At 40.8% G+C, this 288,358-nt stretch overlaps 3 protein-coding genes across 3 annotated transcripts; 1 reads left to right on the forward strand and 2 right to left on the reverse strand.

Moving 5' to 3' along the window:
* The first annotated feature begins 43,074 nt into the window (after positions 1 to 43,074).
* On the forward strand, positions 43,075 to 99,061 carry ITGA4 (integrin subunit alpha 4). The gene is given in 29 exon segments (XM_048869874.2): positions 43,075 to 43,799; positions 44,337 to 44,458; positions 52,352 to 52,458; positions 52,569 to 52,698; positions 54,383 to 54,450; positions 55,605 to 55,734; positions 59,651 to 59,736; positions 60,086 to 60,148; positions 60,244 to 60,381; positions 61,968 to 62,079; positions 65,478 to 65,572; positions 66,664 to 66,754; positions 68,426 to 68,471; positions 68,860 to 69,014; positions 73,648 to 73,802; positions 77,087 to 77,236; positions 79,661 to 79,737; positions 83,389 to 83,539; positions 86,663 to 86,761; positions 89,401 to 89,480; positions 89,845 to 89,934; positions 91,395 to 91,485; positions 93,032 to 93,139; positions 94,344 to 94,469; positions 95,328 to 95,447; positions 96,784 to 96,882; positions 97,207 to 97,326; positions 98,748 to 98,790; positions 98,793 to 99,061. Coding segments are annotated over 29 exon segments (3,114 nt in total). The 5' UTR covers positions 43,075 to 43,596; the 3' UTR covers positions 98,852 to 99,061.
* A 2,046-nt stretch (positions 99,062 to 101,107) lies between these two features.
* CERKL (CERK like autophagy regulator) lies at positions 101,108 to 201,029 on the reverse strand. The gene is made up of 13 exons (XM_048869802.2): positions 200,565 to 201,029; positions 156,070 to 156,309; positions 143,611 to 143,742; positions 127,898 to 127,961; positions 120,145 to 120,287; positions 114,121 to 114,195; positions 112,653 to 112,830; positions 112,289 to 112,357; positions 111,871 to 111,899; positions 111,679 to 111,787; positions 108,030 to 108,126; positions 104,824 to 104,999; positions 101,108 to 103,393 (listed from the first exon to the last, which is right to left on the reverse strand). Exons 1-13 carry the CDS (start codon positions 200,923 to 200,925, stop codon positions 103,312 to 103,314), a joined length of 1,755 nt encoding a protein of 584 aa, XP_048725759.2. The 5' UTR covers positions 200,926 to 201,029; the 3' UTR covers positions 101,108 to 103,311.
* Positions 201,030 to 210,614: 9,585 nt separating this feature from the next.
* Positions 210,615 to 214,599, reverse strand: NEUROD1 (neuronal differentiation 1). Its single transcript, XM_048870119.1, has 2 exons — positions 214,440 to 214,599; positions 210,615 to 213,109 (listed from the first exon to the last, which is right to left on the reverse strand). Exon 2 carries the CDS (start codon positions 213,097 to 213,099, stop codon positions 212,032 to 212,034), a length of 1,068 nt encoding a protein of 355 aa, XP_048726076.1. The 5' UTR covers positions 213,100 to 213,109; positions 214,440 to 214,599; the 3' UTR covers positions 210,615 to 212,031.
* Positions 214,600 to 288,358: the final 73,759 nt, after the last annotated feature.

A 288,358-nucleotide genomic window follows, 5' to 3' on the forward strand; every position in this document is an offset into this window, starting at 1 on the left:
CTAAGGGCTTATGGTTTTATCCTTTATTAAAGCACCTATGTAAAAGGGCTACACGGCAGGAAAGATGCTTGGGGTCTGGTTTTTTTAGATGAGAATAAGGCAGTTAAATGGGAGGGAGGGAGATGGCTCTTGGTTAAAAATCTTGGGACTATAGGATTGGTTCAGGAAAATGTACTCTATGTAGAACAGCATCTGATTGGTCCAATCCAAACGTGGAGATAACTAGCCTGAGGGGGTGTGAACCTGGGAAGTTGCCTCTTTCCCCAGGAACAGTTGGAAGGATAAGATCTCTCTCTTTCTGACTCAACTACGTGCTATCTATCTTTGCCCTTTGCAAAGAAGCTTTCTTTTCCCTTTCCTTGCCCTGTTCTCTCTTTTAACCTATCTTTATAGGTTTCTCTTGTTTTTAACTTTTTAAATGCTCTTTTCTTAACCTACCCTTGTATTTAATAGTTTAAATGCTCTTCTATTAACCTCCCTTTATACTTTTTACCATGTGCTTACTAAACAGTCTCTACTTTAGTAAATGCCCTTTTTTGCCATGTGTGTTCTTTTTTAACCTATTTTTCATTATTATTTAATGTTTTAAAATGCTCTTTTCTTAACCTACCCTTATATTTAATAGTTTAAATAATTCTTTCTTAACCAACCTTTATATTTTGACCATGTGTTTACTAAACAGTTTCTTTTATATGTTTCTCTCTTATTTAACTCTTTAAGTACTCTTTTATTAACATATCCTTATATTTAATACACCTTTTACATTAATCTCAAAAATGTTTGTTCTTTAATAACATACTAAACTAGTCCTTTAAGAACACCTCTTCTTACTCAACCTCACCAAAAATCTCTCTTTTCTTTAATAACTTGCCTCTATTCTTTCAAACTAACCCTTTACAAACAAAAATCTTTATTTTTCTTTAAGTTCTCTTTCTATTCTTTAATAACATGCCAAACTAGGCCTTTAAAATTCTCTCCTTACTAAACCTAACCAAACAACCTCTCTCTACTTTTTTCCTATAAACGTAACCAAAGCTTTCTTTTTTTAATCTTTAAGCTCTCTCTCTCTATTCTTTCAACCTCTCTCTCTGTTCTTTCAACCTTTTTCTCTAAACAATTAACCAAATGTATCAAAGCACAAGCACACAACATTTCCCCTATTCAAACATAAAAAATAATCAATTTTTTTTCAAAATGGCTGACGGCGCCAAACTTTTGACACCAACGGAAACGGGAGGCAGGACATAAGCCCTCAATGGGGTGTAGAAACCTGTCAAAAATACATGGTGATGAATACTATCAAGCAATATACTACTTCTGTGACAATTTTCTGTGGTGTCTAGAACCGTAGGTTACTATGTTACTCCCCTTACCCAGTGAGAGAGAGATTTGCTGGTGCCATAGCCCGGACAAACTTCTCAGGGCTCTGCCCGACTTTACTTTGCCTTGCAGATTAACACTTGGTGTACCCCAGTTCCCGAACTTCCTAGACACATCCCCCTGTGATGTCACGCCCTTGTCACTGGACACTTGTAATTACCAAGTCTGTGGCCTCCAAAGAGGCAGTGTATGCACAGCTTACTTGAAGCCATTAAGAAGGCACACTCTATTATCTCAGCACTGAGACTAACAAAGAGAAACTTATTAACAAAGACAGAGTTTAAAGTGATACTGACTAAGGGTAGTGGAAACAGAACTGATTACAAATAAAACAAAAGTATAATGTGGGGACTAAGGCACTAAACATAACTTTAGCAAACTACAATCCTTTGGCTAAAGCAGTTTTCTTAAACTCAAAGTTTTTTCTGGAGAGCTTACTGATTTTCAATCAAATCAGGATCCAGATTTTTTATGACTCCCTCATGCCCTACCAGTGGTCTCCTTGGTAAATGGAGAACAAAATATCATTTTGCTTTTCATTAGCTCTCCCCTTAACTCATTGTTCTGATGCCAGAGACAAGAAAATTTCAAGTGCCGTCCCATGCTAATTTCATGTCTCTGCACCCATCAATCTGGCTTTTCCTGTTGACTTAAACAAAAATGCATCTTCCTGTGTGCTAGTTTCCCAATGCTTAATTTACACTAGAGGCAGGAAAATAACTTCCTTCCCTCCTGTCTGGAGGAAGAAAACCTGTTTCTCCCTGTATTTGGTAATAGACTTAAAGTAGAATATCAGTTACTATCCATAATTCCTCATATAGTGTTAATACATACATTTCACAATTATATTAGTGACCAGTGTTTCACTGGCTTTCATTTGATACCTTACAAGACACTTGTAGGATAAACAGTATGACAGCAATGTGTTAGGTGTGAAAAGTTTGTCAGGCCTGACAAGAGTTGCTGACACAGAGTAGTGAACCAGCAATGGGCCTCTGTGTCATAGTCTCCCTAGTGTGTGGGTGAAATCCTGGCCCTGTTGAAGTTAAAGGTAAAACTCCCCTTGACTTTAATGGAGTTAGGATTTCCCCCTATATCTCAAGTGCAAAGACCGTTTTATTGAGACTAATGTCATGAGACTCAGTCAGGAAACTTCACAAATGTTCAAAACACATAAAAGTCACTTTTGTTACCAAAAGTTCAGCAAAAAGCAGGCACTGTTTGGTCTATACTTTACTACACCCATACTAGAATCTTGGAACAAGAATGTCTCCATTAACCTGAAAGGGAAACTATATTTAAAAATACATTTATGACAACAATGCACATTTGTCAAGAAATATTTACATTGAAGCACATCTGTTTTCCTAAAATATTTAACATTTATAGTTAAAAAATCAAAATTTGATTCATGCAGGTTGTATGTTACAGCTAGTCCAAGAATCTACTCAGTCTTCTGCCTCTCCCCTTTCCTTGTGCATCTATTCCAACAATGGGGCTGGCACCCAGGGCCACTCTTGGGGCATGCCAGGACCCAGATGCCAAGTTTTTGAAGATTCCAGCAACAACATCTGGCTGCTTGGTGAGTTCTAAAGGCAGTTGTTCTAGCAGATATCAAATAGCCTCTGGGTCTGTCACATGGTCAAACTGTTCTTAGAGTATCTATGCTCTCTTGATATCCTAGGAAAAGATTTTCTTCTGCTTGCCTTGGATTTATCAAATGTGTATATTTTTTACCAATTAAATATTAAAACATGCAGAAAACCTTTATTTGTGGTACACAAGGATGCTTCCTTATATAATAACCAATAACTTTTTCCTATAACCCATGCAGCATTAATTACAACATACAAAAGTGCCATTTTAATCATGTCTGTTTCATTTTTAGCATAAAACTCTTTGTAAGAGTTGATCACTGAATTGACAAGTTTCAATTCAATACTCATTTTTGTTAAAAAAAATTAGTCTGATCAATAAAACTGAAAAAATATTAGACAAAACTGGAAGTTCCCATCTTTTAAATGCATTTTTGTACCTTTGTATTTTAGAAGTGGAATTAAGCAAGACTGTTAATCCAAAATTTGCTCTAATTGCTTCTGGTAATATAAAAATACAAAGTGGTGGGGATATTAAACTTTGAAAGTGGCTATTGTATTTGAGTAGTAAGCCCTGATCCTAGCATTCTTATTTCAGTAGGATTTTTACTATGTGTATGCAGTAAATTCACTTGCCAAAATATGTACTTGCCTCACAAAAGTGGTAATGGAAAAGTTAAGGGCTTTTGAATTAATGGTAAACTTGGTCCTTTTAAGTGTTTGAAACATATTCACATGATAGGCTGTAAAGATTTGTTCAAAGACAATGAATTCTGTCATGTCATCGCTGCTGCATTCTATACTCACTCCAAGTGCAAGGCACACTGCTTGAGCTTGCTTTCCCTAATTAAAAAAAAACATAGTGTATCATACTTACAATAAAAAATTAATTAGTAAATATATATGGCCAGATGCAATTTTTCCCCTGGTCAGAGGAAGAGAGAAAGAAAGGAAGGACAAGATTTGACATATGCTAGTCATATTACTTAGTATATCACTTAAAGGTGCTCAGCAAACATGGATGACAATAGACACTTTTCTCTTATAATTCTAAATCTCAATGGGTCAAATCCAAAAAAGCTATGGCAGGGGGAAAAGTGTTCTAAGCACTCCATAGGCTTGAGTGTGGAGAGCTGTGCTATATAGTTACCCCTGGCTTCCTGAGGATGAAGTAATGGTCAACAGTAATAATGTTGTGGAACCAAGCCAAAGCCAGTTGTTCACAAGGGTAAGAATAATACTTCTAAAAAAGGGCATATCCAGAAAATGTATTCAAAGAGAAATATAAAACATATGCTGACAATTACAGAAAGAAAAACGTAATCAGAAACCCAAAATGGTTACGAAAGCACGAACTGAATAAACCACAATAGATCATTTTATGTTATTATATTGGTTGGGGGCCTATTTGTGGGGCACGATCAGGATTGGGTATGGCACAAGTTCATGTATTCAGGAAAGGGTTCATTCTGGCACAGAGCCAGTATTGGGGCAGGCTTACGAGCCCAACCTAGTTCATGCACAAGGATGAGGAAGACCAGGCTGGATATAACATTAAGGTTGGATTGTGGATTTGGGACCAGCTTGTAGGCCTTGGCTAAGGTTGACATATTGCAAGTCATGGGCCTGAGCTAAGACTGAGTTTGAAACTGGTTTATGGGCCCCTCTTAAGGTCAGGATTTACATTATATCATTTACTCTGGTTTGCATTTATGACTGTCCATGGGCCAGTGTTAGGGTTAATACTGAAGCTAACTCATACACTTGGAAAGCATAAAAAGAAGTTGTTGACAGTTTGTGAGCTAGGCTAAGATAGAGCTGGGTCCTGTTCATGGACAAGGTCAAGTCTGTGGAGCAGGGCTTGGGTTAGGAGGCATAGACTTGGGCTCTGGTTGAGTTTATAGCCAGTTCATAAGGCTATTTAAGGCCCATGCTGTAAAAAGAAGTGTAGCATGTAACCCCCCTCTTCAAAGAGGACTATGTAGATCATGCACAAGGGAGGCACATGCCTAGACATAGCCTCAGCCTGGTTTGGACACATTCCCACTAGGGTTTGGAGCATCTCCAGAAGCCCTCCCAAGCGCTCGTGTGTAAACAGCTGCTTTATGGCAGCCTTCTATATAAGAATACAGGGGGGAGGGGCAGTCTGTGGGGTGGCTGATAGGGATATTCTGCTCCACAAAGAAGCTAGCAAGCGCAGTGAAAGGACTGGTGGCTTATCATACCCACTACCTGGTAGAGCATGCTCCTGTAAGGCTATAGAGCACCAGCAGCCATAACAGAGTGCCCCCCCTCACAGCAACCTCTTGAGCACTGGGTTGGAATCAACTTGTGCTGCTGCATAAGTGCACAAGTGTTTTGTGGGAAGAAGCTCACTAAACACTCTCCTCCCAGCCAGTGCAGGCCCAGATCACAGGGCAGGATATGGCCTGCAGTAAGAGGCTTTGAATACATCGGAGTTGTTGTTCTCTGTTTGTGTATTAGAAGCCATTCCTTCTAAATTAGTTCAAAATGACTGAGGTTAGCTTCCTAGACGAATAGACTGGGAAGAATTCTGGCACCAGAAGAATGGTTATATAAAATTGAAGACGTTTTTCTTTAATGTCAAAACAGAGCTGAAACTCTAATAGGATGCGCAATTTATTGTGATTAACAAGTGATGTCATTAATTTTCTTAGTATATAAGCAAAAATAGTACTCAAAGTAACTGGCTTCGTAAATAACTAAATGCAAGAGCCCATCTTGTCCCTCTTGTAGATAAGCCATTGGGATAGAACTCCTGGAATCTCGGACACGATCATACTCAAGGCTGCTAGCCCATCCCACCCCCACACCTACATTCTATTGTCGGTGGTCTGGCAGAATCAGAGGTAGCGCAAGTATGTCCCCTCAAACTGAGAGTAACACCCCCGAAGTGTAGACCTATTCTAGGGACATCAATAATACGCTGCCCCTTCCTTGGGGCTCACAACAAAGCCACAGTTCTGGCTTTTGTTAAACTTCACCTTGTCAAAAGCAACAAGTACAGTAATTTATGATGGGGATTCCACACACCCCTCAGTAACCTATGCCAGAGCTTAACTAATTTTATAGTTAGTATTTTTTTCTTAATATCTAACCTAAATCTCCTTTGCTACAGACTAAGCTGATTACCTCTTTTCCTACCCTCAGTGGACATGGAAAAACAATTGATGACCACCATCTTTCTGAGAACCTGTTACATATTTAAAAACTGTTGTGTCTCCCCTCAGCCTTCGCTTTTCTATACTAAAACATAACCAATTCTTTCAACTTTTCCTCATAGGTCATATTTTCTAAACCTCTTTTAATTTTTGTTGCTCTCCTCTGGACTGTCTCCAATTTGTTCAGATCCTTGTTAAAACAGTTAGACATGGTACTCCAGCTGAGGCCTCACATGCACAGATCCAAAGTTGGTGGCTCAAGCACTTCCCAAATTGTACAGCTGATCTCTTGAAGGGCACAATAGGTAAACTTGCAATGCTGCTTCCCTTGTTATACTTGGTCTTTAGTTAACAAGGTCTTCAGTCTTTAAAATTAACATATTATCTGTCTAAATCTCATAGGCTGCTTCAAAATTCTCAGTATATTATCTCTTTCTTGGCAATATTGTTTGAAATCTTGCTCTGGAATAAGGCAAAGGTTTGAAAAACAAGATGTTCACATTAGCTAAAAGGTTGCTACACCTTCAAAAATTAGGCTTGTTTTCTTGAAAGAGAATATTATGAAGCTAAGTCCTCACATTCTGGTGCTTACTCAGGCAGGGTTTCTTCTCAACGCAGAGCCAACCTGTGAAATTTATTGCCAGGGGATGTTTTGAAGGCCAAAACTATAATGGAGTTCAAAAAAGAATTTAGATAAGTTCATGGAGGATAAGTCCATCAATGGTTATTAGCCAAGATGGTCAGGGATGCAACCACATGCTCTGGGTGTCCTAGCCTCTGACTACCAGAAGCTGGGAATGGGCAACAGGGGATGGATCACTTGATGACTGCCTGTTCTGTTCATTCCCTCAGAGGCACCTGGCATTGGCCACTGTCAGAAGACAGGATATTGGGCTAGATGGACCATTGGTTTGACCCAGTATGGCCATTCTGATGTTCTCAGTATCTTCTGCAGAAATTCTACAAGTGAATGACCTTTTCTTAAAAGTACAGGTCCCATTAACAAAAATATACACGAACAAATCAACAGCAAAAAGCTATTCAGACATCCAAATTCATTCCTAGCTACAAAGCATTGCAATATAAAACCATTACAACAATTATAATTATTCTGGGGTCCTGACATCTATATTCTAAAGGTGCAATAGAAAAAAAATGGAAAATTATGGCAGAATTTGAAGTAGTATGACAATATAATTTCTCTATGTGGATAGAAAAAATCCTTGTTGCAACAGAGATAAATCTTTCCAATCAATGTATATTATGAATTAAAAATGATAATAGTGTTTACAGTTAATATTTGAGATATGCAAACTTTAGACAGTGTTTAAGAAGTTTTACAAGACTGTGAGCTCTTTACTCACATTTGGTGAGCAGTTACTCACAAGAGTAGTCCCATTGACCCATTTATCCCTTGGTTATTTTGTCTCGTATTTGTTAGCCAACTTGCAATTTACCAGTAGAAATAATGTAATTTTCCTCCTTTAGGCATTAACATGCTTTAAGGTGGCTCTGCAGTTAGTGAAAGGGATGTACAAAAAATACAATATTTTCCATTGTGTAGTATGAGCCAAATGCACTGTAATGAAGTGCTGGTCAAGATTTGGACTGGCAAATGTATGAAAATTCTTTGAAAAGTACTGTAGGTCTATATAAGTCATTTTCAGCCTTCTCTTGAATTCAACTTGACCTCTCTTGGAATTTTCTGCTTTTTAGAACTGGGTCATGATGACCTATTTCAAAATTATTTGATTAGTTCATATGGTGGTTTTCCTTCTGCATAGAGAAAACTCTTATTGTCTGTACACATATGAAATGTAGCATATTTCACAAAGGCCAGATAAAATTCTGTAGTATCACCAAATGACTGTAAATAACAGTATTAGATGTGATATTCATTAAGTATTTTAGATTTGTATTTTATAATAAAACACATAGTACGAACAGAGACATTTGAAAAAGAATTTCTTTGACAATGTGCATTATAACACACAACACAAATATGACTTAGCAGATTTTTTTTATATCTCTCTAAACCAAAATGTTTAAATTCAATGCGAAGTTTGAAGCTAACAGGAATTTTGCCTCAGTAAAAACTACAGGACAAGGCCATATTTTTCATCTAAGAAAATCACACCCACAAGAGACATTCTTGGTGTGGTCATTGGGTTCATTTGTATAGAGACAAAGGCTTTAAACTGCCTTTGCTTTCTCCTGATCCTGGGACTGATTTACAGAGTCTGACCCCCAGCATAAATTAGAATAGCTTGAAACCTGCTCTAGTTTATTCTGGCTGTCATAGGCTCCAGGGCTGTTCTGGTGAATCACAGGGATGCCATGCCCCTTTGATAGTGACCAGGAAGGAGAAGGGCCACTTCAATGGCCCTGTGTCACACAATGATTCTCCTAAGGCAGGGAAAATCTTCAGGTGGTCAATTAAGCTGGCTTTAGAGTTGTTTTACATTATCAACCAGAACACTCTGGGGTACTTTCAGAGGGGGCCCAGTGTTCATCCCACTTATGAAATATGATCGGCAACCTAAACAGGCATTGAATTATAATAATCTGAAATATCACTCCATGGCTCCAACTGGCTCTGATACAGGACACAGCCCTTTTACTGTATTATTCAGAGTAATCAAGTTTTCAACTGTTGTTTACAGAGACGCTGTCACATTAGATGATTCTAAATTTTCAGAGCAATATACAGGGTTTTACAATTGCTGCTCTCACTAGAGTTAACAAGAGTCTGCATAGTTAAATCCCAGTCATTGTTTTGACAGTGTATAATACCTTTAATTCTTCACACACAAATCAAATGCTGGTAGGGGAAAACACCTGCTTCTGCTCATATATTATGGAAAAAAAAGATTAGAAATGGGTCTGAGTTTCAGAATTCGGATGCAGACTTCGAACAACCTGAAGATCAGGGGCCTTTTACACACATACACACACACACACCCTGGTATTGACGTGTTGTTTGATTCAGCTCGTTAAAAAGATCACGAGATCTTGCAAAATTGTAGATTTTGTTCAGATTCAACTTCTGGCACCAACCACATCAACGTATAGCATAAAGATGGTTACTCACCTTTGTAACTGTTGTTCTTCGAGATATATTGCTCATATCCATTCCAATTAGGTATGCGTGCATGGCCATGGGAGAATTTTTACCCTAGCAACACCTGGTGAGTCGGCTGTGGAGCCCCCTGGAGTGGCGCCTTCATGGTGCTGGATATATACCCCAGCCGACACAGAGCCCCCTCAGTTCCTTATTGCCGGCTACTCTGACAGAGGGGAAGGAGTGTGGGTTTAGAATGGATATGAGCAACACATCTCGAAGAACAACAGTTACAAAGGTGACTAACCGTCTTTCCTTCTTCGAGTGCTTGCTCATATCGATTCCAATTAGGTGACTCCCAAGCCTTACCTAGGCAGTGGGGTTGGAGTGAAGTACCATGGATTGTAGGACCGCTCTACCAAACACCACATCGTCTCTGGCTTGTTGGACAATGGCATAGTGCGAGGTAAAAGTATGTACTGAAGACCAAGTAGTGGCTCTGCAGTTCTCCTGGACTGGGACCTGGGCCAGGAAAGCTGACGATGATGCCTGGGCCCTTCTAGAGTGAGCGGTGAGGGGTGGGGTCGGAACACTGGCCAGATCATAGCAAATATGGATACAGGAAGTGATCCAAGAGGAGATCCGCTGGGAGGAGACCAGGAGGCCCTTCATCCGTTCTGCCACCGCATTGAAGAACTGGGTCGTTTTCCTGAATGGCTTTGTACACTCAGTGTAGAAGGCCAGGCCCCTACGAAAATCTGGGGAGTGTAGCCGTTGTTCCTGATGAGTAGCGTGCGGTTTTGGGTAAAAACCCAGGAGGAAAATGTCCTGCTTGATATGAAAGGTCGATACCACATTGGGAAGAAAGGCTGGGTGAGGTTGTAGCTGCACCTTGTCCTTATGGAAGATCGTGTATGGCAGTTCTGAGGTAAGAGCCCCGAGCTCGGATACACACCTTGCCAACGTGATAGCAATGAGGAAAGCCGTTTTCCAAGAGAGGTATAGGAGGTGGCCAACGGCTTGAACGGGGCCCCCGCAAGCTTGGAGAGGATCAGGTTCAGGTCCCACGCAGGGAATGGTACCGAGGCTCAACCGACAGTGCCGGCAGGTGAATAAGAGTCGGCTTGCCCCTGGATGGTGCCACACGGATAGGTGGAGGTGCCTTGGTCTGTTGATGGGATGCTGATACGGTCAAGGCAATCAGATCCCTTGCTGCCGCAAAGGTATCTGGGGTAGATGGCAACTGGACCTCAACCATGCTGTGAGTTGTGGAGTCCAGTTGCACCGGACTCAATAGCTCCGTTCTTGGTGCTGGAGTCAACGGTGCCAAGGCAGTCACCTGTGTGCCTGGGTGCTCTGCTGCGGAACGAGGTTCTGCAGGCGCATCTGGAAAGGGTGGTGTCTGCTGAGGTGGGCCAGCCTTTTCCCGCTTCCGGTGCCGCTTCTGACCAGGTGAGTGCGAGCGGTGCCGGACTGAAGATGTTGGTTGCGGTGCCGGGGAACCTCGGTGCCACAGGTCTCTATTAGAGTCTGACCGCAGTACTGTTCCTGTAGCTGAAGCCGGGGCGCTGCGTACCGAAGCACTCGGCACCGGGTCTGGCCGCGCCACTGGAGGCTGAGGACTAAGAGCTGCCTCCATAAGGAGCTGTCTCAAACGACAGTCCCCCTCCTTCTTAGTCTGGGGACGAATGCTCTTGCAAATCCTGCATTTCTCTGGCTGGTGAGATTCCCTCATACACACTTCAGGCAAGAGTCGTGGGGGGTCGCTCATTGGCATAAGCTTGGAGCAGGATCCGCAGGGCTTAAAGCCTGGAGCTTTGGGCATGAGCCCATCAAGTACGGGGAGGAGGGGAAACCCCTTTCTCCCCCACTACTACAAATTACTATACTATAACTAGAACTACAACTATTAATCTATAACAACAAACTATGAACAAACTGTAGGGTGAACGCTAGGGAGTGGAGAGTAGCAAAGCCAAGCTCCACAGTCCCAACGACCATCATGGGCGGTAAGAAGGAACTGAGGGGGCGCTAGGTCGGCTGGGGTATATATCCAACGCCATGAAGGCGCCACCCCAAGGGGCTCCACAGCCAAACCACTCGGTGTTGCTAGGGTAATAATTATCCGACAGTCGTGCAGGCGGCACGCGCACACCTAATTGGAATCGATCTGAGCAAGCACTCGAAGAAGAATATTTGTATCTGGGACCTGGTCGACACTACAAAGTTTGGTTGACATAAGTCAACTCATGATAACCTAGCTGTGCATGTGTCTACACCAAAACTTGTCTGCCATTGACGTAAGCACCCTGTTACAGCAACGCTATGACCCCAGCTCCCCAAGAAACGTAGAGCCATGGTTGACCTACTTAAGTCAAACACTACAAGTGTAGACACTGCAGTATGTGTGTCAACCCTAACAGTCCTCCAGCTGCTGTCCCACAATGCCCCGGTTCTCATGATAGTAACTACTCCAGTCACAGTTTTGAACTTCACTGCCCAGAGGGTCACAGAAACCAGAAGCGCCCCTTCTCCTTTAAGCCCTTCTGCTTGTTTTTGAAATGCCTTTTCCTGATTGCGCAAAAACTGGGGATTGGTCCTGCTTTGAGCAGGGGTTGTACTAGATGACCTCCTGAGGTCCCTTCCAACCCTGATATTATATGATTCTATGATTGCCCAGCTTGGTGAGCACCTTTGTTGTGTGCAGCTGATCATGTCAGTTCCCTGCACACAAAGCGCTACTTGATATGATCTGGGGCCTATGGGGAGAGTAGAAACATCAATATCTACGAGCAGATTGCACAGGGGATGGTGAAATGAGCACATGACAGGGATGAGCTGTAGTGCTGAGAGTCAGCAAAGGAACTTCACCAGGGATACCTGAAGACAAGGGAGTGCACAGGAAATCTGGTGCTGCCCCATAGACCTGCCCCTTTTATAATGAACTGCATGCCATGCATGTCTGTGACGCAACCAGCACCCTGTGTACACCTGTGGACACTTCTCAGGGGCCAGAGGTTGAGACCCCTTCTGTAAACAGTGAGGAAGAGGAGGGGGGAGACACAGCAGGGAACTCAAACCTTGCCGTGAGCCAAGAGTCAAGCCAGTACCATCAGGCGAGTGCAGATGAGCCTGCTGCTGAAGGGGAAAGGAGCTTGGATAAGTATGTACATGCATTACTCATTATAATATTTTTTTCCCCTTTTTGTTGCCCAAAACCTCATTTCCCTCCCTTGGTTCCTCTACCCTCCAGCCCTTCTTCCCCATTTAAAAGTGGTGGCCATCTCATCTGAAAGTTTAAAAAACACAGGCATTGAGTTTTCATTGCTTACTTTACTCATATAATTAGAACCTAATAGAAAATAATTAAGGAAAATGTTAGGGAATAAATTCAAAAATAGCAGTCTGGCAGTCTGATTACACAATCCACATCAGATCAGTGACCTGTTGTAAAGAGGAAATTTCGTTAACCCAGTAACATGCCTAAACCACTGCCCACAACTGGAATGCCAGTTGTTATGCTTATTGCTGGAAGCAGCTGTGAGGCCTTTGTAGCAGCCTTAGCACAACTAACAGACCAAGAGGGGAGAGGGAAGTGAGTGACCACAAGGAGTAAACAACAATCCTGTGCCCTCCTGACTTGAGTTTTTTCTGAAGCATGCGGTTTTGCAAGATAGCAATAATTAAATATCACCAGACTTTCTATGTGAAATACAACTGATAGAAAACTATAAACTGGAAAACTCCACACGTCTGCTTAGCAGGTTGTTGGGTTTTGGTTTTTTTTTGGTTTTTTGGATGAACAAGCTATGTAATACTAACAAATTGGGTATAAAAGAGGAAGAAATCTGAGCTCAGTGGACACTTGAACACCTCTCAGATTCCCCTGCAGATAGAAAGCTGGCCACTGGACATCTACAGTTATCCACTCAAGACCTCCAAGACCCTGGGTAAATATGAATCTGGGCATAATTTGGGGTGCTCTACTGACCAGTTGCGGATGTATGTAAGTGCTGGAGACTAAATAAAGTAGAAGCTTTGAGTGAAAGCACTTGTTTGCCTGCTTGCATCAACTATCTATTGACCGATGGCCATGTCCCCATTGATTTATTTCCTGCCACCACCTCACAGAGAGTAAGGTTACCAAGAGCTTTGGGTTCAGCAAAACCCTTGGTAACACTGTGCTCAGGTAGAGGTAGAACAAACAGAGGGCGAGTGTGTGTCCCAATTTCCATTCTTTGGTTTGTTGGGCTTGGTCGGGGGGGATATGTGGAGTACTTTGTTTATTTCAGTAGGGATGTCCCTTTTAGTATCTTGACAGATCTCCATGAAGTTTTCATGGAGATACTCTGCAATCCCCCCCTGAAGATTTCTATGGACGGCAACCTTGTTTCTCCCACAGCTAAATGAGACTTTCCCATATTACTCAGCAATAAATTCGTCTGCCACCACTACAGTAAATGGCTAGAAGTAAATGGGCCCAGGTGGCTTCAGGACACCAGTAGCAGCTGGGTCCTCTGTGCCTCAGTCCTGAGGGTGACACCCAAAATCACCACTGCCTGTGAAAATATTGCCAATATTCACTGCACTTTTCCTATACTCATACCTGGGGGGGGGCACCCAGCATTTAAAGCCACTCAGCAGATCACCCCCACTCCTCTCCTCCAGGCTAGGTTGGACTCACCATAGTTTAACCTGCAGAGCCGTGCTGTAATGAGGTGACCATTAGCATTTCTTATTCAAAGTATTTATGGGAACAATATAAGGGAGTTTTAACACTTATCTTTCACTTTCCGTTGTGACTATAAAGCTAATGGTGTATCTGTCTGTTTTAATCAGCAGCCTCTGTAAGGGCGGCTTTGAGAGATGACCCCTCCATGCCTGCTGAATGTCTCACTCTGAGCAGGAGGAGAAAGAAAAGGACTAGGGATAATATGTTCTTTGAGATCCTCCAATCCTCTATGCCTCAGGCTGCGAGCACAGGGCTTGGAGGGTCCATATGAACACGACCATGAAGAAAGACCAAGAATGGAGACAGCAGTTGCTGCAGGACTGAGAGGAACACTGGGAAATGCACTAGGATATCAGGGGTTTGCTCCAGCAAAAAACAAACAAAAAAAAATCAGGTGTTGCAGAGCATTATTGACCCACATGCCCAAAGACCCTGGACTCAGCAGCTTTTCCAGTCCTTGGAGAACTCCATGGTCAGGGCTCCCTACGCCCTCAACACACCAGGTGGCATCATGAGGTTCATCCTTACCCCTGCCACTCTATGCTGGGGGACAAGGAGAAACATAGCTACACATACACCAACCTGTGAAAACCAAACTGTGGTATATGTGTAGCCACAGCCTATTACGCTGTACTAGGTTTTAGATACATGAATATAAATGTTCACTGTTTACTTCCACTTTTACTTGGGGTTTTAAAGTCTGGTTCACCCTGTTACCATGCTGGTGAGAGGTTTTTAACCTTGTGTGTTTGTTTGCACTTTAATTTTGTTGCCTGTTTCTTTGCACACAATAAAATTCTATTTTGAAACTCAGGGTGTCTTTATTAGTTTACAACACCAAGCATTACAAAATTCATAGCAGGAGGCAAAGATCCACTCATATTTAATGTCTGTACACACAGGAGACACTTTCATAAAAGCATTAGACAATACTACCGTGGCTGACTGGTAAAATGGTCTTTTAAAGCCTTCCTCAGCTTTATAGCTCTATGGCTGGTTCTTCTAACAGCCCTCGTGCCTGGCTATTCATGTTCAGCAGCCAGTCCACCTCACCCCTCTGCCTTGGAGTTTCCCCCCCTTTGCCTCACAGATATTATGTAATACACAACATGCAACTATAACCAGGGGAATGTTTGGATCTTAGCAAGGCAGTTTAGTGAGTAAACAGCACCAGCATCTCTTCAGTCTACCAAAAGCACATTCAACAGTCATTCTGCACCTGCTCAACCAGTAGCTGAATCTTTCTTTGGTGCTGTTTAGGAGGCCAGCAGAGCAAATGGTAGACTGTGTCCCACAGAATCACTACTGGTGACTGACTAGTTTATAACTCTCCGGGTCCTCTTTGTTCCCCTTTTTAAAGATAGGTACTATATTTGCCTCTCTCCTGTCTTCTGGAACCTTATTCATCCTCCAGAACATCTCAAAGATAATTGCTAATAGTTTCGAGATTGCTTCAGCTAGTTCTTTAAGTACCCTAGGACAGTGGTTCTCAAACTTTTTTTTTCCATGGACCACTTGAAAATTGCTGAGGGTCTCGGCAGACCACTTAATGATTTTTCCAAATGTTGTTTGTACCGTTAGCTAACTATTGTAAAGCGCTTTGAATAAAAGCGCTACATAAAAAATACCTTAATAATAATTGGGTTTTTTTTGTTCTACAAATAAAAGCACACAACTCATATTTTAATATCAGTAGTCTTACCTTTCTAATGCAATGGATGTGCCCTCTCTCCCCCGCCATGGTATCCTCCGAGCTGGGGCTGGGAAGGAAGGGGGGGGTCTCTCCCTCTCTCCCCCACTGCAGCAGCCCCTGAGCTGGGGCTGGGAAGGAGGGGGGGTCTCTCCCCCGCCACAGCAGCCACAGAGCTGAGGCTGGGAAGGAGGGCCGTCTCTCCCTGGCAGCCACAGCCCTGGAGCTGGGGAAAGTCATCTCTTTCTCTGGCCACTGCAGCCCTGCACATCCCAAATTCTCCCCGCCCCCTTTTCTCACCCCACTGCCCCCTCCCACCTACCCCTTATTTCCCCCGAGGCCACCACCTCACCGTGCATCTTCTCCAGGTCCAGGCACCTAATTAGTGGAGCCAAGCCTGGGCAGCTCCACTAATTAGGTGGGTGGCCCTTCATTCTCTTGCATGCGGCCGCCCAGGCGCACACCTTAGAGGGAACTATCCACAGACCACCTGAATGGAGCTCACGGACCACTGGTGGTCCACAGACCACAGTTTGAGAACCCCTGCCCTAGGATGAATTTAATCAGGCTCTGCTGATTTGACTCCATCTAACTTATCTAAATACTATTTAATTTGTTCTTCTACTATTTTGGCTTCATTCCTTCTTGTTGTTAATACTGTGTTGAGTACCTGCTCAGAACCAACAGTTTTAATGAGAACTGAAGCAAAGTGTTAAAAACTTCAGCTTTCTTGAAGTCATCAGTTATTAGCTCTCCTTCCCAATTTCTTCCCAACTAAGAAGAGGCCCTACACTTTCCTTCGTTTTTCTCTTGATCCACGTGTATTTAAAGAACCTCTTCTTATTGCCTTTATGTCCCTTCCTAAGTTTTGTGCTTTACCCTCTCTGATTTTGTTCCTACATGCTTGCACGGTTCTTTTGTACTCCTCCTAAGAAATGTGTCCATGTTTCCACTTTTTGTAGGATTCCTTTTTGATTTTCAGGTCATTAAGGAGCTCCTGATGCATTCATCTTGTCCTCTTACTATTCCTCTTACCTTTTCTTTGTATTGTGATAATATTAAAGGCACAGCTGCAAATTGTTTCCTTAAGAAACTGCCAGGTCTCCTGAACAACTTTTTTGCTGCTCTCATCCCTTCCTTTTCTTAAAATCATGAAATCTATCACTATTCATGATTTCTTTCACCCAGATTGCCTTCCACCTTAAGATTTCTTCCTGTTTGTCAGAATCAAGCTTAAAATGGCTATTCCCCTAGTTACTTCCTCCACTTTCTGTAACTAAGGGTATGTCTACACTACGGAATAAGGTCGAATTTATAGAAGTCGGTTTTTTAGAAATCGGTTTTATAAATTCGAGTGTGTGTGTCCCCACAGTAAATGCTCTAAGTGCATTAAGTGCATTAACTCGGCGGAGCGCTTCCACAGTACCGAGGCAAGCGTCGACTTCCGGAGCGTTGCACTGTGGGTAGCTATCCCACAGTTCCCGCAGTCTCCGCTGCCCATTGGAATTCTGGGTTGAGATCCCAATGCCTGATGGGGCTAAAACATTGTCGCGGGTGGTTCTGGGTACATATCGTCAGCCTCCCGTTCCCTCCCTCCCCCCGTGAAAGCAAGGGCAGACAATCATTTCGCGCCTTTTTTCCTGAGTTACCTGTGCAGACGCCATACCATGGCAAGCATGGAGCCCGCTCAGGTAACCGTCACCCTATGTCTCCTGGGTGCTGGCAGACGCGGTACGGCATTGCTACACAGTAGCAGCAACCCCTTGCCTTGTGGCAGCAGACGGTACAGTACGACTGGTAGCCGTCATCGTCATGTCTGAGGTGCTCCTGGTCGCCTCTGTGAGGTCGATCAGGAGCGCCTGGGCAGACATGGGCACAGGGACTAAATTTGGAGTGACTTGACCAGGTCATTCTCTTTAGTCCTGCAGTCAGTCCTATTGAACCGTCTTATGGTGAGCGGGCAGGCGATACGGACTGCTAGCAGTCGTGCTGTACCATCTTCTGCCGAGCAGTCATGAGATGTGGATGGCATGCAGTCCGTCTGCTGCCAGCCAAAGATGTAAAAGATAGATGGAGTGGGTCAAAACAAGAAATAGACCAGATTTGTTTTGTACTCATTTGCTTCCCCCCCCTCCCCTGTCTAGGGGACTCATTCTTCTAGATCACACTGCAGTCAAGATGCAGCGAGGTAAATCTAGCCATGTATCAATCAGAGGCCAGGCTAACCTTCTTGCTCCAATAAGGACAATAACTTAGGTGCACCATTTCTTATTGGAACCCTCTGTGAAGTCCTGCCTGAAATACTCCTTGATGTAAAGCCACCCCCTTTGTTGATTTTAGCTCCCTGAAGCCAACCCTGTAAGCGCCCCTCCCAGCGTCAGAGCAATGGCAAACAATCGGGCATCTGAGAGTGCTGTCCAGAGCAGTCACAATGGAGCGCTCTGATGGGGCTAAAACATTGTCGCGGGTGGTTCTGGGTACGTGTCGTCAGGCCCCCGTTCCCTCCCTCCCTCCGTGAAAGCAAGGGCAGACAATCATTTCGCGCCTTTTTTCCTGAGTTACCTGTGCAGACGCCATACCACAGCAAGCATGGAGCCCGCTCAGGTAACCGTCACCCTATGTCTCCTGGGTGCTGGCAGACGCGGTACGGCTTTGCTGCACAGTAGCAGCAACCCCTTGCCTTCTGGCAGCAGACGGTGCAATACGATTGGTAGTCGTCCTCATCGTGTCCGAGGTGCTCCTGGCCGCGTCGGCTGGGAGCGCCTGGGCAGACATGGGCGCAGGGACTAAATTTGGAGTGACTTGACCAGGTCATTCTCTTTAGTCCTGCAGTCAGTCCTATTGAACCGTCTTATGGTGAGCAGGCAGGCGATACGGACTGCTAGCAGTCGTACTGTACCATCTTCTGCCAGGCAGGCAAGAGATGAGGATTGCTAGCAGTCGTATTGCACCATCTTCTGCCAGGCAGGCAAGAGATGGGGATGGCTAGCAGGCGTACTGTACCATCTTCTGCCAAGCAGCCATGAGATGTGGATGGCATGCAGTCCTTCTGCACCGTCTGCTGCCAGCCAAAGATGTAAAAGATAGATGGAGTGGGTCAAAACAAGAAATAGACCAGATTTGTTTTGTACTCATTTGCCTCCTCCCCTGTCTAGGGGACTCATTCCTCTAGGTCACACTGCAGTCACTCACAGAGAAGGTGCAGCGAGGTAAATCTAGCCATGTATCAATCAGAGGCCAGGCTAACCTCCTTGTTCCAATAACAACGATAACTTAGGTGCACCATTTCTTATTGGAACCCTCCGTGCAGTCCTGCCTGAAATACTCCTTGATGTACAGGCACCCCCTTTGTTGATTTTAGCTCCCTGAAGCCAACCCTGTAAGCCGTGTCGTCAGTCGCCCCTCCCTCCGTCAGAGCAACGGCAGACAATCGTTCCGCGCCTTTTTTCTGTGCGGACGCCATACCACGGCAAGCATGGAGCCCGCTCAGCTCACTTTGGCAATTAGGAGCACATTAACCACCACACGCATTATTCAGCAGTATATGCAGCACCAGAACATGGCAACGCGATACCGGGCGAGGAGGCGACGTCAGCGCGGTCCCGTGAGTGATCAGGACATGGACACAGATTTCTCTGAAAGCATGGGCCCTGACAATGCATGCATCATGGTGCTAATGGGGCAGGTTCATGCTGTGGAACGCCGATTCTGGGCTCGGGAAACAAGCACAGACTGGTGGGACCGCATAGTGTTGCAGGTCTGGGACGATTCCCAGTGGCTACGAAACTTTCGCATGCGTAAGGGCACTTTCATGGAACTTTGTGACTTGCTTTCCCCTGTCCTGAAGCGCATGAATACCAAGATGAGAGCAGCCCTCACAGTTGAGAAGCGAGTGGCGATAGCCCTGTGGAAGCTTGCAACGCCAGACAGCTACCGGTCAGTTGGGAATCAATTTGGAGTGGGCAAATCTACTGTGGGGGCTGCTGTGATGCAAGTAGCCCACGCAATCAAAGATCTGCTGATATCAAGGGTAGTGACCCTGGGAAATGTGCAGGTCATAGTGGATGGCTTTGCTGCAATGGGATTCCCTAACTGTGGTGGGGCTATAGATGGAACCCATATCCCTATCTTGGCACCGGAGCACCAAGCCGCCGAGTACATAAACCGCAAGGGGTACTTTTCAATAGTGCTGCAAGCTCTGGTGGATCACAAGGGACGTTTCACCAACATCAACGTGGGATGGCCGGGAAAGGTGCATGATGCTCGCATCTTCAGGAACTCTGGTCTGTTTCAAAAGCTGCAGGAAGGGACTTTATTCCCAGACCAGAAAATAACTGTTGGGGATGTTGAAATGCCTATATGTATCCTTGGGGACCCAGCCTACCCCTTAATGCCATGGCTCATGAAGCCGTACACAGGCAGCCTGGACAGTGGTCAGGAGCTGTTCAACTACAGGCTGAGCAAGTGCAGAATGGTGGTAGAATGTGCATTTGGACGTTTAAAGGCGCGCTGGCGCAGTTTATTGACTCGCTTAGACCTCAGCGAAACCAATATTCCCACTGTTATTACTGCTTGCTGTGTGCTCCACAATATCTGTGAGAGTAAGGGGGAGACGTTTATGGCAGGGTGGGAGGTTGAGGCAAATCGCCTGGCTGCTGGTTACGCGCAGCCAGACACCAGGGCGGTTAGAAGAGCACAGGAGGGCGCGGTACGCATCAGAGAAGCTTTGAAAAACAGTTTCATGACTGGCCAGGCTACGGTGTAAAAGTTCTGTTTGTTTCTCCTTGATGAACCCCCCCGCCCCTTGGTTCACTCTACTTCCCTGTAAGCTAACCACCCTCCCCTCCTCCCTTTAATCATTGCTTGCAGAGCCAATAAAGTCATTGCTGCTTCACAGTCATGCATTCGTTATTCATTCATCACACAAATAGGGGGATGACTACCAAGGTATCCCAGGAGGGGTGGTGGAGGAGGGAAGGAAAATGCCACACAGCACTTTAAGCACAGCACTTTAAAAGTTTACAACTTTAAAATTTATTGAATGACAGCCTTCTTTTTTTTGGGCAATCCTCTGTGGGGGAGTGGCTGGTTGGCCGGAGGCCTCCCCACCGTGTTCTTGGGCGTCTGGGTGTGGAGGCTATGGAACTTGGGGAGGAGGGCGGTTGGTTACAGAGGGGCTGCAGTGGCAGTCTGTGCTCCAGCTGCCTTTGCTGCAGCTCAACCATACACTGGAGCATACTGGTTTGGTCCTGCAGCAGCCTCAGCATTGAATCCTGCCTCCTCTCATCACGCTGCCGCCACCTTTGAGCTTCAGCCCTGTCTTCAGCCCGCCACTTACTCTCTTCAGCCCGCCACTTACTCTCTTCAGCCCTCCACCTCTCCTCCCGGTCATTTTGTGCTTTCCTGCACTCTGACATTATTTGCCTCCACGCATTCGTCTGTGCTCTGTCAGTGTGGGAGGACAGCATGAGCTCGGAGAACATTTCATCGCGAGTGCGTTTTTTTTTCTTTCTAAGCTTCACTAGCCTCTGGGAAGGAGAAGATCCTGTGATCATTGAAACACATGCAGCTGGTGGAGAAAAAAAAAGGGACAGCGGTATTTAAAAAGACACATTTTATAAAACAGTGGCTACACTCTTTCAGGGTAAACCTTGAAAGTTAACATTACATACATAGCACATGTGCTTTCGTTACAAGGTCGCATTTTGCCTCCTCCCACCGCGTGAACGGATTTTGGTTGAATGCCAGCAAACATACACTGCAATGCTTTGTTCTACAGTGATTCCCCAGTACGTGTTGCTGGCCTGGAGTGGTAAAGTGTCCTACCATGAAGGACGAAATAAGGCTGCCCTCCCCAGAAACCTTTTGCAAAGGCAGAACCGCAAATGCCAGGGCAAAGTAATCCTTTCACATGCTTGCTTTTAAACCATGTATAGCATTTTAAAAGGTACACTCACCAGAGGTCCCTTCTCCGCCTGCTGAGTCCAGGAGGCAGCCTTGGGTGGGTTCGGGGGGTACTGGCTCCAGGTCTAGGGTGAGAAACAGTTCCTGGCTGTCGGGAAAACCGGTTTCTCCGCTTGCTTGCTGTGAGCTATCTACAACCTCCTCATCATCATCTTCTTCGTCCCCAAAACCTACTTCTGTATTGCCTCCATCTCCATTGAAGGAGTCAAACAACACGGCTGGGGTAGTGGTGGCTGAACCCCCTAAAATGGCATGCAGCTCATCATAGAAGCGGCATGTTTGGGGCTCTGACCCAGAGCGGCCGTTCGCCTCTCTGGTTTTCTGGTAGGCTTGCCTCAGCTCCTTCAGTTTCACGCGGCACTGCTTCGGGTCCCTGTTATGGCCTCTGTCCTTCATGCCCTGGGAGATTTTCAGAAAGGTTTTGGCATTTCGAAAACTGGAACGGAGTTCTGATAGCACGGATTCCTCTCCCCAAACAGCGATCAGATCCCGTACCTCCCGTTCAGTCCATGCTGGAGCTCTTTTGCGATTCTGGGACTCCATCATGGTCACCTCTGCTGATGAGCTCTGCATGGTCACCTGCAGCTTGCCACGCTGGCCAAACAGGAAATGAGATTCAAAAGTTCGCGGTTCTTTTCCTGTCTACCTGGCCAGTGCATCTGAGTTGAGAGCGCTGTCCAGAGCGGTCAGAATGGAGCACTCTGGGATAGCTCCCGGAGGCCAATACCATCGAATTGTGTCCACAGTACCCCAAATTCGAGCCGGCAACGTCGATTTAAGCGCTAATCCACTTGTCAGGGGTGGAGTAAGGAAATCGATTTTAAGAGCCCTTTAAGTCGAAATAAAGGGCTTCATTGTGTGGACGGGTGCAGGTTTAAATCGATTTAACGCTGCTAAATTCGATCTAAAGTCCTAGTGTAGACCAGGGCTAAGAGTTGTCCCCAATATATTCTAATAACCTATTGGAAATTGAGTGTTTTGCCATATTACTTTTCCAACAGATGTCTGAGTAGTTTTAAGTCCCGCATTACCACCAGGTCTTGTGTTTTGGATATTTCTATTATTTGTTCTAGAAATGCATTCTTGAAGTCTAATGCAACACCTCCTCCCTTTTTACCCTACCTGTCCTTCCTGAACAAGATATACCCCTGTCAAGGTTCCTTCCCCACTCTGAATTCTAGGGTACAGACGTGGGGACCTGCATAAAAGACCCCCTAAGCTTATTCTTACCAGCTTAGGTTAAAAACTTCCTCAAGGTACAAACTTTGCCTTGCCAAACTTCTTGAACTAGAATTGGAGCATGCTAGCTCAGAGGGGTTCAGCCAAGGAGCTTCCAGGCCATGAGATGAAGGGACTCAAGGTTCAGGTGACAGAGGCAACCATGGTCCTGGGATATCAGGTCTGGAACCTGAGGTAGTCGGATTGATGTTTCTACTGACAGGTTCAAGAGCATTGTGAACCAGTGCTTGTGTGGTCAGGCTGGGGCTATCAGGATGACTTGCGCTCTTGAACAGTATGCTGCCACCACCAAGCGTTTTAAATAGAGAACAGGGAAGGAGACCACTTGGAGACGTCTTCCCACAAAATATCCCCCCAAGCCCTACACCCCTTTTCCGGGGGAAGGCTTGATAATAATCCTCACCAATTGGTACAGGTGAACACAGACCTAAATCCTTGGATCTTAAGAAAAATGAAAAATCAATCAGGTTCTTAAAAGAAGAATTTTAATTTAAAAAAAAGGTAAAAGAATCACCTCTGTAAAATCAGGATGGTAAATACCTTACAGGGTAATCAGATTCAAAAACATAGAGAATCCCTCTAGGCAAAACCTTAAGTTACAAAAAGACAGAAAAACAGAAATATACATTCCATCCAGCACAGTTTATTTTAACAGCCATTAAACAAAAGAAAATCTAACACATTTTCTAGCTAGATTACTTACTAACTTAACAGGAGTTGGAAGGCTTGCATTCCTGATCTGTTCCCAGCAAAAGCATCCCACAGACAGCCAAAACCCTTTGTTCCCTCCCCCCGCCCTCCAGATTTGAAAGTATCTTGTCCCCTCATTGGTCATTTTGGGTCAGGTGCCAGTGAGGTTATCTTAGCTTCTTAACCTTTCACAGGTGAAAGGGTTTTGCCTCTGGCCAGGAGGGATTTTATAGCACTGTATACAGAAAGGTGGTTTCCCTTTATATTTATGACAACCCCTCTATACCCATGTTCCAGTCTGGAGACTTATCCCACTTAGTCTCTGTAATGCCAATTAAGTCATAACTTAGCTTATGAACTAATACTTCCAGTTCTTCCTGTTTATTTCCCATGCTCCTTGCATTTGTGTATAGACATCTAAGATGTTGAGCAGATGCACCTACTTATTTTCCTTGTTTTTGCTATGACTATTGCAATTTTCCATGTCTCCTCTGCCCCCCAATATCTAACCCTCTGTTAAGGTCATCTTTTTTAATACTTACTGTGGGCTTTTGTCACCTGCCCCTTTGAATCTAATTTAAACCCTCCTCACTGGGTTGGTGAGTCTGTGTGTGAAGATGCTCTTCCCCTTCTTGATCAGATGGACCCCATCTCTTCCTCAAAGACCTTCTTTCTAGAACAGCATCCCATGGTTGAGGAATCTGAAGCCCTCCCGTTGACATCTGCACAGCTATGCATTCATCTCTAGGGTGGGCATGTCCCTGCCTGGGCCCTTACCCTCAACCAGGAGGATGGACAACTGCACTGCAGATCCCTTCACCCTACCTCCTAGAGCCCTCTAGTCACTCAAGGGTCAGATCTAGCAGTATCATTAGTGCCCACATGGATGAGCATATAATGATCAGAGGGACAGATGAGTCTCGGCAACCTTTCTACAATTGTTCCGACTTGGGCTCCAGACAGACAGCACACCTTCTGGGACATCAAGCCAGGTCAGCAGATGGATGCCTCTGTTCCCCTCACAAGGGATTCCCTGACCACTAGCACTCTACGTCTCCTCCTCTCAGGTGTGGTGGCCATCAGCTTACCAGCCTTGGGGGGCAAATGGCTTCTCCTCCTCCTCAACCATTGGGGTCTGCTCCTCACCTTCTGCTGCTAGCACAACATAACAGTTCTTGTTCTCGATGGACGGAAGACCTAAGTGGGTACATGCAGGGCTGACCAAGCACCTAAGCGTGCATGCACCTGAGCACTATACAAAAGTCAGCGGCTATACACCCAGGTAACTTGTGTCGACTGAACGTTGTAATGTAGACATAGCTTGGTTTGGATTTGGGGCCATCTCTACTGATACTTCAGGCCTGTCTACACTAGACCTTTTTACATCAAGTTAACTGATTGCTAATTAACTCAAGGCAATGAACACATTTGTAAAGGTTAACACTGACACTCCCCAAGCCTTTGTTCCAGGATAGCAGTATGTGTGGTTTATCAGGGTAAACTACCACAAGTTATATGGCAATCAGTTAGCTCAAAATTAAAAAAAAAAAAAAAAGACATGTGTAGACAAACCCTTCACTTTGGGGAGATTTAAGTATCTTTTTGTGGGTCACCATAGTAGAGGATTCCCAGCAAGGAGAGGGATAGATAGCGTGAGGCAGATCACTGGGAGGTCAGATGCTAGTGCCCAAACCTAGAATGAATCGAGAAGTCTTCCAATAATTCTTCTATAATGTCACCAATATTCAGATACAAATAAATGGATTTCACAAACTACAGTGTGGGATTACAGGGATCCCACCATCTAATCTGTGAATGGGGTAATCCCTCTTCAGACTAACCTCTAGGACTCAACATATTTCTCAATCCTATCTCCCTTCCCATAAACTCACATGGGGGTTAGAGGATACCAAGTCTCAAGAGACATCAGGTCTCCCCTTCTCCTTAACGGACAAAGGTCTCTCAGCCATATCCCGGGTCTCATTTACCTCTGGGAGCTGGCCCTTTTAGCCTTTATCCATATTGGATACTGGCTGCAAGCTGCAATTAAACTACACATTCCTATATTACCTCCTAGCATTAAGTTCCTATTCTTACTCCTTTTAGCCTAAAGCGTGTCTCCACTATATGGTGATGTCAAGGTTCCTCCCCCACTCTGAACTCTAGGGTACAGATGTGGGGACCTGCATGAAAACCTCCTAAGCTTACTTTTACCAGCTTAGGTTAAAACTTCCCCAAGGTACAAATTAATTTTATCCTTTGTCCTTGGAATATCTACTGCCACCACCAAACTCTAACTGGGTTTACTGGGAAACGTAGTTTGGACACGTCTTTCCCCCCAAAATCCTCCCAACCCTTGCACCCCACTTCCTGGGAAAGGTTTGGTAAAAATCCTCACCAATTTGCATAGGTGACCACAGACCCAAACCCTTGGATCTGAGAACAATGAAAAAGCATTCAGTTTTCTTACAAGAAGACTTTTAATAGAAATAGAAGTAGATAGAAGTAAAGGAATCACCTCTGTAAAATCAGGATGGTAGATACCTTACAGCGTAATTAGATACAAAACATAGAGAATCCCTCTAGGCAAAACCTTAAGTTACAAAAAAGACACACAGACAGAAATAGTCATTCTATTCAGCACAGTTCTTTTCTCAGCCATTTAAAGAAATCATAATCTAACACATATCTAGCTAGATTACTTACTAAAAGTTCTAAGACTCCATTCCTGTTCTATCCCCGGCAAAAGCAGCGTACCGACAGCCACAGACCCTTTGTTTCTCTCCCTCCTCCCAGCTTTTGAAAGTATCTTGTCTCCTCATTGGTCATTTTGGTCAGGTGCCAGCGAGGTTACCTTTAGCTTCTTAACCCTTTACAGGTGAGAGGATTTTTCCTCTGGCCAGGAGGGATTTTAAAGGGGTTTACCCTTCCCTTTATATTTATGACAGGTGAGAAAGGTGAAAAACCCTCTGGGCTCCTACCAATATGGTCCAACGGGAAACAAATCCTTCCTGATACCAAAACTCCCACTGACTTCCATAGGATCAGAATTTCACCCTTGGTCTGGATTGTTTAAACACTTAAAGAACATATTTACCAAAAATATTGTACTTCCAAGAATTGGAAGTATGTCATTTAAAACTGCAACTATCCAGTTTATATGTCCAGTTTTCATAACAAAATCACCAAAAGTAACTTTAAATACTTAGGCATGCAATTTGTTTCCATGAATGTTTTGTCATTAGAAAACCGCTGATTAACATAAAACCATTGTTATAGCAAGCAAGAAAAGATACATATTACAAATGTTTTATATGATTAAATTATGCATTGTAGCCTATTGGCTGTTGGGATAATTTGCAAGTGAAGAACACTCTTAGTGTGTCCTTTGGTTATAATTTAACCTAATGCTACTACATCATAATAATAGAAACAGAAAATTAAGTTACAGATAATAGAGAAAGAGGGTCAGCATTCATGGAACAAAAATCCATAAGGAAAGGAGAAATTGTCCCTAATTCTGTAGTGTGTTTTTCAGAGATCAGCACACACCCTCAGGTCTTCTTGCACAGATGCAAAATGGTCTCGGCCATTCATTGATTGCATCTAAAATTACTTCCTACTAGCTACAGTCTAAAGGTCCCTTCACTTTTGCACACAGCAAGAATTTCTCTGAGAATTTTCTTACAAAATCATCTCACAGTCTTACTTCATGACCCAAGACCAATAAACAGCGTGTCAGATGCATGTCATCTTTTCCTTGCTCAATATAGTAAAGATAGATACATAGCCCTTCAGAAATGCCCAGGCAGAACTTCCTTTAAAGCAACCTTTGTACACTATAATAAATAGAGCTTTACTGACAAGGTTAATTTACACCAGAGAAAGTGCAAAAGAGTGTATTATTTAAGGGGAGGATTTTCAAAAGCACCCAAGGGCATGCATCTGCCATATAAAGTTAATAGGAGTAAAGGATCTACTCCTTTAGATGCTTTGGAAATTCCACTCTAAATATTTAGCCACCACACAAGGTACTTTGCTGAGTAGATGTAAGACAGAAGAATTCTGTCATTCATAAATAAGAAAATGGTGGTTTATTATTATTCGTGTGCATTACCCTGCTGAAATTCTCTGACCCTTTTAAGAGTCTCTCTTTGTCTATCATGCCCCATCCATGCATCTACAAATGGAGACCCTCCAAAGCCCTTTTTCATTTGTAGCTTGTTTACGTAAAGTTTCCTGTTATTAGAATTCTTGTGGGAAGCTCTTGCTATGCACTTTGTTGTTGGATTATGTGAGAAAACTCTGCCACTGAATTACAGTGATGTTGCAAACAAGTTGCATCTTGAACCGATTATCACGGATATGTCCCTATAATGAAAGTTTGCTCATGACTCCAATAAAGGAATCTATTTTAAATACTGATGTATAACTGGAGTTTCTGGAATTTCAAGTTCATAAGAACTCAAAAACAAAGTAAAAGCTGGTGAAACCTGTTTCCTAGCAAATCATCTAGTTTTATCACGGTTTCCTTTTGCCAGCAAGCCCTGGGAGTCCGTTAGGTGCTTTCTGGGGGGGAACCCATGGCCTTTGACCTCATTGCTGAAATACTGGGGAAGTGGCTGCTATCACCCCCTCACTCTACCTCTCCTGACTCTGGTTTGTTCTGTCACATTGCATCTTCGAGGAGTACACCAAGTGGGAATGTTATCTATAAGTCAGCTCAGTCTGGGGTCTCTCAGGTCACAGTCTGAGTTAAGTCGAAGTGAAGGATTCATTCTGTGAGGCTGGGAAGTACTATTAGCCTCATTTTACAAGAGGAGAACTGAGCCACGGAGCGACTAAGGCTCAGATCCATGAAGGAACTTAGGTATGGCAATTCAGGGCACTCATCTGAGAGGTGGCAGATCCCTGCTCAAATCCCTTTTCCCCCTCAGGAGGAGGGGACATGTGAACCAGTGGTCTCTTTACACCCTGGGTGAGTACCCAGCCACTAGGCTAAGGGTTGTAAGGGAGAGCAGCCTCCTCCTCCCCGCAGCTGTTTTGTGTGAACTCACCTAAAAGGCTCAACCTGGTAGGCAGCCTTTGAGCACAGCCAGGCCCCTCTACACCACTTAAGGGGATGAATGCCTATCTTCCCCAGTTTCTGAATCGCTCTGAGGCTAAGGCAGGAGATAAGCATCTGGCTGCCTAGAGTGAGGCATCAGTGTATATGCTCAGAGGCAGAAACAGGTGCCTACAGGGTTAGGTGGCAGCTAAGTGGTAACGTTGTGCATTGCAGTGGTGCCTAAAAACAGGACTTAGGTCCTCCTTTTTAGTTCATGGAATCACACCCTAAGGTCACACAGGAAGTCTCTAGCAGAGTTGGGAATTGAACCTACATTCCCACTTCCAAAGATAGCACCTTAGCCACTAGACCAGTGGTCCCCAAACTTTTTACCTTGCACTCCCTCTCACCCCTGTCCATTCCCGCCCCTCCCTGGAGCTGGGAGCAGGGGACGTGGACAGGGGTAAGGGAGCCAAGGCTGGGGCCACAGCTGGGGGCAAGGGCAAGAGTGGACTGTTGTCTGAGGCCTGCAGCCACAGCTGGGCACAGAGCCCTGGGTGCAGGGTAGCCAAACAGGACTCCGGGGCCGGCAGCCCTGGCTGGGAGCAGATTCCCTGGCATGGGGCTGGCAGCCAGTGCCAGGAGTGGAGCTCAGCCATGCCCCCCCCCAATGTTACTCTGCACCCCTCTTGGGGGGCACACCCCAGAGATTGAAGACCTCTGCACGAGACCATCCTTTCTCTCTTCCTTTTGAAGAGCCCACAAAATAAAATAGCTGTTTCTCTTAAACCTTTTCAGTGATACTAAAAAAACCCCAACAACCTATGAATGCTTTTGGATTATGTGCTCCGGATGGCTCTTGTTTTGTTGAAGTTAACAAATCAAAGTCAATTCAATAAATGTAAGATATTAGCTCTTTGGTTTTAAATACATTCTCTATAAAAATGGAGGAACTTTACACAGAAAATTATTGCCAGGAACTGAATACAAGATAAGTTTATCTTTACTTTTTCTGGCCCACCACACTGCAGCAGACCATAAGAAGATAGTAAATTCTTTCATATCCTCTGTATGCTTAAGAATTATTTACAGTTAATAAAAAGCTAGAATGTCTTACCCTCCTGCTGCTGATGTATTATATTATGTAGTGGGTGCATGAGTATAAAAGGAAAAGAGCATTAATCTGTGGCAAAACAAAATGCATGCATCACAAAATCTAGCCCACAGGAATAAGTTTTATTTGCTCTATCTAAATGTACTTTCAAATCAAGATTTTCCTTCTGAGGGTTGAAATCAGATGATAGGAAACTGAGGAACATTACAGTAGAGATCACTTACTTTGGGAAACCCATTAGTTTTTGCTTTTTAAAAAGTTCTCCAAGTTCACCATACTCAAAACTCATGATATTAAAGTGTAGTGAAGTCAATGCAAAAGGAAATAAGCAGAGCTGTGTGAATAACTGATCTTTTGGTTTCGGGCAGATTCAAAACAAAAAAAATTGTCTTGGGTCAACCAAACCAGAACTACACGATTTCAAACGTCTGCCCAGTGACTGGACTGAATATCTGATCTCCATTTTACATTGCACTGTCATGCACAGTGTGGTTGATGAAGGATGCATTCATGTATCCTTGCTCATTGTTTTGTACTAAATATGTTAGTGCCAGTCTCTGGCTAGTTTTTCAGGGAACTCTTATTGCTGTATTAAGGGTATCATGCTACATACAACCACTTTCCTATCCTCTTCATCTTTCCTAACATTTCCACTCCCAAATATGCAAAGCCAGTACAGTACAATGAGGACACACAAACACCTTTTCACCTAACTTGTGAGTAGGAAATGATCTATAATAAAGATGAGATCATTAATGTCTAGAAAGGAGCTTTCCTATTTGCATGCTATCAATGATCATATAATTGAAAAAGACAGTTTTAATCCCAAAGTAGGTTATCGGATTTCAACATCAACAAACTAATACCTCAAAACATGATTTGCTAATGAACATTTGAAGTATTTTTAATACCAAAACATATTTTCTTAAGGGCATTGTTTTAGTTCCTCACTGTGAAACACTGAAGATAAGAATTAGCAGAGACTAGGCCTGTCGAAACGAAAAAAAAAATTATATATGTATTTTTTTCATTTTGAATTATAGATACTGTTACATGTATACAAAAAGGGATTTAAAATAATCACACTAGTGGTTATTCCCTACTATTTGGGGATGTTATGTTTATTATATTGGAATTAGAAGCAGCCAGGCACTTCATCCTACTCTACTTAACTTTAATCTATTCAGCACAAACTCCGATGGCAATTAATGGGAGTTTTGTGGAAGAACTGCAAGTTTGAGCCACAGAAATAGTTTGTTGACCAAAGACTTTCTTCCCCTATTTTACAATGGTGTATTTATACTGCAGCACATGGAAAGACACTTGTATCTCTTCTTAATATGATCAAATAGAAACAGACATGTAATATTTCTTGAGGGACTTAAATGGAAAATAGGTAAGGTTGAATCTTAGTACAGCCCATTTAAATGAATGACTTGTCATTTACTTCACTTGTACTATTATTTGGTTTTAGTCTCAAAACAATTTCAGCATGATCTAATTGGAGAGTACTCCGGGCACAAACAATTTCAGTAAACTTCTCCATATGCTTGGGACCTCTCTGTCTTTATTTCTATTCTAAATTAATATTCTTTTCCTTTACTTCCCAAAAAGCAGCATTAGTGACTGCACTACATGTATATTTAATCTCACTTGATAGTCAATGCTACTTCTAATGCTATATGATGGGTTTGTACAGCACCTAGCACATGGGGTTTCTGATACTCACTGGGGCCACAGGGCACAAGTGGAATACAAATAAATAACAAATTCTCCTATTTTTCAGACTTTCAGAGGAATCTGCATACTTCCTGGTTTGCTTCTTTTCTTTTACGTGCTACTACTAAGGTTGGGCCCAGCTGTCCCTGGTGACAGCAGTTTTGGTGTGCAAGGGCTACAAGTCACATAGAGCTTGTGTGTGCAAGAACTGCAGGACTGAGGATGAAATGTACTATATAAAAGCTACATATTATTATTCATATGTCCAGAGGGAAAGACTGAATTCTCCTCTTGCTAATTTAAAGTTACTGGGTTCACAAAGGTTTATGGGTCAGCACCAAAACCCTAGGAAGTCAATGGATCAGGCCCTAAGCAGGAGTAGAATTGGCCCAAAGTACTCATTTGAAGAAAGGTAAAACATCTTTTGCTAAATTAGGGTGTGATAGTAACTCACTGAGCTAGATTCTCAGCTGGTGTAAATCAGTGTAAATCCATTGATTTAAATGGAGCTATGCTGATTTACACCTGCTGATAATCTTGCCCTACACATGTATTCTTTATATGTTTTTCAGTTGCTTCAGCATTTATCCTAAGTGCACACTTATTATACTTAGCAGCTAGAAACTTTGTTCAAACTGCTATTGGAGCAATCTAATGCACTGCAAAAGCAAAAAAAAATAAAAAAAGATTGCTTTTCAAAAGTATTTTATAATACCCAGTGGATAATCATCTTCAGCAGGGATGATTTAGTAATTATCAGAAGAGAGGGAGAATCCAGCAGCAGAGATTCATATAAATCTTGCATCAATTTGGTGGTGGAATTTTTAACAAGGGTCTCCTGGGTACATTATCACTCATGTCCAAAACTGAAGCATAGCACAGAGGCCTACAGTTTACCTAAAAGACCTTATCACATTTTAGAAGTTTTGCAGACTGTATCTGAATAAGAGGTCGTTCCTGCTTACCAGTCTGAAAGGTCATTATAAGCTCTGCTAACTATTACAGGCCAGTACCTGCAAGAAGCTACTTACTCCCCAACATCAGTCTATTGAAATCAGATTCTAAGCTTCCTTCAAGTTCAGAACTGATCAGATCCAGGGCTGCAATTTTGGATCTGTTTATCCTAACTATGTGCTGCCCTTTTTCTTAACTCTTTTGAGTCTATACTTATATTTTTTCCTGTGGTTGAACTGACCCCTCTCCATTATTATATCATACCACATTTTTGTTCATTTCATTTCAGGAAGTACAGCTATTGCTGAAGTATACATCTTTTCATATTGTTAAGGATTTTCACAGATAGAGGCATTTGTTTAATTCCCTCTTAAGACACTGTTCCCCTCAAAGAGATTGAGGGGTCATTCCTATACATATGTTCTCCTATATTTAGCCTGTACGTTAAAGCAACAAAGCCAAACACACTCTAATGAATAATTTAACAAAAAAAAAACAAAAACACACACCCCAACACATGTACAATTCATGTAAATAACCTCTCCTGTTCTATACTATGCAAACAATTACACCATATTTCTTCCCTGCCGTACGCAGCTGAATTCTGAGGGAGAAATCCTGAAGCCTCCCTCACTGAATGGTAAAACTATTTTTTCCCCTCTTCCCCTCCATTGGGATAGAAATTTACCCGTTTCTTTGAACAACCATGGATTGAATCTAAGGAGAGGTACTAAATAGTTTATCCATATTACAAAAGAGGAGGAGGTCATTGCCTCTTCCTACGTTTTCTTCTGCATATTATGCTGTCTGTTGACATCTCTCTCTCTCCAGTAAAATATTTGTTTATTGCTTTAATTTTTGTGAAGCCTGCAGATCTCACCCAGCTAGAACAGATATAGCAGAATTCTATTTCTCCTTGGGCAGCATCTACAGGCTTGTTAACTACAGTCAGTTACACTGTGCAAACTTACTGAAGACAATATGTTTGCTGAGGTGTCACTGGGGGCATAAAATGGTTTGCAGAACCTTTATTACAAGTAATGTGTGAGAAAGAAAGAAACCGATCTGATTCCCACAGGACAAACTAAGGTTCCGAAAAATAATAAACATTTCACTTGTAGACTGGGCACATTTATTTACTGAACTCCGGGATGTCATTTTTAGAATCACTTTTCAGAGCAGATCTGTGTTGTCAGTTTGCCATGAGCAGCTCCCTTGCCTTCAACACACCAAGAAACAGGCAGATGCCTCCAGGCAACACATAAAATCACAGCCATTGGATTTCACACTCTTTGTTAATAGCACCTACCAAACTTTTCAAATGCTAAAAGCTAGAAGTGAAAGATGTGCAAGAAAACTAATAAAAGAGGTCTTCAAAGAGGTTCTGTGCAGGAGGTCATGGCAGATTTGGGTCCTATATAAATTATTTCTGATTTCAAAATGAGTGGTTGCCATTTCCATTTGACAAACTGAATATATGAGGGCCTTTCACACAGCTACCGGTGAGAAAAAAAGCATTAAATAAAATTGAAAATGTGATTGTAAAGCAGAGTCATCAGAAGTAGATTTAATTCCTGAAACTACTTTAAGTTGTTATGTTTAGCTAGATTTCAAGTTGACGTGTATCCCTTTAGCTCCACATTTCCACATGTTTTATGGCTTTAAAATGTTTAATCTTAGCTTTGAATTTTTTTTGTATAAATATTGTTCTTTTTAATCTCGAGTAACTGCTACAGTACTTATAATTAAGAAGAAATAAAACGTTGAAGAATGTAACCAAAAGCTCTGTTTAAGCCCTAAAGATCTGAAAAGGTCAACATAGAAAAATAGAGCCATTGTGATATACTGTGCACTTTGTATTAGTAAAGTTTGAGAGGAATCTATTTAAAACAATCATCATCATCATCATCATTTTTTGAAACAAAGTGTATTTTAAGTTAATGACGACTTTCCATGCAGGTTTTTAATACAAGGTCAATTTTTATCAGGTACAAATCTAAAGACAAATATACGTTGCTAAACATATTAGCATTAGGTTGGTTGCATCTCTACACATTACCCCCTAAAAGTAATAATGCTGGATCATGTCCTGAGTCCATTGCAGTCAGTGATAAAGCTCCTTTTACCCCTTTCTCACCCTGAGCAGCTAGCCAAAAATTCTGGGCCTTACAGGTTGTTCCAGTTGGGAGAAGAAATTGATGGAGCCAGGTAGCTCTTGTACAATCTTGTACATTTACAAGAATGTAACGAGTCCTGTTTCCCTGAACACAGGAGGAGCCAATCAGGAGATGTCTTCCTTGCTCACAGCCCCAAATCTCTTTTATCCAGTGCCAGATCCAAAAGCTTTTTCTCAAAGCCACACCCTGTGCTTGTCTAGGCTGTCTCTGAAGCTGTCTTCTCTTTATGTGCTTCTCTGATACTGGTAAACAATGAGATGGCAGTTTAAAGGGTCAGTTTTTTTAGTGTCAATCTTGTGCAGTACAACTCATAGCTTTGCTGGACTGGTAGATCTGAACCCTGCACAACACTTTCAAAAAATGACTCAGGGAATGTAAATTCATAACTCTGCTGGACACTAAAAATCATGCACTGAACAGAGACACTGGATTTATGGCTTATTACAACAATCTATAACCCACTAACAACCTTCCTCCCAGCTGCTTTCCCCTCTGAAGAAGAGCTCTGTGTAGCTTGAAAGCTTGTCTCTCACCAACACAAGCTGGTCCAATAAAAGATATTACCTCACCCACTTTTTCTCTCTGGTATTCAATGGCATTCTGGGCCCTGTGACAACTTTTTCTTTTTACAGGTTTCAGAGTAGCAGCCGTGTCAGTCTGTATTCGCAAAAAGAAAAGGAGCTGTAGCTCACGAAAGCTTATGCTCAAATAAATTTGTTAGTCTCTAAGGTGCCAAAACTACTCCTTTTCTTTCTTTTTAGTTTTTTAAACTTTCCAGACCCTCTCCACTGTCTTCTTCTAGAAGCTTGAGATAAAGGCTATCTACGCACCTACCCAGCCATCTTGATAGATTCTTTAAAATTTAGGATGGGAATATACACATTTATATAAAAGTACACATTGTAATATCTCACATCAAAGAGCAAACCTTGTGTGGGAGGGGCTAAGTCAGGAAGGGAATTTTTGCTTCACTTTGTAATTTGCAAACTCAGTATTTTCCATGCCCCTTCACCCCTCTTGAGTCCCATAAGGACTACGGGAGGTATTTCCCTCCAGATCACAGTATGAAACTTTTCTTTGGGAAAATAAAAATCCACTTTTTCATCTTCAAGGAATTTCAATCTGTCTAGTTCCCATAGGAAAAATTACTAAACAAAAGAAAAAAAGAGTTAATGTCCAGAACTCCATCGATTGATTTTTACCTGGGTGTACCAACTCTTACTATTTTCTTAGATCACTGGAGACTTTTATGTCCTGTCCTGTAACAAAACAGGCACAAATGCTGCATGGAATTTAAAATTATTAACAGAAATACTGTGTACATGTTTTTTTATTTCACAGCATATGTTCAACCTTTATTTTTATTTATTACAAACCTTTTTATTTATTACTGGTCTAGCTGAAAGTCATGCAAAGATGTTTCCTGTGAAAGGTGGAGATGGAGCAGAAAGAAATGCACTTGAGAACATGAACCCTTTCAGAAAGAATCTCTGTCAAGATATGCTCGTTCATATTTTTGTTCTTGCATAAATTAAGCTCCCACTCAGCAAGGTATTTAATTGCATGCCTAACTTTAAGCATATGATTATCCCACCAATGGGTGTCAAAGAAGAATCAGATCCTAAATGTATTGTTGTGCTAAAAGGTGTTAATGGCTGCCATTAATCACGGACCTTCTTTGTTTAAGATGATGGCTGTGCTCAGGAAATCTCTTTCAGGCTACATGGAAGTTACAATTCAGATTCTTTATATAATGATAGCTGGGAACAACAGGAGGCTTCAGACTAAGCAACTGGGCCACATGGCAAAGCCTGAGGAGAGAGAACTTGTGTGGTCTGAAGGGCTTTGCCTGGAGCAGATTGCAAATGCAGGCGATTGACTAGGGATGCCAGTTTTGGTTGGACATATTCCTGGAGGTTTCTTTGTATAGTCTTTAATTAAAGACTTATCTTTAATTCCTGGAGACTCCAGGCCAATCCTGGAGGGTTGGCAACCCTAGGATTGACTGTAGCTGTATGAGAAGCAGGAAGCCAGTGGACAGCATGGCCCTTTGAGGGAACAGAGACTGAACTCCTTGGGGCCACAGAAAGCACTGGAAGGGTAGACTTGGAAATGGTGAGAAAGGAAACTGACTGCTGTTGTTTGCTTCTACTGTATTCAAAGAAACAGGACTTGGTACAAAAAACAAGATTGCACCAAAGAAATACGCAACTCTTATCAACAGCTTTTCCCCCTAATAGAAACAACTCTGCGAGGCCCCAAACATTAGCTAACCCAGCAGTCCCCGAACTGTACAGTGTGCTCCTGAAGAGGTTGCGGAAGAATGGGGCGTGGCAAGGTCCAGGCTAGCCTCCATAGGGGCGGGAAGGGAGTGCCACCCAACCCCGCTCTGCCCTCAGCTCTGCTCCAGCCCCAGCTTTGGCTCCCGGCCCTGCTCCAGGCCACGGTTCCCAGGTCCAGCTCTGACTCCCGCTCCTGACCCCATTCCCGGGGGGGGGGGGGGGGGGGGAGGGGGAGGGAGGGTTTGTGTGTGTGTGTAGTGCAAAATCAGATTACATTACAAATAAGGGGTGGGCATGACATAAAAAGTTTGTGGAGCACTGAGCTAACCCTTCAGGCCAAAGAGGAAAAATTAGTAGTATTTCCTCCTAACGTTTAAGTGAGAGCTTGGGATAGCAACTTTGACCCACATTTATATTGCTAATAGTGTTCTCAGGAAGCTCTCCGAACAATGAAGAAATCTTCCTGGCTCATGAATGTCCAGTGGAGCTATGACAATTTACAGTAGCTGAGAATCTGCTTAAGTAGTTTTCCTATCCTTGGAACATTCACTATGAAATACTGCATATGAGCCAACAGTATTACCTTAAGATGTCACTGGGCAGTACTCTAGCTGCTATATAGATAATTATTTATGGTATAAAATATTACTGATAGACAAATAAGGGTCTGATCTTGCAAGGTGCTGAACAGCAACTCCTGGAAGTGCTGAGTGTCTTCAACTCCCATTGGACTGAAGTCAATTGAAGGCACTCAGCACTTCCAGAATTCAGCACCTTGCAAAATGGGACACCAAGATGATGCACAAATACAGTACAACCCATGTTATGCCACTTTTCCATTACCTTCAGCTGTGTTGATTGTCTATACATGTGAAATAGCGAAAGCCTCCAGTAGTCAGAAGAGTGAGGAAAATGGATTACCAAGTGTAAACCGTAAAATCTTGTCACTAAGGAGAACAGAGTAATGACACCCAGCAATGTCAGACTCTCTCTGAAACCCAATGCTTTCATAGTATCTGTACAATAGCCCCATCCCCTTAAGTGTTTTTCTGCTTTTATGCAACTTAGCCATATAAATATAAGTGCTTTATTTCTTTGAATTCTATAATTGCTACAGCTGATGCACAGTCAGAGGCCATGAGATTTACTGCAATTCCAGTCTCCTAATCAAAACTTCCATGGAACATGTCAACATAATTGTGTGTCCATGCAGTACTACAATCAACCTTTCCTGGACATGTTTCAAACAACCAAAGCACTATAATGGTTGAAAAAATTGCTGTTTGCAAATTATAAAACAACATTTCAAACATTTCTGCAAAATGAAACAACTGTTCCAGAAAACACTCGAGAACAAAGCTAACACATAGAAAATAAGACCAACTGGCTCATCCCATAGGTATCACACACTTTTTTTTTCAGTGCTGATTTTTACGCAACGGATAACATGGAGGACTGCAAGCTTCTGTCCATTAATGCACTGATATCATGCACTGGGTATGTGTGTAAAGCAAAACTAGCAGCTCTGGGACATGCTCCCTTCCTCCCTTTATAGCCCCTACCCAGTCAAGCCTCTGTGAATTGGGGGACGAAGATATATTGGGGCAGAAGGGTCCTGGTCTGGAGAGCAGTTACCCAGCATGATATTCCTCTCCCAAACCAGAATACTTGTAACAGAAATTAATACAGTATTAACTTTGGCTGTGTGCTGTCCTATCTCTATAGTATGTTGCAAGCACTCAGGGAGGGAAGGGACCCCACCTTTCAACCAGCCAAAGTCCAAATGTGGGAAACATTTATTAATCAAGAAAACTTCAAATGCTATGCTATTCATTCCTTTAGAGTAAACATGTCTTTCTATAACCTCCCTTTGATTATTCGGTATTTCTGATGCAAATAATTTTCAACAAGAGAAGTGAGGGGGGACATCAAACTTGCATAAAACAAGGATAATTTGGTACTAAACAGTGAACTTACCAAGCAGAGTTTTCTAGGTCCTCTTTCTCCTTTGTGTGTGGGGTTTTATCATAGGAGTGTAGGGAAAGGCCTACATGCACACACTCTGAACTCTAGTGACAGCCAGCTGAGTCTACTGGAATGAGGGAGATTACACCCACAAATGCTTGCAATTAGCTCACTGAAACACAATAAGCAAGACTCTTCATAACAAGTTGTGGATACTTGGAGTGGTCTGCCAAGCGTCACATCTCTTGCATGACACTGCCGCATTTTACTTTAATGCCATACTGTCCTACATAGCAACTATGATTTCATGCACAGTTGTGGGGAGAACTTGGCAGCAAAAGGAATAGGGTTGGCTTTTTAAGGGGATAAGTTGGGAGGCCAGAGGAAAATAAGTGGCTGCTTCTCCCCACCTTCAGTGTCTCCTACTTGCTCCCCTTTCTTCTTGAAGTAGGGAGCAACAGTTTGTTTGGGAGTGAGGGAGGGTTGTTTGATAATTTGTTTCCAAAAAATCACTGGAGAACAAAAAAGACAAAAATAAAGGAATGGAAAGGGAGGAAAAGGAAAGGAAGGAATGGATCAGGGAGGGGAAAGGAGAGCAACATCTCAGTTTCCATTTGCTAGAAATCAAAGATTTCTAAAAAGTCAGACCAAATCTTTTCAAATTTGTCAGAGGTCCCTCTTCTCTGAAATGATACCCAATTTTTAGGTGCCAGGTCAGCCAAGTAGCTGTGCCAAGCATTGTTGTTAATGTGGAGAGAGCACCGTATGTTCACCCAACTAGCTATAGCTTGTTACAACTTCCTGGCTCATAAGATCCTCCCTAATTTAGATTTCCTGCAGGCCTAGAACAATGATTTGTGTATACACTGGAACCCTAGCAAATGGGGAGTGTCTTGCAAAACATTAAAAACTCTGCTATTGATCTATGATTAAAGCTGCTTCACCAGAAAGCTGATTTCATTCACACTGGCATGAACCTTGCCAAAACTGACTGCTACTGGAGATGTGGGTTCCCTAAAGTCACCTCAGCTCACATGTTTTGGGATTGTTCCAGGATACAATCCTTTTTGGCTGAAGTAGGCAGGAGAATTAATATGATAATGGATATCTCCTTAAAAATTACACCTGTTAAATATTACAACAGCCTGTCCTCCCCACATCAGCTGCTGAGACCCAAGCTATTCAAAGAAGAACCAGAACCCAACCCAGGAGAGAGCTGCTACCCAGGGCTGCCTCAGAACACACTGCAACCATTCCTGACCCAATCACCTCCAAGTGCCTCTGCTCCCTATCATCCGTCAGTGCCATTTTCCCCTTCTACTCCTGACCACACTCCCTGATCCCCCGATGCTCCTGCTGGCCGAAACCTCTGATGCTGTTGTCCTCTCTGGTGCTTGTGACCTCTTTTTTTCTCTTCTGCTATTCCTTCTCCCAATATCCTGAGCTTTGGACCATGCATCTTATAGTCAGGTCTTGGAAGCTGTGCAACAAGTAGGGTCGGATTGGTTCTGGGGGAAAAAGCCAAGAATTTGCAGGGAAAACTTCTTCTAACTAGGAAAGGAGCAGTTCCTCTTGCTATGGAATTACTTCAGTAAATGAAGAACCCACGGTCCTGGTCCCAGAGCTTCCCCAAGGACCTGCTTATAGAAGGCAGGGCCCAGACCCCAACTACTTCTCCCACCTATCCTTCCTTGGATGGGAGGGTCTGTGCCCCACCTCTCCATATTGGTCTGAGCCACTCTGCCCCAGGTATCTCTCTGCCCCAGGTATCTCTCCCCACTGCTGGGAGAGTCAGCCTCTTGCCCCCATTTCTCCCTGTCAAGGCTGATTCCCCACTCTGGCACTTCGAGTGCAGAAGGTGGGGGCCCGCAAAGATTCTAAAAATTAATACTGACCACTCCAGGCTTGTATTAAATTCCCAAGGTTACAGTTTTTCTCTGACCTTGGATTGGTAGATGCTGCCACCACACAAGTGCAGAACCCCTTTGAGAATTCCGGAAGGCACACTTGGGAATTCCTTCCTGTGGGGTACCCTCAAGCCCTTCACCCCAGCCCCTCCGGGGAAGAGCTGAGAAATTAAAAAAAAAAAAAAATCAGCGGTTGCCACCAGCTAATTAAACAACATGTGCACAAACCTCTTAAGACACAAAAATCCTATTCTACTTTTTAAAAAGGTAAATTTTATTAACCAAAAAATAAACAAACAATCCCTGCACATCTGGGAACTCAAGCTATTGCTAGATTTTTTTCTAAAGCCAACTACAAGGATTAAGCATCAAGAATAGCTTTCTTGAGGTCTCCATCTTTAAGGTTACAAGCAAAACAAAAGCACCTGGGGTTAGTATAGAGGAATCCACAAGCCATAAAGAAATAAACCTAACCGTGTCTTCCTAGACATTTCCTGATCTACTTACATATCTGGGGTTTTAAATTAGTAGTTTCTAGGTACGATACTGATGATTTTTCATACCAGGCCCAAACTTCTTATAGAATAGCTCTGCCCTGTCTACCTCTCCCTGGGAGAACAACAGCAGACACAAAAAGGAAGTCTTGTTTCAATTTTAAAAAGCTCTAGCCTTCCCATTGGCTCTTTTGGCCAGGTGCCCACTCACTTCCTTTTACCTATGCATAGCAGTGAGACTTTTTAACCCTTTACAGGTACAGTAATTAGAGAACAGCTACAAAGAGGGATTTTATAGCTACTAGCTGGCTGGGTGTCCATAAAAAGGAGCTACCCTCCCCCCTTAATTTATCACACTCCCCAATTCCTGTTGCTCACTTTGATTCTCTCTGGTCCCTGGCTCTTTTCACTGCCTGAGGTCCTGAGCCCCTCTCTCACCTTTCCTACCTGTCCAGGTCCATTGCTTCCATGAAGGGAGGGATTAGAATGTGGGGCCTACCAACAGCCATCCCCACCCCCACTTCCTGCAGCCTTCCCTTCTGTCTGTAATTCTCCTCCATCTTCCATGGGTGCTGCTGGGCCCTGGGGGGAAGAAGTGTCCCTGGCAGTGCCTGTCTGACAGGCACCCCTGGGGTCAGAGGCTAGCAAGGAGAGAACGGGGCAACTGGCATTTTGTGGGGAGGGACAATAATTTCTGTTTAAAGGGGGGGGAGTTAAAAACTCTTTGGGGAGCCCCCCTGTATATCCCCTACTGAAATATTTCACTGCCCCCCCCATCTCCTCATTGCTCCCCAGCTCCCCTTGTGTCCTGATGGTTACCTTCGTGCTGCGGGGCAAGGCAGTTGTGTGCAGCTCCGGGGTAACATTTGTCACAGGTCATTTGTCATTTGCCAGCATCTCCCCAGCAATGGGAGCACGTGGAGGGTGGCTGAGCCTGTGCAGGGTGGTAGTGGGGGCATGGGAGCATATGGACTGGGGAGGGGGGGGCGGTCTGGGGCCTGGGAGCATGTGCAGGGTGGCTCTGACCTGAAAGCATGTGCAGGGTGGTAGTGGAGGCCTCGGAGCTCGTGGAGGAGGAGGATGGGGGGCTGTCTGGGGCCTGGGAGCATGTGCAGGGTGGTAGTGGGGGGCTGGGGCATGGGAGCACGTGGAGGAGGAGGACGGGGGGCTGCCCGGGGCCTCGGAGCATGTGCAGAGTGGTAGTGGGGGGCTGGGATGTGGGAGCACCTGGAGGAGGAGGACGGGGGGCTGTCTGGGGCCTGGGAGCATGTGCAGGATGGTAGTGGGGGGCTGGGGCGTGGGAGCACGTGGAGGAGGAGGACGGGGGCGCTGTCTGGGGCCTGGGAGCATGTGCAGGGTGGTAGTGGGGGGCTGGGGCATGGGAGCACGTGGAGGAGGAGGATGGGGGGCGGCCTGGGAGCATGTGCAGGATGGTAGTGGGGGGCTGGGGCGTGGGAGCACGTGGAGGAGGAGGACGGGGGCGCTGTCTGGGGCCTGGGAGCATGTGCAGGGTGGTAGTGGGGGGCTGGGGCATGGGAGCACGTGGAGGAGGAGGATGGGGGGCGGCCTGGGAGCATGTGCAGGGTGGTAGTGGGAGGCTGGGGCGTGGGAGCACGTGGAGGAGGAGGGGGGCCTGTCTGGGGCCTGGGAGCATGTGCAGGATGGTAGTGGGGGGCTGGGGCGTGGGAGCACATGGAGGAGGAGGATGGGGGGCGGCCTGGGAGCATGTGCAGGGTGGTAGTGGGGGGCTGGGGCGTGGGAGCACGTGGAGGAGGAGGACGGGGGCGCTGTCTGGGGCCTCGGAGCATGTGCAGGGTGGCTCTGACCGGGGAGCACGTGCAGGAGGGCGCAGGGGCCTTGACATGGGCTCGGTGGGTAAAGCTGCCCGCGCTCCCCAGCCCCGGGAGAAATGCTGCTTCCCCAGGGCAAGAGGGGAGCACCTCTCCGCGGCTAGCAGCGACGGGCCGGGGGCTGGGCTCCGCCCTGCTCTACCCCTTGCATGGGGTTGGGCTCCCCTCGGTGAGAAATATCGCTTGGAGCCTACCCCCAACTTGCCCGCTGTGCTTTAAACGCTGCCTGAGGGGGAAGCTGAGTGAGGGGCTTGCGCCCGCCCACCGCCCAGGGTTTCCAATAAGGCCACGGCCAGGCGGCTCCGTCTGCCCCTTCCCCAGCCCCTCACTGAGCCGCCGCTGTGCACCGGGGGCTGCTGGGCTGCACATCTGGCGAGCTGCGGCGCTGGACCCCCTGCCTCCAGCTTCTCGGGCCGCCCGCAAGCCCGCCCGCCCGCCGGCGCCGCAGAGAAGAGGGCGGGGAGGGAAACAGCGTGGGACCTACAAGTGAGCTGGCTCGGCCCCCAAGTGCAGGGGCTGGCGACTGTGAACCTCGCCGCGCTCTGCGAGGAGCCATGCGGGGCTGGGAGAGGCGGAGAGGGGGGCTCGCCTCAGGAGGGGCGCCCGTGTGGGCTGCGCTGCTCCTTCTCCTGGGCCGTTACCTGAGGACTGCCCGCGCCTACAACCTGGACACACAGCACCCCGTGGTCTTCCAGGGACTCAACGGGACATTATTTGGCTATTCGGTTGTGCTGTACAGTCATGGCACTAGTAGATGGTAAGTAACGCTCGCTCGCCAGGCGACTTCTCAGCTCTCTTGTCTGCTGGGAAGCCTTTGGGAACTTTCCTAACCAGCTATCACCATTCTGGCCATCGCAGTTTTTGCTGGTCTGACTTGGCAATGATTGCCGGGGCCCCGCTGCTTACTTTCTAATCTAAGGCTTTGTCAGTGTCGGTGGGTCACACTGTGAGATCTTCCCCAGAACTTCTTCCAGGGACGGCTTCAGATCTGATCCTCATTCAAGTTGTCCCAGCTCGTGCAAGCCTGCATTCGATTAAAGTTACAGTAACTTTTTGGCTGCTCCATTACATGGGCATCCGCTTACAGCATTCCAGCTGCAAAGAAACGAGGAAGTTGGGAAGCAATTTCTTTTCGTTTGCCATGACACAGTTGCCTATTGCAAACGTTTGCATCCTGGGTGCAGAAGAGCATGAAGCTGGTCTCTAATTCTCCTAGGTTCTGGGTGGGGGGAATGCCTTTTAGTGTTTGCATCCCTGTTGGCAGGGTTTAAGTTTCTTTTCTTCTCACTTTCAGGTTGGTTGTGGGAGCCCCTAAAGCCAAATGGTTGGCAAATAGCTCTGTGGTCAATCCAGGTGCAATTTTCAGATGCAGGATCGGAAGCAACCCCAGTGGGACTTGTGAACAGCTCCAGCTGGGTGAGTTGAATCGTGTTTGCACCTGAAGATGATGTTACAACTTCAGCGAAGAACTCCAAGCTTGCTTGCCACTTATAGTTGAATACAGAAGCTAGCCAGCCACTACAGCCTTCTTATTTAGAAGAAGCAAAGTGCACATTTATGTTCCCTTGATTCTTCAACATTTATAACTGACAAAATAAACAACTAATAGAATTTTCCCCGAAGCATGGAGAAATATTGGATTATCTCAATAAATGTTCCTCCCACCACTATTTTGCAAATATTTTTGAACCATCTTAATGGCTATTTATCATTGCAAAACTGTACAACATAGCCCAATTTTGATCTGACTAAACAAGCCTCCTTCAACTTATACCACTACTTGCAATAATACAAGAACCTAGAGATGTCCTCTATATGCTCATTTCACATTTTTATGTATCACTTTGATATTTCATAAATTAGCATTTATATTTACCATTCACTAATATAAAAGATCAATGCTTTTATAAATTTAGATTAAATTATTTAAGATAGAAATCCTAAAAAAATCTAGATTTTTAAAAAGCCGTCTTTCTTACCAAAAGAAAGGAATACAATAAAATTAGATTTAAAAAAAAGAATTAAGCCTAAATTGAAATGACAGTTCCCATCTTCATATTTATTTTTCTTTCCATATTTTGCTTTCAGCATCTATGATTCCAAAGGCTTGTAAGAATTTACATTAAACCTCTGTTATTCCCCTCTCCACCCTGCATCCCCCCCCCCCGCCAAGAAAGTAGTTCAATCTTCTGAACTGAGGGCAACTAATTAAAGTCAGTGAGGAAAAGAAAAAAAGTTTCTAAAGTATGCTCTGGAGTTTCTCTCTAAAACATTTCAGTTCCCAACCCATGATGAAGTAACTGGAATGTTTTTTCAGATGGATTGTTAGTGGCATACATGCAACTATATGTATCCTGCTCCAAGTGTATGATTTTTGTGCAAAATGCAGCAGTCCGTCTGTTAAAGAACACAGGTTGCTATGAACACATCACCCCTCTGCTCTGCCCTTCTCCTTGACTACAGAGTCCAGGTCCAGGTCTGTATCCTGTAATCAGAGCCGTGCATGAGACTGAGCTACCTGAAATATTTTCTCTCCCATGTCCATTGTGATCCACTGAAACCATGAAACTCAGCCAATACAGAAGGTTTGGGAGCACAGGAGACAACTTTCAAAGGCGCTGGACTATGGAACTCGCTCCCACAACACATTACCTACTGTCAGAAAATAAATGCTCTTTGCTTTAACTTAGCTTTCCCTTTATTATTCCTACACATAAACCAATATCATCCCACTATCCCCAAAACAATAGATTAATTAACCAAACCTATTTCCATACATGCAGAGAAAAACAGTTTTTTAAATAGGGGGCGGTGGGGTGCTCCATTACTGTGTTGATAGGCCTATCTAGCTAAATAGGTAGATATTTGAGAGGGTGAGAGGAAAGAGAATGAGTTTTTATTTGGACAACAAAACCTACTCCACAATGATCCAATGGATAGAAGTTGAGCCAAGACAAATTCAGACAGGAAATAAGGCGTACATTTTGAATGGGGTGGGTAATTAGCATTGGAACAATTTACCAAGGTTTGTGGTGTGTTCTCCATCACTAACTATTTTTAAATCAAAATTGGATGTTTTCCTAAAAGCTATGCTCTAGTAATTGTTTTGGAGAAGTTCTGTGGCCTGTGTTATATAGACTAGATGATCACAATGGTTCCTTCTGGTCTTGGAATCTGTGAATATATCTGTCTACAAGCGATTCTCTTTCTGGGAAGTTTGGCAGTGAAACTGGATGGAGTAAAAATACAATAAGTAATCAAGAATATGCCTCTCTAAATTAACATAGATTAAGGTTTCAGAACCTGAGTAAACTTAGGAAGTCAGAGTCTTAGTTTTGGCTGTGGTTGTTACATTTCTCTTTTTGGATCAGTCCTCTTCATTTATGTGTCAATCCTGATTTGACTTTGTGACTCTATGCAGTAGACTGAAGGGACACATGAAGCCAAGTCAGGTAGACAAAGAAATATGTAAAGAATTTCTATGATCTGGTGGTAGTAACAGCAAAATGAAATCCCTGCTTCAGGTGCTCTTTCTAGATAAAGTGAGCAGGCACCTACATTATGCCACATTGATGGTTAGCTAGGAAAGCCTACTACTACCTATGTAGCTGCCCTAATGCACTCCTGTAATTCACTGAAAGAATGGAAAATGCTCAGAGCCACTGGCAGCGTGGCTTAAATGGGTATTACCTTCTACATGCTGTTTAGTGTTTGTTGCCTCTGCAGGATTTCTTGATTTTGCTTTTACTAGTTTTGTCAATGAAGAAGAAGCAAGGAAGAATGAGTCCTTGATTGTGTTAAACACAATTGCTACTGATTTTCTTGACAGTTAACAAGTTTCTGAATTGAACCTGGGGTGTAGCTGAGCAATTACAGGTTTAAACTTGCAAAGGCTATTCTTAAATGGATTTGGGGGACTTCTGCCAGCAGATGTAGAGGCTGCAGGAGATGCACACTGATGTTTTCTGTCTTGTACTGCACTTCATTGAATGCTTATGTCACAATATAAACAGGACTCTCCACATGCCACTTTGCTATTGATGACAATGGTAAATATAAACGTTCATGGGCATGTCTACACTAAAAACTTCAGTCGACCTATATTAGGTCAACTTACAGCCACTGTAGTCATTAGTGTGGTGGTTTATGTCCACGCTACCCTCCTAAAGTCGGTGGTGGTTGGTGCGTGTCCTCAGCAGGAGCTCTTTCACTGACTTAAGAGGGGCAATGTGGGGAGCTGAGAGCCCAGTCTCTCAGCTCCGCTCGCAGCTCCTGCTGGAAGACTGGCTTGCACCTCTTCCCCCCTCTCCGCACCCACTGTTTGGTCCCTGCAGGAGCCGCTCTTGGTTGTATGCTCCAGTGGGAGCCAGGAGCCTCGATGCAGTCCAGCTCCAGGCACGGAGGCAGTTGGGAGTGGGGAGCTGGGACCTCGGTGGGAGGACTTTCTTGTCAATTTGGAGCCATGATAGCCAAGAGCCCATGTAGGTAACACAGTATCTACCTGGACTCTGCATCACCCTAACTACACCAACATAAGCCTATGCCTCTCGTGGAGGTAGATATTATGTAGGTGTAGTAGGGTACTTACATGGGCAAGAGCAAGGCTGTAGTGTATACACTGACATAATTAAGTAGATATAAGCTGCTTTATGTCAACCTAACTGTGTAGTGTAGACCAGGGCTAACTTAGCACTCATAGTGTGCTGTTTGTTTGTTTGTTTGTTTTTTAAACTGGACCATTTCCCCTTAACATTAAACTGGTTCTAAAATAATTCTCATGTTAAAAAAATCCAAGTTATATAAAAAAGAACAGTTCTGCCATAAAATAAACAAGTTATAAACAGCCATGTTGGAGGGGAATGGGGGAAGGAAGTTAAATAAGACACAGCTCGGCCTAGACTGATTACCCTCCTCAATTCCATCTTCCCTTTTATATATCTGTGACCATTAGACAGGGGGACAAAGGTAGACAAAGGACAATTAAGTCTAACTTATTTAGGTAGCTATTTTCTAGCATGGACATTTTTGTAGATACAGTATCTTTCTATGACTGAACTTGTTTTTCCTAGTTAGTATTTTTCATATGACATGTTCTGGTTCTGACCTTTTAGCACTGGTGGTGGTTTGCTTTAAACATTAGTTATTTCAATAGGAGGAGGAATGGCCATTTTAATGAGTGTAACCTTAGTAAGATTTGAAGTCCCTACTCATGCAATGAAAAAAACACTTTTTCAGAGAACCCATGTCTTCTAATTTATGAATCACAGATATTGCGGATACACTGAAAAAGTTACAGGAGGATTCTTACTGCTCTTCTTTGTCTAAAACAAAGGTACTGAGTATTACAAGCTTTTGGGATAGATCCTTGGCCCTATTAAGCGTTCTCGTAAACAATCTGATGTGGCAAAGCAGCTTTACGAGTGGTTTAACCAGCTAGCTGCTGAGTCTCCCTCTATTAGGACATTTTTGGTTGGTCAGAGCTATGAGATCCCAAAGGCTTCCAGTGTAGAAAACTTATCCAGAGCAGTCTTGTGCTTCTGTGACCTCAGCTGCCAGATCTGCCCCTTGGGCTCATGGGCAGCCAGGCATACCTTAGAAAAGCCTAAAGCTGCTCTAAATTATGCTGGACTTGTTTCCACTGGCCCCATGACGGATGGGCCATGAAGGTACTTCCCCTCAGCTGCACTCAGCGTATTTTACCCATAGCTGAGCATCTAGTCCATTGAATACAAAGGGCAGTGGAGTTCAGTGAATCTCTTCTCTAGTTTATGTTAAATTCTGAATTTCATGAAATGCTGCATTCATACTTAATTTACTGTGTTTTTGGTTTGTCAATAAAATCAAGTATTCTACTCTATAAATTTATACACAAACTGGGCTTTTATAATAGTGATTGCACATGAGAGGTTTTTTAGTGCTTAGATGTGTGCAAAAATACAAAGAGTAAAGATTCAGGGTATATTGTTTTAGAGTAATGTCCTAGAAGACCTATCAGGGCCTTAATCCTGTGACATGCTACATACTTTTAACTTCCACTGAGTCCAGCTCCCTCCCCCACCAAGTTAGGATGATTGTATATTGTAGAGGGATTCAAAATATAATATTCAAGTTTTTAGTCAATGATATCTTGTATATTCAATTTCTCTCAAAGTAAGAATTGAGTATGATCAATATGCCAATAACACTGAGAGGAATCAAGTCAGAGTTCACAAAAGCAGTGAGCCATTCATGCTGTTTAGCGTTAAACAAAAGAAAAGCTATTATAAGCTTATTATAAGCAGTTATAAGCTTACACAGAAGTCTTCCACAGCTTCTTGAGGTAGGGACCAGAGCTGCCACCCACAATTTCTCCCCTTAGGCCCTTACCATAATCAGGCTAGAAACAAGTTGCCCTGTAGCTCCCCCACGTGAAGGATTACAGTTGAAGACAAGGGAATATTTCAACAACTTTCTGCAAATATTTCCTTGGGGGGAGTAAAGAATTTTTATCACCTGCGTTCACTCCCCTCTTCTTTCCTCATTCTCTGAATATTTTAGTTAATGAGATTACCTGGGGCAGGCAAGGGAGAGGGAAGTGTTCACAGAACTATTAAAGGACATTTGTGGAAAGCAAACTTCAAACTCAAATGCTAGTATTTGCACTAACAGTCTGATTCTAAGACTTACACTCATCCAGTTGGGAGAATGGAAACAATCCCATGTGACTTATCTCCAGTCAACATTATCCATGCCACCTCACTTTTCAGATGTTGAACAGATGAAGTGAATTGCTACTGTACAATTTTAAGACCAAGAATTATTTACTGTGAATAATAACAAATCACTGAATAGTTTGAAATAAGTATATAAAACAATTCAAAGAGGCTCAGTTATTTGAGTGACTTGTTTACTCCTAATTATAGTACACAACTGTATATCTTTCCATCCATGTGCATTAATATTTTGGGGTCTCCTGCTTTGATCCTCAGCGTATAATGTTGACTGGATGTATTGGAATAGATGTATCAATCCAAGGCTTGATGATTTGTAGGGGCTGCAAAAGGCAGGGGTCTGTATGACTTATATTTGACTATGTCGTTTCCATGGAGTGTCATGTAGTGGGGCTGACACAGAGATATTTCTTTCATCTCTGCCATTTACACAGGCTGCACTTTTTATTTCACAGTGACTTTACAAGAGCAAGGCATGCCCCTTTCCCCTGAGGCAGTTAAGCTGCAATTTCCTCTCTGGTGCTTGCAGCAATGCTGCTCTTTGTTGTTTGTAAACTGATGCAGACTGTGCAGACTATCTTCTCACTGGATTAAACATGGATAATATCATGCCCGCGCTCATCATTATATCCATGGTATTAAGCCCACACTCCCTTAACCCATCCTTATGCCCACAAGAGCTTCATACTATTCCTTCCTTAAAACAATGCTAGAAACCCTACTATTAGATAAAGGGGAACAACAATGAATCTTGAGAAAGAGTGGAGAGCAGGAGAAGAGTAGAAAACAAGAGAAAAGCTTCAGTGGAAACAGGAGATGGTGGAAGAGCAGAAGGCCAAAGTTTAGAGTCAAGGAGAAGGGAAAATAACCAAGTGGGTAAGGGAGAATACAATGGATGGGAGAAGAGGAAAGTGCTCTTTCTCACTGCTTCTGAAGTTCTTAGGGACACCTAAAAATGGGAGGGAGCACTGAGATAGGAGAAGATACAAGTGAAACCTCCCCATCTCAGACCACATAACAATCTAGTCTTATTTGCTGTTCAAGAAAAACCGCCAAGAACATGAGATAATCTGAGAGGCTAGCCTTCCCCCACTCCTTTCATTTGTAATAAAAATATACATTGATTATTCTGAGACAATTCTTGTTTCCTCTGTATTACATGAAAAGGCTATACGTTGAATAAGAGGAGGCAGTACATCAAGTCAATATAGGGAGACTTTCTTTTCAAGAAATTTAGCAGACACTTAGAACTCAGTATGCATTTGTTCGAATTTAATAGCCCTTACACCAGTATGTTACAAATAAATGTCGGCTCCGATGCAAGCCCATTTGCCACTCCATTAATGTCAATATACAGTATGTTTCTGTTGTATTCTCTGATCAGTATAGGAGCCCTCTGCTGGCTAATTTATATGTGACAGAAAGATTCTGTGTTGTGTTGGTGGATTTTAGTAGTTTTGGTAAGTTGAGCAGCAAAATGCTGTCTGAAGATATTGGACTAAAACACTGAGTACTGTATTCTGTCGTGCTCTTGCAAGTAAATACGTAAGAGAGACCTTTATAAAAATGTGTTTCCAAATGTAACTGAGCCTTTCAAGCAGAATATAATTTTTTTTAAATTGTAGTCCTGTCTACATAAAATTATTCTTTCCACACACACTAACTTGTTGAGAGGAAACAAGAATTTGCCAAATATTTATTTGCAGAATTTCTCAAAGTCCTTCCATGTGTAAAAAGTGATCTCTGACATTTAAAGAGAAGCAAACTAGCAACCACCTTTAAATAATTGTTTTCATTCTGTATAAAGAGTACTCAGAACACAGAAGTTTGATCCATAATGGTTTTACCTTCAAAATAAAGATTGTAGTTATAGACATTTTATTTTACCAGAACAGGAATACCTAGTAGAGCTGATTTCTAAGCGTTGCATCAAATAGAGCAGGGATCGGCAATCTTTGGCATGCAGCCCGTCAGGGAAATCCACTGGCGGGCCGGGACGGTTTGTTTACCTGCAGCATCCGCAGGTCGGCCGATGGCAGCCCCCCCGGCCACGGTTCCCTGTTCCAGGCCAATGGGAGCTGTTGGAAGTGGTGGCCAGCATATCCCTTGGCCCACGCCGCTTCCTGCAGCCCCCATTGGCCTGGAGCGGCGAACCGCAGCCAGTGGAAGCTGCAATCGGCTGAACCTGCGGACGCTGCAGGTAAACAAACCGGCCCGGCCCGCCAGCGGATTTCCCTGATGGACCATGTGCCATGTGCCAGCTTCCTGATTTTCTCAGTTTCAACAGAGATGATCACACAATCAGAGCTCAATGACTAATAAGTTATGTTCACACCTAATATGCTGTGTTTGCATCTGGACATATTATATGTATGGCACAATACCTTTCTTTCTGAAAAATATGAACCATGCTAAATATCTGTACATGGAACTTCCTATACAAAACACATCTGTATAAATTCTGCTGAACTTACACTGTTTAATATAATCATCTAGTAACCAAGTTGTATAATAAGGAAGTCCATAGAACTTTAGTATATTTCCTGTGTTCAAGCTGATTGTCATAGCTTTTTGTTTTGTTTTGGTTTCTTTGCTCCAGGCAATCCAGCAGGAGACTATTGTGGAAAGACCTGTTTTGAAGAGAGAGATAATCAGTGGCTGGGTGTCAGCTTGTCAAGGCAGCCAAGGGAAAATGGAACCATTGTTGTATGTGTTGCGTTAAGTACTGTATGCCTTTTGTCATACTACTGTCACAACTTCTACATTTTCCTATCACATCTCATGTGTGTGTGTGTTTTTTTTCTTTATAAATACAGGCATGTGGACATAGGTGGAAAAATATATATTACATAAAAAATGAACACAAACTCCCTAATGGCGTTTGTTATGAAATTCCTCCTGATTTTCGAACACAGCTAAGTAAAAGAATAAGTCCATGCTATAAAGGTAAGCAGAGAGTTTGGTGATTTCTAGGGCTTGATAAGATAACATCCTACTTGATTTGAGGAAATAAAAGAACAGATATGCCCCTGGGAAAAAAAAAATGAGCTGGGGGTTGTGGACACCTTAAGCTGTTTTGTTTCTTGTCTGCCCCTTCCTCCCACCTGCCCTGGGTAGGCTTTCTGCTATTCAGGGCCTGCAGCATGGGTTCTGAAGACAGAAATCTGGCCTACACACCAAACTTTCTGGTGAAATTTTGGTCACTTTGAAGTAATGTTGATTCAACAGCTGAAAAGGGCAACCAGTATTTTACTCAATGGGTTGGTCCCCTGCAGGGCATATTTTCTTTATAAATAGGCCAGTGCAGGCTCAGTTCATCTCTTTGCTCCATCCACCTGCTAGGCATATGCCGCACGATGTCCGAGTTGACTAGAAACAGCATCCTCAACTGGCTGCTGTTCCCTCTTCCTGAGCATCAGACACACTGTTCCCAGTAGCAGCCAGTGCTGCCTACTGCCCCATTACTGAGACTAACGCCTGCCAGGCCTAATCTCTCACCCAACTTGTAGCCTGCAGGAAGATGCCTCTGACAGTGCCTCTGTGCAATCTACAGGGGAGCGAGTGAGAGCAGGATGGGGACCCAAGATGGAAATCGTGGCCTCAGTGCCCCCAGCAACCTACCAGGGAATCCCCAGCTCCTGTGGTACTTTCCCCAAACCGGAGGGAACAATATGTCAAAATATTTAGTGATCCTATCCCAGTTGAGGGAGGGAGAGCAGATAATCTGGCCTTCCCACAGAGAATGATGAAGAAACTCCTTCCAGCATCCCTCCCCTGGCTCCAAAGACAGCCACCGGCTGGATCATCCTTCCACCTCCCATGGTTACTGGGTGAAGGGAGTAGGAGGCGGGTAAATGACGGGTGAGTGTACATGGGAGTGAAATGAAGGAGAGACTGAAGGGAAAGGGTTAGTAAAGAAAAGTAAGAAACTGGAGTTGGAAGAGCATGGATATAAGGAGCCTTGCAGAGGAAAGACAGACAGACGTAGGGGACTGAGATGAAAAACATGGGAAAGGAAGGCTCAGGAATGAGAGATGGAAAGTGGGAACAAGATCCAGTGGAGCTCTTCCAAAAATCTAATGGAGCAGCAGGAGAAGGCAAAAGAAGCCATGCATGACCATAGATACGAGCAATAGTGTGATTATTACAGCTCTAAACTGTACATGTAGAGGATTCCTAGCAGAGACGCATGGCATAGGCATCATGAGAACTCCAATTAAAGTAGTTATTTCCATCAAAAGTATAGCTGGAGTTGTAAATGGGGTGGGAAGAGGAGTGTTAAGCTTACTAGCATTTGTTATTCAAGCAATGTGTATAGTGACTTTTCACTTTGACATGCTGTTTTCATGGACTGATCTATTTTACAGGAGTTTGTCACCTTTTTAGAATAGCTAAAACCATGCTACAAAACCTAGCTCCAATCAAGTGATGCATTTTGAATGGGACTGTTTTCTCAATTCCTTATTATTCTGGTATTATGAAGTTGAAGTCCATGTACGCTTTCCAATAGTAGAAACCAGTTCTTTTTATTTATCCCTACTTTCATTTCAGAGAGCTGCAGAGGAATTCTGAAACTCTCTATTTTTCAAGATGATTGAAGACTTTAAATCATTTTTGCTTTTATATTCAGATCATGTGCGAAAGTTTGGAGAAAACCATGGGTCATGTCAGGCTGGGATGTCTAGTTTTTACTTTAAGGTGTGTATTAAAAAAATCAGTTTTCTATTTCATTATTTCCTGGAGAACATCATACATTTGTGCATAGTCATGATATTTCATCTTTTCTAAATGAAATTTATTAAAGATAAGAGTTTTAGGTATATAATAATTTTCAAAATGCCAAAACATAATTTATCATGACACTCTATTTTAAATATTTAAATATTTTAAATTTGTGTCCAGTTTTGGGCCCCACACTACAAGAAGGATGTGGATAAATTGGAGAGAGTCCAGCGAAGGGCAACAAAAATGATTAGGGGTCTGGAACACATGAGTTATGAGGAGAGGCTGAGGGAACTGGGATTGTTTAGCCTGCAGAAGAGAAGAATGAGGGGGGATTTGATAGCTGCTTTCAACTACCTGAAAGGGGGTTCCAAAGAGGATGGCTCTAGACTGTTCTCAATGGTATCAGATGACAGAACGAGGAGTAATGGTCTCAAGTTGCAGTGGGGGAGGTTTAGATTGGATATTAGGAAAAACTTTTTCACTAAGAGGGTGGTGAAACACTGGAATGCGTTACCTAGGGAGGTGGTAGAATCTCCTTCCTTAGAGGTTTTTAAGGTCAGGCTTGACAAAGCCCTGGCTGGGATGATTTAACTGGGAATTGGTCCTGCTTCGAGCAGGGGGTTGGACTAGATGACCTTCTGGGGTCCCTTCCAACCCTGATATTCTATGATTCTATGAAATCCAAAATTCCTTTTTATTTTGGAAGGAAGTGAAGAATATAATAGAGCATATTTTTTATTATTCCATTCAGAATAACCTATTGAAAGCAATATTAAACACTAATAAAGCTTACATTCTGTATCTAAAGAGCAATGCACTACAGTGTACATTTTTATGTTCTACCTGAAAATATGATTTCTAAAATATTCTGCTGAGGGGGAAAGATACCTTGTTTGTGGTTTTCTTTAAATTGCTCACCGCTCAAAGCTTTTAGTAGGGAAATAATAACCATATTTTAAAAGTGAAAAACATTCTATATGTGTTCTGATTCTAATGCACTGATATTGAGCCAAAAACATCTCCAGTGTAATTCCATTGACTTCAGGGGAGTTATACCAGGAATGAATTTGACTCATCATGCTTATCTTTAAGAGTTTAATACATAAACAACACTTTTTTTCCTCCAGGATTTAATTATAATGGGATCCCCGGGATCATATTATTGGACTGGTTCTGTCTTTGTGTACAATACAACTGCAAATACCTTTCAAGCTTATACAGATGTGAGGAATCAAGTAAAATTTGGAAGTTACTTAGGTATTTAAAATATTTTTTTATTCATCTGTTTAGCTGATTCCCTGGTCTATGCAACTGGGTTGAAATGTCTTCTTTGTTACACCCCAGAATGGCAATATTGCTGTCTTGTAATTCTGAGCATGGTGTTAATCTTTTTAAAATCTCACTTTTATTCTGTGTTCCTCTACATTCGTCTCATCTGAATTACCTCAAACATTTATTTCTGAGTTGCTTTATCTTCATTTACAATAATTTCTAGTCTTGTTTGATTTAAAAGAGAGACCGTTCACACTGTACACTTGAGACTGCTCTGTTTGTAAGGACTTTGATAGTAAATGGTGTGTAGACTTCACTCAGCACTACTGTAAGCAGATTTCATGCAATATTTAAAGATATTTAATAACAGGCTCAATCATGGCTTTGCCATGAACCTAGAATAAAGGGTTGTGTGTTATTGGCCTTCCCCATGGACAGCTGGGAGGGTGATTGTGACTCAAACAGTTACAGGCTTCCTCCTGCTGCTCCAGGGAAGGAGTAAACTGCAGTAGGTCTCTGTACTGCACAGCACAGCCATTTCCCAATGCACTGGTGCAGCTGTCCTGGCTGGCCAGTTGGGGCAGCAGAGATGGTCTGCCCACTCCCCACCCCAATACATCCCATCCCGCCCACTGTCTGAGAGTCTCCCGCTGCACTGCTTCTCCAGTTGTGTCCCTTCATGCCATGCTAGCTGAGTCACAATTTATTCCTTGCCCTGGGCTTCCCAGTGTGTCCGATCGCCTCTATTTCTGTCTTTTAGGTTTCAGTTTCTTCAGGGCTGATTCTGAAGTCATTTTGTGTATTTTTACAGTGCTAAGCACATTGTCAGCACATAAATAATAATAGTATTACCAACTGAGGAAAGTATATTTTGTGACCAGCATACAATTCAAAGCAGACTATTGTAATTAATCTCTATGCTTTCACTGTCTTTTCTTCTGGCAGTGATCAATGATTGGTCTCTGCTTTATAGAGTTATTGTTTTCTTAATAGCCGATGTGGAGATTATGGCAGTCTGGAGTTTTACAGGAGAAGAACATGAGAAATGGGTGTTGTAGGGTTTGATTTCAAGCTGGAGGGAAGAGAGGGGTTTCAGTAGCCGCCCCCTGAGAAAGAGAATACATTGGGAAAGAGAAGTCAGTGAATAAATAACTTTTGCTAGAATTTCCTTAGTGTACTTGGGTAGCGCTAAATACAATAATAAAAACAGGATGTGGTCTCAACATTTTTGGTGGTTTTAAGTTATTTTCAATGATTACCATTTTGAAAGAAGTTGGTACAGTATAAATGATCTGAACTTAGGTATGTATATGAATACATTCTAGACATGCATCTTACTGAGTTAATTTATAAAGTCCCGTATGAATTTGTAATTGCACTTGGTCTTTCTATTTCCATACTTCTTGTAGGGTAAGCCTAATGGGGAGGTGTTTTCAGAATGAGAAACAGAGTTCTTACAGAAGATGGATGATGAGGGATGGCAGAAATGCCCCTTTGCAGTAATATATGTAGTCTTGAGAACTCATAATTAAGGTGATCCAGCAAAGCACTTGCATGTATGCTTACATTTAAACACGAGTCAACCCACTGAAGATGTGACTTAGGTAGGAAAAACCTGTGAAGATAATGGGAGTGCTCATGTATTTAAAGTTATGTCCATGCTTAGGTGGTTTGATGAACTGAGGCCTGACGGGAAATCTAACTGATAAGCACTGACATCATACACTGAAGGGTATGATGGGTACATTTACATGGGACATTGCTCCTCCAGGCAAGGTTAAGGGTTTGTAGGCCTCCAGTTGGATAGGGGACATTCTGGAGAGCTTAGAACATCGGTGTGGAGGCTCTGCCCCTTTGCATTGCTCTCCAGTTCCCCCAGCAGCATAACTCCTCAGAAAGTTGTGCTGTTGCTTCCCCCTCCTATAGCTGTAACCCCATCTGTCTGGAGAAAAATGGCACAAGGGAGTATTTACTTCCAAGGGAAATTTCTGACAGAACTGCTGAGGGATGAAGCCATGTCTAGTACCTGTCCCCAAACCACATTCCTTCATGGGTTTAACCATTTGGGAGTCCCAAATACATACTGCTCTGGTGAAGGAGCTTCTGAGAAGCGATGGATGTTTCCATGTTGGCTCCTATTCCCTCTTCAGTTTCAGGGCTATTGAATTCATGACTGCCACTTCTTTCATTCCCTGTGTGCTTTAGGTCTGGAGATAGAAATCCGTCACCCATCCATTACTAAGAACCCAATGCGTCTCCCGTTAAATATCAGTAAACTCCCACTGACTTAAATGGAAATTAGACCAGGAGCTAGGTTAGGGAAATCTTGGAATAAAACTGCCCTGGCTCCTCTAAAATGTACACATTTTGATTCAGCTTATTTCCAGTTTCCATTTGACTGCTTCCCTCTTGTCAATGTGAATGAATGAGGAAGTTGTTAATCAACTTATTTGTGACTTGCAACATTTTGTCAGGGTTTTCTCCTGAGATTTTCAGAAGTGTTCTAGCAGTAGAAAGAGCAAAACCCAGATGAACTGTCTCCCAGCCTCAGAAATGGTTTGCTTAGGTGCAGAGCCTTGAATAATAAAGGCATAAACTTCACATTATTTTTCATATGTTGTATGAAAACAATCTTCAGAACAGGGCAGAAACCTGGGACCTGTAGTTACCAAAAAATAATTAAAAATGAATGTTTTTGCACTTGGACAAAAACAAAATAACTTGAAAGTAAAGGTCAGAGCATGAAAATTAAGGTTCATCTACTTAAGCTTAATTTTTTGTTGAATAAGTAGAAACTGGGGGTTGACCTTTAAATGATAAATGGTCTTGTTCACCCCTTATAGCTTAAAACATGAAAAGAAAATGCTGGCATAATGGGAACCTGAGTTCCACACAGTCATCTTGGCAGGTTAAAGATTTAAGGCACAATTCTCCTCTATGATATTGTACTCCCTACTTTCATGGAAAGCTGATGAGAGTTCTGTAATTACAAGGGGAGCAGAATATGAATATACTAAATGACTTCTCTGTTTGAGCTCAGCCAGTTGTGTCCCATATTGCACTTTGAGAGGAATACAAATGACCAGTTATGCATAGCTAAAAAAATAAGGCCCCAATCTTCAAATAGGTTGTCTGTGGGTGGACTTTTATATCCCTGTATAGCCCCATTAGTCAGGAGGGCCCTGCAGAGATGTAAAAGTCTGCCCCTCTGGATCCAACTGCCTGATGGTTGCCAACAATATTTTCTTGTCAGCTAGCCAAATCTAATATCCAAGATGTTTAAAAAAGGTGCTCGTCCCAAAAAACAAACAAACAAAAGAATAATCAGTATTAGTAACAGTATTGTGCTTTTTTTTTATTGCAATACAATAGAAACCAACCACATTTGAAATAACAAATCTGGTGATTGGTTTGAATGATGTAGTTTCCTCTTTGAATTTTCTTATGTGAGTGTTTTCATTAATTTGTTGTTACAACGGAGACCTATTTGAAAATGACTCATGAATCTGTGTTGTTAAATAAGATGGATTTCCATTCTAAAACTAATTTTTAAAATGGCAAATAGTTGGAAAATGGAGGTGTGTTTGGCATCTTTAATGTGATATGTGTTTCTGACATTTTTAATGCGAATACTAGCAATTGGGAGTAAACCTTATTTTTATTGACCATCTTGTTTATCTTATGAAAACTTACCTTTCTAAACATTTTATTATTTACCTGCATGAAATTGCACTTTATTCTTTCAGAGCTCATCTGAGTGAGGCATATGTTGTATGAAAAGTAACAGACCATAGTTTACTGGATTGTTGACAGTATGCCATAGAGAGCACCTCTAAAATTATATTCATGGTTCCTGTAATCATATTTACTGTATTCAGTTATGACTCTATTTCATTTACAGGATATGCTGTTGGAGCTGGCCACTTTCTGACACCAGCTAGTACAGAAGTAATTGGAGGAGCTCCCCAACAGGAGCAGACTGGTAAAGTAAGAGGTGCTTTGTTGTTGTAACTTTTCCTCTTTGGATTGTTGCAATGGAAAGCTAAGAGAGTGGATTTCTGTGGTCCAGGGAGCACAGAGTATTGGAGCTTCTCTGAGTTTGTGAGAAGGAATGAAAGGAAATGCAGTGTGAAAGAGGGTCTTGCTTGTTCAGTGGTGCTAAGAAAGGATAGGGCAGGAGATGATGCATGACTGTATTTTATTTTGAATTGTGTGTTGTCTTGGTGCCTTTTGGGATTTGTCTTTCCTCTACAGCATATTTAGTATTTCATTTTTCTTACTGACAAACCGTAAATGCAAAGAGTTGAATTTCTCCTATGTTCTCTTCTTATTTTAGGCATACATTTTTAGCATTGGGACAAGGGGATTAAATATTCTGTCTGAACTAAAGGGTAAAAAGGTAACCTTTCATGTTATTTGGTACATATTATAACTTCTTGTGTGTTGACTTAAAGATTTGATGACTGTTCACTTTTTGTGTGTATGTGTGCACAGCTTGGTTCTTATTTTGGAGCTGCTGTTTGCGCAGTGGATCTGAATACCGATGGCCTCTCAGACTTACTGGTTGGCGCTCCAATGCAAAGTAAAGTCAGAGAAGAAGGAAGGGCTTATGTTTACATCAACTCAGGTTCTGTAAGTGTGTTTTCTTTTTTAAAATTAATAGTAATTCTGACTATTTAAAGTAATTCTGGTCCTACAAACCGAATAGCAGTGTTTTCTGCTTTGTTACAGGAACTCTGAGATGATGCATTTGAACTGCGTGATTTACAGTAGAACTATGTATTCTGCTAAAATACCACCATGCAAACCTGGGATCTTAACTGAAACCTACTTTATGCTAGTATCAGGGAATATGGTAGAACAGGAGTATGATTTTGCATATGAATGTATCAAGTGCTAGCCACATCTACTGTAAATCTGGTGTTCATAAGAGAAAGTGTTAAAGTAGAAGAAAGATCAGCATGATTTCATAACTTGATATGTTAGTTAGTATGTTACTGAAGTCTATTTGCATGCATTCTGCAATCATATTGCTTATAATTTGAAAAACAGATATTTTAGTTTGTTGAAAGCCATTCTTTTAACCACCAAAAAAAGGGAACAGTTTGTGAACAGAATAGGTGATGCTTCAAACTCAAACAACTTGCAGCTGAGTGAAAGATGTGTAGTCACTAGTAGCATTCAGGAAGGAGAATGGTAGATCTCTTTATTCCCCATATTTTGGTAAATGAAATAACTGGAGTTATCATATATTGGTATTTGTTTTTTCTATGCTTTTTAATCAGAGGTTAAAATGTAATCACTTTTTCCATTTTCATCTGCTTAGTTGTAATTCGTTAATTTTATTTTTAGAATTTTTATTTTCTCTCTCACATATGCATCTGCCATTATTCTTTTCTTACCACAATTATTGTCTTCATGAAGGGCTTGGTTATACCTTGATTCTTCCAAAGGTGCTTCCTGCTGTCCAAAGATGATATTAAGTCTATGAAATAGGGAGTGAACCAAGATGGAATGGGAGATGGGAAGATGGCACTCCCTTTTATCATGATGTTCTTTGTGGCATTGCAGTGATCTGTGTGCTGTTTTGATGTAGGCTTGTTATCGCACGCAGATGTTCACCAAATCGTTTTGTTACAACAAATCGTTTCCCCCTTTTTAAGGAACAACTCCAGTATGAAAAGCGACTCTATTAACATTACAGGGTCCTGTATATATTATTTTTAGTGATTTTCATAACCAATGTGGTCAATTTGAGGAGTGAGATTTTTTTTTTTCTGGCTACCTGCCTTGCATTATGAAAATTGCCCTGGTATATTAAAGTGAAACTGGGCTCAAGAGCCAGTTGTTTGTAGTAAACAATTCTGTTGATGATTCACAAGAAGAGAATCCAGTTCCCTCTCTCTGAGTTGTGGTGACTGTTCAGGGCTACCAAGAGTAAAAAGTAGTTAAAAACTTTTTTACTGAAATGTGCAAACGTGATTTTGAAAACATACAAGGATCAGGCCAATTTTACATGTTAATTTTTCAGCACAGAGCCACACTTTAAGCTCCCTTTACCTGTGCAATTCATATAACATATCAGCCTTATGATTCAGAAAGGTGTATTCTGAGATAGCATATTTACTTTCTTTGATAGATTATGCACTGAAAAGGTCAACAACACATGTCACTGGAAATCCCTTTTTTAAGATACATTTGTTTTTATTTTCCTTTAGGGAGCGGAGATGCTAGAATTGGAGATAGAACTAGCTGGGAGTGACTTCTATGCAGCGAGGTTTGGAGAATCCATAGCTAATCTAGGAGACATTGATAATGATGGTTTTGAAGGTATTAATGAGTATATTTGTAATTCATGACAGTAATGTAATATAAATATGAGGAGTGAATGGTTCAGGAGATTGTTAATGGATGAAAGGGCCTTTCATTCTACACCTGTGTTCTGATTTACTCCAGGTCCATAGTCATTACCATCTGATAACTCTTCTCCTGTGTGAAATAATAATGTTAGACCAGGTTGTAGTGGGTATGTGTCCAAGTCGTGTCAACCTGTCTCAGCAGAGAGGCCAAGGACTGAATGGATATGGAAGTTGAATTACCCTCTCACCTTTAGATGAAGTCCCTCCCTCATGTTGGTGAGACAAGGTTGCAAAGTTTACCCTGCTGTTGCCTATACTAGACCTGCTCGGAGGATAGAGAAATTCAGTCTCTAGGGTTGTCATGCCAACTCCTCTAAAGAGCACTGTGTTCACATTAAAAAGAAACACCAACATGCAAGCTCTTCTGAAAATTGCAATTAAAGGGTCTACCACAGACAGTCTATGAGCTACAATAGTTATCATGGCCCTCTCTTACTTCTCTTCTGTCTAAAATATCACCGTTAAAGAAATCTTTCTCCCCTCCTTCAGCCCATGAACTAGCTTAAGAAGTGGCTTTCAAACATTTGGTTTGGGTGGGAGGAGCTGCAGTTAGCTAAACAAAACGGGATGGGAACCCCAGAGGAAAGTGAGGAGAGTGGGCCAAGTGACAGCATTCATGGCTTTTTATGGAACAGGAGCACTTAGTGTTTCCACTCTAGCAAGTAGAGTGTAAACCGCTGCTCTCTATCAGCAGAGAAGGCAGGCAAGCCGACACCCTACGTGTGAGGGCAGAGGAAGTACCTCTCAGGAGTTCTCTGCTGGTTTCTTGGATCCCCTTTATCAGCTCAGCCACAGGGTTTGCTTTCTTGCTCAAAGGTTAATCTATGTAGAAGAAGCTAATCATGCCCAGGCCCAAGAACAGGCAACCTTTAATGTACTAGGTGTCCTTTTACCACATCAGATTCACCCTGCACCTGCAACTTTGAATTTATCTCCTTTTATTCACCCTACACTCATCTTGGTGCACTCTTCTTACTGTTCCTGTTATCCCACATTCTTGGCTGTACACTCTCTGTCATGCAGCCCCCTAGTCTTGGAACAGTCACCATCTTCTCATCTCCTGAGCACCCTCTCTCTTGTTTCAAGAATCTTTCCTCCTGTGCTTTCTTCCTCCTTTACCAATAATCTTCATAGCTGCATTTCGTTCGGTCTTATCTTTGTTTTATATGCAAGCTGTCAGGACAGAGAAAACTTCTTACTCTGTTTAGAAACTGACTTCTACCTTTATGTGATTAAATTATGATGATAATTGGTAAAATATGGTATGTCAAATTGACATAATTTAAAGATAGGCCAGAAGTGTGTGGTGTATGTAGAGATCATCATCGTGCAAATAGTTATAATTTGTAATTCCAGTCGTGCCCACAATGTGCTAAGTGGAAAGAGTTGTACAATCAAAAGGTGTAATAGGTAATATAGCATAGAACAGATAACATAATAGGGAATATGACATAGAAGGGGTATGATAAGAGAGTTAGGGGAGATGAGACAGTGGAGGCGGAGGCAAGGCAACTTAAAACTGAGGAGGGAGAAAGTGGAGGAGATATTTCCTGTAAAAGAAAAACAGACATGGCAGAAAAATATAAAAAGAAATCTTGAATGATGAAAGAGTCCATTTGTCTATAGGGAGTGCAAGGAAAAAGTATATGAAAGAGCTGGTTTTTTTTTTTCAGTAGTTTTAAACCCTATGAATCAATTAGTGAAGTCAGTTGGAGGTACATTAGTGAATGAGTTTACCCCAAAGAATGTATGTTTAGTCTTAATTAGATAGCACAAGCGTCTGTCATATTTTCATCTAATCAGTAGAGAGCTGTAACATTTTAACCACTGAAGTATGGTACCGGATTAAATCAGAGTACTATTCAACTGAACCTAGTCAGCAGAGACTTTCCTTTCTTGAGTTTTTTTGGTTTGGTTCCACTTATATTATTACACTTTGCAAAGAATCAATTTGTTTATGAGTGAAGCCAAAAATCTGTTAATTTCCCTTGGTGCATTTTGAACTAATGTACTCTGTATCTTTCTTTTGGGATCATTTGCTCTGGCTATTTGACCAACTATGTTTGTGATTTAGGAACTAGTCTATTGCTATTCTTTTGCATTTGCACTCCCCACTGGAATTAAATCATGTAGGCATTCAACATATTACTTTGTTTAAAGCCAGTTACCTTAATTTCCCTGTTATATGCCCAAACACGTATGTTAATGAGATGTTAAGGACGTTTAGAAATAAGGAAAATTTACTTGTTTTAGACAAAGTAATAGTGTATGGCATGTGCCTTACAGCTTTAATCGTTGTGGGAACAACAGAGGGCAGCAAAATTATCATAGTTTTAGCAGTGGGAGGAGATCTTTTCTTTTTAAGGGAAGGGCCATTGATCATTTTGGCTATCACCCCTTATTACAGTTTAAAAATCAAATTTAACCTCTCTGTAATTTGGCGCAATTGCATTGACTTTGATGAAAGCACTGTTTGAAACTGGACAACATGAATGTGGAACTTTTAGTGTGCACTAGCAAGCTCCACGTGGCCAACTAGTGAACACCAGAATTTACCCCTCTTTAGCATGAACTAATGCACTGTGCAGACAAACCCCTCACAGCTGAAGGGCTGTTCCCTTCACACTTAGACTGAGTCCCCTTTCCATCTGTTGTCACCAAAGTTACTGTGCCTCCAAATAACCATGTCTGGACAGGCATTCAGGCTGCACTGTAAAACAGGGCAGAAACCACGCACAAGCGGTACTATTGATACAGCTCTTTATTTACACCCCGAAGCCCCTTTTCAAACGTCAGATATTTCCGTGAGCCCCTCTATTTCCTCTTGGAAAAATGGTGTATACTAAAAAAAAGACAAGAGCGAGCCTTCATTCTCAAGCATTACCAAAAAATGGGGCCCTGAAATCAAACTTACTAGCGTGAACCATGTACTTGTGCACAGCCCATTGAGCCTTCATGCAGGCGTCTATTACAGCTTCTCTGATTACAGCATTTGTAAATATTTTACACCTAAATTACAGCTATAAATGGATCTTCATGTGTTATAGGACCAATCCGGTCTGCTCCCTGTGCTCTTGCTGAATAGGTTATAAAATTTGGAACATTCATACTTCACATCTGCTGGTCTGCAAGGCATTTTATAAACTTGTAAAAGCAATATTTGACTCCTTAAATATAAACTTATCAACCTATACTATCTCCCAGACATGAAATATAAACACATTCAAAATGAGAAAACTGTATAAAAACATTTTTCTTGTTTACTGATTACATATCATTTCCCTGTATTAAAATAAAATCTTTCTACAGATGTTGCCATTGGGGCTCCCCAGGAAAATAATCTCGAAGGAGCAATTTATATATATAATGGCAGGAAGGATGGGATATCTTCATCCTTCTCGCAGGTATGGCTTTCTTGATACTCTCTTTTTAAAAAAAAAAATTGCCCAGTAAAGTCTTTAAAATGATTACATTTAAATTTCATTGGAGCAGATTGTCAGCGTCACACGGGTCTACACTTAAAATGCTGCTTGAGCACAGCTGCGCTGCTGTAGCACTTACGTGAAGACGCTCCTTTGCCGATGGGAGAACTTCTCCCGTCGGCGTAGCTAATCCCCCTCCACGGGACACGGTAGTTATGACAACGGGAGAAGCTCTCCCGTTGACATACCGCTGTCTACACCAGGAGTTAGGTCAGTGTAACTACGTCGCTTGGGGGTGTAGATTTTTCACACCCCTGCATGAGGTAGTTATGCGACAATAGGCTGTAGTGTCGAGCTGGCCATAGTGTGTTTCTCTTGTCTTGCCTAAGGGACAACTGAATATATTTGAGTTTTTGAATTTCTGACCTTTCACTTAGTATGTGGTTTTTATTTTGATCTCAATCTTGGCCATTTTTGCACATACATATTCCCAGAGTTCTATGTTCAGCAGAGGTTGGTTTTATTAGCACTTCCACTGCAATCATATATGACAGTTCTGGGTTCATGCTCACCATGCATATTTGGATGATACGTCCGGGTTCATGCTCACCATGCATATTTGGATGACCCATCCTATTTATCTACTGTATGTGTCTGGGAGTCGCAAAATGTTTGCTCAGGTCTATTCAGTGAACAGAGATGGGAAATCCTGCCTCTTTGCTACCCTCTATTTGGCGATTCCTCTCAAGAAGGTGGGATTTAGGTCCCTCATTTGAAGGGCCATAGCCTTCTTATAACAACTATATAGATCCAGTGGAGAAATCTGCTTTTTCTCAATGTAACAGAAATAGCTGAATACACTGTAGTTCTCAGGCATGGATTATGGGATATAATATTTGCAACAAAGGAGCCAATATTGGATTCAAACTTAATTAAATCAAAATCAAGAAATGATTAGGATAAGGGGTAGGGTGGTTGTGCTACAGTTTCCCATTGGTTACCACCTAAAATAAATATTACTTAGAATGTTTGGAAAAGCTCATTTTCATTTTGGTCAGTCCTTTATTTTTCAGAGAATACAAGGACACAGAATCAGCAACACTTTAAGCATGTTTGGACAATCCATATCAAGTGGCATTGATGCAGATAACAATGGTTATCCAGGTGAATTAAACAGTCATTTCTATTCTTCCTGTTTAAAATAGTATAAATGAAATTAAATGTAAGTTGGTGGGAAACAAACCAACCATGCTACTCAGCATTTCTAACATAAATGAAGGAGCAAAAACTGTGAGGGACAGGCCATCATCATAACAGTTTTGGAAGATAAAAACAGCAGTAAAGCTGAGGGCAAGAGGCAGTTTTTCTGTGGCAGATTAATTTCCTATTAGTTAAGAATCTCAGGCTTAAAACTAAGTTTGTGGTACAGTAGAAGAGAAAATAACCATATTATCTGTTTGTAGTACTGACTGTAGTACTTCATCCAGTGATGTCACAATCTGACATTTATTACATCACCATTTTCAATATGCAGGTGACCGATGTCAGTCATTGAATTATGGAATTACGAAATAAATTAGGAAAGAGGATTTAATGTTTGTACTGGCAAAGTCTTGATAATCAACAAAGGTAGTAAAGGAAATGACCAGGAGTAAAAGGTGCAGCACAGAACTTGTGGCCCAGGGGACTGGAGCAGCTCCCTGGAGGCTTAAGTTATGGCAGCGTCCGCAAGGTGACATATGGGTGACCCCAGTGCTGACATGCCCCTGTTGGCTCAGCCATGGCCCCTGTGCTTAAGCTTGAGAAAGGCTCTTTGGAGGAAAAGCTCTTCAATTGTTTTAGAGTCCCTTTATGCCAGAGAGTCCTTAGGGAAAGTTTTACTGCATAGAAGCAGAAACTCCATGGCTAGAGAGAGACATAGCAGTATCTAGATCAGTGTTTCTCAAACTTTTGTATTGGTGACCCCTTTCACACAGCAAACTTATGAGTGCGACCCCCCCCCCCTTATAAATTAAAACACTTTTTTTGTATTTAACACTATTATAAATGCTGGAGGCAAAGTGGGGTTTGAGGGAGGAGGTTGACAGCTCACGACCCCCCATGTGATAACCTTGTGCCTCCCAGTTTGAGAACCCCATATATAGATAAATGGTTCAGGTGAATACATCTATCATAGACGTAAGTTCTAATGCTTTGGTGCCCTCTACTTTGTTCATTCACTACCTTCAAATAAAAGACCTTTCTTGAGAGCCAGGATTAAATTTTCATAAGCGCCCAAGTTCCATTTTGAAAAGAGACTTATGCATTTAGGAGCCTAACTCTCATTGCAAGTCAATGGGACTTAGGCTCCTATGTCATTTAGCCACATTTGAAAATTTTACCCTTTGACTAAGGCTCACAGAATGACTTCACATTGTACCTTTACTCTGTCATGTGAACACTTTACATTTAATTTTAACGAGAATAATAATTCTAATAATAATTCTGGGTTAGAGAAAAAGATGTAAATGCCTCTTATTTTAGCTGAATTGTTCTTCAGCTTCAGGAAAATATACTTGTAGTGGACTTTGAGTTGCAGCCTTAGCATTAGCAATGGCAGGAACATTAACGTGAAGCTTTAACAGAAAGTAAACAGATACTTAGTGAAGAATCTGCATTGGAAATATCAATGATAAAGTATCTTGCTGTATATATATTAGCATATCCCCTCTAATTACTAATGAGCAAGTCGTGTTTTAATACAGTCCACAAGGTAAATGTGCAGTAAGGTACTTATGCCTGAGAAGTGATTCTTTTTGACTAATGATGCGCATCGATCTTTGGTTTTTTGTACAGATGTAGCAGTTGGTGCCTTTCTCAGTGATTCTGCCGTGCTGCTGAGGTGAGGCTGATACATTTCAGTGCTTACAGACAGTTGGACTTAATTGTAAATTATGAGATTCAATTAAAAAATGTGCAATGTGCTCATGACCTCTTAATGCTCTTTATGGTGTTTTGAACTTCAGTCATTAAGCACTAGAATTTTATTCTACACTGATGTATTTAAGTAAACACCTCTGAGCAAAAGGAAAATGACATCCAGAAACTTCTTGGAGCAATAAAACCCTCAAAAATTCAACATGTAAAACTCTATTTTTATTCTTACAGTGTATAGGATAAGACTTATCTACTACCATAAACATTATATTTGAAAATAACAAGTGTGTGCAGAGGTAATTATAAATTAATGCTGAAGCATTTTGTGACCATAAACTGTTTTGTATTCTTAGAACAAGACCAGTGGTGGTTGTTGAAGCGTCTTTAAAACACCCTAATGCTGTAAATCGAACTAATTTGGAATGTGTGGAAAATGGCCAACCTGCTGTGTGTGTGAATTTAATGCTTTGCTTTACCTATAAAGGACAAGATGTCCCCGGTTATGTTGGTAAGCTACTAGATAAATATTTTGTATTGAGTACATGGATCAGTTTCCATGCTGTAGGATATTTTACCATTTGGAATATAAACAAATACAGTGTTTATAAAGTAATCCATCAACTTGAACACAGTAGGTATCACTATGAAAAATCACTAAAAAGCTATGGCACTAGGATTAAGGAGAATAAACAATAATGCTTTAAATATATATGGAACAAAAGAAATCCAAACAATAGTATAGGTCCAGTACTAGACAAGAATGGTAAATTAGTAAATGTGATGCAGAAAAAGCAGAATTTCAATAAATATTTCTGTTCTGTATTTGGAAAGAATGAGCATGTATTCATGTCTTACAGTGATAATGAAATACTTTTTGTTCCACCATCAACTGGGAAGGATATAAAACAGCAAGTATTAAAATTAAACATTTGTAAATCAGTAGGACCAGATAATTTGCACCCAAAGAGTATAAAAAGAATTGGCCAGGGAGCTCTCTGAACCATTAATGTTGATGTTTAACAGATTTCGGAACAATGGGGAAGTTCCAGTGGACTTGAACTAACAAAAGTAACACCAGTCAGGACAGTTTTATCAAAAATAGTTAGACTTCTATTTTTATAAGAGTATAAGGATGGTTGATAAGGATAATTGTGTTGAACACAACATACTTAGACTTCTTTAAGACATTTGACTTAGTGCTTCATGACATTCTGATAAAATATAGCACTCTACAAAATCAATGCATCCCATATTAATGAATTAAAAATTGGTTTACTGATAGATCACAAAAAGCAATTGTAAATTGGAAATAGTCATTACATGGAGGGTTTTCTAGTGAAGTCCCACAAGGTTCTATTCTCAGATAAATATATTTATCAATGATACGGATGAAAATACAAAATTATCGCTCATACAATTTTCTTATAACAAAAAAGTTGGTGGAGCAATAAATAACGATGGGGACAGATTGGTTATACAGTCTGACGTAGATCACTTGGTTAAGATGCCAAATGCAAGTTCATACATGTAAGAAGAAAGAATATAGGTCATACTTATAAGATGGAGGATCCTGTCCTGGAAAGCAATAACTCTGAAAAGGACTTGAGAGTTATGGCAGAGAACCAGTTGAACATGAGCTTCCTCATTCAATACTGTAGCAAAAAGGGTGAATGTGATCTTTGGATGTATAATCAGGAGAATACCAAGTAGGATTAGGAAGATACTACATCTGAATACACTATTTATGAGATCATAATTGGAATACTGTGTCCAAGTCTGGCCCATCATTTCAAAAAGGATGTTCACAAATTGGAAAGCTTCAGATAAGAAAAAGCCTTAGAGTGAAAGACTAAAGGACAGGGGTGGGCAAACTTTTTGGCCCGAGGGCCACATCTGGATATGGAAATTGTATGGTGGGTCATGAATGCTCACAAAATTGGGGTTGGGGTTCAGGAGGGGGTGAGGGCTCTGGCTGGGGGTGCGGGCTCTGCGGTGGGGCCAGAAAAGAGGGGCTCTGGTCTGGGGCAGAGGGTTGAGGTGGGGGGGTGAGGGCTTTGGCTGGGTGTGCGGGTTCTGGGGTGGAGCTGGAGATGGGGGATTGGGATGCAGGAGGATGCTCCGGGCTGGGACTGAGGAGTTCGGAGGGCAGGAGGGGGATCAGGGATTTGGGGCATGGGAGAGGCTCAGGGGTGTAGGCTCCAGGTGGCACTTACCTCAAGCAGCTCCTGAAAGCAGTGGCATGTCCCCCCTCCGGCTCCTACACGGGGGCAGCGCCTGCAGACAGGGCAGTGTGCAGAGTCCCCTGGCTGCCCTTAAATGTAGGAGCCAGAGGGGGGACATGCCACTGCTTCCAGAAGCCGCAGCTCGCACTCACAGAGTGGCCCCCAACCCCCTCCCCAGCGGGAGCTCAAGTGCTGGCTTAAATCAGCTGGTGGGCCGGATGTGGCCCGCGGGCAATAGTTTTCTCACCCCTGCTAAAGAAGCTCAATCAGTTTAGGATATCTAAGTGGTGGCTTGATCTGGTTTACTAGTCCTGGCATGGGGAATAGATTTCTGATAGTAAATGGCTTTTTAATCTGCAGAAAAAGATCCAGTGGTTGGAAGCTGAAGCTAGACAAATTCAGACAAGAAATAAGGCCCTGTTTTGCAATAGCGAGGATATTGAAACAACTTACTCAGTGATGTGGTAAATTCTCTATTGCTTGAAGTCTTAAAATCAGGGCTGGATGTTTTTCTAAAAGATATGCTATACCTCAAGCAGAGGCTATAGGCTTGAAGCAGAAATTATTGGATGAGGTTCTTTGACCTGTTTTATGCAGGAGAGCAGATTAGATCATTATAATGGTCCCTTCTGGCTTTAAAATCTATGAATATTTTATTAGCTACATTACTACTGAAAGAAGTTGCACACATTATATCGGAGGGTCAACCCTGTAGTTAAGGTTGTAACTAGTTTCCTATTAATATGCCTGAATTTTTACCCTTAATCAACATGATATGGGAGGTTAAAAAACCTATAAAGTTTCCAAAAAAATCAAAATTTTTAATTTTGGGGGCGGGCGGGGAGAAAATGACTTATCTGCATAACAGGATGGTCTAGAGACTCTACATTTGTTTTATTTTTCTATTCTCAATGAGAACTTGAGTGTTCAGGGAAAGTTACATTATTTATTTGAATTGATTATTTATTATGGTATTTTGAAATGAACTCCAAACTTTCTATGGCCCACCTCTGAGCCATCATACTCCTCCTGAGTTTAAGCAACTTTGTAAATCCTTAGTAGGGCCAGCTAGGTTAAAGGACACAGCAGAATTGTCTATGTTAAAGTTCAGAAAGAAGTACAAAGGCAAAGCAGTGTAATGGGGGTGAGGGTAGAACTTTGAATTGCTAAACTTTGTACCTGTCACTGCTTCATAATGACAAGGGCTCCAATCCAAAGTCCTTCCCATCTGCCAAAACATGCTTCGTGGTCTAGCATGAAAAAGTGCTACATTTACTTTCCTAGCCTTCCTTCATTCACATAGTGCATCTGCGACCCTGTGTCTCACCTTGTATAGGGACCCACAAAACCTACCACCAGATCTGTGTGCAAATTGCCATGCCCAAGGCCAGTTTGATTTAATCCTGGATTGTCACATTGCAGGCAGGTAGGAAATTAGTGAAGGACAAATATCAATACTCAGTGAAGACCTATACTGGCTGACCAGCAGTAACACTGTTGGTCCTCTGGAAGCAGCCTCAACCAAGGCATTCCTGGTCAGGATCGTACAGAAATGTTGCCTATTAAAACCTTCTATATGGCTATGGAGAAAATGCAGTATGAGATGCTGCCACCTTTGAGGACTGAGTGCATTGCTCTGCTCATTAGGCAGATAGAGAGAGAAAGAAGCAGCTTTTAGAAGCGCAGAACAGGGAATCGCTCTTATGGAGTTTGAGTTGGGTACACTTTTAGTTTTACTACACAAGTCCTTTCGTTATATGATTAAACCATTTAATTGTGCTGTAACATGTAAAATGGTAGAAAAAATAAGAAAGGAGCTACATAAATAATGCTGATTCTTTAAATATGTACAGTTGTTTTGAAAAGTCTCCAGGGGATCAAGAATTCACATGATGACCCTATCTGAAACAGCATTTTTCCTTTTCAGATTTGATTAGATAGCATGCATATTTCTTTTTTTATTGGAAAGAGTTGTTTGACAAGAATACAGTTACTATATTAAGTGAACTGAAATGCTTTAAAAATTAAAACAGTTTGTGTCTCGACTAGTAGACTATATAAGTATTGTAAGCATAACTACTAATAACTTCAAGAGTGAATTGAAAGGTTTGGAGTTCAGATTCCCGGAGGTTTGTGTTTGTCTGCAGCAGTCCCCGATTCAGCATGCTTAAAAGTTAAGCACTGGCTTACGTACCCTTATTGAATTCAGGCCTTAGGTAATAGTAATGGCAACAGGAGGAGGAGGAGGTACACAAAACCCAGAATACATAAACTCAAGTCACGACAGAAGTGAAACTGTGAAATATTAAAACAATGGTGTTCTAAAATTTGCTTGTGATTTGATTATCCACAGTGTTCTGTTTGTGATTTAGGATCTTCCAGATTTTTGTATTTATTTTAAATTAAATTTCAGTCACTGAATCTATTCTTGTTGACTGTTTGCTGAAATTTTAATGCCAGTTCTGTGATTAACTGACACTGGGTTTTCTCAGTCAGATTTTAGCTATATTTATCTAAATATAAAAACAATGCACCAAAATCAGCCGTGGTGTAAATGCATGCAACTCCATTGATTGCAGTGGAGCCATGGGCTCATATCAGGGACAGGTTTGGCTCTGTGAGTCAGAAGGGAAATAATAAATTTAAGAGAACACGTTATGTACCTGCATGCATAAGTTTTCTTTTAAAATTGTGAAGTTATTTTTTCCTTTTAAATTACAGCTTTGTGTATATTCCCAAGGGTTCAAAAATACATTTAACTTGATGCTTTCTAGAGCATTTTGAGACAGACATTATGTATCCAGCAGACTCCATTTGTAAGTGATGAGGTATAAACTCCTATCATAAATTAGTGAAAATAAACATGTTTCAAAGATATTTTGTAAAAAGCTTTTACTTACTTGCTTTTTAATCTTGCAGTGCTGCTTTATGACCTAAGTGTAGATGTAAGCAGAAAAACAAACATTCCTGCAAGATTTTACTTTTCTTCTAATGGAACATCAGATATGGTCTCAGGAAGTATGCAGATTTACAACAGCAATGTTACCTGCAAAAGTCATCCAGCATTTTTGAAGGTAATGTAATCTTTAGTATCTACTTTGTTTCATACAGTAATATTGTCATATGTGTAAGGGGTATCTACCTACTTTAAAAAAAGGTTTTACATAGTCTCCTATTTATGTTACCCTCACAGAAATTAAAAATGTCTGTCCTAGCAGATCATAATCTTGTCCATTAAGTAAATGTTGAATTTCCCCCCACAACCCTGCCTCTCCACCCTTTGCTGCTTAAGAGATAAGTCAACATGACTCTCTTGACTTTTCTAAGTGTGTGCCAGTATTATTAATCTTGGCAGGAATGTGTACCTATTAACATTATGCAGATGTCTCCACTAGGAGAATATAGTTCCTATATTTGGGATGCTAGTAGGATTTAAAAAAATCTTGGTAATTTATTTTTTGCCAATTTGACCCTATTGTCGGGAAGAGAGAGTGAGAGACAGATGGCAAACTTTGTGGCTACTGAGAAGATATTGCATAGATTCACTATAGGTGCAAGAGAATCATATATGTCCACGTCTTATCAGTAGTGCTGAGCTGACTCAACAAGTTACTGAAATAGTGTATTAAGGCAGACTGGGATTTAGGGGTGTTCTGGTAAAATTTTGTGGGCCACTCTCCAGTTTGATTTTGGCCTAATATTTTTGTTTACACATTTTTAATTTTTTTGGTAACGTTTTCAAATTGAACTTTAATTATTAACTAACTTGGCCAAACTCATCCGTGGTGATACCAGCGGAGTTACACACAGGATAAATTTGACCCACTAATGTCTACATTGATTTTGTTTTTTCCTTTTAATATACATATGTTGGTGTATCCTGACTCAGCTTTCAATATCTACCTAATGTTTGCCTACATTTAAATAATTTGTATGATTTACATATGTAAATAATTTTGCATGGATGGCAATAGGAGTAGCTGCTTCCTAGCTGCTGCAGCATACAGCACTCCTACTACTCTTAGTAAGGGGGAAAGAAAGGGAGCACTAGGCTGTGCATCAACACTTGCAGAATCTAATTGGCTGATCTCTCCCATTCTTCCACCTTCTGGGAAAGAGCAGCCTATCAAAGGAGAATTCTCCATAGGTGAGGGTTCTCCTGACAGAACCATAGCAGCGTCTGGGAATAACTGTACAGTAACGGGTCCATACGCCTCCATAGGAAGTGGGAGCCACATCACCAGGAGATCAGAGGTTGCCTGTATAGATCCATGTGGTAGCTTATAAGGCTTCTGGACCCAGGTCTTTAGGCAGGAGTGAGCAGAAGCACAGATTAGTGCTCAGGTGGTGATACATAAATCAAGACTAGGCCAAGCTTAGTGAGACTAGTGGTAATCATCATCAGCTGATCATCTGGCTGGTCCCAAAGCCCAGAGAAAGGGCTGTGCCCACCAGCCAAAAGCCTGGTTGCCCAGTGGTGTATTGCAGATCTGCATTTAGAATAGTTTATTTTCTATATATAATTGCATGAAGATAAAGGTTTCTTTAGGCAAGATCTACATGGGAATTTTGTGGGTGGTGCAACATTGATAACTATATTTTAATGTTTAGTCCTACCTTTGCATTGGTCCAGATTCTGCCAACCTTACTAACACTGAATAGTACTTTATTTCTCAAGTAGATCTGTTGAATTCAGTGGATCTGGTCCTATTCAGTGTACATAAGAGTGGCGTACTCTAGTCCATTGGTAATAGCACACATGTGACATGACGTCACAGGACTCTTAGTCTATGGAATACAATATGCTCTGGATACGTATGCATTGTCTGGTTTTGTGAAGTGCTGTGATGTTGTTTTATCCTCAGGTTAACATAGAGAAGCCTAAAGGTGATTTAAGATTTATATTAAAACTTTTCACAGTTGCCACATTTCAGTTAAAACAAGTAATGGAAATTCTGCTGATAAACTATACATGGTATAGTACCATGCACGCTTATTTTGTCATTTAATTTGTGATTATATATAATTGAGCTCATGTAAACTTTTCCCATATAACTCCATTTTCTTTTAAATTTAGTAGTAATATTAAGACTGCCCCGCATCACCTGAGGGCTTGTCTATACTACCCGCTGGTTCGGTGGGCAGCGATCAATCCAGCGGTGGTTAATTTATCGTGTCTAGTCTAGACGTGATAAATCTACCGCCGAGAGCTCTCCCATCGAATCCGGTACTCCACTGGAGCCAGAGGTGTAGGCGGAGTCGATGGGGGAGCGTCAGCAGTCAACTCACCGCAGTGAGTAGATCTGAGTACGTCGACTTCAGCTATGTTGATCACATAGCTGAAGTTGCGTAACTTAGATTGATTTCCACCCTGCTCCCAGCGTAGACCAGGCCTTAGTCTTCTATACCCGTAAGAAGCTGTTAAAGTTAACTAAGTGTGAATGTCTCTCAAGTACAGTCCTTACGGCAAAGCATGTACATTTTATATATTTTGAGGAAAGAATAATTAACAGCTAATTAATATAATGAAAGTAATATACACCAGATGCAGAGAAGACCTTGTAGAAAATTATTGTGAATTAGATAACATGTGATTTGGTCAAAGCAAGCTTGTAGATAAGAATTAAAGCAGTGGACATGTGGAGGGACAATCAGTGGCTGTCTATCTCATATACCTAGGGAATAATTTAATCAAGTTTGCTATTGTAAAACTCAGTGTTTCAAGCTGTTCAGTTTTCACAAGTGCATAACTTGGGATTTGGGCTTTGATTTGTAGCATTCCTACACGGTCAGAGTTTAATTTTGAAATTATGATTTATTGAGCAGTTTAATCATCTTAATGCAGAGTACAAAATATAAACCCCTCTCTCCGTCCCAGCTCCATATACTATTTATGTGTACTAGCAGAGCCTTTTTAGACTTCACAGAAATACCTGATCCACTGTGCCTGTCTGGGTTTGTCCCATTTGTCCATTGCCCTTCTGTCTCACCTACCCTTACTTGTAAGATGCAAAATTACTAAACTGTGACCATAAATATTTTAAAATAAAACAATCAACCTGGTGACAAAGAAACTTCTGTTGGGTCTTCAACCAAATAAAGTTTCAATAAACAATTGTTGTTTAATCATAAAATACACTCTTCAGTTAGGAATTGACTGCTCTCATCATTGTTACTGAAAATTAGCACAGAAGTCATGGAGAAATAGGGAAGAAAAAAGTATATTGAAGGAAGAAGATTTCATTTCTGTGGTTTGGGAAGTGATTATATATGTGAAAATAGAGCTAAACTTGCAGTGTTTTCTTTATATACATGTCTGTTTTATATGATTAACTCATTAGGTTTCCAATTTTAATAGAAAGATGTAAGGGATATCCTGACTCCTATACACCTTGAAGCAACTTATCGTCTTGGGCATCATGTTCTAAGGAAAAGAAGTGTGGAAGAATTCCCACCACTTGAACCAGTTCTTCAGCAGAGGAAAGAAAAAGACACTATAAAAAACAAGGTTAAGATATGGATATTTTTGTCTCAACTTCAACAAAATGAATACACGTAAATCATTATTTAAAGCAAATTTCACACAGTGAAGTATAACTAAGGAATGCATTTTCTGAATTGGTGTCTAGATCTCATGGTGACAGAGACATTAAAAAATGCCTTGAGTTCGTTAAATAAACCAGTAGGCTAAAACTAGAATGCTAAGTTTTGTCTAAAGGATGTATTGCTTACAGAACATACGTCTAGTTTGTATTTTATATTTTTTACTCTAATGGTACATATGAAGTAGCACAGGATTATACTGAAGTATGTAATTATCTCTTATTAATTATATTCTATTATTGTTTTAGGTATTAGTACTAGACATTTTCTTAACAGTCTTCTAGTTTCACATGATCTGCTGAGTCAAATCCCAGTATGAACTGCATGTTAGATACCCAGTACGCTGCTTATATTTATACTCCATTATTTCAACAACGTTGATTAAGTATTTATTATCTGGAGCTACTCCCAAGTTTTCAAGCACAGTGATTGGAAAAACCATACATTACAGTACCATAACAAAGCTATTTCCTACCCCTTCTCCCTCCCCCAGGAGCAAAAGTCAAAGTGTTCTTATGATTTGTAATTGGTATAATTAAATAACATTATTCTGACTCCTCACCAGTCATAAGTTTCACAAATTCAAAATAAATTTGACAGCCAGAATTTTGAGACGCCTACAGGTTTCTTCTAACTCAACCAACGCACATCACTACTGTCAGAGAAACCTAATATCACATAGGCAATCTGTATTGAGATAAACCATGTAGCCTGGCTAGCTGCTGCCCTATGCTAGGAGACTGCAGAACGATCCCAGGAACTTCAGTCCCCTAAAATGCTTTGTCCTTGCATGTAGGAAAGTGATCAGGAACAGTCAGCATGAATTCACCAAGGGCAAGTCATGCCTGATTAATCTAATTGCCTTTTATAACGAGATAACTGGTTCTGTGGATGAAAGGAAAGCAGTGGACGTGTTGTTCCTTGACTTTAGCAAAGCTTTTGACACTGTCTCCCACGGTATTCTTGCCAGCAAGTTAAAGAAGTATGGGCTGGATGAATGGACTATAAGGTGGATAGAAAGCTGGCTAGATTGTCGGGCTCAACGGGTAGTGATTAATGGCTCCATGTCTAGTTGGTATCAAGTGGAGTGCCCCAAGGGTCAGTCCTGGGGCCGGTTTTGTTCAATATCTTCATAAATGATCTGGAGGATGGTGTGGATTGCACCCTCAGCAAATTTGCAGACGACACTAAACTGGGAGGAGAGGTAGATACGCTGGAGGGTAGGGATACAGAGGGACCTAGACAAATTAGAGGATTGGGTCAAAAGAAATCTGATGAGGTTCAACAAGGACAAGTACAGAGTCCTGCACTTAGGACGGAAGAATCCCATGCACCGCTACAGACTAGGGACCGAATGGCTCGGCAGCAGTTCTGAGAAAAGGACCAAGGGGTTACAGTGGACGAGAAGCTGGATATGATTCAACAGTGTGCCCTTGTTGCCAAGAAGGCCAATGGCATTTTGGGATGTATAAGTAGGGGCATTGCCAGCAGATCGAGGGACGTGATCGTTCCCCTCTATTCGACATTGGTGAGGCCTCGTCTGGAGTACTGTGTCCAGTTTTGGGCCCCACACTACAAGAAGGATGTGGAAAAATTGGAAAGAGTCCAGCGGAGGGCAACAAAAATGATTAGGGGGCTGGAACACATGAGTTATGAGGAGAGGCTGAGGGAACTGGGGATGTTTAGTCTACAGAAGAGAAGAATGAGGGGGGATTTGATAGCTGCTTTCAACTACCTGAAAGGGGGTTCCAAAGAGGATGACTCTAGACTGTTCTCAGTGGTAGAAGATGACAGAACAAGGAGTAATGGTCTCAAGTTGCAGTGGGGGAGATATAGGTTGGATATTAGGAAAAACTTTTTCACTAGGAGGGTGGTGAAACACTGGAATGCGTTACCTAGGGAGGTGGTAGAATGTCCTTCCTTAGAAGTTTTTAAGGTTAGGCTTGACAAAGCCCTGGCTGGGATGATTTAATTGGAGATTGGTCCTGCTTTGAGCAGGGGCTTGGACTAGATGACCTCCTGAGGTCTCTTCCAACCCTGATATTCTATGATTCTACCTTTTAGAATTGGCTGATTGTATCTCTGTTGGCCCAAGAATGAGACACTTAGGATGAGACAGAATGCTTTGTCTGTTAACCTATGTACACTGCATGTGGCCAGAGAAATGGCAAGTCACCACCTGATTTAGCTCCTCCTTCAGTAGCAAGGGCTATTGGGCACTCATGGTGCTTAGATAATAACATGGTGATACATGCCTTAGAATTATGTTGTACCTGTTACTGTGTTCATACTGTTTTGAAATATTTCCACTTTTATCGTCTCTTTACAGATGGTTTTTGCAAGATTTTGTTCCAGAGAAAACTGTTCTGCTGACTTGAAAGTTTCTGGAAAACTTGCATTTTCAAAGTAAGTACAATATGACTTCTGTCTGCTGAATGAGATTGAGTAGGGCTTTATTTATCTAATTTAGTTTTCCTTGCTATCTCGGTAAAATTAATTTGCAAAAGTAGGCTGAGTTCGCTAAGCAAACATTACATGAATAGAAGAAATTGGTTTCCAATTAAAGATAATTAAACAAACAACCTTTCAGGAAGTATAACAGTAATGTATTTTATACATAAGAACAGTTCTTTTTCAATTATACTCATAAGATATTATTCCCAAAAAAGGATTTTGTTGTTCATAAAAGAAAAATTTCTGAATTTCTAATTCAGATGTACTGAGATACATGTAACTCGCCGCACATCCAAAAGTTAGACCCCTTTTAACTGACAAGAATTAAACTGTTTCCATTGCTGTTATGACAGTACCATACTTGCAGTGTACAAAAGGAAATACTTCATTTTTGTGCTAGCAGATTGCTGTATTTACTATTTCGATTATGAAATAAGGAAAAAGAACTACTTACGAATATTCGCTGTGCAGTTTAACACTAATGATCGAGGCACGAGATGGTTGGGCATTATGTGTGGTTTGGATTCTTTTCCCCTAGATATACTAGCTTGCATTTTCCAAGATGAATTTCATTTTATAACTTTTTACCCATGTTCCTAATCTCTTTAGGTACTCTGTATTATTTCTTGGTCCACACAGGTGTTTGCAGCTCCTTCCAATTTGCTATCATCCTTAAATTTCATTATCATGCTAGACTATTAATTTTATTTAAATGTCATGACAGTTCATTAAGACTGGATCTCTGCAGAACTTAACACTCGTCCTCTGTGAGATACTATCATTACCCTTTATAGTCCTTCAGCTAGTTTTCAATTCACGTGACAGCATTCCTACCCAATGTGATTTAAATTCTTTTTTGGGTAAGATTTTAAAAGATCTGTTCATGCCATCTCCCTTCTCCTTTCCTCAAGTATAAGAACATAAAAATGGCCATACTGGGTCAGACCAATAGTTCACCTAACCCAGTATCCTGTCTTCACACAGTGACCAATGCCAGAAACTTCAGAGGGAATGAACAGAACAGGGCAATTATTGCATGATCCATCCCTGTTGTCCAGTCCCAGCATCAGGCAATCACACACTTAGGGGGACACGCAGCATGGGACTGAATCCATGACCATCTCTCTCACCACCAGTATTTGGTCCAATAAAAGATATTACCTCACCCATTTTGTCTCTCTAATATCCTGGGACTGACATGACTATACCAACACTGCATACATCTTGGATAATAGCCATCGATGGACCTATCCTCCATCAACTTATCTAATTCTTTTTTGAACGCAGTAATACTTTTGGCCTTCACAACATCCCTTGGCAATGAGTTCCACAGATTGACTGTGTGTGTTGTGAAGAAGTACTTCCTTTTGTTTGTTTTTGTTTTAAACCTGCTGCCTATCAGTTTCATTGTGTTTCATGATTAGAACCTGGCTTCAGTGTCTCCTTGCAAACCCTGAGGGCTGAGAAATTTTATCTTCTGCATATCCCTGATACAACATGAAACTAGCTGCCTGATTAAACGTAGTTTTGTTTTATGAATAGTCAGATTTTTAGAGGTCCTAATGAATTGAGCTGCTAGTTTCATCTTGTAAAACATCTTAAAATGGTACATAAATAATACTATAATCATGTTATTTTGATTAATGACTCTTGCGTGATTCTGGGCACAAGTTTTTGAGCCTTCATGGATTTCAGAGCAAGATTCTTCTCCTTCCCTCAACCATTTTCTTAGGCTTTAAGATAGTACTGCTTAAAAAATTTTGCATTTTTCTAATGTAAAGGATTTGGAGTATTTTCACTAGCATTAATAGAAGTTAAGCAGGTTTATAAATACTATTACATTTTAGAGGAAGGAAATAGAGCACAAGAATTTGTACCATCTTTTTCAACCAAAATAAATAGGGTACATATCTTGATAAAGTGTGAAATATCACCTTAAATTACTTTTTGCCTTAGTATCTTGATTAAAAACTGGTTAGCTGTGAAGCATTAATTTATTCTGTCTAGACAGAGTACATTCATTATCCAGGAACAATAAAGCAAATGCCCTTTTTAAAAAAAAAAAAAAAAGACAAGTATCTCCTCAATGAATGGAAATGTACAGGGGTGGTCACTGAAATACTTCACTTGAGTCTTATCCTTTACTTCTTGGGTTATGGTTCAGCATGTATGCACGACCTTGTTCTGTTTCTATTGCTTAGATTCTGGTCTGCTCTATACATTTCAGATATGCATTATACATGGTTTTAATGAAGAATGAAATATGATTACCAGGGAAAAGCTCTAGTTCAGCTTTGTCACACTCCCAGATGTGCACCTGGTGCTTTATGGTACTTACGAACTAAGCTGGCGGGCACCTTGTTAATGAATCAAGTTGCAGTAAAATGTATACCAGAAAAGAGTAGAATAGCAATTATGTAAATGTGGTAAAATAACTTAAAAAGGTAAAGTGAAGTAGAAATCCAGCGACTGAAATGTTAACACTGTGTTTCTCTTTAATTTGATGTTGTCTTGGAACCTAGCTGCTTATGCAGTGCTTTCACCTTCTGTTGCTTGTCTAAGTGCCAACTTCTTTCCCAAAGGTGTTCAGTGACTAATGTTTGGTTTCAAGCCAGAATATTTGATAAAGGCCTATTTCTAGGCAGCTCTTCTACAAGTCTTAATTAAACTTTAATGTCAAACTGAAGTTTACTTTTAGAACCTCTTAGGTACCTTCACTTGTAAAATGATTATAGAACAGTGGGTAGAACATAAAATAGCATGTTCACTCACCTTCCTGTCATCCTGTTTCACATGAACTCAGTCCCATACCTCAATTGAAAGCTGAAGACTGCAGCCTTATGTGGCACATAGGGATATAAATGCAAGGCTTTAATCATAAACATTTCCCTGTGTTTAAAAATTAATAGTGCAGATCTCAATAGCAGGCAGAGGAAAAACCCAAACTAGTGAGACCAGAAACTCTCAACCATACATAAACATTACAATTGATGTACATATTTATTGCCCTGTTGGAATGTTCCTTAATAAATTCAGTCAATATATCCACCCTCATTCTAATGTTCTCCATTCTGGGTGACATTCTCCTCTGTGCGGAGGGCCTGCCAAGCCTTAACTTGAGGGCTTAAGTGGTTGCGTAAGCCTCATGTGGCTCCTCTGCACAGGAGTAACTTCCCCTCAGAGATGCTGAAGCAGGAGGACACTCTTCTACATCTCTGTCTGGGACAAGACCTAGCAGAAGAGTAAGCACCATTCCTTACTTAGTCATGCATCTCTGAACTAGCACTCCAATGACTCAGACCCTAAAAAGTGCAATGCAAATGAAACATTATGGTGGATTGACTACTGTTGAAATATTGGAAGATTGAGTTGCCTTCAGCTAGAAGAATGAGCCAAATACCTATTTCACCAACAACCTCCAGTTGGGCTTTTGCAAATACCTTACTACACTGAAATCAAAGAAAGGGTTTCGCTTTTTTTTTTTTCTTTCCTTTCTCCAGACGCTCTCCTTTTTACTGAGGTCACTTGTCTCTGTACATGCCATACATATCACTGGTTTTCTCATACAGTATAACATTTTAAATATATTCCTTATTTTTATAGACTTCATGAAAAGAAAACATATCTTTCAGTTGGAAGTATGAAGACTTTACTCTTGAATATATCACTAAGCAATGCTGGAGATGATGCATATGAAACTGCCCTCCACATCCAACTCCCTAAAGGTCTTTATTTTGTCAGAGTTCTAGAACAGGTAAGAATTGAAATTCTAGGTCGTCATAATCCCTTGACCGTTCTCACATTACCTGGACAGACTGTACAGCTATGTCTACACTACAGCTTAGAGCAAGCTTCTCAGCCGTGGTAGACAGACTCATGCTAGTGGGGTTAACACAAGCACGCTAAATATAGGTGTGTGGATGCTGTGGCACAAGTGGAGGCTCAAGTTACCCACTTGAGCTCAGACCCATGGGGTAGAGTTGACAGAAAACCTCTATGTAGAGAAAGCTGACAACACTCCAGATTTTCTGCTTAAAACTTTAGTTAATCCATCCACAGAGTGGGCACAGTTTAATCAAGTTGGCCGCATTTTTTATTTAATAGTAAAGTATTGAAGTAAATGAACAAAAGTAATGACTTCTAAATGTATTTGGAAATACTAGTATTTAATCTCCCTCATAGATTAAAACCCTACTAAATTCATGTCTGTGAAAAATCTGGTCTCCTCCATGAAATCTGCTAGGGAGGGACAGGGCTGGGGGCACCCTACCACAGGGGAGGGACCCCTACTACAGGGGAGGGCAAACGGCCCGCGGGCTGGATCCAGCCCATCAGGGCTTTCAGTCCGGCCCGCAGGATTGCCAGCCCCGTGGCGCAGTGGGGCTAATGCAGGCTCCCTGCCTGCCCTGGCCCCACGCCACTCCCAGAAGTGGCCGGCACCACATCCTGCAGCCCCTGGGGGAGAGGTGGGGGGCGGGAGAGGGCTCTGTGCGCTGCCCTCACCTGCAGGCACCACCCCCTGCAGCTCCCATTGGCCGGGAACAGGGAACCACGGCCAATGGGAACTTCAGGGGTGGTACCCACAGGCAAGGGAAGCGCGCGGCAGAGCCGCTTGCCCCGCCCCATCCCCAGGAGCCACTGCCGGACATGCTGGCCACTTCTGGGAGCAGCGTAAGTCCAGGGCAGGCAGGGAGCCTGCCTTAGCCCCGCTGCACGCCGCTGCCACCCCGGAGCCACTCGAAGTAAGCGGTTCTGGGCCAGAGCCCGCACCCTGAACCCCTCCTGTGCCCTGCACCCTAACCTCCTGCTGCACCCCCCCAGCACCCGAACCCCCTTCCCTGAGCCCCTTCATGCACTCGCACACTCCCTCCCGCACCCCAACCCCCTGCCCCAGGTCTACATTCATGGCCCTGCATACAATTTCCCCACCCAGATGTGGCCCTCAGGTCAAAAAGTTTGCCCACCCCTGCCCTACCATGTGCTGGGCTCCTGGCTCCTAGCCCTGGCGGGGTTGGGGAGGGAAGGGACTTCCTCTTCACCTGCGACAGCCACTCCCAGGGCTGGGTCAGACCCACCTTTAGGAACATCCCCCAACTGCAGAAAGCTCCACAGCCTTGGCCCACTTCCTGCCCCCATTGCTCTCCAGCCATGGGGGGAGGGATCATTGCACAGTGAGCAGCCACAGAGATTCTTGCTGCTGGAGAAGGGTCCTAGAGGTGGGTTTGACCCGGCCACGGGAGTGGCCCCTGCAAGAGAAGAAGTCCTATCCCTCCCCAGCCCCGCCAGGACTAGCACCTTGACCCTGGTGTACAGTTGGAGCCCCCAGCTGGAGCACCCCAGCCAGCAGCCCTGGAACCAGGAGGGCCAGGGGACTTTTTAACATGAACGAAGTTTGTAGGGCAGGAGACGGTATTGCCCCCCCAAAACTGCACTCCTTGGGCAGGCGCAGAGCCCCTGGTGGCGCCATTCCGTGTCTGCCCAAGGCTTGCAGTTTGGAGGGCAGTGCTGCCCCAACCCCAAAACTATGCCTATGTTAAAAAGTGGGGGGCATGCCCCCCCGTTCCAGCACTGGTGACACTTCTACAAAGGTTCCAAGAACCCTTGCTCCCAGCCCTGCTCCCTCTGGCTCTAGGCTCAGCACGTGGGAGTTGAAGGGGCCTTGGACCGGCTGTGTGTGTTTGCGGGGGACCAGAGCTCCCCTTGACCACACAGCCCTGGATGGTCACCCACCCGTAAGGCCAGCCCTGCCTCCCCAAAAAATGATGACAGCCCCCCATACCATGTGACCCTCACATCTGTGCTGCTTGCTGCCCAGCTCTGAAGGCAGTGCCTCCCATCAGCAGCAGTGCAGAAGTAAGGGTGGCAATACTGCAACCCCCTTACAATAGCCTTGCGATCCTCCCACAACCTTCTTTTGGGTCGGAACCAACACCATGAAATTTCAGATTTAAATATCTGAAATGGTGCAAGTGATGATTTTTAAAATTCCATGACCATAAAATAAAATGGACCTTTAATTGGGTAAGTCCCTACTCATAGTATCATAGAAATATAGGGCTGGGAAGGGACTTCAAGAGATAATCTGGTCCAGTGGTTTTCAACCTTGGGTCCACAAACTATATCAGCGAAAGGTTATCGTTATCACAGAACAGTAGCTTTCAACCTGCAGTCCACCACCCCCTGGGGTCAGCAGATGATGTTTAAGATTTCCAAAGGAGTCCACACCACCAGTCAAAATTCTCAGGGGTCTGCAAATGAAAAAGGGTTGAAAACCACTGGGCTAATGCATCCCTCCACATCGAGGCAGGATTAAGTATACATAAACCATCCCTGATAGATATTTGTCTATCCTGTTCTCCTGTTTTTAAAAACCTGCGGGGACTGATCCTGTGAGCTGTTCTCAGGAGGTACAGCGCACCTATTGGATCAGGAGCTGCTGGTTTTTTTTTTTTGTTTTTTTTTAAGAAAGCTGGAGGCTAATTATAATCTTGCGAAGGAGACAAATTCTTTCCCTCTAAATTTTTTTTTTATTAAAGAATTTACTTCTAAGATGTTTATACTGGACTTCTTATCTTTGAGAGGGTAATTTTAGACAAATAGGCTGACAGTCTACTTGCAAAGTCAACTCATTAACAAACAGAATATTAAGAGGTAATTTGATTGGGTGCAAGGAATTGAGCAATATGGGCTCATTGGACTAGTCAACTAGTAGCAGCAGAAATATTTTGTAAATTCCCACTGATGTTCGCTGAAGTAGTAAATACTCCAAGTGAAATTTTATGGCATATACGTAGCTTGAAATTTCTGAAATAACTTTGCTAAATGGTCATTAGATTCATCACTTAAGTGTTACTGTTTTTTCATTCTCTAATTTTAGGAAGAAACACAGATACATTGTAAAATAGCCGATAATGAAGCTCATGCAATGAGACTTTACTGCAGTGTTGGGTATTTATATGTAGATCATCTGTCAAAGGTAAAATAAATCTGAAATTGTTAATCTTTAAAACTACATCTTGTTTTATGAGTAAATGCTTAAAATGTATGACTTGGAAGGGGAAACTTTATATTACACACTCTACATAATGTCTGCTAAAGCTAGAATGACAATGTTCAACAAATAAATTATTGCTCACCTTCTTCCTCTCTATACCATATTCACCATCATGATAATTGAGAACCTGAGCTTCTCATAATCATAGTTTTGAAGTGGCACAGGTCTAGGAATAGTTTATTAAGAGTTAACATTTTGTCAGATTTCGCATGGCATCCCATTTCATTTTGCTTTACTTCATTGAGGACACTATCCGCATTATTGCATTTATGGGAGGGTCTGAGTTTCTGTTAACAAGTCAAAGCTAAATATCACACTGAGTCTCCAAGGACAAGATATACACAACATAATGTGTGTATTGCACCTAAATCGACACTTTGTAGGTATGCCAGTGGTTTTCTTTAAAATCATTATAATAAAAATCCTTCATTCCGTTATAAGAAATTAGCCTTCTATAGTTTATTGGAAACAATGCATTCAAATCAAATTGTAATAAGTAATGTGTCAAGAACAGGCATACCATACATACTGTAATCTTGCTCCCTTTATGGTGAACTGTACCAAGGAAGTCATTGAAATGTTACTTTTCTAGTTTTATTCTTTTAACTGATATTGATGTGACGTTACCATGTGTTTAAAAAAAGGATTTTAACAATCAGAAAACGATTTACTTAATCCAAAGATTCAAGAGCATCTCTGTTTTCAGTTACAAAGAGCATGAGGGGTATTTGTGTTTAGAAGCTTAGAGACAAAGTAGTTTATTTAGTCAGTATGCCTCTTGTGCTGAATTCACTACACCTTCTGTGCTTCTACCAACATAGTTGGCACCACGTTTTTCTTTCTGAGTAACTCCTTGCCTGCTAACTAGGGTTTAGTTGACTTGTTTCTAGCTGTAAGTGTTGGAATCTTCATCTGCACACAGATGTTAGAGCCTTTCTGTAAATAGGCCTGTAAGGGCTATTCTGTGGGGGAAAAGTGGTCACTACCTTATTTTTTATTTAGCATCAGCAGCATGCCAGGTATTTGAGACAGACAACACAGTCCCTGCCCTGAAGAGCTTAGTTTTTTAGGTACAAATCATTTCAAGATTAAGTCTGTTCTGCTCAGGGGCAGCTTTAGGCATATTCTACATGAGGGAGTACCGGGGGCCACTATGACAACTCTCTCCCTTCTTTACTAATCTTCAAACATAAAGGTTCCAAAAGGGTGTTTGTTTCCTTTAACATGTGTTCTCTCGTTAGCACAAATGTTGGATTTCATATGTCCCAGAATCTTCATTCATTTCAGTTCATTTAAAGCACTGTTCATTTAAGTCTGGGGTACTTCTAAAGACTGAGGCTGTGCTGTGCCTCTTGCACAGAGCCTGCAGCCCAGGATGAGCAGGGACTAAAGGTGGCTATAATCTGTTTTTGCATAGTCTTGGTTTTGGGCTGCTCCAAGAACTGGAGTGGCCCCCAGTATAATTTAGTTATGGCCGTCACCAGCTGCCTCTGGGCGTAGAATCTCTGCAGTACTGTATTCTGGGAGCAAGGCAACAGAACGGTCTCTCCTACACTAGGGCTTACAAGGGGTCTGGAGGTGTCTTACTCAGTCCTTGTACCAGGGACCTCGCTGGATTGTGGCATTTTAGAATCCTTTAACCTGCTGTACAGAGGATAAAGGAAAGGACAGAATCTCATCCTTAGGTTGGGATTTTCAAAAGAGCTCAGCATTGGCCTACCTCTGCACCCACTGAAGCATCTGGGAGTTGTCCTGGGAACTTAAATGGGAGCAGAGTTAGATTAATGCTGAGTGCTTCTCAAAATTGCAGCCTGAAAGTTCTGCTGCAATTGGCCAAGCAGGACAGAGTATCCTTCAGGAAGCAGATCATATAGGGCAAGGGTTCTCAAACTTTTGCTTTCCAAGGCCCACCTGTGTGTCAACTGTTTTTCTGCATATACAAGCCAAGGCTGGCAGCAAGCAGGGCAGTTGCCTGAGCTCAGTTGCTCAGGCTTTTACATGCAGAAAAACAGTTGTTTTCTGCGGCTTTAGTGTTCTTCAGCCCCAAGCAGCAGGGCTCCAGGGCAGTGGGGCTCGGCAGACCCCCTGAAACCTATTTGCAGACCTCCACCAGGCCGCAGACCTCCACCAGGCCACAGACCCCTAGTTGAGAACTGCTGCTATAGGGGAGTGCATGTTAGAGGAAATAAAGGAAGCACCAAATCCTCTATCCCACTTTGGGTGGAAGTGTGTTTAGGGTATACTGTGGCCATGCATTCAATCCAGAGCTGGAATTACTTCGATAGCACAATACATTTTCTGTACCTTTACCTTTCCTACAAAAGTTCTGTAGGAAAGTGATTGGGTTGACTGAGATTAAAACAAAAGCATTATGCCCTAATGAACTGGGGGCTGAACTTGTGCAAAATATAATTCAGTGCACTCTAGAATTTTTCACAAAAGTTAAACGTTTAAGAAAGAGGGAAATTTCAAATTAGTTTAATGATGTAACATTTCATCTTAAACATTTGTTAAGACACACCCAATCATTTAGCACAAACAATGTTTCATTTGTTCTACAGATGGATTTTAGTTTTCTCTTGGATGTAAGCTCACTTACCAGGGCAGAAGATGACCTCAGCATCACAGTTAATGCTACCTGGTAAATCTTGCTTGATAAAAATTGCTGCGTTTGATGAAAAATATCCCTAGCTTTGGAAAACAGAATAGGGAGCACAGCAAAGGCTTAATGAAGCACAACTGCAAGAAAGCTCATTTATTATATAAAATATAGAGAAACTGAAACCACAAAAAAGTAGATAATTGCTATTTAAATAATGAGAATTCTGCTAATATTGTCATAAAAATGATTTCGTACTGGCACATGGACAGTTACAAAAAAGTTATTTAAATAAGCTACTAGGTGTATGTTTTATGTAATTAGTTATTTCTAGAGATAACACATTGTGTATGATGCATTCTAACACAGCTTCCTCCACCCCTCCCGCCCCCATTTACTTCTACAGTGAAAATGAAGAGGATAAAGACCTGCTGTTGGATAACTCCATAACTTTAGTCATACCTCTGAAACATGAGGTCGAGCTAAATGTCCATGGGTAAGTAAGTTAATGGTTGCTCTGCATATCCATGTGCATAGGATTGTTTATCCATTATTAAGGAACGCATACCTCCGCTGAACTCCCATGATCTTCAGAGAGGAAGCATGGCCTAGTGAAAAATTGCAGTACTGGGAGTGAGAAGATCTAGATTTTATTCCAGGTTCTGCTGCAGACTTTGTGCTTCAGTTTGTCCCTCTAAAATGGGGGAAAAATCCCAAGAGGTCAGGGATTTAATACCCGAGGACTGATTCTTTGCTCTTCTATAACACAGTAGTATTATTTGTTCCTGCTTTTCTCTCATTTAATCCTGTTTTCTGCAAAGGTGAACAAAACCTATATTTTAATCCTTTAGCCTATCAAATTCCCTTTTGGTGGTTGCTCCGCCTTATGCTTTTGTGTGTAATTGTCCACTGCCTGAGTCAAACACATGGTCTTTTATACTCAACTATATTGACTGTTTGCTGTTCAGCTTGTCCCAGCTGGTGATACTGCCTGTCATAAATTTGCCTATGAATAGATCTACCTTGTTCTGGGCAGACAGGCCCCTCTAAACCGGGCCTTGGTTTGCCCAGCCCCACTGTAATGTAATCACTGGATTGCAGTCATGTAGAAGGAATGCCCAGGGATACTTTTTAAGGATCCTTTCCTTTGACTGTCACAGTCATCAGGTGATGGCAAATGTAAAGGACACTTGGTATAAGTAAGGGCTTATAGAGAGACTGCTTCAGAGTGGCAGGCTCAGCATATTTGAACTCTACTTCGTATAGCAGGATACTTCTTTCAAACTAACGATGGGAAGGGGCAGCAACTGCTTCCACTATCTTCACTCCACTCTCCCACTGCTTCCCTTGCCACCATATCAATCATTGCAGCCAGTACAGGAATATTAACATTTTAGCTCCAGCATTTTTTGTTTGAAGATCTGCTAAGTCTTTGGGGAAACTGAAGCCCAAGGTTGATATTACTTGTCGATCTCTCAGAATCAGTGGCAAAGTTGGAAATAAATCCTTAATTCCTCATAACCTAATCACTGAACCATACTTGTGACAAGTCTTTCTCTGAAGGTGGAGGGGACTGAAATCCCACTGATAATGGGGGTGGAGGTAAATGAGTCAGAGATGTAAGAGATGAGTGGCCCCTTTGTCCTAATTTCTCCCCTCCTTTATAAAAGCCCTTCTCTGAGTTGGGGATCAGTGGGTAGGGTTGGAGGATGATGAGTCATCACTACCACATTGTGCCCACTCAATCCATGGAGATGTCTGCCTAAATTAAAGCAGGCTTTATCCTGGACCTTCGCTACTGCAGGGCTAAGGTAAGTGCTAATTCAGACTTTCCAGTTCTCTGTAGTGACCTGCATAGAGGACAGTCTGGCCTAGACAGGATAATGCTCATATTAACATTGCATACTAAATAGTGCTGATTTTGTCCTATTGTAATTATTTTTTTAATTACTGTAGATTTGTATTACCAGCTTCATTTGTTTACGGACCCAGTGAGAAAAATTCATCAATTAATTGTATGGAGGAGAAGATCAACTTCATTTTCCATGTAAGAGCTATTCTTTATAGAAACCATTCCTCTTTTTTTAAAAGTTAATTCTTAGCAACTGATAAGACAAAAGGCACTTCCACCTCACCTTGTAACTTACTGGGAAAGCATTGATCTTGTAAAGTGCTTAATATAGAAACAAATACATAAATCCTGGGATTGGTGAGAACTTCTGTGTGTAGCCATTAACAGAAGCAGCTCCCTTGATTCTTGGCATCCAATTCCCAGCCTATATTTGTGGATGTACCAATCAGTATATGCTTCCCGCCAGTGCTTTCAAAATTTTGAGCAAAATACACCTGTAGCACTAAATTTCCATCAACAATAATAGCTATTAACATCTATAGGGAGTGTGCTTAGCACACCAGATGGTGCCCTTACAAATTTTAAGCTTGGGTTCTCTCTGTCCATGAAGCCACCATGGATCTAGTAAAGTGTGCTTGAAAAGCATGATCTATGCCCCTTACAGATCACTAGAAACACTGCTATTGACTTTAATAGCAGCTGGATCAGTCACTAATTGAAGTTGGAGTTCCCTTAAAGGGTGCAAGCCATGTTAAAAAGAACCTATCTCACTTAATTCCCTTTGAACACTTTCATAGCCTCCTATAGTCTTTGCTTCTCTATTCCTGTCACTTCTTTATGGCAAGCGCATTCATTCCATGCCCCTGCTAACCACAGCCAGCATCTGTTAAGCACCTTTGACTGTCACCTTTATGGAGTGCTGAAGGTGAGGAAACTTTTGCTGCTCATTTGTTTCGCATCAGAGGTCAGAATTTGACCCAGACATGCATGGGAGTTTCACTGATTTGCAATAGACCTGGATGATGGGGGCGGGAGGGAGGAATTTTAAAAGACACAAAGGGGAGCTAGGTGCCCAACTTCCGTTCAAAGTCAATGGAAGCTGGGTACCTAACTCTCATTTGGGCCTTGGATAATATCCTCCTTCACCCTGGCTTACAGTTTTCAATGGGTTTTCTTAGACAGTACATATTTACTGAACAGGGGAGTCAGCTGTAAAAATATTTGTGATTTGTACTACATATCTGTTCACAGAACACAAGTGCTGCACAAGGAGCTGGTATACAGCAAGTACTGCATGAAGAGCATGAGGGGACTAGCTGGCTCTGGGGATTAGTAACAGGGTCTCTCTAGGTTCATATCCAGCACAGATTGGTGGATTAAAAGTCAATGAAAGTTGGGCATTTAGCTCCCTTAGACCCCTTTGAATAGTGAAGTAGTGAAATATGACCTCAGTTCAGGTCATAACAGACTAGTGTCATACCGCAAAGCTACCATTACCCCAATGGCACTTTATGAGCAGAGTTAAGAGAGAGATCAAAGAGTCAATAGGGCTAGAAAATGAACTGCACTCTCATCTCTTGAGGTGCGTCCCTCTAGCTCGGTCAAGTTTTATTGTCAAGCCAGCACTGGGAAGCCTCCATTGCTGCCATTGATGCTGTAAATGTGTGCATTGTGTGTATTCATTTCCTGATTAGTGTATGCAAATGGAAGTTTCAATTACTGTAGCACGGTTTCTCCCAAGGTTATCAGTGCTGGACCGAGCATGGCTCCTGCTATAGATTTGGAGATAATGGTTCCTAATTCTTTTGCACCAAGAGATGAAAAGCTGTTTAACATTCTGGATATCCAGGTATGTTTGTTTTGTTTTACTATGATTTTACATTCTCCTCTGTATGTAGTACATGAAAGCACAGAATCAGATGGAGTACAACAGTGCTTGAAAAGGCACGTCTAAATTTTTCTTATTCAGCTATATTGTATGTGAAACTTGACTGTAACAATTAGTGTGAAACGTATTAATTTTGCCTAAATATTTTAATTCCTCTTATTTTAGTGTATCACCCAATTATAAATGAATGTAAATCAACCAACCATGCACTCATTTCAGAAATTTTCATGGCTATTGATGCTGAATTAGCAGAGAAGTAGAAATGCTGAATTAAAATAATCTGAGGTATTCTACAAAGGGAGTCAAATAGCCTGGGGATCCTTCCTTATACTGTGCCCAATTACAGTGAAATTGTGAATACTTGTTACATTTAGATTTAGTACATATTCAGTATTTAATTTACTGAAATATACTAGCTAGTATATTAGACTCTGATTGGAGCCTCATTGAAGTTAGAGTTTCCACCTGCATGGAGCTCAGTATTGGGCCAAAATTTCTAAATTTTAAGGAGTGTTTCAATCTATTTTCCCTATTTCTGGATTCAGTGTTACAGCACTGAAAATTTCTTGTAAGGAGTAAAATGCAGTATTTTTTTATTTTTAAAGAGGGGAGTGTGAATTCCTGTGTTCCATAATCCTGTCCAATAAACCATGTCAGTTTTGGTTTTAGATTCTACTCACCATCAGTCCTGCTAATTATTTGATACCAGACAGCATGTTTGCTGCTGTACAGAACCCACAATACACAGTCTCCGCTCTACAGATTTTTGCTGTTCTTTTGACTCTGTTAGAATGCATTGTAGCCTGCAGTTCTGTTGACCTATTTATTAATGTAATTACATTTTCCCCCACAAGGGAATGGGTGGGGTCTTAATAATTTCCCCTATTTATTTTTCCATCACACCTCTCTCTGGCTGAGTATGGCTCACTCCAGAAACTTTCAGTACAATTCTGAGGACATGTAAGAGGTAAGCAGGTAGTTCTGGTTAAATAAACTGGGCTAGAATTGTGCCCACTATACCAACAGTGCATTTCTATCATACTCTAGAGAAATCCTTTTCAAATACAGAAATTTTCTTTGAGTTTCTGCATATACAGATATGTCTTCTAAGCAGTATCTGGAAATGTTTAAAACCCAGGAATGATTGTGCTGTTGTTATTTCCAGACAACTGATGGAGAATGTTTTTATGATAATTATACAAGAGACTGTGCTTTACCAGAAAAAAACGGACACATGAATATATTAAAGGATCTCATCATTTTCTTTTCAAAGCCTACTCAGAGGCGACTGGTAAGGGTCTTTTTTTGTTTGTTTTGGTTTGTTCAGTCCCAATTTACTTAACCCTCGAAATAAACTGCGTACTTCATATTATGCGTTACACATACTTTTCAGGATTGATTTAAGAAGTCAGTGGGAAATTATACTTTTTAAAAGATTGTACCTTATTATACAATGTTTTTGGTCATAAGCAAAAGGGATTAAATATTTTCAGTTTAGCTCCTACTCATACAAATGACAGAACCACCTCATATTGCTCAAGAGAAGGCTGGAGTATCAGAATTATTGCAGGTCAGAACTGAGATGTAGTGGCCGTCTTATGTGAGGAAGTTTGTATAGGGCTTGTTTGTACTAGTCCTGAATGAGGCTAGTGCTACTCGTTCATTTTTGAATACTAACTCTTAAAGCAAATACTTAAAGGAAAATCAAAAATCTACAGTATGATTGATGTACAAGTTTGAAAGTGCCTTTATGATTCTTAATAACTGGATCAATGGAAAACAAAACCTGCTGTAGCAACAATTTACTTATAGCCATGTTTTCAGAATTGCTCAACTCTTATTTAGATGCTTATATAGGAAATTAGCTCTCTGGAAAATTCCCCACTTCCCCCCAGTTGTGGCCACATGGTGTTTTGAAAACCTGACATAGTCAGGTGATTATGAGGCCATGCGTGTAGCTCTTCTGCCACCCAGTTTCTGGAACATTCATTGACAGTAATTTATTGTAGGTAGCCATGCATCTTGACCTATTCAGGCAAAAAAATAAAACACCTTTTTCACTAGATGCCAGGGGCCTTGATATTAACAAGAAAAAATAAACCATGCTACTAAAGTTCAGTGTTGTGTTTTTGCTTTTTTTCCTTCCAAGTACTGCATGAAAGAAGATCATTTGTGTTTACGAATACTGTGTAAATTTGGAAACATGGAAAGTGGAAAAGAAGCAATTGTCCAGATGCAACTGGAAGCTACTCCTTCAGTTTTAGAAATGGTAAATTGTATATAAATCTTTAACCAGATAATTTTAAAAGGTTATTTGCTTTTTAATGGCATCACATGGATTTGCAGCACCCTCTTGTGAACACTGCGCTATATTTCTAGTTGACAGAAATAAATTGCACAATATTCATTTAATATATAAATCAAGTATTGTTAAATCCAAGTTAATATTATTGGAGTATAAATACGCGTTTTAGTTCAAATACTGAAGAACACTACAAAGAGAGGTATTTAAATGTAAGAGGGTTGCTGTACTCTAACACGTGGTGCAAACCTCTCAAAGTGACAGATGCTGTGGCTTAGTTGGCATATCACAACCAAAAAGCAAGCTTCAAGATATACCTTTCACTTCAAGCTTATAATACTATAAAACGGTGATAATTTTTGGTTTAATATTCCTGCACTGTTGATAATTTGATTACAACACTCACTATAAACAAGCAGAGGAAAGATACTGAAGTGAATGGATCATTGGTCTCTTCTAGCATGACATTTCTTGGTCATACATACTGTAAATTGGTTAAAAGGTGAATGACTGTTGTCTCGTTATTCTAAACACAATTAGTATCTGAATTTGTCTGTCTGTGCTATGAACACTTTAGGTGATTTACAGAATGGTTTAATGCTGTTTAGATAATAACTAAGAGCCATTTTAACGCCTAGACAATTCTTGATAATGAATGGGACTTATAGAAAATACAGCTGAATTGCCATATTTGCATAATAATAAATCAGATACTGCCTTTGATAAAAAGTAACTTAGGGTGTGGACAAAAACCCTCTATCTTTAAGGAATACCCTATACAGCAGGTCAGCCATTAATGCCTGGATCTCAGAAACTCTCTTGGTTGAAGTGATCACCACTAGGAATACAGCCTTCAATGGAGTGTTGCAGGGAACATTCTGATTATGGCACAAACAGTGGTTTCATTAATTTGGTGGGTATTAGATGTAAGTTCCAGGAATGGGGCAGCTCTTGGACAAATGGAAATGAGAAGAAAGCCTTTAAAATAGAAATCTGAACTCTGTTTGTCCCCCAAAAATGTATCTACAACTTTGTCAGTGACTCAGTCCTTTAAAATATTTAGCTTTGATTAGCAGTAGTGCCATAGTTCCAAGTTAACTTGTCTAAATTTATAAATACATAGTCCTTTTGAGTTACTGGAGTACAGTTCTGTTCCTGGCTCTGTCACTCAGTTCTTTTGTAGACTAGGGCACCTACACATCAACGTTTAACTCACTGTTTATAGTATTATATCATCTTTTATCTGATGACCTCAAAGTATTACTGTATTTATGCAACTTGGCCTATCTTTTTTTTAAAACAGGATGAGGCATCATCACTTGAGTTTGAAATAAGTGCTACAGCATCACCAGAAAAAAATCCAAAAGTCATTGAACTACACAAGGAAAAGCAAGTGGCACATGTAAGAATTCTTTAAGTACACAAGTTGGTTAGCCCTCCCCCCTAAAAAAAATATATTCAAGAAAAATAGAACCTGAAATGATAGAATTATGCACAATTAGATATGTACATAATTGGAATTAAATTGCAGTTAGTTAGGCAAATAGATTTTTTTTTGTCATCATCTGAAGCGGAGACAAGATACCATTTATGGGAATATATATCATGTAGATATTTCATGAATGCAATAATAATAATTACTTCATTAAGTTATATTTTAATTGAATACATTGTCTATTCTAAACATACTAATATTCATACTTTAATGTTCCCCTACTTCATATAGGTCTTTTTGGAAGGACTACATAACCAAAAGCCAAAACATCATGTTACCATGCTGATTATTGGGATAGGTTCAGTATTTGGCATTTTATTGTTTTTGCTTATAGTGCTGTTACTCTGGAAGGTAGGATTTTTTTTCCTTTATCAATATTTCTCTGCTATTTTCATTGAATCCTTTAAAAACAGGAATAATATGCTTTATTATGATCTGTACTAAAGAATAACAAATCCTGGTATGATTAATTCCCTTTTTCCAAAAACCTCTTTTAAAGTTTTTTCTTCATTTGTCCTTTTTACCCCATGTTTTCCCTATCTCAGTAAAAGTACTTATTGACATTAACTTACCTCTTTGCGATCTTTAATTCTGTACTCCAAGTTTTCCCCCATATTTATGGGCCAGATTTGCATAATTTCCCTCCAGAAGTCAAACATAATTTTTTTAGGCTGCTGCTTCATGTTTTTGCTATTCTGATGGACACACAACAGAATGGTCTACAATATTCCTAACAGAAAAGGTGAAAATGGTCTTGTTGCTTGCCAGCATTAACTGTTTTAAATTCTAAGTTCTTGTATATGAACACTAGGGCCAAATCTTGCTCCCCACTGTTAGTAGCCATACAAGGTCCAGAAAAGTTCTGATGGGGTAAGGTATTGTTCACTTGGTGTACCCCTTGCTTGCCAAAGGCATTTCTTTTGTGCCATAGTAAGGGAAGCTGGGGATTAGACATCTGTGAATGTGACTCCACTAGTCATTCTTCCCACAGAAGAGTTCAGAAGTGTAACAAATGCTGGGATTTCATCATCGTTCCATATCCTGGGCGGGAAGATTTTGGTCTCTGGACTTCCACAGTTCACAGCTCATTTGCTGATATTGTGAATGAAGGGAAAGGATTAGCCCCATAGATGTAAAGTAATTTTTAGTAATGCTGTCTTTTGCTATATTATGTACCAATTAGAAAAAAGTCTACATTTTTAAAAATTAGTTCATATCAATAGGGCAGTCATTTTAATAGTAACATCACTGTTACTCCCAAAACAGAGTAACAAGCTGATACTTAATCGCATATGCCAGCACGTCATCTTAATCTTTTATAAAAAGAAAAGGAGTACTTGTGGCACCTTAGAGACTAACCAATTTATTTGAGCATGAGCTTTCGTGAGCTACAGCTCACTTCATCAGATGTTTACCGTGGAAACTGCAGCAGACTTTATATACACACAGAGAATATGAAACAATACCTACAAAATACAAAAAATACAAAAAACAAAATTGTTTCATATTCTCTGTGTGTATATAAAGTCTGCTGCAGTTTCCACGGTAAACATCTGATGAAGTGAGCTGTAGCTCACGAAAGCTCATGCTCAAATAAATTGGTTAGTCTCTAAGGTGCCACAAGTACTCCTTTTCTTTTTGCGAATACAGACTAACACGGCTGTTCCTCTGAAATTAATCTTTTATACTGTTCAAAGTAAGTGGATTTTATTAAATCTGACGAATTAAGAATTTGCTGACACACACCAATTGATTTTGAAATTTTTTTTCAGTCTGGCTTCTTTAAAAGACGTTATCAACCTATCCCACAAGAGCAGCCCAAAGAGGAAGTTGGAACTTTGTAAACGGCAATAAGGAGGACCAAGATGACAATTAAAGGCTTCTTTCAAATGATGAATTTCAGGCTCAGTGACTTACATGATGAACGCTGATGAGAGAAAACTGATAACGAGTCTGTTGTTTACTCTTCGTGTTAGAATATACATTTGATTTTGCTGATCTGTGGAGGATTACACCTAAATGTAGCATCATCTTACTAAAATGCAAATGACAATCGGATCCTCAAATAAAGAAACTGTAATAGTAATATCTGAAATACCAGAAGTATCCATCTCTTCAAATGCATACAAGAACACTAAGCAGATAAAATGAAGAATTACTTACCCGAAGAAGAGTTCTTGGAACGTAGTACAGGATTATCAACCATTTTTGGGTAATAAGATCTCAATGGTTGGCCTTGGAGTGAATCATCACTCACTTAGCTTTCAACTTTCATTTCATTTTTAACTAGAGACTAAGATGAGATCCTCATCCCACTGTGGCACTTTTACACTGGGTAAAAGGCCTGAAGTGGTCAAGGGATGAGGCGTCCAGTGCATGCATTGTAGAAGACAGCCACAAGGTCTTTTGAACACTCCTGCAGGTTCTGGACTAAGGCACATAACTACAGCGCTATGGAGGTCTTGGGTAGTGTAGTCCATAGGACAGCCTGGGAGGCTGCTGTAATTTAGACAAGAAGAAAAGGAGGACTTGTGGCACCTTAGAGACTAACAAATTTATTTTGAGCATAAGCTTTTGTGAGCTACAGCTCTGATGAAGTGAGCTGTAGCTCACGAAAGCTTATGCTCAAAATAAATTTGTTAGTCTCTAAGGTGCCACAAGTACTCCTTTTCTTTTTGCAGATACAGACTAACATGGCTGCTACTCTGAAACCTGTAATTTAGACAGACCTCCTGGGCTGTCTAAATTATGCCAGGGGCTACTCCAGTTCCAGAGCAGTTGAGGACTGGGAGGATGCAAAGGTGGCTTTAAAACCACACTACCTTCCCCTTCCCTGGGCTGGGAGTTCTGTGCTGAGCCTCTAAGAGGGGCAGCATAAAATCTTACCATTAATTGAGGTGCGTGGAAAGGTTTTTTGTGCTGATAAGCACTGAAAACACAATGTCCTGTCAAGGATGCATCACATTGAGGGTTACCTTGAGAGCGAGTCAAACATTTGAGGCCATCAGTATCAACCATCCTTAACATAGTACTAGCTGATAAGGACAGGAGCATACAGTTAATACTGTTTCTCCCTCGTTCTCTTCAAACAAACACCAAGAGCATGAGGTTTTGGAGTGAAAGACATTCATGTGTTTTCCTGAACAATTATTATTTGCAAGCGTTGCTATAATGCTGAGCATTGTAGTATTTAAGGACACTTCCAGTAGCAGACAGAAGAGGCTCTGATGAAAAGTTTAAAAAAAACCCTAACTCCATAGGGCTAAATTCCATCCTTAGATGTGCAACTCCAGCCCAAAAGTGGCTACCCTCTGAAACCTGTATAATAAAATAGTTGGGATATCTAAGTTCAGTTCTTACTGGATATGTTTTCAGCTTCATGCCACCATTGCAACTGGCACTCAAGTGTCAGTAGAAAGGAAAGAACTGAATTTATGTGGGGATTGAATTGCTGCTACAGGTGATCCCTTCAGGTTCTTAGAGAGATACTAGCAATGCCACCTACTTTTAGTACACTGATACCTGTTCTAGGTGGGAAAGGATTTCATTCTTTGGTCTATGCACCATCTCATCCAAGTGCTAAACTCATCTTAAACTTAGTATGTCAACACATACTATGGCCTAGGGCTTTTTGTCCTTTCTCTGCTGTCTTTCTGGACTGCTACTAGAAACTTTAGTTCCAGCATCTTTTTTTTTATGTAGTAAGTGTGGACATCACACAAACTGATTATGCAACATCACTTGGTAATAAAGCTCGAGTTAATAGCAACAAAGATTGCCTTTAACCAGTTACTTTGCTAATCGAGTTATATACATTTTTCCAAAGTGGCGTTTTGACCTAGGCTAAAGAATCCAAAGGTAACAGAGCATGATTTTCCATAGAGGGCCAAGCACCTGTAGTTTTCATTTACTTCAGTTGGTGTCATGGGGGCTTCCATGCCTCTGAAAAACAGATCTCATCTCAAGGCATTGGATTTCTGTTCTAAAATATTCAGCATTATATTAAGAACAAATGTGTACATATAGAAAGATGATTTTTAGAACAAAATGTGCTATGAGTGAAATATTTCATCCTGAAAAACTAAACTATTTGCAAAATTTATATGCTAAAAAGGAATTGAAGAGTCTAGAGCCAAGTGAATTATTGCACTTTAATCAAAACGTATTCAAACAGATAATCTAATATAGTGTGTTGTGAGAACTGTACCTCAAATACTGAAAGCAGCATTAAAATTGCTTTAATACAAACAATGCAAGGAAATGAGATTACAAAGGATTTTTTTGGAATTGCTTTAGTGAGTAACTAAATGCACAAGTGTTACTTGGAAATTGCACATTGCTATTCAAACTATGGTATTAGTATGTAAACATTGATCAGGTATTTCTCTGAGATATACAAGCAAAATTCAATTAATTTAACAAACAAATGTTGAGGTTTAATCTAAATAAGTAAATGAAAAATGTGAATGTAGGATTTCCTGATGATAGCATGTTTATTAATAAATGGTCATTCAATTGAATTTTATAACAACAACTATGTACACTAGTTTTTTGCAAATTTAATTATTTTGTTGATAATTTGCAGAGGTAATAAAATACAGTTAAATATATAATAATGATTTATAAAGATGGGATATCTTTAAAGAATCAAAGAAGAAATTCAGTTTTCACCACTCAAACACAGTACTTTAATGCTTCTGGATTAAGTATATAGCATCAAATTGCTCAGTTATAGTGGCACAAATCTGGAGTAGTGCCATTCAAATAACTAGTGACTTTCGTTTTACACCATTGTAATGGAGAGCAGAATTTGGTCCATGGGATTTACTTTGTAATCCACTATACTGCAGATTATTTGGCCGGTTACTGCAGGCCAAATTATGCCCACAGGTGCCTTCCCTGCAGTTCCATTGACGTTAAATGTGAGTATGAAGACAGAATTTGGTTCTATGGTTTTTTTTGAAGATGAATAACCATTTGCTAGTGCTACTTGTGAAGGGAGTGGAGGAAGAAAGAAAATATCTATACTAATTGTTTGATTTAAGGTTGAGGTGTAATGCTTATTAAAAATATGAACCAAACTTCTGGTGTGTTCCTGTAGTCCTCACTAATCCCATTTAAATACTTGGGCCCCAGTTCAGCAAAGATTTAAGCACATAGTGAAATCCCCATGACTTAAATGCTTAATGAATTGAGGCCTTAAAGACCAGCGGGCAACAACGTCTGTGGTTTAGTCACAGGGAAATGCAGTGTTCCTCCCTCAGCCCTGGTTGGGATGCCTCATATCTTTAACCTAATGAACAAGAGCGCACACACACATCTAAGCTCCTTCTCGTCCTGCAGGTCAAGCAGGCTGACAAATCTGTCAAGATGTTAGTTCCCACCAATCGCAATGCAGGGGATAGCCACGGTTCCATGAAAAATTCAATTCCCATGAAGGTTGGAATCCTAATCTGTACCAGTGTCATGCATAATTATTGCATTTACCATGTAATTTATAAAATTAATCTGTTTACATACCTACTTTCTACTTAAAATATGTGCACTATGAAAGTATCACTCAAAATCTAAAATTAGAAATCTTACTCAGCATTTCTGCCTTATTCTAGCAAAAATTAATGCTTTTTATGCTGATTACTACCCAGTTTTACTGATAAAGTAAACTTTAAATATTTTCTATAAGATTAAAGTTTAAAACTAAGTAAGTTTGAACAAATGTTACATTCTAAGTAAATACTGTTTGTAAAAGGAAAAGTAGTTTAAGACCTAACTCGTAGCATGCTGAAAGCAAGCAAATTTTTACATCATCTCATTTAAAGGTCAGAGATTATCTGGAAATTGAAGGACCTGACAGAAGCCAAATTATGCCCACCCCAACTCACAGTAAAGTAGTACTTTACTCTATGACTAGTTCTAGTGATATGAATTAGGGTTACCAGTGAAGTAAAATATGACTAGATACAATTAAGGGTTACCAAATCAGACCCCAAATTGAACTCAGCCCCTGTTTAAAAAAAACTTTACATTTTCCTGCTGAAATTCTAGTAATCACTTTTTTACCAAATATATAAAACCTACAAATAAGTATATTTGTCAATATATTTATTTTCAGGGCTTTTTTAAGGTTAAAACTATAAACATTTTGTTTGATAATTACAATTATTTTACTTGATAAAAATCTTTGTAATATTGTTAGTTCTATATAAACATCCTAATTTCAGTCTTGGTCCTTGGACTTCAGTGGGTGAAGGAATGGGCCTTAAATAGCTGTTTAAAGATGAAAATGAGTCTTACGTAGAACCTGCACCATGAAACACATTTCTTCATAAATTTCTTCTACAGACACGTGCACATTGCTTTGGAATCATCCAGTTCATCAATGCTCACTCCATAAAGATTAATAAGTTGTGGGTGCACCCTACGAAGTGAAGAAATAAAAATAAAGTAACTTATTAACTCTATTGTAGTTTTCATGTAACATTTTCTTTGAGGACAAATTTATATAATACATTATATGGAATAAAATTAAGCTGGAGTATGCTTACTTCCAGTCTCTTCTTTGGATTACTAAAAACTTCAGAGAGAGAATCTTTTTAATTTGGAGGTTTGGGTTGGAAAGGGATATCATGGTCCCTCTTTCATTCCCCCCACATCCGCACCCTGTGTTACAGTGAGCCTCCCACCATCAGCTCCATGTTTCTGGGTGGCCACAGTGTTGTTATTGGAGAATAAGCCAACTCCCTTTTCCACTCCAGGGATTGTTCAACTGTGTGTGTTCATGTATTTCCATTCCTTAACCATCCTCAAATAGCACTAACTCTTCACAATCAAACAAGTTCTGTTGTATGGCACTACATATTTGGTTAACTCTGCAAATACACAAAAGGCAGGGTGGGTACTTCCAAGCAGCAGACTTAAGTCTGATCTCAGAATTCAGGGCCTGGCTGGTAGGGAGTTCATCTTGAACCTTCAAAAAAGGCCCTCTTTTCAACCTGAAATAAGGCCCACTGCATTATGAACTTAGTGTAACGACAACCTTCTTCTCTCCAGGCTAAACATAGCTCACTTTGAGCAACATCAGCACCCCGTTTTGTGATACGGGGATTACAGAGTGAGCAGCAGTAAAATATGAACATTTGCAACATTCCCTATACAGTACTTGTATGGGAATAATGTGGCAAATTTGTGATAATCTCTTAAACACCCAACTCACACTGGGCCCAGTTTTTTAGATTTTGTAAAATACAAACTTTTATAAAATGTTTGAGTTCAATAAAACAATTCCATTCAAAAATTCTATTATATACAGCCTTGAGATTGATAGAAATTCTATTCTACCCAGAAACTATTTTTTTTCTTGGACAATATACTAAGCTGTCAACACTTATGCAGAGGACCCTTCGGTCCTCAACAACGCAGGGACCTGTATTGCCACAGTATTAACTGAATATACAACTTTAACATGCAAAGATAGACATGCAAAGTCCATGGTGTGCTTGATTCTGCTCTCTCATAATTGGTGCAATCCTCAGTAGTTGAAAAATGTAATTGCAGAAGCACATTTTCTAAGATATGCACTGATACATTGATGTATTATACTATTACGTTCTTTTTTAGAACCATTTTAAATAATGGCAGAATATAGACCTGTCTGACAATTTTAGCAACAAATTTTCCTAAAGTCAACTTTTTGGGGGAATGTTATCTCTTGTACACAAGAAAGAGATAACACTACAATTGGCCAAGTCTAGCAGGTGTTTTGCCTGACTACGCCTGCAGGCTAGATATCACATGTGATGGGCCAATAGTCTAGTTCATCAAATCCAATGTTACTATGTTTAGCCTTACCGAACGTGAACCTCTGATGCTCCTTCCATTAAATCTCCATCTATATTCCAAGGATAATTCCCTTCTGCAGAAGTAGCATGCAAAAACACATTTTCTTCAGTGTCATACCCAATTTTAGTTCTTGGTTGGACTTTTACTTCCTGAACTGCATAGGTCTCAACAAAGGGAAAATTAAACTAAAACAAACACAAATGTGTATTAGTTAAAGAGGTAACTCAAAATAGGTTAAAACTGTGAAATTAAAAGCTTACTTTTTCTCCTTAAATACACTAGAACCTCAGACTTAAACTGAATGAAGAATATTTCCTACAATAAATCTTCCCAGGTACAAGAATTTCAAAACAGCTATTTATGTGGAGTACGTAGAGCACAGTTTTATTTCCCAGCTTAATATTTAGACTATTTAAACATAAAGATCATTAGGTGAAGTACTGTGGCTTTCTCTGTGTTATGAAGTACCTACCATATTGTTGGCCCTCAATTTCTATTATTCCCATGGTTTTAGATTAATATGAAAAGTATGTAAAAACAAGTTAAATTTAGTTAATCCTAAACCATCAGACATACATCTTCTGAACATTTCATGGTAATTTAGATCAAGAGACTAACATCTGAGCAAATTTTTTTTTTATTTTGGTACAGAATGGCAATGTCTGAGGCAGAGAAGCATCTGGAGTTGCCTAGAAGTGGATCTTTCTTGGGAAAGTACTCACTAAGAAATTACAAAAAACAGGGAAGAAGGATAAGGGAGACTGAGATATCTCCCACAGAGAAGCCAGAATTTGCTGAAGAGTGCTGATTTCAGTAGGAGACTTTTAGGCTACAATTAATTGTTCTTCCCCAACTGAGTAGCATAAAGCCAATGACAGGTTTCAGAGGAACAGCCGTGTTAGTCTGTATTCGCAAAAAGAAAAGGAGTACTTGTGGCACCTTAGAGACTAACCAATTTATTTGAGCATGAGCTTTCGTGAGCTACGGTATACATCTGATGAAGTGAGCTGTAGCTCACGAAAGCTCATGCTCAAATAAATTGGTTAGTCTCTAAGGTGCCACAAGTACTCCTTTTCATAAAGCCAATGCACTCTGATCGAACAATGCCTCAGACAAAGACAAGCATTGTTCAGAGTTTTAAGCTTCAATGGATTACTATATTACTAAAATTCACATATAAACTTGCTTTCTTTAACATTTTTACTTCCTGAACCATACACACACACACACACACACACACACACACAGAGACAGACTTCATAGACAGAAAAACTAGCTGATCTAAGTAGGATAAGTTTTAGAGAACAGGAGCAGCAAACAAGGTGTCTTGCTGATTTTCAGTTATGAGGCAGCATGAAACTGGGAAACTTGGGAAAGAAAAAAGAACAAGGAGTACTTGTGGCACCTTAGAGACTAACAAATGTATTTGAGCATAAGCTTTTGTGGGCTAAAGCCCACTTTATCAGATGCATGCAGTGGAAAATACAGTAGGAAGATATAGATATATCTGTATATATACACACACCATGAAAAAAATGCAGGTTGCCATACCTACTCTAAAGAGACTAATCGATTAAGGTGGGCTATTATCAGCAGGAGAAAAAAAACTTTTGTAGTGATAATCAGGATGGCCCATTTCAAACAGTTGACAAGAAGGTGTGAGTAACAGTAGGGGGAAAATTAGCATGGGGAAATAGTTTTTAGTTAGTGTAATGACTCATCCACTCCCAGTCTTTATTCAATTTAATGTTTTCCAGTTTGGAAATTAATCCCAGTAAAGTACAGTATCCGATTCACAGATGAAAAGCATTATATGAGCGCTAAGTAATGCATTAGAGCATTACCAAAAAAGGTTCCAGTTTAATGGTGTTCATGTTGGTGCACTATGGATACAGAAAACACACTAGTAAATATCAATGTAGATAAAGCAAGAGACATTAACTACCCATTTGTCATGCAATTTTTTCAGTCATGTACATTTTATGGGCAACTTGTTTCCTGGACAGAACAAACTAAAATCTTGACTCTGGCTTTGATCCCATGAAATGTATTGTTTATATTCAAGCCAGTGTTCATAATTTAATGTGCTATTTTACTTTGAATAGTGACTCAACAGAAATGGTATCACAGGATTCCATTTTTATTGTCATGCAATTATTTCCAGATACATTTGCTCACTTTACAAGCAAAGTGGTGTATTTTTCAACTCTGCAGACTTACTCAAGGATTTGAAAGTTATGCTGTGTTTTTCCAGCTTGTCCATCATAACCAGTAACCCTGACCCAAATGAGGTGAGCTATAGGCATAGTAAAGGTTCATGTAGATTATAATGTGGGTCCACGTTTCCTTTCACAAGTGCTAGCTGACAGAATGAGAAAGGCTAAAGCCTTTTCTGAGGCATATTGGTGCTGCCACCACAATATGGAACTAGGCATCTCCCAGGGATGACATCCAGCACAAAGGAAGGACACCTCTTCAAAAGGTCCTAAATTCTGAACGATTATTTGAATCAAACCTAAACTTGCCTATCACTAATTTTACATAATGACATGACTCATTTGGAAGATGATCAGTATAACATGAAAGTATACATTTACTTCGGTTTGCACTAAGTATTTTGAAGCAACAGTGAGGCACTCTGATAGAAGAAACAAAAGCACCACTTAACTCTAATTTCTGTGATGCAGCTAAAGAAAAAGTGGAATATTGACCATGTGTTTTTAAAGGGCAGATCTGGAAACCTCTCCTACAGTCCATTCATATCCAGGAACTGGGGTCTATGAAAATCAAAGGGCATAATCTGCTAAAACTACTGCTGCCATCATAGCATGCAGTGATTTGCCAAAATTGTGGACTTAAGTATTTGTTTGTTCTGAAGAGTAGCATCTGGTCCCCAGTATGTGCCCTTAATCTCAGTACACTAAATTTAAACACAAAATTTCTCTGTCCTTATTTTAGTTTAGAAGCTTTACACTTTTGTGCAACTGCTGGTGTAAACCACATATAAACTAAACCATAACAGATGGGCTGAAACAGGCTAATCGGTAGTAGTCTGATTAGAGATTTTCAAAAATCAGATAAAAGGGGGCTAATGCATTCTGACAGGGAAACTAAGTCTCCTTATGAGGACACTAATGTTAACTCCTGTAGCATGTCTACCTTCATGATTAGTAGCTCTTTTATAATCACACAAAAAAAAATAGGATTAACTGTACCTGATTTTTTACACTGGCATATCTTTTCAGATGTTTTATAAACTCTGCCCGAGAAGTGTTTCGAACAACAATAAGAGCCATGCTACCATTATTCAACCTGAAAAGTACGTTTTGATTAAACTAATGTTACATTCAAAGGTCTTAAGTCCTTAAACTAAATTCACAATCATTTTAAATTGGTTTAAAAATCAATATAAAACAAGATTAACTTTACTAAATTTATTCAGATCTTTTCAATATACTTCAGTGATTTTTATTTAGTTATGAATCAAATACTTTCCCAGCAATTATACATAAGAATCAGCTTACTCTTGAGAGCTTCTTATTCTGATGCTTACTTCACATGAAATTAGAGATACAGTCTAATAAACTATCATGAGAGAATTACAGATTAAGTTTAATTGTTCTACTGCTTTATATATACAAATGTTTAAATTTAATTCAAATCACTTTAGTTAACTGTGGCAAAAGGGGAAATCTATAGATTAAATGAAATAAATGGTAAATAGAATGCTAAACCAAGGAATAACAGCAATACAGTGAACATTAAAAAGCTTTGAAATTTTTCAGTTAATTTGTTGATTACAGTCAGCTTCAGGAAAAAAACAATGTAGATAGGAATCCATTATACTTAAATTATGAAATTAACATTAATTAACATTAATCTAACATTATTAACATTAATCTAAAGTCATTTCACATAAAAAGCTGATGAATTTCATATAAAAATCAATTAAAAGTAAATCTAGTTGTAGAATACTGCCATCAAATTAATATTTGTACATGTTTGCTTACTTAAAAGATGATATAAAGACTGTCCTTTCACAAAACAACATCATACATAAATCGATGTATTTCTATTAATGGAATTATCTTAATTTACACCATCTGGGCATTTGGCCTTTAATACTTGCATTAGATTGTAAACTCCTCGGGACAGGGATTTTATGGTACACACAAGTTTTGGTGCCAAAGACATCCTTCAGTAGAGGGGTCTGTTATGTACAGCAGCCCACAAAATAAAACATCAACAGGAACAATGAATAAAAACTGTTTAACACAGAAAACTATGATAACAATCTGCGATATGAAAGTAAGGAACCTTGACTGATAAATTCACCTCTTACAGCAATTGACAGATGTTCATGAGACTATTCTAATCTCATACACAAGACACCAACATTCTGACAGTACTACTGGAGTTTACAATCAAGAGTTAAATGAAAGGAAGGAAAAACTTGGAGGAGAACAGCAAAGACTTGAGATCCTATCAGCTTGAGGACATGATGGACAGAGGCAGCATCTATGAGGATGATAATTTCATTGTATAGTGTCTGCTAAGAAGTGGATGCCAATGTTCAATCTGAAAGTTACAATTTAAGATACTGTCTTCCTAAAATGCTGCCATAAATCTTTCTGAATGGGCTTTATCCCCTGCTGGGGACTTTGCCTTTGCACACACTGAATTCTGCATTGCTACATCCCTGTGGACCTCAACATTCTGCAGAGTATCCTCTACAGTGGCAACTCTTAGTTTGGGACAATCTTTTTTTGTTGTGGAGTCATCTGATGTTGCAGAGGTTTTCTGAGATGGGATGCAAGGTAAAGGAGGTGTTTGAAAAGTTCTCTCTAGCTCACTATTTTATGATCAAGAAACCCACATATTCTGCCAGGCAGGCATATAATTTTGTGCAACAATATCTTATTTAGTCATTATGGCCCACATTTTCAGAAGTGACTAGTGATTTTGAATGCTTCCATTTTTGTGTGCCACTGAGATACTTTCAAGGGGGATGATTTTTAGAAAGTGCCCAGCACCTACACTCTAAAAACCAACCCCTTTAGGGTGTCTCAAGCAGGGCACCCAAATACTGAGGGATCCAAAATCATAGTCACTTTTGAGGCTTTAGACTAGTAGCTGTAAAACTGGATTAACACGAACAGTGGTCAGTCAGACCCAATGTATTCAGTCTGATCAAAATGTCTTGTAAGATGCAAATGAACAGGCTCTCGGGGGGAAACATGACAGTTGGAGTGAAGACAGTAGGCGAGGTTGCAGTGGTGGCCAAGTGCTTCACAAACGGCTCACATTCCTGCTGCAATTGGTGCAGCATTTGATCTTCCACCCTGTGCAGCGCTGCTGCTGTTCACTGTGCTGCAAGAGGCACCTGCAGGGGAAGCACCCCTCTCTTTATCTAGCTGAGTGCTTCTCCTTGGCCATCTTGTTAGAAGAACAGTGCTGACAGCTGGAATTCAGGCTGTGTCGAAGACACAGTAGTACACTGTTATCTGAGATGCTGGGGGGGAGGGGAACAAACAAATTCATCTGCACTTGGGCTCTAAACAGTGCCTGGGAGGTGTCATTAGATCTGCCACCATTGAAAGACAGGGGATAGATTAGAGAGGACGAGAGAGGAAAGTTGAAAGACCTTCTTCCTAAAATCTACACAGAACCTTTTCTATTGCCTGGAAAACTGCACTGAGAGTGAACATGCTGACAGAATAGATTTCTAAACAGTATAGAACATCAACATACTATCTTCAAGTACATACTTTTTCTCTTAAGAAACAAATAAATACTACTAATAATAATAATCCAGGCTATGATGCCTTACATTTCCCTCTCTAAGGAAGACTGTTCCGGTATGAAAACTTTTCAGTAAAACTATCTCCCACAGAGGAGCCATATCCCAAGAGTACATATGGATTGGTGAATTTGCTTTTCTGAAGAATATCTATTTAAATTGCTTACAAGGCAGGCAAGAGGGGCTGAAGCGAACAAAGCAAGTTATTATACCTAGTGGTGAGTAGCCTTTTGCCAAAAGCCAATGAAAGTTGCATGAGATCTGGTGTGGTATGTGAAACCAAAACATCCCATACAGTTGGGAAACTGCAGAAAAAACAACAGGCACAAGGTAAAGGCAAACTGACTGCATGACTGACGAATGCAATGGCTATTTGTCCAGTTCTTCTGACTAAAATGGGCTAATGGCTGGGGCACAGTTGATTATGAACTCACTATTCACAGTTACCACTTTTCATACTTTGCTAGCTATCAGATGATAAATATTTTCAACATTTCAATCTGGGATTATATTCAAATTAGTTAGCTAAAGGTGAAAAGATCTAACTTTCGTAACCAATCGCCAACACTACACAGTTCCCCTGAAACTATGAGAGATGCCTTTTTAATTTAGAGGGATTAGTAAAAATTGTGTTTCCTGAATTTGTCAAAATGACAAAATAAGCATTTAAAATTCTTTATGGTAGGGGAAAAAAAAATCAACGTGACTTTCCCAACTGAAGAATTCCAGTTCAAGAGGAATTTTTACGAGAAATCCATGACCCACTTTTCCTCCTATTTCAAGAAACCTGAGACAGATGATTACTTGATGACTACTACTTAAGTCAGTCTTGTCAACTAATTTAATCACAGTAATTATCCAATGATTATTCTAGTTAGATGACTTGATCCAAAAACTGATTACAATTCTTGAGATTATGGAGTCAAGTGCAGTCCATCCTCCCCCCACTACAAGAGGGTCTAGACTGCCCGAGACACAGGCAGGCATTCCAGGAAAAGCCAAGGTTTTAGAATAAGATGTCAGAATTTATAGACATTACTCTAATTCTTTAAACCCGTACTGACCTGGTATTAGGTGCCAAGCCTCTTGGTGCCATTGAACATAGACATGGGATTGCCATAATGCTCACATTCAGGAAGTAATCTTGGATTGTGTGCCACTGAACCTTGCTGTCTAAATAAAACAGAGTAATTTGGTATTACATTAGTTTAACCAAACACAGTTCACTTTTCAGGACAATTTAATTTGAAACTCACCAGATTTTTTAAGTCTCTCTTTCTTCATTCTAAAAATAAAAATGTGTCACATAAAACAATTAAAAATAATAAAGAATGTAAAGAAATAAAATTTTTAAAGTAATTGAACAATGTTTAATGTTACAGTTTAAGAATAAATTAGATCTCTGACACTGGAAAAAAGTGAACAAAAATGGAGTAGCGCTTGTCCGACAGGTCCTCTGTACTGCTAACATCAAAAGTAAAACAACAGAGCAAGGTTAATGAATACTTTATATAAGGGAAAAATTAATAGTTAACTAAATCAATCTTAAAAGAAAAAGTTCCATTTTGCCTTGTTATAATATTGCATCAAAACAATATTTCATTTTGTTCTAATTTTATCTTCAAAGATACATACTTGTATAGATACAGGATTGTTTAAGTCAGGTTTACTTACGTAACATTCTCCTGGGAGCCCTGCAGCGAATTTTTCAGAGGTAGAAATGATAACTCACATTCCTCTGGCCTAGAAAAATATTGACATTCATTCCACATAAACCAATATTCTGACTGCTAAATCTGCTTTTATCAAGGTTAAAATAATTTTAAGATGATGATGCTGAATATACAGAAGCTTCTCCTAATTAAATGGTGACATTGCAAGGAAGTCAATGGTAAAACCTGAAAAGTGTCTGCCTGCAGTCTCATTTTTATAAACCTTAAGAAATATATTAATATATATTTAACATCTGGTAAAACTGAGGGTAATAACATTACATTTTAATGAGGAAAATAAAAATATTGAAAATAAACCAGCATACTTTAGACTTGCCAGTGTTTTAATTACAGCAAAATCTCTCCGCTGGTTGGAGGGCATCCAGCGATGCTTTTCTGCCAAAGCCAGAGTTCTTGCACCAAAACCAAACATAGCTGAGAACCCAAAACGAAGAAGCTTGCTTGGACTACTGAAAGTGCAGATGTCCACTGGTTGTATATGTCCTGAAATATTACAGCAGACATCAAAGCTGCAAATATTCCATTAGTTTGCAACCTAAACTTACCTACACAAAGTCCCTTACATAACAGATGCATGATTTGATGGTCAGGTGAAAACTGGGTTTTCATTGGCCAAGTTATAAGGACTTTAAAACATACTTCAAACATACATGCTGGTTTCTATCTGATAAAACTAGCTGCCTATGTTCGAGACATGGGAACCTATAAAAACTGAATGAAAATCATCATTAATAAACTCTCTCTCTCTCAGGTTTCCATTGGATTTGTGCATATGTGAAAAAGAAAGTGAAGTGAAATTTCCAATCCAATGTACCGGGGCATGTTCAATATTAATATTTGAAATGGAACAAGTGCTCTTGCATCGATTGACATATTAACCAATAAAGCATTCAGCTAAGGTCTAGCAAGCAGTTACACTTGATGGAACAGGGGTTTTTTCCCCCATTTTTCTTTTCAAGAAAGTCAATACAGTTCCATACAAAAATCTGCCTTGAAAAGGAACATTAATGATGCAAAGTGAAATATTCAAAATTCAGGAAAAGTCAAAGTTAAGATTCCACTGGCAACCTTAACTCTGTCCCTTTTGAATACACATAATATTGAATAGCATAATCACATATTATTTTTCATATACTTAGAAATTCTGCCCCATTTATTGTGCACGTTGGATGGTGAATGATGCCATGTTGTGGAGTAAACAACTACTTCCATCCAGAAATTGTTGGTATGCCTTGAACCCACACCGAAAGATGAGGATAAAAATTGCTTCAATCACTGAATACCACCCATTTTTCCTACTATTATTAGGCAGGCATCCTGAATTTTAAAAAAGTATGATCAGGCCAGTGAATTGTGTATCATAATGCACATACATAAGGGACAGAGTTAAAGGTTGCCTGTTCAACTCTGGCTTTTCCTAACTTACTAAATTAAAAGAAAAGCAGTATAAACCAGTTAATCAATGACACCATCTGCCATGGAATGTGGTGAACTCTCATCGATGCAGCTACTAATAGTAATACTAGATACCCAAGAATAGTTTATCAAGAACAGTTTAGAGAATCAACTTTGTTACAATACACAGTGGATTAGATCTCATAGGAGAGGTCCCTTTCAAACCAAACTATTTTATGATATAAACTTCACCCTGACACAACAAAGTATCATTGATTTGTTAGGCAAGCACTCTTCCTTTATGAACATGTATTCAATTTTTTAAGTAATATGTCTTTTAATTATCTGAAAGCTTCTGATAACACATTTATGAATTACCCATTATAATATGTAATGTTGCAGTTACTGCATGGTTGATTCCATGAAGAGTATGAGCCAAAACATTAGTGGAACCTGTAAAAATTAATACAAACAATTGTTATAAGAATGGTACTGAATGATAGACTGGAGAATACAAAACAAAATAAATAAAACGATGTTTCACTCAATATAGACTTTTGAGGAAGAAGAATTTGGTTGAATTTGTAACTGGATTCCTTTGAATAAACTTTCTACTCTACAGGGCAAGACTCTTTAGCCTGGTCTACTATATAAAGTAACTTGTAAATAGAAGTTATGTTGCAATTGTAAACTATGCATCATCCTCTGCCTATTGATTACTGCCTTCCTATGTACGTAAAAAATAACAATCCTCACTTCAAGTCCATTAGCAATAAACACAATTTGGGCCTACAAAAAAAAAAAAAAAAAAGCTAGGCAAAGGAGTGTGGATCTTTGAAAAGGGTATTTAAAAGTAGGTAACACTCTGTGGCAGCAATGAAAAATTTTGGAAACCTGAGGCCACCTTAAATTTCACAGCACTTAACTTGGCTATCAGAAAATCACATGCGAACACAAGAAAATCTACTAACAAAAAAACTACACATCCTAATACTAAGAAAGTAAACAACTTAAAAGCAATATTTCGCACTAAAATGAAAGGTACATGTTTGCAACAAAGAAACATCGATATCTCCGATGTCCTACTGAAGGGAGGAATTACAAAACTTGGGAGGCGCTATGCATCCAAATATATAGCTAAAACCAAATCCTGAGGTTCTTATTCAGTGAAACTCGTACTGCTTTTTGTAATAGTTTTCTTGAGTAAGGATTGATTAAGAACTGGGAGGTCAGTCCCACAAAATGCTTAGTATTTCCAGTGAACTCATCTCACATGAAGTTCAACAGGAGTTGAGAGTACTCAGCCAGTCATGGGAAGCCCTCAGTACCTGGGAGGATGAGGCTCTGAGTAATGACCCCAGGATTTACACCACAGGAAGGAAAGAATTGAATGCATCTAACAAGATGCTGCGTGTAGAACCACCTTTGAAATTTACATCTTCAGTTTTGCAATGCACCTCATGGAAACAATCAGGGTGTGTGAATGCAATAGAAATTCTATAGAGAATATTGTCCAAACTTTAAGAATTCTAAAGAAGCTGCATTTTTTCTAAAGAATTAAAAATTTAATCTGACTCATTCATCTCTTCTTTGCTAAAGAAATTGTTATACAATTAACCTTTTTATTCAATTGCATTCTCTCTTCCAAAACCAAAAAAAATGTTAAATTAGCGTTATGAAGTACTTTGAGGTGCAAATGGAAACGGACAGGTTCAAAAGAAATACTATCAACTTGCTATGCAGCACACTAATAGGACATTACAACTAGATACAGAAAACAATTTCATAAATTCCATCTACAATTTATAAATCCATCATTCAGTTGACAGAACAAGTATTTTCTCCATGTTATTTGATTTTCCCTTCCTTTAGTGGTTGTACAATAGATGTCAAAATACAAAGCAAAATTATCATTTCTAAAAAAAATTTCCCTATAAGATACAATTCTGTGGGCTTTTTAATTCAGTGTCTGTAATACTATAATGTATAGCACTTGAAACATTTTTGGTTAGAAAATTAATCAGCATTGACCTCAAAATTTATCTTTGGCAAAAAATCTCAAATGCATGTTCAATACCATTTTATGTTTTAAAGGCCATTATAACATGTAATCTCTGGAGTTTGAAGCACAGGGTCTGAACCATTGCATGACATTTCATAAATGAAGTTGTTCAAAATGGTTTGGTTAGAATCATTTTCCAATCTTAAAACAAAACTGTTTTTGCAAGCCTAATACCTGTTATGTAAGTGCTTGTGTGAATCCCAACTCCATCAGTACTTAAAAGATGGGAAAGTTTGCGTACTGATACTAATGACTTACTAGGGGTTTTAAATGCAAAATTCCCTCTCCAGAATTACAGTAGGAGAAAAAACAGGTATGCGTACAAAAATCCCCAAAACCACACAAATTGGATTATTAGAAACTGTTCAAAAATAATTTTGCTTTCTATTGACTGCAATAGGGGTGCTATGTTTTTGAAAAATTTCCACTTGCTGTCTTTAGGGATCAAGCCAATAAAGACATTGCATAGGGTGAAATACAGTTGATAGATCAGGACCAGTCTGTTTTGCACTGTTGGGGTTGCCTGATTTAAGCAGAAGCAACTTGCTACTGCAGCCTGAAGCGAATTTATGAACGGCTAGGACCTGACTGACGTCAACAGCAATCTTCCCATTGACTTCAGTGAGAGTTTGATCAGGTCCTTACTAAACAAATAGGCCCCAAGCACTGGACCCTCCTCTTAAATCTATATACTATGTACTAGACTAGAAGCCGTGAACATGCACATTTTCACTTGAAGACAAGACAACAATCCACCTTTTTTTCGTCTCATGTAAGGAGGCAAAATACTTGTGGACATTTAAAAAAAAAAAGGGACATATTTGGGACTTGTGCTCAGAAAAGATCCTGTCCACCAGTACCATTAAGAACAGATCTAGAACACATCCACTTATATGCTACAACATTTTTCTCCCAACCAAACTTGTATTATTTAACATATATATGATGGTAGTGCCCAGCAACCCCAATAAAGCATCAGGATCCCATCATACCAGGATTACACAGACATACAATGTACTGCAAAAAGCCTACAGGTAAACAGTAAACAGTCAGACAATATATAGGCAAAATATTAAAAGTATACTTGCTTGCCTTTTTAAGCTATTTATTAATTTCCCAAATTATGTCCTCCTTCCTTTCTGGTGTGAGATGTTATTTACCCTACATTTACCAGAGACTGTGTGGTGCCTCTGCACCTTGTCACTTTAGGGAGAGGGAGAAAATGAATGCCATGAACCCATAAGCTACACAGTGCAATCATTATTTAGCCTTCAATATTTAGGTACCACTCATAATAAACTATTTGTTTTTAAAAAGATTCAACTTTTGGCACTATTCTACAGAACTATCACAAAATATATTTTAAAAAATTACAACAGATTTTTTTATCCAGAAAAATAAAATTCTAGTTAGAATTTTCTCTTCTTTCTCTGACAATAAGCTACTTCTCACTATCCCCTCTTCAAAGCATCAGAGTTATGACAAAAGTGTAATAGTTCATCTCAAGCATGATGGAGTACCAGGCAGAAATTGTAAAAAAAAATAAAAAACAACAACCCTGTTCTTGGAAGTACATGCACTTCTGCAAAACAATTAATGTAATTAACCAGACAACATGAATATTCATAAAGCTGTTAATGTCTCCCACATCCAAACAGATAAATGTGATGTAATGACTTCCTAGTCAAGCATATCTAAAATTCTCATGAAAACTGCACTAACACTTTCATTCTTTGCCTGAAATATCATAGAAATTAACAGTCCCTCGGTAATATTTTTATTGTCCAATTAATTGGAAAGCACAAATTTATTTAAGTTAACTATTTAGGATGATAAGGATCAGAATCATCAGTGTATAGATTGTCTCTTATTTTATAACAACTGGATTGCTTTTTTATTTTTATGTTCTTCCAGTTTTCCCCCCTCTATCTGAATCCCTTTGTACAGTGCCTTAGCAGTAGTTCCCATAGCAACAAACACTATTGCTAAGGACCAGCAGTACAACTGCAGGCTTCCCTACATCTGATCCATTTGATTTTGACCACAATACAGCAGCTTGGTCTACTGACTTGAAGTATTTTAGTAAAAACACACTCCCTCTGGGTCTCTCTCTCCAGGAGGCTAACTGCTCCAAAAGCAGTCCTCTCTCATCAAGTATGCTGAAACTTGAAAACTGCTGCTTAGCACTCTAAATCTTATACCAACTCTAAGGGGCAGAAAATGAACGCTAATCCGTGTAAATAATATACTCTCTAAAATACCTTCTATTCTTAGTCATCTCAACCAGAAAAGCATGGTATTTTGTGCAGTGAATTTATTTATAAAATTACTTAATGATCTATAGCTATATCTTTTAAATACACACAAATATACTACTTTATCCAAAACCGGTAATTTATGAAGTACATATAATCAGCATGACATAATACTTAACCAAAATATGATTAAGAAAAATATAAAACTCTCTCTTAAAAGGCATGTATTATATTCTCATTATTTATATTAGTTTAATCATCCTACAGTTCAACTTACTCCCAAACATATTCTAAATCCACATTCCTTTGGGTGCACCTATCTTTCTTGGTTGTGATGTACAACTCCTTATTAATAAACTCAAGAGAATAAGTACTAATGAAGAGGAACAGTAACCTAAGCACATCCAAATTGCATGAAGTAAAAAGTTGGAGAGATTCCATCTCATAACACCACCACCACATTCGCAGCAACTCAAATGGCAAGTGAAGGACAGAATGCTGGCCTAACATTATTTTGCTTCATGTAGCTGAGATCATTGTGTGGTCTCTCACTAAACCATTCCCTTGTTTTTGTGTACTTTAAATCATATCTAATATAATCCATCATATTTTTCTACTAATTATTGCTTATTTTAAATACTGCATTTTGAAAATGTTTTTGCTGTTATTTACAGTTTGTAAAAGCAAAAGCAAGTTGAAGTTCTTTAATACTACTTGCAAAGGACTACCATGATTTATTTAAAAAGGAGAGGAATATGGATAGCTGAAATCATTCCAAAGGCAACCCATGCACTTACTTCAATATTTCTTATGGGAAATGATTTAAAAAGTACGGTATGAATGGCCATTAGCTTTACAGAAAAGACATATCTCCATTTTTTTCCTTACTGGTCATAAAGGATACATGAAAAATGCAGTTACAAATATGAAGTCCAATCAGCCTGCCCCCCCAGCCCCCTAAATCCACAAACAGAAGGGACTCTCCATGCATAGATATCCCTCTTTCCCCATGGGGGTTTCTCAATCACCTCTGCAGTATCATCCCTTTCTCTGGACTCTGTGGAAATCTCTCTGCCTAGTCCAGAGTACAGTAGAATCTCAGAGTTACAAATACCAGAATTATGAACTGACCAGTCAATGACACACCTCATTAGGAACCAGAAATATGCAATCAGGCAGCAGCAGAGACACGACACACACACCCCCAAAAAAGGCAAATGCAGTTCAGTACTGTGTTAAACATAAATTACTTAAAAAAAAAAAAGACGTGAGGGTCTTAAAAAAAGATTTGACGAAGAAAATTTAAAATGAAACAAGCACAGATAGTTAAAAGCAGCATTTTTCTTCTGTAAAGTTTCAATGCTGTATTACGTCAATGTTCGGTTGTAAACTTTTGAAAGAACAACTTTAACATTTTGTTCAGATTTACAAACATTTCAGAGTTACGAACAACCTCCATTCTGAGGTGTTCATAACTCTGAGATTCTACTATTCATGCAACAAAGGGGAGCTCCTGGAAGCCTGCTCCAATGGAGATGCTGCCAAAGAAATTGGTGGAAGGAAGTAGGAGGACACCAGGGACATCCACAAGGATGGCACCATTTCCATGAAGGCATGGAGATGAAACTTGCCCCTCCTGTGGAACTTGAGAATGGGGAGGGGGAGCAGGCGGAGAACTAAAATTTCCTCTCACGGGGGATCCTCCCACAGGTAAGGAACTGATTGTGCCATTACTGTGAATTAATCTAAATAAGATTTATTTATTATTTATACTAGTAGCTGAAACAGTATAATTCAGACTGGAAATGATAGGCAAATTTTGAACAGTGAGAGTAATTAACCACTGGAACAATTTATTAAAGGATGTGGTGGATCCTCCATCACTGGAAATTTTAAAATCAAGATAGTTTTTCCAGAAGATATGCTCTCGTTCAAACAGGAATTAATTCAAGGAAGTCCTATAGCCCGTGTTATACAGAAGATCAGATTAGATGAGCACAGTGGTCCTTTCTGGCCTTAGAGTCTATAATATATCAGAGAGACTTAAGAAAGGTACTTAAATGAATCTGTATCTTCTGTTCTCACCTGCTGGTATAATGCCAAGAGGAAGTGGTGCTTTGACAGGTGAAAGAATGTAATCTGTATCTCTCCCAGCATCCATCTGAGCTCTAAGTAGTAGACCATGAGCTATCTCACTGGTAGACCCATCGCCACCAACACAAACCACCCTGTAAAAAAAAAAATCAACTATGAGGCTCAGCATTACAAGATAAATACTTTTGTTTCATATATCATAGTTGATCCATAAATGAAAGACAATTGTAACACAATAAATATCTACACAAGGACAATTCAAATACTTATATTCTAAATAGGTTTTAAAAACAAAATAATTTCTAGGTATTTGAATTGTAGTTACATATAGAGAAATACATACACACACAGAGTGTGCAGATCATAAAGACTAAGAGAAACATCACTTCCCAAGTTCAGTAACTAGACAGCTCTAAATCTGAAGTAGGACAGGTAGGTTAATAAACATGGGAAATCTGAATATGTTAGTACTCTATCTCACCTGCACTCTTTTTATTTCTTTCAGTGGCAAGAAGCATATCATTCTTGTTTTGTTCATGCTAGCATACGTAACATACTAATTAAATTAAATAAATTTGTTAGTCTAAGGTGCCACAAGCACTCCTTTTCTTTTTGATAACATACTAATGTAATCCAAAATTATAAAATACTGCTTATTTTCAATAATTTATTGAAAACTCAGAAGGCGTTAAAATAATTTATAGATAAGGTATCTTAATTTACAGTGGTGCTAATAATAATAATAATTGATGTGTAAATACTATTTTGAAGGAGAAGGTAGTTAAGGACATTGAAGTCAATGGTAAATGGGACAAAATACAACATGGTTTTACAAAAGGTAGATCGTGCCAAACCAACCTGATCTCCTTCTTTGAGAAAGTAACAGATTTTTTAGACAAAGGAAACGCAGTGGATCTAATTTACCTAGATTTCAGTAAGGTGTTTGATACTGTGCCACATGGGGAATTATTAGTTAAATTGGATAAGATGGGGGATCAATAGGAAAATTGAAAGGTGGATAAGGAATTGGTTAAAGGGGAGACTACAACGGGTCCTACTGAAAGGTGAACTGTCAGGCTGGAGGGAGGTTACCAGTGGAGTTCCTCAAGGATCGGTTTTGGGACCAATCTTATTTAATCTTTTTATTACTGACCTTGGCACAAATGTGGGAGCGTGCTAATAAAGTTTGTGGATGATACAAAGCTGGGAGGTACTGCCAATTTAGAGAAGGACAGAAATATCCTACAGGAGGATCTGGATGACCTTGTAAACTGGAATAATAGTAACAGGATGAAATTTAATAGTGAGAAGTGTAAGGTTATGCATTTAGGGATTAACAACAAGAATTTTAGTTATAAGCTGGGGACACATCAATTAGAAGTAACGGAGGAGGAAAAGGACCTTGGAGTATTGGTTGATCATAGGATGACTATGAGCTGCCAATGTGATATGGCCGTGAAAAAAGCTAATGCGCTCTTGGGATGCATCAGGAGAGGTATTTCCAGTAGGGATAAGGAGGTTTTAGTACCGTTATACAAGGCACTGGTGAGACCTCACCTGGAATACCGTGTGCAGTTCTGGTCTCCCACGTTTAAGAAGGATGAATTCAAACTGGAACAGGTACAGAGAAGGGCTATTAGGATGATCCGAGGAATGGAAAACTTGTCTTATGAAAGGAGACTCAAGGAGCTTGGCTTGTTTAGCCTAACTAAAAGAAGGTTGAGGGGAGATATGATTGCTCTCTATAAATATATCAGAGGGAGAAATACTGGAGAGGGAGAGGAATTATTTAAGCTCAGTATCAATGTGGACACAAGAACAAATGGATATAAACTGGCCACCAGGAAATTTAGACTAGAAATTAGACGAAGGTTTCTAACCATCAGAGGAGTGAAGTTTTGGAATAGCCTTCCAAGGGAAGCAGTGGGGGCAAAAGATCTATCTGGCTTTAAGATTAAACTCGATAAGTTTATGGAGGAGATGGTATGATGGGATAACATGGTTTTGGTAATTAAATATTCATGGTAAATAGGCCCAATGGCCTGTGATGGGATATTAGATGGGGTGGGATCCCAGTTACCAAGGAAAGAATTTTCTGTAGTATCTGGCTGATGAATCTTGCCCATATGCTCAGGGTTTGGCTGATCGCCATATTTGGGGTCGGGAAGGAATTTTCATCCAGGGCAGATTGGAAGAGGCCCTGGAGGTTTTTCGCCTTACTCTGTAGCATGGGGCACGGATCACTTGCTGGAGGATTCTCTGCTCCTTGAAGTCTTTAAACTATGATTTGAGGACTTCAATAGCACAGATATAGGTGTGAGGTTTTTTGCAGGAGTGGTGGGTGAAATTCTGTGGCCTGCGTTGTGCAGGAGGTCAGACTAGATGATCATAATGGTCCCTTCTGACCTAAATATCTATGAATCTATAAATGTTACAAGGCATTGGTTTCTTCTTTTCAACATGACTGTCACAGTTATAGAGCTAACTGCACTCTGATCTTTTTCTTGATCTCTCTGAGTGCACCTCTTTCTGTGTATGTGCAGCCCTTTAAAATAACCCCTCGTACACACATAGGAAACAACACAAGAGCAATCAGACAAACAGAATATATAATATTCATGAATTATTACAGGCACTCCCCATATTCTTCACAATGACATGATTTCTATGTGTTATTCTTTATTATTAGGGCTATCCTGTGACAAGTCAGTATTACCTATTTTAAGAAAGACTCCACTGTTAGTACTGTGCCAGATTCTGCCACCCTTACTCACATGCTGTAGTACCTTGGCTCCTGCAGGCAATCCCATATAGTCTCAATGGGATTGTTTGAGAAGCAAGATACTAATCAACATGAAAAGGATCACCAAATCTGGTCATTGCAAAACACATTAACACTCACTTAAAGTTACACATAAGAACTAGAAAATAAAATTGTAATTTTACTACAAATGAAAGCCTAACTGTTAAATCTATGTTTATAATCCAAACTGGGCACAATTCAAAAAGGAAATAAATAATATAAATAATGAAAAATAAATTCGATTTTTAAATACTCTCAAAACTTGCTGGGTAAACAGGTGCTGGAATATAAGGGGCAAGCTTCTGTTTTGGGCCAGATGGCACAAAGACATTTAGCAGTTCATCTTATTTAGTTAGAAAAAAAGAATTTTTCTCATAATGCATTTGCCACATTCTGTTTCACACTACTTTGGTATATCTTGTGGTATCATAGGCCTAAATATTCTTCAGGTCACTGATTTGAGTGTTATTCGATGTACCTGCATATGGATGCGGCAGGTAAGTAGAGGAGGCATTCTACTGCTTCAAGTAAAGTGGTAAATAATTTGAGTGTCAAAAACTGGTGGGCAAGAGTCTCGTGACATGAACTGAAACATCTTTGCCTCTCAAAGAAGCTGGCTGCAGCTTTAGAATGGAGGGCTAAAACATTCAGGGACTGGAAAGGGATGGGGCCTGGAAAAGAGCTTTATGCCATGACATTGAAGGTGGTCCATGTGCTCGTAACAGAAGGTTTGCCATGGGGACTCTAGCCGATAAAGCTAGGATATCAATTATTTGGTCACTGGCTCCAGGTCTGTGTGAACCTTCGCCTTACTGTGATTTAGTGGCGAGTGCAGGGACTAAATGGCAGTAACTTTGAGTTATGTTTAGTAAGGCTTGCCTTAAAGCCAAAACACTGAGTTAAATTCTGCTTTCATATATATTGATGTAAATCCTAAATAACTTCATTGAAGACTATGTACGCTAGACGTACGTCAGGACAGCTGAGCTCAAAATTTTGCTCTATGCATTTTTATGGATACCACAAGTGGCAGATATAAGATATAACTGAAAATACAAAAAAGAGTGTGGCTTCAGAAGCATAACAGAACTATAACTGTATAGTCATATCTGGAAAGAGATCAAAACTTCACTGCTTCATTGGCTATTCTAAAATCTAAATACAACAGTATTACCCTTTATTTCTGCTCTCTCCAATGTATATTCCTTTGTACTTCAGAGGAAAATTAAATATTATATGTGAATAACTATCTAACAACTCTTATGTATAAATCAGCTATGCAAGATAGTTTAAATAAGGTGCTGAATATTCTCGCCATTGGATTACTCATATGGATAAAATTAAACTCTTGCTTAAGTTCTTTGCTGGATGAGGGACAGAACAGGACGTTACAGGATCAAGCCATAAATGTGTGTCAGTGTTTATTAATTGCCAGAAATATAATAAAACAAGGCTAAAACCCATTTCAAGAGAGCTAATCCTGACTCTGTGAAAACATTTGAGGGATATACCAAGGCATAAAACCCTACTACCAGCAATCCTTTGCATGAAGGTACTTAATCATTGTTTCTGTAGTAGGTAATTAAACTCCCACCTGCTGTGGATATAGAGGAGAATGCTTTTGTCTGTAAAAGTACTGCTGTGGCTAGTGTCTTTTTTCTGTTTCTTAAACAGCTATTAAGCAGTTTTACAAAGCAATGTATGTGAATGTTAATAGAAGTTTCCCCAGATAAACATAATTTAATAATAAAACTATGGGCGTTAGCAAGCTCCAAACAATGTTAGGAAAATTTTTAAGAATAAAATTGATGTACAAGTTTGTTCAGAGGACGTTAAACGTCTGCATGCATGTATGTATCTTCTGTTGTATTCTTGCAACTATATCCAAAAATTCAGCCAGTTTTATAATGGTAAACTCTTTGGAAAACAAAATATATCCTACTATAAATACTGAAGTTGTATTCTCTGAACGTTGACACTTTTCCTCATCTCCTATAGTTTTTTCTTACTTATTTATTGTTAAACCAGGAGCCACCTCAGCCCCATCAAACAAGAAAGGAAGTTCTGGCTAAAAATTGCCCACATAAAAACCATTAAATCTCCATGACACAAAAGGTTGGCGCATAGTTCTTTTCTAAGTGCTAATGGCAGTCCTTGGTTGTTTGTCTGATCTTACTTTTTGTTGTTGTTAGATATCAAGTTTTGAAGGCTTATGTTGCATTCATTACTGCCTTAATCTTCCATAGGATGATATAAAGCCAGAACTCCTACAAGCACTTTAATGTGAACCCTGTAAGTGGGTTCTCACCCCCACATTAGATTCAGCAAATTCATGTCTGTATTTTTTGTTTGTTTATAGTAAAAGCCCCTGGTTGCTGGGCACTTTCTGGACATTCAGGAAGGTCAGCCTGCTGGGAGGAACTCACAACCTAAGGACAAGGTGAGGGAGGTCATATCCTGGAATCCACATGGCTACAACTACACTGCATAGCCTAAGGAGACAGACAAGGAAAACAAATTTTTGTTATTTTAATAGAAATCATCAAGAACCACTTTGTTTAGACCAGAATTAGATTCTATTGAGCTACTCTAGGGACTATGTGAAGGCCTCCAATGGGAACAAACAAACAATCATCAAGTGCAATATTCTTACCAGTTTCCATTGACACCTGTCTAACCTGAACATTTTCTCTCAAAAATGACATTTTAAGCTCTGGATTAGGGAGAAAAGACTTGCATGCATTTTCCATGTTTCTATCATAGTTCAGACTGGATATAAGAAAACAAAGCTAAGGATGTACAGCAGGCTAGGACTAGCAGCATCACCAGGGGCATGATCACCATATCAGTACTAAGGTTTGGCATTAGTGTGAGAAATTGAGCACTCTACCAAGCCCTAGGGTGGGGTGGAGATGTCCTGGTTAAAGCTGATTTAAATGTAAGCCGAAATCCAAGTACCAAAAGGGAAAGAATCACTCATCTTGCAAGGCTGAAAACAAACGTAACTCTAGCTGTCCAAAAGCTAAATCCAGCTGCTGGGACTTATATCTATCTGCCCTGTCTTGCTCAGGAAGATAATTCTGGAGAGTAGATTCCTCAAGACAATATTCCTTTTGGCTCAAGGTCCAGAATCCTCTCCCTAGTTTCCCAGGGTTATTAGCTACAGTTTCTTCAGTTCCCTGCTCTCACTAGGAACATTGCCTCTCCTTTGCTTTAGGTATTGGGAATAGGTTTTGTTGGGGAATTGCTGGGGACTGCCCCTGGTGAATCAAGGGCTGCTGCTTTCTTTCCTAATGATGGAAGGTGCAGCCATTCTGAGTGAGCAAAAAGATGATCCTTAGACACAGTGCACAAAGAACTCTGGCAAGAAACACAACATAGTGCCTTTTCCCTGTCTTGATTTAGATTTTGCATTGCTATCACCATAGCTGAAGTGGATGCAAGGTGGTAGTTGCTAGCCAGCCACCAGAACTGCCTGTCTGCACATCTCACTTACCTACAAAAGGGAAAAAAATGTAACCGAAGAGAATATAATTGCTGAGCTACAGATCCATGGGAAGAGAGTGAAATTCTTATGATTCCATAGGCTGCCATTCTGCCTGTCTCTGCCTCCCTCCCACCAAGCCACAGAAGTTACCTTTTCTAATCCAATTTTTGGTTAAAGAGATTACAAAATGTAAAAATAGACATTTGAAGTAATTTTCAGATACACTTTTAAAATTTAGAGGGTTTAGCAATTCATATGTTTTTAGTTTTTGTCTTCCCATACATTTTAAAATCCTTCCATTAAGAAAAACAAAATCTCATGAAGGGGCAAAATTTGACAGAAAACGGAAGTCTTGTATAGGTAGAACAAGCTGCGTCACACCAACATGCCTCAGCCACAAATTAGAAGAGACTCCCTTTGTGGGTTAGGAAGCAAATGTACCAGAAGGTGAAAATATAAATACTATCTTTGCAAGTGACTGTCTAATATTACGTAAGAGAGGTAGAATTGTTCTGGAAGTACTCTTGAGGTTTACAAGGCATAATTTAAACCTTGTTGTATGGATCACTGGAAAAAGTAAAAGAAAATACAAATTCAAAATAAGGCTGTAAAAATAGCCGTTAGACTTCCATGCTATATAGCACTACAGTATTACACAGGGCCTGATCCTGTTCCCACTCATGTCAAAAACAGTACTACTGACTTCAAAGTTGACAGGATTGGGTCCATATAATTTCTATTAATATTGTAAGAAAACATATTTCCATTCTTTGATTAAACTTAATTTGAGTCACTTTTTAGGAGTTTTAAGGAAAAAATGTTCAAGTTTAACATTTTTTAAAGAGAAAAGTATCAAACTTCACATTAGGAACCATTTGTATGAAAAAATCTATGAGTTTAAAGCACAGCAGTTCTGTCATTCTTGCAAATACAGAAGGTTGACATTTAAGAGAAAATGATCTGAGAAGCCTTTAATGTTTATTTTGGGCGGCCGGGGGAGGGGGGGGAGGGGGGAGTTAGGCCTGCATAAGAGAGTTATGGATTACTATCTATTCAATTATCAATAAAGAATATGAAATTTAAAATTACTAAAGGTAATTTTTGAAAACAAAAGAAATAATCACACTACAGGCGCCAAGTTTTAGAACAGAACTAATCTGTTTGGTCCAAACATGTACCTGAAAACGGGGTAATAAATTTAATACAACCTAAAATTTTACCAGCAGGCATTCTATAAATTAACTAAAATTGTACCTACGGGAGCTTTCAAAGGGGGTAGTTCAAAGCACTCTAGGGAACTTTTAGTGCATGGCAGCAGGGTCCATGGGACAATAGGCTAGTACAGGGTAGATTTACACCCCAGCTTGTTGTGAACTAAGTGCTTGTTTAGACAAGCCCTACGTGATTATTATTAGATACCTCATAGTATAAAGCAAAACTAATACCAAACTTACCCATCAAATGCATGGAGTTCACATTCCTTTAGCAATGAGAGAGCATGTCCTTCATATTCAGTTACTATGAAAGATATTTTAATAATTAAAATACTGAAAGTTTTAAGAACTAACTTCAAACAACTTTTTTTTATCACTCTATGAAAATAAAGTAATAAGTCAGAATTTATTTTTGCTTATATTTTGATCATTAAATGCATTAAAAAAGTATTAAATGGCTTGAAAGTTTAACAACTTTATAAACAAAAAGGTCAAAATCATACTCTATTACATAAATTATTTGGTGGTGTCTAATACATAGCCAGTTTCTAATTTAAAGCTGGTGTTTTCAGATTCATAGGATGAGCAATATTTGTTCACAGGTCAAAAATACAAGTTTCTGTAATGGCACATTTGGCATATTATCGGAAAAGTTCAAGTCTATCATCAGATAGAAGTAAATTATCTAAATACTAACCACATTCAATTGACCATGTTAGAATATGCAAGCTGCTTAACTAAGAATCTGAGTTAAACATAGAAATATGAAATAAAATCAATACCAGTGACGACAGAATATAACACAAAGAGCAAGGTGGCACAAGTATACACCAGAGTCTGGTAGCCTCTGGAGGAAATGAATCTGTCACTCTATATTGCAGTCTCTGTGATTGTTGATGCCCTGTGTAGTACTGAAAATGCCAATGAAGACAGGATAAACTAGTATACTACAGATGGCACAAAGAATCATAACCACATTTAGCATTTTCCAGGGCAGCTTTGCCAGAAGAGACAGCCCAGCTGCATCCACCCATCAAAGATTTCTGCTGACTGACATGACACTTGCAGATGGATTTTTTGTGTAAGAATGTGCATCATGATATGCAAGATTACATTAATCTTTCATGCTTGTCTGTCCCTGGTGCTAGTACAGTTCAAGCTTTTTCTTCAGTGTTTCTGGATATTGCTAAAATTATTAGTTTTGGTGTCTAAAATAATGATTCCATATCCACAGTATTATCTACCCCAACATTATAATTGTAATATTTCTATTGACCACTCAGATGCTGCTGACACGAATGGAAAGCTTCGAACTAATAAGTATATTTAATTTTTGTACTCGTCAATATTTATTTAATTTGAAAGAGATATAGAAAGCGATGTAATTTGCAGTCATTAATTACATATTACAATACATTTTTCATAATAGTTACGACAACAGAATGAACATCTTCAGAGAACTATCATTCAGCATTGCTAATGAATTTCCACAGTAATAAGTTCCTGTAACTATAAACTAAGTTAGCATACCGGGGAGAATTTGAAGCAGTATGCTATCTTGAAATCAAAGTTAGTGAATTACAATTTTGCTGCTGAAGCATATATATTGTTGCATGACCACAAACAGTTTTCTAGCATTGTTTACAATATTAGCTTCACAAGAAGTATTCTTAGGTGGATGAAAAGCTTAATATTAAGGCACTGGTGCATTCAGCTTCTTTGTTCTTCCAGGTGGGAATTTAAATCCCCTCAACAACAGCTATAGTACATAAAAAATAAAAGTGACTAACATAACACAGTTTGCAAATACATTGCTTTTGATGTGAGGATGTAAAAAAGGCTAAAACATATCATTAGTATTTCATGGTGATAAAAAAAATCCTCCTCTGCAACCATATGGTTGATAATGGGCTACACCAGAATTTTTTAAATGAACATTGCAACTTTTAAACAACTTATTATGACAGTACTGGGAAAAAATAAAAATGGTATGCTTGCTATGCTAAATTAGATATTTTTCTTTTTTTTTCTTTTGATTTTTTAAAATGTACTCAGAGGCTTCTTAGTGTAATATACATCCATTCACAAGGAAATCAACTCACAAAGAGCTTACACAAAACACACACAGCACACACGACTCAATACATTCAAGCCACCTCTTTCAGTCAAACATATGGATGAATAAAAAGACCATGAAGCACACGCTGAAGAATGAGAAATTTTGTTTATTGTTGAACCAGTGAGGGAAGTGAATTTCAGCGCGAGTGTCCCTTTCTAAGAACACAGTTCTCTTTTCCCCCCTCTAGGGTTCAAATCAGGGAACAATATGTAAACCCTGCCGGTCTCAACTCTCGTGATGATGCATAAAGAGGAGAATTTCCAAGATACCTAAAAGCTTAATCAAACCACTTATGGAAGTGGTTTAAGATTTAAAGATGCAGTGTACCAAGAAAAGAATACCTAATCACTATCAAGAACCAAAAGCTGTGGAACACTGTTCATAAGGAAACTACACATGCCTCTGAACTCATTAGCTGTCATGTGATAGTGCTCTTCTTCGGTGAACTTTACTAAGAGTGCATCTGAGCAAACTAATCACTGGATCATGCAGCAAAACCTAGATTTGATGCCTGACGGCTCCCCAACATTCAGCTCCTATTTTAAAGCACATATTCATAGCTAGCAGAGCCCCATAACTCAAGTAGCCCACAAGAAACTAAGGGTTCAAGAACAACCCCTACAACTAAGATAAAAGCAAAAAAAGACAGTGAGCAAATCGTTTTGGCCTTTCAATATGTGGGACAGTTCAGCATGACATGTATAAATACTGGGTCCTTAGCCACAGACTAAACCCAAGAGGATTACAGCTGCTAATGTAGAGCAACAGATTAACTGGTGCTAATACTTGGAGAAAAAAAGCTAAAGTCCTTGGACAAACTTTATTTACTTTACAGTCAATAACAAGTGCAAGTTTTCAGTTGTATTGGACTCTCAACTACCCTCTGGGGGCCCTAAGTAGGAATATTTTTTCCCCCGCCCCCAACACATACTTGTCATTGCAAGTAAAAGGGGCTTGAGCTGCTTGAGGCCCTAAGCAATTGCTTAGTCTGCTTATGCCTAGCGCTGGCTCTGACTCTCAGTACATAGGTTTCTTACTATGTAATTTTATACAAGTCCTACCAATGTGTTATTTTACAGTTTGCTCTGCACCTAAACGTTATAACAATGTATCAATTTTAAATGATTTGACACTATAATACTAACCTTTCCCAGAAAAGGCTGATAAAGAAAAGAGTAAGATAATGAGCAGTGGTATATGTTACATTGCAATTTACTCATTTACCTATATCACATTCTCAAGCATGTGTGTGATATAGTAGCAAAGAGGTTAGTATCTCTCTCTCTCTCACACGCACACACAGATTCCTAAAAATACATTACTATATAACATATAGTAGTATTACTATATAAAATATATTACTACAGAAATTAGAATTAAAGGTAATCTCTGGTGTGCTATAATATATGGAAGAAAAACACTAATTTAATATTAGTATTATAAATAGCAAGGCATAAAATATCCAAATTTTTGAGGAAAGTTTTGTATTATCGTTTTCCAATAGCAAAAATGTTGAATACCTACAGTTATAGGTATTGCCAGCTACTTTCCTGTATTCTGTTCTATACATCAGAACTCTCTACAACCATTCTGAAAAGATTATTAAAATATTTTGTATTGTTTGGGGGTGGGAGAGAAAACAAAAGATATATAAAATATTATGATTTTTACTGTACTAACTAGCCACATTCTTATGTCACTTCAGAAGTTCATGTTCACTGTATGACACTTTTGAACAATGCATTTTAAGTTTTAAAGATGAATGTATGTAGCTGTTAATTTACAATGAATTCAAACTGAATTCTTAGGATAGAGGATTCTTTGAAGATTTCAGAAAAAAATGTTTATTCTAAGTACCCAATATTACAGTATGTTTGTGAACTGTGGCATATAACCTTACTGCCTGACAAAATCCAAAGTCATTATTTGAAAGGACATTAACATTGCTATTAGTGAGGTACCTAACCTTCTGAAAAGAGTACAAGTGAACACTACCAAAGCTTTTATTCATTCCCAATTAAAACTGTTTTAAATGTACAAATAAATGTGTATTTCTATACTAACATTTATAGAATTGTCGTGTAATTTTCCCAGTTTACCTGTAGGAGGAGTGTTAGGCAACTAATAAACCTTGCAATGCCCTGGATATTGCCAAAGTAGAACTGCCTTCAGAATAATATATTGAATATGTTTTTAGTTAGTTCAGACAGCATTTTATATAATAAAAAAATCAGAAAATAATTTAAAACTATTTTTTGTTAGTAAGAGAAACAGGTGGTTAATGTCATTACAACGATGCTTAGTTTAATTTCCTATTAACTATCTACAAAAGTTTTTATATAAACTTAGCTATTGGCAGGTTATTTGGTTTATAGAAAGAACTCCATTAGCTACTGCACAAACAGTGTTAACAGACAAATGATAATATTATCCTTTTAAAAAGTTAAAACATATCCTCCATTTATTTGCGTTTTTTAAAAAAGCAACTGAGGCAGAAACCAGCTAAATGAAAGACGGTTAGTCTTACTCGTGCACATTAAATGATTAAAAATATTCACAGTGACTCTTTATTATTGTCATACCTTGGTATTTCAGTATATCTGTTATAGATTATACAAATGTTAAATGATAAAACTTATATAAAGCTGGAGATTTTTTCCTTAAAATTTGAAACAAAGAAAAGTCAAAATGCTATTGTTAACTGACTCATTACCAGTATACAAGAAAATTAGTTTCTATTCATCTATGTGTGTTTCCATGTCTCACCTCCTATTTCTTTAATTGAACTTATATTACAAACATTATTTTTAAAACATATACAAATATTGGCACTAACATCATACACAAACAGAACCACATTATTCTTCTATTATATTCTTTTGCCTAACTTTTCAGCCTGCTCCTATCAGTCTTGCATGTGCAATCTCAGTGAAATCATGGGACTACTCACATGAGTAACCACTGCCTGATAAGGCCATCTGTCTGTATTTTGTCTAATCTGGGGAGTGATCCTGTTTTCATTAACTTTAATAGGAGCAGGTTTGGGCCCTTAAATTGTAAGCTCTTTGGTGCAGTAACCTGTCCTTTTACATGTGCATAAGGTATGAAACATATTAATAGTGACATATTAAAAAGAATTAACATCTGAAAATATAAAATTGTTTGGAGTATGAAACTTTTTAATCCCACCTGCCTGTAAATTTGCTCTCTTCTGACTGACAGCACAGATTCTGGGTTTCTCTCTCTCCCTTCTAGAACAAATAGGCAGAAAAAATGGCCGATCAGATTGATGGATTTTTACTCCCTGTAGCAGTGACTTCTCTACACTATCCATATGATTCCTTCTGAAATGAAATAAATCCAGTTAAGTTTCTGTATCTCCCTACTGTGGAAGAAATAAAACATCTACTTTCCTTTCAGGAATCAAATCCCTTTATAGCACTATTTGTGCTGAATCAAATTTACAAGTAAATAGGATTAGAATTGTCCTTCCATGCCTGGACTTTCAACACCACACATATTGGGCTCTTAATAGTAATATCTTAGAAGACATCTGAGGAGGGAACAAACAGGAAACATGACTGACAACTATTTTGGGGGAATAACAGGAATTTGTCTACTGTTGTAGTTCCTCTGAAGCTATGCTTACCAGCCTATAATTGCCTGGATCACCTCTGGAGCTTTTTTAAAAATTGGCATCCAGTCATCTACTACAGAAGCCGATTTAAGTGATAGGTTTCAGAGTAGCAGCCGTGTTAGTCTGTATTTGCAAAAAGAAAAGGAGGACTTGTGGCACCTTAGAGACTAACACATTTATTTAAGCATAAGCTTTCGTGAGCTACAGCTCACTTAATCAGATGCTCCGATGAAGTGAGCTGTAGCTCACGGAAGCTTATGCTTAAATAAATTTGTTAGTCTCTAAGGTGCCACAAGTCCTCCTTTTCTTTTTGCATATACCACAGATAGTGGTTCTGCAATTTTATATTTGAGTTCCTTCAGAACTCTTAGATAAATATCATCTGGTCCTGATGACTTATTACTGTTTAATTTATCAATTTGTTCCAAAATCTCCTTTATTAACACCTCCATCTGGGACAGTTTCTCAGATCTGTCACCTAAAAAGAATGGTTCAGTTGTGGGAATCTCCCTCACATCCTCTGCAATTCGCCCTGGTCTACACTAGGACTTTAGGTCGAATTTAGCAGCGTTAAATCGATGTAAACCTGCATCCGTCCACACGATGAAGCCCTTTATTTCGACTTAAAGGGCTCTTAAAATCATTTTCCACCCCTGACAAGTGGATTAGCACTTAAATCGGCCTTGCCGGGTCGAATTTGGGGTACTGTGGACACAATTCGACGGTATTGGCCTCCGGGAGCTATCCCAGAGTGCTCCATTGTGACTGCTCTGGACAGCACTCTCAACTCAGATGCACTGGCCAGGTAGACAGGAAAAGAACTGCGAACTTTTGAATCTCATTTCCTGTTTGGCCAGCGTGGCAAGCTGCAGGTGACCATGCAGAGCTCATCAGCACAGGTGACCATGATGGAGTCCCAGAATCGCAAAAGAGCTCCGGCATGGACTGAACGGGAGGTACGGGATCTGATCGCTGCATGGGGAGAGGAATCTGTGCTATCAGAACTCCGTTCCAGTTTTTGAAATGCCAAAACCTTTGTCAAATCTCCCAGGGCATGAAGGACAGAGGCCATAACAGGGACCCGAAGCAGTGCCGCGTGAAACTTAAGGAGCCGAGGCAAGCCTACCAGAAAACCAGAGAGGCGAACCGCCGCTCCGGGTCAGAGTCCCAAACATGCCGCTTCTATGATGAGCTGCATGCCATTTTAGGGGGTTCAGCCACCACTACCCCAGCCATGTTGTTTGAATCCTTCAATGGAGATGGAGGCAACACGGAAGCAGGTTTTGGGGACGAAGAAGATGATGATGATGAGGTTGTAGATAGCTCACAGCAAGCAAGCGGAGAAACCGCTTTTCCCGACAGCCAGGAACTGTTTCTCATCCTGGACCTGGAGCCAGTACCCCCCGAACCCACCCAAGGCTGCCTCCTGGACCCGGCAGGCGGAGAAGGGACCTCCGGTGAGTGTACCTTTTAAAATACTATACATGGTTTAACAGCAAGCATGTGAAAGGATTAATTTGCCCTGGCATTCGTGGCTCTCCTGGATGTACTCCCAAAGCCTTTGCAAAAGGTTTCTGGGGAGGGCAGCCTTATTGCGTCCTTCATGGAGGACACTTTACCACTCCAGGCCAGTAACACGTACTCGGGAATCATTGTACAACAAAGCATTGCAGTGTATGTTTGCTGGCATTCAAACAACATCCGTTCTTTATCTCTCTGTGTTATCCTCAGGAGAGTGAGATATCATTCATGGTCACCTGGTTGAAATAGGATGCTTTTCTTCAGGGGACACTCAGAGGAGCCCGTTCCTGCTGGACTGTTTGCCTGTGGCTAAACAGAAATGTTCCCCGCTGTTAGCCACAGGGAGGGGGGAGGATTGAGGGGGTAGCCACGCGGTGGGGGGAGGCAAAATGCGACCTTGTAACGAAAGCAAATGTGCTATGTATGTAATGTTAACAGCAAGGTTTACCCTGAAAGAGTGTAGCCACTGTTTTATAAAATGTGTCTTTTTAAATACCGTTGTCCCTTTTTTTTTTCCTCCACCAGCTGCATGTGTTTCAATGATCACAGGATCTTCTCCTTCCCAGAGGCTAGTGAAGATTAGAAAGAAAAAAAAACGCACTCGTGATGAAATGTTCTCTGAGCTCATGCTGTCCTCCCACACTGACAGAACACAGAAGAATGCGTGGAGGCAAATAACGTCAGAGTGCAGGAAAGCACAAAATGATCGGGAGGAGAGGTGGCGGGCTGAAGAGAGCAAGTGGCTGGCTGAAGACAGGGCTGAAGCTCAAATGTGGTGGCAGCGTGATGAGAGGAGGCAGGATTCAATGCTGAGGCTGCTGGACGATCAAACCAGTATGCTCCAGTGTATGGTTGAGCTGCAGCAAAGGCAGCTGGAGCACAGACTGCCACTACAGCCCCTGTGTAACCAACCGCCCTCCTCCCCAAGTTCCATAGCCTCCACACCCAGACGTCCAAGAACGCGGTGGGGGGGCCTCCAGCCAACCAGCCACTCCGCCACAGAGGATTGCCCAAAAAAAAAGAAGGCTGGCATCCAATAAATTTCAAAGTTGTAAACTTTTAAAGTGTTGTGTGGCATTTTCCTTCCCTCCTCCACCACCCCTCCTGGGCTACCTTGGTAGTCATCCCCCTATTTGTGTGATGAATGAATAAAGAATGCATGAATGTGAAGCAACAATGACTTTATTGCCTCTGCAAGCGGTGATCGAAAGGAGGAGGGGAGGGTGGTTAGCTTACAGGGAAGTAGAGAGAACCAAGGGGCGGCGGGTTTCATCAAGGAGAAACAAAGAACTTTCACACCGTAGCCTGGCCAGTCATGAAACTGGTTTTCAAAGCTTCTCTGGTGCGTACCGCGCCCTCCTGTGCTCTTCTAACCGCCCTGGTGTGAGGCAATTTGCCTCAACCTCCCACCCCGCCATAAACGTCTCCCCCTTACTCTCACAGATATTGTGGAGCACACAGCAAGCAGTAATAACAATGGGAATATTGGTTTCGCTGAGGTCTAAGCAAGTCAGTAAACTGCGCCAGCGTGCCTTTAAACGTCCAAATGCACATTCTACCACCATTCTGCACTTGCTCAGCCTGTAGTTGAACAGCTCCTGACTACTGTCCAGGCTGCCTGTGTACGGCTTCATGAGCCATGGCATTAAGGGGTAGGCTGGGTGCCCAAGGATACATATAGGCATTTCAACATCCCCAACAGTTATTTTCTGGTCTGGGAATAAAGTCCCTTCCTGCAGCTTTTGAAACAGACCAGAGTTCCTGAAGATGCGAGCGTCATGTACCTTTCCTGGCCATCCCACGTTGATGTTGGTGAAATGTCCCTTGTGATCCACCAGAGCTTGCAGCACTTGCAGCACTATTGAAAAGTACCCCTTGCGGTTTATGTACTCACAGGCTTGGTGCTCCGGTGCCAAGATAGGGATATGGGTTCCGTCTATGGCCCCACCCAGTTAGGGAATCCCATTGCAGCAAAGCCATCTACTATGACCTGCACATTTCCCAGGGTCACTACCCTTGATATCAGCAGATCTGTGATTGCGTGGGCTACTTGCATCACAGCAGCCCCCACAGTAGATTTGCCCACTGCAAATTGATTCCCAACTGACCGGTAGCTGTCTGGCGTTGCAAGCTTCCACAGGGCTATCGCCACTCGCTTCTCAACTGTGAGGGCTGCTCTCATCTTGGTATTCATGCGCTTCAGGGCAGGGGAAAGCAAGTCACAAAGTTCCATGAAAGTGCCCTTACGCCACTGGGAATCATCCCAGACCTGCAACACTATGTGGTCCCACCAGTCTGTGCTTGTTTCCTGAGCCCAGAATCGGCGTTCCACAGCATGAACCTGCCCCATTAGCACCATGATGCATACATTGGCAGGGCCCATGCTTTCAGAGAAATCTGTGTCCATGTCCTGATCACTCACGCGACCGCGCTGACGTCGCCTACTCGCCCGGTATCGCTCTGCCAGGTTCTGGTGCTGCATATACTGCTGGATAATGCGTGTGGTATTTAATGTGCTCCTAATTGCCAAAGTGAGCTGAGTGGCCTCCATGCTTGCCTTGGTATGGTGTCCGCACAGAAAAAAGGCGCAGAACGATTGTCTGCCATGGCTCTGATGGAGGGAGGGGCGACTGATGACACGGCTTACAGGTTTGGCTTCAGGGAGCTAAAATCAACAAAGGGGATGGCTTTACATCAAGGAGTATTTCAGGCAGGACTTCACGGAGGGTTCCAATAAGAAATGGTGCACCTAAGTTATTGTTCTTATTGGAACAAGGAGGTTAGTCTGGCCTCTGATTGATACATGGCTAGATTTACCTCGCTGCACCTTCTCTGTGAGTGACTGCAGTGTGACCTAGAGGAATGAGTCCCCTAGATGGGGGGTGGAGGGGGGAAGCAATGAGTACAAAACAAATCTGGTCTATTTCTTGTTTTGATCCACTCCATCTATCTTTTACATCTTTGGCTGGCAGCAGACGGTGCAGAAGGACTGCATGCCATCCACATCTCAGGGCTGCTCGGCAGAAGATGGTACAACACGACTGCTAGCCATCCTCATCTCTTGCCTGCCTGGCAGAAGATGGTACAATACGACTGCTAGCAATCCATATCGCCTGCCTGCTCACCATAAGATGGTTCAATAGGACTGACTGCAGGACTAAAGAGAATGACTTGATCAAGTCACTCCAAATTTAGTCCCTGCGCCCATGTCTGCCCAGGGGCTCCTGGCCGACGTGGCCAGGAGCACCTCGGACATGACGAGGACGGCTACCAGTCCTATTGCACCGTCTGCTGCCACAAGGCAAGGGGTTGCTGCTACTGTGTAGCAATGCAGTACCACGTCTGCCAGCACCCAGGAGACATACGGTGACGGTTACCTGAGCGGGCTCCATGCTTGCCGTGGTATGGCGTCTGCACAGGTAACTCAGGAAAAAAGGCGCGAAACGATTGTCTGCCCTTGCTTTCACGGAAGGAGGGAGGGAACGGGGGCCTGACGATATGTACCCAGAACCACCCGCGACAATGTTTTAGCCCCATCAGGCATTGGGATTTCTACCCAGAATTCAAATGGTCGGCGGAGACTGTGGGAACTGTGGGATAGCTGCCCACAGTGCAACGCTCCGGAAGTCAACGGTTGCCTCGGTACTGTGGACATACTCCGCCAACTACATGCACTTAGAGCATTTGTGTGGGGACACACACAATCGACTGTATAAAAACGCTTTCTACAAAACCGACTTCTATAAATTCGACCTAATTTCGTAGTGTAGACATACCCGAAGACTGATGCACAGAATTCATTTAGCTTCTTTGCAATGGCTTTGTCTTCCCTGAGTGCTTCTTTAGCACCTCAATTATCCAGTGGCCTCACTGATTGTTTGGCAGACTTCCTGCTTCTGCTGTACTTTAAAAAAACTGCAGTTAGTTTTTGAGTCTTTTGCTAGTTGCTCTTCAAATTCTTTTTTTGGCCTGCCTAATTATACTTTTACACTTCACTTGCCAGAGTTTATGCTCCTTTTTATCTTCCTTGGTAGGACCTGACTTCAAATTTTTAAAGGATGCCTTTTTTCCTCTAACCACCTTTTTACTCTGTTCTTTAGCCATGGTGGCATTCTTTGATCCTCTTACTAATTTTTAAATTTGGGATAAACATTTAATCTGAGCCTCTGTTGTGGTTTCCATGCAGCTTGCAGGCATTTCACCTTTGTGACTGTTCCTTTTAATTTCTGTTTAACTAGCTTCCTCATTTTTCTTTAGTTACCCTTTCTGAAGTTAAATGCTACTTTGGTGGGCTTCTTTGGTATTTCCCCCCTCCCTGCCCCACAAGATATTAAATTTAATTATATTATGGTTACTATTACCTAGTGATTCATCTATATCCACCTCTTGGACCAGATCCTGTGCTCCACTTAGGACTAAATCTAGAATTCCAGGACTAGCCACTGCAAGAAGCAGTCATTAATGGTGTCTAGAAACTTTATTTCTGCATCCGTAGCACGTGTCTCAGGACAGAAGTTAGATATAGTCAAAGATTGTCTGAAAAGGAACTACAACAGGTATGACAACCTGTTTTTATGGAAAAGTAGGTAAAGAGACAAGTGAGAAAGCTATGTTTTCCCTAGCCCTCCAGACATATGTGACAGTCAGTAGAAAAAGGAAAAAACTAAACTAATTCAGGTGAAATCCTGGTCTTAATGAAGTCAAGGGCAAAACTTCCCAAATATATTGTTTCCACACAGCCATGCTACAGAAATCAAGTACATAGTCAAAAAGTAAACTTATTGAGCAATAACTGGCAATTAGGAAGCAGGTGCAATTCTCTCAAGACTTACATTCCATAGCTCAAGGGTGTAACCTAGATTGAACTCTTTGGGGCAAAGACCATTTTTTTAATAAGTGCACAGAACCTCTACAATGGGGCCGAGATACTGATTGGAACCTTGGATGCTATACAAATAATAAATACTTCTCTCACTAACAATTCTTAGTTCCTCTCTACTTTATAGAAAACATATTTGTAGATGGATTTAGAAGTACTGGTATCCTGAAAAAATATTCAAATCATTTTTTAGAGACTTAGTATAAAGAATCAAACTTCCTAGATCCAGTACAACAGGGGTCGGCAACCGGCGGCACACGAGCCAATTTTTACTGGCACACTGCTGCCAGCTGGGGTCCTGGCCGCTGGACCTGCTCAGCCTGCTGCCGGCCTGAGTGAACAGAACCCTTGGCCAGCAGCAAGCTGAGCGCGGCCGGTGGCTGGGATCCTGGCTGGCAGGAGCCAGTGGCCAGAAACCCAGACCGGCGGCAGTTCTGTCTGCCAGCCACACTCAGCCCGCTGACGGGCGAAGTGAATGGAACCCCCTGGCTGGCAGGAGCCGGGTGAACCACTGCCAGTCTGGGGTTCTGTCCGCTACCTAGCTGAGCCCACTGACAGTCTGGGGTTCCAGCCACCAGCCCCTTGCCAGCCTGCTGCTGGCCTGGGATACCAGCAGCCAGCCCAGCTCACCTCGCTGCTGGTCTGGGCTTCCAGCCGCCCGGCCTGGGGTTCCAGCCACCCAGCCCTTTGCCAGCCTCCGGCCCTGCTCAGCCCTCCCGCCAGCTTGAGGTACCGGCAGCCAGCCCAGGGCTCTGCTCCTGGCCTGGGCCCAGCGCTCTGCAGCCCTTATCAAAAATTACACTACAATTAGCTTAAAAACTTGAAAACTTTGTATATTACAGTAATCGTTAAAAATGTATAATGTTAATAAATACATAGGTTTGATGAAACAAAGTAGTTGCACTTATGTGCCTGTGCTTAATTTGTGTTTTTCATGATTTACCTTCTAAAAACATCTTGCATGTCTCGCACCCCCAGAAAGGGCATCTTGCACCCTAGATTAAGAACCACTGCACTAAACTGATAATATCTGCATTTTAATTTAATTTTAAATGAAGCTTCTTAAACATTTTGAAAACCTTGTTTACTTTACATACAACAATAGATTAGTTCTGTAATATAGATTTATAAAGAGAGACCTTCTAAAAATGTTAAAATGTATTACCGGCACGTGAAACCGTAAATTAGAGTGAATAAATGAAGACTCAGCACACCACTTCTGAAAGGTTGCCGACCCCTGCAATACAGGGTGGTTACAAATTAATTTAACCAGTTTCAGCAAACCTTCATTGATTTGGAGTGCTACTTTCTCTTGTAGCTCCAAGACATCAGATAATTTATGCATCTAACTGGGTAAAGCTACAAGCTACTCCATCCACTCTGTCCTGGAAGTCTTTGTGTCAGCTGGAAAAGAAGAGAAAGCTTTAAGACAACTACAGCAAGGGATGAAGCAGAGGGGTCACTATGACTGGTTTCTCCTCTTCCTGAGAGTGCATCCGATTCTAGATCAGGTAGTACCTCCTATCTAGAGGACTCAGGTGGAGGAGGCTAAAGAATCTCCACAGGATCCTTCATCTTCTTTGGAGGAGACTTCCCAGGAGGAGGACACCTATGCCTCTTTTCACTACCTTTCGCTAAGAGACCACCGATGCAGAAGGCAGAGGATCATAGGGCCTCAATCTATAATACTTACACAAAAATATATTATGGATCTGTACAAGGAGACACCTGAAGCACCAGATTTTTTCCTCTATTATGAATCAGGCTCGCCGGGATGTGGAATTGCAGCAGTGTGGGATGAAATCAGCTTATCAGAGCTAAGAAATCCACCACATTAAATTTGGATCCAGCAGCAACTGTATACATCCTAGATCCTTTGAGAAAGAGAGCTTGAGCCAGACCCTGGGTTCCTAATAGTATCAACACACTTATCCACACTCTGCTGAGGGGAAGATAATTCCATAGAACATATTTGAAGGAACTAGTCTGACAAGTCCCCTGGCAGAAATAATTGAGGCTCTGCACAGATGACTGTTTCACATCATCCAACAGGGCTTCTATCAAGTCTCTGGAGAATGCTGGGTCAGGCGATTTGACTAGACAAGTCCAGCAAGCACCCCAGTGCAGACAAGTGATCTGACTACATCCAAGAAACCCTATAATTCTGAAAACTCCTAGGATTTGGAGATGCTTACCCCTCTGGGATACAGCCAGATCTAATGGCAATATCTTGCCAAATAACGGCTTTTTCTCCCCTGTGGCCTCTTGGAACTAATGGCTGAAACTATAAATCATTCTTTCCTTGACTTCATCTAAAGAACACTGATACCCTGAATGGAGTAATTTTCCTCAAGGCAGAAAAGGCACTTTTCATGCCTATCTGATGTAGGATATAATGCAGGGCAAGAGAAAAAACGTCATAAAATCTTTTTATTTGTTTAGACTTATGTGCAATATCTTGCACAACACCAAAAATGACCTATATTTACCCCCAAATATTTGAGGAAACATTTGAAAAGTAAAAATAATAAAACAAACTTTTTGGCCTTCAAGCAAATACAACCTGCTCATCAGTGGGTGTCTATCCACTGGGCAGGACTGGCAGGAATATGGAAATGTAATAATGCAGCTTTTGCAGCATTAGTGTATGCTTGAAAACAATTTTGGAAAAAGTTACTACAGTACAGAAATTAAATTTGTGCTGGAAAAGTAATCAACACTTTAGCTAAGATTAAGATCCCAGGGTGCAGCCAGTTCAACCAGGCTAGAGACTGGAGAGAAATTCAGGGGACTGGGGAAGGAATCCTCTTCCCCACACAATAAAGTGCTTGCAGGAACACTCAGCAGAAGCTATTTTACCTCAATGCATCTAAAATCCCTTATGGGGGAGGAAGAATGGGAAGATCCACAGAGCAGCATGCCTCCCACCCCATGTACAGTACTTTATTGCAGAGGTGACTCATACATAAACAGTGTTCCATGCTATGTGGAATCTCTTTCTCCCTTAACCTCCCACACTTGTGAGGCTACAGAGAAGGGAACTGGATTTGCTCCATTGACTACAAAAAGGGGTTAGTACCTTCCGCATGGGAATAAAAACAGCCAAAAGGAGGAATGGATTATTATTATTATTATTATTTTACATTTACATCCATGAATAAAAAACACAACCATCACAACTTGGGAAAGCCAGACCATAAACTTCTACATTATTTTGTGGTTTCAGATAATATCATGGTTCACGCAATCTCTAATGTAGTAGTTTAAATCATCATCAGAAACTTCAATGGCATGAAGTTTAAATCATCATCAGAAACCTTACATAGCTTTGTAAATTCCCAGCAAATTTGCATCTGTTCTGCTGATCAGGTTTGATCCAAATAGCAAGGATTTGAGTTAAAGCAAGAACAGCCTTGTGAAAGGAAAAGATTATACAGGAAGTTTAATAACTCAAGAAGAGTCCACAAATAAGAAACATACATCAGACCTATGTGAGATTCAAGCTTTCCTTTTTTAATAATCAAACTGCGATGTAAAAAAAACCCACACAAAGTGTAAAAATATTCCTAAAGTAGAAAAACTATACAAAATAAAATATAATCAATAAATAATGGAATTGCTAAAACTAAAGCAGTGAAATGAAATAAAACCAAATGAGTAATATTACATTTAATTCAATTCTCAATGCACTACTTGTACATAAAGCCAATAAGGATTATCAGTAAATTCAGGTTGTCTTGGTTGCTTAAGTATCCGTTTTAAAAAAAGGATTAAATCATGTTCTAAAAGCAACTTACCTGTGACGTCAGTTTTGATGTCAGCAAGCTTAAAGAGAGGTGCAACTTGTTCGTAATAAACATGAGTAGCTTCTCTTTTATGACTGTTTGGGTTAACAAATACTTTTAGGGACTTTGGTCTATTTGGAAAGCCTAAAAAAAAAAAAGCACAAAAGGTTTCAAGACAAATACCATTTGGATATTTTTACAGGTGAATCAAACTTTTTAAGCAAACATCCTTGAGATTACTGGGAAAGCTTTATGTTTTTTAAAAAACTAAACATATTAATAAAGTGTTTTTGACTTGGTTTGAGGGTAGTAGTTATAATAAACCCAGAGGCCCTTACTGTCTTCTTGAATGAGTGTGCTCATTATTTTAATCTGACCCTTAATCCTGGGGCCACTGAAGCTCTGACCTGCTTATTAGTCTACAGCTAAGAATAACCAGTCGGAACAAGTTAGTCACCACCACCTACATCATTACGTGCCAGTAACAGTGAGTCTGATTTTGAGCTGTAAAAACCGAGGACTGCTCCGTAGAGTAACTGTTTCTTTGGTAATTATCTACAATGTATGATTTGAACAAATTCATAATGAATACTAAAGTAAATTAATATCTGTACATGCGTGCTCTCTAATAGAAATACCTACATACATATATGTGCTCTGTGCAGTACTGCCTTCAAGTGTAAATTCAGAAAACATGTAGTACAGTTTGTTATTCATCTGTAAGCTTGCATAAGGGTTCAAGAAGGTTGTGAGGGAACAGCATTAATACTAGCAGAGCTGCTGAACATAACGCTTTCAATATGAAAATGCCGTATGCTCAGTTGTGCTAAGTGAAAAAATTATCTCCAAAGCCAGAAAGAGACATAACTAAAATTTTACTTCTCACCCTAAATGGGACATAGTTCAATCCCTAAAGCCAGATACATCTTGCAATTGCTGATTAGGATCCCTACCCTTTCTTCACTCACCTTACTTTGAAGATTGAAAAGGAATAACACAAAACATCTGAACACCCATCTGAACATTTGAATTTTAAAAGGTGCCTATACCATACTCTAAGAGATTCAACAAATACTAATAATAAAGCTATTTCAATATCAAGGAAAAAAAAGATATTTTTGCATTGAAGACAATTAACTTTTCCAAGTATCAAAACCTTAGAAAACTAGGAATAAAAATAGCACGACTAACCCATTTGTCTTGAAGAATGTAAATTAAAGGACTAAAAGTATTAAAGAATGTTTACTGTATATTTTCATATTCACTGAAAACTGAAAGGAAGTATAGAAAATCTAGCCCAGTTCTTCAAATGTTGATATATAATCTTGTCAAGATTAGCTAGGAGCATCAAAATTAAGGACACAACAAAATAACCTGATGCTGGAGGAAGCAAATGTTAATCACAAATCCCTTCTTCCATAAAAGCGTACAGTAACTTTAAAACTAGTTAATCCACAATGAGAACCCATACAAAACTAGAGAGACTACTATGACAGAGACTCAGCATGTTTACTGTACAAATTTACAATAAATGATCTGATCTGCTCTTCATTCATCATTGCAACAGTCTGGCAGAGTGAATCACTTTTGATAATTATCCCTTAACATACTGAGGACCGCCAGGATGATATGCAACTAGAATAGGTACAATAGGAACATGAAGCAAAAATACTTGAGAGAAATGAATCTTGAGTGTTATACTTGTTTTAGAAAGTTTGGTCATATGTACATTTGAGAATCGGCTTCAGAGATTCTTGAGAAACTATGCTTTAACTTAAAGACTAATTAGAGTTCCCCCACCCCAGAAGATCTGTATATTTTTGGCATTTAGTTTCCTTGTTTTTCAGATTCCTCACATTATGGTGATAGCTCGTCAAGCAGAAGGCAGCTGGACAGAGTTACTTCTAGAGCCTTTCTACTCCTTCCTTGAATAGGCCAGGATGTGTCTTTTGGTCCCAACTGCTGGTTAGAGAGGTCTCTTGAACTAGAAATTTACTGCCTTCATGCCTGAATGGACACTGCTACCAACTATCTCTGATTAAAGGCACAAGGGCAGATGTGAACCTGAAGTGGGCATCCTTAGAGACACTACTCGAAAAAGAACCATCAGGTATGGCTCATCCTGGGTATTTAGATCATGTATATCTTTACATCCTGGAAGAACAATCCTTGGTTTTATGGTATTATCTAAGAGAGCATCAGACAAAAAACAAATGTGTTGGAAAAAACTTCCAAACAATTCAATTATAAATTTGCATGACTTATCCAGATACATTTCCATAGAATTCTCAAGGGAACCTGATGCTGGGCTCTTTTCCTCTTCCAATATCACGGATTCTCAAAGAATAGCTAGCACTCTTGCAGTAGATGAATCCTCAAGAGATATCAGTTGAAGGCATGATTCTCCTACAGAAACAAATATCTTCACAGAGAGGATACTAATGGCCTGCTCCCTTCTTCCAGGTATATGTCCTTCCTTCCCTGAATATCTGTACTTCAAACAGAATACTTAAAAAACTCCTGGTAAAATCCACTCAAAAGACAAGCCATATTTCATCCAGAAGACAGTCTGTGTCATTTTGGGTTCAGCTGCTGAAACTGACATTTATAGCATTTGCTATAACCAAGGTATATGCTTTTATGATGTTTCAAAATTGAGTAATATGTGTACTCAATAATGTTAATGATTACTAATTATTTTTATTTTATATTAACTAATTTTTTAGACTATGAGAAAGCAAAACAAGGAAAGCAATGTAAAAATATATTGCTGAACCACCATAATAATGTCATTATCATAGTGATATAAATAAGCAAAACAGCGGAAAACAAAAGGTTATCAGGCTGTTACACTTCATAGTTGCTACTATAAGACTGTTAACTCAAGTAGTTTACTGTAGAATTACAGTGACCTCCGATACTATCTTAATATTTTACAAGTAGATAGACTATAAAGAAGTAATCAGACTTAAAAATGTAAAAATATAATATAATTAATTAGAACAAAAGTGGGACAAAAATTCATTTTCATGAATTATTACTTTGTCTAAAGTATAAAGAGAGAAATCATGCAAGCCTGTAGCAGAGGTAGGATTCCTATGTTTCCAGTATTTTTACCTGTGGTGAAGTAAGCTGGCTTCAACCAACTTGGGGGGGAAAATAACTGTTTAAACTTTACACCATATCACCATTTTAATTGTATGTTGTCTAATTTGTTTGTAAAATATATATTTAAACTACATGAACAAACAAATCTTACTATGAACAAACTGGGGAGAGAAGAGTTAGGGGTTGTGAAGGTTTGTACAGAATATGTGAAAAGGTGGAGAACTTTGAGGTGTTGGAGAACTGTACGGATAAGACATACACAAAGAATGGAGTTATAATTTCACTACCTGCCCAGGATCAGGAGAAAGGGTGAGAGAGAGAGGCATAAGAGAGATAGAATATTGCTACCCCACTTAAACTTTAACATAAAAAAATTAAAGTTTTAAGTTTTCCAAGATGCCTGTGCCCAAAAAGGACTATGCAAAGTATTAAAGGAATCTGGGCATTCAAATAAGGATAGGTATACGGCACATTTTAAAATCTTAAAATGGTAAATTTTAGGAGACTTACATCTGAAAGTTTCATCATTTTACCACAAATTCATGAGTGCAATTTTTTCGCCCTATAAAGAATCTAAATTGCAATTCTAAAAATTAACAAATTGGTCTATCATTTAAATCTGGATTATTCTTTTCTTTAAAAAGTGAACTATTATTGATAAATAGATTGGAGATATTATATGGATCCTAATGTGATTCATTGACAGGAGAGAGCTGTTAATAAAAAGAATAAATCACAATAATGTTGTGTTGTATACAAAATTTCTGCTTTTTAAATATTAACAACTTAGCTGGTTTAGGAAAAACAAAAAGAGCTAAAAAACCAAAACTTTATTTATAAAAAAGCAAGCATCATTGACTTAAATTGACCAGTCACATGCAATTGATTGTTCAATATTTCAGCATGAAAAAATATACTACGCTGATTATATGATTTTGCGTGTACTAAATGGTTACCAATAAACATGACTGGAAGGTGATCATGACAATAAACACTGGTTCAGGGGAACAGTGGGGAAAAAAAAGTTTCCCATCCCATAGCAAGTGTTAAAATGCAGCAAACGGGCCTGGACTTCTGAATTACGTATTCGTCAAAAAACAATTTCACCTTTAATGAAAAATTTTGTACAAAAACAAATTATGAATTGAAATCTTCAGAAAATCTCTTGAAATTAATAAATAATTATTGGTAACTCTTATTCCCAACATATACAATAAATAAGATTTACTACTAATTTGAAGCTGACTTCAGTCCTTCAGCCCTCAGGTATCCTCACAAACTGATATTCTGTTATATTGTTTACCGTAGCTCCTCCATCTGAAGTGGACTAGCAATCTAAAACAGAATGGCCAACTGTTCCTCTGGTACTAACACATGTGCTAATATGCACTAGTTTAAACTTGATCTATCAGCGAATCAATGAACCATGAAGGGTGGGGGTTAATCAGGGTGTTTGGAAAACAAAGGCTCATAGGGCAGGAGAGACGCTACTCTCAGGCACACATCTGTGCTGTTTTCAGTACTTAGCTTTATGGCAGTAGGTTTATGTTACAAAAGTTAAGAGCTTGGAATCATGTCAGTGTCATGTACATTTATAACTATTTTATACAATAAGCAACGTCAAGTATGTTACGCATAAGAAAAACTAATAATGTGAAACAAAGATTTGTTAGCGTAACTATGGATACGCCACAGTTAATGTTACACTAACCAAAGTTAATGTTTAACATTAATAGTATAATTAAAACTTCATGCATGAAGCTGCAGACATTAACATTAAATCTTAGTGTGCGAGGTGTGCTGCAAAGCAGTACATAATATAAGAATGTATTATATTTTAACAGCTACTATATCTTTTAGTTTCAAGCTAAATTTTAGATTACTACCCACTGAAGAAAAATAAATAAATAAATAAATAAAATTAAATAAATAAATGCATTTAAATGCTCAGGGCCAAAAAGTTAAAGGCTTTCTAATATACTTTTATTGAATGTCTACAAATGTCTATTTAGAGTCATATCAAATCTAAATTATTGCAGATAAAAACATTGCTGAGTATTGTTACATCTCTCTTCTGGGTCTTTTGGTTGTTTCCTACTAACAAACATACACTAATTTGTACTAAAGACCGTATTCTCTTAAATAACACTTTATTGAAAGAAAGGCTTATTTCTTTGTATGTACCCGTATGAATAAAAGCAAAAAAGTCATCTTTCTGAAAATGTTGAGTCTAATTCAGAAGACATAAAATAAGTTATGTACTTATTCTTCATTTGGGGCACTACAGAAAAAATGAAAATATGTTATAAAACAGAGGTCTAAATAACTACATATAGGTGTTCAGCTATGAAAAGGCTGAGCATTGTAACATAGACAAGATAGAGTTGGAACTGAAGTTCTCAGAAAGCTGCACTCTCTACAGAGTAGATACTCTTGGAACATATGTGATTACACACAAATTGGAAGCTATAGAGCAGTGTTTCTCAATCTTTTTGATACCAGGGACTGGCTTGCTGGGTTCCTAAACTGTGTCAGGGACAGCTTGTGGATCGGTGCTGGGCCATGGACTGACTGTTGAGAAATTCTGCTATAGAGAATACTACCCAGAAAGAGGATAAAGGGGCTGGTGAGGTGGAGATATATACCACATACCAGGAACATTAATATAGAATACAACCCACAAAAAAGCAAAATGAAAATAATGTTTATTTTGCATTTCAGCAAAGGTTTTCACGAGGTCTTCATCAGAACTGCCTTCAAAATAGAATTCATGTCAATTCACCCATACTAAAAACTTTTTGTAGTTTAATTAAACAAAAACAACAAAATCTTGACTTTTTCCATATAAGATACATAAATCAGTAATTACTTCTATTTTAGATTATTAGGAACGCATCCTTAATTAATATTTAGCTACTTTGCCCAATAAAAATACATGTTTACGATAGCTGCTCACATGTACACATGCAGTCACTTTGGTAACCCACCTGCTTTTCATCTGCTCCAGCCTAGGTATAATAAAAAATCACCCATGTTAAATAATGCAATAATTCACCTGAAACATCATCTATGTTTTAGATGCAATGCAATGAGAGATGCACATATAATCTGTAATAACTTTTTTAAAAAGCACAAAACTTTGCAGATTTTTCTGTCACTGTAAAAAGTGAAAACAAAACTTTTGAGAAATTTCCAATGAGTTGCTTTTGTAAAGATGTCTTTCATAATGTTGCTTTGAAAACAAGCTGTGGGTCAAGGCCATGAACACTCATGGCTGATCAGGGTAAAATTTTCCAAAGTACCTAATATGACTTAAGAGCCTGAATGTTATTGAAAGTGAATGGGACTTAGGCAATTCTGAAAATTTTACCCCTAAACAATTTTTTTAAAAAAGTTTCTATCCTATTCCCAGCAGAAGGTGGAAGAAATTTCTAAGGAACCCTCTTAATTACTAAAAAGTATAAAAACTAGAAAATCCATATTCCATTGAAAATTCTTCCCTCCTATGTTTGACATACTGATAACTTGTTTTTTTTTTAATCTCAAATTATGCTCTTTGCCTTATTCTACAAATTCTGCTGCTGAAGTACCTGCATTTCTTCCATATATGTGTATCATGTCACTTTAATAATACTGAATTGTCACTGTTGATTTTCTAGATATAGTTATGGGGAGGGGTTGTCTTTTATTTCTTTGATTTGCCTTCAAAAGTGAATTTGTACTTGCAAAATTGAAACAAGAAAATTTGTGGTATGGGTATTTTTGTTTTGTTTTATTTGTTTTTAAAATGACATATGAACTACACAGACTTTCTTTGGTACTCTGGGGGCTGCAGATTCCCCATACCCAGAGGGTTAGAGAGATAATGTGTATTCTCCCCTGACACCTAAACATTACACAGTTGCAGGTCTGCAGAGGGAATGGGACTGACAAAAGAGCTGGAAATAGCCACATTGCACATAATACTTTTCTAAGATCCGGGGGGTTCCAACTGAAAAGCCACAAGGGGGTTACATCTAGCTGAACCCAAAGCAACCTGAGTAGGGATAGTGCAGCTGCCACTGGGGAACATATGGCATCACAGCTCCTGATGAATGCAGGGAACTCAAAGAGGAAAGCACAGGCACTTGCTGCTCTCCATAAAGTAGCCTGCGTTTATGAGTATTCGGAGATCTGCAGGAATCTTGGCACTTTTGCATATATAGATGTTTAGGGGTAAAGCCCCTGCCTGACCTTTGAGGAAGAGGGAAGATGAGAAACACCTCAAATACTCCTATTCAGAAAATTTAGAGGAGAATGCAAGCAGAAATAGTAATAGATTTATTATTTTGCCTTCACTGGTATCTGCTTTTGATAACAGCTGGGTGGGAAACAGCATTCCTGTCCTGCAAAGACTGATATTTTAGACATTTTTTCCAGTTCTGCATCAGGAACAAACTAAGATGTTTCAATATTTCCAAAGAGAAACCACCCAAAGCAGCCAGTTGCCTAGTGGTTAGGGCATTCATCTGATGTGACAGTCCCAAATTCTAATTTCTGCTCTTCTTGATTCAGAGCAAGGACTGGAAGCTGGATCATCCACATCGTAGGTGAATGTTGTAACCACCAGGCTATTGGCTTTTCTGGGATGGGTCTCTCTCAATCTCTCCTGTTGGAGCTGTCCTGCTGGGTATAAATTAAATACTCATTTGACAAGAAAGGGAGAGAGACTTTTTAGCCTGGTAGTTTAGGCACGGACTTGAACCTGTCTCCCCCATGTGTCAGGTGAGTGCCCTAACCACTAGATCGCTTTGCTATTGGCTATTCTGGGGGGGACAGGTCTCTCTCTCTCTCTACCCAACACACCTTTTAGATTAAAATCAATATGCTCCTGCAAAAAGTTTGGTTTTGACAAACCGGCATTTTCCAGTGAAAAATTGTTTTGTTAAAAATTTCCTCGCCATCTCTATTCTTGACAGAGTGAGGGACTTGTCTCCTGTCTTAGTGTCTTTAACATAATTGAAACAGGAGAAGGCCATGAATTACCATTTATTAAAAGAATGGTCACATTAAAATATGGAAAGCTTTGGATTCAGGATTCCAGCTTCTGAGACTATGGTTCAGCAGCAGTTTGATAGAAAGAAAAACAGTCTTCATTGTTATAGACTAAGTAAAACTCATTTACTATTAATAGGCTGTGACCACAGAGATATAATTTTGGAGATCAGTCAGATATACGCTTCTTTGTCACAAACTCATTATATTCTGCATTTTTCAAAAAAAGAGATGGAGAAAAACTATCACAGAGTGGAGTTTTTCTTGTTTTCACTAGTAATATAGTTTTCCTACATTTGATATAATTATCTATCATAGAAAGAAAATAAAAGGATTAAGTCTCACTATATAATAATTTGTTCTTGTTAACCTAGCAGAAGTGCATGGAATTGACAATTCTTTAAATTACACACTGTATATCATCAGTGAAAGCCACTATAATGCTCTTTTCATTATTGAATTAAACCTATTTCTTTTCCAGTGCTTCTCTCTCACTGGGAAAACATTAGTTTAGTTACTAAAATATATATATATTGCTTTTTACTCTGAAAATATTTAACTATTCTTTTCCAAACACACATACCACCTATAAAACATTAGGATAAATTCTACACCATCACAAAAGAGCAGAAGTATGGTGAGAAAACATGAAGCTTAAGAATCAAAAAATAAATAGCAAGAAGAAGAAAGACCATAATAAAAATGGCATAAGAGATTCTCTCTCTTTCTGTTGGTAGGCGCTTTCATTTTGCACTTTAGATGATGCTTAAAATGCATTTATATTTAATACTTATTTGCTTCTTATATCTGTTTTTTTCAGCATGTAGCCATCACAAAAAAATCAATGACCTGCTTTGAACACCTACAAAGAGGTTCATATTAAATTGCAGTCAAATTCCCATAAAGTTAAATACTGCAAAGTTTATTATTATTGTTACTCTTCTGAAGTCTAATGAGGTTAATAAGGATTTTCTACAAAGTAGTCTTTTTTTTTTTTACTCCCTCCCCAAAATACTGAGAAATATTGCCTTTCCCCCAATTTAGCATTCTTTTTATAGAACTTGTAAAAAATTATTGGATCAAATTCTCTGTTGGTGAAAACTGACACAGATCCATTGTCTTTAATGTAGTTTTCCAATTTACACCTGCACAGATTTTGGCCGAAAGTTTAAAAGCAGCATGTAAAGAAAAAAACTGTGGTGATAAAAAGAATAAAATCTTTGACCTTCCTGGTATGGAGAAACATGTTTAAATTATCTGAAACAGTGGCATAGACTAAACCAGGTCTACTTTCTGGGAATCCCCACTACCAAAGTATGTTCTCATGGTTGCTGGAGAATAGCCTGCCAAGTTGATCTGCCAAGGTGTTTTAAAGTGAAGTGCAGCACATTGGTGTGATTTAATTCAGAATGCACCAATCCCTTGTGGCTTCCTGACAGAGTGGAGATGATCTTGCTTCCCCATGCCTGTTCACATAATGGATAGTTGTGGTACTCTCTCTCAACAGTTGCATATTGGATCTTGAAAGAGGAAGGAATGCTTTCATGTCAGATCAGTGGCACTAAGCTCTAGGACATATATATGCAGGTGAGCTTCTTGAGAGGATCACAGGCCCCAAATCCGAAAGTGATTTACATAAATCCCCCATCCTTGAATGGAAGCATCTGTCACCACAATCTTGGTAGGTAAAGGTGAAAAAAAAAAAGGTGTATGTGTTTGGGGGGGGGTTCATTGCACATCTGAAGAGGATCTTCCCATCATTTAAACTAGGAGAGTACTTCTTATGGGCCTGCAACCATCATATGTACATATGGTGTCTGATGGGTAATCTTTTAGCTGGTTGGGGAGACCTATTATTGTTTGGACTCTCTCTTGTGGAAAGTAAAATCTCATTGACCTGGGAGTCTAAGGTCACTCCCTACCCCATTGCCAAGTTTCAGAGCCCGAGCTCCAACCTGAAGCCAGAAGGGGCATTCTCAGGCTTATAGCCCTGGGACAAGTTAGCTCGAGACAACTTATAAATCTGATGACTCTTTTGTTTCTGTTTGCCACGTGCCAGGTACAGACTGGGAGGCTCGCTTTCAGTTGCAATATAGACATACCCTAAGTCTCATTGAAAGTCAATGGGAATTTAAGTCCTATTTTCAAGAGTAATGTAGGAGCTAAGCATTTTAGAACATTTTACCCAGGATTCATCTCATCTAGCTCTCTCCTGAGTCCCCTATCATCTTGCTTCTGTCTCCTCCACACCACTGGAAATACTCCTGCTGATCAAATAAAAATGTGAAGACCTGAGCAGAAAACATTCTTTATTAGGGCTGTCAATTAATAGCAGTTAACTCACATATTAGCTCAAAAAAATTAATCATGATTAATCGCCTTTTTAATCGCACTGTGAAACAATAATAGAACACCAACTGAAATGTATTAAATATTTTCTACATTTTCAAATAACTGATTTCAGTTACAACACAGAATACAAGTGTACAGTGTTCACTTTATATTATTTTTATTACAAATATTTGCATTGTAAAATGATAAACAAAAGAAATAGTATTTTTCAATTCACCTCATAGAAGTACTGTAGTGCAATCTCTTTATCGTGAAAGTGCAATTTACAAATGTGGTTATTTTTTGTTACATAACTGCACTCAAAAACAAAACAATGTAAAACTTTAGCTCCTACAAGTCCACTCAGTCCTACTTCTTGTTCAGCCAATTGCTCAGATAAACAAGTTATTTTACATTTACGGGAGATAATGCTGTCCACTTCTTATTTACAATGTCACCTGAAAGTGAGAACAGGCATTCGCATGGCACTTTTGTAGCTGGTATTGCAAGGTATTTACTTGACAGATAAGCTAAACATCCATATGCCCCTTCATGCTTCAGCCACCATTCCAGAGGACATACTTCCATGATAATGACACACATTAAAAAAATGCATTAATTACGTTTGTGACTGAACACCTTGTGGGAGAATCGTATGTCTCCTACTCTGTTTTACCCACATTCTAACATATATTTTGTGTTATAGCTGTCACAGATGATTGACCCAGCACATGTTGTTCGTTTTAAGAACACTTTCACTGCAGATATGACAAAAAACAAAGAAGGTACCAACATGAGATTTCTAAAAATAGCTACAGTACTTGACCAATGGTTTAAGAATCTGAAGTGCCTTCCAAAATCTTAGAGGGACAAGGTGTGGAGCATTCTTTCAGAAGTCTTAAAAGAGCAAAACTCCCATGCGGAAACTACAGAATCCAAACCACCAAAAAAGATAATCAACCTTTTGCTGGTGGCATCTGACTCAGATAATTAAAATGAACATGTGTCGGTTCACACTGCTTTGGATCGTTATCAAGCAGAAACTGTCAACAGCATGGACGCATGTCCTCTGGAATGGCAGTTGAAGCATGAAGGGACATATGAATCTTTAGTGTATCTGGCACAAATATCCTGCGACTGGCTACAACAATGCCATGCGGACAACTGTTCTCACTTTCAGGTGACATTGTAAACAAGAAGCAGGCAGCATGGTTTCCCGCAAATGTAAACCAACTTATTTGTCCGAGCGATTGGCTGAAAAAGAAGTAGGACTGACTTGTAGGCTCTAAAGTTTTACATTGTTTTATTTTTGGTACATAATTCTACATTTGTAAGTTCAACTATCATGATACAAGTACTTTAGTGCTATCTCTTTATTAGGTGAATTGAAAAATACTTTTTATTTTTTTTTTAACAGAGCAAATATTTGTAGTCAAGAATAAATGTAAAGTAAGCACTGTACACTTTGTATTCTCTATTGTAACTGAAATTAATGTATTTGAAAATGTAGAAAACATCCAAAAATATTTAAAGAAATGGTATTTTATTATTGTTAAACAGCATGATTAATCGTGTGATTAATTGCAATTAATTCTTTTTAAACACCTGACAGCCCTATTCTTTATTAATTCATCAAATTGCTCTCATACTTTACCATAAACTGCTGTAGAAATATTATGACTAAAGCACATTTCCACAATTAATCTGTTTACTTTTTAAATGTAGATATTTTACTATTATTCTTCCTCTTAAATTTTACATTAAATTGCAATAAGCAAGTTTATAAATTTCCTTACTGAGCAAAAGGTTTCAACAACTGTAATCTTTGTGTCCTTTATACTGAAATATTTACCTTTTACTTTCCAAACAATAAGCTGTTCTAAGACTACAGTAACCCACATTCAACATTACATACAGAATACATACATATTACAAAACTAGTCCCGTAATAAAACTGTGATGAAGTTAGAAATGAGTTATCTTTGAAAAAGTGCTTACCGTTCAAAATTTCCTTCAAACATCTAAACCAGGAATGGCAGTGGTCTTCACTTAAATTATTAAAACTGATGGCAGAGTCCTTTAGTTTATTTTCTTTTTTCAGGCATACAAAAACTGTGATACCTAACAACATACCGCCTTTCTTCTGTCCTGCAAAACGACGACGTTTCAATTTTACAGAAAATATATCTTTCATTTCAACAGATTCCTCTTTACAGGGTACGTTCATATTGGAATGACCTGTTAAAAGAAAGAAAACTATATTAACAGTATGAATTAACCCATATCTCACACTGATAGAAACCTTATATTTTATATATGCTATGTTTTATATTTTAATTGTTTGGTCGACATCTTAAAATGTTGACTTCTTGTGCATCAGTTTCATAAATCACTGGTTGTGTTCTTTTCCCAATATTCTAGAATTCAAGTTTAATATCCTGCTGTAAGAAATTAGCATTGTTTTATAGGTCTTGAGCCTCCTTTTTTACATTTAGAAATTAGAGAAAGTTGTATATACAAAAATTGTAAATCCCTCCATTCTGTAAATCTCTCTATCCCTTAATTCAATCTCATAAAACAAGCTCTCTGTGTCCATTAAATCACTGCATGGTCTTAGTAGCAGCCATCAGTATGCCAGCTTTATTTTCTCATTTGGTATAACTGCATGATCTTCAGAAATGAAAACGGTACTAGATGAGAATACTAGAAAATATTAGATCAGAGAAAGCAAACATCCCCCCACCACACACACACACAGAAACACACCAAATAAACTAAACTAGAACTGGGTCACTGGTATTATTAACTTCTATTTAAATTTTCAGTTAAGTTTGGCTTGGAACAAAACAGCCTCAAATTCTAGTGGCAATTCAAACCCACAGTCCCTGGAGACTGGCAATGGATTGGGAGCACTATATCAAGGTTACAAAGAAGTTTCTTATGTATCTTTGGATGCCAGACCAGTCTCTGGGATGCATGTTTATGAAAACTGATCTTGAGGATGCCACCTTGAAATACCTCTTTGAGAAGTACCATTGACCCATTTAAAGCATATGCAGGCCTATCCCCTCCTGCTCTCATATCAGAAAGTAGAGAGAGTAGATTCCTCAAAGCCAAACTGAGTTTGGGTTGCGATGACATGCGAGAGATTATCCTATACCCTAGGGAAAGAGTTTCTGTATCCTCTGTTTAGTCACAACGCCAATGTTCCCCCCTTCCTGGGGGGTGGGGGGGAGAGGGAAAGTCCTTACTTCAGAAAGCTCTTTAAATCCCCAAGAAATACTTTGTGCCTTCCTCTTTAGCAAACCCCATAAAAGATTCTGTTGAATGAATAGTTAGTTGCCACTAGCAATTTTGAAGCACAGGGGGAGAAATTGCAAAAGGATTTTTTTTTCTGGAGGTGGTTTCAAATCTTACTTTCCTAGGATTGCAGAAGAAAAAACCTTTTTTTTTTATATAACCCTTAAGGTTTGAGCAAGGACTTCAGAAGAGATACCCCACTTTGAAAAGGAAAGTAACTTGTCTCAATTGTTCTCACAGTTTAATGGGATGGCACCAGAAAGTTCATCAATCCACTGAATTGCAAGCCTTATTTTTAGAAGATAATCTAAAAACAATTTGGGAAGAATTTATGTTATGAGGAAACATTTATCTCAGATTCTCTGACTCTGCTTGGCTCTGGATCACCTAATGGAATGGTGAACATTAGCAATACATCTAAGTTCATCTCTGGCTGACTACAAGGACTGTATTGATAAAGAAAACCACAAGGAGGAATAATCAAGTATCTGTTTCACAACGGAGACAACCTTTCTATCCAAACAAGCTAGAGTTAGTCCTACAGTTAATGCCAGAAGGGACCATCATATCATCTAATCTGATTGCCTACATATCACAGGCCATTAATTTTCACCTAGTTATCATATTGAGCCCAATAACTTATGTCTGACTGATGCATAGCTTGTTTGGCTGAAGCATATTTTCCAGTCTTGATTTGAAGACATCAATAGATGGCGAATCCACTCCTTCCCTTGGTCATTTGATCCAGTAGTTAATCAACCTCACTGTTAAACATTTGTACCTAATTTCTAATTTAAGTTTGTCTGGCTTCAGCTTCGAGCCACTGATTGTGGTTATGCCTTTCTTCATTGCATTACAAAGCCCTTTAGAACCCAGTATTTTCACCCCATGAAGGAACTTTTAGACTGTAATCTCGTCTCTTCTCAATCTTTTCAATAAGCTAAACAGATAGAACTCTTCAAGTCTCACTGCAAGGCATTTTCTTCAGCCTTCGAATAATTTTTGTAGCTCTTTTCTGCACCTCTCCAATTTATCAACATCCTTTTCAAAATGTGAATACCAGAACGGTACATAATATTCCAACACTGATCTCACCAAGACCATATTCAGAGATAAGTCACCTCCCTACTTCTACTAACCTGTTTATATATCCAAGGATCACATTAGCCCTTTTGCTACAACACTGCACTGAGAGCTCACGTTCAGTTGTTTTTCAACTATCCTAGAGTACATCTTATAGAAAAGACATCTCACATCGATTTTAAAATTGTCAGTGACAGAGAATCCAGCATGACCCTTGATAAATTGTTCAGTTGGCTAATTACTCTCACTGTTAAAAATTTACACCTTATTTCCAGTCTGAATTTGTCTACCAGAGGTATGCAAGTTAAGGTAGGTCACCAGAAGGTGACAAGCATGCTTCTCATGAATGGAAGATCACAGCCAAGCCTGGCTGTAATATGTTGGAGGATTTGGGGTTAACTTTGCCCTATAAGACATAACAGTAACTAGTTAAGAAAGTCCAGGTTCTAGAATATGTATGTTTTTATTTTATATGTAACCATGTTTCCAATACTTCTACTTGCTATCGTTTCAATTTTTCCTCTTCATTAAATAAACTTTTGCTTGTTTTCATTATAAACATTATGATGGGTTTTCCCAGGGTGCAACCTGGAACTGGGGTACCACTGAGCCCTCTGGATTACCAACCAGGGCTCCCTCTTACACTATGCTGTTGTGACAAGTTGCAAACCTCTGGTAGGTACTGCATGCATACAGACATCCACAGGCAGGGACACACCCAGCTGAGTTACATGAATGCTTCTCCCAGCCATTCATGAACTAATAATAGTGAGGCTCCAGCCAATTCCCCCCAGCTCTGCTCTCCAGTGCTATACCATCCTGTCCTGGTCAGAAGCCTGAGCAGTATATGTTTATAACCCAGTTCGCCCTTCCCTCAATGTGGAGAGGACATGCACCAGTTTTTGTTTCTGAGCAGATTTCCCAAGCATTTCAACCAAAACACACTGTTTTAGGTAAAACATAAAACAAGTTTATGAACTACAAAAAGATAGACTTTAAGTGATTATAAGTGGTAGGCATAAAGGATAGAAATGGTTACTAAAGAAAAAAATAAATGCACAATCTAAGTTCTATAAATTTAACAGGATTTGAATCAAGCAGTGTCTCACCCGGATAGATAGCACAGGCAGCTAATAGATCTTCAGTACCAAGGCTAGAATTCTCCTCTTGCCTGGGGACCACCTTCCCCCTTCCGGACATGTTTTCAGGTGTTTAATGGGGGGGGGGGAAGTGAGGCCAAAACATGCAGCCACTGTTCTCTCTTTTACATCCTTAGTCCCTGTGCCTAGAAGTCACTTGTCTCGACATGTCCTGACAGGCTTCCCTGATTCTCTCGGTTAAGTAGGCCCCCTGGTGTGGTCTTGTGCAATGGGGTCAAGCAGTTCCCATTGTGTGGTGCTTGCACAACTATCCTGGAATTATAAATCCCTTGATTACAACTCCCCTGCTTGTTAATGGCCATTAAGTACATTCGGTCATACCCTCCTGTGAGTGGTTTGCTTTCTTTGAATGCCATTAGCAAACTTAAAAAATTTCAACTTGATACACACTAACGCTATACACATTTGGACAGAACAATAGGTTTCAGCAGATCATGGCTTTTCATATATCTTACATGGCATGCTTTGTATGAAACATATCAATTATATGACAGTGGTGAATATGGGTTTCCAGGGTTGCTTACGGGTAGAGTGCCACAAACATATCTAAGTGTTGTGTGATGATCTGAGGTGTAACTGACAAACTGGTATGCACTGTTCCTTTGGGAGCAGGGAATTTGTGAATTATCTAAGTGTCCAGTGGACCAGGTTTGGACACTTTGAAGATTCGGGAGTTGAAACGTGCCTATTGCTAATCTGCAGAAAGACCAGAGCCTGAGTAGGCTGAGAGGGGAATGCTTGTGTTGTCCATGGCTGATGGAAGTGACCCACAGCAGGCACAGAAAAGGCGGCTTCTCTCTAATGACAGGTGGTAGCAAGGTGCCTCACAACCCTGGGTACTCGCACGAAGCAGCACAGTGGCATAGTTGGCAGGCTCTCCACTTGCTGGTTAACTAAGGGTCATACTCTAGAGATGATACAGACCCAGATGCAAAAGTGAGAAGATAGAAAATAACTGTTTCCAATTTGTTTATTTTGGGTAAGGGAAATAAAAACAAAAGAAAAGCAGGAGACATATGCTAAACATATTAGAAAGCAGCTGGGAAAACTGTGCACAGAACGTGGCTTGAATGCTACAGAGAAAGATGTGGAAGGAATGAAATCTCTACTCATGGAATGTGATAAGTTCCAAGGAGATCTGACTGATCCAGCAAAAGAGCCCGAGACTGAGGGAGGCGTAGGTTTAGAAAACCAGCCTGACACAGCGTCCAGCAAGGCAGCCCTGGACCTTGACTTGACCAAGATAGAGGTCCAAAAGCTGGAAATAGCAGAGAAGACCAGAAAACTGGAAATAGTAGAGAGAGTCTTATAAAGAAGGGAAGAAAAGAACAGCACGAGGAGGCCAACCAGAGAACACTAGAGTTGGAAGACCAAAAGTATGAAGGTCAAGAGAAGAAGCTAGAAGCAGAAAAGCAACAGCCCAAGAAAGGGAAGTGGAAAGGGAATATAACCTTAAAAGGATGGAAATGCAAGAGGAATATGTTCCTGGGTTCCCAGAGGTAAACTGTGAGGAGGAAGAGACAGCTGAGAGAAGAGAGGAACCCTCTGCACCCTTGTCAGAAGAAAGTAGCCATGTGTCTCCAGAAGAGGGGATTGAGCACTCACACACACACAAACCCCAACACACCTTACATGACTATGCAGGAGTGTGGATGAGCAGGAGATTAATGTTATCTCATAAGTTTCCAAGCAATATACTAGTACCTCATTGTGCATACTATACATAGAAAGGGCTCTGCTGAATTTTAAGAATATTGGTAGGAATAGTGGACTGATGCCTGCAAAACCACCAGATTTCAGAGGGAGTTAAAAACATTCTGAGATCAAAATCTCTCACACCCCCAAGTTCTGTATTCTGCTGGTATCGAATAGATGCACAAGAACCTTGCAAGACTTATGAATCTGATGGGGAGGTGACACTAGCAGAAAAAGGCAAGGGCAAGACCTGTCCACAGCTCTTACATCATAGAAGTTGGTGAGTGTCCTTGCCTGCTGATTACCAATATCCATGCAGATTTTATTATAGGCAGAGCAGGTACCACCGCCTATACTTACGGTTGTCCTATCCTTCCCATTATAAAGATCAGTTTGGAGTGTTTAAAACTTTGTTAAATTTAAATTAAGACTGAAATTTTCCACATTAAATGCCTGCCTCAAACTGGTTTTTGTTTGTTTGTTTTGTAGGTTCCAGTTAAAACAGTTCATACATTTCTGAGAATGAGATTAGGGGGAAATACGTTGTTTTGTCCAGGTTAAAAACAAATTCATACAACTGTTCCACTGAGAAGCTCTACTATCTCCACTCTTAGATACAGGGACTTGATATTTGCCAGGGAGTTTGCCTCTGTGTCAGCTGAGCCTGTTCTTGTTCAAAAACATGCAGATTTAGCCAAGTTTTAAGCCTTTGGAAAAAAAAACAGTTCACAGAGGCTCAGTAGAGATTTGTTAAAAGTTTGGCAGCTAAATTAATCTGAAGAGTCCATCTGCACTGAGAACACTCTAGCCCAGGACTGCGCAGGACTTTCCCTGCAATTGCTCCTCTACACTCCTGCACACTGCAAAATTGAGAGTAACATCACTGTTTTTCATATGCTCCCCATGCCTACAGGGTGAAGGACACCACCTGGTCTGAATGCGGAACAGACCGTAGCTGGAGTAGACTGGGAGGATGAATGAGTTGAATACTTAGTGAGGCTACTTTCTGTGATACCCTTGTCTCATTTGTTACAGCAGTTGAAGACACGTAGTGAATAAGGCAGAGGACTGCAGGAACAGAATTATTAATTTTATGCTTAAGGTAGCTGAATACTGCCCTGGAGAACTGGATTGTATTCCTACCTCTGCTATACCGTTCCTTTGTGATGCTAGACAAATCACTAAACCAAACTCTTCCTCATTTTCTGGGTCCCCAACTTGAGATCCTGGAGTCTGATTTGCACAAGTGCTGACCACTCACAGCTGCAATTGAAGTCAATAGGAACTATGATCTGAACATGTTACATAATGCTAAGTCCTTTGTAGTATAAGGTCCTAGCTGTCTCAAATCAGGCACCTAAAGTTAATGGATATTTTCTGTCACACCCCGAGGTAAGTGCCCCTTCCAAAATCCTTTTCTAGTCCCCAAAGCACACACCCCTATCAAGTGGCAGGACGTTGCCGCCACTGCTCTCTGGGGTGGGACCTCACTATCCAACCACATCTCCAGGTTACATCCCTCTGGTTGCCAACTGTGATACTTAGCAAGCCCAATAGGCTTGGCACCTGCAAGTTTCCCTTTAGGAACCTCTGGATTGTCATAGAATATCAGGGTTGGAAGGGACCCCAGAAGGTCATCTAGTCCAACCCCCTGCTCGAAGCAGGAGCAATTCCCAGTTAAATCATCCCAGCCAGGGCTTTGTCAAGCCTGACCTTAAAAACCTCTAAGGAAGGAGATTCTACCACCTCCCTAGGTAACGCATTCCACTGTTTCACCACCCTCATAGTGAAAAAGTTTTTCCTAATATCCAATCTAAATCTCCCCCACTGCAACTTGAGACCATTACTCCTCGTTCTGTCATCTGCTACCATTGAGAACAGTCTAGAGCCATCCTCTTTGGAACCCCCTTTCAGGTAGTTGAAAGCAGCTATCAAATCCCCCCATTCGTCTCTTCTGCAGGCTAAACAATCCCAGCTCCCTCAGCCTCTCCTCATAAGTCATGTGTTCTAGACCCCTAATCATTTTTGTTGCCCTTCGCTGGACTCTCTCCAATTTATCCACATCCTTCTTGTAGTGTGGGGCCCAAAACTGGACACAGTACTCCAGATGAGGCCTCACCAATGTCGAGTAGAGGGGAACGATCACGTCCCTCGATCTGCTCGCTATGCCCCTACCTATACATCCCAAAATGCCATTGGCCTTCTTGGAAACAAGGGCACACTGCTGACTCATATCCAGCTTCTCATCCACTGTCACCCCTAGGTCCTTTTCCGCAGAACTGCTGCCTAGCCATTCGGCCCCTAGTCTGTAGCGGTGCATTGGATTCTTCCGTCCTAAGTGCAGGACCCTGCACTTATCCTTATTGAACCTCATCAGATTTCTTTTGGCCCAATCCTCCAATTTGTCTAGGTCCTTCTGTATCCTATCCCTCCCCTCCAGCGTATCTACCACTCCTCCCAGTTTAGTATCATCCGCAAATTTGTTGAGAGTGCAATCTACACCATCCTCCAGATCATTTATGAAGATATTGAACAAAACCGGCCCCAGGACCGACCCCTGGGGCACTCCACTTGACACCGGCTGCCAACTAGACATGGAGCCATTGATCACTACCCGTTGAGCCCGACAATCTAGCCAACTTTCTACCCACCTTATAGTGCATTCATCCAGCCCATACTTCCTTAACTTGCTGACACGAATACTGTGGGAGACCCTGTCAAAAGCTTTGCTAAAGTCAAGAAACAATACATCCACTGCTTTCCCTTCATCCACAGAACCAGTAATCTCATCATAAAAGGCGATTAGATTAGTCAGGCATGACCTTCCCTTGGTGAATCCATGCTGGCTGTTCCTGATCACTTTCCTCTCATGCAAGTGCTTCAGGATTGATTCTTTGAGGACCTGCTCCATGATTTTTCTAGGGACTGAAGTGAGGCTGACTGGCCTGTAGTTCCCAGGATCCTCCTTCTTCCCTTTTTTAAAGATTGGCACTACATTAGCCTTTTTCCAGTCATCCGGGACTTCCCCCGTTCGCCACGAGTTTTCAAAGATAATGGCCAATGGTTCTGCAATCACAGCCGCCAATTCCTTCAGCACTCTCGGATGAAACTCGTCCGGCCCCATGTGACCTTGCAGTGTCACAGAAGCAGCATCTTCCACAACAAAATGTGATTTATTTGCCAAAAGGTACACAGTTATCAGAAAAATGGATTTAAAGTAAGAAGACGACCTATAAGCATATTGTCTTACCTACACTTGACATTCCCCTCAATCACCGAGATAGAAATGGCTTAACTTTGGTGTCTCCTGTTTCCTTCAGGACCAAGGCACAGTCTGCTTGCTGCAGACTAACTCTGCCAGTCTGTGTCAGTCTGCAACAAACAGACAACTTCCCCCTTCCTTTCTGCAGGCTAGTATCTGTGGGTATGTCTACACAGCAGCTGGTAGCAAGCCTCACAGCACAGGTAGACAGACTCAGGTAGCAGAGCTCGAGTTAGCACACTAAAAATAGAAGCATGGACATGGTGACTTGGGCTGCAGCTTGGACTCTCAAGCCCAAAGGATCTGGGCCTGAGAGCCCATGCTACAGCCCACGCTGCAATGTTCACACTGCTATATCCAGTGCACTAGTTTGTGTGTCTATCCAGGCTCAGAGGCTCACTTCCAGCTGCAGTGTAGACACATACCCTATAAGGTTTTAGTATTAATTTTGATCTCAGGTTCTACCTCAGAAAAGTAAACTTTGCCAGTCAGGAAGGAGCCAAGCAGAAACAATCCCCAATTAATAGTTTCCCACAACGTTCCCTTATGGAGCCTTGGGATTCTCATGATAGTACCTTATCTTTACCATTGTTTTGCTTTTTCTGCTTCATTCCTTTAACATCTCCTTAGGATCTACCCCAGAGCAAGTAATCCATGACACACACAGGTATGAATAATATTTATTAAAAAAATACATTTCCCAGATTGTCAAACTTTTTACCTTAATCTCCATGTGCCTCAGTTACCCATTTGTAAAACAGGAATAAAAATATGCCCTCATCTCACAGAGGTGTTGTGAAAATAAATTCATTAATATTTATGAAACACTCAGATACTATTATGATGCACGCTATAGAAAAGTCCAAGAAGAAAGTAGTAATCCTGTCCTCAGGGCAGGGTTTGAATAGTACGCACTAAATAAGGCCTGGGCCCACCCACTGAAAGAGGAGAAAACAAAATACTGAATAGCTGATCACTAATTGAGCACCGTCCATTCTTTGAACAGAATGATGCAGGAAAAAATAGTATGTGATGGTGTAATTAAAGACTGTTAACAGTTATATAAAGTAAACTGTTCTGCAGCCTTAACAATAATTGGTGTGTATTGACTAAAAGGTGAAGCCAATTCTTTAAAATGTTCAAGAGACCAAATAACCAAACTTGGCCAAATTTATTCTCTAACGACAAAGCAATATAGTATGAAAGAGAGACATAAATACCCTCCTTCTGGAAGCTAATTCTTGCAGCCTGCTCCCTGTATAGAAGGAGTGCTTCAAAGATATGCATTTCAGCAAGCAGTATTTATCATATGATTTTACAAGTTACAAAACTCTGAAGTTTAGCTCACTATTTTGTACCACCTTTGTTCTTGGTTCTTTCCCTGTACTTTCCCATAACTTGTTTTGAATATTACATTCTAAGGTACTGATGAGCAATGAAAATACTTGCTAACTGTACTTGGTACAAAGTAAACATGCATCTTTGCTTTGACAAGTTTCCTAATTTTCGAATGCCAAAGTTGAATTCAGCTTTGCAAAGTGTCGTAGAATGCTTGCCATGGGCGAACAGAACTGTGGGAAGTCCATAATACTTTCAGTTAACATAACTTACCAACATCCAAATATATTAATATCATCCATATATATATATCATACAGCTAATACTTATTAATATGTTATATACTGTGTCTACCACATATGTATTTGCTAACAATGTGTTTAACACCCAGTGGAATAGGAATGTGTTCATTATTTATTCTCTTTAAAGAAATAATTTCTAATGCAAATGGTTTGTTTAAATTAAACTATTCCCCTATGCTGCAAGTAACACAAATATTGCTACATTGTAATAGCACAGGGATGGCCAAACTTACTGACCCTCCGAGCCGTATACGACAATCTTTACAAGTTCGAGAGCTGGGACATACTTGCCGGGGCTAGGGGCTTCATCCCTGTCAGAAGTGCCTGCCAGGGCTCCTGCTGAAGTTCTGAGCCCCAGCAGGCATGCCCTGTGGAACTGAAGCCCTGAGACCTCTCTTCCACTGGGCAGAAGCCAGAAGCAACACCTGGGGGGGGGAGGCACATGAGGTCACATGCCCCACCAAATTTTTGCCAGGGTGTGCTGGCCCTGCCATAGGTGCTGACTTCCCCTCTTTCCCATGGGTGCTTGACCCCATGTCTGCCCCCAGCCCCTTCCACTCCACCCCTTCCATGAGGCCCCGCCTCTGCCCACCCTCTTCCCCAAAGTCCCCGTCCCAACTCTGCCCCCTCTCTGCCCCTATTCCAACTCCTTCCCCAAATCCCCGCCCGGGCCCCACTTCTTCCCCGCCTCCTCCCCCAAGTGCACCATGCTCCTGCTCCTCCCCCTCCCTCCTGGAGCATGCTAACACTGCCAAACAGCTGTTTGGTGGCAGCCAGGTGGGAAGCGCTGGGAGGTAGGCAGAAGAGCGGGGACGCAGTGCTCTCAGGGGAGGAGGAGGAGGTGGGGCGAGGGTGAGGGGAGCTTGGCTGCTGGTGGGTGCAGAGCACCCACTCATTTTTCTCCGTGGGTGCTCCAGCTCTGGAGCACGCATAGAGTCTGCACCTATGGGCCCTGCTCAGTCACATGGTGTCACTGGGCCCCATCCTTGCAAGGCAGCTGCTGGAGTCAGCAAGCTGGGATCTGTGGCCATGGGGAGAGGCAGCAGAAAACAGGTGGGAGCTGCAGCGAGAGCTGCTGCTTTTGCTGCTGCCTCTTCCTGTGGAGCTGAAGCAGCGTCCCCTCCCTGCTGCTCCCAGCTGTTTGTCGCTGCATCTCCAGGAAGAGCTAACACCTGGGAGCTGCAGGGAGGGGCTGCTGAGGGTAAAGGGAGCGTGTCTGGGGGGCATGACTCAAGCTGTTGGTGGGCCGAACCTTTAAATTGTTGCCCCCACTCCCAGCAGGCACCAGTCATCTCTAACAGAAGCCCCTAGCCCCACCACCCCACTGCAGGGCAAACGCTCTGAGCTCTCCCCCCAGTCTGGTAGGCAGAGAATGGAGGGGCTGTGGGGGGGCTCTGTAAGCTGCTGTTTGGCCACCCCGTAATAGTGCATGAGAATCTGAAATTCAGACTGCAAACAAAAGTGAAAATGAATATTTCCATTGCATAAGAAGAGTAAATTGCAAAAAGGTAAAAAAAAAACCCAAAAAATAATGAAATGCAAATTTGATTTTAAAAATCCTTAATTTTCAAAATGCAAGAAATTTATAATGTAGGTAAGAACATTTCTTTAACAGTAATATTTTAAACCTGACATTGTCAGTTTTAAATTAGTCCTATTTACCCTCCACTTACTCTAGATCAGTGTCTACCAAACTTGGGACACCACTTGTTCAGGGAAAGCCCCTGGCGGGCCCGGACAGTTTGTTTACCTGCTGCATCCGCAGGGTCGGCCGATCATGCCTCCCACTGGCCGAGCACAGCGAACCGCGGCCAGTGGGAGCCACAATTGGCTGAACCTGCGGATACAGCAGGTAAACAAACAGGCCGGCCCCGCCAGGGGCTTTCCCTGAACAAGTGGCGTCCCAAGTTTGGGAAACACTGCCCTAGATGTGTCAAATTCCTCGGCTGCTCATATGAACACTAACCTTCTCTTTTTCATAAAGAAAATATAGTACTCTCTAATAAGCCAAATACATGCATTTTATATGCAGATTAGAGCCCCCAAAAAGATTTTCTTGGGAGAATCAAAATTTAAACTTCAGAAACATTGGAAAGGACATACTCTAGGCCACACTTTAAAAATCTACTTGATATATATTTAGGCTGAGATTTTCAAAGATACCTAACAGATTTGGATACCCATTTCCCACTAAAATTAATAGGAATTAAGCATACAAATCTTCTAGGTGGGTTGAATAGCCTCACATTTGCAGTTGTTTGGTAAGAAGAATGATGTTTTTCATAGAATGAAAAAATAGAGATATATAAGATACAACTATGATCATGGAACTTATAAAAACTTCATTTGCATTATCGATCAAACAAAAACATTTCAGATGTGATCTAGAAACCAAATTCACATTAAACAGACTTATAATCTTGGTTTAGACCTGCAGTTTTTCTTTCCATTTAAGAACTATTGGTTCATTAGTATCATGTTCGTTATTGCTAGCTGTTTCAGAACATTAACTGTCCTCTCACATTACTTAGAAAGATACTGGGTACCATCTGCTCTTGCAAGGGATTTAAGTATACATCTATTAGATATCATGCTATTTATTTAATTCAGCGCCCACTTCCTATTGTTGTATCTTCTGAAAAAAAAAGTCAATTTAATTACAAGGAATAAAGATAATCTCTCCAGCCAAGTTGTCATGTCACCATGATAGCAGAAAAGAGACCAACATAAAGTAGGTTACAGTATTTAGTAGCAAAACTAACAACACTTAACATTTAGCAAAGGTCTAACGAAAATAGAATAACGTATGGAGCTTTTAAAAATATATATATATATATTACTATAAGCCAAGGGCTTGTCTAAATCAATCTTGGCACATCTGTCTGATGTAGAGCGTAAACAGGATTAGAGCTGGATTTAGCTGCTTGACGCTAATTGTACTCGCAGTTTCTGCACATGTCCACTTTTTCAAATACAGCATGAAAAATAAGCCAGCCTGATATATGAATTTTTAACAATGCATTTTATACACCTACTTAAACTGTACTAGATTTTCAAGCAATGGGGTTATCCTACAATTTTTTGCTATTTAGGATGATCTAATCTCCTAATACAAAATTCTGTTTGAATACACCACACACAGAGATAAAACTGTGGGGTAAGGACTAATAAATTTGAATACAATTTAATTGTAAATAGAAACCCAAAATTTAATTATTTGTTAATAAGGTTAAACTTGGTTTTTCAAAAAAACAAACTATGTTTTTAGAGCCAAAAAGATCAAAACATATACAAAAAATAAAATAATCCTGTTGAAAATTAAGAATATTTGTGACAAAGAATTTAGCAGGCTGTTGCTATGTATATTTTAACAGTAATATTAAAATAAAGCATTTACTGAACAGTTCTTAAACCATATGTGCATTATCTCCTGACATGGTATAAAAAGTGCAATGCTACATTGTTACAGAATTTCTTTCTGTAATTCAATTTACAAATATCAAGCACAAAAGAAGGGAAAATATAGAGGAAAAATAATCTTGTAGTTAAAGCATAGGATTTGGGAGTCCTGAGATGTGGGTTCTATTCCGTCCTCTGCTATAAATTCCTTGTGTGATTTTAAGCAAGTTACTTAACCACTCTCTGCCTCAGTTTCTCTATGTAAAATTGAGTTAATTTTTTCTTTACCTCACAAAGATGCTGTGGAGTTTAATTCATTAATGAATGCGAGGCACTCAGACACAGTGATGAGCTCTACAGAAATTATGAAAATAATACAGTTAGAACTAGCAAAGAAAATATAGTTCTAAATTAAAATATTCATTTCTCCCCTAACATTATTTCTATGGCTTACAATATGTTGCCAAATTTTGCACATGCAGTACAATAGGTGTATATTTAAAATATAAACTGGCACATAAAGCAGCAGAATTGGGTATTAAATGAATAATTTACAACAATGCAAGTATAGTTCTGGGCCTGTTAAATGTTCTGCTTCAGAACAGATTTTAAAATATTTACCATTTTTAAAATGTGGTTTCTATTAATAATATCTGCCATCCAGGTCATTAGATATTAAATTTGTTGCACTGCACATAAAATTCCATAACAAACTTATCTTGGCAATTTCGGAATTCTCACTTTTTCCCAGCACAGAACTCACAGCCCTGGGGGAGGGGATCTAAGACATCTTTGTGCCCTCCTGATCTTGGTCTGCTTTGGCGCTCCTGACATAACGTAGGCAGCCCAACAGCCTAAGTTATGGCAGCCTCCCCTGGGCTGCTCTACAAGTTCCAGCACTGCCTGGAATCTCCACAGTGCTGTGTGTTGCAGCCCTACCAGCACATTTCTCTCCCCTCACCCCAGCCTCATTTCCAGTACACCCCCCACTGCAGGACTTACAAAGGGGTCCTCGGAAAGCAGCCTTATGTCCATCTTCCACAGTTCCTGGGAATCCTCCCATGTCTGGATCCAAGGTTTTTAGGGCCCCTTTACATCACTTCAGCCCTTTTACGCAACATGAAAGGGCCAGAGCAGGAGCAAGGAATTCACTACGACTATTATTAGCACTTTACTCACGTTTATGAAAATCCTTTTTATTTTCTTTTAAGAAAATTAAATCAAATAGGACTTAAGTTGCACTATAAGTAACAATGTACAATATTCTGAGCAGACAGATGTGAAATCTTCCAAGGTAGAAAAAAAAGTCTATGTTTCCCTTTAAGCCCTTTAAAATAACTTAAATGAAAAATTACGAAAGTCACAGAAAGAAAACTCTGGCATGGTAACATCCCACCACAAGAAGTCTTTTTGCTTAGTTGTTAAAACTGATTATAATTAATACATAAAAGAATATTAAATGAAAAATAAAGTAATGCTGAATAATTCAAAAAGGATACAATCTTCAATGACAGGACAATGTACATAACACATGATTTTATTGTTAGTTTGATTGTTTGGTCTAACATTCAAAACAGAAGACTGGCACTGAAGATTCTGAGCTCTTCACAGCTCTGCCACTGTTTTACTGAGTGGCATCAGGCAATTCACTTATGTCCCAATGCAAGAAAGCATCCCTAATCATGAAAGCATTTAAGAACATGTTTGAAGTTCAGTATGTGCTTATGTCCCATTGGGAGATTTAACATATTATACACATACGTATTTCCGCATCTGCTAAATAATGACATATTTACTTTAATAATCTGAGACATTAGTGAAACATCAAAACATCTTTAGACATTCATATATCAAATCAGATTAACTGCAAGTGATGTACCAGCTTTGATGTGGGATCCTGCCAGCTGTAAATCTGCCTGGAGCAGGGGCAGAGAGGCACAAGCCATCCATAACCACACTCTAGCAGAGGCTAGCATCAGTCAGCACAAACCCCAAAGTGGGTAGGACTGATCAAGTTGATGATGGATTCAGGCTGTCTGGAAGATGTGCTGATTCAGCACCTCGCTGAGGGCAACCTCCACCAGCAGCACTCAGATGCAACTCCAGACAAATTTTAAAGCATCGCTCCCCAACAGAACACCTGGGGTAGGCAATAGTGCCTTTAGCATTCTCTCACAGGAGTAAATCTCCTTCCCTTTCTCTACTCCAGCACAGCTACACCAATGGGAACAGGCAGAAAATAAATCACACCCCTATGCCTACAGGAAATTAGTCTAGCCCCATACTACTTTGTCTTACAATGCATTTCCAAGAAAGGGTGGGGAAAAGAAAAATTAAGCCTATTTTATGGTAAAACTGGATTAATCCATGTAACATACACTGCTATATATTGTTATAATTTTTATTCTTAATCTTAGAAATGTCCGCATTATGTATATAACACTTGAGGAGAAAAGACATGATACAAAGTATATGGGAATACTAGAAATAAACTGAGGTGGAACAATATTGCAGTATATGTGCCATTTACTTGACCCTAAAACGCAAGGCAACCATTTGTCTTTCACATAAAGATAACAATTTACAAAATATGAGTATTTTACTAGTTTTGTAATATTTTTATTGTATTCTTTACTATTTTACAATGATGTTTATGCCACAAGTAATAAAAGGAAAATGCAATCTTTGGAGTTTCATTTCATTATTTTAAAATGTCTTCAGTAGCTCAATACCTTTGTCAAAGCTTTTTCAAACAAATTTGACATCAATATGATGTGACACAACTGAAGCAAACCCTAATTTCACTCACAGTAAGAAATCACAGGATTAAGTAACACAGTGCAGTCTCTTAGAAAAGTTTATTGTTTCCAGATGGATGCAAGTTTCCTTTCAGCACTGATTGTAAACTACTGTATACAGGAAACCAATTATGAAAATAGACAAAATGTTGTTATACAAAGATAAATTATTAAAATATTGATACAGAAGAGGCTTACATAATAAAGTATGTATCTTGACTAAGATAAGACAACTCCTTTAGAGTAGCTTATGCTACTATAAACTTTCAATATAAAACTACATGGAACACAAAAAATGGACATGCACAAATCTGCAAGGTATCCATAAAATGAATTCTAGCTCAAACTGTGTGCTCTTTGCCTCATGTTGTGTTGTGCCATGTGTTTCACTGCATGATGCTCAACACCATGATGTCCACCTGTGCATCAGGCTAAGCATCTATGTTTATCTTGTTCAGCAGCAGAACTGTTCAATATACTTGCAATCCATTTACGATAAAATAAATTGTGTAAATATTGCATTTTTCTTTTATAATTCCAATTACAATAGCTACATATAGAATACCGGTAAAATTTACTGACAACTCTAAACAATGGTTTAACAAACAACAAGAAAAAACATTTTTAGTCATGTTCAGATAAGGATGGAAGAAGTAAGCAGATGTTGAATGAATGAAAATTGGTGGTAATAAATACCATATGTCCCAATGGGTTACAATATAAAATATAAAAAAGTTGACCCTGTAATATACTAAGGACTTCCCACAGGAAAGCCAAACATATCTGACCATGCCCAACACGCACATGAATATATGTCAGCTGGTTAAAAACAAAATAACTAAACCAAAAAGTAGTTCTCATAACTATTGACATACATCCTTCCACATGGTAATACCTCAGTAATCAACACTACCATTCCTATTAAGCAATCTGCTTCTCTCTCTTTTGTTTATTTACAGTCTTAGTCCCTAATCCTGTAATTGCATCTACATGGGCAGACCCATGCACCTGTTCAGAATTCCACTGACATGGGGGGTGGGGGGAGAGAAGAGGAGAGAAATGGCAGAAACAGTATCATACTGCATGAGAAAGACAGACAAGAAAAAACTATTATCCCATGGATCAGGAATAGGCATGCTGACTGAATCCCTCAGGAAGTCAGTCATCAATTCAGGGAGTCACAAACCCATCTTGGGATGTTTCCACTCATTTACTTATCAGCCCACTGGAAGGAAGACAGGGAGACTAGCAAAGGCCATATCAAGGATAAGGTAGATGCAGTAGAGAGAGAAATCTCTCAGAACCAGCTCCTTCACCTTGGTTTTCACTCTAAATCTTGTGATGTTGAACAAGCCTCCATCTTGTCTGGTTCGAAGATAAATGCCATCACTGCTGCCCTTAAATGCAGGAAGAAGCAGGAATGAAAAGTAGATGTTAAAGAGCACAGGGGTTAAGACACCCCCTTCTCCCCACGCCCCGTTTCACCCCATTCTTAATGCCAAAGGCATTTGATTCTATGTTTTCATACACTACACTTTGGAGGGTTCATCAGCTAGTCCACGGAGAAAAGCACTCATGCAAGTATGCAAATCAGCGTGCCCAGTATGTCTGGTATATGTAGTGAAGCCAGGCCTTCAAACACCTGATGTGAAGTCTGGCTTGCTGAGTCATGTATGTGCACTAGGCCATATGCTCTGGAAGCTGGAGGCAAGCACATGCTGTTCCTCTTGGCCTGGACTTGAGGATTTTGAAAGGGTGAGTACTGACAGAAACCTGTCCTTCAGAAAGTAAGTGAGGGGTATCGAGGCATCAAGATCTGTACCAATAAAATGTATTTGCTGGGATGGATGTCTCCACATTCAGTTTCAGCCCCAGATGAGAGAATAGTTGTAAGATCTGACCAATGCAGTTCTGAACGTGCTCCTTTGATTTTCATCAGGGCAACCAGTCATTCAGGCAAGGATACATTTAAATGCCAGAGATGGGCCATGACCACTGTAATACATTTGGTGAAGAACCTCAAGGCGGAGGATAGACCAAAACATAGCACTATGTACTGGTAGTGTGTGTTCTCATATAAACTACAGATGTTTTCTGTGGCCAGGATATATAGTTATATGATAGTAAACATCCTGCTAATAAAAGGGAAGAGAACCTATCTCTAGGGATGAAATAACAGACAAAAAGGTGACCATCCTGAATTTGAGTTTCTTGATAAATCTGTTCAGTTTTCTCAAATCCAGACTGGGTCTTAACACACCTCTTTTAGGGGAATCAGAAAGTAACAAGAATAAAAGCCTTTCCCTGAGTGTTATGGAACTTCCGCTACAGCTCCGAATTCTAGAGGAGAATATACTTCCTGAAGTAATAAAATCTTGTGAGATGGGACTCTAAACAGGGAGGGGGATGGTGGTTGGGGTAAGAAAGGGAAGTAAATTGGATGACATTTGCTTCCTTCACATTGCTGAGGAACCCCTTGTCTGATGTCATCTCACTCCATGCACTGTAAAAGAGAGAGACACAGGTGGTTTCTAAAAGGAGATCTGCCCTGACTGGTACACTGTCCTCAATGGTAACATCAAAATGATTCCCTTGTTGTAGTGGAAGTCTGGTGAGAGGACCCAGCAGCCAATGCAGCTGAAGGCTGACATATGGGAGGCTTGGATCTCTTCTTGGAAGAATCCTGGAAGTCTGGGCTGGTAAAAAGAAGTGCATCTGAGATTTGAATTGCCTCCTCTTTGTCATGAGAGTATAGATTCCCAGTGAGTGCAGAGTCACATGAGAGTTTTAACATATGCATCATATCATTGGTCTTTTCTGAGAACAATTTAGATCCTTTGTCAAGGTTCCTCCCCCACTCTGAACTCTAGGGTACAGATGTGGGGACCTGCATGAAAAACCTCCTAAGCTTATCTTTACCAGCTTAGGTCAAAACTTCCCCAAGGTACAAAATATTCCACCCGTTGTCCTTGGACTGGCCGCTACCACCACCAAACTAATACTGGTTACTGGGGAAGAGCTGTTTGGACGCATCCTTCCCCCCAAAATACTTCCCAAAACCTTGCACCCCACTTCCTGGACAAGGTTTGGTAAAAAGCCTCACCAATTTGCCTAGGTGACTACAGACCCAGACCCTTGGATCTTAAGAACAATGAATAATCCTCCCAACACTTGCACCCTCCCTTTCCTGGGAAATGTTGGATAAAAAGCCTCACCAATTTGCATAGGTGACCACAGACCCAAACCCTTGGATCTGAGAACAATGAAAAAGCATTCAGTTTCTTACAAGAAGACTTTTAATAAAAATAGAAGTAAATAGAAATGAAGAAATCCCCCCTGTAAAATCAGGATGGTAGATATCTTACAGGGTAATTAGATTCAAAAACATAGAGAACCCCTCTAGGCAAAACCTTAAGTTACAAAAAAGATACACAGACAGAAATAGTTATTCTATTCAGCACAATTCTTTTCTCAGCCATTTAAAGAAATCATAATCTAACACATACCTAGCTAGATTACTTACTAAAAGTTCTAAGACTCCATTCCTGGTCCATCCCCGACAAAGAAGACTACAGACAGACACACAGACCCTTTGTTTCTCTCCCTCCTCCCAGCTTTTGAAAGTATCTTGTCTCCTCATTGGTCATTTTGGTCAGGTGCCAGCGAGGTTACCTTTAGCTTCTTAACCCTTTACAGGTGAGAGGAGCTTTCCCCTGGCCAGGAGGGATTTCAAAGCGGTTTACCCTTCCCTTTATATTTATGACATCCTTCAAAAACCTTCAACTGTGTTTTGCAGTTCTTTTGGGAATGCCAGAGGCCTGCATTCAGGAAGAATGCCTCATTGAAGTCACCATGGCAATGGAGCATCAGGCACTACAGGATGAATCAATAGCTATTTTAGATGTACAAGCTGTAAGACGTCCCCCAGCCACTGTTGCCAATGGTCCCTACAGTCCTCTGTCTACTTGTCAGCAAATTTTGCTATGACAGTCCAATTAACAAACATTTGAACAGCAGAGTTTGGTAATTTACAATCCTCATTTGTAGGCTTGCGGTGGTAAATTTTCCTGCCATAATGATCTAGTCTTTTATGGTCCTTATCCTGTGAGGTAGCCTTGAATTGAGATTGACTCAAGCGTTCACTAGCTGCAATGACTACAGAAGAGTCTGGAACAGAGTGAATGAAAAAATAATCAAATTCCTGCTGAGGAACTATATAATGCCTATCATCCACAGGTTTGACAGCAGGTGATTGGAAGCTGGAGTCTGCCAAAGAGTTTTGGCCAGATCTAAGAAGGATCATTAATTGAAAAGGTACTCTTCCAGAGGGCTGGAGTCTGTAAAATACCTTGCACCTTGTACAGATTATCCTGCACAACTTCTGCTTGTATTCCTAAAGATGTGGCAACCTGCTTTATAAGATCTTGCATGTCCTTAGGGGAGGCGAGGAAGATTCAGAAGTAATGGTTTCATCAGAGAAGAATAAGAATATGTGTGGGGGCTGATTCAAGATTTCCTCCCTCTTCTTCAGCAACCCCCAAAGTTGGGGACGGCTCACAATTGCACAGGTATAGGGTCTTTCCTTGCTGGGAAGGAGATTGAGACTTCCTTTTAAATTGCATTGCAGATAGAGATCTGGAAGGACCAATAGCAGTCCAAAGCGTCCAGTATGGCCAAAGCGGGTAGTCAAGTCTCTGCTTTGCCCAAGGTGGCGGACAAAATAAGGGAATGTCCTTAGGTGGTTAATACTCATGCCCCAACCCATGAGTTCATGCAATATGCCTAGACATGTAGAGTGAAACAGGCTGTCTTGCTCAGAATGAGAAGAAGAGATATAGCTCTCTTCAGGAAAACAAGGAGCTGTTCCAGCCAGCGTCAGTGGTGGTCTCGATTACCGCAGCGATGCATGTTCCTGCACTGGTGGTACCGACTGCATCGAGGTTGGCTCTAACAGTACCAGTGTAGACACAGATAGTCCTTGTTGGGGAGGACAAAATGCCACCTGCTGTAACAACTGCACCAGTGGCTCTGATGGTGCCAGTGTAGTGCTAAAACCCATCACTGATACCTGAAATGATGATCAGTGAATTTGGGAAAGAAAGGTATACAAGTCTTTTGCTGCAAAATATGCTTGTGGCGTCGATGGTACTGAGATTGGAGGTAAGTTCTTTGTAGGTAGTACCCGTTGCACTGGTCCCAATGATACCAGAGTGGATTACGACAAAGGTGTCTGCTTCACTGAAAATATTGTAGATGATTTTAAAGTTGAAGGCACTGACCTCGATGGACCTGCTGGGGCCAGAGTTGATGGTGCCACCTCACATGGTACTGGTGAATGCTGACACTTATGCCTAGATTTTGACTCAGTACCAGAGGACTTATGTCTTTTACTCTATTTGCCCTGTTTGTGGATCACAGTGTCAGACTTCATCAACCTCTCTGTGTCACAAGGAAACTTCTTCAGCTTCAAAGTCGCTGCAAGAGAAGAAAAAGAGCATCTTCTTTTTCCAGTCATTGGTTTAGAGCCTGAAGGTGTTGGAGAAACACTTTTAGTAGAAGAGCTCTCCATTCTCTCATGACTGGGGTCTTGCTCTGAAGAGGGCACATCATCTTTAAAAGCAATGCTCCCTAAGGCAGAATTCCCTTGATTGTTTTGTTCTTGCTGGGAAAGAGGTACATATGGGACGTTTATCCCTGACATGTTCCTCTCCCAAGCAAAATAAATTAAAGTATTTATTACTTACAGGCATTACAGCCTGCAAGTCGAACACTGCTTAAACCCCTGGGGACCTCTGCATTTTCACAGACAGCCAGGGTTAGCTATACTATAACAATGAAAATTTGTACACTATAGAACTAGGTACTAAATAGTTAGAAAAATGCTGGTTGTATAATAAAACTGATACCCAACTCTTGCTACAGATGGTAAGAAGGAACTGAAAGGGAGGTGGCACACATGCCCCATTACCCCTCAGCTCTGTGCACAAGGACAGCAGGGCACATGCACCACCTTCCGATACTGCTGGCAGAAGTCTCTGACTCCACTGCATTGGGTGCATACACACCTACAATGGAATATATACGTGCACAATCGCTCAAAGGAGAACTGCTGATTATTTGTATAGGGTGAGGTTCTCACCCTGCTCAGGCCACTTAATGCCAAGTAAAAGGGCCAGAGTGGCAACAAGTGGCTCTGAAAGGTCCAGATCCAGCTGGAAAAATTCCCTTGGCACAATTATTGAGAACATATGCTGTTCTTTGAGGACCCCCTAAAAAGCCCTGGCATAAAAAGTAGGCTTGGGGGCAGAAGGTGTGAAAGGTCACAGCACACAGAGAATGAGCAACAAGCAGGAGAGTTTCAGAGGTAGTTTGGAAAGCCAGTATGGAAGGCTTTTCTTCTAGGAACAGTTTTACACTCAGTAATGTAATGGCTAGCAAAGTAACTGTGTCTGTGACCTGTGACAGATGTGCCATGTACTCTTTCCTGTCTGAAGCCAGAAGGGACTTTTTAATACATAGAGTGTAAGTTGGTGGCTGTGCTTGAAGAAAAGATTCTTGGATTGGAAGGGCAAGTGCAGACAACACAGAGCATCAGAGAAGCTGATGAGTTCCTGAACAACCAAAATTCAGGAAGCAACACTACCCCAGATTTAAGAGAAAAAGGAAGGGACCACAAAGGAATCAGAGAGAGGGGAAATGAGAGAGGAGGCCTGGTAGTTTGTAGCCATGAGAGACAAGACGACAAGCCAGGCCGAGGGACGTACTGGCTGCCGCTTCCCACAGCCCCCATTCGCCGGGTACAGCGAACCACAGCCAGTGGGAGCCTCAATCGGCCGAACCTGCGGATGTGGCAGGTAAACAAACTGGCCTGGCTCGCCTTGGGCTTTCCCTGAACAAGCAGCGTCCCAAGTTTGGGAAACACTGCTCTATGGGGATGGAAGCTGTTTACAGATGGGATAGCCTCCATCTCAACAGAAGAGGAACTAATCATCCTGGGCACAGGCTGGCTACAATAGTCTGGAGAACATTAAACTAATAAGAGGGGAGGGTGAAAAGAAGGAAAAAACGAGCATTCATTTAGCACAAAATCATGACGTTGAGAATAAAATTAAATCGAGAAACCAAAGGATATGAAGAGAAGAAATTCTTTAATTGCCTAAACACAAATGCTAGGAACCTAGGTAACAGAGAGCATTGGAATTGCTGATTTAGGAGCATAAATTTGATGTAGTTGGGATTGCTGAAACCTGGTTGAATATGCATGACAGGAATGTTAAAATCAACGGTTATAACCTATTTAGGAAAGATCAAGTGGCACTCTAAGCCAAAAATGCCATAACCTGTTTGAATCACTGACTGCTCAGAAAAAAATGATCTTGAATGCTAATGGATCAAGGTCCTAACAGATAAAGCACAAAATGAGGTACTAGCTGGTGTCTTCTTCCCCAAATCACACCAAGGAACAGGGTGACTAACTCCTCAAGTACCTATCTATAAATGTGTAGGAAAAAGGCTGAGAGATTATGGTGAACTTCAATCTGAGTGACATATGCAGGATGTCTCATGCTGCCTGTACAAAAACATACTCTGAATTCTTTAATATTATAAATTACAACTTCCTAAATCAAAAGTGATGCACCTTCTAGACAAAGACTTCAGTGTTCCAGAAATAAAGGCTAATGTTGTTGAAATCGCAAAATACTTAGAATCATAGAAGATTAGGATTGGAAGAGACCTCAGGAGGACATCTAGTCCAACCCCCTCCTCAAAGTAGGACCAACACCAACTAAATCATCCCAGCCAGGGCTTTGTCAAGCCGGGCCTTAAAAACCTCTAAGAATGGAGATTCCACCACCTCCCTAGGTAACCCATTCCAGTGCTTCACCCCCTCCTAGTAAAATAGTTTTTCCTAATATCCAACCTAAACCTCCCCCACTGCAACTTGAGACCATTACTCCTTGTTCTGTTATCTGCCACTACTGAGAACAGCCAAGCTCCATCCTCTTTGGAACCCCCTTTCAGGTAGTTGAAGACTGCTATCAAATCCTCCCCTCACTCTTCTCCTTCTGCAAACTAAACAAGCCCAGTTCCCTCAGCCGCTCCTTGTAAGTCATGTGCCCCAGCCGCCTCATCATTTTTGTTGCCCTCCGCTGGACTCTCTCCAATTTGTCCACATCCTTTCTGTGGGTGGGGAGGGAGGGGGCAAAACTGGACACAGTACTCCAGATGTGGCCTCACCAGCGCCTAATAGAGGGGAATAATCACTTCCTTTGATCTGCTGGCAATGCTCCTACTAATGCAACTCAATATAAACGTTCACCTTCTTGGCAACAAGGGCACACTGCCGACTCATATTCAGCTTCTCATCCACTGTAATCCCCAGGTCCTTTTCTGAAGAACTGCTGCTTAGCCAGTCAGCCCCCAGCCTGTAGCAGTGCATGGGATTCTTCCGTCCTAAGTGCAGGACTCCGCACTTTGTCCTTGTTGAACCTCATCAGATTTCTTTTGGCCCAATCCTCCAATTTGTCTAAGTCACTCTGGACCCTATCCCTGCCCTCCAGCGTATCTACCTCTCTCCCCAGCTTAGTGTCATCTGCGAACTTGCTGAGGGTGCAATCCATCCCATCGTCCAGATCATTAATAAAGGTGTTGAACAAAACCACTGGGACACTCCGCTTTAGTGCCAGCTAAACATCGAGCTATTGATCACTACCCATTGAGCCCGACAATCTAGCCAGCTGTCTATCAACCTTATAGTCCATTCATCCAATCCATACTTTTTAAACTTGCTTGCAAGAATACTATGGGAGACAATATCAAAAGCTTTGCTAAAGATAAGATATACCATGTCCACTGCTTTCCCCATATCCACAGAGCCAGTTATCTCATCATAGAAGGCAATCAGGTTGGTCAGGCATGACTTGCCTTTGGTGAATCCATGTTGACTGTTCCTGATCACCTTCCTCTCCTCAAAGTATTTCTGTAAGAACCACTTTGCAGCAGCTGCTCTGAAAAAAGTGGGAGGAACCAAGCTAACTCTCCTACAAGATGTGCAATGGTTGACTGTTTAGGTCAGTTCTTGGTATAGTGATCAAATCAGATGACAGTTTGCAAACAAAATCATGAAAAAATAGATGGCACCGTCACAGCCAAAGTTCTCAACGTTGGGCTTAAGAGAAATGTTGAATACATGCTGAGTACCCTACAGCCTGTTTCTGTAGCCTTGAACAACATGCAGGGAAATAGCTGTTTTATTGCTGATGCTGCTGAAATTTGAAAGGAACTGAGAGAGATCTTCAAAAGAGAAATATGCAATGACAGAGTTAAATTACAAGCATTAAAAAAAAACAGATGGGACAAGCACTATTTCCAGCTCATTTTCTTGAAAATATTCTCGAAAATATTCTCAATACTCGGTACGAAGGTTTGAACCGGACTGCTGAAGAAGAAGAGTTGGCTATGACATGGACATCCAGCAACCATCCCTCCCTAATGCCAACTATAACAAACTTCAGAGCTAAGGGTGAACCATTCAAGAAATATATGTTTGCTTAAGAGGTTTTAAAGAAAGCCACACCAGTGAACTGGTGGAAGTCATTTAAGCACTTGGATTCAGAGACTTTTGAAGTGATAATCTCACTTTTAACAGCAGTAGCTTCTTCTGCCAGTGTAGGAAGAATATTTTCTTCCTTTGGACTAACTCATTCCAAATTGAGAAATTGTTTGGGACCTGAAAAAGCAAGAAAGCTTGTTTTTCTTTTCCAGATTATGAACAAACAGGAAAATGAAGGTAAAGACGACTGAGTTAGCTGCAGAAGTCAATATTTTAAGTTTCTCACGTTGACCTGGCTGACACAGTCGATATATTTTTTTTTAATATTTCATTTAACTATTTTAGTTCAAAACAAATTTAACAAAAATAAACCTGATTTTAAAAAACTTGAACGTTTAACTCAATTCAAAAATTCATATGCTTGTTTTGTTAAAATATTATATGTTTGCTGTTGAAGAAAAAAATCCAGAATACATAACATTGTTGTCTGAGGTAAATAAAATAATTTAAATGTCTGTCCGGTGATGTTCTCCTCCTAATACAGCATGGCAAGAAAATCCTCCAAATATTAATGATTAACCTGTTGAATTGGAGATATTTATGAAGTCAATGGGAGGTGAACTATCTGTTTGGTAAATGAAATAACCAAACAATCATTCATTTTCTGATATAGCTGTAAAACTAATCTGAAAAGTTTTCAAAACAAATCACTTAAAAAAGGTATAGGGTTTACCTTCTAAAAATGAAACCTACATCTATCTCTGAGTTGTGAAGAATATGTATTAAGGTTATAACAACCAACAAGAATGCACCTTTATGTAGAAATCCATGATTATATCGAGTCTTCCTGACTAATGATTTAAATCAAATCCACCCTGCCACAACTAGAAATCTATTGCCAGCAGAGTCAAGGACAATAAGGAGCTTTTATACTATATTAAGATAAAAAATATCCTAACAATGTTATTGGTCTATTACTAGATGGAAAATGTAGAATTGTCAATAATAATGCAGAAAAGGCAGACGTGCTCAACAAATACTGCTGTTCTGTATGGGGGAAAACAGATGATGTCATATCATGATGATGATGAAATACTCTCCATTCCAACAGTAACACAGGAGGATATTAAACAGCAGCTACTGATGTTGGACATTTTTAAATCAGCAGGTCCAGCTAACTGCATCTAAAAGTTTTAAAAAAGAGCTGGCAGAGGAGCTTGCTAGACCATTAATGTTTATTTTCCGTAACTCTTGGAACAGTGGGGAAGTTCCAAAAGAAAGCTATAGTTGTGTCAATTCTTTAAAAGGGTAAATGGGATGACCCAGGTAGTTATAGGCCTTTAACCCTGACATCAACTCTGGGCAAAGTAATGAAACAGCCATTATAGTAAAGAATAGTAAAGAATTCTTCATTAGTAAAGAATAAAAGGAGGGTAACTTAAATAATGCCAGTAAACATAAAACCTGATAGCCTAACTTGATATCTTTTTGCGATGAGATCACAAGTTTGATAAAAGCAATAGTATTAATGAAATACAGTTGGACTTTTGTAAATCAATTGACTTGCTACCGGACAAAATTTTGATTAAAAAAAATTAGAATTTAAAATTAACATGGCATACACTAAATGTATTTAAAAAGTTTCTGACAAGTCTCAAAATAGGGACTGTAAACAGGGAATCATCATCCAGCAGGCATGTTTCTAGTGGGATCTTACAGGTATTGGTTTTTGGCCCTTCATAGGGCTACAACTGTATTAACTCATCTGGGAACTAGTCAGAAACAATTCACAGAGTGCACGTCATGATTCCTTCCTGAATCACTTCCACCTAGTGGAGGGCTGCTGTCAGCCCCAAAGCCCTCCACATCTGGTCCCCAGCCCATTGCTGGGACCCCACCACCCTTTCCTCATATGAGGGCTAAGGGGCTGGGGAAAGGGATTCAGCTCCTTGCTGTAACAGACATTAGGGGAGGCTGTATCAGCTTCTTCAGGGGATGCCTTAATTCCCCCACCCCATCAACTCCCTTCCAAGGGAGGGGGTATTCTTAAAGAAGACACTACAATTTTTTCTGACAGCCCAGACAAAGACCCCCAGCTTGAGGTTGAGGGGGTTGCCCTTTGTCTCCTCTAGAGGAAGGGCTGGGCAAATGCTGTTTTTCTGGAAATGGAATAGAGAAAGACCTCACTCTGAAGTATACAACAAAAGACCACTACATTTTTCATTTATTCTGTTATTGAAGAGTTGACTTAAATTTCTAGCTATTACAAGCACAAGTCACTTTAAAAAGATGGAAAAGTAGAATGGTAATCTGGTTCTGTCATGCAGTTTCCTCAATATGTTCAAAGGGGCAGGATGTGTTTTTTACCTAAGTTTTTAAAAGCAACATCATCCAGAGACATCATATCTACTCATGCAAATAATTTTCTACAAAGTTGCAATAATATAGTAAATAAAACCTATACACAAGCTCATTTCCCCACAAGTTCATTTAAAAAAAAGAATTTTCATTATGTATATTTTTTCCATTTCTGCTACATCACAACAATTAACATAAATGGAAAAAAAACTACAATAACCCTATCTTAAATACAATAAAGTCTTTTTTTCCATAGAACTCTACGCATTCCTTTTAAAGTTTTTATAACTATATGTTTATGTTTTTAAAAGTTCGCATTCAGGTACAATATTGCAAAACAGCATTATATTCAATCATAAGTTTTTACTGACGATACCTTTAACTTTGTCATTTGTATGGCAAATTTTTGTTTTTCTAAGAATCAGTCTGTACTCTATAAAGATTTGTTTCCAGGATACTTGCAATTGTGCTGAGCATAACATCTGTTGCTTTGCCTTTCCAGAGCTTTACAAAACCTAGCTAAGCACGCTTTCCTACACTCACTTGAGTATATGAACTGACAGAAAAGATATATGGTCACAGTTCAAATAAACTAACAGTGACAACTAATTTCATACTGAAAGCCATTTAAGTAACTAGCTATTTATGTAGCCTAAATAGACAAAAGCCAGGAAAATCAGTCAGGGATCAAATTCTGTTTATAAACTTCCTTATTTGTTTAGGAATTGCAACACACACACATGATTTCCATGTGATAAACAGCAGAACCATGTGGCAAGTATATTTATATGCACCTTTTTCTCCCTCACCCAAGAACATATTCTTACATTCTAAACTCAAACAGCTTCAAAAAGTGGGACTGAATAATTAAAAAGAAAACAATATTAAAAAAAAAATACTGCCATAGAATTGGTCCCTGCTTCTCTCCTCCGAAACTTTCCACATTTCTCCCAAAGTTATCCCCAACCCAAGTCCACTGATCAGCAAGATTCAGTCCTACACCAGTTCTGAGGTCTTCTACATATACACACTTTCTCAATTTATAGTGTTACTTCGTGATCTTGCAGGGCTAGAAACAGGACCTTTGTACTACTGGAAAGAGGTTATTCTCAATTTTCCAAAGGGACCTGGCACTCACTCCTAGTTTAGGAAGTCCCAGGAGAGCCTTTGAAATTGTGACCTGTTCTGAGTGCATAAAAGGTATTTTAGGATGGCTTTAATGGTTTTTATGGCTCACTCTGAGCACTGTAACAATTTGGTTCATGAGACTCAATCCTGCAAGGTATTGAACATTCTGGACTTGATCCAAAGCATTAAAATTAGCAAAGCTCTGGAGCATATGTGGCTCAAGTGTTCTGCACTATACAGTATCAAACCCAAAGTAACTAAGACACCAGGCTTCATAAGCAACTGTATATAAAAAAGTCCAAATAAAAAAGAAAAAAAATCTTTAAAGTTTTATAAAACTCTGTTAAATAGGTGGCATATGCAGAACAGATCATGTTGCAGGGTTGCAAAAAGGTTATGAATACTCACTCAATTGGAAAGATATATGTAACTCATATCTTTGCCACTCGTGAATAATGCATCCCTCCCAAAAATCATATTGAAAAAACTGTCACCCTACCATATTGTGTTCTCCTTATATATATATATATACACACACACACACACACACCTTACATTACAGACAGATGTCTGTGAGATCACAGATGCTAAACTAGAACTGCCTGCATTTCACATTTGAATGTAATTATATCAAGGTCAGTGTCACATGACCAGGATGTGGGCAGTCATATCTAATGGTTGGAGGAGGAATCAGACATATTGGTCAGAGCAGGAGTTAGTAGCCAGAAACTGAAGACCAGAGTAAGAGCCAGAGTGAGGAGTCAGAGCCCAGGGTCAGAACTAGAGTCAGGGTATGTCTACACAGCAAAGAAAAACAGTCACCTGGCCCGTACCAACCAACTTGGGCTCTCTGGGCTCAGGCTATGGGATTGTTCCATTGTTGTGTAGACTTCTGGGCTCAGGCTGAAGCCCAAGCTCTGGGACCCTCCCAACTTGGATGGTTCTAGAGCCCAGGCTTCAGCCCAAGCCCAGAGGCCTACGCAGCAATAAAACAGCCCGAGCCTCGAGAACCTGAGTTGGTTGGCACCAGCCAGCCAAGGATTTTTCTTTGCCATGTAGACTACCCTCAGAGGCCAGAGCCAAGGGTCAGAGCTGAAGTCAGAGGTCAGGAATCTGAGCCAAGGGTCAGAAACGGGTTACCTGGAATGAGGCAAGACAGGCACAGGAGCTATCACAGTTGTGGGTGACAATCTGAGCAGCCACTGAACTGCTGCTGCTGGACTTAAGAGCTGTTCTGCTGACTCCTCCAACCAATCAGACAGTGTAGCAGATCAGGCAGACTACCATAAGCCACCTGTGCTTGTTATGTTGCCCAGAGACTAGCTCTGCTGCAGGCCCTGCATCCAGAAAACTCAAGAATGGAGTTAAAATGGGATTGGTATAATACTATCCGTTTTCACCAGGCTCTCTACTTTAGCTATTACAGAATTTCACTCTGTGGTGGCACTGGAGTCAGCGAGTCTGCTTGTTCCTGGGGATGTCAATATTCTCTTAGAGGAATGCTCTTGTGAGACTATTGTAGTTGGGGATTTATACAAGCCCAAGGGCACTGATGAGACTCACATGGCTGCAATGCATACATCTTTCAGTCTGAAAGATGGATTATTTTATGAGAAAGACAGTGGTAAGTTGTTCCAGTGATGGTTCAGAAAGAAATGCAGAAATATGATGACAAATATATGATTTAACATCATTTGATTCAAAACCATGTAGCTGCGTTCTGACGTTCTGGCTGTCAATAATATGTCTACGAAGTTCCAACTTCATGACTTGAAGACTTTGGAGGAAAAAAGTCAGGACTTGTCTACTCAAATTGGCAATAGCAACACAAACACGCATAAAGCATTGCACTGTATCTGGTATCTTGTCAAATCATAGAATAGTGTAAAGTTCATATCAATGCAGAAAATCTTATTCTTCCATGAGAAACAAGCAAAGTATAGGACCTAAATACTACTGTTTCATACCATACCAGAGCCATAGCTGATGTCAGTGAGTAACTCCTTTCAATACTCAGGAAGACAGACTCTTTACTAATTTAGCCTCATGAGTTAACTGATATATTGACTGCTGTACAACTTCCAGTTTTATGAGGTATGTTTCTCATGGTTGACTGAAGATTTACTATTTTATAACACTGTGCCAGGAAACACAGAGTTATTATTTTGAGTCACTGCAGGGAACAGTCAAAGTTTTCCATATTCACTGGAAGCAGTGCATTTCGATCTGCTATTTTGAATTAGCAGAATACAATATAAAGATTAGCAAAGACATTTCAAAATGTTTGAAATTTGAAAGTCATAACAGAATTTTGGATGTTACATAAAAACATGCTCTACTAATGTGACATCACTACTGAAAAGTATTAAACTGGGAGAGAAAAAAATTAGTAGTTTCCTTTTAACTTGATAAACAACTACATAATGCAAGACACTTCTAAATTTAAAATAACTACATGCTAGTTCATAACATTTACTACTGAATAAAGCTATAGAAACACCAGCAGATACAACAGATAGGCTAAATATCTTTTCAATGCATTGAACAGGGCTGTATTAGACCCTGGTCCTGCAAAGACTTCTGTGCATTTAACTACATGCTGAGGGTAGCCCTATTGAAAACTAAGGGACTACAGGCTGTGTCTTAAAAAAAAAAAACAACCCACCACATGCTCAAGTCTTTGCAGGATGGAGATCTTATTCATTTCAACTGAAACTTTAAATGGTTTTCAGATCAAACACCATGTTATCAACAAATCCACGTTTTCTCTCTTTCAGTTGTATGTAGTAAAAGTTCCTTGTTCTTTGGGAAAAACACAACCTTGTGAAGAGGGCCTGAAAAAGTCCCTTTGCACTGCTGAAAGACCAAGTTTGGCTGAACATTTTCTGTGTGTCAGAGAGCGAGCCCCACTTCAGTTTTACATATTGAGAAACATTTAGAGCAGACAAGAGAAGAGGCCTCAGGATCCACAACATAAAGCTAAAGGCCCTGTAACCAGTCCGAAAGTTGGGAGTATGGATATTGCTGCCTCCAGCTCTCCTACACATTATCCATGTAAATCCCAATTATTCAGGCAGTATGTGGATGAAAGGAATACCACTCTAAGAGAAATATTAGGGCATAAGTTCTCATCCTGAAGGGTCTCAACAATCCTCTCATTTTTTATGGTTAAATGGGAGAGGGTCCCAAAACCATTAAGAAAGGGGTTCCAAAACTTTCTTCTCTTGTAACATAATGTCACAGTATGAAAAAGGCTGAGAACCACTGTATTAGGGGATGTAAATACACTACCTGACTAGTAAAGATATAGAGATACCAGTTAAAAAACAATGTTTTATTCACTTATTTTAAATAACAGAGCTGCACTGCAAAATACAGCAATCCTGAGAGGATTTTTTAAAGTTTCATTTATAATCTTCTTCACACTTACACTCACTGTCATGATATGCCAGAACACAATTAACTCGGAACTTTGACAGTTAATACCTGTAGAACAGAAATCAATTTAGAAAGGACCTCATAATGAAATTCTGTAAGAGTCCCACTGACAATTGACAAAAAGGTCAAATTCTAAAAGGAAACAGCAGATACCACTACAAAACTAACAGATGTTCTTTGGGGTCATCTGCACAAAAACATAGGCATATGTGAAAGAAATCTGACACACTCATGAAATCAGTTGGTGTCTAAAATAATAGCAGCTCCTTATGGTAATATATGTATCAAATACTCAACGTGTTATGTTGCAACAGTATGTGCAGACAAAAAAAAAAAAGCACATAAGTAGTAGAAATGGGGGCCAGCAGGTTAAGAGAGAAAAATATACGTTGTATGACCCATCAAGGTTAAAATACAGCTTAATAAGAACACAAGAATGCATATTATTCAGAGTTCACAGAATTTTCAGATATTTATTTTTGTTTGTAAATACTTCTGGTGTGGATAAAAATATTTTTAAAGGACTGTGGTTAATAAAAATAAAGTCTGTCTTCCAAAAGACAATGTCAAAAGTTGCAACCACTACAATTTACGTCAATGAAACAGCAAACAAGATTTCTTCTATGTCTATAGATTACTTCTCTTGTTTTCTAGCGCAAACATACTTTGTTATTATTTCCTGTTTTGTAATGCACATTGTTAACAAATAAAACGTGCCTATATTGACAGGAAGATTATCTTAAGGGTGAACACAATGAACCCAACAAAAACAGATGCACAGTTTCCCAGTCATTCTTGTTACTGTTGTTTCATACAGTACACTCAAACTACTCAATCTGAATATTTATAATGGGAATTTACCAAATGAAAAAATGCAGATTGGTCAGCACAGAAGTTTTTTGGAGGTATTTGGAGGGGAAAAAATAGAGTGAAAAAAGAAAATATACAAAAACACATACTCAGCAATTTTTCATTTTACATGTGAAGAACAGACTTATCACTATAGAAGTAAGTCTGAAAAATATCACAGCTCAAATCAGTAACCTGGTCAGAATGAAAGTGACAGAAAGCGTAACTGACAGTAAAAGTTAAGGTGTAGACACACAGAAGGTCCAGGCCTTCAATAATCCTAAAAACTAAAATCCCCAGCACAGAATGATATGGCCATTCAGAAATATTTGGAAATAGCTAAGAAACAAATCCATTCATGTGAATCTAATTGACTTCATCATTAGAGTTACCAATGACCTTAATTTACAGCTTCTGTGATGGAGTCAGGATTAGAACCTATTTGTTAGCTATAAGACTTCAGGCAAGACACTGTTGAACTCAATGGAGATGTAATTAATATAATGGAAGGTAAATTTCGGCCCACAGGTTCTTTTAAATAATGAAAATAATGAAAGATTGATTAGCATTTGTCAGAAGGATTCTCCTCCAAAATTAATAGACAAAACCATTAGTTTGCAGCAATTGAAGTGAAACTAACTCCTCCACCCCAACCAATCTCTTCCCCCCCCCCTCAATTTACCTACCTGTAAAAATAATCTAATACTTATTCGTCTCAAAGGGATGCAATGGAGTTTAACTAATTGACTGTAAGTCTGTTTCAGACCCTCTGATGTAAGGCACAAAGTAACATTTTTAAAAATGCTTTATGATACTTACTATGTAACACATGCTGGCCACAATCTGAGCTCCCCTCATTTCAGTGAAAAGAGCAAGCAAAAGCACACCTGGCAGGGTGAAGGTAGGACCATGGATAGCTGCATTGTTCCCCCTTTCCCTCAAGTAAATCAGGATTCCGGTTATAAGCTATTTGCTGACCCCATCAGCATTAACTTACATCATAACAACATCATACAGTGAAACACTCTTCTCTCATGCACGCACACAGAGATGATGGTTCAGCGGTACTGGAAGGTAGAAAGGTACTGCTATACTGTATTAGTGAGCAAGGGGCTGGGAAGCTATGTGGAAGCACAGACCCTCCATGAAGATGGCCCTGGCTTCCAGTGCATCTCCCAAGATCAGGAGATTCCATGGGACTGAACTCCATTACCTGTTCCACCAATGAAAGCAACTTCTCCACTCCTAGGAAATAATGAGTTGGAAACTCTGATGAGTCCCAGAAACAATTAGTGCACAGGACGATCTGACCACAGTGCAGAGCACCTCCGTTCTGATTCTTGGCATGGCAGAGTGGAAAAATCAGAATGAGAGGACTAAGCTCCAACTATTTGAAGTTGTCGGCTTTGGTAGCACAATAAAGAAAAAAATATTTGGAAAAAAAAGAGCAAAGCTTTCTCACTTACAAGTAAAATAGCAACTTCTACTGCAACATTTGAGTTTATCTATGCAGACTGGTATTGCCTATTTCCTTGATCCTATGCCATTCCAGTAAGGGCCACAGTTCAACCAAGAGAGCATCAGAGGGTGGGTGGATGGTTGAGTGAGTGTGTGCGTGAATGCATGCATGCATACAGAATAGCTCAGTGATTTGAACAATGGCCTGCTAAACCCAGGGTTGTGAGTTCAATCCTTGAGGGGGCCATTTAGGGATCTGGGGCAAAAATTGGGGATTGGTCCTGTTTTGAGCAGGGGTTTGGATTAGATGACTTCCTGAAATCCCTTCCAACCCTGATATTCTATGATTCTAAGTCACAATTTTGCCATTAACTTCAGTACAGTCAGGATTTCACGCAGGATTTCTTCAAACAGTTTTGAAATGCTGATAAACATATTTTGACAAACACTGAAGTGCCAAAACACACTCTGTACAAAGCAGGTTTCAGAGTAACAGCCGTGTTAGTCTGTATTCGCAAAAAGAAAAGGAGTACTTGTGGCACCTTAGAGACTAACCAATTTATTTGAGCATAAGCTTTCGTGAGCTACAGCTCACTTCATCGGATGCATACTGTGGAAAGTGTAGAAGATCTTATTATATACACACAAAGCATGAAAAAATACCTCCTCCCACCCCACTCTCCTGCTGGTAATAGCTTATCTAAAGTGATCACTCTCCTTACAATGTGTATGATGATCAAGTTGGGCCATTTCCAACACAAATCCAGGTTTTCTCACCCCCCCCCCCCCACACACACACAAACTCACTCTCCTGCTGGTAATAGCTTATCCAAAGTGACCACTCTCCTTACATTGTGTATGATAATCAAGGTGGGCCATTTCCAGTACAAATCCAGAGTTTAACAAGAACGTCTGGGGGGCGGGGTAGGAAAAAACAAGGTGAAATAGGCTACCTTGCATAATGACTAAGCCACTCCCAGCCTCTAGTCAAGCCTAAGTTAATTGTATCCAATTTGCAAATGGATTCCAATTCAGCAGTTTCTTGCTGGAGTCTGGATTTGAAGTTTTTTTGTTGTAAAATAGCGACTTTCATGTCTGTAATCACGTGACCAGAGAGACTGAAGTGTTCTCCGACTGGTTTATGAATGTTATAATTCTTGACATCTGATTTGTGTACATTTACTCTTTCACGTAGAGATTGTTATCCAACATTGAACTCACATTCTGGCTCTCCACATACTCATGACTGATATTCTCCACCCTTATATGCACACACAAACACTCACAAAGGAAGTGCCAGTGGCAAGTCATGACTTCAATTACAGCGTTACAATGAGAGTATCTTTCTATTTACAAGGCTTACAGATATTTAAGTCTAATAATTCCTTAGTGCAGAAAAACACTCAATTTAATATTTGTCCAAGATTTAAATTTCATAAAAACAAAAAGGGAGGCATTTGGAGGTGGGGAGGAGGAGTTGTTTTAAACCTAAGTCCACTAGAACTATTTCTATGTTTTGAAAAAATTCCTACAAATTAGATTTCCCTTGCATTGTTTGAAATGCAACTATTATGAGGACACTACTGTTTGAAACCCAAATAGCACTCGGAACCCAACCTTGCATGCCCTTATCACATGCTTAAATTTAAAACTTAAAGCACTTAAATTTAAAGCATGAATATTCCCAACTCACTAACTTAAGCACATGTATGTTTGCACGACCAGGGTCCAATACAGAAATTTGTATTTATATTTTTTTCACTTTTCTCTCGCGCGCCTGTATGCAGAAAAATTTAATGTATGCACAAACTAGACACAAGCACCAGCATGCACTCAAAGTTTATTAATTCTACTCAATTTCTGCTCCTACACTTAAGAAAATAAAAGAAGTAATGTCTGAAAGTGGCAAAAGATAACAAAAGATGAACATTTGTCTTATAATTTATCAGCACATTCCATCTTATAAAAATAGTCTCACAAATTAATGTTCATGTGCAGAAAGAAGCAGATGAATATTTATACATTATTAAACAAAAAGGATATAGAGAAGACATACTAATATAAAATCCTGTTTTGTTTCTCTCAGGAAATAGCTGAGTCTTTAAAGTTTAGAATGTGTGAAACTGCTAAAGATATTCAGATAATTTTAAAAATGAAAATTAAACCATGTAATACAAAGCTGACTTTGTCAGATGTATCTAGTATTACTCATTTTTATGTCCACCACTTGAATATATTATCACATTTGTATTTGGACACCAGATAACCCACTAGTTCAAATATTAAAGAAAATGTTCTCTTTATATTAGCAGCCAAAATCAAATCAACTAATAACTTCAATAATTCACATTTTGTTATAGGCCATTTTTGGTGTTATTCCTATTTCCATTATTCTTGACTACCCAATAGACTGACAGATGTCTTACCTTAATATCCCGAACAGACTACTGGTATCTATTTCACCCACATCTGTTCCTAAATAGCTTTGGCAGCAGACTATTATGTACTTGGAATTAATTCTAAGTCATTTATTACTAACGACTTACTCTTTTGTTGTTGTTTTGATATCTCTTTTTTTTTCTTATTATGCTTTTAAAAACATTCCTCTACAGTTTTTTAAAACTTTCTACAAAAACATATTGTTCAGTATTATAAAAAATATTTGCTTTGAGCTCTCCAGGTACCTTAGGTTTCAGAGTAACAGCCGTGTTAGTCTGTATTCGCAAAAAGAAAAGGAGTACTTGTGGCACCTTAGAGACTAACCAATTTATTTGAGCATGAGCTTTCGTGAGCTACAGAGGGTGAGAAAACCTGGATTTGTGCTGGAAATGGCCCACCTGATGATCACTTTAGATAAGCTATTACCAGCAGGACAGTGGGGTGGGAGGAGGTATTGTTTCATATTCTCTGTGTATATATAAAGTCTGCTGCAGTTTCCAAGGTATGCATCCGATGAAGTGAGCTGTAGCTCACGAAAGCTCATGCTCAAATAAATTGGTTAGTCTCTAAGGTGCCACAAGTACTCCTTTTCTTTTTCCAGGTACCTTAGTTACATGCTAATATAAATTATTTGATTCCACACATTTTTAGATGTGCCCAGAGGTCTTCAAGAATGAAGAAACATGCCAAAATTATCTTTAGTTATCAGAAGCCCCCACATCTACAGATACTGAAAGTTTTAGACCCATGGCCAATGTTGAATCAGTTGGCAATCTTTGTCCATTTCATAGAATATAAGGGTTGGAAGGGACCCCAGAAGGTCATCTAGTCCAATTTCCTAGGTGACAAGCACCAAAATTGCCACAAATTGAAATTCTTGTTGGCAGTCTCAAGACAGGGGCCCAAGAATGAAAGTGACATCAAGAATAAAGTCCTTTCAACTACAAAGAGTCTTCCCAGGATAAGGAAAAGATATATTGGGAGAACAGCTCGGGAAAGCTTGCCATTCCTGGTGCTGTAGCTATTCTAATATGCAAGTGACTCCCATTTCCAGTGCTGTTAATCCAGTATCTTTCATAAGTATTAAATTTCACTTTAGCTGTTTGTTAGGTTTTGTTGGGAAAAAGTATTATAAATCTTCAAAGTTTTCAAATAGCCCCACACCGCGAATTTTTAAATCTATTCTTCAATTAGTTTTCTTTCTTTTCTATGATTTTGAAGTGCTGCTCAGGCGTGAGCAGCTATACTATCTCAGGTTATATATTGATCAGCATTGGAAAAATAAGTTTTTTCCCCTTTCTTCATCAATTATTTTCCCTGATGTGGTAACACCAGTATTGACACATAGGTGAGCCCTCCTTTTCTCTCTCAGTCAGGAAAGTAACAGCCAACCAGGGCAGGGTCTGGGCACCTCATTCTACCTCCTCCACCAACAGACAATTTCCAGAACTGGGGAAAAATTATGGTTAGACCACACTATCCTGATCAGTCACTTTGTCAGAGCCAATTTCCCACTGCAACATCCTGAGAGGGTGTCCATTCTGGTACTGTTATATCACTAAAAACAACTGACAAGGTAAGAAATCTGATTTTCTGTTATGCCTATCAGTATGGAAAAATGGGTCTGACTAGCAGTAACCAAGGACACAGAGTAACTATAGAGAAGCTAAGAAAGGATAGGCTAAAGTGACAGGAGAGGAGAAGCCAAGATGGCCAGAGACACAACCCCATCCTCCAGATATCCCTAAACCTCCAACTGCCAGAAGTTGAAACTGTACAAGGTAGGTCACGGATCACTTGAAATTGCCCTGAAGCATCTGGCACTGGCCAGTGTCAGAAGACAGGATAGTGGGCTTTCTGGTTAATTGGTCTGACCCAATATGGCCATTATTATGTTCTTAGAAACAGACCAATGGAAGCCCACTGAGGAGAGCTGACCACCTCCTGAGGACAGCAACCCCAGGGCTAACATGGAAAGCTCCCTTCACTTCAGGAAAGGAAGACTATGTTTTCAATGGATGTCCAGGAAATGCCACTGGGCCTCTTATCTGGTCTTCTGTTTATAACAGAAGTTGGTCAGTAAGATTTCCTAGCTAAGGCAGACGACTGGGACCACACTGGGGAGAAAACTGGAACATACTTGGAGAACTACTTTACCATGTGGAACATGAGGTACAGAGTTATCATAAGTCAGAACTGTAAGTACTTTGACTCTCTGGGCTGAGGTGACTGATAGCAGAAAAACTGCTTTCCTCAAACAAATGTAGAGTGGCAGGATGAGTCCAAACACAAAGGATACTTAGCAGTAAATTTAGGCTCCAAAGGCAAATGGGTAACTTAATAGGTGGCCTAAAGTAAGATTACCATAAAGAGCCTGGTTATGAGGAGGTGAAACGCCACTGAAAAACCTTTTATGCTGCAGCAAAGGCCTGGATCCTAAGAGAGCTAGCAGAGCAGCCTCTCTCAAATCCACCTGGAAAGAACTCCATAACTGAAAATACTAGAGGATTTCCTGGCCATGTTCATGGAGATCTAAAACAAAAGGAAAAGATCAACCAACCCTAAAGTGAAATGAAGTGCACATCTGCTGGGAAAAAAAAAAAGTCACTAACCTTTTCTAACTGTTATTTGTCAAGATGTGTTGCACATGTCCATTTGACTCTTTGTGTCCGTGTGCCCACATGCAGAATTGCTAGACATTTTCCCCTCAGTGGTACCCATCAAGGCAGCTCCAGAGCCCTCTGCTGATGCGTGCCACTGAGTGCCAATACAGAAGGCCCAGCTGCCCCCAAGTTCCCTCAGTCCCTTCTTGACAGACAGCTCTGGAGTAGGACAGCAAGTCATGGAATGGACATGTGCAACACATATTAAAGATCAGCAGTTACAAAAGGTTAGTAACCATTTTTTCTTCTTCGAGTGATTGCATGTGTGCATTCCACTCTTCGTGACTTACAAGCTGTAATGAAGGAGGAGGGATTGGAGTTCATTGAAGTACACAGACTGGAGTAAAACTCATTCAAATTTAGCATTCTCTCTGGAGTACTCAGCAGAAGCATAATGGGACGAGAAGGTATAAACTGAAGACCAGGTTGCCACTTTCCAAATGTCCTGGATAAGAACTTACACAAAAAACACCATTGAGGCTGCTTGTGATCCTGCGGAACATGGCGTCAGTTTGCCTAGTGGGGAAATGCCTGCCAGATCATAACAAACACATGCAGAAAGCTATACAAGACCAAATTATTTGTGAACAGATCATGAGACGTTTCATTCTGTTTGCTACGGCCACAAACAGTTGGGTTAACAAATGAAACTAGTTCTGTCTATGTAGAAAGCCAGCTCTCTTCTAATGCGTACAATTTGCAGATGTTACTCCTCTTTATTGGCATGTGGTTTGGGGTAAAACATAGGTAAATAAATTAACTCTTTAATATGACAGTCAGATACTACTTTAGAGAGAAATCTCAGATGAGGCCGCAAGTACGCCTTATCCTTAAAAAAAAAAATTGTACAAGGTGGTTCAGATGTCAGAACACGCAATTCAGCCACTCTTCTGGCTGAAGTGCTACCTATTAGAAAAGCCACCTTTGGCAGTAGGTGAAGTAAGGAACTAGAGCCTCAAACAATGGCCCTTGAGCTTGGACAAAACTAGATTCAAGTGCCAGGGTTATAGGTTCCCTTATTTTAAAGTAATATCTTTCCAGCCCTTCAAGTCATTAGAAAATATAGAACTGTTATCCACATGTGGCTGGAAAGCTGATACTGCTGCCAATTGGACCTTAACAGACCTGTTTTAGGTGCAAGAGATTATCCAGTATATCCTGGATAGAGAACTGCACTGGAGACCCCAATCTGACATGACCAAATAGGAAAGTGCCTCTATTTTGACACGTAAACAGCTCTGATAGTGGGCTTTCCACTATTTAATAATGCACGGAAAACTTGTTCTGACCAAGAGCTGCTAAATGAAGGGCCCGTAGGTTTGGATGGAGCAGTCAACCATGATCTTAGCAGATCAAGTCTGAGTGCAATGGGAGTGAAATTGGAGCTGCCAATGACAGATCCAATAAAGGGGAGGCCACGCTGGGGCTATTAATATAACTTAGGCCTGGTCCTGTTTGATCTTTAGCAGCACTCTGTGTAGGAGTGGGACTGGGGGAAAAGTGTAGTACAGCTTGTTTGTCCAGGGCAGCAGGAAAGTATCTGTGATGGAACCAGGACTGTGGCTTTGTAGGGAGCAGAACTGTTGGCATTTCCTGACAGCTTTCTTTGCAAACAGGTCTATCTGGGGAGTCCCCCACTGCTGGAAATTCATCTGGCTACATCCAGGTGGAGAGACCGCTCATGGTAGCTTGGAAATTATCTACTTAGGTGGTCCACCGGCTCATTCTGCACCCTTGGACGGTAAGAGGCTTTGAGACTCACACTACAAGTTCAGTTAAAGTTCCATCGGTGAATTGCTTCCTGATAAAGCAGAAAAGAGTGAGCTCCCCACTGCCTGTTGAGGTAAAACACACATCACCACAGTTTTCAGAGGAACAGCCGTGTTAGTCTGTATTCGCAAAAAGAAAAGGAGTACTTGTGGCACCTTAGAGACTAACCAATTTATTTGAGCATGAGCTTTCGTGAGCTACAGCTCATGCTCAAATAAATTGGTTAGTCTCTAAGGTGCCACAAGTACTCCTTTTCTTATCACCACAGTGTTGTCTGTAAGAACAAACAGGCTTTTTCCCTAGACACGAAATAGGAAAGCCTGACAGATGAGGTAGACAGCCCTTAGCTCTCTGACATGGATATGAAGATAGGAGATCCTTGAGGACCACAAACCTTGAGTTCAGAGGGGACCCAAATGAGCTCCCCATCACACGGCAGATGTGTTCATCACCAGCGTCAGCAAAGGCTGATAGCAGACAAAGGGAACTCCAATACAAACACAGAGGGGGTCTGTCCACCAATGTAGTGAAGTCAGTACTCACAAGGGCACCATGTTCAGATGGTGATGATTTGGTGAATAAACAGAGGCCAGACAACTTTGAAGAGTCCTGAGATGCAGCCTGACATGTTGGACTACATATGTGCACAGTCATATGCCCCAGGAGTATCATACAGTTTTGCGCTGTTGTGATTGGGGGAACCCTGAGAAACAGGATTGTTTGGTGGCATTACCATGTCTCAAAGTTCCTTTTTACAGATGAACACAAAATTCCTTTGGTATAGCTTTTAGGTATGCATGAGTTGGTTATGCCACAGCAATAATCTGATCATAGTAGTATGGATTTTGTGCCATTTCTCTCATACAATAAGCACCTCTCTGCATTTATTAAACATACCATTTGCCTTCTGCTGGAGACCCAGCTCTAAAAGATAAGTACAGTGGAGTCCCACTTCGGACACCCTGGAGAAGACGTGAGCAGAGATTATGATTTAGCAATTGCTGAAAGAGGCAGGTTGCTGGAAAAACATATACTTATCTGTAACTCTGAATTAAGAACATGCAGATATTTGAAAAAATTCCCTTTGTAAAATCTTTTGTAAAACAAATTTTGTTTTACTCAATCAACAGCTTTGCTCATTGAAGACTGTTTTATCAGGACAACTTGCTGGAGCTTAATTTCTTTTGCTGTTGCCTTTCCAATTGCACTGTAATAAATATCAAGGAGTTTGACACAAAACCCTGAGATAAAGACATTGAGCTAAATCCTGTTTGCTTTACTCACATTCAAAATATGAAGAACTACTCAGCTGAGTAGGTGGAGCAGGATTTGATCCACAAACCTCACCCTAAAACTTAGACACATCTCACAAGAAATTACTATATAACATATATACAGCTGTCATTTAGATTAAAAGGCAAAAAAACAGGGCTTTGGAGCAGAGCCTGGAGCTGGAGCGCAGAGCAGCTCCAGAGCAGTGGAGCTGCAGGTTTTTGCCTGGAGCTGGAGCAGAGCCGGAGCACAGCTCAAAAGCCGTGCAAAAAACTGATGCTGCAGAATCAATAAAAATCTTTTTACTATTCTGCCTATGGCTAAAAGCTGTAAGACACACTATTTCATATTTCCATAGTGTTTATATACTATAATAAAAATGAAAAACTGCCCAGAGATACTTGGTTTTAGGTTTGAGATCTTGATAACCTTATTTAATTAAATTCCCCTCTTTTATTGCTGGCACAGATTTAAAGTGGAGAGTGATGCCAGTAATTATCTCTTTTAACTCATTTACTGTAATCATGTTTTAAGTAAGCTTTCAATTTCCATAAACTGATTTGTAAGATGGAACCACAGCAAAAAGCCCTCTTCTACTCGAAATTCAGCAGTTTTGTTCTGAAAATTTCATCTGATGCAAACTGTCCTCCTTTCATCGGTAAAATTTGTGGTCTGGCAAAAAAGGAAATAGCCACAGAAGCATAAAGTGATACTGGTCCAAAAACTGAACACAAAGGTTTGGCACTCTCCAGAAGGGGCAAGTGGTACTTTAGTGATGACTTAGTTGTTATAGTAACTTAATATGTATGTAGCCAACATACTCTGACAACTACCTCCTCCCGCTGCTGCTCTCTGCCCTGTGGCTGCTCAGCCCCTTGTAGGGCTTGCAGGCGTCCCTGATCCCTCCCTGCCTGAACTGTCCTCAATCAATTTAGCAAGTGTTCAAAACAAGACCAACTAAAGGAGCAAACCAGGGGCGATGCACAGTCCCCCATGCGCCATCAGGGTGGGATGGTGCTTGGGGCCGGATCATTTCCGGTAACAAGTTGGAGACTTATCCGTCAGTTTTGGTTGGAGAGGGGAATATGCCAGCCCCGAACCACCTTCTCCTTGACAGCACATTGAAGGCTGGTGGGGGTGCATTGAAGCAGCAGCAGCAGCAGCAGCAGCAGCAGCAGGGTCCGCCCCCTCTTGCCCCCTCTCCCCCCAGCCTGCTCCCCTCACTCACCCCCGCGGCTCTCGGGCTGGATGGGGCTCCACCTGAGCTGCCTGGCGCTGAGCACCACGTCGCAGCTCCTCTTCCCGATCTGGAAGATGCCCCTAAGGAGCGGCTCCTCCTCGCCCCCGGCCGCCTCCCCACCGCGCGGGGGGTGTCTGTCCAGGGGGGGCGCCCCCCGCCTCTCCTCCTCCTCCTCCTCCCCCTCCCCCCACATCGAGGAGGAGGAGGAGGAGGAGAAGGAAGAGGTGGTGGCGGCAATCCCCTGCCCAGCCGAGTCTTCCGCCCCGCTCCCCGGCGGCGAAGGGTCCTCCACAAGCTCGGGCCAAGCTTCTCTCCTGGGGCGGGGGAAAGGGGTCTCGGCCCCCAGCATGGCGGCGCCACCCTCCAAGCCAAGTTGAGGCGAGAGACTCTCCGCGTCCCGGCTGCTGCCAAGGCAGCGGCTCCTCTCCCCCGCCCATCCTGTGAGAGGGCGCGAGCCGGCCGGCGGCGGAGGGAGGCGGGCGCGCGCGCGCCCTCCAGCCGTGCCCGTTAGCGGCCGTCCGTAGGGTCGCGCGCGGAATGGCGGGTGGAGCCTGTCGGAATCCTTACTCCGCTGGGTGCCTGCTGCGCAGCCTTCGCTACAGGCCCGCCTCCTTGAAGGAGGAAAGGGCTGGATGCCGCCCCCACTGACCGCTGCTGGCGGCGTGGGGCAGGGGTCCCTTGGCCGTAGCACATGCGAAGCCTGAGGTGCCTTTACTAGGATCAGGCCCTTTGCTGTGAGCTTGCCCAGGTTGTTTGGAGAGGCACGCAGAAGTCAATGGGAGCAGGATCATCCCCTGAGCCTCAGCCCCTCGCACCCCTGTTACAAGTGTTGCTGGTGCTCTCGCTCTTTTACCTCTGCGTGGAGATTTCACTCCACTTACTAAAATCACCAGGAACGACATGTTGTAATACGGTAACACCCGGTTGCACCGAAAGGTCTGATGATTATGGTCGTGTATAATGTCTCTCTAAACAAAAGTTTAGGGGTTGGAAGGTCTGTTTTGTTTCTGGTAGTTACATGGCAGGGAACTTGTAAGCTTGTTTTCCTAAATAAATAAATAGCAAACAGCTCTCAGAATTTTTTCTCAAGCCTGGCAATATTTGTAGTTTGTATTAAAGACCTAGCTCCTGGGGTCATGCGATACATAAGAATGTTGGTTTTCATTTTTAAAAAAGTTTCTGGCCCTCGTGGCTGCAGAGAAAAGCTTACACAGGTGATCAGCGTGCAGTGTAAAGATTCAAATCTGGGTGGATTTGGGTTCATTTTAAAATACCTTTCTGAGGGGAGAGACACACACACAAATCATGGCTTGTTAAGACACTCTTATGATTTGGGAGAGCTGACTCGTGATTTTTGAATGGCTGGACTTAGCAATGCTGTATGAAGAGGAGATAAGCAAATGTTTGCAGAGAGATTCTCACAAAAAGGGCCCTGTGCAATTGCAAAACATTATTACTATGTAATACCAATTATGCTGGCTGACCAGCTCACATGATGTTCAGAACAGTTCCTGATGACCCTTTTGTTACAACTTTTATTAACAAAAAGTTATACTCAAAACTAGTTTTCTCTAGGATCGACTGAGTGTCAGCCACCAAACATAGATCTGAAGGGCTGTGTTTTAGGCAAACATTTCCCACCATTTCTACACCAATTCAACACCACCATTGATAGCAATATGCTGGAGTAACGTAAACAAGGTGGTGGAGTCATTTGAAATGAGTGAAATTCTGGCCCTTGTGCAGTCAATACGGATTTTGCCATTGATTTCAATGGGGCCAGGATTTCATCCTTGTTCCCTAAAGCTGCTTGGAGCACACCAAAATTATGATGTGAAAACCCTGGCATCCACAGAAGCCTTATCAATGGTAGGGTTCCCATCACGGCATGCACCAGTGTTACCAAAAATAGGAAATTGTGGGACTGGGAAATTAGATTTCATTTGTCCCTTCATGGATAATTGGAATACAATCACAATTGTCAGAACACAGTATGGTTATTATTATTATTTTTCTCAGGATTGCCATCATACATGACAATGTAATAATAGACCTGTCATATCAGCACTTTCTTAATAAAAGAGAAAATATGTCAATGCTTGTCTGTCTGAAGATTAATGTATAATTGTTTCAGATTGTGACTTGTGTGTGCATATCTGATGGCACAATTTGGCTTTAACATATTTTGTTTACATAAAAAGTACAGATAGAGATTTTAGGAAAAGAATTACAGGTCAAGAATGATAAACAGCAAGTTCTCCACCAGTGACCACTATTCTGCTGTTATAGGATCATCATGTCAACCTTTCTGTGAAAAATATTTTAAGTGCAGTACTTGTACATGAAATTTGAAAAAAATAAATATAATAAATATTATAATATAAAATTATATATATATATAATTATAATATAAAAATAAATAAAAATACAGTAGTATATTACCATATTTTATAACAAATAATTAAAAGTTTGTTTAAACAATGATTATTTTACAAGGGACAAATATCTAATCATATAAAACTTCTGCTTGCTTAAAACTCTTAGCAATAAGGGACCTATTCTGACTTCTTTTTTATTTGGTAAGTTGTACCAAATATTTTTTCCATGTGGATCTTCTCTGTTTGAATCTATATACTTTGCGAAATAACAAAATAAAATGCAAAAGGTTGACATTATGTAGAAAATTTGGAGATATCTGTCTTTTGTTTAAACAGAACTTATGCCAGAAGTTGGTATAGCAGGATAAAAAACTGCAGACCAAATATACTTTCCAGAGTATTATTCTGACAACTATAACAGTAGATGAACCAATAAAACCTGTATCAGTTATTTGACAGCAATGAGAGCTTTAATGTATTTTCACTGATGTCACTTAGAAGGAAAGTTAAATGATTAACTAGAAGGTAAAGTACAATATATGATAAAAATAAGAATAGGTACATCAACTTTCAGGCTCTATGCTCTATATTAACTGCTTCAGCAATCTTTATTTGTCTCTGGAACCACTTATTAGCCTACACAGTATATCTCAAATAATAAATGCCAGTTTATTTCTGATAACTCCTTTGTGTCCGTGGAATGGTATTACAGTTTTTACTGACATCAGTGAAAGAGTATTACAGTTCCCAAGAGACTTGTAATACCCTTCAACTGACATCAGTGAAAGTTGTAATAGCCTTGTATTAATTTTACTTTAAGGTGATAGTAAATCAATAACTTAATATTTTTAACTAAATAGATTAAAAACATAAAAGAATAAAATTAAATATATACGTAATGTATGTAGCAGAGGAAATCCTTAGAGGAAACATTAGATGTTATTGGCCTCTGCTGCCATTAATAAATACTCCATTATCAAAACCTTTGAGTAAATTCTAGGCTGGTATTTTCTCCCAAGACAACTGTTATTCTATGCATAATACATGGATTTCCAATATACTTAATCAATTTGGTGTATAAAAATATTTTTAAATTCAGATGTATAATATCAATTCATAGATTAGCTGTCACAACTGAAGAGTTTTTCTATACATACTGACTATAATCATTTCCACCTGGCACTGATATAGATCTGCCTTTCAGTAGATTTTAGCTATGGTCTGGATCGATCTTCTAAACCTCCCCATTTGGATCTCTCCTCTCCTTGGTAGAAGGGACCTCAGTTGCCTACATATTCCTGTTCCTGCTTCTCTGGATAGCACAAAAGTCTCTCTGCAGATTTGGGATCTGAGTTGAGAGAGGGGTCTGAGACTGAGCAGGACATGTCATCCCCATCTTGCTGGGGAGAAGAGGCATGCTGGAGAGTCCAGGGAAAAGGTAATACCAAATTACATCTTCCACCAAGACCTCCTCTCCTGGAGATCCAAGAGACAGCAACAGCTTGGTTATGTCCATAATGGAGGGAAGCCACCAGGCTCCAGACTGAATACAAAGGTACAAGGTCTCCACACTATAGTCTTGGCTTTCTGCAGATCTCCCAGGATGTCCTAGGTGTGGAGGTGAGGCCCATGGCTATTTCTGATTGTGGCATGGTCAGCAACATGTGGGAGACATGCTGCTCACTGCTACCAGAAATATGGATAAGGTAGTAAGAATACTGTTGCAAGTTGCTCAAAGATTCTGTAACTTGTCATGTGTGTCCTCCTATTGCAAATAGGCATGTTAGTATTGTGACAATAAACCAATGAGTGTAGGGAAGCCTAGAGCAATGCGGATAGATAAGGAGGTAAGTTGCAGAACATAACCACAGATGGATTTGGTGAAAAAATCTTCAGATGACTTTTTCCTGCTGCCTGGAAGGGCTTTAGAGGGGCTACACGGGAGCCTCATGTTAAAATGTTGGTTATTTTCTATGTTTAAAAAGACTGGCAGTCTTTATATTAAGGAATGTACATCACTTTAAAGATGATCTGTTATCAGTTATTGTATTTAATGTCCCACAATGCACTTCCATCAAGTAAATGGAGGACACACTTTGCCCCTTATTTCAGCAATAATTGTGCAAAAGATCATGCACTGTGATTCAAATGTATGATTTTGTACTGAGTATGATGTTGCACCATGAATAAAACATTGTTGAATGATGTCCTTTAAAAATAGATTTGTGCTATATTTTACATAAGTTATCCGTTATGTTTGAAACTCAGTAGTCACCTATTATTGCTTCTCTGTTGTACTTGTAATACGTAGGACCATTGGAACTGAATCAGATTGGTTTCATTTCCCCTGCTACTCACACATGGAGCAAAGCAGCAGAAAGGGCAGGAGGTGGTAGCAGCTGGTAATAGGAGAGGCAAAACCAGAGAAGACGCTAACAAGGAGAGAAGAGGAGTAGCAGGAAACTGGGAAAGCTGACAACCCTTCTTCCACCAGAGCTACCCCTCCCCTGCTGTAGGAAGCTCTATCTCTTTTGCTGTACTCATGTGAGAGAGCAGGAAAAGGGCCAGAAACATTTTCCCTGAAGAACTTTGCCAAGTGAGGGAAGAAAAAAGTTGGGACAACTTCCTGGTAGGAGAAGAGGGGAAGAACATTAAGGGATAGCAGCAGTTTGGGGGAAAGAATGGAGGAGGAACAACCATCAAGAGATGGAGAAGTTCATATCACATGTCCTCTCCCAGCAAGAAGTTTGTAAGTAGAAAAGGGCCACAGAGATGATGGTCAGCTCTGAGGATAATCTGGATGACCAGTTTTTGACTGGTGAGGGATTGTCAGATGCTGGACTCAGGGAAGAAAAATCAGAACTAGGAGAGGATTGAAAGTGCTGTTAGGAATCAATAAGTGTTGATTACCAGGTTGTGACTGGAGAGTGAAATTGAAAACTGCTGGCTGCTGGACTGTATCAGAAGCTAAGAGAGATTAATTTCTGGAAGACCCTGGATTTAGACATTGGAAGCACATCACTGGCTTGCACATTTTTCTGGCTATGACCACTCTTTGTTACAATTGTAGGCCCAGTGTGTAAAGTACGTACTATGCTGTGGATTTTTAAACCTGGAGCATCACCTTTTTTTTTAAGTATGTACCCTCAAGAATGTTTACTCTAGAGAAGAACCTAAAGTCTAAAGTAGTCCGTGTACCTACAGTTTTCAATATTGTTTCAACCCAGACACTTTAATTTTTTCTGTCTTGATTTTAAATCAGAAATATCAAACATCAGCTTCAGCTTTTTCTAAAATTCTAAGATTGATATAGCGTGAAATACTATTGAGAACTCTAGCAGTAGAAACCTTTTCTGTGGGTGAGCTTTATTGGTGAGCTTTATTGGTGTCCTATCACAGGAAAGGTAGATCAAGGAAGAGGGAGGGGGGCAAGGAGAGAGAGAGAGAGAGAGTTTGAAGCTCTGAAGGACAAAGGAAACTTGAAAAAAGGCAAAGAATGAAAATGGCTGCAAAGAGAAAAACAAGAAGAAATGGGGAAGATTGAACAGTTACAAGAGGCAACTGGAAGGCAATACAAAGCAAAAGTAATTTTGAAAAGTGAGAGAGTTGGAAGATTGGTGAAAACAAGACAAACAAAAGAAGATATAATATGGATGAAGTAAGATGAAAAAAGGATGCATGGGCCAGAGTGGCATTTTATTTCTTCTTTGCATTAAGTTTGACATGTTATGTTAAAAATGTACAATAACACTATAATCAGAATTCTGGTTTTTGTCCTGCTCTCACCAGAATGTAGACCACAATGACTTATACTTTATTTTATCTTACATGCAATTAAGTCTGTGATGCAAACTGGTTCAGGCCAGGAAATTGCAAATCAGGACTGATATTCTATGCTTAACACACCCCATAGGCAACCTAAATACATAAAAGAAATGCTTAAAGAGCAACATCAGCCTTAATTTTCAATTGCCTTGCTTCTGACAGTTTGTTAAATATGTATTTTAATTATTTAAAAAACACTTATGTACACATTTATACAGAACAGTTCTTCAACCCATCATTTCAAGCCACATTAATATATCTTAAACTCTTTGTAATATGTCTGTTAGCTAAATAATGTATTTAGACCATTTTTAAATGTACATTTTAACCTTTTAAGACAACCCAGCTTGATAGCTAAAAACTAAACATATTTATACTTTTTTTAAATAAAAAACACAAGGACCAAATTCTGCAGTTCTTTTCCAGACTCTGTCGTGCAAAATTCCCACTATGGCAGATTTGTTTTCTGTGAGTTTTTCCTGAATAAGGAATGAGTAAGGACTGCATAAATAAGATAAGCAGCATTTGGCTCTATAATTATTTAAATTGTTTGGTAGGGTTCCTTATGGCAGTTATATACTATCCTAACAAAAGTCCCCCTCTTTTCAAAATTTAGTATCTGAGGCACTTCAAATCCTTTATTTTTAGAACAGTGAAAGCAATATATAGCTAGGAGTTCACCAACTCTAACTTATTTTACATTAAACTTGTGTTGGGTGATTGAAAGTTGTTTTTCTTTTTAATTAAAAAAGCTTTGTTTTAATGGCTGGTATATTTATGCCAAGATTGAGTTTAGAATATTTATTGCCCTGTTACTAGCCTCTGAGATCATACATTGTTATCATTTAGTGGTTTACTCAACTGTTTGAAGTCAATGAAGTAAGTATTGATTAAATCTGAGGTTCCCAATTATAATCCTTCACCCATCTATCACATCCTTCCCAAGCACAATGGGGGGGCTCAGCCACCTCTGCAGCAGTGATCCTACTTATCCCAGAGCCTATGGAGTGCTTTTGATGGGTTCATAGGTCCATGCAGGAAGAGAAAGCAAGAAGTGGATGGGGATGAGGAAAGAGTGGTCAGGCCATGAATACCATCCACACACCAGCCCTAAGAAGATCATGGTGAAAAGACTATTCTACTAAGCCCCCTGAATGATGGTGATCTCCTTTTAAGTGTGGCTTCTTGGGCAGCTGCCAACTGCCAAACATTCTGTTCTAAGGGAGCTATGTTACTGAGATAGGGAAAGGGCCACCAGTGCACAGAGCTGGAATGAAAGCACAGGGCCCCTGTGCAGATGGTCCCAACCACCTGCTGATTACCTGGGATCCATATGTGCTGGAGAATCATGCTTTCCTCTTACTCCACATAAGGATGGTGGGTAGCCCCACCAGCTTTGTGATATCTTTGAGGAGAACTGTGCAGGTACTTTTTTCTCTTTAAACACTCTCTGATGGGGTACAACAATCAGACCCTGAATAAGCACTTCAGGATTTGGCCTATTATGATTTCCAGTGTGAAAAAAAATATTATACCAACATAAGAAAAGGCACCATGAAAAGATAACTCAAAATATATTGGTCTTGCCTGAGGGTGGTGATGGTAGTGGGGAAACACTAATAGAAACAACAAAACTCACAAGAAAAAGTGTAAAATGGAGTATCTACCAAAATATATAATTTATTGTCTTTATTAGTTTTTTTGTTCTATTAATTATTATTTCTTTTGAAGTACCGTGGTAACAAATATTCAAAAGCATAGTCAGACCTTTAAAGTAAATTGCATTGGTTAGAGGAATTGAATTTTATTAATAACTGCAAAAAAGAGAAGGTAATTAAAAAGGTTTCTTGTGGTTTGAAAATCCCTTCCAAATATTCATTAAACATTTAAGCGACTAAATTTGCAGAATATGTTCCTGAAATTGGCACTGGTTCTGTGGTATTTCTCTCATCGCATGGAAATACTGTGTGTTATGCAGAGTGCATTCATGCATAAACAATATAATTTTCATAAATTAAAATCTCCCCTGCAGAAGGAACATCTGTGCCTGCCTTTGAATAAAAGATGGTGGTAAGTGAGTTGCCCCTTGACTGACTAGAAGAATCCTTATGTTTAAGAAGAAGACATATAACCAAGAGGCATGCAAACCTAGGTCAGATTTTTTTAAATTTTGTCTTAGAAATTGTCATTCAGTGTTTCCCCTTAGGTTATTCAGAAGTATATTTAGCTATCTTTTCTGTCTAGGAAAGAGCAATGGAGTACTTGAAAAGTTGTTCTCTAATGATTGTTTTTCTTTTTCACTCAGCAACAGTTTCTAGACTGCAGAGCAACACACTTTATCCAACTACAGCCAAATGAATTTGAGTTGCTGCAAAGTGAATCAGCTCGCCTGGCAATTAACTTTCAGTGTGTTTGTTTTTAGGCCAAAAGACTGGCAATAAACACATTGCAAATATAAATATTTTGTTCTTTGATTTTTGTTTTTACCATAAAGCACCTTTTGAAATAGGAGATAATAATATGATCAGACCTGCCAAGTTTCACTCATTCAGAAGAAAGCTCATTCATTTGGGATTCATTTTAAGGCACTTTATAAAGTATCTCCCATTTGTGATGAAGGACTTTTGTACAATGTGTTTCAAGGAGACATTTAAATGGTCACTCATTTCATTTGCACCAGTCTGTGATAAACCTGTTGATAATTTCATTTCTAGATTGTTTATGGTCATTAGATTATTCAGGTTTCTCCAGCAATTTATGTCTGTAGATTTCTACAGCCCCAGGAGGCCACTGAAGATTAAGAACTAAAGGACTATATGTTTCATGTCTCGAAAGAAGGAGAACAGTGCCTGGTGAACTGGTCGTGTCAGGATCATGGCCTTGGTTAGAGTAAAACAACAACTGTGCGGCTGCTAAGGAGAATAATGAAACACTGCTGAGGGTTGGGGCGAAGGGATGGTGCCAAAATAGTATTCTCCAGATACTTCATTCTTAGCCACCACCTCTCTGGCGGAGGTGAGAGCCAAGACTTTCCAGAGTGGAGCGAGCAATTAGTTCTAGAGACTTCTGAGCTGGGGCCAAACTCAGGAAGAGCCTGCCCAATGGCTCAAGAGAGGTATGGCCATAAGAGGCGGGGCCCATGGGAGCCAATCGTAGGCTAGTACCTGCTGCCGGGAAAAGACCCTGGTGGAGAAGCACATTCTAATGAACAAATAGTTGGACCATAAATGGTCAATTCTTCCCATATTGTGGGCAAACAACTTTGGATAACTCGCTTTTTATGTACCACTTAGGGAATCCTTAATGAGTCAGAATTAATCCTTTAATGACTGGTTCACTTTAACTACATTAGTGATTGCTGAATCACTTTCTATTTGAAAATAATGGCTAAGATGTATACTTTCCCTCAGGGCTCTCACTGAGCACCAGGAAAATCTGTAAGTATTAAAAACCAAGGGAAGATGGAGACATGAAGATGCTTCCTGAGGTTTAAAGAAATCTACTCCAACTCTCAACCCTGCTGTGTTGTGACAAGGATTAAAAAATGGAGAGTAGAGGCAAATTTTGCGAGTTCTTGGTAGCCCACAAATGTTAACACTTCTGTCTTTTTTTTTTTTTAATGCGAAGGGTCACATCAGTCACAAAGAGTACACAAAAGTCAAAACCAGCAACCCGAAGTTAAAAACTCAAATTCAGACATCTTCATATTACCCAAAAAATTATACTACATTTCTATTTATGTCCTTTGAAATTAAACAATTAGACAAGCAATACAAAACAGTGTAGTTTTACAGTAAACAAAACAAAAAATAAAAACAAAGAAAGAATCCAGGACTTTGCTTTTGAGTCCGTTTTATTCTACAAATAATAAATGTTGCACCTTTCATGAGCTATCCAAGTAAAACAATAATCCCATAGGAATTACTTACACTAAGAAAAAAATAACATATTAAGAGAAATGCAACATTCGATCAAATGTCCAATACTATGTTGTTGCAAATGGATGAATGTTTCTAAAATCCCAGTGTGCATTACAGGCATAATATACAGGATTACAAACAAAATTACAGTACAGATTGATTCCAGTTGAACCAGCATTACATTTCAGACAGCACTTATTCTGGACTGCATTGTACATGCAATAGCTATTGTTCTAATTACGGGTTAAATGGTTTGAATTTGTTTTAAGCTACTGTACTAATTGACTACAATAGGTATATATAGCCCAACGTTAACATCCGGATTAGTTTTAGGCTCCAATTCATAATAGGAGTATGTGACAAACCACCGATTGTGTGAATATGTATAAAATCATGCATTTATATTGTCTGGAAACATTAATATTTTCAAATTCTCTTCAAAATTACGGAATGCAAAGGGGTTCAAAGACTTAAAAGAAACAGTGCAAATTGTATGTGATAGTCAAGCAGCTTTTGATTCTAGAAGGGTGTTGGCATTTGCTTATAATATTTATATACAAGTTTGTGCAAGTAATGTGTTGAATTGACATGTTTTAATAGAAAATAAGTATCTCGTTCTTATATCCTCTCAAGAATTAGAGATCTGGTTCTAATTGTAAGGGGGGGACATAAATTCATGGGAAAGAAATTGCCAGGACTGTGCATTTTGTTAGCGATTTGAAAAGAAAGAAGTGCTAAGGCAACATAACTTTTCTAAGCACTTTTCTGCTGGTTTAAATTAGTTAAATTATTTTGTATAAATTAGATATAATTCTACTTTTCCGATATGTATAAAAATTGATGAAGCTGCATGGTTTAAAATAGGAAATCCACGTTATAAAAAGTCATTAAAAATTCTGTACAAAATCACAACAAAATAAATTCAGCATGGGAAAGGTAACAAGTAGTAAAATGTTGGTTGAAAAATATAGATTTATATATATTTTGTAATTGGCCCATTACTAGTTTAAAAATTGCATAGATCCTAATTATTGCTTGTGATTTTGTTATCCCGATCAGATAATTAAAACGATCTGAATACCCCCTACACCACATTTACAGTGTAGTTTTCAAGAGCTATTAGAAAATAATACAGAAGGTGAACAGGAACTTTGCATCCCGGTTTCACCTAAAGGCAGAAACGACAATAAATACATATATCACTTGAATCTTGGAGTATTTGCACTTCGCAGCAGTGGTACCCAAAGGGCTGCCCTTTGTAAACAAGTCAGTCACTGTACATACAGTCGATTTGTTTCCTTCTCTGTGGTGACGCTGATGCGCTTTGAAGGGTTAATCGTGAAAGATGGCATTGAGCTGGGCACTCATGACTCGTTCGTGATGGGAATGGCTCTCATAGGGCATAATGTTGTCCATGGGGATCTCACAGCGAGAGGCAGAGCCAGAGAAGATTGATCCGTGGCCTGAGGCTCCTGCCAGAGTAGCTGCGGGATAGTGCATGGTAAAGGCATAATTTTTATCGAACTCGTTGGAAGGTTCATGTTTGAAAGAGAAGTTCCCATTGATGCTGAGGGGCGGGCTGAGGGGTCCGTCAAAGGAAGGGCTGGTGCAATCAGTGAGGGTGCTTTCAAAAAATGGCTCCAGAGTAGCCCCAAACGAGTGCGGAGGCTTCACGTGGAAGATATGGGAGCTGTCCATGGTGCCATAGGGCGGACTGGGAAGACCCGGGGACTGGTAGGCGTAAGGATGCACTGGGAAGGAAGCACTGGCCGGCTGCATGTGGGGCGGCATGTCTTGGTTCTGCTCGGGAAGGAAAGTCCTGGGGTTGAGCTGGAGGCAGCCGGCTACTAAGTTGGTAGTGGGTTGGGACAAGCCCTTGCACAGGGTCTGTACAAATGAAACGAGGTCCGGGCTCTTGCCGGAGCGCAGGATCTCGGAGAGCGCCCAGATATAGTTCTTGGCCAAGCGCAGGGTCTCGATCTTGGAGAGCTTCTGCGTCTTGGAGTAACAGGGCACCACCTTGCGCAGGTTGTCCAGAGCCGCGTTCAGCCCATGCATGCGGTTCCGCTCCCGGGCATTAGCCTTCATGCGCCTCAGCTTGAACCTCTCCATGCGCGCCTTAGTCATCTTCTTCTTCTTGGGACCCCGTCTTTTGGGCTTTTGATCATCGTCTTCTTCCTCTTCCTCTTCTTCCTCCTCTTCCTCTAAGTCGTCGTCTTCATCCTCCTCCTCGCCATTTCTCAGCGAGTCCTCTTCGGTCTCGGCTTGCATGGCTTCGAGATCCTCCTCTTTCTTGTCCACCTCGTGTTCCTCGTCCTGAGAGCTGAGGCACTCATCGGTCCAGCTCGGGGGACCCTGGGGCTCCCCCATCAGCCCGCTCTCGCTGTACGATTTGGTCATTTTTGAAGTCCTGCATTTAAGAGGGGACGAAAAGAGAAGAAACACTTTAAACAGAAGAAACACAACCCTCCTCCCACAGCCGTCCCTCTCTCTTTCCATATATACAAAATGTGTGTGGGGGTGTACAAAGGCATTATGTTTCCCCCAAAATAAGAAATTAAACTTTTAATTGTGCCTGCGCTTCTCGCTTATAATTGATGTATTTATGTTCCAATGCCATTATGTAACTTGCTAATATTAGCGGGGAATATAAATGGATTATGCAGAAGAAAATGTGACTGACACAATCGGAGTACATGAAGCAGTTTTGTGAACGTTTGCAGATTCTACGGGAAAAAAGTTGTAAACAAAGGTCCAGTAACCACAGGTTTTATTCATTTTCTTGCTCTCCTTTTCCTCCCACCGCCTCCCTATAGTAGCTGCAATTCCCCCCCTGGTACTATAGCCAGAATGCAATCTCCAGAACTGTTCAGAGCCAAGCAAGGCTCAGCTCTCCAGATGGGGGATCAGGTGTGACACTCTCTCTAAAAAACTGTCCGCCTGAAAACTACTGGTTCCTTTCATTTCAGGATTCTCAAAGTTCTGCTGAGCCCTTTCACAAAGAGATGAAACCGAGCATCATTCGCAGAACGGCAGCGTTCCATGCTGGCAAAGTCTCTGCCGAGGTGAGCGCAAGGGCGTCAGTGCAACAATTGAATGAGTGCAGTGCTGTGAGTGGCTTCTGAAGCCTTGGGTATCTCCGACACTGTAACAGGTAGCAGCTCTTGCAGTTCCTGCGCGCTTTTCTCTCTCTCCTCTCCAAACTCTTCACCACTTACCTAAACGAACCTCCAAGCCCGATTTACACTACAGCAGCTTTACCATAAACTGCAGCTGTATTTCTTCCAACGTCTTCTCCCAACAACCCTCTCTGCTTATGGGAAATAATACCCTTCTCATTCAAACCTTTTGACCATCAAGTCCATTCTGCAATTAACTCCCCGTATTACCTCTAGTCCCACTACCCCTCAAAAATATAAGTGGTAAATTACAAAACAGACAGAAAACAATGATATTCAGACCAAATTTACACTGGGGCTTGAGGAAGAGGAGGAATACCAACTAAATATGTGAAAAAATTAATCGGGGTTGTTTTTTTTTAAACCCCAGGTTCCCATAATCGCAATCTGGGGAAATAATGTTTTAGAATGAAACACACTGAGCTACTGGGGCATTACATTGTTTCCGTTGTAGGCAGATTAAAAAACTACATTAAACACCCACACATTGTAGCTCGATACAGCTGCAGGTATCTGTACTGCAATTCTGTTTCGGAGGAGAAAATCGGGGGTTATAATTACCTTCTTTTTTTTAGCGTGTCCTTTGCAGTGATGGTCTCATAACCCTGTTACTCCTGGAGAGCTCTCCTGTGTGAGGGTGTTTTCTCTTTTTTCTAGGGGCTGGGTGCAGGACGCGCAGGTTATATAGCGGGGCCAGCGACGCTAAAGGAGAGGGAGGGGTAGAGGGGATCTAGGCGCTCGCTGTTAATAGCCTATAGCGCCTGCGCCCCTGGTGCTGCCTGGTAAACCCCTCCTCCCTCCTCTTTCCCCTCCTCCCTCTGCTTTCCCCGGCACGCGCCATATGGTAGTCCACGTCAGGCAAAGGGTCCGGGCTGCTCACGTGACCTGCCCATTTTGTATTCAGCGGAGCTCTCGATTCCAGCCCTTTGTGGCCAAAAGAAAGTGGCCATCTGTCGCCAGAGAGAGACTCTGCGGACCTGTTTGTACCCGCAGGAGAGATTAACCCTTTCGCCGCTGGGAAGGGGAGCACTTTCCTGGCGCTGCTGTTGTTGCTCTGGGATTTGTGTGTTTTTTTTTGTTTGTTTGTTTTGTTTTTGAAGAGAAGAAATTTCCAGTAGAGTTGGTTAGCAGGGACGGGGGACAGATCCACTGAGGTTTCAGCATGTACATATCCTCTTTTCACGGTAATTGTTACTATCTCCTAGTCTGGTGCCTTCAACCCCACTCCTCACCTCTGCCCCGAGAGTGGGCGTTTGCAGTTTCTCCACTTTCCCAGTGAAGGCACCTTTTAGCATTTCCCCTCCTTATTTTTGTTTTCCTCACTGGAAACACAGTTGAGCAACTTTTAAAGATCTTGTAGACATTAAATGTCAATTATTGCAATGTCACACTCACCTAAACAGCTCAAAACTTGATTTCCTGAAGACCAGAAATTCTTTTCAGGCACTTTTCATCCAGTCCTGTGCGCTTGTTCACACCCCCACACAGATTCACACAAACAAACGCACATTTTGATGATATATTTCACTATCGGAGTGTCATTGCCTTCGGTTATCATCCAGGCATATATCTTTTTATCTGTATAAAAGGCCACGTGCTAAGTCGGGTTGTACACTTTGTCACCAGAAAATGAACATCTTTTAAAGATGTAGGTAAAGTAAATGTTATACTTAGGGACCAGTGAGCGTTTTTATTAATACTTTATCAGAATGGTTCTTGCTTTATTGGTTATTTGGGGAAGAATGATGAGCTGTTTAGTTCTAGTTTGAAAGCAATGTTAGGTGCCTTCTCACTGTTCAGTAGCTCAAGTGCAAATCTGTAATACGAAGTGAAAACAAGAGCAGCGTGCTGTGCTCTACTTTTCAGACCCCTTTATTAATGCATCCACTTCAACGGAGGGCTAAGAGTTAATATGTATAGATCTTTACATTTAAATTACGATTCAAGATGAAGAATTAAGGTGCTGTGCGTTGATGAAGACGTCGAGTCTTGATGGCTGGTAATCTTAACAGAATCGAACAGCTCTTTCTATGGGTTGGAGTTTGTGAGGCATACTTTCCTCCCATTTCTGCTCGAAATTAAACCCCTTCTTTAAAAATCAATTGTCAACACTGTATTTTAAAACACCATTTATAGGCAATTACTCTAAAAGTCTTTAAACAGATCTCTTGAGTTCGCAAACATTGCCAAGTTTCATAGGGATGCATTTTAACAAGGAAGTATCCTAACTTGCACGGTAACAAGTGGAGCTTTATGACTGGTACACATTATCCAAGGATTTAATCACGACAGGGAAAGAAAGAAAGAAAATCATTTGTTTTGGCTTCATGCGGCTTTAAATGTGAAACTAATAACTTTGCCTTTCAGGAACAGATTTGAAACATATTTGTTGTTATTATTTTCAGGTGGTGTTATTTTTAAAGTATTTTCGTCACATTGATGACCCTACGTATCCCTCAGGCTTAGAGGTAAACATAAAACACCAGACTGAGACTTTTTTATCTTGATCTTAGTTATCGATTAAGGATATCTGCCCATTATCTAGTTACTGTGTGTTGGTTTGTTTCAAGTTAAACTTTGGTAACGTGTAAAATGTATCTGGTATTTAATAACGGACAGTACTCGTTATTTTAACTACGATGAAGGGACCCAGTCTGGATCTGGACATGTTTCTATTTTATTTTTTTCTCATATTACATACCATTATGTTCGCTTCCTATGGAAAGGTGATGCGTCTCTTTGCACATCTGAATATAAAATCACAAATAGCTGTTCAGCTAACCTGTTCTGTGGGAAGCAAAGATGCAATAGAACTGTCTGCCTACTAATCTAAACCCTTTTACTCTGTGTTGTTTGTCTCCGGTTTCCATCTCTCTTACTCAGGCAGAAATACCCTCAGATCGACAGAATGTTGTCGGTTTTGGCTTGGAAGTTGTTGTTTTTGCCATTGTACTTTTAGGTCCACTTTAACGATCGGACGGGACAAATAGTCAAACTGGATGCATTCTCCTCTCAACCTACTAATATAATGCAAATTACACTTTTGCACTCTTTAAATGGACTGGTTTCAAGTGGCGGGGACGAGGTTAGGAATAGTTAGATATAATTTTTATTTCAGCTTCTGAAATGTTTTAAATTGTATTTTGATTACATCTTATATTTCTTCAGCATTAAAATGTACAACTTTGAGATACACTAGGATGACAAAAGATCAAAACATGGATACAGTGGCTACGTGAAAAACCCAATAATAAACAGTAGAAAACTGTAATCAGGTGAAGTCTGCAATAAGCAGCAAGCATATTTTTACGCACATATCTATTTGAATATTTTACACATTCCCGGTTTATATGGGAAAACTGAACTCACTGAACTCGCTAGTTCGCCAAAATTATCCAACGATAACTGGGTCTGATATGGAGGACTGGCAGTTTCTGATTTCTAAATTAGGGACAGGAGACAAGTTCGGTGAGGAGAAGAAGGTGGAGGTTGCAGGTACAGAATATGTTTCTTGGTGCAGTTGGAGAGAGATTGACGGCAAGGGCCAACAGGCAGGATGATCAGAGAATGAGGGAGCTTTCTCTGTAGACTGTTTCAAATTCACCCTGTCTGCTACTCACTCTCTGGTTAGGTCTTCCCCTCTGCTTCTCGGACTCTATTCGTATCTAGCCCTCGCTCCCATCCATTCTGCTTTATCTTCTTTCTCCCTAACTTGCTTCTGACTCTCACGCTTTGGCTCTGCATCTCTGGAATTCCGATCTCTCTCCTTTCCTCCTAACCTGTATGTTTGATCATGTTTAAGCATCTCCCTTTTTCCTGACTTTCAGCCTCCTCCTTCTCCATCTGGCTTCTGACTCAGCTTCCCCTTGCTTCCATTCAGGCTTTTCTTTCTTTCTTTCTTTCTTTCTTTCTTTCTTTCTTTCTTTCTTTCTTTCTTTCTTTCTTTCTTTCTTTCTTTCTCTCTCTCTCTCTCTCCCTCCCTCCCCCCGGGCTTGGGGGCTCCTGTTCGCAGAGCGGCACGCGAACCGCACGCGTTGTAAACAAAAGCCCCTTTCACGGCTCACTGCCCCCAAATCTGCTCCCCTCTGCTGCCCGCTTGCAGCTCATCTGCTGGCGCCTGCTCCTGGCCTAACGGTTACTTCGGCAGCAGGAGCAGAAGGAAGAATTACCGGCTGAGGGTCACGCAATGTGGGGGTGGGGGGGTGGGGTGGGGAGAAAACGGGGCTGGGGGGAGCGGCAGGGCAAAGGGTAAACGGGCTGGGAAAACAATGGGGCAGGACTGGACTTCTGAGCAATGCTCGTCTGCTTCTCTGCACTGCTGTGACTTTCCCCAAAGGAAGTGTCTTTCCTTCCTTAAAACAAAAACAATTCCTAACGTCCAGAAAGCTGCAGGTCTCTAACATTAGTTCCCTCTTTCCCCGCTCCCATTTCTGGACTCAGCTGAGCTGCTAAATTAACAGCTAACACAGAGCAGACAATCGGGGCGAAAGATTTACAGATTCGGTCATACTGGGGCTTTTTTTTTTTTTTTTTTTTAAGAAAGACAAATCAAATGTACCAGAGCAAATGCTATCGTAAACTACAGGGAAGTGTGTGTTGCTGATCGAGGAGAGGAGGCGAGGAAGGCGTGGAAATGCTATTAAAATGCCTTAGAGTTGTCCAGAGTGAAAAATCCGTCCCAAGTAAATCTCCTGGGTTTGCTGCATTATCTTAATTAAGATAATTGATTCATATTGCACCTGCGAGAACGAAGAAAAAAGGATTCCCACCCCCCACCCCAAATAGCTTTAAGCTACTGTAGAGAGGAAGCCTTGCTTGTAATTTAGTGAATGATTTACTGTATCAACAGCCCGGTTTGCCTGTCTCTCCTGTGTCTGTTATTTACATTTTCTGCTGTCTTCCCAAACAATGAACGGAATCAAACAAGGATAGAACACGAGTGTTTAAAATAAAAAGTCGCCAATATAGAATCCCGCCATCCCCAGTCTTTGGTGGATGTCGCCACTTACAGCTCATTAAAAAAGACTTAGACGAGCTTTGTATGTGGGTTAGGCGTTTGGAAGCGTCCCCATATTTGCAGTGGTTTGATCAAAAGGTCTCACACCTGTTTACAGTAGGGTTCGGAAGCAGATTGCAGCCCGAATGGGAACCCAGAGCCAGGTAACAGACAAAGGCCGATCTCCCAGCAAAACCTGTTCGATAAACGGGTTGGGATTTTTAATCTTCCTAGGCTGGGAGCAAAATTGAAATAGTCCCTGTTAGTTTACATTCTGGACAGCTGTGTAGCCAGCCAATGAATTTGATAGCAAAAATCGCCGGGGGCAAACGGGGAGCGAATCAGCACCAAGGCCAGCTCCCAGTGTCCATTACCCGGTCTAGGCCACCGGACATCACCTCCACCCTCCTCCGCTGTTTACATATCTCAAATAGCTTTTCTTCTCCGCTGTTGCGCATTAACTTTTAAAGAGAGGAGCAATTTTAATTCCCCATTTCAGTTAAATCACCGGCCCCCATCTTATTTCCTTCAAACGACTGCAGATTACTACAAGGGAAAGTACGACACAAGCAATCGCAGTGCAAACTGTCCAAACCAAATGGGGTTGTCCTATTTCTGGTTCAGACACAGGCAGCTTTTCTTGCATATCATTTAAATAGACTTATGGATTTTACAAATATACATGTATTGCTCATACTGGAATCTGTTAATATCTTATAATATACTATTTTAGAATGTGTTCAGGGCTGTGCTAGAGATTAATACAAATTCTAAATTCTTTTCTGGTAGGTTTTTGCCCCCTCGGAGGGAGTGTTTTAATTTCAATGGCCTAAATGTGGTAGTTTCTTTTTAATTTTATAAATGTAAACTTCTATTTAGTTAATGGAAAATACATCACGACCAAGGTTTAATTATCAGCTTGCTAAGTGACTCCTCTGGTCAAGTACATACAATTATGAAATCACAATAGATTTAAAATATCATTCTACTTGATTAAAAAACTCCCAAACAAATCACAGAAGTGTGTGCCACTAAAACAAATATCTAGATGGTATCGTTAGGCCAGCAACCGCCTGGGCTACAGTTTAAGGACTGTCAACAAATCTGTGCTATCGGTGTCAAACCACCTCTATTATTAGGAACTAGGATTCTTATCAGACGGGATTTAGACGCTGTTGTAACAGAAAAATCTAATTATTTTTGATCCCGGCATTTACCCCCAGAGTCTCACCTTGTTTAAATAAAGTCTTTTCTTTCCATTTTAACAAACGCATTTCCATTTGAATTAAATATTGATAATTTGACCTTTTAGTTCCTTTAACTAATCAAAAGAGAAAAAAATCCAAATGTAGATCCCAGTGCCTTGCCCTGGTGGGTCTTTCCGCTTGAATAGGCACTGAGATTAAACGAGTCAAACTTCCTCTTTCATTGCACTCTCTTTGCACTAATTGCTTATGCAAAAATGCAGATTTGTATTAATTAGTAACTCCACTGATTAGTTCGGTGGTATTTTCACGTAATAAATCATGCTGCAGACACGATTTCTTGGCACATCCCCAGTAGTGGCTCAGGATGCAATAAGGTTTCCATATTAAATAAAATCTTAGGCTAAATCTACCTTTTCGTTGCAGGTACACTGTGTACCACCTGCTATATGCACCTGCTACGGGAAATTGCTTTCTGTCCGCTGCAAGCCTCTTTCCTTTCCTTAATGACGCACCATTCTTCCTAGGTGTACACTTTCAAAAGGGAATCATGCATTAAAGCATTAAAGAATTAGATAAATGTGACGTTATTTTAACCTTTTCAAAATTATGCGGCTCAGTTTTTAAGGAAGCAAACCTATATTATTAAAAGTGTAGGACATAAAGAATCTCTTTCCCTCCCACCATCTGCCTTTTTGTGCTCCTGTACAGTGCCCAGCATTGTGTCCACCAAATCTCGCCCCCCACCCATTACAAACTATACACACAAAGATATATTTTTTCTGTTTCTCTCCCCTTCCTCCAGACTTCATGGACTGGACTTGGGGTTATGCAATTATTATTACTTATTTGTATTTCAGTAGAGCCTAGAGGCCCCAACAGAGAAGGTGCTCCATCCTGCTAGGCCCCCTGTTTACCCATCATGATAGCTAGCCCCTACCCCAAAGAGTTTACAGCCTATAAAGCTATCTAGTAACCTAGATTATATAGTATATAGACACTATATAGAGAATGATGTGGAATACAATAGCCACTTCCTAGAGAAAGCTCTCCGATAATTCTTTAATAATCATGGGGGGAGGGATAGCTCAGTGGTTTGAGCATTGGCCTGCTAAACCCAGGGTTGTGAGTTCAATCCTTGAGGGGGCCATTTAGGGATCTGGGGCAAAAATTTGGGATTGGTCCTGCTTTGAGCAGGGGGTTGGACTAGATGATCTCCTGAGGTACCTGAGGTATGATCCTAGCTAATACATATTCATCTGATTTACTAAGCCAGTTTTGGTCTTGTTTATGCAGGACCCATGTGTAACTATACTATAAGTGCACTATATTGTCTACTGATACCACAGGCCCCACTTTCCTCTAGTAATCGCTGCCACATTTCCAAAGCAAATCACAGGAAACACTGTACAGAAAGTGGCACTCAAAAGAAGAGCAAAATGTCTCAGGGGAGATAAATTGACGGGGACACTGGGACCACTTCCTCATAGGTGACACTTTCAGGGCCAAATCCTGCTTGCCTTGCTCATGTCAAGAATCTTGCTGACTTCAATAGGGCCACTGCCATGGGTAAAGCCTGCAAGGTCAGACCTTTGGCCTTAAGTCTAAGGACTATAATGGGATGGAAGAGGAACAAACGCAGGTGCCAGCAGATTATCTAAAGCTTTGGTGAGATTAAAATGCAGTCTCAATATGAGTTATTACATATCCTCTAAATAGAAATCTCCTTAGTGTTGTCTTTAAAGGGACTGCTTTTGTTTTCCCTCCTCAGAAAATAATTAAAGTCTGAAAATACTTACAATACCCTTTCCATTCACTCACAAACTGAATGTTCTGCTGAATTCTGAGCAAAAATATTAGCTCTGTTTGAGTTCCCCCATCAAAATGATACTGAAACTGTTATCAGAACACTGTGATAGTGCATACAAAATTATTCTAAATCACATTCAAAATGTGGCTGTTGTAGGTATCCACTGATAATAAAACAAAGACTGTTAAATCAATGATCCATTGGAATGAAAGAAGATTTTCCAATCATAATTATATCTTATATAATGCAGCTTTGTTTCTACCTCTCTGACTCAGCTCAGTCTGTATTTCAAGCATTCTGTAGTGAGCTGGACATCATGGAGAATTCTTTGTCTATCACAGTCCAATAAAGAAAACTCCTATCCTTGTAGAATCAGCCCACTTCAAGCTGTTTCTTTCTAAGCAAGGTAGGTATGTAATAGGGTGTTTGCATGAAGCCAACCTGATTATAGAATGAGCCCCAACTGAAGAGAATCAGGCACTTCCCCATAAAGAGCAGAAGGTGGTAGCAGTAATGGGAATAAGAACCATCTTTAAGTCGTGATAAAGCCTGGCAGGAAGCTAGGAAAGCTTTTCAGGCACTGAGGACCAGGAGAGACCCTGATTAATCAGGGAAAAGATGGAGAGACTCAGAGGAGAACTTAAGAGGCTGGGTAAGAAGTAGCCTAGGGAAATTACAACACAGGTACAGGAGCAGACATACCTTTTTAGTAAAGGGCCCTGGGTTGAAATCCAGAAAAAAGGGTGGGACCCGGTTCTCCTACCAGCCCCAAGGAAGGGGGAGTACAGGCCTATCATAAGGGTTATTGAGCACAGCAAGGGGCCTGCAGGCTGATCTGAAGACAGGCTGAGGAAGAGCTCCACATCTTTGTGTTAAAGGTGTTTTTGAGACTATTAGTTTGGACTATTGTGACCCTAGAAGGCATGGACTTGAGACAGTGACCTGCTTTGAGAGTTCCTGTCAGAGATAGCACCACTGCTCTGGAGCAACTGTTGGTAAGGGATGGCTAGCGGTGAAAGAACTGCTATGCCATGACAGGATGCCTAGCGGTGAGTGAATCTGGCTACAAGGTGTAAATTTTGAAGGGGTACATCATACATTATGTTCAATACAATTGTTTTGAGTGATCTTCCCTTCCTTTTCTCTCCCAATCTCCACCACCTGCGTTACCCAGTGGCATTTCACAGTCAATTTAGGAACCACTATGAGACGGTGTAGTGTAAAGCGTGTTTTGTTTTTAACAGCTCTTTAGAAGTGTTGGCACAAAAGCAATCCACTTGCTGACAGCTATCAAAAATCATCCATCCCAGCTGTGAATCTTCTTTTAATCAGAACCCTGTACTGATGCATGCTGCACTCTTTCTCACCACACTGATGTTCTCTCCAAACATCTTCATCAAGGAACGAGTGTCCAAATGGGTATAAAATATTTGAAAGATGTGGTATTGGGTACACTTTAGATATCAAACAGCACCTCTTGTCACAAACAACAGTAAGGGTGGTTGCTGCTTAGAGAATCATTTCTTGAGTCCATGCATGGGTGAGGCTCTTCCTGGATCTGATCCAAAGACCACTGAAGTCAACAGAGACTCCCATAGCCTTTAATTAACTTTGAATCAGGCCCCATATCCTAGTTTTGTTCAGCCCATGTAGAAAGGAAGGTCAGTTACCTTTGTGGTATCATCAACTCGTGCCATTTTCCAGGACCCTACATATTGCTCCTGTAGGTTCTGTTATATGTGTGTGGCCTGGGTATTGTGCAAAGCAGTAGAGAACAAGGCCCATTATTTTTGCATTCTTATAGCTTTATTTTATCATTTAATTCTGTTGTTTTTTGCTAAACCTCTTTGACATGTTGCAAAAAAGCAACCAACAAATGGCAAGAGAAGTGAGAAACAGGCCCAGTATCTCTTAACATTGCACACTGAGGTACTCTGAAACCGATAATGCAGTCACAAAATATACCTTTTAAATTGTACAGTCCTAGTCCAAAGTGAACAATCCTAGTTCCTCTGTTTCCACCTCATATTTACTGATTGACATGATCCACAAATTTAGCAATGAAGGGAAAATGCAAATGTTTCCTTGGAAATTCATCTGGAGCCTTGCCAGGCAAAGCATCATCTTATTTTAAATTTCTTAGTTGCTTTTTAATATTTCAGAAGGACTTCTTCTAAACAAAGAATGAGTATAAACAAGATAAATAGAAAATTCTGTCTTGTAAGAACAAATGATCTTTCTCTCTGCACTGGCATAAGGAAAAAAAACAAGACAAATTGGGAGATATGTGTAATTAAAGCAGATTATACAGTTTTCTGTTTATCCGTATTTTTAAGAGGGAGAAATCTCACTGATTCTAACTTCACTATTCCTGAGACCTCCTATAATTCAATATGTCTGTCAATTATTGTTTTGAATCTGCATTCCTAGTTTTGGGAAACTCAAAATGCTGAAGCCCCTCTTCACTGTGAAATTTGTAATTCTTCAAGAGGCTCAAGTTTATATCTCAAAATGTAATTTCTTTGATTATGATCCCTTGGCAATAATCATGTCAGTTAGAGCTGGACATATAATTAGTTAAAAAAGTAATTATATGCCTGTTTTTCTTTTGCAGTATGTCCACAGGCAGTGTACATTTTCCTTGAATTTATTTGTGATTTGAAATTATTTGAATAATTGAAGCAAGTAATCATAAGAACAGCCATAGTGAATCAGACAAAAGGTCCATCTAGCCCAGTATCCTGACTTCCGAATGTGGCCAATGCTAGGTGCGCCAGAGGGAATGAACAGAACAGGTAATCATCAAGTGATTCACTCCCTGTTGCTCATTCCCAGCTTCTGGCAAACAGAGGCTAGGGACACCATCCCTGCCCATCCTGGCTAATTGCCATTGATGGACCTATCCACCATGAACTTACCTAGTTCTTTTTTAAACCCTGTTATAGTCTTGGCCTTCATGACATCCTCCGGAAAAGAGTTCCACAGGTTGACTGTGCATTGATCTTATCCCATAGATCATGCATGAGCACTTTGTCACATGAACTATCGACTGCAAGAATTCAAAAAAGTTTGAGCTGTGTTAGTTAGTTCTGGTTGGACATGAGTCATGTGCTTTTAAAACACAGCTAGCTAGCTAACACAGTTGAACAAACACGTTTGAAAACTCTTTTGTAGACAGGGTAAATCGTATTTTGATACAAGTTAGCTGATCCAGGTGTACACCAGGCGACATAGTTGGGTTTAGGCCAGGCTAGATAGCTTGTGTTAACTAAATCCATCCTTAACTTGACCATTTTTCCTGATCTAGACAAAACTCTAGTATGGACAGGCCCTTAGCTATGGGATTTTCAGTGCCATTGAGAGCAATGTGCACCTCTTTTTCAAGTGTAATAGTTGTGCAAGAAACAGGACAACTGAGCCTATTAGCTCCTGTGTGTGTTATGTAGCTGGAGCAGCTATGTACTGTGATTCTGACTGTGCAGCGCCACATGTAAATACACCAGTTTGAACAGAGGAAGCCTGGCATCTTGCCACCAGTGATTGACCAATAGGTGATTATCTGTGTCTACGTTATAAGCAGAGGAAAGTGGCTACTCCCATCATCAGAAGACAGCTCCCTCCTCTGCCTGGTTGTGTTGCTGCTTACGTGACCTATCCTGTGATACTGAGTGGGAATAGCCTCCAATGGAATGGCAGAGTTGCACACAGTAATCAATCCTTGTTCTCTTCAAAAGCAGAAAGATGAGCCCTATGTCAAGATCTGGCACCTGTAAAGCAGCAAGTAATACAGCAAAATGATACCTTTTCCTACTGAATTTTCATATATATAATTTTGTTTCAGATCTAGAACGGCCCTATCAAAATGCTGCTGTATTCATGTGTCATGAATGGGCTCCTGTCTTTGTCACTTAGCTCCCTGCCATTCCCCATGCAAGTGTAATCTACTTATGGGACTGTCATTTCTCACTCATGCCGTTTCCTTTTTCTTTCCTTGTGGATTTTGGCTTCACCCCTCTGAAATGGCAGAAGCTTTCCTCTCCAAAATGACTGGATCTCTTAGGATCTGTGTGGATCTTGGGCCATTCATGCAGAGATCCTGTACCTCTGCACTTCCCTACAGTCCCCTCTGTCTCCAATCTGCCAGTGATCACTGTTCGCAGAATACCCATTTTGGGGTGTTTGACACCATACTGGGTAACAGTAGGAATGTTAACGGATAAGTTAATACTGCTCCTGTCAGAACCCAATGAGTTTGGAGTAGGGATAATACAGAGAGCAGCTATCCCTTCATCACCATCCCAATACAGAACCCATTCCCTGCACAGACCCTATGGAGGAGCTTCTGTGAAGTCAGGATGGCACTCTCCCCATCCTCCTTCCCATCCCATAAACTCTGCTAGTTTCTGAGGAATGAGAAGGCCCTAAGTTATGCTCTAGAAAGAGTAAATATACAGCATGGAGGGGAAATAAAAACACTGAGGAAGAACAGAAAAAAAGACATACTCGGGAGTGAAATAATATCCATATCCATGGGTATGTTCATATGGTTTATGATGATGATTATATCATAACACCTTCGAGTCCTAGTCATGGACTAGGACCCCCTTGATCTAGGTGCTGTAGAAATCCAGAATCACAGATAGTCTCTGCCCCAAAGAGCTACTTGAACACTCAACTACTAATCCACAGATCAGGTAAAGCATTTATAAGTGCTGAAAGGAATACACTGGGAAACTAACTAATAAATACCATAAATTAATGCATAATAAAGAGACAACTGTAATTAAATAATAATAGTAAAAAAACAGAGAAGCCATACAAATGTTTCCTTTGCAGTCTCTGACCAAAACATCTACTGATGTATGCATGGTCAGGCAAACAGTGTGCAGGGTGAGCCAGAATTTGACAATTCCATGCAGGTGTATGGAGTGTCTACTGTCAATAAGGATTAGGAGCATGAATAACTGCCTGACTGATTCATACAAATGGTCTGAGTCCTGGACAGGCTCTCTTGAAACTCCTATTACTAGTCGTGCTTATATCTACATAGCTGGGTTCACCTCTGAGCTCCAGCTGCTGCCAAATATCAGACATGGAATAGGCCACCCTGCCATTTATTACCAAGAAACCCCTGAACAAGTCTAGAGTTTTCATCCTCCACCTCCAAAGTCCACCCCCATTGCATGTCTTCCAGATGACCATGCGTAATAGAAGATGGAATTGAATGGTTATCCTTAGGAACCATTGTTATCCTTAGGAACCAACCTCCTAATGTAGGCCTTAGGAACAGGAGAATTCGGATTCGAAAACAAGTTTTGAATGTATGAACTTGTTGGAAAATAGAAAAGAATTCAATAGGCCATGATGATGGATTACATTTATCTCCAGAGAATGTTTCATCTGCCATTTCAATGCCTAATATAATGGTGAATAATTTGTAAAGAATAACTTATCTAGTGAATTTTGCCTTCTTTTTGTTTCACTGATTATCTACATGCAAGCTGTGATTTTTCTCAAATGTTTTCCTTTATCAAAGTGATGCATCTGATAATTTCTGTGAACATTTATTGGCCTGTAACTCATTTTTGAACAGTTCTTTTGAGTATTAACATTCAAAATGTGAGCTGTTTGACTGGACACACAGGTGACATGGTGTATTTCTGTCCCATGACTGAATAAATGCAGTTGTTCGGTATAACACTGATGCACATTTTTGAAATTTCAGTGGAAAATGGCAAGAATTTTTCAATGAACATTTTTAAGAAGAATTTTTGCTATTTTTACTAGCTCTAGCAAATATTAAAAATAATAAAACATAAGCTTCTCTTGGCTTTACTCTCATTCTTAGCACAACAGGATCACTTCTGCAAGTTTCTGAATAGTATCAAATCAAATCCAATGGCCATAAGAGGTGGACAGCAGAATTTTAAAACCTTTCAGGTTTTAGTGGCAGAGGATAACTAGCACATGTGATTTTTAAAGGTTATATGGGGAGGAAGAGATTGCTTTCTTCAAATACTGTAACTTTTCTTGAAATTAAATACATTTTCAAAGGGCTTGAATTTGATCCAAAGCTCACTGAAGCCAATGGGATTCTTGTCTTTGCTTTCAGCAGGTTTTTGATAAGGCCCATAAAGTCTGCATTTCTTGTTTTGGAATAAGTGATAGGTAAGGATTGTTAATCATCATCACTAAGTATCAAGGTTAATTACAGAAGCCATGTGTTCTCCAGTTGGTCCATCTGTTGTCCATTTCTTATATTTTATCTTGTCATTGGTTTAGATTGTCTCTCTACCACAAGTTTCAGAGTAGCAGCCATGTTAGTTTGTATCCTCAAAGAACAGGACTATTTGTGGCCCCTTAGAGACTAACAAATTTATTTGAGCATAAGCTTTCGTGGGCTACAGCTCACTTCATCGGATGCATAGAATGGAACATAAAGTAAGAAGATACACACACATACAGAGAACATGAAAAGGTGGAGTAAGAGACCAATTAATTAAGATGAGCTATTATCAGCAGGAGAAAAAAAATTTTGTAGTTATAATCAAGGTGGGACATTTCCAGCAGTTGACAAGAAGGTGTGAGGATACTTAACTTAAGGAAATAGATTCAATATGTGTAATGACCCAGCCACTCCCAGTCTCTATTCAAACCCAAGTTAATGGTATCTAGTTTGCATATTAATTCAAGCGCAGCAGTTTCTCGTTGGAGTCTGTTTTTGAAGCTTTTCTGTTGCAAAATTGCCACCTTTAAATCTGTTACTGAGTGGCCAGAGAGGTTGAAGTGTTCTCCTACTGGTTTTTGAATGTTATGATTCCTGATGGAAGTTTTGTGTCCATTTATTCTTTTGCGTAGAGACTGTCCGGTTTGGCCAATGTACATGGCAGAGGGGCATTGCTGGCACATGATGGCATATATCACATTGGTAGATGTGCAGGTGAACGAGTCTCTGATGGTGTGGTTAATGTGATTAGGTCCTATGATGGTGTCACTTGAATAAATATGTGGACAGATTTGGCATCGGGCTTTGTTGCAAGGATAGGTTGCTGGGTTAGTGTTTTTGTTGTGTGGTGCGTGGTTGCTGGTTTGCTTCAGGTTGGGGGGCTGTCTGTAAGTGAGGACTGGCCTGTCTCCCAAGATCTGTGAGAGTGAGGGATCGTCCTTCAGGATAGGTTGTAGATCCTTGATGATGAGCTGGAGAGGTTTTAGTTGGGGGCTGAAGGTGACAGCTAGTGGCATTCTGTTACTTTCTTTGTTGGGCCTGTCCTGTAGTAGGTGATTTCTGGGAACTCTTCTGGCTCTGTCAATCTGTTTCTTCACTTCAGCAGGTGGGTATTGTAGTTGTAAGAACGCTTGATAGAGATCTTGTAGCGGTTTGTCTCTGTCTGAGGGGTTGGAGCAAATGCGGTTGTATCTTAGAGTTTGGCTGTAGACAATGTATCATGTGGTGTGTCCTGGATGGAAGCTAGAGGCATGTAGGTAAGTATAGCAGTCTGTAGATTTCCGGTATAGGGTGGTGTTTATGTGACCATCGCTTATTAGCACAGTAATGTCCAGGAAATGGACCGCTTGTGTGGATTGGTCCAGGCTGAGGTTGATGGTGGGATGGAAATTGTTGAAATCATGGTGGAATTCCTCAAGGGCTTCTTTTCCATGGGTCCAGATGATGAAGTTGTCATCAATGTAGTGCAAATAGAGTAGGGGCGTTAGGGGACGAGAGCTGAGGAAGCGTCGTTCTAAGGCAGCCATAAAAATGTTGTCATACTATGGGGCCATGCGGGTACCCATAGCAGTGCCACTGATTTGAAGGTATACATTGTCCCCAAATGTAAAATAGTTATGGGTAAGGACAAAGTCACAAAGTTCAGCCACTGGGTTTGCCATCACATTATCGGGGATAGTGTTCTTGACGGCTTGTAGTCCAACTTTGTGTGGAATGTTGGTGTAGAGGGCTTCTACATCCATAGTGGCCAGGATGGTGTTTTCTGGAAGATCACCAATGGATTGTAGTTTCCTCAGGAAGTCAGTGGTGTCTCAAAGATAGCTGGGAGACACCAACATTCCACAAATTCCTTAGTTCTCATCCCCTAACGCCCCTACTCTACTTGCACTACATAGATGACATCTTTAGCCCCCAACTAAAACCTCTCCAGAGCATCATCAAAGATCCACAACCTATCCTGAAAAATGATCCCTCACTCTCACAGATCTTGGGAGACAGACCAGTCCTCGCTTACAGACAGCCCCCCAACCTGAAGCAAATACTCTCCAGCAACCACACACCACAGAACAAAAACACTAACCCAGCAACCTATCCTTGCAACAAAGCCCAATGCCAACTCTGTCCACATATTTATTAAAGTGACCCCATCATAGGACCTAATCACATTAGCCACGCCAACAGACTCCAACGAGAAACTGCTGAGCTTGAATTAATATGCAAACTAGATACCATTAACTTGGGTTTGAATAGAGACTGGGAGTGGCTGGGTCATTACACATATGGAATCTATTTCCACATGTTAAGTATCCTCACACCTTCTTGTCAACTGTCTAAATGGGCCATCTTGATTATCACTACAAAAGTTTTTTTTCTCCTGCTGATAATAGCTCATCTTAATTAATTAGCCTTACTCCACCTTTTCATGATCTCTGTATGTATGTATATCTTCTTACTATGTGTTCCATTCTATGCATCCGATGAAGTGAGCTGTAGCCCACAAAAGCTTATGCTCAAATAAATTTGTTAGTTTCTAAGGGGTTACAAGAACTCCTGTTCTCTCTACCACAAGATTATTATTTCCTCTTTTCTTCTGGCTTTGTTTAAAAAGTGTTAATCCCTTCTTGTCCTGCTTTTCTTTGTTCTCTGTCTATTTTTAAATTTTTTTGCTGTGTTGTAGTCCTATTGGCCCCAAGATATGAGAGAGACAAGGTAGGTGTCTGTCCCGCCTTATATTTAGCTCTCACACTCTGGTTACCTTGTCCAGACCCGAGGAAGAACTCTATGAAGCTCAAAAGCTTGTCCCTTCCACCAACAGAAGTCAGTCCAATGAAAGATATTGCTTCATCTACCTTGTCTCCCTCATGTTTAAACTGATTTATCAAAGATGAAAGAAATGACTTTAGGAAATACCTCTTAACTAAAGCTAAGTGAACTATACAAAGCAAACAATTTACTTGACAAATTTAATCGCTTCTCCTGCTTGCAAATAAGGCCTGTGAAGTTGTTTGCAATTTTTATTATTTTTGTTTGCTATTGAAATGATTGAATATTTATGGAAATACATTTCAGCTTATTGATTGCTCATGAACTATTCAACATTTCTTTGTGATTTACTCTTTGTAGTTCATACTGTATGACAGGGCATCTATGCCACAATGGTATTTGTTCTGTTTCCTGATGGGATGGCTGAATATATCATAATTTGGAAAGAGCTTGCATAAGTCGCTAACAGGGTAAAAATATATTCATGTGAATATTCACAATACTTTCTCTTTCCACTAGTATTCTTTGCGAGCAACAGCAACAACAATAAAATCACTCAGATGAATGTACACAGAAAGATAATTAAGAAGGTTGTGAATACTGTTAAAATAAATTTGCAGTTTTTATTTGAATGTTGGGTTTTTTTAGTGTTCACCCAGTCTTACGTTTAGTGCTATCCTGCATAGTTTGCATAGCTACTTTTCATAGATGACAATTTTAAGTCCATTCCTGTTTTCATTCCACAGTTTATACTTAAGTCATTAAATACTTTGCTGCCAGCTTAGTTTGTTTGTTAAAGCTTTATTTTACAAGAAAGCTCCTGAGATGCAATGTTTAATCATTTGTCTTGTCCTTGAATTTTAACTCAATGAATAACTTTAGCTGCATTGAGTAGTTCTTAATGCACCAAGCTAATCCATCTGAATTTATGAAAAATCAGTCTAAAATATCATGAATCCCTCTGTAGACTAACTTGGGATGTTTTTGTTCATGTTTGAATACCACATTTTGAGTTTTTCCTACCAGTGTTTTGAGAACTGCATTAAATAAGTTTATATCTTCCCTGGTGAACTTAGTTTCTCGTTTTCAAGGCCTTTGGTAATCAAAAATATTATAACAAATTGGACATGTGCTGCTTCACTTCTGCTTGACGTTCATATAAATACTAGTCCATATAAAGTACAAGTGAAATTTGTAGCTTGTGTACTCCCACTTTGAGCACTAGAGCTAATAATTATAAATCTCTCCTGCCTCCGAAAAATCATCCGGCACTGAACAAACCAATTTCATTAGTATTTAGAATTTTCTCATTATTGCACTGAACTAATAGCTTTGATTCCTAGCTAATACTTCATGTACATTTTTACACAATTCTGAGGACCTGCTGGAAATCCTCCTGATTCCAGCCAGGCAGGTAAACAGTGGGGGTGGAGGTTACAAGTTAGCTAAGCAAGTAGCTCCACCTTCAGGACAGCTAAAAAATTACTGCTAGAAATCAGCCTGAGCTGCTGGGCCTGTACTCTTGTAGCTGCGCTTAATAGAAGGTCTCCCTGTAAGACTCAGAGGGGTGATGTATCTTTTTAGAAATAAAGGTTTCAGAAAGTTTGTCAGCTTTAGGATTTTACTGCATTTCTTTCTCTCTTTTCAAGGACTATCACAGAGCCAATGAATTTGAACCCAGAACTGCTATATCATTCTTTATCCTCAAAAAGAAAAGGAGTACTTGTGGCACCTTAGAGACTAACCAATTTATTTGAGCATGAGCTGAGCTGTAGCTCACGAAAGCTCATGCTCAAATAAATTGGTTAGTCGCTAAGGTGCCACAAGTACTCCTTTTCTTTTTGCGAATACAGACTAACACGGCTGTTCCTCTGAAACCATTCTTTATCCTGTAAACCTGGGGCCAATCCTCAGCGGGTATAAACCAACAAGGCTCCAATGAGCTGAGTGAAGGTACATTGACTTATACCAGCTGAGGAGCTGGCTTATGATGTCCAGGAAGAAAAGTTGCTAAGAAATTGTTGATTTCAGTTCTATGGATAAGGCAGGAGAGAAGGAAAAGCCAGCCCTCAGACTTGCAAGCTTTTTTTTTTTTTTTTGATGTCTCTATGCCTTCATCTCATCATATAGAAAAGGGCTATTTCTTCCCTTTCACTGGAACTAAAGAAATGCACATATGCCCCACAATGAGCTTGGCAGAGGCATCTGTGTCAGCTCTTCTGAGTAGGGGGACTGGAGACAAGGCATTTACAGTGAAAGGTTCTTGACTGTAAAACTCTTTTGGGGGGCAGTCAACAAAGCAAGCGCCTAACCTCCTAAAATTCACAGTATAGGAACATAGGAATTGCCATACCATGCCAGACCAGTGATCCATCCTGGCAAGATTTCTGTCTCTGAGAGTGGCCAACACCAGGTGCTTCAGAGGAAGATGCAAGAAACCCTACAGTAGGCATTTTTCCCCTAAGCCCCATTATTCAGAGATTGACATACGCTTTGCAGCATGAGAGTTTATTTCTTTTCCCAGACTCTTTAGTTTTGTTATCCTTACGTTTGTAACTCTGGATGTTTTGGCCAAGTCTTTGCCAGATGAATCTAAACTAACTTCTTACTTCTCTGATTTTCCTTCCTGGTGGGTTTTAGCTAAATGGGGGGTGGGTTGGCATTGTTACCCAGTGTGAAAGGTACAAACTGGTGTTTATAATTGTGTGTGTGTATGGTGTCAAGATGTCGCAGTATTGAATACTCTATATGTAAAATAAATAAATCCATGGAGTTTTAGGTGCACATGTCAAGACTTTGTGTGTGGTGATTTTCTAATCATGTTCCTTGTTATTAACCTACCTGCCTACATTCCAATGCACAATCAATAATTAACGATCAACAGACATAGGGCTTGATGCTGCGGTCCTTAATCAGGTGGCTAAATCCATTGTCCTCAATGGAACTAGTGATATGAGTAAAGGTTTCTGGATAGGGACCATAATGTGTACAATGACAAACAGAAAACCAGGATGAACAAGTCTTTTTCTTATGCAAATCAGCAGCCAGTGGTAAGGAAAGCAAAGGCGAAGGCAAGAAAACTAACAGTGGAAAAACAATGATGATCCATGCAAATGCTTCGGAGCCCACCTGCAAAAATAATGCTATTGGGTGCTGTGTGATCTAGATCATGGGTGTCCACCAAAGGGCTTCATTTCAATGAAGTGGGCATGACTACTGTGTGTATACAGATTACATCCAAGAAATAGTGAGTCCAAAATGGCTTAGCATGTTGTAATCTCATCTCTGTGGTAAAAGGCTGTGAACTCTAATTACATACGAATTAGGGTAAAATTTTCAAAATCACCCAAGTGACTTAGGAGCTTAAGTTCTATTTTCACAGTTAGGTACTTAGGTGCAAAAGTCTCATGAGAAGTCATCAGGACTCAGGCACCTAAGTGAAAAACTCACTTTTGAAAATAGGACCTAGGTGCTTTTGAAAATGTTACCTTTGTTCTGAAAGGCAAGGCTGTATCTGTATTGCACCCCAAAGGAGGGTTTGTGCTGGGAGACATTTTATTCTTTAGATGAGCCACTAAGCAGAGATTCATTCTCTCAATAGCTGTCAACTGTTCAGAGCTTTTTTCCCCCTGTAACTTGTGGGTTAAAAAACCCCTGGATCTTCTGAAGACTGGGAGTGAGAACCACTTTATCAGGGCCTATTATAGTCTGGCTCGGAGTGAATGACATTTTAATTTCTAAGGTTGTGTCTGAGCTATTGTTCTGCATATAATGCATTTGCCTGAACAATTAAGGTCTAATTTAAAGATAATTGAAATCAATGAAACCCTTACTGCAGGGCCAGATCCTCAGTTGGTGTAAATGTAGCCATGGCTTACACCAGCCAAGGTTTGCTCCCTAATATCTAATAACTCACTGATTTGTAACGTGTTTTAGTATCAATTTGAAAAATACTAAGTAAAAACACATTCTATAAACTACTAATGCACCGGCATTAGCAAAAATACCATAGAACAAGAAGCAAGCAGGTGTGGGAACAACAGCCCTTGATCATTACAGGAATGTGAAGCATGAGGCTGTTCACTTTATCCTGAACTGGCTGTGACTCCTCATTTGCTCTACAGATTTTAATCTGTGCTCAAGAAGCACTTCTGGCACAGGCTGTGTTGGGGAGCAGGAAGTCCCTCTTTTGGTTTTACCCTGTGTGTGTGTGTGTGTGTGTGTGTGTGTGTACAATTTTTATACCCATCTCATCTTTCTTCTACCTGCGCACACTAAACCTAATAGTGGGGAACTAAGACTCTCACATTGTTTGAAAATATAAAGGCTGTCAATCATCACCTTTTTCTTCCTTCACCTGAGAAAAGATGGCAGAGTTATTAATGTGTAGTTCCTGACAGATGTTGACAAGGGAGAAGCATGTAACTAACTCCCTTGGAGCTGCTGTAGAGACCAATTAGCATGCCTGTCTTGTGTGATCCAGGGCCCCAAGGGAACCTCCAGATATGTCAACATCTGGCCAGAGACTGGAGTTTTCAAGACCCACATATAGGGCATATACATTGGAGACCTTTAATGAGTGATGGGAAAGGTGTATAATTTTGTAGTAAAACTCCATTGTAATAGACTATTTCCAGCAGAGGAAGATCTCCCAGAAAATAGCACCCTTTAGTTGTTGCCACTGCAGTACCAGCTGCTGCAATGTGAAGCAATCCAATGGTTTGAGCAAGAATATGTGAATTTTCCATTACCTCATCTCCCTGTTTTAACAGGATAGTTCTGTGTATTAGGGCTAATCAGAAAAATCTCCGGTTTCTCTCCTTCATGACTATTATTTATTAGACAGTCAGGAAAGTAAAAAGACTAGGTCCCTGCTCTGGAAAGTTTTAAAGTAGTGCCCAGAATATCCTGTGATCTTATGGCCACAGACTTTTCCACAGAATCAACCCATTGCTACCGAGCGGGTTCCAGAGTCATTTTTAAAAAATGTTGTTACCCTTTCTGATTGTGAAGTTAACCTTCCAAATGTAAAGTGAGTGCAAAGCACCACACGATTGTTTCCCAGAGTCTCCAGGCAGCCTGAAGCAATAGCTGCCAGAGGGATGAGCTACCTCCCTTAGTCTCACCGGGGTGCTGGCTCTAACCCTAGTGATGTCCGTTCAAACGGCATCTTGTTAATTAGTTCACTGAAGCCACTTTAGCAGAAACATTCAGCTACTGCGCATGTCCCCTGTTCTTTGAACAGTGCTGAAGACTTGAACCAGGGGCAGTTGGTTGCTCTCAAGAGTAGCTTAGGTAAGGAATTAGGAGTTCAAGCCCTCTCTCCAAATGTAATAACATCTCCTCCGCTCCTATGCAGGAGGCTGAGAGAGAAACATGAATTCCCTCCCTGTCAAGCACATTTGTACTCTCTCCTCCATACATGGAAGGAACTCTCCACAAAGCCACCGCCTTGTCCTCCCTTAAACTCTTCTCTGTTGTGATGCCTACAAAATCCTTGACAAGAGCGAGGCAGCTGGTGTGCTGTTTGTCACCCTTTTCAGAGTAGCAGCCATGTTAGTCTGTATTCACAAAAAGAAAAGGAGAACTAGTGGCACCTTAGAGACTAACCAATTTATTTGAGCATGAGCTTTCGTGAGCTACAGCTCACTTCATTGGATGCATTCAGTGGAAATGCTTCCAATGAAGTGAGCTGTAGCTCACAAAAGCTTATGCTCAAATAAATTGGTTAGTCTCTAAGGTGCCACTAGTCCTCCTTTTCTTTTTGCTTGTCACCCGCATCTCATTGGCACTTTGTGTCCCCCCCCCCGACTGTTTGTGGTATTCGCTGGTTGCCTCTCATCTTATACCTACAATGTGAGCTTTTCGAAGCAGGTACCATCTTTTTGTTCTGTTTTTGTACTAGCACTGTGGGTTCCTAATCTTTGACTGGGGCTCACACATGCTACCATAATACAAATCAGCAGTAATAATAATGATGAATGGATTTCTGGGTGACAATTTCATATCACCTCTCATGCCTTCCTGGATGCCAAGTACCACTGCCAGCTTCCCCCTCACATGCAAGTATTCATTTTCAGGACAAAATTCTGGCACACTGAAAATGTGAGGCAAAGTATAGTACACTGACTGTAATATGAGATTAAATAACGCAGAATACTGTACTGATCACCCTCTTGATTTTAATAGTTCAATGACTCCCTTCTCTTTTAAATTTACATGAAGCTGACACAGGATTTGTAGTCTCCTGTATTATTGAATACAGGAGGCCTCATCTTACCAGCATCTAGGTCCAGGTTACTGTGGGGCGCACACGGACTTGATTATAACCAAAATGGCTGAACCAACCCTCCTTGAAATCAAGTAGGCCAACATTTTTGAAAATGGGTCCCTAAAATGGGTCTCCTGGGTTCATATATCGACATTAAACTAAGGATTTGCAGTTGGGAATTTTAAAAGCTGTCAGCAGTGGCCTAAATCTGCTCCCATGAAAGTTAATGAGAGTTTTTTTTACCACAGATGTTAGCGGGGGCAGAGATAGTCTAGTGCTGTGAACTTTTTAAAAGGCCACCCTGGGAGTTTAACTTGAGGCACCAGTTTTTAAAATATTGACATTAATTATCATTGGATCATGCCCTAAATAGTGCTGTAGAGATGAAGAAAGGTGAATGGGATGTGCCAAAAGTAAAGTGATTGAGTGGAGAACTTTATCACACATCTTTAGTTCTGAACTTTTCATTATTCCTTGTCTTTTTCATGCTTCTTTCCTTATGTCAATACTGTTGGTGGCACCAATGCCCATTGGTGTCACTTAATTCATGTCGGAACTTGAGGTCATATTTAGAAAAGAACATTTTATCCCTATTCACACACATTAGTTCTTTCCTCTCCCAGATATCAGATTTTGGTTTCTAAATGTGGAAGTGTTTAGTTCTTTCATTCACTTTGTTGAGTGTGCATTCCTTGTCTTCCTGGACATGTCTGGATTAGATTTCCACTGTAGGATTGTGCTCACTGACAGGCAAATGAGGACTTCTTTCCATGCAGATGAGGGGAGATGGTAGCAACATTTAGAGAATTTGGTGACAATTCCAGCTAGTAGTTGCGATTGTTCATGTTAATAGCAAATTTAAAAGGTGCTCCCAACAAATGATTAAAAAAAAGTATTGTTTATATCCACAGTTACCCATCCAGAGATGGAAGTACTAATGTTACCAATTCAAGATATGAACCAATACAAGTCCTTGTGGTTTTGCTAAAGTCCAAACAATCCCAAATTCTCCCAAACTGTATTCTCTTACATGTTGCTATTTATACTCTTCTTTAAAATATTTATATTGTCTTGGTTAGGCATAAAGGCCATGATTTTCAGACTTTGGCATCTACATCAAGCACCTCTGAAAAAAGGCATTTTTATTTAGATGCCTAAATATGAATGTAGGTGTCAAAAATTGAAAAATGTGCCCCAAAATATTGATCTTCCTAAGGAATTTAGATATGTGATATTTTTATTTTTGACACTTGGTGGCGCTGCAGTTAATGTTTATATTTCTCTAAGGTCTTTTTTCTCTTGTGATTTTATTTTTGGTTTGCTTTCTCCCTTTCTAGATGTTGCACTGTATTTTGTGGTGCAAGTAACACATTTGCTGTCCCTGTTTGTTTTTTTTAAGACTCAAAGTGAATTGGAATTAGAAATTATTGAAGAGCCTGGAGACGTGTTTCAACACATTTTAAAAAATCCTAGTTATGTATTACAAAAGATGCAAGCACCACTGCAGTAAATCATTTCAAATGTAAGCTTGCCATCCAGTGATTAGGACTACAATGTGTCAATATATAACATACATATAAGATTATATCCAGTCCTTTTTCCTGTGGTAGAAATCAGCTACAGCTATTCCCAACAGCCACTGAAGTTAATGGGAGATTTGTCTAAGTAAACATGGTAAGTATAACAATCTTGGGGTTCATTAAATAGCAAACCAGGGAATGAGAAAGGAATAAAACTTTAATAACAAAAACTGGAGTGTTTGTGGTGGTTCCAACCTCCACCTCCAGGGCATGTCTCCAAATTCTCACATTCAAACACAGTCCCTTATGAGGGAGCATCTCCAAATCACAATCTTTCATAAACATCTCTCTATAGTATACAGATCAGGTTCATATGGTGTAGAGTTCCATGCATAACATGTAATCAAATGGTGTCCCTATTGTTGCAGACTGAGACAAATGCTGCCCCCATTCTTCCTAGTAGTTCCAAGCGGTTCATCCCCAGACCCACAGATCCCAGGGGAACTACAGCAGCCAAGGGTTTTCTATGTTGAGGCCTTGTACCTCTGCTCTGCTGTAAGGTCTTCCAGGTCTCCTGACCCCATGTCAAAATGGCTCCATTGAAGGTGTGCTGCTAGGCACTCCCTCAGTGGCTGTTGTCTCCCAGACCATCCAATAGAACTTTCATGGGCTGGAAGTGGACACACAAATGATAATGATGGCTCAGTGAGCATTAACTCTTCCCTGTTTGTATTGCAATTTTGGGGTGTGCTCTGCATCGGGGGAGAGAATGTCATGAATAGCAGCTGTCTCTTTGGCTCCACCATAACTGGCCTCACTTCCAACTCCCTGCAGACAATACATTTTTATTTCCTTCCTAAAAACAAAGTCATCTCTCCTAATAATTAATATTATTTGTTAAGTGCAAATCTCTAGTACTGGTACAGAAAATAAATAAATAGTACATACATGCCTGCATAACGTTATATTTAAATTGAGTCCCCAAAGATTTCCATTTAAATCTACCTTATTATTTATTGATCTAGTTAATTCTATCTAGTTTTTAAAGTTAAAGAGCAAAAGAATTAACAGTTTACATGCAGTAAACAGGAGCTAGAACAAGACTGCAGTTACAGGCTTCATGGAAAATGATCAGGTCACAGCCTTAAAGCAAACAAGAAATTTGTATGATAGAAAGTTTAATGAACATGTGCAAATTGAAAAAGGTAGATGAAGGAGCATAACAAATTGTGAGTGATGGTTATGTGCCACCAGCTGTTCATGGAGAAACGACGGAAGGGCTACAATGATATGGGAAAATTATCTCCTCCTCTATACAGTAAAATACGTTCTTACTTGGTGGTGCCATGTGGTGAAAGCCTCAAACATATGGCAAGATCAATTTTGGTTTTAGATGTATGTTTTTAATGCCTTTTAACATTTGATCTTCACATTTCATTGGTCTCAGTGGATGAAAGTGAGCATCTTGTAACATCCTGCTGCTTTACAGAGGCTGCTTTTACATTGGTGGTCTTTGGATTTTGAAAAGAAAGGAGGTACATTTAGCCTCTAACAAAGGGGGATCTAATAACCACAGAAGTGGGCATTCATAAACAAATTGCTAATGAGAGAAAATAGAGCATATTCCACTATTCAGGCTTCAAAAAGACCAGTGGATGTGTCAAGTGCCTTTGCAGTCTAATCACTTTTTGAACAGTTACTGGCAATGTAGGCATTCTTCAAGAGTCAACACTGTTTGTTTTTCTTAATTTACTTTCATAACTTTCTTGCTGTAATTGCCTCCATCTATTAAACTCAGGAGACTGTATTCCTTTAATGTATGTTTGATTTTAACCCCCCAAAGCAAATAATTTGAGATCAGACTTCCACTTGACCCTGAATTCAGCCTTTGAGCCAAAGGATTATAGCACCTGTGGTTTTTTCCCTGGGCCTCTCAGAAGAAGAGTGATCTTTCAGGATGTTTAGCCGGGTGCAGAATCTGGGCACACTGAAAAGAGGTTTTCATTATTGGCCTTGTCTACTTGAGAAAATTGCCCCAGTTTAACTTAAATTGGTTTAAAAATTGATTTAGTTAAATCAGTGCAAAAAGCTGTGTGACAACTCTTATTTCAGTTTGAGTGGTTTTAAATAATAAATTTACAAATGAAAGCAAAATGGATACAAACAGTTTTAAATTGATATGAGACTCCAAACATAAAAATTACTTTAGTTTAACTAAACCAATTTAAATTAAAGCCATGGAACTTCTGTGTGTACACAAGCCCTAAGGCCCTGATCCTTCAGACATACATGCCTGCTTAACTTTAAGCATGAATAGTCTCATTCACTTCCATGAAACTACTCTTATGCTTAAAGTTAAACATTTGCATGAACCTTTGAAGGACTGGAGCCAAAGAGCTTATTGATTAAGAGCCAAGATTGGAGCCTATGATATATATCCAATTGTTCCTCTTAGCCTGCATATCCATGAGCCTGATCTTGAGCACTTGACAAATGATATTGTCAAGGTTCCTCCCCCACTCTGAACTCTAGGGTACAGATGTGGGGACCTGCATGAAAAACCTCCTAAGCTTATCTTTACCAGCTTAGGTCAAAACTTCCCCAAGGTACAAAATATTACACCCGTTATCCTTGGAATGGCCGCTACCACCACCAAACTAATACTGGTTACTGGGGAAGAGCTGTTTGGACGCGTCTTCCCCCCAAAATACTTCCCAAAACCTTGCACCCCACTTCCTGGACAAGGTTTGGTAAAAAGCCTCACCAATTTGCCTAGGTGACTACAGACCCAGACCCTTGGATCTTAGAACAATGAAAAAGCATTCAGTTTTTACAAGAAGACTTTTAATAAAAAATAGAAGTAAATAGAAATAAAGAAATCCCCCCTGTAAAATCAGGATGGTAGATATCTTACAGGGTAATTAGATTCAAAAACATAGAGAACCCCTCTAGGCAAAACCTTAAGTTACAAAAAAGATGCACAGACAGAAATAGTTATTCTATTCAGCACAATTCTTTTCTCAGCCATTTAAAGAAATCATAATCTAACACATACCTAGCTAGATTACTTACTAAAAGTTCTAAGACTCCATTCCTGTTCTGTCTCTGGCAAGAGCAGCATACAAACAGACCCAGACCCTTTGTTCCTCTCCCTCCTCCCAGCTTTTGAAAGTATCTTGTCTCCTCATTGGTCATTTTGGTCAGGTGCCAGCGAGGTTACCTTTAGCTTCTTAACCCTTTACAGGTGAGAGGAGCTTTCCCCTGGCCAGGAGGGATTTCAAAGGGGTTTACCCTTCCCTTTATATTTATGACAGATATATAAGTGAAACATGTCTTAGACCGTTACTTAAAGGACACACAAATTATGTGTAGTGGAGGTCATACTTAAAGATAAAAATATATTGTACTGGGAACTTGGGGCTACTTGGGTTTACTAGCGACATGGGAGACAGCCTGTTGGAGACGGACCATTGGTCAAATTCCAAGATACAATTATATATCCAGATACCTTGAACTCTCACTTAAAGGCAGCCACCTCCGGAGTGGAATATGGCAACTGTTAACACTACACAGGTAATGTATGCAGCAGAAAATAACTGGAGGGGACTATGACTATCCTCAGCACATAGAGCTTAAGTAAATAGGCTGAGCACTGGGGACATGGGTGGAGTCTGGAATCCCTCCACCCCCCACGCTTGAAAACCTATTGGGAAGCCTTCAGTGCAGTTAGGAATCTGGACTGTTGATCTGTATTATCCTGGATTCACTCAATAGGGCACACACAGCTCCTCTACAGCACTAGCACGTGGCACATAGTGTAGACCCACTACAGAGGCCCCCCGCATTAGCCCCACAATGCATAGCAGAACCTTAGGGGTTCCACTGTATCCAACACTTTCCACAGAGGAATGTGGCAGGATTTTCCTCTCATGAAAAGTCTCTAGCTTGAGGCGTTTCAGGTATGCAGAATGTGCCAGGAACTTTCCACACTGAATTTGAACATGGTGCCAGGGCCAACTGCCACACTTACAGGAAAAAGACCAAAGTTGTAAAGAGATTTCAACATAATCCCTCTGTGTGGCCACAATCACTTGTACAAAGAATTTGGAACATACTAGATTTTACACATGCGAGTAATAGAATTTTTGTTTTCACAGAACATTCCCTCTGCACATGCAAACGACCAAGTATGCAACTTTAGAGGCTTCCTTTAGAAAAAGTGACCTTAACAACCACAAGTGGTCAGGAGTTCAGTTTTATCTTTCATCTTAAAGAAAGAGAGCAGCCCAGAGTCTCAGGCTAGCATTGGGTGGCACTGACTAGGGAGAATGCCACTTTCTGAGCACCAAAACTGCCTTCCAACTACTGACCAAATCCAACTCTGCGTAGCTTGCAAAAGTTGATCACAACCTGAGGTGATACGGCTGTAGAGCAGGTTACTGCTACTGAGGCATAGCTTGGTCTTTTAAAGAGAGCTTTATGTCCCTCCCTTATCACTCCATCCTTGCTTGCAGACCCTTGGTAGCAGTCCTTACCTAAATGAGAAATTGTCTTTTTTAGGAAGACAGGGATTTTCACTAAGCAATTTCCTCCATGACTATGGCTTTAAAAAATCATGAGACTTAGCTGCAGTTAGAAAAAAAATATGTTTAACTTAAAATCCAGATTTACTGAAGCAGGCGATTTCCACCCTCGCCCCCACATTGCAGCAGCCAGTGTCCGAGATACGTGGCTTTGAGCAGACACTATGAGAGCTGCAACTGTAGGGGACTAACACTTTTCATGGATTAAGATGTATTTAAAAATCAGTAAGCATGTGTGGCGGGGTATGCTGGCTATCCCAGAGGGGCCCTGCAGCCCCATCACACCTTCTTCCGTGCTGTCCTTAGGACAAGGCCTTGCAGAGCCGAACAGCAGTGTGAGTTGACTGCCAGCAGGGGTTTTAGAGTCCCTGCTGGGAGTTTCCCCCTTAGTTGAGACAATCAGGTGCAACTGAGCCTAGCCTGATCTTTGAAAAGGGACAGGGCTACTCTGATTAGATAACAAACAGCATTCTGCTGACCAGTAATCAAGGGATGTGATATACGAGTGGATTTTTTAAAAAGGCTGCTAAATTGCATAAGAGAATATGGTGAGATACCCTTCTGGTTGGTGTTCTTTAGGCTGAACCCTGTAAACAAGCCAAAAGCCCCAAAGTGGGTTTTGTTTTGCTTCTCCTGGGCCTGCTATGAATATTCTCTTCAGTTGCTCAGATCCAGCTGTTGCCACACCATGAAACATGAATATAATTCTTATAGATGTTTTCCCTGTGATTCCATGTTACAAGTCTGTCACAAGCCATTTTTTTTTTAGGATGGAAGAATATATGAGATTACTTGTAGTTTGAGGGTTTTTTTTTTAAACTACATCTATTTTTTAAAAATTGAAAAGAGTTTTCTAAATTTCCCTAAATCCACCAGGCTATGTATCATCATGTAATAATACAACATAGTAGCTGATGGCCTACCTTTGAGTTAATCCACAGGCACTGTCTTTATTATGTAATAGTGTCAGATTTGTCATATTTTATTGGCTAATTGCACCTAGTTTGATACCCCTGTGAGATTTCACATTCAGAAAGATTTGTGTGACAAACAACAAGTTTTCCTTTGTGTGACATACGCTTTCTCCATTCACACTAAGCAAGACAAGAGTAAAATTCCACCAATTTATTTGAGGTAGATCTGTTCTGAGTGTAGGGTTATCTCCCTGATGTCCCATCCAGCATGAAGCATTCCTTTGTCACTGTTTTCTTTACATTTTTTTCAGATGCGGGAAAGGTCTGAAAAATTCCATTTCTGCGCTTTTTATTCTGCTGGTAAACTACTGTAAGTTAATCATTAAGAGATCGAGCATTACATTTATTCCACTACTGAAGCAAATGTAGTCCCTCAGTTAAAAGAGGACAGGTAACGGATTGTGGTTGATTTATTTTTCGTAGCAGAACTTGGATATAAAGAAACAGAACATGATCTGGCATTTTAGTTTTATGATGTTCTTTAGATTATGGATAAAATGTTCAAAAACTCCCAAGACCCATTTTCAAAAATCACTTAAACACTTAGGGCCCAGATCCTCAAAGGCCTAGGTGCCTAAGGTCTTGCCCCATAGTGAGACTAAGGCTATGTCCACGCTGCCCTGCAGTTTGGACTACCAGGGTGTGAGTAGCAGTGCGCACCCGTTTAACAAAGAGGATTGCGCTGCTTTAACTACATCTATTTCTGAAGAGAGCTAAAGCAGTACAAAAATGTGTGTAGGCATAGGTCATTTTTGAAAAGGGGTGCTTTTGAGAACTTGACACTGCGTCTTTCTGTGCACTGGTAATATGGATCAGGTGTGTATCTGTGTCACTACAGGGCAGGAAACTCTGAGGAAGAGAGAGAAAGAGAGTGCTTGAGGACACAGCACATAGCACTTTCTTCATTGTATTGGTGTTGTATAAACTGACTACCCTCTGTGTGCCAGATTTGACTCCCATTAAAATTAAGAGCAAGACTCCCAGAGACCAGTCTCCAGGCAAGCATATGTGATGAGTGAAGCTCTTCAGGCACCATAATTATCCCTTACTATCAGAGCTGATTTCTTTGAGAGCATCGTCAGTGAACAGCTTTGTTTTCTTCTTTTGCATAAGTATGTGATCCTGCCTGATACTCATGGCATTAACTTGCTGAGTTGCCAAACTCTACTGATCTACTCTACTGAGACAGCAGCAAGTTGCCAGGCCCCAGTGGATGGCAATCTAGTCTCACTAATGAATAGGAGGAAAAGGTGGAGTGTAGAGAACAATCTGTTTTGCAGGCCTTTGGTATCTACAGTATCTTGCCACCCCACGCTGTCTTCAGAAAATATTTTGTATAGCTCGGCTAGCTGTTGATCTTGTGTTGCCAGGCTGCTGTGAAATGATCACTGCAGTAGATTGCTATCATCTTCAGGTGCACCCAACGCTTGGTGATGAAGCGTAATGGCAGGTGCTTAATTTTTAGTGTTAGGCATCTCTACTGGGTTTAGGCTTAGCTATCTATATCCTACTTTCAGCTTTTCTCATTAACATATGATCTTACAGGCATGACCTTTCCACTGCCTCATGCAGCTGTGAAAAACAGAAGCTTTTCCTCCTGAGAGCTGTGGTTTTCAAAGATCCAAAACCAGACATCTTGTTATGCATCATCCGTAACACTGTTCTCATCCAAGCCTTTCTGGAAAGTTTCTGACCACCTAGAGGTTGGTTCTGACCTTGGATATTATTAGCCAGAAGGATTGTTTTCAAAACAGTATATCTAATGTTAATATTTACAATGTTCTCTTGTGTAAAAGCAATGCCATGGAGAGCAGACAGTCCCATCCCACCGAAAGACCAGTCTTTCTACAGAACCTCAAGGGCCATCCCCAAGAAACGTGACCCAGAATTGCAGTTCTCCCCTTCTTTCCACACCCTGAAGGGAGGTTTTCTGGATCTAGGTCCACTGAGAACATACAGGTGGGGCTGATCTACTTCTTAGGTGAGTAGAGGGTTTAATAAAAGTTTCTGTCCTACTCCTCTGACAGCTGCATGTGGTCCCTCTTGTGTTTGCAAGACTGCATCTGGAAGGAAACAAAAGGTGAAACACTACCAGGTTTTGTCTGTTAACTGAAAAATATATTTTTCAGTCAAGCAGATGGTGAATAGAAACGTACCATAGAAACCAGATTATGCAAACATGTTCAAAACCAGTGCATCAAAAAATGCCCATTAAATACAAAACTCCAGCTAGAACTAGGGTAATAGAGCTAGACAAAGAGTGTGTACAATTGTGGGGGGGAGTGAAATGCCTTAGGTAATTTCAAGTTAATTTACAGAGATATGTAGAAATACAAAGGCAGCAGTGTAATCTAAGCTTTGTTTCAAAATCATAAACTGTAAACATGTCAGCAATTTAATAAAAATCCATTGCACACATGAGTCAGCCAGAGATAAAGGCATCCCAGGGTTTCTTGAAGTCATGTTGACTTGGAGGTCACTCCAAACAAGCAGGCGCCTGGCTTTGCTGAGGGTTCAGGCAGAGGGAACAGCTGTGATGGGACAAGGAAAAAGAACAAATATCTGAAACAGGAATGCAGATCAGTACTAGTCAAATGCATTTAAATGCATTTAACTGTGTGCAAATATTCACTCTCTGCTAGTTTTTTCACTAATGTTGGTGAGTTTCTTATTATTACTTATATAGGTCCAGAGATGTGCTTGGCATGTCACAGAACAGGAGGGGAAAATTAGATTCTAGAACATCTTTTAATCCAAAGCCCCTATCCTGCAGCTATCAGCACAGAACCCTGATCCCATATAGAGTTACTTTCATTTCATTTTGATTCCTCATGGGTACAGAGCGTAAGTAAAGACCAGAGCAACCAAAGAAGAGTTAACAGAGAGAAGAAAAGAGATAGGAAGATTGGGAGGCTAGCATATACATCTTTTCCATTAAAATATTTTAAACATTAATATTGTTTTGATTAGAGCTATAAGGCAGACTTGAAATAGGTTTTTAAAAGGGACTTAAAGGAAAAGAACAAGTTATGGTGTAACCCCCTGGGAGTGTGTGATGCAAGTCTCCCTCTGTGTTGAGCCACAGAAGATATGAATTTTTACAGAACCTTGGCTTTTTATTTTAAATTGTAGCAGCTCATGATTTTAGCTGGGGAGGCTCCAATTTAAACCTTAACAGGGGGCAGCTGTCATTAAGGGAGATAGGGTCAGGCAGAGAAGCACTGCATTTTATCTGAAACGTAAATCAGTGTGGCTGATTACCTGCAGGCATTAAAATCTACTCAGTGTATAAGCTTCCTTCAAGAAGCTACAGGATATTCTTCTTTGCTGGGCTAGTAGGACCTGATCTGGCAAAGACTGAATTTTATACCCTGGGAGAAATCCCATTATTTCATAGCTGATTTCGTATTGCTGACTTTTTCCATATTAAAAATATATATTTTGAAAAGTAGTTGAGTCTTTAAGATGAGCTGGATGTGGTGACAAAAGCTCTCTTGCATTCGGGCATTTCCTTCAGAATCCTTGTTCATGGAAGACTCTCCCAGAGGACTTTGCTGAGCCATATGGCCCTATCTTCGGACATGACAATTATCGCCTCATAATAATGCAACAGCAGCATGTTTTGGAATCAACAGTGAAATACTAATGAATGTTAATGCATTGTTTTAATTTAGTACATTTGTTTTGTTGATGTACTTATTAACCTTGTGGTCTGTGGTTAATAAGCCATTCTATGATAGGGTATTATTGTGTGGGATAAGAAGAATAAAACAACTGAAGGAGTTAGACAAATTCACTTTTTGCTTCACTCACTTTCTAGCAGTTTCTATACATTCATCCCAATAATGTATTCATATTACAGTGACATGATCATTACTGTAACAGCAGGGGGACAGAAAGCTATTTTTAAAGAGAGGAAATAATTCACTACACAGTTAATTGCAAATATATTAGTGGACAGCAGTGTCCAGCAGACACCAGGCACTGCTCAGAGCAGCAAGAGGGGACATTACATGTTGGTAAGTAGAGGCATGCGAGACACAGTGACCCATGATGTTTGAAGAGCCTGCACATTTCACACAGTTAAGCTGTTATTTCTATCACTTTCTCTTACTTAAAACAAACCAACAATCAAATGAACAGGCTAAAATAGATTTACCCCATTCATTTGTCAGGGCTCTTCTTTCACATTTCCTTTTCTTCCCTCACAGTTAGCTGTTTGCTGTATATACCCTGATGGTATAATTAATAAGCATAACAAAAGTCCACCTGTCCTAAGTCACTAACTGAGAAACCCAGATAATTTCCAACAGCCACAATGGGGAAGAAGGAGCATCTATTGGTTCATTTTACTAGAATGGTGCTGTCAGTGGTTCACAAGAACAGAGGCTTGGCTCTGGTTTGGAAGGTTCCTCTAATTATATATATATATATATATATATATATATATATATATATATATATACTCTAACACGACTGCTACTCTGAAACCTGTTCTTGTTAGAAATGCCTCACTGGAGAAAAAGCAGCTTAGATCTGCTTTCATCATAATATGTCTCTGTAGTATTTATCAGGCAAGTGTTTTTCATCCATAAAGTAGTAGTGAGGCTGAGGTAGAGTGCCTTTGCTTTGAAAGGGTTCATCCTTTAAGGCTGTTGGGTAGGTATACTGTATTGCAGCACTTTATGGGTAACACAGAATGCTCTAGGTAGAATAATTAATCATTTGGCAATAGAGTTATCAACTGATTTTGTCAGAAATGTAAATATGGTACATTTCCACTTTTTTCCAAAGTATAATTTGATTCTTTGGATGCTCTATTCATCCATTGGGCTGTGGAGTTGCGGATAGTTAGTTATAGTTCTGCATAGCTTTTCTATATCCTCTTTCTAGTTTCTCCACATAATTATCTAGTAATAGTCTCCTACAAGACAAGCATGTTATAGTACATCAAGGAACATCTGGTACAGCAATCTTTTATCAGTGTTCAAAGAATTCTGAAGGTCTTTGAAGATCTGACCTCATTTGATCAGCTGTGATTGAATGGCACCATTGATTTACTCTGCTGTATGCCAGGTTGGTCAGGGAAGCATTTTGAGAAGAGAGATCAAAGAGAGAGACCAAAATGCACTCTGACTTTTTGGAGAACAGTATATAAGAAAGAAGCTGAAGGTGCAATAATTGTGTCTACCATGAAGCTGAAACTCACCTCAAAACTCTTGGAGTGCGAGCCCAGGGAAAACTAATCCAAAAGAGGTTTTGTCATGCCCAAATAAACTTGAACACTGAGTTTTGTAAAGTTGTGATCATAGTATCTGAGAATAAATAATGGAATATTTGTGAAGAGAGGAAACAAGATAAAAACATTTTTTTCCTAATCCCTTAAAGCTAAGGGAAGACTATATATGTCACAGTAAATTCCATCCTCCTATGCTCCTTAAAAACATGGAAGATGAGCTAGTAGCTTCTTGAGTGAAAAGAAAGCTGCCTTTCACCTTCCCTTTTTCAGAACTTCTTATCTCTCCAGTTTAAAACACTATGAGTTAATTTAGTTTTGTTCCGCTATGGCTTATTCTTTATACAATATGTTTTTTTTAAAATGTCTGTTTGATTTTTATCTTATGATAAATGAGAAAGGCCCATGGGGAAAATTCATCCTTGAAATAACTTTCTAAATTTGAATGGAATCGTGCTGGGGATGAATTTGATGCATGAATTGCAGGTGAATTCATCACTATGGGAAGGCAGGGAAGGGGCTGTATTCCCTCTCTTGGGGATCCAAACGATGTTCTTGATAAGTACGAAGCATGATAGCTGCCACAGGTTTGTCAGAATAGTGTTTTCTTTCAGAAATCAAGATTATAAATTTCAGGACAACCTCATGATGATGAATTTCCCTTCCATGTTGTACCAAAATCATGACACAAATCTAGCTACATTCCAGGGAGTGTCTATGGGTGTTTCTGGATGTATGACTAAGAAGTTAGTCAAACAGTGAATGTGTGGGCTCCAAATAGAACAGGAGTCTGTTTTCTTGTGTCCTCTTGCTTAGAACTTTTCTCTCCAATTTCCTCACACATTAAAATCAAGATTTCTTTTATTTACTTGAGTGTGTTGCAGTAGTTGGAAAAGAAGACTGATCATCAGGACTCATGAGTTCTGTTTCTTACTCTGCCTTGTTGAATGATCTTAGACAAGACATTTTTCTATAGTTCAGTCTACTTTCCTGAAAAAAAACATACACTGAGCTAAATTCAGTACAGATGTAACGCTACTGTTGTCTATGAAGTGAATTTTGCACAACCACATTGTCTTAAATGCAGTTGTGCCCACTTGCATAATGCATGAAATGAGCACATGGGTAAATGTGTTATAAAAATGAAAAGTATATAATCCATGTATTATATGCTAGAGGGAATAAAAGGGAAAAAGTCTAGTCGAAATAGCTCCAGGAGTGTTACTGCAGGTTTAAGAGCAGACTGAAACTTTTCCCTTGAACAAGTAGAGTTATAACAGCATATAGATACATCTTGCACATTCAGAAAAAAATCTATTTCACCCCTTCTACAACTCATCATTCTTATATATTAAGAACAAACATCATCCCTTTCACTGAAACCCCTGGAAGAGCTAAATAAACTGGATGTATTTATAATCTGTATCAAAGAATATAAACAATGGTACTTAAAGAGCAAGAGGTTACTCATGGAAAATTTTGATAAACATTTAGTTTAAAAACAATGGTGCTCAGTGCTTGTATTAAAGCCTCTATACTTGCCATTTCTTGTATCTTGCTACTTAGTCATACATCCTGATACACCCATAGACATTCCCTGTAATGCAGCTAAATTTGTGTCATGTATTTTATTCTGATGGTTTTGATTTATTGTTTAATGTTCTCTATCACTAAGTACTATTACCTGAAAACACTTTTGTTTCTTAAAAGTTCATTAGCTGTTGGTGATCTCTATTGCTGTCCTAGAAGACAAATATTAGCATAAAAAACTACTTTTATAATTAACACCCCTTCTTGGCAGTTTTAGCAAAGCCCTAAAGTCTGAATACAAGTGAAGACCAAAATCATCTCTAACCCACGAGTCTCAAACTCAATTTACCGTAGGGCTAGTGCCAGTCCTCAAATCCTCCCAGCGGGCCAATAATGTCACTCATGCCCCCTAAAACTCTGCCCCCCCAAAACTCCATCCCCCACCCGCCCAAGGCTGGTCTGGGGTAGGGGATTAGGGTGCAGGCTCTGGGAGGGAGTTCGGGTGCAGAAGGGCTGGGAGGTTGGGCTCTGGGAGACGGTTTGGGTGGAGGACAGGGTCTGGGGTGCAGGATCTGGGATGGAGTTTGGGTGCTGGGTGGAGACTCTGGGCTGGGGCAGGGCGTGGGGGTGCAGGAGGAGGGGGTGGGGTTGCAGGCTCTGGGCGGGAGGAGGAGTGCAGGCTCTGGGATGGAGTTTGGGTGCTGGGTGGAGACTGGGCTGGGGCAGGGTGTGAGGGTGTAGGCTCTGGGATGGAGTTTGGGGGTGGGAGGTGGTATGTGGGAAGGGGGAGGAGGTGCAGGCTCTGGGAGGGAGTTTGGGGGTGGGAGGGGAGGTGTGGGAAGGGGTGGGGGTGGGGGTACAGGCTCTGGGAGGAGGCCAGAAGGTGTGGCGCTTACCTGGGGCTCCAAGGCAGGGCGGGCTGGGGGGGCCTCTGCATGCTGCTGCCCCGAGGCACCGCCCCCGCAGCTTCCCATTGGCCACAGGGGTGCTTGAGACGGGGGGGAGCAGCACGCGGAGGCACAGCCTCCCCCCCTGCCCCGGGGCCGGCAGACATGTGGAGTGAGCAGCAGGCAGCTCTGCTGCGCTGCCAGGGCACTGGGCCATTGTAAATCGCCTGGGGAGGGGCAAGCACCCAGGGGCAGCAGGTGGGGGCAAGGGACAGAGCTGGCCCCAAAACTGCTAGAGCCCCGCGGGCCACCTTGGGGAGGCTCGTGGGCCGCAGATGGTCTGCAGGCTGTGAGTTTGTAGTAACCTGCTCTAACCATAATGTAGTATGTCAACATAAAGGTTGAGGTATGATGTGGGATAATGTAAGGAAGTTTGCATTGTACTTCCTGTGCTGTATCCATTCAGTGAACAAACAGAGGACTTCAGACTCCAGGACAGACAAACCAGAATCTTTTTCGGGAGCATTAAATTAACTTCAGAAAGTGGTTTATTTTCACTTGAAAACATAAATCCCGTGCAGCATCATAACAACTTTCATTGCTAGCGATTGTGCTCCTCAGCTGGAGTAAATCTGCTATCCTAAATTAAAGCATCTGAGAATTTGGACAGATACTTTAAAATGGGGGAATTAGGAGCAGCTGATTCTCAACTAGATCAAAAGCTTACTCTGTAAGTTTTTAAAGCACTGTAAATATTTACTAAAGCTGTGATTCTTTTGGTTCACTAGTTTTTCAAAAGAAATAAAAAAAAACCCCAAACCTATTTTTTTATTTATTTTTTGCAATTTTCAGTGAATTGAGAAGTTGGAAAAAATGTTTTGGGTGAAACATTTTGTTTATGTTGGTGGCATTTGTAACCATTTTAAAATAAAGTGAATAAAGTGAAAGCTAGATTCACAAAACTGAGGAGAAGGTGGTGGTACCCAATAGGTCTGTGGTTGAGGAGCTCACCTGGCATGTGGGAGAACAGGTTCAAATCCCTGCTCAGAAGCAGGGTCTTGAACCTTAGGTTCTCACACCCACCTTCCCCCAATGAGGTCCAAGCCACTGGGCTTTAGGAAGTGTTTCTCAAATGCGGCCACCAGAGGCTTTTCTTATGGCCACAGCCTTCTGGGTAGTGGTGGCAGGGAGGGGAGAAGTGGCCCTTTCCCTGGGGCTGCCAGCAGGGGTTGGGCCCTGCCCTCCTCTGCAGCCACAAATGCCAGAGGAGCAGGTAGCTCGTGTGAGTTCCTCACTTTCCCAGGGGTGGTGGGGCTTGAGCTTGCAGCTTCAGCCCTGGGGTGGCAGGTGCCAGGCTCTGGCTGCAGGGCGTCAGGCTCCATTCCCCAGCCCGGGGGCTTTGGGCTCCAGCCCGGGCTCACCCCTCCTCCCTCCATCACCCGTGGCCCCCACTGCCTCCCTACCTACCTCTCCATCCATGGCTTAATTTGTCCCCTGGCTTGCCAGGGCTGTGTGAGTCTGCTGTGAAAAGCGATATTTGTTAATATCACTTTTCATTGCCTCCCAGCTAGCTAGTAAGTCTGCTGTGAAAAGTGATACATACAAATATACAGATATCAGTTTTTACAGCAGCAGCCGCCTTACTGGCTAGCAAGTTTTTGTTTTAAAAAAAGCAGCCAAAAAAGCAAAAGAAACAACAACAAAATAGACAAGAATGTGCAAAGCGCCTTATTTTGTTTCTGTTCTATTTAGATCCAGTAAAGAATGGAGACAACTGTACATTGTTTTTATTACTGAGTCGGCAAAAATTCCCAACATAAATAAATTACAATGATTTGGACGTGTATATGTGCATATTTATTTGCTTTTCCTAAAGTTAATTAAGTATTTTAGGAGAAATTGTCAGAGCGGCCACCAGCAAGAGTTGGTGGCCGCACTCTGAGGACACCAAAAAATTTCTTGTGAGAACCACTGGTCTAGGGTACAAGGGGGCTGGCACCACCTCCTCTTCTGTGTTGTGAAAAGAGCCTTTCTCCTCCTGGGAATCGAACCTAGAGAACTGGGACATTTTGAAAATGTTGGAAAAGTTCACTTTTACATGCCTGAATTTTTCCCTTTTCTTGGGCCTAAACTATATGCTGAAATTGACACACATTCATTAAATGTTTCATTCAACACATCTGCATGTTTTTAGTGGAAAAAGGGTTTGCCCAGCTCTGCTAGTTACTAGTCTCAATGCCATGTGAAGGAGGTAGCATTATTACCCCGTTTACAGATGACTGAAGTAAATGGCAACTGTGGCTCAGCAACGTTATTATTCCTGTTGCAGTAGAGCCTGATGATGCCACACGGGGATTAGGGCCATTTTTAAAAGCACTTAAGTGTTTTAGGAGCTGAAATCCTAGGACATTAGGACATAGACTCCTCAGTTACTTAAGCTCTTTTTGAAAATTTTACACTGTACAAACTAATAACACATAAATAGCATCTCTGAAAATCGGGCCAATAGCTCCTAGGTTAATTTACTGCATTTATCCCTCTTTATTAATTATCCTTGAGAGAAGTTCTATTGACTTGTAACAGTGGGACAGGACAGCAGGGCTGTATCAAGTACTTATGTTGTTGGCTATTCTGAAGTCTGTACAGTGCAGGTGCTAGCCCATTGGGGGCCCTACACAGGAATATTTTGGGGGCCCCCACAACACATACTAATAATTAATAGGGGGCCCCCTTGAGCTGCTCGGGGCCCTAAGCAATTGCTTAGTCTGCTTATGCCTAGTGCTGGCTCTGACTCTATCTCAGAGAAAAAGCTGAAAATGCACCCCCCACCCATTGGAGCATATGGCCCCACAACCCCAGCTTGATGCATAGGCCCTAGGTTGTGCTTTTGGTGGAGCAGAGCGGGCTGTTGATACCAATCTTCTTTCTCCAGCCAGCCCCCCCCCATACTACATGAGTGATTTAAGTTGGGGTGGAGAGGGCAAAGAATGATCTTTCTGACCCCTTCCTAAAAACTGAATTGACAGTCCCATGTGTAGTGGTGCGATCCTGGTGTACAGGAGTGGGTGGTTAGTGTGAGTGCTGAGGAATGGGGGCTGAGCCGTTATTTCCTGGGCCCACTCTAAGCACGAACTCTGGCTTTGATAAATATCTTTGACAATGTTAATGAAGTTAGAAATGTAGCAGTCCCCTGGCTGATGTGGTGTCTTGATCAGACTGTTTGCAATGTTTGAAACATGCCCTTGTAGGGTTAACGGTTCTCCATACAGTGAGCCATTCCTGTTAATTCCAACATGCCTTCCCTCTTGTGCTGTTTCCTGCCTTTAGATGGGAAATGACAGCCACGTAATTGTTTAAGTGAAAGCTAATTACACTACTGTATATTCCCTGGTCAATAAAATGTACAGTTCATCATAGATAATAGGGTTGGAAGGGACTTCCTGGTCCATTAGACCAACCCGTTACATCAACTATAAGTAGTTATTTCATTTTTGTTGTGTTTTGCATATAATACAGTAAGATTATTTTTCCAGCTCCGGGGATGAGGGGTGGGAGGGGAGTGGGAGTGAGTGAGAGAAAGGGGATAAGGGAGGATAGGGGGAGTTGCTCAAATAGATTTCACTTCTTTTGGGGGTGTGGTACGGAAGTGTAGGTTATGATGGAATTGAAATGAATGGTGTTGTTTTCATGTGACCCTTTGTGATAAAAATATATCAAAAAGTCTTTTCCTTATAAACATCTCTATTGTTTGTTAACAATAGTATGTAACAAATGCACAATAAAGGGAAAGTAAGTTCTGAACAAATGGGAGTAGGTCTTTCATTTCTGTTCACATTTCTTTTTTTAAGAACATGAAACTCTTGAACAGTGCGGCTGAGGAATGCTTTTCTGTTGTAAGGATTGACCTTCACACAATGAATTAAGCATATAAGCTCAGTGGAGTATGTGGGCACAGCTCTATTGACTTCCAGCGAGCTGAGGATGTGGCCTTAAAAGTTGCATTCTGATTTTTGGAACGAAGAAGCAGATAACGCTAAGCATATCAGAAACACACCATAGGTACTTGATTACGTCAAACTTTCCTGGTTGGCACACTGGAAGCCTGTTGATAGAACCTCGGAAGTTGGGAAAATGTCCTAATTAGCAAGATGTGCCTGATTTAACTTTTGAATCCCGTGGATGGTATCCAAAGGAAAAGAGGAAGTTTCCAGTAAATAGTGTGACGGGGCAAGGCCAGATGGCTATAGAAAAGTAGTTGGAGACAGATATATTAGCCCCAGGCTAAACAAATCTCTGTTACCACGATAAGTAAAAAGAAAAGGAGACTAACCTTAGAGACTAACCAATTTATTTGAGCATAAGCTTTCGTGAGCTACAGCTCACTTCATCGGATGCATACTGTGGAAAATACAGAAGATTTTTTTATACACACAAACCATGAAAAAATGGGTGTTTATCACTACAAAAGGTTTTCTCTTCCCCCCCCCCTCCTGCTGGTAATAGCTTATCTAAAGTGATCACTCTCCTTACAATGTGTATGATAATCAAGGTGGGCCATTTCCAGCACAAATCCAGGGTTTAACAAGAATGTCTGAGGAACAGTGGGGGGCGGGGGGGGGGAAGGAATAAGCAAGGGGAAATAGGTTACTTTTTATAATGACTCAACCATTCCCAGTCTCTATTCAAGCCTAAATTAATTGTATCCAATTTGCAAATTAATTCCAATTCAGCAGTCTCTCGTTGGAGTCTGTTTTCGAATCAGTCTCTCGTTGGAGTCTGTTTTCGAATTTTTTTTGTTGAAGGATAGTCACTTTGAGATCAGAAATCGAGTGGCCAGAGAGATTGAAGTGTTCTCCGACTGGTTTTTGAATGTTATAATTCTTGACATCTGATTTGTGTCCATTTATTCTTTTACGTAGAGACTGTCCAGTTTGCCCAATGTACTTGGCAGAGGGGCATTGCTGGCACATGATGGCATATATCACATTGGTGGATGTGCAGGTGAATGAGCCTTTGATAGTGTGGCTGATGTTATTAGGCCCTGTGATGGTGTCCCCTGAATAGATATGTGGGCATAGTTGGCAATGGGCTTTGTTGCAAGGATAGGTTCCTGGGTTAGTGGCTCTGTTGTGTGGTATGTGGTTGCTGGTGAGTATTCGCTTCAGGTTGGGGGGCTGTCTGTAGGCAAGGACTGGCCTGTCTCCCAAGATTTGTGAGAGTGTTGGGTCATCCTTCAGGATATGTTGTAGATCCTTGATAATGCATTGGAGGGGTTTTAGTTGGGGGCTGAAGGTGACGGCTAGTGGCGTTCTGTTATTTTCTTTGTTAGGCCTGTCCTGTAGTAGGTGACTTCTGGGAACTCTTCAGGCTCTATCAATCTGTTTCTTCACTTCCGCAGGTGGGTATTGTAGTTGTAAGAATGCTTGATAGAGATCTTGTAGGTGTTTGTCTCCGTCTGAGGGGTTGGAGCAAATGCGGTTGTATCGCAGAGCTTGGCTGTAGACAATGTATCATGTGGTGTGTCCTGGATGGAAGCTAGAGGCATGTAGGTAGGAATAGCGGTCAGTAGGTTTCCGGTATAGGGTGGTGTTTATGTGACCATTGTTTATTAGCACTGTAGTGTCCAGGAAGTGGATCTCTTGTGTGGACTGGATCAGGCTGAGGTTGATGGTGGGATGGAAATTGTTGAAATCATGGTGGAATTCCTCAAGGGCTTCTTTTCCATGGGTCCAGATGATGAAGATGTCATCAATATAGCGCAAGTAGAATAGGGGCATTAGGGGATGAGAGCTGAGGAAGCGTTGTTCTAAGTCAGCCATAAAAATGTTGTCATACTGTGGGGCCATGCGGGTACCCATAGCAGTGCCGCTGATTTGAAGGTATACATTGTCTCAAGGAATATTTCCAACACACCTCTGAACAACATACTAATCCACAGAGACCTCCCTACCAACACTACAAAAAGAAGGATTCTAGGTGGACTCCTCCTGAAGGTCGAGACAGCAGACTGGACTTCTACATAGAGTGCTTCCGCTGATGTGCACGGGCTGAAATTGTGAAAAAGCAGCATCACTTGCCCCACAACCTCAGCCATGCAGAACACAATGCCATCCACAGCCTCAGAAACAACTCTGACGTCATAATCAAAAACGCTGACAAAGGAGGTGCTGTTGTCATCATGAATACGTCGGAATATGAACAAGAGGCTGCTCGGCAGCTCTCCAACACTACGTTCTACAAGCCATTACCCTCTGATCCCACTGAGGGTTACCACAAGAAACTACACCATCTGCTCAAGAAACTTCCTGAAAAAGCACAAGATCAAATCCGCACAGACACACCCCTGGAACCCCGACCTGGGATATTCTATCTACTACCCAAGATCCATAAACCTGGAAATCCTGGGCGCCCCATCATCTCAGGCATTGGCACCCTGACAGCAGGATTGTCTGGCTATGCAGACTCCCTCCTCAGGCCCTACGCTACCAGCACTCCCAGCTACCTTTGAGACACCACTGACTTCCTGAGGAAACTACAATCCATTGGTGATCTTCCAGAAAACACCATCCTGGCCACTATGGATGTAGAAGCCCTCTACACCAACATTCCACACAAAGTTGGACTACAAGCCGTCAAGAACACTATCCCCGATAATGTGATGGCAAACCCAGTGGCTGAACTTTGTGACTTTGTCCTTACCCATAACTATTTTACATTTGGGGACAATGTATACCTTCAAATCAGTGGCACTGCTATGGGTACCCGCATGGCCCCATAGTATGACAACATTTTTATGGCTGCCTTAGAACGACGCTTCCTCAGCTCTCGTCCCCTAACGCCCCTATTCTACTTGCGCTATATTGATGACATCTTCATCATCTGGACCCATGGAAAAGAAGCCCTTGAGGAATTCCACCATGATTTCAACAATTTCCATCCCACCATCAACCTCAGCCTGATCCAGTCCACACAAGAGATCCACTTCCTGGACACTACAGTGCTAATAAACGATGGTCACATAAACACCACCCTATACCGGAAACCTACTGACCGCTATTCCTACCTACATGCCTCCAGCTTTCATCCTGACCACACCACACGATCCATTGTCTACAGCCAAGCTCTGCGATACAACCGCATTTGCTCCAAGCCCTCAGACGGAGACAAACACCTACAAGATCTCTATCAAGCATTCTTACAACTACAATACCCACCTGCTGAAGTGAAGAAACAGATTGACAGAGCCAGAAGAGTACCCAGAAGTCACCTTCTACAGGACAGGCCCAACAAAGAAAATAACAGAACTCCACTCGCCGTCACCTTCAACCCCCAACTAAAACCCCTCCAACGCATTATCAAGGATCTACAACCTATCCTGAAGGATGACCCAACACTCTCACAAATCTTGGGAGACAGGCCAGTCCTTGCCGACAGACAGCCCCCCAACCTGAAGCGAATACTCACCAGCAACCACATACCACACAACAGAACCACTAACCCAGGAACAGACTCCAACGAGAGACTGCTGAATTGGAATTAATTTACAGATTGGATGCAATTAATTTAGGCTTGAATAGAGACTGGGAACGGTTGAGTCATTATAAAAAGTAACCTATTTCCCCTTGCTTATTCCTTCCCCCCCCACTGTTCCTCAGACGTTCTTGTTAAACCCTGGATTTGTGGTGGAAATGGCCCACCTTGATTATCATACACATTGTAAGGAGAGTGATCACTTTAGATAAGCTATTACCAGCAGGAGAGTAGGGTGGGGGGGGGGAAAGAGAAAACCTTTTGTAGTGATAAGCACCCATTTTTTCATGGTTTGTGTGTATAAAAACATCTTCTGTATTTTCCACAGTATGCATCTGTTGAAGTGAGCTGTAGCTCACGAAACCTTATGCTCAAATACATTGGTTAGTCTCTAAGCTGCCACAAGTACTCCTTTTCTTTTTGAGAATACAGACTAACACGGCTGTTACTCTGAAACCAGGATAAGTAAATGGCAGCTGCTCCAGGTTTATTAAGACACCTGGGGCCAATTTAGATTTTGCCAGAAGGTAGGGAAGATAGCTAGGTTGATTGGGACACCTGAAGCCAATTAGGGGCTTGCTGAAACTAGTTAAAAGCCTCCCAGTTAGTCAGTTAGGCACTTGTGTCAGGAGCTGTAGGAAGAAGCTGTGTTGTTGGAGGAACTAAGCAGTACAAACCATATCAGATGCAAGGAAGAAGGCCTTGAGGTAACAGTGAAGGGGGCTGCTGTGGGGAAGTGGCCCAGGGAATTGTACACGTCCTATTTCCGAAAAGTCAGCTACCATAGCTGCTACTATTAGGATCCCTGGGCTGGAGCCCAGGGTAGAGGGCGGGCCCGGGCTCCCCGCTCCCATCCCCAATTAATCACTGAGTCTGGGAGACAACAGAGACTGTGCGAGGGAGGGTGGCTTCTCCTCACCTCCCTTGCTGGCTTATGATGGAAAATGGCTCAGTAGGCCGTGACCCTTGCCTCCAGAGAGAGAAGGGCTACATGGAGGGTCACAGTGAGCCTGTGAGGCTAGCGAAACCTGCCAGGAAACGCAGGACCCACTGAGACAAGGACAGAGCTTTGTCACAATACCCAAGTTATTCAGATCATTTTGTCACTGGTCTCCAGGATTATTCAGGGGATGTAAAAAATATAAATCAAGGCATGTATTTAAGTAGGTATAGGGAAATGAAACTAGAGCTGGGCTAATACTGAGGAAAACATTGCCATTAATAAAAAGAAAAGGAGTACTTGTGGCACCTTAGAGACTAACAAATTTATTTGAGAATAAGCTTTCGTGAGCTACAGCTCACTCCATCGGATGCATTCAGTGGAAAATACAGTGGGGAGAGTTATATACACAGAGAACATGAAACAATGGGTGTTACCATACACACTGTAAGGAGAGTGATCACTTAAGGTGAGCTATTACCAGCAGGAGAGCAGGGGGGAAAAAACCTTTTGTAGTGATAATCAAGGTGGGCCATTTCCAGCAGTTGACAAGAACGTCTGAGGAACAGCGGGAGGGTGGGGGGGGAGGGAAATAAACATGGGGAAATAGTTTTACTTTGTTTAATGACACATCCACTCCCAGTCTTTATTCAAGCCTAAGTTAATTGTATCCAATTTGCAAATTAATTCCAATTCAGCAGTCTCTTGTTGGAGTCTGTTTTTGAAGTTTTTTTGTTGAAGAATTGCCACTTTTAGGTCTGTAATCAAGTGACCAAAGAGATTGAAGTGTTCTCCGACTGGTTTTTGAATGTTATAATCCTTGACGTCTGATTTGTGTCCATTTATTCTTTTACGTAGAGACTGTCCAGTCTGACCAATGTACATGGCAGAGGGGCATTGCTGGCACATGATGGCATATATCACATTGGTAGATGTGCAGGTGAACGAGCTTCTGATAGTGTGGCTGATGTGATTAGGCCTGCATAGATATGTGGACACAGTTGGCAATGGGCTTTGTTGCAAGGATAGGTTCCTGGGTTAGTGGTTCTGTTGTGTGGTTGCTGGTGAGTATTTGCTTCAGGTTCAGGGGCTGTCTGTAAGCAAGAACTGGCCTGTGTCCCAAGATCTGTGAGAGTGATGGGTCGTCCTTCAGGATAGGATGTAGATCCTTGATGCGTTGGAGGGATACATGCACATGCTGAAAATGTGAGTGATCAAGGTTTAGTCGTACAAATGGTCCCAGAATTTCAAGACTCAAGGCAAATTTGTAATTCTGAGTATTTGCATCAAAATGCTTATCCAATAAGGGAACAGAAACCATACCAATCTGACCATTCACAACTTACCAATACAGCACAAATAGCGAAATCTGACTCCCACCCTAAGTGTTTCCAGTTAATCATCTGTTTAAGAAAGATCTATTAAAGTCAAATGATTTTGAATAACTGATAAATGCAAAGAAATTGCCATTTGCTCAGGAAAACTTTATGAGCTGATCGAGGCTAAATCTGTCACACAAGTGATTTCCTTCACTCTGCTCTATGTACAGCAATGCTAGCCACTACTGGGGTTGGTCCAGCTCAGAGGTAGCAAATTCATCTGTTGGAAGGGGCTGGATTCCATTTTTAATTAGGGCTGTGATGTAAGATTAGGGTGAAATACTCCCCTAAGTACATGAAACTCCTACCCATGATGTGGGAGGTAGTCACAAAAATCAAGAGTAGAATCAGGTCTTTAAATGGTAGCTAAACATTTAGTTATCACTGTATATTTACCATGTTTATTTATCATTGTTTATTTACCATAACCCCATGTTTTCACATTCAGTGTCACTTAGGCCTTGTTTATACTGGCAAGTTTCTGCACAGTAAAGCAGCTTTCTGCCGTGTAACTCCCCAGGTGCACACACTGCCAAGCCACTGAGTGCGCAGAAACTGCACAATTGCAGCGCTGTAAAAAAACCTCCCTGACGAGAGGCTTTCTGTGCCGGGGGTACAGCACCACGGTGCCAGTGTAGACACCCTGCTCGATTACAGCGCTGCAATTGGCCTCCAGGAGGTGTCCCACAATGCCTGTTCTCGCCTCTCTGGTCATTGGTTTGAACTCTACTGCCCTGCCCTCAGCTGACCAACCGTGAGCCCCATCCCTTAAATTACTTGGGAATTTTGAAAGTCCCCTTCCTGTTTGCTCGGTGATGCATGCAGTGGTCTCAGCCCATCTTTCCAGGTGACCAGGCCTCTTCCACACACCAGGCGATCCCCTGCTTGGAGCAATGCCGAGCTGCTGGACCTCATCAGCATTTGGGAAGATGAGTCTGTCCAGTCCCAGCTGCGCTCCAGCCACAAGAATTATGATACCTATGGACAGATTTCACAATGCATGACAGAAAGGAGCCACAACTGGGACACCCTGCAGTACAGGGTCAAAGTTAAGAAGTTGCGGAACGCCTACCACAAGGTGCGGGAAGCAAACCACCACTCCGGTGCTGCGCCCATGAGCTGCCAGTTCTACAAAGAGCTGGATACGATACTCGGCGGCGACCCCACCTCCAATGCGAAGGCCACTGTGGATACTTCAGTGGCTTGCGTGCCCGTGGAAAGTGGACCAAGCCAGGAGGAGGAAATCTTGGACCAGGATGTGGAGGGGGAGGGGGACCCAGAGGCAGAGGACGACTTGGAGGTCAGAGATGCATGCAGCCAGGATCTCTTCTCTGCCCTGGAGGAAGCTAGCCAGTCACAGCTGTTGGATCTTGAAGTGCAAACAGGAGAGGAGGCCCCTGATAAGTGGATTTGATTTTGGGAATTGCTGAAGCGAGTTGTTAGGGGCAGGAGGGTTTCAGAAAGCAGGCTTGTGTCTGTATGATGCGCGTACCACCACATGCCTAGTCTGAGCGGCTGAACAGGCTGCTGATTGACTCCCTCATGTCACGGGAATCTGCTTCAGATCTCCAGGAAACTCGCATGGACATACTGGGCAATCCACTGAAGCAGGTTCTTTAGCAGAACTGCTTTGTTTCTTGCCCCATTAACGGTAACTTTCCCATGCCACTCTGCCGTCACTGGGTGGGGGGGGACCATTGCTGCACACAGGCGAGCCGCATAAGGGCCAGGGCTGAAGCCGCAGTCCTGGAGAAGACCCTCCCTTGATTCCCTACTCACCCTCAGCAGTGAGATACCTTCCATAATGAACACAGCCAGTGGAAAATGTGGGAATAGGAATGATTATAAGGCCCCCCTCCCATAGCACCGGCACTCCCAAGAGTCACGTGCCCAGTGTACAGTATGGTCCTGGAACACTGATTTCCCCTGACCCTGCAGTTACTCACCATTTTGGGGGTCTTGGGGCTCATGTGTGCTTGCCTGGGGTCAGCCAGTTAGTGACAGGTATCTGAATAGTGGCTGTGTTTTAAATCAGTGACATGGGTGTTGCAAACAATAGTGATTCTGTAAAATGTTGCATTTTGGCTTCAAAACCTCCCTTTTCGTTATCGCCATCTGAACGGCTGCACAGAATTAGAAAGCAGCCATGAAGAGCTACAGAGGCCTGTCTGCCTGGGGTCATGGCGCACTCTGCGGCCGAAAAACAAGAATTGGTGGAGCAGCTTTACTAGCACAGCAAAACGAGCAGCTCGGCACCTGCCCCCCCTGCATTGCCGCTGCTGCAAAACCCTTTCCCATGCGCCCCCCCCGACACCGCCAGCAGGCTCTTATCAACTTCCTGGCTCCAGTCTGTACCCGCTGCATTCCACTCCTGCCCCATCACAGTCCAGCCCTGCGGACTCCCAGTACCCACTGCCCTCCACACCCGTCCCGCTGCAGTTTAACCCAGCACCTGCTGCACTGTACTCCAGAGGACAAGGTTGCATACAATACTTGAACATACTCAAATCTTTAACCATCCAGGGACCTCACCTCTTCTTGGGACCTTCCTTTCCCCCATTCCCCACAGTGCCGATGTGTTTTTTTTAATTTGTCTCTCTCCTCTGGTGGTTGTTTTTTAATAAACAAATTGTTTTGGTTTGAAAGCAATCTTATTTCATTAATTGAGAGCAAAGAGAGCAAAGCAACAGGCAATTTTCTTAAACCTTCATAGTGTGTCGTCTGCACCAAACCCAATCACCTCCTAGGATTACAAACACAGCACTCCCGTGCATAGCAACAATTAGTGGCTTTCAGCTTCAAATTGCTGCCTCAAGGCATCCCTGATCCTTATGGCCCCATGCTGTGCCCCTCTAATAGCCTGGTCTCTGGCTGTTCAAATTCAGCCTCCAGGCACCGAGCCTCAGCGGTCCAGCACTGAGTGAAGTTTTCACCCTTCCTGTCACAAATATTATGGAGCGTACAGCACATGGCTATAAGCATAGGAATATTGTCATCGGCCAGGACCAGCCTCCCATATAGGCTGCGCCAGCGGGCCTTTAAATGGCCAAAAGCACACTCAACAGTCATTCTGCACTCGCTCCGCCTGTTGTTGAACCACTCCTTGATGCTGTCAAGGTGCCCCGTGTATGGCTTCATAAGCCACGGCATTAAGGGGTAGGCGGGGTCTCCTGGGATCACAATGGGCATTTTGACTTCCCCTACGGTGATCTTCTGGTCCGGGAAGAAGGTCCCTGCTTGCAGCTTCCTGAACAGGTCAGTGGTCTGAAAGATGCGTGTGTCATGCACCTTTCCGGACCAGCCTGCGTTAATGTCTGTGAAACGCCCACAGTAATCCACAAACACCTGGAAAACCACAGAGAAATACCCCTTTCGATTAATGTACTCGGCGGCTAGGTGGTCTGGTGCCAGAATTGGAATATGCCTGCCGTCTTATCACTCCTCTGCAGTTAGGGAATCCCATTTTTGCAAAGCCATCCACAATGTCATGCACGTTGCCCAGAGTTATGGTCTTTTGGAGCAGGTTGCAATTAATGGCCCTGCACACTTCCGTCAACATGAGTCCAACGGTCGACTTTCCCACTCAGAACTGGTTAGCGACTGATCGGTAGCAGTCTGGAGTAGCCAGCTTCCACCGTGCAATTGCCATGTGCTTCTCCAATGACAGGGAAGCTCTCATTCTCGTGTCCTTGTGCCACAGGGCTGGGGCGAGCTCATCACACAGTCCCATGAATGTGGTTTTCCTCATCCAAAAGTTCTGCAGCCACTGCTTGTCATCCCAGATGTGCATGACGATGTGATCCCACTGCTCAGTGCTTGTTTCCTGAGCCCAAAAGCCCACATTCCACTGTGGTCAGCACCTCCATGAATGCCACAAGCAATCTCATGTTGTAGCTACTATGCATGGCGAGATCAATGTCACGCTCCTCTTGCCTTTGTAGTTTAAGGAATAACTCCACTGCTGCTCGTGATGTGTTAGTGAGAGCGAGCAACATACTGGTGAACAGTTCGGGATCCATTTCTGCAGGCCGAAGAGGCAGAGCGCGCAGTACACAAACTGTTGAAAGATGGTGCCAAATGCAGACGGAAGCACAGGCATTGCTGGGATGCGAAGCAATACATCACGGGGCATTGGGACAGGACTCAGGATGCCTCGTGACCCCCTCCACCTTCCCACAGCTCTTAGCAGCAGAAGAGGAAGAGATGCTCTGTGGGATGGCTGCCCAGAGTGCACTGCTCCGAATACCGCTGCAAGTGTGAACACACTAGTGCGCAGGCAGCTGACAGTGTAAATATACAACAGCGGTTTTCCTTTGGTGCTCTCTGAGTGGCGCTGTAGCTGCCGGCGATGTAACTCAACCAGTGTAGCAGGGCTGGATTACCCAATAGGCAGACTAAGCACGTGCTTAGGGCGCCAGCAAAGCAAGGGGCACCAAAAAAAAAAAAAGAGAGATTTTTTTTTTGAAAAAAATTGATTTGATATTTCAAAAAAAGCAGTTCTTAAAACATATTTGGGCAATGATCGTGTGTTGCAATCTCTTTCTAATACTTGCTGGGAGGCAATGCAGTGGCAAAAAGTGCAATTCTGGAGTCCTACTCAAAGATTGTGGATGCATTAGACAGTATAGCTGAAGACCAATCACAAAAGGGAGAAACTATACGAGAGGCAGAAAACATTGCAAACAAGATGCAAGCACTAGAGTTTGTATTCATGTGGAATGAAATTTTACAACACTTTTACCACACAAGTCAAGCTTTCCAAGAAAAAGAATTGGATTTGAAAACATGTGCAGACCTCTGTCAATCATTAGCAGACCACTTACACACTTTGAGGAATGATTTCGAATGATTTGAAGACATATCAAAAGATAACTTGCCTGATACTAACTACAAAGAAGTCCAGTCCCACAAGCGAATCAGGAAAAAACAAGCAAATGATAGCAGTGCGACAGAAACAGCATTGAATCCTGGAGACAAATTTTGCATATCTACTTACTACGCTATAATTGATACACTTGAAGCCCATATGAAGAGGAGAGGTGAAGTGTACAAAGTAGTATCAAGTAGATTTTCTTTTCTAAACGACATGGACTTATCTGACTAACAATATTCACAAGATTCCCAAAAGCTAGTTGACTTGAACATGAATCTCTGTGGAGAAGTAGGGCAGTTCCACTGTTATATGCACACAAAGTTTAATGGAACAGGGAAAATGAAATTCAGTCGCATTGATCTTCATGACACAATACTGAAAGAAGGAATACAATGTGTATTTACAAATGCAGAGATCGCACTACGTATTTTTCTAACATTGATGATTACTAACTGCTCCGCAGAAAACGCTCTTTTTCTCACCTGAAAAGAATAAAAAACCTTCAGAACAACAATGTGTCAGGACAGACTTGATTCACTTTCCTGATTGTATATGGAAGCGGACATGCTTCGTCGAGTCAGCTTCGATGAACTTATCCAGAATTTTGCAATCAGAAAATCTAGAAAGAAGCTATTTTAATTTCAGCATACATGTAAGTTTTGTGTCATTTTGAAAAATAAAATTTTATTTTATGGTATAGTATTGTTTTTATTTTGAATTACATATGGGGGGCACCATAATCTTTTCAGTGCTTGAAGGTCTTAATCCGGCCCTGCAGTATAGACATACCCTTAGTTTGAAAATAAGTTCACATGCAGGACTACTACTTTCTGCTCAGTCTTCCATCCCAATCTTCCTTTCTCTGGTTTTGTTTCTGTTTCCTTTCCTTGCCCTTGAGTGTCTCCTCTTTTCCTCTGTCTGTATCTCCATTCCTGAAGCAATTCCCAATGTCCCCCTTCTCTTCTCGTCCCAACCATAAATTGACATTAAAAATGTCACCACTAGGCTTTATTCAGTGTTGTAGCTGTGTCAATCCCAGGCTATTAGAGAGAGAAGGTGGGTGAGGTAATATCTTTTATTGGACCAACTTCTGTTGGTGAGAGAAACAAGCTTTTGGGCTACACAGAGCTCCTCAGGTTTGGGAAAGTACTCAGAATGTCACAGCTAAATACAAGGTGAAACAAATTGCTTAGCATAAGTAGTTAACCCATATTTCAAGGGACCATTCAAGGTGAAGTCGCCTGTTAACATCCCTGCAATCATAGGGGGAAAAGGAAGTGGGGAGGGGGAAGGAGGAAAGGCAGCCGGTGCGGGTTGTTAGTGGGTTATAGGCTCTAACAGATGAATGAGATTAATTGACAGGTGCAAACTCTGCCTCCCTAAGCCATTGTTTTAGATTGTGTGCAGAGTCTATAAAGCAACACTGCATTACATTGTACCCAACTCACATTTGGCTGGTTATTTTTGTAAATAACAATTACAAACATACACTCTATATGTTAAACAAAAGAGAGATTCTGAACACGCTTTTCAGGTCACGGAACAATACCAAGCAGGTCAGATATTTGACCTGGGTTTTACAGGTCCTTGTGTGAAATAAAATACATAAGGCCTCAGCTAGACTTAAATTGCATGGAATATTGGCCTGCTGTTCTACCCATCCCACCCTCCCCAAGCTAGGTGAGCTTGACAAGCACAGGGTTTTTCTTCGAGTCCTCTCTATTATTATGTCCTATTCCAGTCTTTAAACAGCCTTAGAATGGATCTAAAACCCATATAACAAAAATGACTATGGTGTTTTCACATTCCCTGAGACAAATTTAAAGGGCTACAGCTCGTGTAAATCAGTGACTTAGGGCTGGTCTACACTGGGAACTTACATCAGCATAGCTACATCTCTCAGGGCTTGTCTACACTTATAGCACTGCACAGCACAGCACAGCAGCACTTGGTGAAGACCCTATCTATGCCAAAGGGAGAGCTTCTCCCGTCGGCATAGGGACTCCACCTCCCCGGGGCTGATCGCTATGTCAACGGGAGACGTAGTTATACCAACATTAGTTCCTAGTGAGACCATATCTCAGGGCTATGAAAAATCCACACCTCCGAGAGATGCAGCTACGCCAACCTAACCCCTGGTGTAGATGGTGCTAGGTCAATAGAAGAATTCTTCCATCGACCTCGCTACTGCCTCTCGGGGAGGTGGATTACCTACACTGAAGGGAGAACTCCTCCTGTTGGCGTACGTAGTGTCTACGCTGAAGTGCTACAGCAGTTCAGCTGCAGCATTTTCAGTGTAGACATACCCCTTAATGGAGCTATGCTGACTTGCAGCAACTGGGTTAACTGATCTGAAAGATCAGTATGTATGTATGTATTTTTCCTCTTCTGCCCTTTTCCTTTTCCAGTGGAAAAACTCCCCAGGACATAAGAATGACACAGATTCTCATTAGGAGGTAAGTGTTTAAATTGCAATTAATATTGTTACCTCCATCAGAGAAATCCTCACTCGCAGCTGCCTGATAACAGCCAGGAGATGAGTCAGTCACAAGTTGTTGTTGACCTCCTCAGGGTCAATAATTCTGAGGTCTGGAACAATGTTAACCGAACAGATCACATATGTAATAATCAGATCACCCATGCAGCGATTTATCTGAAAACCGCACACTTCTTGGGCAGGTAAACAGTTGAGTTGAGCGAGCCTTCAAAGATCAGTTCACAGCATGCTGGTGAATTATTTTTCCCCATTGGAATCTGTTTGCAGGCCCTGAAATTCAGTAAGGTCCAGCTTTAAATGGCTTCTGTATTCCATAGTCTGATCTCACTAAGAACTTACAGGTGAGCATGTGAGTTGCCAGTAGGACTGCTTCTCAGGAGGAGTTAATATAGCAGGCTGCTATTTACTGGGCAGACACATGGGCTGGGCTGCTCTGATGTGCAGCACACATCGACCTTTTCCTTTCAATGCTGTTGGGAGTGACTGCAGTCACAGAACTGGTGATAGCAGCTCTCACACTGTATCTTGGGAGGGGAGGAGATATGCCAGCTGATTGCTAGTATAATGGGTGATTAGGGAAGGTTGTGTGACACATGCATGCACAGGACTCTCCCGTGATGTCAGCAGTGATTGTAAGCATCATGGGACGCTAGGCACACTGTGAGCATATGGGAGCCAACAGCAAGCTAGCACAACTGCTGTTATCATGTGAAAATAGTAGATAAGCCTTTGTCTTCATTGACACAAAGGTGTGTGGGGGCAGGGAGGGGCTTACAGTGAGGTAACTAACATGTAATAGTTATCTTGCAGTAAAATCCTGACTAGAAACTTGTAATTTTTACTACGAGGTAGCTAGGTGAGGTAGGCACTATACCCCCCACTTAGTTTACCTCACAGTAAAACTACAGGTGCATTGTTTCCCCTCTGATTTTACAGAGGAATACCTAACATGAATTAGTTACCTCATGGAAAAACCACACCTTTGTCAGTGAAGACATAGCCTAATACTGAGTGTTGCCATCATGGTGTGTATTCCTGCACCTCTGTATGAGCTTTTTAAGTTGAAGGTACTATGAGTAGTCTTGAGTAAATTACACTATCCACAGTGCGCAATGTTAAGCATGTATGTACTTCTTTTCAGGATCAGGGCTTATGTTAGCTGTACTTGAAACAAGTGATACACTGGTAATAGTGATAGGGTCTTAGTGTTTCTGAACACTCACTCAGGTAAACCTTTTTTTAAAGCTTTTTAAGAATATTTTCATCTTTCAAGGTTTTGAGTTCTCATTTTTATTGGCATGTTTCAGGTTCTGGTTTTTCCTCCCTCCCCCTTTTACCTGGAAAATGTCAATAAAAAACAAAGACAATCTTTAAAAGATTTTTTTAAAGGTTTTTTAAAGAAAAGCTTTAGACAAACTTTAAGATACCATTTCCCCCTGTGGCAAATTGCCGGCACTACTTTGATGGGTCTCGTGCTTTCTCTTCTTGAGGAGGGTTCAGGGCACCGTTTCTCACCCTGAATTGGGGTATTAACTGCCCCACTAGTGTCCTAGAGGAGGGAAGTGGAGAGGGAGGGACCCAGGCCCACCCTCTACTCCAGGTCCCAGCCCAGGGGCCCTAGGGATGGCAGTAAACCGCTTGAACTAGCGGTTCCTTCCCCTGGACTACTTCCCTCTCCTGTCCTTCAGCTTGTAGGGCTTCCTGCCCTCCCTCTGCATAAACCAGGTGTCCCTTTACCAAGGGCCTTGGTCTTCTTAGCTCACCACAGCACTTCTCCAAACTCTCCTCTGCTTCCCTCCAAACTGCTCTCTACTCCAACACCCATCCACTCTGCTTCGACTCCTCCAAACTGCTCTCCACTCCAACACCCATCCACTCTGCTTCGACTCCTTCCCTTGTCTGATTGGAGCAGGGGGGTTTTATCAGGTGACTGGCTTCAGGTGCTCTAATTGGCTTCAGGTGCTTTAATTAATCTATATAAAACTTTCTTCCCTCTGCAGGGAATAAGGCTCCCTTCTAACATGCTCCTGCTGCCGCCCTCTGGCCATGCTGTATCACACCCCATATATTCTTATTCTATTCTAATGTACCTGTTCATAAAAAAAAAAAGTGAGTTCAGAAAGGAAATCAGAGAGAAAAGTCCTAGAGGGAGAAATTAATTAAAATGCTAATGAACCTGGCTTGAGCAAAGGTGTTTCTCCAAACACACATGGAGGGAGGGGATGTACTTGGAAAAACAATGAGGGTTCAAAAGAAGTCTGATGTATTCATAATTGCAGGTGGAAATTAAAAATCATATTAAGAGGTAATGAATTAAAGATGTTGTAATATGGATACGGTTGCAGAGGTAGGTAACATGTATGAATGTTTGTTATGAGCAGCTGATGTAATGTTAAGCAAGCTAACAAAAACATTGATACCTTCCTCTGCCAAGAAAGAAGGAAATTCTTCTCTATAAAGATAGCAGTCCGACCTTGGGGGAAGAGAGGGCAAGCCAAGGAAAATACATGAACTCTGAAAGTTTGATACACCAGAGATTGCTTCATTAATGTCCTGACTAAGCAAACGTGTGCCAACCTGTCAGCTATGGGCTAAAGACAACATTGTCAAATACGGATCCTTTGAGGTTAGGCTCCTAAATAAATATAAAGGCATCTATGTGGAAATGGCCTGATTTTTCAGAGGTGCTAAACAACTACATTTCCTCCTGCAACTGGAGGAGCGCTCACTTAGAATAGGATTGGATGTGATCCTGTTTGTTTAACTGTAACTATAATTTGGATTTGGCTGTTAATGTGGTGAAGCAGACTGAACAACCCAGGAGTCAGAAGTCTCTCTTCTCTCAAGATGTGGAAGGAGGGAGAACAGATGGGGTCAGTTAGTACTGTAGGAACTGTGTCCGAGGTCATAAATAGCAGTCAGGAGAGGCACCGTTCTCTGCCATGGACATAGTACAGATGGAAAGGTGGGATATGTGCTGCCATATGAATCCTCAGTGCAACTGTTCTGTGGAGACCCTTGCTAATCAGGTATTGCCTTTTGACGCAATTGTGCACAGAACAGAGATTCCGTTTTTCCTAAGCAGTATGTTCAGTACAAGAAAATCCTAGGCCATCCTTTTACCCTGTTCATCTCAAAGGTAACGTCAGAACTAACATGATGCGTGTAAATCGTTTCTCCCTCAAAGCAATGAGAAATAATTTTGCCAAAATCAACAATGTATTTCAAAGACTTCCAGGTTCCCTAGAACACAAAGGCTGACTCAGAGCAATGACTCACTATCAGGAAACAGCATGTTGTAGACTTTGCTATCTGTTTTCATATCTGGGGTGTGGAAAAAGAATGCTCGGCAGGGGTAGGGTAGTGTATGGAGGAGGAGGGAGATTAGATACTGTGGCAGGTTTTACTTCTTGGAGAATGAATTGGAACATAAAGTTCTTTCAGTTCTTTTCTGTTGGCAGTGGGACTTGGCCTTTAATATAGGGGCAGATGAATACTGCAAGTCCTTCAAATGGTTGTACAGTAAATTGGTTCATGTTTGAACTTACTGCCTTATTTATGATGAAAGAGTTGGATCAGTTTTACAAATAATAAAAAGAGTAACTCCAGGCAAATGTCAACGTTAACTTCCATGGACTTCTGCAGTCTGTCAGTGCTGGCTGCTTTTGCTGTCTGGCTTCATTTGTTCTCCCAGCATATCTGCTTCCCCTCATGAACTCCAAAACAAGTGCAGCAGGTGAGTCGCATTTGAGATTGCATAGGGCAAGTTCCAAAAACAACTTCTGTGTATGTGTACTGAAAAGAGACCTTTCAATAGAGCTTTCAGAAAAGAGAAGGTGCTCCAGGCGTGGGAGTGATACAGGTTAATAATGAGGCACAATATAATTCTTAGCTAAACATCCTGAATGGGGTAAAGAAAACTCTGTGACCTGAGGCTTGTCAAGTATAATACATGCAAAGATCCCTTCAAGTCAATCTCTGTTTTGAAGGCAAGTGGTTCTTTTTTTAGGCATCAGAAGACTCTTGTCTTTTCTTCCACATCTGGTGCCTTAGGCATCATTCACCTGGCTAGCCTAATCACCTAATCATATCTGGTGATTGTGTAAGTCTGCTCACAACAACTGACCCCCTTTTTGTACCTCTGTAGTTTACATCTTTACAGCCTTTACATCTCCTTCTCCATACCGCAGATGCAACTGTAGGCTTTCCTGACCTCGTTGCTCTATGGTTCTGGACCTCTGACCCTAACTTTGACTTCTGCCTGCCTGCTCTCTCCCAGCACTCTTCTGGATTTGATACAGTTAGGAGCTCGGAGATTTTCATGTGACCTGGTTTGTCTGTTCCTCACCATACTAGCCACTAACTCAGCTCCCCACTCCTTCCTTTGTCACTTCTTAGATTTTCTTGCCAACTGGGCCACACCTCTAGCCTTGCTAGATTGCTCCTTACTCCTACCCAGAGTGGTTTCGCTCCTGTCATCTGTGACTTTCTTCAGCCTGTTTGGAAGCTTCTGTTGTGGACGGGGTAAACTGGAGTGATGCAGGGAGGAAATCTTACATACTCTGGCTGGGATCTATGAAGGCAGATACCCTGTGACTGGCTTCTTCGTTCCAGAGTCTTTGCTTACCTGGCTTCCTCACCGGCCAAATGAGCTGGGTGACCTAGCTGTGGGAAATGGGGTGGAAATGGACAGGTAGAAGCAGAAATAAGTCATTGAGCTCAGAGGGTTTGATTCACCATTACCCTGTCCTTTCTGTAGTCACGCACACCAGTGCAAAGGGGAGTAAATTGCTTCCACTCCAACTCAGAATTTTATAGTCTGTACTTGTGCAGATGACTGCACAGGTAAAAGGTAACGGTGAATCTAGCCCACAATGCAAAAGGCTCTTTAAAATTGTACTATGTGTCTGTGGTCTTCCTTAAGGATCAGTTTTGATTGTGATACTGTTAAAACACTGAATGGAGGAAAACAGGAAATTCAGAATTAAGGGTCCTCAGTGGTGAACCAGGGTATTCTTTTAAAATTATTGTTTAAAATCCCATACCTGGAACAGAATGTGTATGGAATATTTTCTAGAACTAATGTAGTTTGAAAACAATTCCTTTTTCATTTACCTGCCAAGACCTGATCTCCAGATGTTTTTGCCTGTAGCAGAGGCACTAATGGAGTGAAGGCAATGCAATGCCATGCTCTGTCCCAAGTGTCAGTGATGCCATCTGTTAATAATTGAACGAGAAATTAGACTCTGATTCTATTATGTCGCCAGCACAAATGAGGCATGATTTTCTATTTTTTGAACTTCAGTCCCTTATTAAAGAGGAATTCTTGCTATAGGACTCATGCTGGGAGCAAGAGACAACACTTATTTTAAAAAGCCATTTATCATATTAGTAACTGTCCATATTCTCTGCTTTTGTTGCAGGCATTTCTTCCTTGCAAGTCTTATTTCTTCCTCTTCTTGATCCTTCATTGAAGGTTGTAATCCTCTGTTTATATCACAGTCTGTTGCTATAGAAATAGCGGATGTCACAAACTAAGGAATGAGACTTCTTTGTAGGCTCAAGCAAAGGGATATCCCTTCTTCATGCAGGTGAGAGACAATTATAAAAAACCTGTAGATGGATTTCTCTTCCAGGGTCATGAATTTTAAACTTCTCTCCAATAATGTAAAAAGTTGCATTATTTTGTGCCAATGAAGGGTGTCAGCCTGACAACAGTGTCCTTTCTCCAGCAAATAAGTGAGCAGCGGCAGCAGAACTAGCTCCTTGATCTTGACTCACTAGTATGCTTCAATTCTGTCCTGGAGGGACCGGAGAGCAGTTGAATCTCTATTCCCATCCAGGTTTTGTTCTCACCACTGATGTTGCAGATTCCAATTCCAATTCCAGGCTAAAATCCCCAACTCAAATTTCAGAATCTGCTGTACAGCTGTTGAACAGTAATTACACTCACTCACTGCTGACCTGGGATTCCAACCAGTAAGCTAGCAGTGTAGAGTTCTGGTGTGCAGTAGCCCCAGTCCCTTGAGCCATCCATTCTCCAGTGCCCACCTTCTCTGCAAGTCCTTCTTTGTATACATTGCTTTGTTTCCTTATTGTTTTCAAGTCAACATAACATTTCTAAATTAAGCATTAGTACATGCTTGAAGAGACATTTCAGTACAAACACGGCAACTGATAATTAAGAATAGACCAAGAACGGAGCAGAGGGGAAACCACAATGTTCGTTTTATTTAAATCTTAATTTTTTTTTTATCTTCCACTTGTTCTTCTGCCTGAGAGAAGGGGAAAAAAGGGGGTTAACAAACTGAAGTGGAATTAGCCTCCTTTAAAAATAATAAGGCCATGTCTTCACTTGCAATGTTAAAGCGCTGGCCGTGTAGTCACGGCATGGCACTGGGAGAGAGGTCTCCCAGCGCTATAAAAAAACCACCTCCATGAGGGGAATAGCTTCCGGCCCTGGGAGCATAGCTCCCAGCACTGGGGCACTGTCTACACTGGCACTTTACAGCGCTGAAACTTGCTGCACTCAGGGGGGTGGTTTTTCACACCCCGAGCAAGAAAGTTGCAGTGCTGTTAAGTGCCAGTGTAGACAAGCCCTTAGTTTCACTTGGACTTTGTATTTAGTTTACTGAAAATTTTAATCTTATTTAGAAGTGGGTAGTGTAATAGTTTCTGTTCCATTGTAAGGAAAGTATTGGGTAGATCAATGCAAATTTATGAGGAAGTTTCAGAGACTAGTGAAAATTACTCTACATAAAGTTAGAGAGACAAGCTGTGTAAGATATTATCTTTTATTGGACCAATTTCTGTTGGTGAGAAAGACAAGCTTTCAAGTTTACACAGAGGAGCTCTGTGTAAGCTCGAAAGCTTGTCTCTTTCACCAACAGAAGTTGGTCCAAGAAAAGATATTACCTCGCCCACCTTGTCTCTCTAATATCCTGGGACTGACATGGCGACAACAATTCTACATGTAGTTGATCTACATGCAGCATGGGAAGAATCTTCTACGCAAACCTAAACAACCTTCTATTTCCGGTGACTAGCTTTAAAGAAATTGGCCAGTTTTAACCAAATTCTCAACATCTTTGCTTCTACAAGTTGTGGACAAACCTAGTTTTAAATGGTTAAAATCAGCCCCTTCCTAATGGTGTGTGTACAGATATAAAAAGCTCATTCATCTGCTGTGAAGTATCATTCCACAGACTTTTATTCTGTCCCTCCCTGCTATTTCCTGAGTTCTGTTTTCTGTCCTTTCCCTTAAGCCTGTCAACTGCAGCCCTTCCAATTTTTATTACAGTTCACCTGTTTCCCTCTCTCTCTCTCTGTCTCTCCCACAGTGTTTCATACTTCAGTTCCTTTTTGTCCGACTTGTTTTTTCTTATTACACTGCTATCTTTTAATATCTTTTACTATCTAAACTGTATTTCTCACTCAAAACTCCAAATATTTAATCCCTGAGTATCAGTGCCCTTTATACTAACATTCATTGATTAAGCTTCACAAATCTTTTGAGAGGTAAATACATATTTTCCCCATTTTACATGTGGGTAAACTGAGGCATAGAAGATAATCTGCAAGTATCTCAAAGTCAAAGCATGAAATAGTCCTGATTTCCAGATCCCTGCTTTAAACAGAACTTCTTCTAATTTTTAATCCTGCTGTTACCTTTCATTTTAAGATTTCACTTCTTGAAGAAACATAATGACGGACACCTGTACTAAGAACAAGATGAGAAAAGCCATTGCGTTAATCACAACAACAACAACAACAAAGTTAAAAGTGATGCCCTCAAATTCTCTAGACTGGGTTGCTAAATGGCAGAAAACATGTCAGGCTACACTAAAAGACCACATGGGGACTATGGTTGGAGTAGAATGCTGCTCCCCACCCCTTGGTTAACCACAGAAAATAGCTTATATCATATTTCCAAAGATGGCACTGGCATCCTATTTATCTCCAGGTAGAATTCCTGGTTTTGACATCTATAAAGCTGTAAGGGCTTGGTTCCTGTCTGTAACTGCCTCCCTACCCATGTGTTCCTACCACTACAATTGATATCATCTGAGACACTGTTTTAACAGTCTGTAGTTCTGAATGTCTGGAGGCAGGAAAAAGACTGGCAGCTTTGAAACTGGTTCACCACAGCCTGAACTTGTTCCATTAGGAGCACAGGAGAAGGCCCATTTCTGCTCTCAGGCTTTACCTGGCATGTGCATGGGGGAGAGGAGGCCTGTAAGCTATACTTTTTCAACACGGTGAGAGTTTTTAGTGTTTCTGTTCAAGCTGGTCTTGGACCCTGCCCTGCACACTGGGGATGGGGACTTTTATAAAGGTGACAAATATTAGTCATAATTTCTTAAATGTTTTTTACACTTTAGTCCAATATCTCTGTGAAAACGTGAAGCTCTGGTCTATTTCCTTATCCCATTTATTACCATTTTAAAATAAAAAAATGAGTGGCCAGGAATTTGTTTTGAATATAGATAGCATATAGGTTTTAAAAATCAGATCCACATCTGGAGTTTGAACCTTCTAAAGTTTTTCACCTCATGATAGATAGAGATAGGACTAACTGAAATTAGGCTCAGAGTTGTGATTCTGAGCCTCCTCTGTCCCAACATCTGAAGGGCTTGTCTGGATTCAGGGTCTTTGCTTGGGCCCTTATTTAATTTTGTCACTTAAAAAAAAGAGAGAGAATTACCTGAATTTTGCAAACAGTGTCACATTCTCATATTTTGTTCCCATAAAACGGTATCTGTTTAACCATCTTGTGTGTATGTATTTCAAAAGAGAATGAATTTTTTGAATCCTTTCCAGCTCAACATAATCTTTGAACTTTCTGACCACTGCATCCTGCTACCTTCTCTTGACTGACTGAGGATGGATGTTTTTTTGTAGCGGAGAGGGGGAATAAAGAGGAGGGAGTGAGGTGGAGTTGGAGGTAAAGAAGGGATACACTGATGGGCCTAAGATGTGGAGCTGTCAGCTGTGCTGCATAGAAATTAAGGATCTGATTGATTTATTTGATGTCTCCTGTTAAGGTCCAAGCTATGGAGCTGCATTTTGATTTTACTATTGACTCTTTGGCTTGTTCAGGGAGGTCTGAGCTTTTCTTTGTGGTTGGATTGACCTACTGAAAGGCCAGTGTCTACAGCCTCACAGCGCTTCCACCACCCAGACAGTCACATATATCTTATGTGTTGGCCTCTTAGAAGAGAGAACTAGAGTACTGAAAAGCATTAATTGTAGCTACTTTCTTCTCTGGAGAGCAACGGTGGCTCTTCATAATTTAAATAATTGCATTGCTGTGGGTGATGTGTGTTTTAAAGCATTAGCCTCTTCAGAAGCAGTAGACATGTTAAGATCCAAACGCATTCCTAATTTGACTATCAGCCATCATTTCTTTTTTGGGAAGTTACTGCCGGTAAAGTCACAGAGAAGAATCTGCTCTTACTTGATAAAAAAAAAAAAAAGCCTTAAAACCACAGAGTGAAAATGACAAGAAACAGAGCCGGCTCATCTCAGTTTTTACTTCCTGTTTTCCAGGTTAATATTGAATTTTGTGTAATGTCTGAATTCAAAGAAACGTGAAAGCCTCACTGTAGTGAATGATTCTAACAAGAGCAGGCTTGAATTGGCTACTGCTTCTAGTGAGGGATGAGCCCACTCTTTTTAGCTTGAGATCAGTGTAAAATGGTGCCATGACATGTTCTATGTGCTAGTAATTACTTTTCCTAAAGAAAACAGATGTTGAATAAGCAATTTTTGGAAGCATAATGTACCATTCACTAAACTGACTGGAGCTTTGGTTAGAACATACTGGCCTTTTTACTGTCTCCAATTTTTGTTCTTTCTAGTAATTGGGAAGAAAACCTGTATATCTCTAATGCTAATAAATTAAAAATTAAGGGAGAGCACATCTTAGGAGTTTTTGTACTTACCCTTTCAGATTGGATGTTTTTTAAAGTCTCATTTCCCCATAAATACAAATAATGAACATATGAAGCAAGGCCAACATTTTAATAGGTATGGGCAACAATCACATGTAAAAGTGCAGCATGTAAAGGAAAATCTAGGGAAGAAAATACTTATGTTGTAGACCCCAAACTGAAATAACTAGTGAAGCTTGGAAAACTCTGGCTGAAAGATATATTGAGAATATAGGAAAAGAATTTTCTTTCAGTGTAAAGGTTAAGCAAGCAGTGAGCTGTGCTGCTTCTCTGCTAAACTTTGTTTCTCTTAATGTTATTTCATCATCCAAATGTTAATCTTAATGTTTCTTTATCTCACCCACTTCCACCCTGATTGACTGTTTCATCTGATGTGGAAATTGTTGCAGGGACTGTCACCTTTGTTACTTGTTTGTTCAGTGTCTGGCACAATGGGGCCGTGATCCTTGATTGGAAACTGCCGCAATATATTAATAATAAAAACTCAGAGGCACATGAGTGTCTACTTAGAAAACAGTGGAATGTAGCTGCTTCATATGAATTGAGATAATACGGAAGTGCTCTTCGCAGTTCCATAGCTTCGGATGAGCTGAATGTTGTGCTTAATGAAGGGATCCAATCACTTTGTTACATATGAAGAGAATTGTGTATCCTCTCCAAAATTACAGTACTTGCTCTCTGCGTATAGAATGAATTTTCTGAGAACTTACAATTTCTCAGAACTTTAATTAAAGTTAAAATTAATTTAAGAATAGGTCCTTTAAGAAATATAGCAACCAGGGTAAGTCTTTTTCTTTGTCCTAAATTATCTGAACAAAATAACACAGTTTCTCCAAACTTCCCCTATGCTTAACATTCATTGAAATCTTGTGCATAGGCTACACTTGAGGAATGATAATTTCTTGGGAATGATAATTATTTTACCCCATTATTCTTCATAACCGAAAGTATCTCCTTTCGGTAGAGGTTGGTCAATAATGTTCTGCGTTAGAGAATACCACATAGAATTAACCTCTTTCAAAATGGCTGCCATCTCCCATTGTTCTCAAGGGACTGAGGTCTTAGCTTATCCTTAGCAGTTAGGTAGCCATTTTGCTCTTAATAGGATCGAGGCCACAGGTTTCGCTCTTTTCAGAAATCATGAGAGGTGGTGAACATTTTAAGAGTGTGCTTTGACTCAGAATCTATGTGTCCCTCTGAGAAAAAGGGGAGATGGAAGCCATTTTGAAAGTGAGCAGTTTTTGCACTTACATATCAGCTTCTGACAAACATTCCATTAAGAAAAATGATGGCAAAAATTACTATTAAAGCTAAATATTTCTGCTCAGAAACTGTCCTCTGCACCATATCTACTCAACAGGGAGGGAACATGGAGGAAACATGGGGTAGGTGGAAGAGAGAGATAAGAGGATGGGCAAAACTGTGTGTGTGTTAGAGAGCAAGAGAGAGAGCAGAGAATTCAAAGTGCAGGAGAAAGGGAGAAACTGGGATGTGTGTACAGGGGAATGCAGTGAGGTGCAATAAATAGGAGAAATTAGGAAGAGGGAGGGGGAAACTTTGGTGCACACTCTGCTACTTTACGCAGGTCTCAAAATGCAAAGCAGCTGTAAACTCAGCTAAGCTGGCCAGTATGCTCCACCTATTTTTCTTCGCTCCAGAATGGCACAAAGCAGCCACAGCATATGGGTATATTTACCCATAAAACTTAATATATAAAAGAAGCTGATATTTCACATCCTTAAATTGTTAAAAATATTACCTTATAATGCCTCTTGGTTCTTGTTTGGTGTACATGCATGAAACTTTAAAAATAACAGAGATTCCCAGACAAGAACTGTGTTAAACTGAAATTAAGGTTGAGTATATACATCAGTAGTTGAGAGGAAAATACTTTATAGGGATGCTGCAATTATCCTAAAACTCAAATATTATAAACCGAGTAAATTCAGAGTTATGGTTAAAGAATTCCAAACATTTTAAGATATGGAAATACATAGTGAGGGCACCCAAGCAACTGAACAAACAAACCCCCAGATGAACAAACAAAAACCTAATGTGTCTTTAAAAATTAGACATTTGGTCACCCCTTATAGTGTACTCAGAGGAGGAAGGGTCCCCAGCCAGCAAGTCAGAATCTTTAACCATGTTCTTTGAATATTAACCTGATCTTGAATAAATAATGTACAATGTATTATTTGTTTTATTATACCTTTGCCTTATTTTACAGTTTAAGAAACCCCAAAACAACAGTTCAATCTGGGCCCACAAATACTAAAATGCCTTAATCATATGGTTATTGCCTGATGTCACTACAGGAGCATTAAAGTTGTCTAGATGCCCTATCTGTGCATTGTTGTACCTTTACTTGTTTGGATTTCTTTTAAGTTTAACCTTAACTCTGGCTTTCAATGGGATTTGTTGCCCTAAATCAGTTAAGTGTTTTTGAGTACATGCGTGCAGGATCCCCCCTGCAGCTAATACAGAATGCTGTTCCATGTCCTCCCCAAACTCTCCAAACACATTCCTCACGTTCCCCTTGCTATCCTCCCCTTGCAATCCACCCCTAGAGACTGGTTTCATGATAAAAGCTGGAGTTACCCACAGCTGTGAGAGCCTAAACCGAGAGATTGTTCCTCATAGCCATGACCTCTGTTTGCCAAAAAAAAAAAAAGAAAGAAAAGAAAAAAGTGTTTTATCCTTTAATTGAAACAAAATTAATCTTTATTTGTGTCATCCACATGGTAGTGCTGATAAAATTCAAACAAAGTGGCTATAGGCAAGAGCATTTGCTCAGTACAATTAAAGCTCAGGAAGCAAACATTTCTGGGGTCATTTAAGGCAGCCAGTGTACATTGCCTGACCGAATGCATCAGATAAAGACATATTACTGGTGCTGTTTGTCAAAATGCTCCTTCAGAGCCCTCACTGATTCTATAGCCCCTTCCCCGCCCCCCTGAGTCCCTCTAATTGCCCTGGTATCTGGCTGCTCAAAATCAGCAGCCAGATGATCCATCTCAGTTTTCCACCCCTAGGGAAACTTTTCCCCCTTCGCTTCGCAAATGTTATACAGAGTACAGCAGGCCGCTATGAACATTGGAATATTTTCCTCATTGAGGTCTAACTTGCCAAAAAGGCAGCACCAGCAACCTTTCAATTTGCCAAAGGCACATTCACAACTACTGAGCCTGTTGTTGAAGTGCTCCTTGCTCCTGTCTAGGTTCCCGGCTTCATGATCCACAGGAGCAAGAGAGAGGCAGGGTCTCTCAGGATCACTATGGGCATTTACACATCCCTCATTGGAATCTTTTGGTCTGGAAATAAAGTCCCAGCATGCACCTTTCTATACAATCCATCATTCATGCATCATGAATTTTCCCTGACTAATCCGCATTGAAGTCAGTGAAATGACCATGGTGATCCACTAGCACCTGCAAGACCATGGAGAAGTAGCCCTTCCGGTTGATGTATTCTGTCGCAAGTGGTTCTGGAGCCAAAATTGGGATATGAATGCCATCTATCGCCCTGCCACAGTTAGGGAATCCCATTGCTGCAAAGCCATCAATTATTTCCTGCACATTACCCAGAGTCACAGTTCTTTATAGCAGGAAGTGATTAATGGCATTTAACACTTGCATCACTGGAATCCCCACGGTAGATTTTCCAATGCCAGACTGATTTGCAACTGACTGGTAGCAGTCTGGCATTGCCAGCTTCCACACAGTGATTGCCACTCACTTTTCCACTGTGAGGGCAGCTCTCATTCTGGTGTCCTTGTGCTGCAGGGCAGTGGCAAGCTCAGCCCACAGTTCTAGAAAGGTGGCTTTGCACATCCAAAAGTTCTGCAGCCACTGCTCGTCATCCCATACATGCATCATGATGTGATTCTGCCACTCAGTGCTTGTTTCCTGAGCCCAGTACCAATGGTCCACCATGTGCAGCTGCTCTGTAAATGCTAGCAGCAATCTTGAATTATTTCTTTCCATTGCACACAGCAGGGAGGGCACCACAGATTTACTTTCTGTTTCCCAGCTCATGAAATACTGCAGAACCAGCCACACTGTGTTCATAACACTCTTCACCAGACAGCAGTTCAAGATCCATGCTTTCAGGCAGAGATGGCAGGCACACAGTTTAGAGCGGCTGTTGAAAAATGGCATGAAATGAAGTCGGAAGACCATCGAATGATGGGACGGAAAGGACTGCATAATGGGACAGTGAGCACAACCCCATGATGCACTGCAATCCATTCCCAGATTTCCCAGTAGCAGAGGGTAGCGAGTTGCACAGTGGGATAGCTACCCCTGATGCAATTCTCTCTCTGTCAGTGCAAGAGCAACAACTGTGGCCGTGGTACATCGACACAAGAAGCATTGGGTGGACGTGCACAACCAATGTAATTAAAGTGGCACATGGTCGTCAACGTAACTTAAGTCAACTTAACTCTGTTACGTAGACAAGGCCTTAGTCTCTGCATTGCAATCCATAATGCTAGTTTAATAGGTTTACAGTCTTACATTGGGCTCTCTTATTGCCAAGGTCACAAATGGGGTTGCTTTCCTGCAAGATGGGTGCCACTTGGGTCAGAAATGACTGTTGTGACTGTGTCTAAGCTGTTGTCGAGAGCATAATTACGGTTGTAAATCATTATTTGTTGATTGATTTGCTATCTTGGCTATGAAGGGTGCTATAGAGAACAACACTTAGCTGTTGAATTCTGTTAGGCTCTTGAATATGCGTCAGGTTTGGCTGAGGTTCATTTAATCACAAAAGCATCCTTAAATGGCAGAAGGCTGAACAAGGTGGCTTTTAACTTCCTTGGGCTTCCAGTAAAGTGATTTTTAATTGCAATTTAAAAAAACATAAAGCCAAAGAATGAAAGGAATGTGCTCAATGGCTATTGAGCAAAACATACCTACATTAATTAAGCTGTTGCATAACTCTTGGAGCACTCTGCTTCAGGCCTCACTGATATAGAGCAACAGGAGTGGTGATATTTAAATAGGCTCGCTTAACACCTATTCAGTGTACATAGCGCATTGTATCACTGAGCCAGGTTTCAGCAGTACTGGACATTTAAATCTATTCCATGTAGAAGGTGATGCAGATAACGCACTGTATCCATTATTATTTCAACATAGGCAAATTAACTACAATGCTTTGTGTTTATATTTCTGTTGGGGCTGAAAATTCCTTACAGGCACATGCCGCTGAGAAGTGTGTTGCTAGCAATAAGACTGTACGAGTAAAGCACATTAGAGGGCCCATGTGGGTGGGAGCTATTGATGTAAGTGCCTCCTCTCCTATAAATGCCAGTGACTAAGTGAGGAAGAGGAGTTTGAAATAGTAGGATCAAGAGAGGAACCCACTACTAGCAATGCATCAAGAGCTTCCACTACCTACATCAAGAGCTTCCACTGTCATAGGCACCCTGACCCTGTCTAGTTAAAAGATATCATCTGATTGCACAGTTGGCTTGCATCTCTTCTGGGCCAGCACCCAGAATCCTCCAGCAACTGGTCATACTGCATGAAAGACACCCCAGAACAGCAGACAATGGTTTTCCTTTGAGGCACTCACTGCTCTCATTGAGCAGAAAGATCTGGCAGGCCCTGTTTTTTTTCAGCACTTCCTCTCCATCTTTGCCCTGGCTGGACCTCAAATTGTGGATCTTAGGGGTACAACACCCAGTTTCAATCCACATGCTCCTTCTAGAGATGAAGCCAGAAGGCATGGCTGCTTCCTGACTTGGTATCATGGCTTGTAGTGGGAACCATGTAAAAATTAAACTTACCACACAATTTATGGCATATCCCATTCATAATATAGAGATACTGACAGTCTTTCTTCTTGTAGTAATGTATGTTCCATATTATATCGATGTCTGTCTCTCTCTCTTGACTATATCTCTCCCTCTTCCACTACTTTCTCTCTATAAGTCAAAATAAGCCATGATACTTCTGAGAAAAATTTGAAATTTGTCAAATTTTGAAATACCTAAATTATAACGTAGATATGGATATTACAAGCCAGTCTTAGAAAGGGGTTCAGGCCCTCTAAATGTAGATGTGAAAACCGTGCATTTTCACTACAAACTTGTCATCAGTTTCACGGAGAGTAATAAACGAAGTGAACCTGTTCCAAATACTGAAAAATAGTCTTGGCAGTATTTATTTTTATTATGTATACCGTACCAGACAGCAGGAGGTGTGCGCGGTGCTTTAGAGATGTATAAGACAAGCCACTGCTGCCAAGAGCTTGCAATGTATAGAACAGTTCATATGACCCTCTAGGCTTTTAGTTCAAACTTAGCTTATCGAGTTTATTAATTCATGAACTTCCTACTTTTAGAACAGATTTCAGTACTTCTTCTTTCTTCATGAGGGACAAAAACCTTTGTCATCAACATGGCTTAAAATGAATAAACTGCTTCTTTCTCGGGAGCTAGTGTATAGCGCATGATAGATAACTGCCCATAATAACGAGGAAGTTTGTTTAGTTAAGAACTTTTAACTACTTCATCTTTGTATCTCGGCTCTTAGCAAAAAAATATAAGAACATACGAAAAAAACCACTTAAGTTCCTTAAGTCGAATTGACATGCTGCTGAAAACATCTGGCAGAGATGAGGAGGCATCTACACTGGGGCTGTTCAGAGGTGCAGCTGAACCTGTGTTGGCATCTCGGGTAATCTTTGTAAAACTTTCCTAGAGCAGACGAGCTTAGCCTGAACATTAGTTAAAAAAAAAATTCTGTAAGGAGGTGCCATACCTACTGATGTCAATGGGACTTTCGCCCTGGTATTTTGTCCATTGAAAATACTGTATTGGAACGAGCAGAACATTGGCCATGAGCCTAGTGCTTATAGTTTTATTATGAAAAGTTTAACAGTAGCCAACTATACAGGCACTATGCTAAGGGAATTTGTGTGATCTGAAATATAACTACGCAATGTTACAGCTGTAGCTTTCTAGATCCACAACTTGGAGATGTTCTGGGCTTTATTTGGTCATAGCTTGAGCTCAGCAGCACTGTCATCACCCAAATCAAAATGGAAACAGGTCTGGTGTTGTGTAGAGATGAGCCAGAGCTGAATCTAAATCATGGTCTGTACTTGGGTGCTGAGATCAGACAATTTGTTTCAAGCTCCTCTCCAGTTTCACTGGGCCAGGTTTGCAAGCATAGACCAAATTCTGATGCTGGGGACAAGGACTCATAGAAGCTCATTGGTTTTGTCTGTTTTCAACAAATAAACCAGGCAAACTGGTTCCTACCCTATTCCTACCCTCCAGCGTATCTACCTCTCCCCCCAGCTTAGTGTCATCTGCGAACTTCCTGAGGGTGCAATCCATCCCATCATCCAGATCATTAATAAAGATGTGAACAAAACCGGCCCCAGCACCGACCCCTAGGACACTCCGCTTGATAACAGCTGCCAACTAGACATCGAGCCATTGATCACTACCCGTTGAACCTGACAATCTAGCCAGCTTTCTATCCACCTTATCATCCATTCATCCAATCCATACTTTTTAAACTTACTGGCAAGAATACTGTGGGAGATCATATCAAAAGCTTTGCTAAAGTCAAGATATATCACGTCCACTGCTTTCCCCATATCCATAGAGCCAGTTATCTCATCATAGAAGGCAATCAGGTTGGTCAGGCATGACTTGCCCTTGGTGAATCCATGTTGACATCACTTTCCTCTCCTCTAAGTGCTTTAAAATGGTTTCCTTGAGGACCTGCTCATGATTTTTCCAGGGACTGAGGTGAGGCTGACTGGTCTGTAGTTCCCCAGGTTCTCCTTCTTCCCTTTTTTAAAGATGGACACTATAATTCCCTTTTTCCAATCATCTGGGACCGCCTCGGATCGCCACGAGTTTTCAGAGATAATGGCCAATGGCTCTGTAATCACATCAGCCAATTTCCTCAGCTTTGTAGCTTTTGCAACTTTGTTCATAGTCTGCTGAGAAAATGCTAAAAAAGATGGCTTAAAAATCTACAGCTAAGGAAAGAGATGTTACTTATTCTTTAGGAAGATATTTATCGGGATAAGCAGAAATACAAATAATTATAATTATTTGCACGACCGTAGAGCCCTTGTCCTGGACCAGGAACTCATTACACTAGGTGCTGTAGACATAGACCAAAAAGACAGTCCCTGCCCCTAGGAGCTTTCAACCTAAGTATAAGACAAGAGGCAACAGATGGATGCAGACAAACTGATGGAACACAAGGAAATAGGGTGGCCACTCACATGTTCCCAGGGCCAGATATTCCGGCACTTCTGGGAACGGCGCAGGCCTGCCTGCCTAACCCTGCCCCCACCGCTGCCACCTCATACACATGGTGTGGGTGAGGTCATGCCACACAGGGGATGCCATTTTCAAGATTGCCCTGCCCTGCCCCCGCCAGCGTGACCTTGTATGCAGCATGTATACGAGGTCATGTCATTGGGGGTGGAGTGGTGCATTGTTCAAAATGGCACCCCCCATCTGATACTGGATAGCCTGTGTGCTTCCACACTGGACTAAGGCCCAGACAGTAAAAAGTGCCTGGGCATGTCAGGAATTTTACATACAGTAATACATTGCTAGAATCCTGCTACAGAAGTTGTGTTTTATCCTAGTAAACATCAGTTGATGCACTGAGTGCAATGATACTAATATGGACTACTACAGAAAAGACGTGCCTTGCATAATGACAGGTTTCAGAGTAGTAGCCAGGTTAGTCTGTATCCGCAAAAAGAAAAGGAGGACTTGTGGCACCTTAGAGACTAACCAATTTATTTGAGCATAAGCTTTCGTGAGCCTCCGATGAAGTGAGCTGTAGCTCACGAAAGCTTATACTCAAATAAATTTGTTTGCCTCTAAGGTGCCACACGTCCTCCTTTTCTTTTTATGGAAAAGAATGTCCTTGTACTTTGAGGGTACATCTGCACTTCAAGCTGGAGGTGTAATCTCCAGATGGGGTGAATGTCTGCGTGCTAGCTTTGAGCTAGCATTCTAAAAATAGCAGTGTAGCCTCAACCATGCAGGGGGTGGCATGCAGGACACTCCCCAAATACAAAATCCTGCCTGGAAACCTAGATACTGACTCAGGCAGCTAGTCTGTCCCAGCACCCGCTCTACACTGCTATGTTTAGTGCACCCGCTTGATGAAAGCTAGTGCGCATATATCTACTCAAGCTGGAAATTACACCTCCAGCTCAAAGTGTAGACATCCCCTTAGATTCCAATCCCATTCCTGTTCAAGTCAGTTGGAAGAGTCCCATTCATTTCAATGGACATTGGATCGGGTCTTATTTC

This window comes from Caretta caretta, chromosome 11 (genome assembly GCF_965140235.1).
Source record: "Caretta caretta isolate rCarCar2 chromosome 11, rCarCar1.hap1, whole genome shotgun sequence".
Taxonomy (NCBI): domain Eukaryota; kingdom Metazoa; phylum Chordata; order Testudines; family Cheloniidae; genus Caretta; species Caretta caretta.

Coding starts and splice junctions, on each gene's coding strand:
- NEUROD1 (XM_048870119.1), bottom strand. CDS start 213,099: ATGACCAAATCGTACAGCGAGAGCGGGCTGATGGGGGAGCCCCAGGGT.
- CERKL (XM_048869802.2), bottom strand. CDS start 200,925: ATGCTGGGGGCCGAGACCCCTTTCCCCCGCCCCAGGAGAGAAGCTTGG. Junction 111,900..112,288: donor GGCTCCCAGGAGAATGTTAC/GTAAGTAAACCT, acceptor TTTTATTTTTAG/AATGAAGAAAGAGAGACTTA. Junction 105,000..108,029: donor ATGCCAGTGTAAAAAATCAG/GTACAGTTAATC, acceptor TGTTTGTTTTAG/TTTAATTTTCCCTTTGTTGA.